The sequence below is a fragment of the Natrix helvetica genome (assembly GCF_964273705.1).
Source record: "Natrix helvetica genome assembly, chromosome: 3".
In the NCBI taxonomy this organism is placed as follows: Eukaryota; Metazoa; Chordata; class Lepidosauria; order Squamata; family Natricidae; genus Natrix; species Natrix helvetica.
In genome coordinates, this window is record NC_138549.1 from 46,715,351 (window position 1) to 46,958,314 (window position 242,964).

Sequence of the window (242,964 nt, forward strand, 5' to 3'; positions counted from 1 at the left end):
GCACATTCCTGCCACATGTATTGTTCACCAAAAGAAGAACATGATACATGGCAGTATCTTTCATCAGAGCCAGTTTGGTGGAGTGGCTAAAACATTAGGCTAAAAACTGGGATGCTGAGTTCTAGTTCTGCCTTAGGCACAGGTGATCATGTTCCAGTAATTCTCTCAGCTTCAGGAGAGAGGCAATGGTAAATCCCTAGAAAAATCTTGCCCCAAGGAGGAGCCAACATCATGATGGTACGGACATGCGGTCTCGATGCTCCGAAACCGCTGCCAATACTTTTGCCGCTGGGTGGTCCAATCGGACCTAAACTGTCCCGAAGAGATGGTGAACAGAAAGACTACATCTTGCTGATATCAGGAATGCCGCAAAGTCCCTGATTGATCCAAGAGAAGGTTTTCAAGCTGGCAACAAAAGGCAGCCTAGGCTGATGAAGTTGGGATGGCTCCGGAACGGAAGGAAACGGAAAGAGAAAGTGTGTCCATCTGATGAGGAATCCTATCTGTTTTGAAAAAGACTGCCCCCCAAAACTTCTTTTTTTATGCTAAATTAAATCCTCAAGCAGAAGAAGTAAGCAGCGAAATTAACCTGCATTGGATTGTTTTGGTTAGTATCCCCTTTTTTCCTTTTGTAATTACACTTTGTGAATTGAAGTGCTCGTAACTTTGTTTCTCTCCTCTTCTTAAAGTGAACGGAACGGTTTTTTTATTGACTTTTTCTTGCTTTACTTTTTAACTTAAGGATTAAAATCTCCTTCTCTACTCTAACAAAAGTTTCTATTATTTGCTATTAAACTCCATTTAAGAACTTTGTTTTCCTTAAGTCTGAGACAACATCAGAGAGTGAAAGGAAGCAATACTGCCACTCAGAGGCTAGAGGCTAGAGTTTCTGAAACTACACATTCGTTCCTGTTTCTCTTTTGATTTCACTATCTTTGTACTTCAAAGTTCCGTAATTAAAAGTGATAAGAGTCAAGGGCACGAAGTGTTTACACAGCTGTCCTTTGAGAGCCTTATCAGCACTGGGAGAGGGGAAAAAATAGAACCTCTTTCTTGTGAAAATTACAAATGATTTTGTGTTTAAGCTATATGTGTGTGTGTGTGTGTGTGTGTGTGTGTGTATGTATATATATATATGTGTGTGTGTGTGTGTGTGTGTGTATGTATATATGTATGTATGTGTGTATATATATGGCTAGCTGATGGCTAGCTGATGAGCTAGCTGATGAGAGCTAAATAGCTCGAAATGGATCTATACTAGTCTCCCTTTATTTTATCAGCACAAATACAACACACACACACACACACACACAAACATATATATATATATATATATATATGTGTGTGTGTGTGTGTGTGTGTGTGTGTGTGTGTGTGTGTGTGTGTGTGTGGAAAGCTAGAGTTGCAGTAATTTGGAAATATGGATCAATTTTCAGAAGAGGAAACTTTAACTTTCCAAAAGATTTGGGATGGAATTCAAAATTTATTGGAGGTAACTGGGAGAATTGAGAGGAAGATAGAGTTTATCTAAAAAATGATAGAGATGGAGTCCCAAAAATTGAAGACAAAAATGAATACAAAGATAAGAAAACTAATGATTTGTTTTGTGGAGTGAAAGTGATTGAAAGCGAAAAAATGGGAGTATGGAAAAGGGAATTTAATGGACTGGAGCTCTACCCATAATTTCAAGGCACAGAAGAAGAAAAAAGGGAAAAATGAAGGTTTTAAGGTGAGAAACCTTACCAGAAGCATGATCAACAATCAAAGATAAATTAATTAAAGTAGCAAATGGAGGATGCCGAGATTACCTGAGCGATGCAACAAGTAACAAGGTGTGGAGAGATGTCCATAAAAACTTTACCAAAGAAATAAACAGAAGATTAACTCCACAAATGGAAAAAGAAATAAGACTATATGCCTTCTGGAAGGATACAGGTTGATATATGAAAGTTGATAATAAAAAAGTAGCTAAGTTTGGTGTTTAGTAAGTAGGAATTTAGTAATTTTTAGATTGCTTTGTTAAATAAATAGCTGATAATGGTAACAAGGTACATATTTATGTTGGCTGGAGCTGAGGAAGTTGGATATAAGTAGTAAATAATTTGGTTAACAAATATTAATGATAACAATAATAATGAAATGATAAGAGATATAGTTAAAGACATATATATGTAGCGATTTAATATAAGGAATTTGGATATAAATTGCAAACAGTGACTTGGAAAAAAGGTTTAGAAATTTTGCTAATTAATCCTTATTTTGAATATGTTATAAAGATGTAATGTTATTGGATAAATGAAAGTTGATAACAAAAAAATAACTAAATCTTATAATTTAGATTGTTATGTTAAATAAATAATTGATAATGACAATAAGGTACACATATGTATTGGCTTGATGAGAAGAAAGTGGATATAAAGAGTAAAGGATTTTCGTAAATGATTTTGTTAACAAATATTAATGACAACAATAAGGAAATGATAAGAGATATAGTTAATGATATATATATATGTACTGGTTTAACATAAGGAATTTGGATATAAATTGCAAACAATGATTTGGGAAAAAGGTTTAGAAATTTTGTTAATTAATTTTTATTTTGAATATGTTATAAAGGTGTAATGTTATTGGATATATGAAAGTTGATAACAAAAAATTAACTAAGTTTTATAATTAGTAAGTAGTAATGTAGTAACTTTTAGTCGATAATGGCAATAAGGTACACATATGTGTTGGTTTGATGAGAAAAAAATGGATATAAACAGTAAAGGATCTTCTGTTAACCAATATTAATTATAACAACTAATAATGGAATGATAATGATAAGGAATACAGTTAATGATATATATATATGCTACCATAACAAAAGGAACCTGGACACAAATTGTAAACAGTGACTTGGGGAAAAAAAGGCTTAGAAACTTTGTCAACTAATCTTTATTTAGAATATGTTACAAAGGCTTAAGGTTATTGGATGATTTTTGTAATAACTAATGAAATGCCATCAAGTGGTTGTGTTTTTAACTATGGATTATTTTAGGCAAAAGGACACTAAAACAACTTCAGTCAAATGAGAACTATGCTATGTTGATAGTAAGACTCATTAAGAATCTTTGACATCTGATATGAATATAAGTAAGGACTGTGGAAGAGATGCACGAAAGCTAATTGTAACCAATTGACACCCTTTCTACAAGATGTAATGTAAGATGATGATTTTTTTTGGTGTTGTTTGTTTAATGAAAATAAAAATTTCTTGCAAAAAAAAAAAGAAGAAAAATCTTGCTAAGAAAACTGCAGCTGTCCAGGTAGTTGCTATGAGTCAGTGCTGACTTGAAAGCATAAAAAAGCTGAAATTGAATTGCTTGGCTTTTTGGTGCAGAATCAATGACATGACTAGAAATATATCTATCTGTGTTAAAATTGTATGATTCTTATTGTGACACTCTTTGACATGGCTACTTACCGTATGTTTTATTGATAAAATTAATAAAACTATTCAACAGAGCGAAAACATTTTGAAATGTAATTAGTATTCCATAATAGAATAGAATCTGTCTAAACATAAAAAGCTGCCAAAATTTTAAAGATTAATTTTGATTGCCTCCTCATTGATGAATTTGTAAGCACCTAACCAAAAATTCATATAACCAGCAGAGTAAGTTATAAAGATTAGCGAGGAATCTGTGAGGAATATTTATTGATCTCACTGTAGAGAATGCATTTTGAATTATTGCAGAGGCAATAAAGGGTGTCTAGGAAGAACTGAAGTTCAATGAAATTGACATTTTATGCTATATGAAAACATATAAATAGCTTTAAGAAGATTTTTTCATAATGCTATTGTGTAACAGGTGGCAGTATTGTTGGTTTATGGTATAGCTCTGAAGGTGGAGGAAGGTTGTTGCTTATTTTTGAGAAAGAGGAAGTTTCCATGATGCTGTTGATGGTGCTTTCAGTGGATCCTAAGTAGGCCTGTTCTTAGACTGTTGTGCTTAATACCAGGCTGCTTAATGCTACTAATAATAAGGGGACATGGGCAATGTAGGCTACTTTATTGAAACCTGGTGAGATATGGAAGAGGGGTTTCCCCTTTCAGAAACATGTCTCCCTGGGTTTCAAGTGTGGCCCCATCCACAATCCCAGGACAGGGTTAGGCAAGTGGCTATTAATATCGATATAATATTAATATTATGGTGTTCCAACTCACAATACAGTCACTGATTTTCACATACCTGGATATAAGAACTTATTTGTGAGGCTGGGCTTCTGGGAACAGATAAAAGTGCTGTTATTGCACTGGCCTCTCTGCTGCATAGCAGCATCAGAGCCTGAACTGCTCAACATAAGCTTACTAGATTGGTGGTGGAGTGTCCCAAACTTATGATCGAAGGAGCCTACCATCTACCATTCTTAGGCACTGAGTCTGCAGCATGTCTTGAGTTTATGGCAACCATGGACCTGACCAAAATCATTAAAGTGCTGGTACATAGTAGGATCACAAATTGGAAATAGTTAATCTAGTTTGGTCTTCAGGTAATAGTGATATGATCTGGAAATAGGAGAATGTTTCTCTTTTCTGTTTGAACAGATCACATTTTGATGACTTTGGAGTTTTCTCTACCTGCTCCCTAACTGAGGGAAGTAGTATCTTTTTATCTGATCTACAACAGGCAGGCGATTTGGCCCAGTGGTGTTTCAGAGGGTATTAGATAGATTTCTAAGATTCTGATGCAGTTAGGCTTAATCGCTATTTAGAATGTGGCAATGGCTTTAATTCTCTGCATGCAGGTCTCAGAAAACTCTGATTTAAAGGAACTCTGGGAAATGCAACAGCACAGCATATTTGGGTAAGATAGTTGGGGGAAATATGCTGACTTTGTAAACCACTTAGAGAGGGCTGCAAAGCAGTATGAAGTGGTATGTAAGTCTAAGTGCTATTTCTATTGCTTAACAAGTCATGGTTGGATCAACTGCAAGTTTATTAAAAACTTCACAAAAACCCAGAAATTGTTGAGAATCAAAGTATATAGCAGCCTGGTAGGTCATGTTGACCAGCTATTGGAAGGGAGTAGGGACCACTAGGCAGTGCAGCCAATCACTAATGAGAATGCAACTACAATGGAACAAAGCACTGGGGACTGTCTGCTCTGAAGAGCGTGAGAATGCTTGAGATGGAAAAGTGTTTTGGATCAAAGTTGGAAAACACAAACATGGGGTGCATTTACAAAAGATTGGGAATGGAGCAGGAGGATGCCTTTCTTTTCTGCACCACCTCCTCCCATTCACAAGAAAGAAAGCAATTCTCTAGCATTCACAACCCACACATTTTATTTATGAGTTTGTCCCACACATATTAATGTTATACTTGCCTGGTAATTTGCAAACGGTTATGAAGATGGTTGCAAAGGACGATTGTATGACCCAATACACTTCATAACTTCAACAGCTGTTCACCATGACATTGATCTGCATACAGTCCAAACTTTGTATAGGTAGCATGCTAGGACATTTGTTTTTAAGGACTTTTCCAGATAATGATGTTGTGGGTTGAAAGAAAGAAGAAAGTTAATTTCTACAGTATAGAATGTGCACCTGCATGCATGCATGCACGCACACACACACACACACACACACACACACAATCCTCTTTGGAGTGGGAATAACCTAGATTGTAGATGCTATGTAATGCCTAACTGAGGACAGAAAGGGAAAGGCAATTATTATTATTTTTTCCTATGGAAAAATAATCTTTTTGGCTGAAGAATATAAAAGAATTTTCCCAGCACTGGTATTTATGCTGTTATTAAAAACCTACTTTTTGTCTTTTGGCAAACTGAAAGGATATACAGTATGAAGGTAAATATTGTATATTGATTTAGAGTTGGGATTATGATTTTGTGGTACAAGTTATAAATTTAGCAAGGTGTTCTACTGATGGGATTTTTTCCCTGATAATGTCAACTGCTTGAATGTATAATATGCTCATGAATGATAAAAATGTATTCTGTCTCAAGACTTTAGCTTTTAATATGAATATGATTTTTTTGGGCAGAAAATCCTTTATGAAGGCTAGTTTTTACCAATTACCTTATTGTCACTAGTTGTAGGGAGTTAAGCTCAAGTTAAGCTCATTGTTTGCCTTGTAAAGAAGAGTTATTCTGTTTATACATTCATTTTATAAGTGATTTCTCTACGTTTTGTTTCCCAAAACATAGAGAAGGGAACAAGGGGATCAGCCATATTGGACTTAATTCTCACTAACAGAGAGGAAATGATAGAAGGTGTTGAAGCCACAGGAACCCTGGGGGCAAGTGACCATGCAATATTGGAATTCAACATTATGCAAACACAAGTAGTAGAACAAAGTGAAACTAGAGTCTTGGACTTTAAGAGAGCTCATTTCAATAAACTTAGAGAGAGCTTGGGAAAAATTCCATGGATGAGAATCCTCAAGGGGAAAACAACTCAAGAAGCTTGGGAAATTTTGAAAAAAGAGATTACAAAAGCCCAGTCTAGCACAATACCAATGGAGAAGAAAAATAACAGCTCCCAAAAGAAACCAGCATGGCGGCATAAAGAACTCTCTGACAAATTGAAAGACAAAAAAGATAAGTACAAAAAGTGGAAAGGGGGTGGAATAGGGAAGAAAATGGTGAGCACCTGTCTACCCTAGACGAGTTCAAATCACCAGGACTGGATGGATTACACCCCAGGGTTCTGAAGGAACTGGCAGACGAGATCTCAGAACCACTGAACTATATCTTTCAAAGATCCTGGAGCACCAGGGAACTACCAGAGGACTGGAAAAGAGCTGATGTGGTTCCCATCTTCAAAAAAGGGAAAAAAACAGATCCAGGAAACTACAGACCTATCAGCCTGACCTCAATACCAGGAAAGATTCTGGAAAAGATAATCAAGCAACGAATTAGCGAACACCTAGAAGCAAACAAAGTAATAGCCAAAAGCCAACATGGGTTTGTCAAAAACAGATCATGCCAGACTAATCTTATTGCATTCTTTGACAAAGTGGCAAAATTAGTGGACCAGAGGAATGCGGTCAATATAGTTTACTTGGACTTCAGTAAGGCATTTGATAAGATAGACCATAACCTACTACTAGATAAAGTAGAAGAATGTGGGTTGGACAGCATCATCACCAGATGGATTCGTAACTGGCTGACCAACCGCACTCAACGTGTAGTCCTCAATGGAACTGCATCTACATGGAGGGAGGTATGCAGTGGAGTACCCCAAGATTCTGTTTTGGGCCCAGTACTCTTCAACATCTTCATCAATGATTTGGATGAGGGAATAAATGGGGAACTCATCAAATTTGCAGATGACACCAAGCTGGCAGGAATAGCCAACACTCCAGAAGATAGGCTAAAGATACAGAAGGATCTTGACAAACTTGAACATTGGGCACTATCTAATAAAATGAAATTCAATGGTAAAAAGAGTAAGGTTCTACATTTAGGCAAGAAAAACGAAATGCACAGGTACAGTATAGGTGGTACCTTGCTTAATAGTAGTAACTGTTGAGAGGGATCTTGGAGTCCTAGTGAACAACCATTTAAATATGAGCCAGCAGTGTGCAGCAGCTGCCAAAAAAGCCAACACAGTTCTAGGCTGCATCAACAGAGGGATAGAATCAAGATCACGTGAAGTGTTAATACCACTTTATAATGCCTTGGTAAGGCCACACTTGGAATACTGCATTCAGTTTTGGTCGCCACAATGTAAAAAAGATGTGGAGACTCTAGAAAGAGTGCAGAGAAGAGCAATAAAGATGATTAGGGGACTGGAGACTAAAACATATGAAGAACGGTTGCAGGAACTGGGTATGTTTAGCTTAAGAGAAAGAAGGACTAGGGGAGACATGATAGCAGTGTTCCAATATCTCAGGGGTTGCCACAAAGAAGAGGGAGTCAAACTATTTTCCAAGGCACCCGAGGGTAGAACAAAAAGCAATGGGTGGAAACTAATCAAGGAGAGAAGCAACGTAGAACTGAGGAGAAACTTCCTGACAGTTAGAACAATTAATCAGTGGAACAGCTTGCTTCCAGAAGTTGTGAATGCCCCAACACTGGAAGTCTTTAAGAAGATGTTGGATAGCCATTTGTCTGAAACTGTATAGGGTTTCCTGCCTAGGCAGGGGGTTGGACTAGAAGACCTCCAAGGTCCCTTCCAACTCTGCTATTGTATTGTATTGATATTTCAGATACAGTGTGTCAGGAAGTTGCACAGCAGGTGTCCAAATGAAATCAGAAATGCTGACATGAACTTGTAGTTTATACAAATAAATATATTTGACATCTATATATACTGCAAACTACCATAGATAGTCAAGCAAACAGGAGCATCATGAGATAAATCAGAGCACACAGGAGAAAAAAGGGGGGAAAAAGGGAAACTACCCCTTCACACCCATAGCAACCAATCACAGCACAGATTGCCTCATGCAGGAGGCAGTGTTCCAATAAACCACAATTGTGCTTTCTAGTTCACTGCACAAACTCACTGCTCCAGCTACTAAATTTAAATATCTTTTTAAAAAATATTTCTTTTTATTTTCAAACACAAACACACAAAACATATAACATAAAAACCTCTTCAATTGCATACAGTGTGTCGATTGGTTATAAGGTCTTTTTGCGTCCTTTCCATAGTCATCACTTGAGCTTTATCAAAAATCACATATTGTCAATCAAATATATTTGTATACATTATTATTATACTTCATTTGTTTGATTATTACTATTGTTTCTCCATTTTGAACAAGGTATTCTAAATATGTATCTATTTATATTATAATGATTCATTATATCATCTTCAATATATCCAATAATAAAGAATTTTTATATCCTATTCTAAGTCATTCTATTATTTTAGCATTGATAACATTCTCTAATAATTTTCAATTCCATGTGTTTTCCATTATTAATATCATCAATCTAATATACATGTATACAAATTGTTATAATTATTAAAAATCCAATAAGCATAGCTATTATTACATCCTTTTTATATGAAACATATTAAATTTGAAGTAAATTTATATTATGGCATTTCATTACATTATCCTGAAATCATCCAATGATATTACATCTTTATATTCTATTCTATATAGAATTATTTATCTTTTATAAAAAGGTTTTTCAACATCATCTCCATCATCCTCACTTACAGTTTGTATAAAATTTCGTATTATCAACCTAATATATATAAATGCTTTATTATCATTATTGATCATTTATTTGACTATAGGTATTCTTACTTTGTCTTATACATAGTACTCAAAACTACATTTAACTAAATTTTATTGTGACATTTCATTTCATCATCCTGTATCCTTCCAGAAATAGTGCAGTCCAATATCTCTTGCCATTTGTAGAATTTGTACTGTATATTCTAAGTGTTTTCTTATGTGGACTTCTCTTGACAACTTGTTATTCATTGCATATCTTATAAAGATTCGAAACCCTCTATCTGTTCCTTTTATCAGCTTGACTTTTGTTATCGCTGGTGCTTGTGCCGAAATTACTCTCATTGTTTCTGCCAAATTTTCTCCCCTTTCTTCATCTATGTTTTGACATCTGAGATAGAGTTCCAGTTCATCGATCTCTCCTTTCTGTATTTCGTACTTATCATTTCCCTCCACTCTCGATTTGCTGTCAGTGTCAACAATTTTCTTATCACTTTCATATGTCTCTGTGGTTTTTTGAACTCTGTCCTCAAATTTCATCGTTGTTTTATAAGTATTCTCAACTCTTCCCTCTGTACTGTCTGTATTTTGATCTATAATTTCAAGTCTCTTTTCAATTCTTTCTGTAATTATTAAGACTTTTTGAATTTCTAGCATAATTCTTTGCAATGTTAGTCCCTTTTCTTCATATTGGGCCATTTTTCCAGGTTATAGACACTGCCACTAAAACATCCAAAGGTTTTGCTAGGTTTCAAACAAATTCAGTAAAGTTTTTCAGGTCAAAGCTTTCGCTTTCCTTCAAAGAAACACCTGTATAGCCACTGACCCTTTCAGTAAACAAAGCCAATAGCTTTGTATTATCAGATGTTGCCAAGCCTCTAGCCTCTAGATGGCAGTGTTACATTCTTTCCCTCTGTTTTTGCTTCTCTTTCTAAGCTCCGAACTCTAGAACAAAATAAAAAAATGTTTAAAGATTATGATCTGGCCAAGCCTTGCGAGCCTTGCGAGGAAAGAAGCTTTTAATCCACAAATACAAAAAACGGAAGAAGTATAGAGGAAGAAGGAAAAAAAACACCAGTCCAGTTTAAAAGAGGCATTTATAAAAAGTCCATCCATAGAAAACAAACAAAATTAAAGTGAAAAAGATAACACGATAGTTTTAAACCAGAGTTAATTCACCGCTTACTTCCTTCTGTCTTCAATTTTATTTTAACTAAGTCTTTTGGGTTTTCTCTTCTCTAATAATAAGGATTTTTCTCACCATTTCAACACACTGCCTCTCCTGTTCTGCTTCTGTTTCAGGGGATTGTCCCAACCTTCTGCAGCAATTTTGACTGCTTCTCTTGTAGCCGGCAAAAAGACCTTTCTCCTGGATCAATCAGGGACTTTGTGATGTCCCTGAGATCAGCAGGACCTGCTGTTCTCTATCACCGTCCCTTCAGAACAGTTGAGATCCAAAAAGGACTGTCCAGCAACAGAGCTATCAACAGCAATCCTGGAGCCCCAAGATTGCAAGTTGTGTCATCGTGACGTCAAGCCCCGCCCACCAAATTTAAATATCTTAACACAGTGTTTGACAGTACTAATTTGTGGAGGATGTTGGAAGGCAGGAACAAGCAACATCAGTAGGGAGGGGGATTGTTCTGTAAAACAATTGTTACAGGACTTAAAAGGGGCAACAAAGGCTAACAACATGTCAGATCTTAATCCCAAGTAATCACAACTGCAATCTAAGAATGAACAAGGTATTTCAGTATTTTTTTCTTAGAAGGGAATGAAATGCTCTGTTCATACTAAACATCCAATACTCACTTCAGCAAAATCTCAGGAAGATGATTTGGACCCCTTGATGGCTTTTTTAAAAAAACCTACACAACTTATGGGGTCTCTTCAGAGCACTGTCCAAATTCTTCCTTGATATAAGACAGATCTGACATTGTGAGGCTAATCAAAATCAAAATACAACAATAGATAGAAATTTAATGACAGCAAATGAATGCTAGCACTTTAGGTATGTCTAAATGTTCAACTTAAGAATGGTAGTTTTTAATTAAGACTATTGCAAGTTGTTATTAGCCTTTGTTGCCACTTGTGACTATCAAGAATCAAATAAGAACTTCCGAATTTCAAGTTTTATCAAGTTTGCTTTCTGTTCTTATATTCTGTTCTGTCTCTGTACTGTTATAAATGAATCCTTCCTTACTGTCGCCTCTTTAATATTTCTGTATTTAAGTCTAAATCTCTAACTGAGGACCATAGACATTGTTAACAAAAAGCATCATATATTATTTTGAGCACTGCTTTGGATTGTGTACCCAAGCAGAAAATCTAAATAGTTCATATTTACTGGATATTAATATTTGCATAACCTTAGTGTAATTCTGGTCCTTATTATAAAGGTCAAAGCAAACACTTATATGCAAGGAATTCCACAACTATTGAAACAACTGTAGTCATTTATTATGGAAAGGCTTTCTGGAACTTTCTTGAATATACAAAGGATCTCTAATAGCCTTAAATGACTAGCGATCAAATAAAGCAGACTTTGAAGGCAGATGGCAAGAAACTATAGAGTGATTTTAGCACAGTTGGTATTAGAAATACTGAAGAGTAGCATTATTCAGCTCATGTAATATAAAGAGTCCATTTTCCACAAAAAAATGAAATACAATAAAAAGTGAAGTCTTGAAATTGTTTCAGATACTTGGGAATTTGGAAATTTGACAAAGCTCTGAATCTTAAAAAGATATATAAGTATAATAAGGTTTTTTATTCAACCCTTTCCCGACGAAGGAGAAATTTGTAGCTCAGGTTTGAAATGTGGGGTCCTTGTTACTCTTTGAGCTTAGTTGTTTTCTTGCAGACATTTCAATATCCAAACTAGGTAACATCATCAGTACTAGTAAGGAATCTTGGTGTTTATGCTCCTCTGGGTATTGATTGCTGTTGGGGATGTGTTCAATTCATTCTAGCAGGACACAGGCTACCAACTCCTTGTACCAACACCTCAACATCCTAAAATTTATTGATTCATTTAGTAAACTTTCAACCAAGACACATTAATTTATACTCAACTTTTTCACTATTTATAGTACATGTAACTTACAATCAGTCTCCCATCAAATGTAACAACACATCTATTCTTCATGTGTTAACATACCAAAATAATGAATCTAAAAGCAGAGTGATTTGTTTACGATGAAAGGATGAGATAATTAACAAAAGTGGATATATATATCCACTTTTAATACAAACATAATACATATACATAACTCTAAATACAAACAAATAATAAAAGTAATAAAAATATGCAAATATTACTGTGCAATCCCACCGAGAACAACTAAAATATATACCATATATTCCAATTGTGCCCTTATCCCCTCCAAAACAAAATATATTCTTGGGTAGGTTTATTCCTTTTGCCTTCCACCAACACTGTTTTTATACATTTCTCCATATTTCATTATAATTGTTTACTTTAACCATCCTTTTTAAAATTTAATTTCTGTTGTTAATTTATCACTTGTCATAATCCAAATTTCATTATACCACTAATTTTTTTGAATCTCCCAATTTCGTCCACAAAATTTTACATTCAAAAATGCTCTAATTTTCCTAAACACCATGTCCCATATTTTTGTGCACTATCAGAATCCCACCACATATGTTGATATGTTCCAACCTCTTTCTCGTACCCCCAACAAATATTTATATATTTAACATCTATTTGATTTAATTTACGTGATGTTAGATACCACCTCCATATCACTTAATATCCATTTCCTTAACTCTAGCTGACATATTCTTATATACTCTTCTGTTTCAAATATTTTTCCAATCATTATCATTTATTTTTCCTAAATCTGATTCCCAAATTAGTTTTAAACCTTTTCTCTGATTTTCTAATTTAGTTAATATTTTATATATTTTCCCAATTTTTTCTTTACCTATATATACTTCCTTCACATCACATTTTTATAATCATTTTAAATTTTGTTAACTGTCTGTCTTTCTCGAATCGTTCTTCCATTTTTATTCATTTCACTAATTGTATTAAATTCAACCAATTTAATTTCATATCTGCTAAAATGTTCTTTGGGTGTGTTATATTCTTTATCTTGTACTTCCAGTATTCCCATTTATATATCTCATTTTCTTTTAATTTACTAATCCATTCTTTCACTTAAATCTTAGGGAATTTCTCCATTTCCACCACTGATGTTAACAGGTATCTCCATTTATTCCATAGTTCTATCATTTATTTATTTTTAAAAAGGGATTTTGAATTCTCTTAGCAATTTTTTAAATATCCTTTTCAAACCAAGATGTTTATATAGGATCATCTATTTCCATTAATTCTTTCAACTCTACATCTCTCCATATTAAAACTCTAGTTAATGCTATAATATCTGGGACCACTTTTAATTGATAGCTACCCAATAATCTCTAACATTTGGAAGAGCCAGCCCACCCTTTTTAAATGGTTCATACCATAATGCTTTACTTGTTTTTGCTCTCTTACCTCCATTACAATACACCTCCAGCTACCTCTGTATTTGCTTTAATTGTTGACCCAAAAATTTAATTGGGATCATCCAAAACAAAAAAATTATTTTTTGGTAAAACTTTCATTTTTATTGTTTCAATTCTTCCAAACCATGATAATTTTACTTTCCCATATTTATCTATTTTATCTTTTATATCTTTCTTTAACTTTTCATAATTTATTTTCTTTAACTCTTGAACATTTTTTGGGATATTAATATCTAAATATTTAATACTATCTACTATTTTAAATTTATATTTTCCTTTCACTACATCCACTTCTTCTTTACTATGGTTATATAACATCATTTCTGATTTTTTCCAGTTTATTTGTAGTCCATTATTTCTCAAATTCATTCAGGTGTAAATATATCCTCTCTATAATAACTACGGGATTTTGAAATGTTAATAAAATATCATTTGCAAATAAATTTATTTTAGTTTCCTTACGTACACCAATTCCTTCAATCAATGAATCTTCCCTAACTGCATTTCCCAAACCTCCATCAATAATGCAAATATTACCCGGCTTAAGGTTATTGTCTCTGGTACACCATCATTTATAACTATTCTCATTTTATTCTCTGAATATAGTTGATTTATCATTTTTCTAAAAAAAAATTTCAAAACCTAACTTCTCTATTAATATCTTCAATGTAGGCCATTCCACACAATTGAACGCCTTAAATACATCTAATTCTAATAAACCTGCTTTTAATTTTTGATTCTTTATATAGTAACCTATATTTAATACTCTTCTTACTATGTCTAACATTTGTTGGCCTCTTATAAATCCACATTGGTCATTTTTAATGTAATTCTCTATAAATATATTCAATCTCTTTGCCAATATTGCTGTAAAAATCTTAGAGTGTGATGATAAGTACCCAAAGTGAGACACAGCATTGTTTTCTAGCATTAGTGGTGACTCTTGAAGGAAAATAAACATAGAGGGAAAAGGAAAGAAACCAAAGAAATAAGAGTGGAAGTAGAACAATAGCAGGAAGATGAAGTATGAATCCTGTATATAAAAAGTAGCAGAAGATAGATCAGAACAAATGGAAATTGGATATAAGGAAAGAAGATACGGCAATTGCTCAAAACAGAATGAAAAGAATGTTACCAAGAGCCACAGAACTGTCTGGAATCACACTAATGGGGAATGTGAAAAAAACATGCTTGGAGAATGAAGTAAAATATGAGCCTGAGAAAAAATGTGCATAAGAGAAATCTTGCATAATGTAGAGAAATAGCTACAAAGAAAAGTGCAAAGTTAAAGTTAAAAAAAGACAGAGTAATTATGATGGAAATAAAATATTGGATCTAATGAAAGGGGATGAAGAAGGAGCCTCCGGCAAAGTGAAGGCAATTAAAGATGGTATCAAATTATTTGAGGTGAAATAATAATTGCACAGCTTTTAGAGCATGTAGCCTCCTAGACAGAATCACTGAATGAATCCCACTGTTAAGGTATACTTAAGAGTTAGACAGAACTTCCCAAGGTACCAAGACCAAGAAATTTTGCAACAGCTGACCTTCATTTATCTTGCTGGGAATGATAAAACCACTGCCCTTTAGTAATTCTACCTGGAGTTATCAGTAATCTAAAATAACTAGACCTCATCAGGTTGCCTATATCTGAATGTTTCTTCCCAATGCTTCATGGAGATGAATGGAAGAACCTGATATTTGGATGTTGTATAGTTCACAATTAATTAATCTAGGGAAATTAAATATTTCCCTCAAAATTCTTGGCATTAAGGATATCATACACTTATTTTTCAGCTAATGTACTACTACTATTATTCTCATTCTATTGCTCTGTCATTTCTTTGGCACTATCTTAAATAAAATAAATTAAAAATACAATTGAAACATGATTAAAATACATTAATAAAACAGGCAGCTATATAATCTAAGTGACGTGCAGTCAGGTGAGGCAAGTGAGGCACAGCCTCACCACTCTCATCATGAAAAAAAAAAGTAAAAGGAAAAAGCTGAGCTAGTTGCTGCCTCACCGTGGATGACTCTGCTTAAACTCACTGGTGCTCTCCCTCCCCAAGTGTAGTGACGTCCTCCCCAGGCCCCCATTCATTCCTCTCTCTCACACACACAGCTGGATAAAACTATATAAAAATCTAGCCCAGCTTCACTGATTACAAGTTTGAAAAGGCAACGTGGCTCCACCTGCAATCAAACTACACTTGGGGAGGGAGAGCACAAGCGAGCACTGAGGAGACCACAGGAGGAGGCAGGAAGCCAGGCAAAGAGCCATGCTGTAGTACACACACTTCCCCCCAGCCTCTTTCTTTTGGAAGGCTCGGCTCCCCTCCGGCTTCTCTGCTACTCCTCTCACCCCAGCCTGCCAGCAGGAGGTGGTGGGTGGGCTTTATTGTGTTCCAGGCATTTCCCACCCAGACAGCAGGCTGCATTTGCAAAGGTGGAGGTGTTTGGGAAAGGCAGCAGGGGAATTGGGGGGGGGGATGGCAGAGGAGCTGCTTTCAAGCCACTGGAAAAGATATCCAATCCAACTTTTGTGGGGGCGGGGGTTGTTTGAGAGTGAGTGAGAGAGGGAAGGGGTAGGAGAGATAGTCCAATCCAACTTCTGTGTGTGTGTGTGTGTGTGTGTGTGTGTGTGTGTGTGTGTTTGAGAGAGGGGGAGGAAGGGAGAGAGGGAGGAAGGAGGGGAAGGAGAAGAAAAAGAAAAAGAAAGAAGGAGCAAAGGAGAAAAACAAATGCTGTCGCTTTAAATTGGAACTGAGCATGCCTGGCTGTGGAATTATGGGAGTTGAAGTCCACAAGTCTAAAAGTATTTGAAATCCAGCACTGTGTCAGTGCCTCACTAGTCATAAACCTCACCGCACGTCACTGAATCCAACTATATAGTCAAACCAGCTGAATTGCCAAAGACCATCCTGAATTAAATTGTTTAGCTCAGTTTCTTTGAATCTGGCTGTTCAATATTAGCAGCATTCTAAGGAACTCATGAAATAATTAGCCTTGTTATTTCAGTCCATATTCTACAGGGAAAAGAAAAGAAATTCATTTCACTATGTGCAGATAAATAAATACTGCTGGAGAGTCTAATTAAAACTAGCCTAAATTATATAAAGACTAAAAGACTGCCTCCAACCTGTTGGCCTTCCAAAGCCCCTTACAATTTTTTTTTTAAATCAGGCCTGGGTATCCCACTGAAGTATGGAATCTGTTAAATGATTGCAGTGTATTAAGTTTATTCTCCCATGTTTTTATTATAATTTATAATTGTTTTAATAGTATTTTAAAAATATTTTAATTAAAGGATTTTGTATATAATTTTTTTAAAAAAACATACAAATTTAAAGAAAGAATACAGAATGAATGGGCAAGAGAAAAGAAAAAAAGAAAGAATAGTGATGCAAAGATTTCTAATGATCATATATATTTGAAACCAGCTTTTTTTTTTCCGAGTTTGATAGTGACCAGAAAAGATATCTAGAAGATTATTTTTGTACATGGTAATCACAAGAAGACTCTATGTGCGCAAATATGGGAAGACTCCAAAATATCCACAAAGGAGGACTGGTTGTTGAAAATGACAGTATTTGCATAAAGGGCAAAATTCATTTCTTTGATTAAGAAGAAGACAGGTACATTTATTAATGAGAGGAAACCCTTTTATGGAGTTTTTGCTGAAAATAGAAAAAATGAAATGGGAATTATGGATTTGGTAATTAGAAATGATAAAATATGGCAAAAATGGAATTAACTTTAAAGAGGGACGATGATGATAAATGTACCTGTAATTACTGTAAAGAAGATCAAAAGCTTCCTTCCTTCCTTCCTTCCTTCCTTCCTTCCTTCCTTCCTTCCTTCCTTCCTTCCTTCCTTCCTTCCTTCCTTCCTTCTCTTCATTATATTAATGATACGGGGTGGGGTTTTTTGGTTTTGTTTTGTTGCATGCCACCCAGAATACAATGAATGATTATATATATTTAATAAATAAACAGGTCTGGCATCTCTGTGTGGCAAGACTAATAGCTGTCAACTCGATAACAGACATGGAATTTAATTAGGGCATCTTTCGGAAACCCGACAATAGCATTGTAGCTTTTTACTAAAAGCTGTGTGGCTCAAAAAGTCTAAGGCATTGATTAATTTTATCCTGGTTTTATATGACAAGTTGTTCCATTTGAATTCAAAGACTATGAAATAACAGCAATAGATAGAAACTGAAGGAATAATGTGCTTCCCCTCTTTAAACTACAGTGAAAGCAGATGGTAAGGTAACAATTTCTTAGGATTATAAAGCAGCAGTTAATCCCTTCTCAAGAAATGGAATCAATACTCTTCCCAAAGCAATAGTTGTTTTTCTTTTTGATATTGGCAGGAGATCAAATTAGATCTGAAATGGATTTGCCAGCAGGTGGCACCATGTAGCAAATAGATGTTGCTATAGCCTTAACACAGGTTTGAAATGACTGTATTGTGTTCCCATGAATTGTTGTTTGAAATAAGGATCTAACTATGGATTGCTATGAAGTAAATGATTCTCCATATATAGTAGCTGGAAGGTAAGAGCTTGGGAAAAATCAGATCACATTTCTTTTCTCTTCTAGCAAAAAAACTGTAAAGTGGCAAAGGACTGCAAGGACCAGTCTAGGTCAACCCTTTACAACTAATTACAACATGCATGAGAGGAAAATATGCAGACACCCACAAAAGAGCATTCATCAATATTTTCTAAAAAAGACACAACCCACGATTCCTGTGACAGGAAGAAAGGAAAGACAGGAAGACTTCCCTAAGAACAAAAAGGTGAATACTGGTGATAGGAGATTCAATTTTTAGGGGAACAGAAACTATAGTCTGCAGACCAGGCAGTCAATCTGGGGAGGTCTATTATCTCCCTGGAGCAAATTTCAAAGACATAACTGAGTACCTTACAAAAATAATCAATCTCATGGATTACTGTACCTTTCTTCTCCTAAATGAAGGGACCAATGACACAACAATGAATTTGAAAACAATAGAAAAGATTACATGTTTTTTTTAATATCAGGGCAACCTGGTCTACCCAAATATGGGACAAAGCATACCGCTTCCATTTTTGCCTTTCAGTCCCAATCCAGGAGCCTTCGCAGGCAGTTGCTTTCGCAACAAACTATTTTTGTATTGAATTTATATTTATAAACTTTATTTCTTTGTCACTAAATATAAATTTAATAATATAAAAGATTATGAGCAGCTAGGGCAGTGTTGGCAAACCTTTTCGGCACCAAGTGCCAAAACAGGAGTGCATGTGCGGGAGCACTAAAAACCGGAAGAGCAGTTCCCCGCATGGATGTGCATGTTGGGAAGCTGAGCTTCCAGTTTCCAGCATGCGCATGCATGCTGCTGAGCTGCTCTTCCACTTTCTGGTGCTCCTGTGCATGTGAAGACCAGCTGGTAGGCAGGCATGCGCGCACTGGAACCTAGAAGAAGAGGATTGGAAAAGAGTTGATGTGGTTCCCATCCTCAAAAAAAGGGGGGGAAAAACCACTCCCAGGAAACTACAGAACAATCTGACTAACAACAATACATGGGAAGATACTGGGGGGCGGGGGACAGATTGTTAACATCTAGAAACAAAGTTATAACTAGTAGCCAGGGTTTGTTAAAAACAGATCATGCCAAACCAATCTTATTTCATTCTTTGACAAAGTGACTAAATTAGTAGAACAGCAAAATGCTGTGGCCATAGTATACTTCAACAGAGTATACTTCAGCAAGGCATTTGATAAAGTAATCTACTTCTTGGTAAGCTAGAAAAATGTGGGATAAACAGCATCACTACCAGATGAATTTGTAACTGACTAACAAACCATACTCATTGAGTAGTCCTTAATGGTAGGGCTATATGGAGGGAAGTAAGCAATGGGGTACCACAAGGTTCTGTCTTAGGCCCAGTACTCTTCAATATCTTCATAAATGACTTAGATGAGGGAATAGAATCAAATTTGCAGATGACATTAAACTGGCAGGAATAAACAAGACTCCAGAAAACAAGCTCAGGATCCAAAAAGATCTTGATAGACTTCAACAATGGGCCTGGTCAAACAACATGAAATTTAATGTGGAAAAAAGCAAGTTCTGGGCAGGAAAAACCAAAGGTATAAGTACAGATTAGGCGAAACCTGCCTCAAGAAAAGTTTCTGTGAGAGGGACATTGGATTCCTAGTGGACAATCACTTAACTATGAGCCAGCAGTGTACAGCAGCAGCAGCCAAAAAAGCTAATCCAATCTTTGCTTGTATAAACAGAGGCATAGAACATAATCACCTGAAGTATTAGTACTGCTTTTTAAAGTCTTAGTAAGGCCACACTTGGAATACTGCATCCAGTTTTGGTCACTAGAAAAAAGATTTTGAGACTTTGGAAAAAGTGCAAAGAAGAGCAACTAAGTTGATTAAAGGCCTGGAGACAAAAATGTATGAAGAATGGTTCCAGAAATTGAATATGACCAGTCTAGAGAAAAGAAGGACTAGGGATGACATGACAGCAGTATTCCAGTATTTGAGGGGCTGCCACAAAGAAGAGGGAGTCAACTTATTTTCTAAAGCACCAGAGAGCAAGACAAGAAACAATAGATGGAACCTAATTAAGGAGAAAAGCAACCTAGAATTAAGGAGAAACTTCCTAACAAGTGAGGACAATTAACCAAACTGTTCCAGCTTGCCTTCAGAATGTGTAGGTGCTTCATCACTGGAGATTTTAAAGAAAAGACTGGACAACCACCTGTCTGAAATGGTATAGGGTCTTCTGCTTGAGCAGGGGGTTGGACTAGAAGACCTCCAAGGTCCCTTCCAGCTCTATTCTGATTCTGAACTTTCTCTAACTTGGCATTAGCCTTTTGGAAATGGGGTGCCCAGAACTCATCAATCCCATCACTCATGCCATTAATAAACATATTGACTAATATTGGCTTCAAGACAGATTTCTGTACTGGTTATTGCTTTTCTGTTTGATATAGTATATTACATCTGACTCTATACATGTAATTAGCCAGCCAGTTATGGACCCACCAACCCTGGTGTCATCCACCCCATACTTTAACAATTTGACAATTAGCATATCAGATGGAGCCTTATGAAAGCTTTGCTGAAATGGGTAAATATCCCTGCATTTCTTTTGTCCACTGAAGCAGTTACCCAGTCAAGTAAGAAGACTAGATTAATCTCACTTGAACTCTTTTTGATAAAGCCCTGTTAACTCTTTGCAATAATTGCATTGTCTTCAAGACACTTAAAAATGGCCTGCTCTGTTGCCTGCTTTAACACATTTCCAGGTATTAGTGTTATGCTTATTAGTTGGTAGTTATTGGGATCTTCTTTTTTCTTTCTTTCTTGAAGAAGGGGACTTCATTTGTTATTATTTGGTTTATTTTAATTCATTCTTCCAAAAAGGAATGGACAGAAAACAAGTGAAAGAATAAAGGAGAAGTTGTGCAGAGCATTGAGTACTAAAGATACTAATATTAATGCACTGATATTCCTGCCATTATTTATTGGCACTTCTAGGGCAGTTGGGAAATTGAAAAATATCTTGAAAGAGGGAAGTGGCAACCTATTTCTGTACCATTGCTACCAGGAGATGAGCTGACATAAAAGAGTAAAATCCCTCTCTCACACTTCCTCTCTTTGTGTATAAATAGAGCTGAAAAACTATACCCACATCCACACTTGCATTTCATGGTGCTGTTCCAAAAACAGAAGACAATAGCTCCTTCCTTTTGAAAACTCTGATACTGAAACCAAAGCAAATGTGCTAGGATTAATCCATGCTAGGAATAATTACTTTCTGAGCTTCAATATGCATTCTCAGTTCTGATCTTATTAAGCAATAGAAAAACACTGCTTATCTAGGGCTGGGAATTATATCCTGCCGAGCCTTCAAAGCAGTGGCCTGAAGAAAACATATTGATAAAAGCATAGTAAGTTGAACAGGTATAAGTACTGGAAAATATTATTAAAATAATACTTCTTTGTCTACTAAAGGTTGTTTCAATATGTTCAAATTCTACCCTCCCACACTTCACCTACTATAATGAAGTTTTACATTGTCTTTGACAAGTTCACTAGCAGGAGTTGTTCTAACTTCTCCCTCTCTTATTACTGTTTGCAAATGGGTCGTTAGTGACAGCAAGGTGAAAAAATGGCCTTGCCAGGAAGTTCTCAGCATTAGCAGTTGTTTCCTACAAGGGTTCTGGGCTTAGTAGGTTTCTGCCAAAGATTCTGGCCCCAATTATTAATATAGTAGGTGCTGCTTTGACCTTACTTCATATCCTCTCTTGTTGAAAATATGGTTTTAATTACTGTCAATAATTCTGCACAGTGACAAAGCTGTGGTCTTCCAGATGTTGCTCACTCGCAATTCAAATAAACATGAGCAATAGTTGTGGATGCTGGGAACTGAAGTCTACCAAGAACTAAAGGGTCACCCTTTCCTTCATACACAGACAGCTTTAGTTAAATGGACATGGAAATGTTTTTAACTGGAATCTATTGCCAAATTGTTGTAATATAGTATTCAGTAATACATTTTTCCTCAAGAACATTAATTGTCTTTCAAGTTGGAGACATATTAACTACTATAAAATTAAACTTGGGAACTTTCCCCAGATGAAGGAAAATTGCTTAAGGTACTATAGATATGTTCAGCAAATATTCTACTCCCCAGACCTGATGATAAATAGTTTAGGTATATCCTCATAATTGCATATGTGCTCTTTCTCGTGAAATAGGTGAACATATCTAGTAGTAAAATAAATGATACTTAGCAGAAGACAATGATTTGCGGAGGGTGAGGGTGGGAAGTTTGGTAACTAATTGATGCAAATACTGACTCTCTGGTAATTTGTTATCTGTAGGAGAAGCAGGTTGCGGATAAACTTATTAAGCAGTGCAAATGATGCAGAAGAAAATGCATAGAGCTTGCCTCCAGTTGCTAAATTTCATAGTGACTGCCCTTCCTCAATTAGCTACATAACTATTTGAATCCATAGGAAGCAATGAAAAAATACAGGGTAGATGCTAACTCTCAGGACAATCATGAAATGCTGGTCTGGTAACAGCATTTTGAATCTTCAATTGCTTGCAAATCCCAAGGCACAGCATAGTTTAACAGGTCTTCATAGTTTATATCGTTTAGAGCAGGGGTGTCAAAGTCGTGATGTCATGGTGGCATCACATGACATATTGGGACATTTTCCCCCTTTGCTAAACCGGGGGTGGCTGTGACCAGTGCATGATGCATCTGGGCCATAGGTTGCGAGTTTGACACTCCTTTTTTAGAGCAATACCTGTCTTATCCTTCCTTTCCTTGCAAATGACAGGTAGGTGGATTGGTGTATGTTGTGTGATTTTTAATTGTACTTACTTTTGTATCATTTTAAATTGTTAGTTTCCCATGCATTTTAGAATGGGCAGCAACATAAATTGAAGTAAATAAACATTACATTGCTCAAATTGCCTTCAAGTTATCCTTAGCCCAGTGTGTGTTGCTGCTGACCTGCAATATTTTCTACCATTACTGATAATTCTGCTTCGATTAATTACCCTCAGGTAGTCAGGTTACATTTAAACCCTTTTGGAATCTGAAATAGGGCAAGCCCTGAAGTTGAATATATGGGATGACATTTCTTTTACATGTAATTAAATCAGTGATTATGTTACATTGCCCTCCAGTGCCCTTTTAACCTGAAATATATGAATGCATCTTTTGAATGGCTGAGTTATACCAGTGGGTAAAGATGAAATTATTTTCTTCCCTTATATCTCATCCCTATATTTATTTAATGAGTTGATTCCTCTCCTAAGGCTTCTCCTACTTTATCCAGTTTTAAAAGCCCTAATATTAATTTACTTTCTCAATCTTGCCCTTAGCTAAGAACTGGTTTGGGGTTCACAAAAAAGCCCAGAAGAAATCATCTGAAAATAAATAACAAGTAATACCACTAATGTGAATAGTCATCAACAGATGACTATATGGACGTGTCAGGAGGTCAGACATGTTCTTTAACATCTGTTCTTTTGCTTCAGTTGGTGGGAAATTACTGGGGAAAAGGTTGTTGTTACTATAGCTGACATGGAAGTCTGCAGTGAATACACATCGGTGCACTTTAGACAATACATTATAATTGAATTTTTGACTACTGAAGGCTAACCTCCAACTGAAATTCATCACAGAATGGAGATTGTTTATGGCAATGACTACGTTGATGTGAGTACAATGCATGCATCACTGGAGCAAAATGTATAAAGAGACTGAACAGAGAAAAGTGCTCCAAAACAAAGTGCATTACTTGTGACAACAACCAATGAGTTTGACACAAGAAAAGTTGATGTACTGATTAAGGACAATTGACAAATCACTCAGAGGGAAATTGCTGTCAAGTTTGGTCCTTCGCAGGAATGTGTGGGTCACATTGATGTTCTTCAGTACCAAAATGTTTGTGCAAGATGTGTTCCTTGCATACTGATGATAAGGCTGAAAGCTTCGAGCTGAAATTTGCTAGCACTTTTTGTCACATTCCGAGAAAGAAGGTAACAAATTGATTCACGGCATTGTGACAACTGATGAAACATGAGCTCATCATTATAACCCAGAAATAAAATGTCAGTCCATAGGATGGCATTTCAAAGCTGTACCTGCCAAAACCTAGACTTCAGGAGAAAAAATCATGGTTACTTTTTGGGAGGATACAGATAGTGTTACAGGATTCACATGGCTTTCCTTGAATTTGTCATCACTATCAACCCAGAACAGCACATTGCAACATTCAGAACTTTGAAACAATGATTGAAAAGAGTTAAGAAGCACAAGAAAGAAATTTTGTGCAACATGTCAACACTAGGTTTCATACCTCATGAGCTAACCAAGAGGCAATTATAAATTAGGTCTTGTCTTATTAATCCATCAGGCAGTTTAGGCTTGGCCTTATGTGACTTCCAACTTTTTGTAAAATTGAAGGACATTTCTTGGGCATTTTTTTGACTCAAGTGAAATTTAAGGAATGGAAAGAGTTGACAGAATCTGGTTTGAAGAGACAAGGTCTGTTGTTCTTTCATGATGGCTTTATGAAAATTAAATGAAAAGTAAATACAAATAAAACTAGTTGCTTATTTTTCTGTTTCCTGTTTTAAAATATTCCAATTTAAATTAAAGTTATAGAAGTGGAGGCGCGGTTTTTCATTCAATCCCCATATCTGTCATGCAGATACAGTGTTCCACTATCTGTAGGCTAGTGCTGTCCAAACATTGCCGTCAATTGTTATTTTTAATGTTACAAAAGGTAAAATTACTCAATTTTAGTTAAATTTAGATTCAGATTTATCTTACCTGACATTTCTGCAACTTTCATGTTAACATCTCAGCACATTCAAGACCTCCAATGTGGCATCATAATAGACAGGTTTTGGATCCTGGTTTAGCAAATATAAAACCATATGAGTTTATTGAGAACTGAAATGCAGCCAGCATAAAATTAAGTACAGATACTCTTCGGCCTCAAACAGTTCCTTTAGTGACTGTTCAAAGTTACAACAACACTGAAAAAGGTGACTTGTGACCTTTTTCTCATTCATGATCATTGCAGCATCTCCATGGTCCTGTGGTTTACATTTGAATGCTTGACAACTGGTTCATATTTATGATGGTTGCAGGGTCCTAGGGTCATGTGATCATCTTTTGCACCCTTCTGACAAGCAAAGTAAATGGGGAAGCCAGATTCACTTAACAAACTTGTTACTCATTTAACAACTGCAACGATTCACTTAACAAATGTGGCAAGGAAAGTAAAATAGGGCAAAACTTTTAGCAGACTTTAAAATAAACAAATAGAAACAATTGATTAAGAATATGTCATCTCAGGACAGTGATATATTGACTAAAAAGTCAGATTTAAGGTCAAGAAAAAGCTGAACTATTTGGGGACAAACACAAATATAAAAGTATTTCAAAAATAATTATGTGCCTCTTTAGAATTATATTAAAAAGGACTTACAAAAATGGGACAAATTGCATTTATCACTTTTGGATAGAATCTCCATAATTAAGATGAATGTCTTACCAAAGATCTTTGCTCTTTCTATTCCAGACATTACTAATACTTGCAACCAATATTCCATTTAAACAATGGCAGAGGGACATTTCCAAGTTTATATGACAAGGGGAAAAAACCAAGAATTAGATGCAAGCTATTGCAAGATGCTAAAGAAAGAGGGGTGGGGGTTGGGTTTGCCAGATTGAAATTGTATTTTGTTGCATACTATCTGGCCTGGTTAAAAGAGTAGGTGAACCTCCAGAATAAGAGGATACTTGATTTAGAGGACCATGAATTAAGCTTTTGATGGCAAAGTTATCTATGATATGACAAAATTAAAGTTAATGTTGATTTCAACAATAATTTTGCTAGGTGTGCCATACTAAGAGTTTGGAATAAATACAAAACAAGGTTTTCTATGGAGTTGTCTCTTTGGGTGTCTCCCCAGGAAGCTTTTTATAGAAAAGAAATGGTGTCGGAGCCAGACTGGTGTCAGGGTTCCAAATAATACCCCCAATGGACCAATGGTAAAATAATATCTTTCAACTACGGTGACCCTAAGGTTGAGGGAAGAGTTATAATTAGAAGGCTATATTTGTCATTGGTTTACATACCAACAACTGAAAGATTTAAATTAGATAAAAAGAGTTATGGGTTTGACCTCGTTAAAAATGAATTGGAAATCTTATTGTGTAGTAATGATGAACATACAAACCTAAGGTTTATAAAATTTTACTGAAACTTAATTTGAAAAGTGAATGTATAAAACATTGTATGATTCAGTGGGCAAGGAATTTTGGATACAATGTGATGCTTATGCGGACAAAATGTGATAATGTGGACAATGTGATAAATATGTGGACAAAAGGTTTAAAATTCACACTAAACTAAAATTTAAAAGAACATTTTTATAAGATGATGTATCGTTGGTATTTAACACCAGATAAGTTATCTAGAATGTGTAAAGGTATTTCAAATGAATGTTGGAAATGTACATCTAAAGAAGAGGCCCTTTATCATTTATGGTGGATATGTTATAAAGCAAAGAAATATTGGAGTAGCATTCATTTTTTAATACAGAAAGAAAGCATGTTACACCAATTTCTGGATTGCAAAATATCCAAGCGAACTTAATTGTTATATTTTGCATGAAAGTGGAAAATTATTTTAGTAATTAACAAAGTACAGTTCACAGAAGCAAATTCTTATTTCTGTTTCTTTTTCTCTTGATCATTGATGCAAGTAATGGAGAGGGAAAGAACTCTATATGGTACAGGAGATAATAATTCCTAAAATTTCAGGGATTGACTTTAATAATTCAACTCTATTATATTTTCAGAAGGCAGAAAAAAAGTAGTTGGCTGTTTCAATGAAGGAAGTTTGGAGTCGCAGTTCTGCCCCCTCCCTTCATTTCTTAGCTTATCAGTGTGAAATTTCAAGTTCCCTTTTCATCTATCAACAGACGAGAGCAAATCCCTGCAATGACATCTTGTCAGTGGGTTTTGCTTTGGTAATCAGCTGGACGCTGCTGGAGCTGCAAAGCCATAAAAAGCTGGGAAATCAGATGGTGCCTAGAACTTGTATTTGAAGGTAGTCATTAAGGACAAATGTTGAACACCAGGGTTAAATTTTAAAGAGGTTTGTGCCTTTATTTGGGATTGAATTCATGCAAGATATCCTCTATAAACTATCCTATCTTCTCTGATTATGGTGCACCTTGGATTTTAATCTTATATAATCTTAAATTATATAAATATTATTTATAAATGTAATATCCTTTTTGTTCCGCGTCCCCTCTATGATATGTTCTGGCCTATTGTTGATACGAGGACAGATTAACAACTCGCAGTCGGTTGGGAGACCGTGGGTGCTGGTTACACCCGGTCGCTTGTACCAACCCCCGCGTTCTAGGTGGTCAGGATCTGCAGGCCCAGGGCCTGAGGCTGTTGTTATGCAATGCGAGGTCCGTTGTCAATAAGGCCCCCCTCATTCATGATCTAATTTTGGAGGGGGAGCCGGACCTCGCGGGAATAACGGAAACCTGGTTGGGCCACGAGGGAGGGTTACCCCTCATGGAAATGTGCCCACCAGGTTACCAAGCATTTCACCAGCCCCGGGCCCGGGGAAGGGGCGGTGGGGTAGCAGTGATTATCCGGGAGGACTTAGAGCCGAGGGAGTCCACTGTGCCACAGACGTCCGGATGTGAATCCCTTGTTGTGAAATGGGGCCCTGGAAGGCAGTTGGGCCTGCTGATAGTATACCTGGCTCCCCGCCATACATCAGCGACCCTGCCTGAGCTCCTCGAGCTGATCTCATCGGTGGCGGTTGAGACCCCCAAACTTTTAGTGATGGGGGATTTTAACCTGCCGTCGGTGGGAGAAGCATCAGAGGGGGTTCGGGAGTTCATGGCTTCCATGATAGCCATGGACCTGACTCAAATGATTCAGGGCCCGACACACGAGGGAGGTCACACCTTGGACCTTGTTTTTGTCTCTCGCCAGTGGTTGAGTGATCTGGGAGGAGTGAATTTAACCATCACTCCTCTGTCATGGTCAGATCACTCACTCCTCCGACTTGACTTCCCTGGTGCTACCCCTCGCTGCGGGGAGGCGGAACCGGAAAACACTAGATGGTTCCGCCCCAGGCGCTTGATGGAACCAGACAGGTTCCAGACGGAGCTTGGGCCACCTCCTGCAGCCCTGACCCGCCCTCGGGTAGAGGACCTGGTGGCCGCGTGGAATAATGCGACTACCGGGGCCTTGAACCGGGTGGCGCCTTTGCGGCCTCTCCGGCGGCAACGATCCACCCTGGCTCCTTGGTTCACCGAGGAGCTAAGGGTGATGAAGCGCCGCAAGAGATGCCTAGAGAGTCGTTGGAGATCCTCCCGATCCGAATTTGACCGAGCACAGGTACGAGCCCATTTAAGGACGTACCTAGTGGCATTGAGAACAGCCAAACGTCAATATTGTGCCGCTCTCATTGCATCTGCAGAGAACCGCCCTGCCGCCCTGTTTCGGGTGTCCCGCTCCCTTCTGTTTCAGAGGCCGCGGGAGGCCCCTCTACAGGGTAGGGCAGAGGAGTTTGGGAAATATCTGCAGGATAAAGTCGCTCAAATCCGGAAGGATTGGGTCCCCTTCAGTGGCCCAGTCGAGACACCAGTGGCGAGTCTTGAGAAACCTTTTTGGGAGGAGTTTGACTTGGTTGTCATCGAGAATTTGGACAGATTGCGTGGACGACTGCGACCTACCACATGTTTGCTGGACCCGTGTCCCTCCTGGCTTGTACTGGCTTCCTGGGAGGTTACACGCGACTGGCTCCTGGGCCTAGTGAACGCTTCGTTGGGTGAGGGGTCTCTCCCGGCCGCCTTGAAAGAGGTGGTGGTGAGACCCTTGCTCAAGAGGCCTTCCCTGGACCCTACGGAGCTGGCCAATTATCGTCCTGTCTCCAACCTTCCCTTTTTGGCGAAGGTTGTAGAGAGTGTGGTGGCTTCTCAGTTTCCACGACATCTGGAGGAGAATGATTATCTAGACCCGCGCCAGTCCGGCTTTCGCCCTGGGCACTGCACAGAGACGGCCTTGGTCGCGTTGGTAGATGATCTCTGGAGGGCCAGAGATAGGGGTTGTTCCTCTATCCTGGTCCTATTAGACCTCTCAGCGGCTTTTGATACCATCGACCATGGTATCCTGTTGCACCGACTGGAGGGGTTGGGGGTCCGGGGCACCGTTTTGCGGTGGTTCGGCTCCTACCTCTCCGGCCGGACGCAACGTGTGTTGGCAGGGGAGCAGAGGTCGACCCTAAGCCCCCTTACTTGTGGGGTGCCACAGGGGTCGGTCCTCTCGCCACTCCTGTTCAACACATACATGAAGCCGCTGGGTGAGATCATCCGTGGTTTCGGGGTGGGATATCATCTGTACGCTGATGATACTCAGCTGTACATCTCCACCCCGAACCACCCCAACGAGGCCGTCGAAGTGATGTCCCGGTGTGTGGAAGCCGTACGGGTCTGGATGGATGACAACCGACTCAGGCTCAACCCTTCCAAGACGGAGTGGCTGTGGGTTCCGGCTCCCCGGTTCAACCAGATAATTCCATCTCTGGCCATTGGGGGCATTCAACTCGCCCCCATGGAGCGGGCGTGCAATTTGGGCGTCCTCCTGGATGCCAGGCTGTCCATGGATGAACATGTGACAGCCGTGGCCAGGGGGGTGTTCCACCAGGTTCACCTGGTGCGCCAATTGCGCCCCCTATTGGACCGGGACGCCTTACGCACAGTCACCCATGCGCTGGTGACGTCTCGCCTGGACTACTGTAACGCTCTCTACATGGGGCTTCCCTTGAAATGCACTCGGAGACTGCAGTTGGTCCAGAATGCGGCCGCGCGGGTGTTTATGGGGAGTACTAAGTACTCCCATGTGACACCTCTCCTGCGCGAGCTGCACTGGCTTCCTGTGGTCTATCGAGTGCGTTTCAAGGTCTTTATTATGATCTTTAAAGCGCTCCATGGCTCAGGACCTAGTTACCTGCGGGATCGTATTCTGCCCCATACATCCCTACGACCCATCCCCTCGCACAGAGCGGGACTTCTCCAGGTGCCGTCCACCAGACAGTGCCATGGGGCGGCGCCTAGGAGCAGAGCCTTCTCTGTGGCGGGCCCAGCCCTGTGGAATGACCTCCCCCCGGATATTAGGACCACTACAGACCTCCGCTCCTTCCGTGTCAAGCTCAAGACCCACCTTTTCCAAATAGCTGGCCTGGCTCAACCATAACTTCGTAATGCTCCTGATGGGTTTTTTAATTTAGTAATTTTATTTAAGGGGATTTTAAATTGTGTTTTTAATTGTCTTTCACTTATAAGTCAACTCTCCTCCATGCACATATGCATATGTCTCTGTTTTTTGTATATATGTTTGTCTTATGTGTATTTTTATCCGTTTTGATTGTACGCCGCCCCGAGTCCTTCGGGAGAGGGTTGCGGCTAATCAAATAAAATTATTCTATTCTATTCTAAATAAAAATAGGGTGATGATTCAGCCTGTGATTCATTCATTTATTTTATTTATTGTAAGTATTTATATGGTCATCCAAATCAAACAACATAATTCTGGGTGACATACAAAAATCAGCAAACAAATTAACCCCCCCCCCACCCACTAAAACCTTAAATGCAAATAAATTGTAACAATTAATTGGCAATCAGAGGCTCAAATTTGTTATATTGAGTGCTAGTTGGGGCAAGTTATTAAGTTGCTGGACAAGAAATGGGGAAACCTGAATTCTAGTCTTGGGCTTGAAAAGCAGCTGCATGACTGAGCTTCTCTCCACCTCTCTCTCTCTCTCAGCCCATCCCACCTCAAAGAATGCTTGCTGTGGGGCAAACATGAGGCAGCAGCATTATGTGCACTAATGTGAGTTGTCTGTGAGGCCTATTTCACTAGCAGTGGTTGAGCACTTTACTGAGGTACAGATGGCTAAACAGCTAGTTCCACCCCCTTCCCTTTGCCCCAACAATTCAATTACACCACAGAATTCCTCCATGGGAAATGAGATTTAATAGCTAAAGTGCCAATTCTGCCCTTTCAATGCATGCATGCAGGCGTAGTACATACCTACAGACAAAAACCCTGCCACAGTTGGCAGCAAATTCCCCAGGTGAGAAAGATCTTTCTCTAGCACAACAGAAATGCTCTGAATTCCTTCCTGTTGAAAGGCAGGTGGCTCTGAAAGTGAATGGAGTGATTGGGGTTGGGGAGATGGGCAGCCTCACCTGGGCAACAGGAACAGGGCAAAGCCCTACATCATTAACCATATTTTGGTCATTGTATTTAGAATCAAAGTGAAAGATTCTAGTTTTATGCCTAAATGAGTCGTGATTCCCAAGGCTTATTAGAAGGAAATATCTAACTGAAATTACCTCAGTGACTTTTTAGAATATAATGTGAACCACAGCCCATCGTAAGTCTCATTTGGAGTTCTTCTCATAGGAAGTGTGGGTGAGTGAGCAAGCAAGCATAGGATTCCTTTCGTTTTTACTGCTATTTGCATGGTAGCTGGCTATTTTCCCCCTTATCATCACTTAACTAACATCCTGCCCATACCTTGGGGAAGAGAGAGCATGATAACAAAGAGAGTTGATGAAACCACCATAAAAATTATTCAACCTTTGCTAGGATGAATGAGTGACAATTATTACTGTTTCTTCTTCACTTACATTTTCAGTTATGATGTGGCAAAAGCTAAACAATCAAGTGGGGAGCAGTTATAAAGGGAGCAGCATTATCTCTAAGTGATTGCAAAGCTGTCAGTTCTGACTGCCCAAAGGTTTCAATTTTGGTGGCATGCTAAATCCAAATGCTTAAGGCATTGATTTGCAAGAATTCACTGAACAAGTTATAAGGAAAGGCAAATGTACGTGAAAGACTATGTCAAGAAGAAGGTGAAGATCTATTATTCTAGAATATTCACTCCTAAATTAAAGGAAGGAAATGTGTTGATTTAAAAATGCAGAAACATCTTAATAGTATTTCAACAATCTAACCAAGTAAAGTGCTGAGCTCTATGCATTTATTGGGGATCCATAAATTTGGATTCTTGCTATAAACAAGATGTTATATATAATCTGTTATCTAAACAGTCCTTTCCAGCTTTCTGATTCTATGATTTACTGCCAAATATGTATACCTGAGAGTGCAAACAGGAAATGCTTGTTGCCTAGATTATGGGTTGTAAATTTTTGATAGCTTAGACCTACTTGTCAGCTGTAATAAACTGCAGATTTTTTCATACCATTTTTTTAATGATGGAGTTATTGCAAGTGACTTGATAATAGGCAAAACCTCAGAGGCTATATCTGTTGATATTGCCCAAAGATATTGCCCATTGTAGATGGTGAGAAAAAAACATCTGGGATTCTAACTGTATGCTGTTTCTATGGCTAGTTTCATCTTTTACAAATAACAGATGTTCTTAAACCTATTTCAACACAAAGGACAAGAATTATTCCATGTCAATACAGTTGAAGTGCCTTTTGTGTATGAATATTCTCCAGTAGATAAACAGCAAGAAGGAAGATACCTGCTTGGGAAAAAAATTTAAGGAAGGGTTTCTAAAAGTATATCTAATTCAACAAGTAGAAAATCCAGCTATTATTGCAACCATTGAATAGTCAAAATGACATCTTGGAGCAGCTGGAAATATCTCTCCCCTATATTCTGTACAATCACTTCTAGAGCATTTACAGCCCTGTTTTGAATTCAGCATTTTCTCTTTCCTAGTCATGGGATTCTCTTTGCTCATATGCACAGAAGAGTATAGGGTATTGAGACCCAGAGCCAGAAGTAACTGATCTGGGACTCTGACAAATAGTGTCATTCCAGTATCTAGCAGATGAAGGTGAGGATGCTTGGGTATACAAAGAGCACTTACCCTGAAAATCTCAAGAAGTTGGCAAAGCTTCTGGGATCTTTTCATTTTGTGGATCCTGACATTTATCAATAGCAGCAACTGTGGCTGGAGACCTCCCAGATAGAATAAGCTAGCTTCTGCTCATGAGTATTTGTATAACAGAATATGTGATAACAGAGTTGGAAGGGACCGTCAAGGTCTTCTAGTCCAACCCTCTGCTCAAGCAGGAAACCCTATACCATTTCAGACAAATCTGTTGCCCCATCTCTTGTTAAACCCCTCTAGTGCTGGAGCACCCACAACTTTTGGAGACAAGTCATTCCACTGATTAATTGTTTTCACTATCAGGAATTTTTTTCTTAGTTCTAGGTAGGTCTTCTCCTTGATTTGTTTCCATCCATTGCTTGTTGTCCTGTCTTCAGGTGCTATGGAAATAGGTTGACCCCCCTCTTCTTATTGGCAGCCCCTTAGCTTTGCTTTGAGAATGTCAGAAATGAGCAGGAGAGTTGCTCTGTTCCATTTGTACTTATTTTTAATTTAAACATGTAATGTGTTAAAGCTGAAGTAAAGTGGAATGGTAGAAATTATCTTCATGGATTAGTGAGGAAGGCATTTGCTTTCTGGAAATATCTGCCCACTTGGCAATAATATAAATGGTACACCCACAACATTCAAATTATATATAAAACCTTAAATAAATTTCCTGCTTCTTGGATTACAGATAATTCTCATTTAGCAACCACAATTGGAAACCAGAAACTTGGTTAAGTAAAGAGTTCATGAAGTGAAACATGATTTTATGATTTTGCTTCAGCTTTCCTCTGCTTTGCAGACCTGTGAAAATTATAAATGTGAGGATTGGTCTTAAAGTTACTTTTTCTTCACTGTCATAATTATGAACAGTTGCTAAATGAGAAAGTCACTAAACAAGGATTACCTGTACAAAGGGAGAATCTGGCACTTTGTACTTGTTGATATAATAAAGGTTGGTACAGTAGCCTGGGAGTCTGTGAGTTACCTAGTTGTGGCCTGTAAGAATAAAAATAATCAATGACTAAACAAACTGGAAATTAGGTTAATATCCTTCAGGAAAATATTGGTTGCAGTAGTAACATGGATATAAAACAGACCAAAACCAGATAAGAAATTTGATTATGGGTATGACTCAAAAGAACCTGGATTAAATGTTACAGCAACTAAGAGCTTTCCACCAGATGAGTCTCACACGATATTGCCAGTTGGTCACATGACCAGTCAGGGTTACCTCACCACCAGATGACCCTCACACGGTGTGACCAGTCATGTGACCAAATGACCACATAAAACCTATAAAAGCAGAAGAGAACTGAAATAAGACACTTCAACTGATGTTCCGCTGATGATGCCACTTAGCCTGGTGAGGAAACTTTCAGAAATTAAACAAGAAGCTTGGAAAACAAACCAACAACAACAAAACCTTTCCTTTCAGTTTTCCCTTGGATGTCTTCTTCGTGAGATGTAGATTCATATAACCCCATTGCAATTCTTGAGATTGCTTAATAGAAAAAGAAGTGGAAACGAGTAGTTATTTAAATGGTTAATTGTTGCCTTATTCTGGCAATACAGCTGAGGTTTCTTCTAATAGGTGAGCTTAATGTTCTTCAATCTGAATTAAAGTTAATACTTTGTATTTTGTGGTTTTCTTTTAAAGGATGAAAAGGTAGTAATTTTAGACTTCATTTTTGCTCAATTGCATTTTTTATCATACAGTTCAAGAAGCATGCTAAACTCAGTCCATTGTCACATTGAATTACTCTCAGCTCCACACAATTTTTAACCACATTTTGCCATTGCACCTTCATATTATTGCTATTTTTATTTCTTGTTATTATTTAAAATTATATTAGAATATTTAAAAAAGATTGTATGGTTAATGCAAATAGTATTTGATGCTTTTTTAAAAAAAATATTTATCTGACCTCTAAAACAAAACATGAATCTGAAATCCTACGGTTACTTACTAATATAGCCTCACCAACCTCTGAGAGCTGTTGTAAGGAGAAATTGTATTGTTTATTGTGCTGTGCATGCTTCAAAAAGAAATACAAAGAAATGTTCCAGGATCTCATCTGACTGCAGCACTGGTTTGCTGTTCATTAAGGCAGCCTGACTATTCTTCTATATGAACCTGAAGAAAAGCTTCCACTTTTTTTTGTACAGTTGCCTTAGTCTTTGTAAATGGATTTTTCACAGAAGCAACAGAAGCAGTAGCTGTGCTCATCGAAAGTGGGAAACAGTTCTTCTGAAACATTTTTGAGATGCGCAGTCCTATTTACAAGAAAGAGAAAGAGCATGCATAATTAAATTGAAAAAGCAATTTGATTCAATAATGTTATATTATTAAAGAGATCTCTTGGAGCAGCTGATATTCCACAATTTCTCTTACATTCTTCCCAATTAGTATATATATTTCTGCATTTATTCTCTACCTCCACGTGAACTGAATTTTTAATTCAAATCTAGACATACTTATTCAAATGTTTGGAAGTCACATGCAGTGTATGGACTGTGAGTTTTCTGACACAATGAAAAGGGTTCAGTGATATTTTTTTAAAGACATTTCTTCCTTTCCTAACTAAGGAATTTTAGAATGATTGGACCAACCCCATAATCCCCAACAGACAACTTTAATTCAATAGATATATTGCTTGGTGCTTATGGGACTTAAAAGTGCTCTTAGAAGACTGGAAGTACTCCAAGATAGGCTTTCAGAGTGAAAAAGTGCTTTGATGACACAAGATACTTCATGCAGCTCAAAATAAAGAATGACTTTTAAAACAGAAGCCACAGCTTTTTACACATCATCCTGAAAGTAAGTCCCATTGAACACACTGTGTCTTAAATCATATTAAATATTCATCCATTAAACATGGTTTTAAAGTAAGAAATACTTTTGTCTGTATTTTACTTTCTCAAACAAAATGCGATATGTTGGGAATAACACAGTATTTGACTATGCCTTTCAAAAACATTGCCCATGAAACTCTGCATTTGGATGAGCAAAACAATCTTCTTGTAATTCTTGTAATCCCCACTCATGGGCATTTACACCTGCCAACTAGACTTACAATTATGATTTCTTGCCTGCCACTAAAACATGGCAGTGCCCCAAAAATTTTCACCAAAATCCCCCCCCCCCAGTTAAGATCTATTCCAGTCTGGCATTGAATTGGAAAGATATAAAGAAAAGACCCAGCATCACTTTCACATCTTCTGTTCTGATAATAGAAGGAAGTATGATTCCTAAAACATTGCAGCTGCAATGGAAGTAGAGTGTATAAGTCATCCTGTTCTGATTTGTTGAAGATACATGAGCCACCTCTGTGCCAAATTAACGATATAAAGTATTTTCTGATTAGTGAAGTTAGTCTTCTTCAATACTACAGAAAGGCCAATCCATAAGTATATTCAACATTCCCCAGCTGTAAGGTCTGCAATTCAGTGCTGTAAGCATCTTTCTTTAAAATTCAATAGTGATTCTATTTTCCACTTTTTCTATAAAACGTTTTGAAGAAATGTAGATAGGAGACATGACAGTAGCTTAGCTCTGCAACACATTGAAACTGTTTTAAAAATGAAAGTGAAAGTATCTGTCAGTGTTACTGCTTGCTTAAAAGTGCTGGTGGGGAGAAGGCTTCCTAGTTTGGAAAGCCAATTGATTTTACAGCAAGATACAATAGGTATCCCTTAAGGGACAAAGAATATAGTATTGACAAATTGTTGTTATTGTGATTTGGAGGAGATGGGAAGTCTAGAAACATGAAATATGAATACAGTATATATAAATAAATAAAATGTTGCATTCCTTTGATCTTTCACTTTCTCTGGGTCCTAATTTATGTAATAATAACCTTGATAAATAATAAAAATAAAATAGCCTCTAAACAAAACTCACTATCTGGTAGCTTATATGAAAGTCCAGTCTTCTTGGCATGTTAAAAAAAGTAGTTTTCCAATGCCCTCTTTGACAATTTTTTTAAAAAAAGATTCCAGTCTGTATAATCCTGAAATCCCAGATATCCCAAATTGATTAATTCCCCCCCCCAAGGAGAGAGATGCTTAGAAAAATTGTGATTTCAGATACTCAGCCTATGAAACCTCATACATGAAAATGATAATACAATAGGATTACCTCTTTTAAAAAAAAACTTTAAAAAGCAGCATATTCACAAAAATATATTTGAACAAAAATTCTTTAAAACTTTTTTCCATCAGCAATGACTGCTAGATTATACAGACAGACAGACAGATAGATGACAGAGACATAATTTTCATTAAAGACGTTTTAAATGGAAGAACTAATATAAACCGATATAAAGTAAGAAAAATAAAATAAAATCAAAGAGGTAGCTAAAAATCTAAGAAAAGGGAAAAAAGGAAAAGTAAAAACTGTGAAGAAAAATATACAAAGAAGTACAGTAGTTTTCAATCTTCTTCACAGCAGTTATAAGTACAAATTTACCTCTTATTCTACTCAGTTACAAAGTAACTTTCCTCTTTCTATATCATGTCTACTCATAAAAGCCATGAATCATAAGTTCATTTTTTTCTGTTTTATGCAAAACATGGGTTTTTCCAGTCAGCAGTTAATGTAGATCTCTTTTCTCTGATCAAAGAGGTCAATTTAGCCATCTCAGCAAGTTCCATCATTTTCACCAACAATTTCTCCATTGTGGATAATGTTGAATTTTTCTATCTTCGGGCATACAATAATCTTACTGCTGTTATCATGTATGAAAACAAAGTTCCATGATTTTTTCCTGTTTGTCCATTAGTCCCAAATCTCTGATCTCAACTCTATAATAAACTTTAAAATCTTCTGAATCAGTGTATGTAATTAAATCCAGAATTTTCAAACTTTTTTTACATGTCTCCCAAACATGATAAAATGTTCCTTCTTATATACACTTTTAACATAAATTTGAATTGACGTTATACATTCTAGACAATTTCTCTGGTGACATAAGCAATGGCATCTCATTTTTACGATAGTATTCATTCAGATGATTAAAGTTTTGGAATCTCTTGTAAAGATCTCAAACAATTCAGGTATTGGCAACATGTTTATTGGAATTTAATGACAAATTTCAGCAGGAAATTGTGCAAAGTCTTTATTTTATTTTATTAAATGTATACACCACCCATCTCACTGTCAAGTGACTCAAGGCAGCTTACAACAATCTAGAAACTACAATATAAAATGTTAAAATAATAAATATTACAATTGAAATTAACAAAGATAGCCAAGGAAGAAGCAATATAGATTTGGAGGTAGAATATTTTCTTAAACCACTAGCCACCTTGAATAAGAAATGTCCCATTGGGATGATATCATTATTGAGACCCAGCATTTCTCGCCTACTTTGAATGGCAAATTCTGGAAAGTGAAGATCTAACAAATCAGTTTTTTTTTTAGGTGAGATAGGCTGGACTATGTCATTTGACTACATCTCTGTTGTACCTTGGTTTTGCTCATATTGTCTATTGGTCGGTGTGATTGATTAGGAAAAATTATGATTTAGTACAGACGGAACATTTCAAAAGGTTACAACTTCTTGCTATTTAAGTGCACATTCCTTCCTGATATTTCCTACCTTGAAATTTATTCCTATTTTTGTTCTTAAAGTATATCCTCTAGTAAAGAGACAGAAATCTAATTTCCTTTATTATTATTTTTATATTATTGTTATTATTATTAAAGAGAGAGAGATCTAATTTCTTTCCATTAATCTGAAAGTACACACTATCTGCCTTTCTCTCAAATTACTCCTATTTTCTAAGATAAACATATTATAAGATATCCCATAGATATAGAAGATGATGGTAGAATACAGGTACTCCTCTACTTACAACCATTCTTTTACTGACTGTTCAAAGTTATAACAGCACTTACAACTGGTCCTTGCACTTATAACTGATGCAGCATCCCCACAGTCACATAATCAGTATTCGGATGCTTGGCAACCCACATACATTTCTAACAGTTGCAGTGACCTATCATGCAATAATCATTGGCAACTTTCCTAGCTGGTTTCACCAAGCAAAGTCAATGGGGGAAACTAGATTCTCATAACAACTGCATTATTGACTTAAGAGCTGCAATGATTTGCTTAACAATCATGGCAAAAAAGATCATAACATTGGGTATGACTCACTTTCTTAACAACTGCCTTACTTAACAACACAAATTCTAGTCTCAGTTGTGATCTTAAGTTGAGGACTACCTGTAAGTGCTATTCCTAACATGTTTTTCAATAGAGACATGCTGTTTTAGAAGCTTACGTGGAATGTTTTCATCCATCACATGTAGTTGTTTTTTCCTGAGCAGATTACTATCACCACATATGTGTTTTATATTCTTTTTTTTCTTTTTCCCAAACTTGTAAGTCTCTTTTGCTGCTTGTTTGTTTACTCAGTATCTTCATTTCCAGTTTAGCTTACACTTTGTAAAGAAGTTGCAAGATATTGTTTCAAATTTTGGGTTCTGTTTTTACAATCCTCATCTCTCTCTCTGTCTCTCTCTCTCCCTCCCTCTCCCTCCCTCCCTCTCCCTCCTTCCCTCTCTCTCTCCCTCCCCCTCCCCCCCTCTCTCCCTCTTCTCCCTATCTCTGTCACTGTGATATTATTCCCCGTGCAATTTCTATTATTAATCCTCATTCTCTAATGGATAATCCACTTATCTCAGCATCAATGAATCCTATCCATATACATGTACCTGCTATTCTATGACAAGAATAGAGGATTTTTAAAACAGGGGATGGGACAGCAGGACTACGACCCTGTTTCTTGAAGAGAGAACGTCTCTTAACTCCAGTCACGTTTGATGGAACCAGAAGCATGCGCACAAGCTGAGCCTGGAGCTGTCCAAGTGCTGAAATTTATAGCCAGTGTGTAAGATCACAGCCCTCCTTCATTCCGGCACAGGGAGTGCAGCATTTTCCCCTTTCTTTCTTTTTTGAGCACAACATTAACCATGCACCTTTGATATTTACAACTTGCTAATAAAGAAATGGGTGAAAGGCAAATAGCCTCTCTCCCATTTTGACAATGCTTCAGACAAATACTGATTTGTAAACCCAAGGGAACTGTAGCTCCGGAAGACAGACCAACGTGGCAGCATTATTCTCATCTCCATAATGTTAAGGTAGAGAAAGATTTGGTTTTCCTTTTGGAGGGTGGGAAGACATACAGCATTTCCAAAAGAAGCTTTACAGAAGCTGGCAGTTCCAGATGGTCGTACCTTTTGTGTTGGCTGCTTGGGAATGCTCTTGGGTTTAACCTAACCATGATTTTAAGGACTGATACTTTGGATGTTTTTCTCTCTCCAATGTATGCAAACACAGATCTTTTCTTTCTGATTATAAAGAAATTTAAATTATTACTGGATTTGGACATTTAGAGAAGACAAGTATTTTCTGACAACCTCTTTTTATTGATGCTGGTATCATTTCTGGAATATTTTTTTCTCACATTCAATACAGAAAACAGGAGGAATGAACCGACAGGTAGTGAGCATTTTGACAGCCTTGTTTGCAGTTTTTTTAGAAACGTATCATTTCAGGTAGGTAAAATCATTCCTTATTTGCAAGCCTCTATTAAATATGCAGGGATTTAGAGCTGCTTCAGACTCACTATTCTTTTTGCTGAATCCGTAGTCTGAGTGTATAGGCTAGGTATAATTGTGCCATTGGAAATAGCTGTTGCTTGGTAACACACTTAAAAATTCCACACAACTTTAGTCTATGGAGAAGTTACTGAGGTATTCTTCCCTTTAGGGTACAATGTTTATGGGTAGCTAAAAAAAATTCCTCAAGTCAATGACATTTCATGTATGTAATAATTTGTAATTATCAAACAGAATAATTTATTCTTGTGTGCAACAGTGAAATTAATTTGCAGCTGTGGACATATATTCAATTGTTACTATTTAATACATGTTAATAGTTCTGCTGTATTAAAATCAAGGAGATAAACTAGGGGAGGAAAAGAATGTCCATGCTCCTCATACACATGAGTAAACACTTACCCTTGCTACAACAGTTCTAGTCTATGTTAATAAAATCATGGAGAACTTAAACTTTGCTGGATTAGCTAAAATAATATGTTACTATGACCTCATCTATGAGATAGCACAGAATCAGATTTTTACTAATAGATAAAAATCTAAGAGGAAGCCACTGTCTCAATACATGTTAATCAAGAACCATTTTTCTTTAACAATTCAGCATGCACATCTGATTCCATTACCTACAGAAGGAATAAGTGAATATTTAAATGGAAAAAAAATCAGTGTTTAGACTTATTCATTTTGTATTATTAAATGAATAATTCTGGGCTATAAGTAAATTGATAAAATGTATGTAAAGAACATTAGAATTTAAATGTATGAATATTAATATATTAATACAGTATGTCAAGTTATAACAGTGAGTTTTTAATGTTACTCCATATGATTATTATATATAGAATGTATTATTATATATCATATCTATTCATAGAGCTGGCTAAGTAAACAAGAGGAAAAAAAACCTTATTTGCTTAGGAAAGAAAAGGGTTGGACTTTATATGCAGAAAGCTATGAAAGCATAATAATTAACACCTAATAGATTTTATAGTAAGGATTATTATCCATATTTTTCTTTTTCTCAGAAGAAATGAACAACCAACTCATTTAATTAGTGCCTATTAAGTTGTTTGATTGTTTAATGTTTTTATGGGTTTGGCCACTAACATTGTAAAAGTGTTTGCTGATTGTGTGATATGTTTGGCCAGGCTTTCAGAGATAATGTAGATCCATAATTGAAAAGGAAATGCATGACTCTGCTCTGCAAATATAAACACTTTTTGAAAATAATTAAATGAAAAACTTATGAATTAAATATCTTAGTCTGATCTTTTTTCAGTTTGATTCCAAAAAGTGTTGCTGTTTTTCACTGTTCTGTAAAAGTTATATTAACATTACACTTTTCCAGTGAAAGTGATGTAACTACAATATTACTAATGATATCTAATAATTTATCTAGGACAACTTTCTGTAAAGAACATGATTCCAGATCTGCAAAATCCCCTTCACAGACACTCTCTCCTTCAGATTTCTTGGATAAATTAATGGGGCGGACATCAGGTTATGATGCACGAATAAGGCCATATTTTAAAGGTAAACCATTTTAGTACATACAAAATTAACTGTTTGTAAAGGACAAATTGCGATAAATGAATATGAAAATTTTCAGGTACTTTATTCTAGAATAGCCATCACTCACCTGGGGCCCTTCAATTAGTTGGACTTTCTGGTAGCTCCATCAATACTGACTGTTAGTCATAAAAGCTAGAGCTGAAGGGATTTGTAGTCTAAAACTTGGTTCTGATAGGAACTGAATTTAAAATATATGGAGAGATTCAGATGGGGAAATCTTATCAAGGATTAGGTATACAGGAGTATTCCTTTCACAAACAATTAGCAGTCTATATTTAATACAAGTAAAAACACTAAATGACAGAGATTATGTAATTTTGTATCTCTTCAAATGTTACATTTAAAAATAGTTGACATATACAGTTTTATGCCTTTAAACACCCGAGGCAGAGAGAAATTTGGTATCTGAAATATTTAGTTATGTAAAGTTTATTCTATACATTTGATCATGTATAACCTTGGTGTTAAAAAAACAAAACAATTGCTTTTATGAAGACCTCAGCCATCATGAAAATTCTTTCTGTGATTCATTACATGATACTTCAGTTTATGTTCATGACATCAGAACTGACTACTTTTGAGTTTAGCATCACAGAGTTTTGCTGGTGTCAACAGGTGGATCATAACATAAATCTAAATTTGCATAGTTAAGCAACTCCCTCCAATCATGACAATAAGGTACAGGATTAGTAGTTTGGTTGTATTTAAATTGAATATATATATATATATATATATATATATATATATATATATATATATATATATATATATATATATATATATATATATATATATATATATATATATATATATATATATATATACTAATGGAGACTTTGTAAAATTAAATTAACTTTACTTATTATCAGAAACAATTAATTTTGAAATGAAAATAGATACAAATAAAACCAATGTATATTTGGATTTCTTTTGCTTAGTCATAACACAAATTTAAAAATCATATTCTAGGTACCTATTCTAGGTTATGCTATAGATTTTGGTTTTTCTTTAATGTATTCCAAAGTAGGTAAATGGTGATTGAATGTTTAGGAGATTCAGTTTTGAAGGAGGGGAAGAAGACTTGGAACCTCTCAATTGAAAATACACAATTATTTTCTTGAATATTTGTAATGTTGATTTACACTATGCTTAAATGTATCATACAAAATTCCATCTTATTGGTAAAACGGGTGATTCTTGTAATTTTATACTTATAGCTACAGCTGCAGAACATAAACCGTATAATGTAATAGACAAGAGGTGATCAAATGTTAGATTATTGTTCTGAACAAACTACTTCAATCATAATCCCGTAACTCTCACATTTGGTCTTCTAGAAAAAATATATGTCACCCCCTTTGCAAACTTCTAATAAAGTAATAAAAACAGGTTAATTACTACTGATATATAGAAACCACTCAAGAGTTACAAGAAAGGCAGGAAACTAGAATGCCTCTTCTAAGAAACATTCAAACAAATTCAAATGTTACACCTCTAATAATTGTTGTGCCAAATCTCTTAGAGCAGTTTACAACCTGGAAAGCAAGATTCTCACAAATTCAGTATAGACATACTTGCTACAATAATCAATTGGCATTGTTTACAGAAGATCAGAAACTAGACTTTTATACCTTCAATTATCAGTGAGTATATCAACATGGGCCTTCTTAGTGCATTTGATCTTTCCAACTGAGTTTTGGTTTAATAGGTAGGATGCTAGATATTTATTTGATATTTTAAATGTTCTATCTATTTTCAATCTGCAAAGTTTTCACGATACCCACTTTAATTCCCAAGTCAGATAATTCCATCACACAGTTTGGGTTATGGATCATAGTAAGCCAAGAGTTGGTTTACTTCTTTATTGCTCACTTGCTATGTGAACTCAGCTATTGTACTTTGTAAACCATGATTTATGGCTTAGTGATTTGTGTGAACTAAGCCAATGACTTAATGTGATGTGTGGACCACAATAATATGAACACTCAGTACAAGTGCTTCTCTTCCTAATTTAAATCCTTTATTAATTTTTATGAGACTAAGCACACCTATTAAGTATTCTGAAAGATGGAATCATTTATCAAACTCTTGGCTAGTGCAGTTTAGCTAACCTAATGGGAATTTTTCCACTTCCCTAGAGCTATCTATATATCCTCAAAATCTGCTGTGGAAAAATGAGGAAAAGTTCAAGGATATGAAGATTACTTTAGGATGGAGATCACCCACTCCTATACTATTTTTATTGATGGAAGCATATGACTAAATTTTATACAATATTTTAATTATAATGAATTCTTTATAGACAAGACTGTTCACACTTTTGAATAGAGTTTGCACATAACTCTCTATTCTATTGCTTAAAAATTGCCTTGTAAACTCCAAAGCATCCTCCCACATTACTCACATTGATATAGAAAAAGAAACCTTCCTTTCTTGAAGCTTGCGAAAGCTGCCTAACATAACAGCTGGAAAGCAAGTAATTGTAAAAAAAATCTAATTTTGGAATTGTGGGACTATGACTGTGGTTCAAATATATCTCATTCGTTGAACTCATGTAGCTTTCCAAACTGCCATGTGCAAATATCTTTCAATAGAATATATACAAGGGTACATTAGGAGTGATAATGCTTTCTTAGTTGTTCATGTGGGAGTGACATATCACAATAAACTGCTTATTCAAATTTACTTAGACCCTGAACATTTTAAACAAGAACAGTGACTTTAAAGCAAAGGGACTAAAATTAATCTTTTAGTTGAAGGCAAATAATCATTAAGAACAAGAAACTCTTTTTCTTAATTTAATATACTAGTGTCTCTTTCCTATCACTAATACTTTAAATAAAGACCAGCTAGCTAAATAAGTGCTGTTGAATCAGATCTGATTCTTTTTAACTGTAAGCACAAACACCCTCCATTATGACCAAACCCTGGTAACTATCCACAAATCTACCAAAAATATTTCAGTGATAAAGCTCATATTATCTAGCAGTGCCATTCCTCCAATGTCTCTTTATCTTGCCAAGCAGAGTTGATTTTTCTAGACTTAAAACCATTTACAATAGATGCCCAAAATATGGAAATTTCTGCTTGTCAATTATTTTTTCAAGGAAATGGCCTTTATTTCACTAAGGACCAATTGATTAGTTCTTGCAAAACATAATAATCTTAAAGTACCACCTCCATATTCCTAACTTAAAGCAATCTATCTTCCAGAACCTGCTACAGGGGAGGGAGGGGCAAAAGATGTAACAAATGTTGTACCATTGCAATGTAAGCATTGCATCAATGTAAGCAGTTTGTATCATGGTGCTTCAGCCATGCACATTAGCAGTAAGGCTACAAGTGTATCACTTGTATCATCATTTTGACAAAAATCATCAGATCCTGTAGGCACCTTCTCAGTTTTTCACTTGTACAGACTATATTTTGCCACTGGTAAAAACCATTAGTTTCGATATTTTGATCTTTGCTGGAAATAAGTTTGTCATTGCCTGAATTTGGGAGATTAGTATACTTCTCATTTCTCAAATACCCAGACTGTCATGTTCTATTCCTGGGATCAAAGGAAGAAAGGGAATATTTACCATATTTTCTATTGTATCAAGTGAGAATTCATTAAGCATGCTGAGTGACAGCAGCTTTCTTTTAGTATGCAACTTTAATCAGATTTTATTTTTATTTCCCTAAAGTGCTCTTTATTTCTTCTTTACTTTCAATTAACAGAACAAGATCATTTATATATTTCAAATGGTCAATACATCAGTCCACAGCTGCTGGCAGATTCCAGCTGCTACTTTTATATTAGAATTGTTTTACAAACAGATGCTGACAATATGCATCTATATCTCACTCCTTTCTGGTATCAACTATTATTTCTTCAAATGCAGTTTTTACAGGAAATTCTTGTTCATTATAAAGTTTCCTTAAAATAATAATCAGTAGTTCAGATATGCTACACTATAAAATGTTCCACATTGTACTATAACCTATAAAATTAAAGTCATTTTATACTTCATAAAACAAAGGTAAAGTTCATTATTAAATTCTCTTGCTTTTTCTCTTGTTCGTTTCTATCTGACTTCTTGTCCTGTTTCTTCTCTGAAAACTTTAGTATTTCTCTTTCTGTGTATGGCTCTATTCCTCTTGGCAATATATAAGCAAAACATTCTGCATGTGTATTTAGTGCAATAATTCACTAATATGCAAATGTTCTAACATGTTCTTTGATTAATACAAGTACATAAACAAAATACATCCAGTTTTGTACATTCTTTTTCCGTATTTGTTCACAACAATTTTCACACAGCAGCTTTAAATAGTTCTATGCATATTTCATATGTGCCTGGTAGTCTTCTATTTATTCTGATTTATCGTCTCTCATACCTAACTTTCTGGGGAAGTTTGCTCCCAATTAGATTTCTCTTTTATTCATGTTTTGGTATAACTCCATTTGTAAAGTATTTCATTGTAACCTTTCAATTCCCTTGTAATCTCATTTGCCTCTATTAGTCTTCTTCCATGATTACTCAAGTAGTCTCTAATTTATTTTATTTATTAATTTTTACTGATACAGAGGGTACCTTGCAATATTCTTTAGCTAAAAAAAAATTCTTGAAGTTTTTCAGCTGTTCTAAAAACATCTCTCATTTTTTTTTATTTCTTGCTTTTCCTTGTCTTTTTTTGCTTGACATTGAGAAGTTACGTTTAGTAATTACACATGCTTTGTGACCCATTTCCCAACTTTTCCTTGCTATTATAATAGCCTATTCGGAAAGTCACTTGGATACCTTTTTACTTTAATATTATGGGAATATTCTGCTTTGAATTTATCTCTCCATAAATCCTCACATTCTGTTTATCATAAATTGAGTATAATGAATTAGCTATTTAGGTTTAATATATTAAATGTATTTTGACTGTATGTCCTCTGGGTGAAATCTTACTATACAAATACTGTCTCTAGTTGTTTATATTTAACATATAGTTTGACACCAGTAATTTATTGTCTGTTCTATAATCTTCATCCCGGAACTATCTTGGCTAACCTGAATGCTCTTCTCCATCTTCTAATTCCTAGTACATAGTTGATTCTGTGAGGGAGCCTATTTATGTTCTTTGAAGCAGATAGCAATAATGAATAAAAACTTCTCTTAATTTTATAAACCTAATTTCTGCATTATTGCATTCTTCTAGTCCAGCATCTTCAAATTTGGTATTCCTGTCACTTATTGCTACTCATATTACCAAAACAATAATGGAACATATTGAAGAATTCTATGGCAAATTAGAAGATGTGATAAATGCAACTTTTATTGCATTTAGAACAAGTAGCAACAAGTGACAGAAATATTAACGTTGGAGAAATACAGAAAGTAGAAGTTATTGGATTAGTAAAATACAATAATGCCCAAAATAGGGTCCATCAGCAGCTTATGCCAAGGATAGGATCATAGGGGCGGCTGAACTCTTCTACCTCTTGAAACAATGAAGACCAAATCTATCATAGACTAGCAAAAAAGAGTACCTTTGACAGCATTCTAAAATTCTATATTGTTCCATATATTTTGAGATTTTGAAATGACTAAAGATGAAGGTTGTTAGAAATAAAAAGAAGGAATATAAAGTCAGTTTATTGTTCAAAGTTAAAATAATTGTATTGTTGTCTCTAATAATCTTTAATAGAATTTTGCTGGTGTAAGACTCAAATGATGAGATATTATGGATCAGTTTATTGATAAGCGATGAGGTCGGCAAAGAAGAGATTATTTTCTATATTTTAAGATAAAGTAATAAGTTACCAAAATTATTGATATTTGTGATCTATGGAGAAGTCACATTTTTTTCTTTATTATATTCTTATTTTTTCTTTCTTTTCTATTTTTCTTTCTATTTTTCTCATGTTTAGCTTTCTTTTATGGATCTTTATACTTTTACTTTTTTAAAAAATTGAATAAGATTTTATTGAGATTGTAATATTTAATAAAATTACTATTGAATTGAATTTTTTGCTTCCAGATCTGCTAGGGTCCAGTCCAATTAATAATTTATATAAACATATATAGAACTAGGAACTAGTGGGAGCCATTATCAATGCGATAACTTGAATCTCATTGATAATGGCTCCCATTAGTTCCTACCACGATACTTGTTTTCTCAAAGATAATCTCTGTAAGTTTAATACACTAGGTAAGTATGCTTTTATGGCAACAATCTTAAAGGACTGTATGACTTTCAGCAACTTTTAGAAACTTCTTCCCATTTATAGCCTGGCCAAATATTTCTTATATTTCAATGTCTTCTATTCTCTAAAATAAATATAACCCAGTAACTGCTGTTTGGAAACTTTTATTGCTGGTGGAAAGAGCATTGGAATACTGCATTCAGTTCTGGTCGCCACGATGTAAAAAAGATGTGGAGACTCTAGAAAGAGTGCAGAGAAGAGCAACAAAGATGATTAGGGGACTGGAGACTAAAACATATGAAGAACGGTTGCAGGAACTGGGTATGTTTAGCTTAAGAGAAAGAAGGACTAGGGGAGACATGATAGCATTGTTCCAATATCTCAGGGGTTGCCACGAAGAAGAGGGAGTCAAACTATTCTCCAAGGCACCTGAGGGTAGAACAAGAAGCAATGGGTGGAAACTAATCAAGGAGAGAAGCAACTTAGAACTGAGGAGAAATTTCCTGACAGTTAGAACAATTAATCAGTGGAACAGCTTGCCTCCAGAAGTTGTGAATGCCCCAACACTGGAAGTCTTTAAGAAGATGTTGGATCGCTATTTGTCTGAAATAGCGGTATAGGATTTCCTGCCTAGGCAGGGGGTTGGACTAGAAGACCTCCAAGGTCCCTTCCAACTCTACTATTGTATTATTGTATTGCATTTTGAAGTATTTTATTTGTAAGCTAAATGAAATTCCATTTTTTTTGCAATAAATAGGAGCACCATGGCATCAACCTGGGATTTCTTGATTAATAAAGTTTTCTAAAGATGAAAGGTCTTAAATCGTGTGCAACATGCCATTATAAATTAATGTTATCAAATATTAAATATAATTATTTTACATGGAGTCCGTGGTGCTCCCTGAGCTTGGTTGTTTTCTTGCACACATTTTGTTACCTGACTTCAGTAGTCCTGAAGATGTTACCTTGTTGGGTAACAAAATATCTGCAAGCAAATAACTAAGAACCCCAAGAATTTCATAGTTTAACTCTGAGTTTATGCAGATTCTCTTCAATTGATAATTATTGTATTTATTTGTTCATTTATTATATTTCTATCATACTTTTTTCCATTGTTAAAATTCCAAAGGAATTTTGAATTTAAACTACTGAAATCCTGAATAGTGGAAAATGCAAATATTTGTTTTGCAGAAAAATGTTCCTAACATTAAAAGAATCCTTAAAACAAAGATGGTTATGTAATTCCTCTAAATGTTTTAGGGTTAGGGCTAAGCACATAACAATCTGAGCTAATGGACTTGTGGCCAATATCTGGAAGTCAGTACATTTTCAACCCCCAATTGGGAGATATTTCATTTCACAAGGAAAAAAAAAAGAACATTAATTGCCCTAGCAACAGTTACCCAAAAAAACCAGCAGATATACATTAAACTTAGAACACTCTTTCCAGTCTTCTCCTTTGTCAAAGAGAAAAGCAATCAGGGTTTGGTAGTCATGCTATATATGATCTTTATAGAAGTACAGCACTTAAAATTACTCTCTACTAGACTTGTATTTCATTCTAATAAATATTAGTAATCTTAATTGTGAGAGTATTGTTCCTTGGTTTAATCGCTCCCACAATTAAACCAAGAGACCACAGACTACTACAAGGGAAATATGACATCTCAGTGAAGTTTTCCATTTTCCTCTTCCAAACGGGAATCAGCATATTGTGTCTATTGATCATGCTCGGTTTGCTGCAGTTTGTGTATATGTCAATTTAGGATTTTATTTTCCTTTTGGAAGCATTTTTATGTATTTCTGTTGGCCACATTATTTCCCCTCAATGCAGTAACCTTCCTTTGTCTCTTTTATTTTGGCTACAATTCTTTGGACACTCATTGTTGAATTCACAAAGCATTGAAATGCTAAGGATATTTTCTTGGATTTATTCCTGTTGGTTTATATTAGTATGAAGCTCTTGCTTAACCTATGCTAAGATTGATACTGGCTTATTCAGTACATTGCAAACCAGAAGGCAAATACTGTTTAATATATATATATATCCATTCATTTTTACTGAATCAGGATGCTATATTTATATTTATATTATAACAGTGTGTCAATGTACTACTGATAAATGCTTTGCCACTATTTTAATGTTTGCTATGCATCTGTAATAGTGCAGCTGAAGTAATACAAGACAGCTTGTGCCTCTGTGCAAGGTTTTTGTGGTTCTTTTTACACTGGTTGATTAATGCATACAAATCTTCACCCTGATATTGGAGAAGATATTACAACATATCAGGAGGTGACTATATGATAAAGATAATGGACTATATGATAATGTGATACCTTAGATAGAAAGCCAGGTCGAAGACTCAGGAATACAAACCAGCATTAAAAGGGAATGACTAGATATAACACTGTATTCTCTGTGCTTTAAGAAGGTCATCTTTTTTCCTGAAGACTTGCCCAAAGGCTTGAGTTTGCATGGTAGGCAGAAACATAATAAAAGGAGCTCTCCTTATATCTGTATTGCAACTTTGAGGAAGGTCCATCGTTCAGTATAAATATACCTGTCTAAAATCTGGCAGAGCTGTCAATATCAGCATTTGTTGAGCTGAAGTGACAGACGATCCAATTCATTAGAAAGCAGCTCTGTATATATTCTGTCCCAGATGCTGAGTTTCTGCTTCCCATGCAGTTCTTCAATGGACAAAACATTAGTCAGTTAGCAGAAGAAATTTCATTTTTTTGTCTCCTAGATCAGCCATTAAACAATATTTTACCAGAGTGTACAGTAAGGCTTACCCTATTTAGACAAGTTTCAGACAGGAATAGACACCAGATTTAGTGATGATTCAGATAAATTCAGTAGACATCTACATTTTAGATCACAGCGAACGGTTTTACTTGCTTTTATTTATATCCTACATGTGTTTTTTTACAACTCAAGATACTGCACAAAATACTCCCTTATAATAACAATCCTATGAGGTGACTGGGTTGAAAAAAGTGACTGGTTCAAAGTCATCCAGTCCCTACTGGAACTGACAGTTTCATGGTAGATTCCAGCACTCCAGCATGGTTTCTGCTTAACCATTCCTCTAAACTGCATACACACATGTTCCTGGTAAATTCAGGAAACATGAGTATGATACATTTTCACAAACATTGTGATAGAATGTAGTGTTCATCTATTGTACAAAACTAGGCTAAGTAAACTTTTGTGGATATGCTAGCAAGAATGGATATAAAAATACTTCTCTATAGTTTAGTGTTTTGATCCTGAGACAACTGTACCATGTCAATATTCATACAGCAGTACTCTTATTGCTCTTGAGTACATTTGTAATTAAATAGCACTATTATTTTTTCTCTGTGCAGCTATTGACACCTCCCCCGGATATTTTGAATAAATGAGGTTGTCCCATTTATAGTCTTGTCCCTACAGATGCTATAATGACAGGGCTATTATTTAATGTTCCAGTGTGCCTCAAATTGGTCCTTCTGATGAAGATACGCTGCCTGAAACATCCTCATGGCTCATTATTAGTGAGCTACAATTTGGGCACCAAGGATCATAGTTATGAAAAAGAATCTCTGATTATAATTCATTCTGGACCAATGAATTGAAAACTGGATAACCCACATATTGGACTAGGTCTTTTATTTATAATTTACCAATAGTTATATTCAGTGCATTCAGAAAGTATTCAGAGCCCCTTCATTTTTGTCAGTTTTGTTGTGCTGCATCCTGAAGTGAAGGGGGTCTGAATACTTTCTGATTGCACTGTATGCATAAAATACAAATGTACTTTATCTTCTGGCAAATTTTTTTCTCCCTGCACTTAAGCCTAATTGCTTAGAAATTGAAAAGTTTTGCATGGAAAAAATGAATTATATAAACTATTCAGTAATAATAAGAAGAAAAGTTTGCGTTAAATATACTATTGTAAACAATAGCATGAAAGTAAAAAGAATTATTGAATGGAAAAAGCCATTTAATGGGCCACGAGAGGAGGTCTGCAAAACTGGTGATAACAGAGACACCATTTCACTTTTTCTATTATTTTAAGTACAGCTTTATGCTTTGAAAAAGGTTCAGTGTTGCTCTTGAATGGTTGCTCTTTCCTATTTTATTAAGGAAGAAAAATACACTGTCTGATGGTGGACAATATAATAGTGATTACTTAAAGGGGAATCTTAATTCTGATATAAGCCAGATCACAAACCTTTGTATGTTTAATTAGTTTTTAATGAAGTTTTTTGTACCTTAATTGTGCCATTGTTTTGTGAGTTGCTGAGAAAAACTCTAATGAAGCTATGTAAATTTAAAAAGTACATAAAAACAAAGTGCAACTGCCTGGGCACCAAAATCATGCTGAACTAATTTACTGTGATCTGTTCAGGCCAAAAAAGTTAAGATGGCAAGTGCAATCTCACAAAAAACCTCCCATCTTGAATTTTTGACCTCTCTCCCCATGTTTTGTAGTATTAGCAATTGATGTAACTCCTTTCTACTTTACACCCCTGCCATTTTGCTAACTCTAAAAAAAATTAAAATCTGATTAAGAGAGATCCCTAATGTATTATCTAAATCCTTAAATGCTCCCAACATCTTTTTCTTTTAAAAAAAAAGTCTGGGGATGCCTGAATAAGTGAATCAATGAGATTATTTCCATTGCACTTATAATACACTTTGTAAAGATTAATATGAGTCTTAAAATATATATGCACACACATCCAGTCCAATGAAATTTTCCTCTGCATTAGCTAAAAACAAATCCCCACATGAAGAAAAGCATATTGTTTATATACTAATGCAGCACACCAGAAAAAAAGAGATGACAGTTCTAAGTCACCACCATAAACAAGGCTGAAAACATTCAAAGACATACTTTTAAGAGCTTTTTGCTTGGATGAATGAATCTGTCACTTCTCTTTTCTCCCACTCAAATGGTTTATGTCCAAGGAAAACATACCAAACATGATGTTCACCTTTCTCTGGTGGTATCAATCATAGGGATCTCATCCCTCAACATAGCCCAGTCTCCCACTTTCAGAATTGAGTCGGTTAGTAGGTACCTACTCTCTTAACTCTGGAGCAATCTCTTACTTTTAAAAATATATTTTACAATGGAAACAAAATATATTTGAAGCAGAGCTCCAATGACAATAAGCTTTCTCATATTTTTATTCTGAATGGGATATAATATGAAGCTGTACCCATGAGAATACAATATGAAGTCACAGGGCACATGAAGTCCTCAAAGCTTTGATCCAAATATCTCCAAAGGTGCTTCCAAATTGTGTGGTTTAAATAATTATGGAATAAGCACATTACTTGTAATTTATATTTAATTTAAATATGAAACTAAGCCAGAATTTGGTTTTCCCCCTTGATCCTACTTATTTCTTTAGCTCAGGTCTGAGTTCTTGCAAAGATCAAATATAATTCAAAATATTTTCAGCCCACAAATGTGGTATAACTCTGGCATATTGGCCCTGATCTGGAGCTAACTTAGCATAAGATAAAATTGAATCTTGATATCAAAAAGAATGGATCTTTCTGAAAACATTCTGATTCCTGTTTTTATCTTATAGAAAATGCTGAAAGCTTCCTACTATTTAGAATGTAGGTATTATTCTTTGGGAGCTTGAAAAACTGAATTCACACTTTGATTCTTCCTGCAGAGAAGGCAGAAAATCTGAAGGATGATGCTTCCCAAAGATATAATTGAATTATAGTGTCATGCAGTGGTGTTAGTTTGAAGGGTAAGTTATGCTGACATCTATAGAAGCAGAATATAGATGTCAGGCTTATAGTCCATTTAAGAAAACAGAAATAATAGAAGAGCACAAGAAAAAAAACATTTTAGAGTGTATCTAAAGTATTAATTGTCATAACTCAAGCTTATTTGACTGCAGTATTTTTATTTCTTTTGTGGATCATACATATTTTTGTTCATTTTATTTTGAAAAGTTTATATTCATATTTTGCCCTACCTGAATAAGACTCAAGAGCAGTGGCACAGTAAGTCATAATTAAACCATCTTAAACTGAATGCTGACATAACACTGCATAGTAGACAGGAACAAATATTAGAAAATAGTTATTCTGTTGTGTGAAAAATTCTCAAATGCTACAATATTGTGTAACAATTGGAATATTGTGGGGGAAAAAATCTTTCCAACATTATGTCTAGTCTTGTTTCTTTTCCTCTCATTCCTTTTCCTCCATGGTTATGTTCCTTTTCCTCAGCTAGTGATCCTGGTTGCAACTATTTTTCATATGTGTCATAATATAATGTTAAAGAATATGCTTTGCATTTTGAATCCTCTTCAGTCTTCTCCCAGGGATTGTGCTTGCCTTGTTCATTGACCTCTCAGAAAAAGTTGACTTACTAAATTTAGAATGGCATATAGTAAGGCTGTGTTGCTTGGTTCTTTTTAACAATCTGAAAGCAGAATTGAAAAAAAAATCTAATTAGGATATCTAGGGACATACATATATACATATATACATGTGTGTATGTGTGTGTGTATGCATGTATATATTATATATAGTATATAATATTATATACTATTATTTCATGAAGAGAGGTGAGGCTCTGCCTCCCCTGCCTCCCCTGACTGCACATCCCTGGTATACATATATGCATTTATAAACGTGTGTATGTGTGTGTGTGTGACACCAAGGGAAGTAGTCAGGAATTATGGAGATTGTGACAGAAAGAGATAGATGGAGTGAGCTGAAAATAGTGAAGAAGGATAAGAATAACAAAAAGGGCATTTTATAAGAAGTTCAAACTAAAAACAAAATAAAATAAACATTATATCAATTGTTTAATAAATAGATCAGAATGCTAACAGGTAATAAAGAAAAGATAAAGCTACTCAACTCCTGTTTTGGTTCAGTATTTTCCAACTAAAAAGTAAATATTCCACCAGGAAACTGTAATGATCAGGAGAGTATTGAAATTTAATATCAATATACAAATATCTTCAGGAATATCCTGCTATTTGAATGAATTTAGATTTATAGGATGAGATGAATTGCATCCTGGTGTACTTAAGGAAGTAGATAATAGTCTAGTGGTAGTTTTATGCCTGAAAAACAAGTTAAGTGCTAGCTTACTGAGAGAATAGCAAAGGTTTTTAGAGTTAGGATTCCTATCTTCAAAAAGAGGAAAATTGCTGATGCAACCTAAGAGTACAGAGATGGATTTGCAACAAATGCTTCAGCAACTTATACAGGGCCAGGAAGAAATTAAGAAACAATTAAAGGAAATGAAGGAAGAAATTAAAGAGAACCAAGTCCAAATCTATAAGAACTCACAGAGACTGGACCTTGTGGAGGGTGGGGTGGCGGAGGTGAGGGGGGGGGGGGTAGAGGCAGTGCAGAAGGGAAACAAAGAACTTGATACCCAGCAAATGAAAACAGAATTTGAGAGAATGTCCTTTTATCTTAGATTTCAAAATGTCATAGAAGCAGATGGGGAAAATATAAGGGACATTATGACTAACATTTTGGCTGAATACATACACAAAGAAAAACAACAGATGGAATGGGAGATAGATCTGGTTTACAGAGTGAACTCAGCTTATGCCAGAACACATAATGTACCCAGGGAGGTCCATATTAAATTCCTTAGAAAAAGCACAAGAGACGAAATTCTGGGTGTGCAAAGGGGGCAGGCACTGACATACCACGACAGGGAAATAACCATCTTGAAGCAGATCCCCAAGAAAATTAGGGAGAAAAGGAAAAATTATTCGCAATTGGCGAATAAATTATACCAGAAGGGTGTGTGGTTTAGATGGTTGATGCCTGAAGGTATGCTGATATTCTGGGAGGAGACAAGAATTAGAATTAACACACCCATAGAGGCACAGGCCTTTATGGAAAAAAACAAAACACACCTAGAAAAAACAGAAGATCCTACAACGGATATGCAAGACGCGGGAGGGGCCGGAGCTCTGCCAGCGGGGGGAGAAGGGGCAATACCAAGAAAGCTCAGATCACAAAAATGAATAAGAAAATCTCATTGTTATAAACTGACCGAAAGTAGTAATGGAATTATATGTGGATTATATACTACAATGTATAAACTGATTGAAAATACCAATATAATTAATATGCTGATTATATATGACTATGTATTAATGTTTTACACTCAGATGTATACTATGAGTTTGGAGGGAGGGGGCGCCTGCCACACTTTGCAACTGCCAAAATTTGTATACCTTTCCATTTACCTTTTCCCTTATAAATGTTAAAAAAACCAATAAATTTTTTGAAAAAAAAAAAGAGGAAAATTGAAAAACCAACAGACCAAACAGTCTGACTTCAATACTGGGAAGATTTTAACGCAGGGATAGATTTTCAAGCACCCTGAATATAGTGCAGTTATTTCCAGAAAATTACATAAATTGATCAAAAACAAATATTGCCAGATTAGTCCTAATTTTTTTTGTATTTTTTATTCACCTAATTTCTTTAATGGACTGTGGAAATGCAGTATGTCTTGATTCCATTGATAGCATTTGAAAAATATCACATCACTTTATTAGCAAAGCAGTTAAGAGTGGCTTGAATGGCATAACAATTAAATAGAAAAATAGATGTGCCACAAATTACACTCAAAGAGTAGTCATTAACAATTTCTCTTCACATTTTAGAAAGACATTGAAGGATATGCCAGAAGTTCAATCTTGAGCCCTCTATTGATCTTGATATTTTAGTAATAGCAATAGAATATGAAATCCACTTCTCTTTCCTTCTACTTTTTCCAGTATTAGAATATTTTTCAGAGAACTAGGCCTTCCCATCTGAAGTTAGCTAATTTGAATCTCTTTTTTTGGTATTGGAAAGGAGTATGAACATAGGTTCTAATATTTTCAGGAACCCATCTCCAATTCAAATTTTAATTAGCAATTAAACACACAAATTAATTTATTATTTAATTACATCAACAGTGTTTTTCTCTTGTACTTGGCAGATGTAGGTTCATAAGCAAACATTATTAAATATGTAATACTATAGGAATTGGAAGGGCAAAATGATGAAAACAGAATAGTTTGCATTGCTCGGTTAGTAGTGCTTTGAGAATACAACTGTTTGAACTGAATCACACTGGAAACAATTTGCATTCAGACAAACTGTCAGGGCTGCCTCCAATCAATTCCTATGAAAAAAAAACCTTAAATCTATAGATTCAAAGAAAAGGTTTTACTAAGAATGAACTGAATGCAGCAAAACGCAGGCAAGGTTTGAAGTAAATGTGCATGAAAAAGACAAATTGAAACTTATAGCAGACTCTACCCCGCAGTGTCATGCAGACAGAGTCCAATCATTGACCAGGGTGATATTTTGAGAATGTCTCTGATCCTGTGCTCAGTGCTGCCCTTGTGCATCCCATTCCTTTGAAGATGTTAAAAAAGCTGGTATCATGAGGACGACTTCCGGTCCCCGAAGGCGACAGATGTGTGCGTCCGCTGCTCGTCTTCTCGGTGGGCTCCTTTTAGGAGCACAGGGGGCCTTGGAGGGGCTCCCTGCCATAGGGCAGCTTGTTGGGACCCCCTGGATCGGCGGCAGCCGCAGGGGAATCTCCAACTTCACCCCAGGAGCCGGGGAGCATGGGGGGTGCACGGCGGCGCTGTCATGTTGCTGCGTGCCTTCGCCGAGCGGAGCCTGGAAGGAAATAATCAATCGGATGTTACAGCTGAAATGTGGTGAGGTGGGAAGTCTCCCTCAATCTCTTTTTAAGCTACTCAATTTATGAACAGCAGCTTCTCTAAATTCTGGTTTCAATCTTTTGAAGTGTTAAGATTGGAGGGGGGGTTCCACCCCCCCCTCAGAAAAGTGGCATTCGGAATATCCCTCTCTCTCTCGGAGGTGAGAGAGAGAGTTAAAAGTTACTTTCACTTCCTCTAAGCAATGGGAGAATGACTTTTTGCTACAATTGCAAGAGATGACTACTGAGTTGATTCTTTTAAACTATTTTATGGAAACTTTGGACATGTTGCTTTCTGATCTCCTGTGAAGATGGCCAACATCCTCCTTCTTCCTTGCTTTTATGAATGAAGTTTCCCTTTTGAAAGAATTTCTGGCTTTGTACTATTTTACACCCTAGAGATCTCCAGGAGCCTCTCCTTTCACATATCTCCCTGGGATTTGGAACATTTGACTTATATCATCTGGCGTGGAGCTGTATAGGAAGACTAACTTTCTCTTCTGGGCTTGCTTGCCTCACGATCTCTCCCAGCTGTGTTTTTCCACAGACGCCATTTCTTTTGTATAGACTTATAGCTATCTCGGAACTTAATACGGGTCCTAAAAAGTTATCGCCTGGTAAGGCATCTTCGACGTCCAGGCCGATTACACAACAGACACAATTGGCTTCATTTCTACAACCTAAAACAACTGAAGAGAGTTCAAAGGATTTATCTGTTGCCCAAATGTTTCAAACTATTATGAAGGGACAAGACGAAATGAAAAAAAAATTGGCGGATTTAAACGATCAGCTCAGAGAAACGCAACAACAAACAACACAAAATAAACAGAGAATAGGTGTGCTGGAGGAGGACGCAACTGGGATGAGGGAAGAGGTTAAGGCAATTCAGAAGGGGAATACAGAATTTGAAAATCATATGATAAAGATGGAATTTGAAAGAATGTCCTTTTTTCTTAGATTTCAAAAACTGCCAGAAACAGAGAATGAAGACCTTAAGGAGATCATGACCACAATCTTAGCAGAATACATTAAAAGAGATAAACAACAGTTATGGTGGGATATTGATTTGATTTATAGGATCAATTCAGCATACGCTAGAACACACAATGTTCCAAGGGAAATACATGTTAAATTTCTTAGAAAGACTACAAGAGATGAGGTCTTAGGAGCTCAAAGGGTGGGACCATTAAAATATAAAGACAAAGAAATAACCATTCTTAAACAAATTCCGAAGAAAGTAAGAGATAAGAGGAAGAAATATTCCTCTTTATCAAAGAAATTATATAATAAAGGAATTTGGTTCGGATGGTTATTGCCAAAAGGAATGCTGATTTTCTGGGAGGGCAGCAGAACTAGAATTAATACAGTTGCGGAGGCCTTCATTAAAAAACACAGTGCCCTCCTAGATGAAATAGGGGACAGTACACAAGATATGAGGGAGGGAGGGGCTGTGGCTCTGCCAGCAGACAGGGGTGAGGATGCAACAGTGAAAAGACTCAGGTCACAAAAATGAGTTTGAAACACTATTGCAATTGTTGTTATAATGTAATTGTTGGAAGTGACATAAAAGTTGATTGAATATATTGATGATATAATGTAAAACAAAAAGCTGCCAATGTCTATTTCTAAACTTTTGATGTTTTTTTTCTGTAAAAGTTGTGAGATTTGGGGGGGATTTCCACCTTTCACATGATGTAGCTGTCAAAATTTTCTATACCTATTTACCCTTTTTTTATAAATATTTGTAAAAACCAATAAAATTCTTTTTTTTTTTAAAAAAAAAGCTGGAATCATAAATCTGAAGTCAAGCCACTCAAAATAGTTTTCCAATAGTTCTTTTATTCTTGTGTTATTCAGAAAAAAAGCAAAGTAAGTGTGCAACTGAGCTTAATTAGTTCCTTTATATTTGTACATATACTTGTCTAATTTCAAAATTATCTTATTACAATGAGCTATGCTTACCAAGACTATTCAAGTTACTATGCTCAACAAGGCTTTTCAAATAACTGTGCCCAACAAGCCTACTCAAGTTGCTGTAAGTATTGTTGGCCAACTAGGCTACACATTCACACAATTCTCACACAGACTCTGAACACAGGTGATCAGGCTGTGTTAAAGTGGGCTGGGAAGTGGACTCAGGATGTCCCCTGCTCCAACAAAAGTCAACTTGAACTTCAGAGGTCTGGATTCATTCCAGTCTTTTCTTTATATCCAGTTTACTTTGAATCCATATGTATGGTACATATTGCCCTGGTCTTGTCAGGAACTTCACATTCTTACTTCCTGTTCCATGACTCTATGAAAAGTGTAATCCACCACATCCCTAATGCTGACTAATGTTCTACCTGGTATCACCAACAATAAATAATTCATACACTCACTCAGAATCTTTCCTTGTCAGTAGTATACACATTCCAGCAATGTGAGTTTCCCAGTAAGTTCATGAAAAGGCTAACTATGGTTGTATTACAGGTCCTCTATATTCATAACTTATACTTGTGATATATTCATAACATATAACATAACATATGTAACACTGGCCTCTCAGAGTCCAAGCCTCCCCATTTATTCTCAGCAATTCCACTCTCACACCACCTGCATGCTTCCCCTCTCAAATACCCATTGTTCCCTCCCTCCTCATTTCCATGACAACTGGCAGTTGTCCTGTTAGTAATTAGTGTAGCACCTGGGGTACCAGGATTGAATTAATTCTCTCACACATTCTGTTAGTTTGAGGATGGTGAGAGGAGCTTAAGCCCTGGATGGTTTTTAACAGCTTCAAAAACTCCTACCAAAACTGTGATGTGAACTGCACCCCCCCCCCCCCATCAGAGATGATTTATTCAGGAGCACCATGCAATGGTGTTGCACAAAAAAATTGGCTAACATTTTTGCAGAGGGAATCTTGGGGCAAGGGACAAAATGTACCTGTTTCAAGAAAAGGTCTATAATAATCCAAATCACAGTGTTTTCCCAACTCTCAGGTAGTTCCAGTATAAAGTCTATTGATATCTCTTTCTATGGTGCTTGTGAACTTGCCATACTTTTCAAGAGTCCTGGCAGCTAGCCACAGAGCTTTTAATGTCCGTTTCAAAAAAGGGCCATGAAAATTTCTGCTTCATCAAGTGCAGGGTTTTTATGAAACCAAAGTGTCCTGCAGACTTAGTTATGAGCACCCTGTAAAATTGTGTTTCTCAAGCTCAAGGGCACATTTAATTCTAACTGAGGCCAGTTCATCACACATGGTGCAGTCCTTCTTATGAGCAATGAGCCACTTATCAATTTTTAGCACTTCTTTCAGCTTCTTGCACAGATCATTTGACATCTCAGACTCCTTTCTCCCCTGAAATCTAGTGGTCACTGGAGTGGCTAGCTGCTTAGAGGGAATGACTGGCCAAACCACTTTGGTTTAATACTATTGTATTGAGGCAATCTGGATACAGCACCCACCATAAAATTCTTTCCACCTGGAATATAGTGTAGGGTGAAATTGAACCTGTTAAAGTATTGAGCCCAGTGGACTTGCTTATGGGATAATTTAAATGGGTTTTTCAGAGCCTCTAGATTTTTATGATCAGTCCACATTTCAAACAGTGTTTTTGCTCAATCTAGAAAATGCCATCAAGTAAGCAAATCCCACCGTATTGCATATGCCTCCTTCTCCCACACTGCACACATCTGCTCAGGTTCAGTAACTTTTTTAGAGGTATACATGCAGGGTTGCAGCAGGCTCTTCTCTTGTAATAATACAGCCCCCACAGCTACATCACTAGCATCTGCCTGAATTATGAAAGGATCATTTGAGTCAGTGTGCTTTAGCACAGATTCCATCACAAACAGCTGTTGAAGTTGTCTATGGAGATTCTCAGTCATCCAGGTCATGGTTGTCCCAAAGGTGCTTTTTTTCATCTCATCTATCTCCAATTTACAACACAGTCCTTTCAACAGTTCCAAGAAGGCTCCACATCAATTTGCACCACTCAGATGATCCTGATGACACAGATAAACCTCTAGGTGACCTTAATGACCTGCTAAAAGAGAGCAAAGGACCTGGTGTCTGCAAGAAATATAAAGCCTTCCATTTCCCACCATTCAGTCAGAGCTGAAGAAGTTTTTTGGATGAGAAATGAAATGTCTTCAAAGAAAAACCAGAAAGTCCAGTTGCCTCTTGAAAAAAAAGCACCTTTGGGACAGCTGTTGAAGTTTTTCAAGTCAGTGGCTGACTTGGCTTCAGTTTGCCCTTGCCTTTAGTTTTTAAAAGGTTGGTGATTGGTAATGTGATTTTGGCAAATGGGAGGATAAATTGCTAGTAGAAATTGGCAAAGGCTAAAAAACTTTGCAGTTGCTCCCTAGTTCAAAGCCTAAGAAACTTTGTAATTGCTTCCTAATGTAGGGAGGGGCCATATCTACTGGGTGCATCACTACTCCTTCATGAGTAAGTAACCCAGGTAATCAATTATATTAGTGAAATTATCATTTAGAGAGCTTTCCATACAATTCGGCTGCTCGAAGTCTCTTTAGGACTGCTCCCACCAACTCCACATGATTCTCCATAGTCTCAGTATATATTAAAAGATCATCCAAATACACCAGCACCCCTTTATATAAGTAATGATGTAACACCTCATTGGAGTTTGCATACTTGTCTGTGCTTTTGGCTTTAAGTAATAAACACCACCAACCAGCATGGTTTCAGCAATATCTCCATCTTTAAATATGTAACGTGCTTTCTCGAGGTGGTGAACCTGGAACTTTAACTCTCTAGACCCGTGATGGTGAACCTATGGCACGCGTGCCACAAGTGGCACGCAGAGCCATTTGTCAGGGCACGCGAGTTGCTGCCCTGTCAGCTGGCCAGCGTGCATGCACACGCTGGCCAGCTGAGTTCACCTTTTTAAAAGCTATTTTTTGCCTTCCCCAGGCTCCAGAGGCTTTATAGGAGCCTGGGGAGGGCGAAAAGTAAGTAAGTAAGTAAGTAAACTTTTATTTATAAACTGCGCCCTTTCCTAAACAGGACTCGGGGCGGTGTACAGACATATTAAAAACCATATAGATACAAAATATAGATGTGCATAAATATATAAACATATAAACATATAAACATATAGACGGAGGAGGTAGAATGTGCTGTACCAAATTTAAATTAAAATACAAATATAATTAAAATTTCCCTTAAAAATTACACAGTAAGATGTTTGCCAGGAGGTTAAAGATGGGACTATACATCAGTCAAGCCAGCTAATTGGAACAGGTGGGTCTTAAGCTTCTGTCGGAAGGAGCCGAGGTCGTTAGTAGTTCTAATATCGGGAGGGAGGTCATTCCAGAGGGTTGGGCCCATAACAGAGAAGGCTCTACTCCTAGGCGCCGCCCGCTGGCACTGCTTGGCGGATGGCACCTGGAGGAGTCCCTCCCTGTGAGAGCAGATTGGTTGTGAGGATGTGTGAGGTAAGATGCGATCCCACAGGTAACTAGGTCCCATGCCATGGAGCGCTTTAAAGATAGTAACCAACACCTTGAAACACAGGCAGCCAGTGCAGCTCACGCAGGAGTGGTGTTATATGGGAGTATCTTGTCCCTCCCATGATGGCCCATGCGGCCGCAAAAGAGCCTCCCCCCCGGAGGCTTCAGGGACCGTCCCTGAAGCCTTCGGAGCGCTTAAAACCACCCTCCGAGCAAACCGGAAGTGACTTCCGGGTTGCTCGGAGGGTCATTTTAAGCGTTCCGAAGTCTTCAGGGACCGTCCGAGGCTTCCCTGATGCCTTCGGAGAGCTTAAAACGACCCTCCAAGCAACCCGGAAGTCACTTCCGGTTTGCTCGGAGGGTGGTTTTAAGTGCTCCGAAGGCTTCAGGGAAGCCTCCGGACAGTCCCTGAAGCCTCTGGAGGACCTCCGGGGGGTCGGGGGAGGCTCTTTTCGCCCTCCCCAGGCTCCTATAAAGCCCCTGGAGCCTGGGGAGGGCAAAAAAAATGTAAAAATGGGGGGGTCGCGCCTTGTGTGCGCATGCACACTGGGGGGTCGCGCTTTGCATTATGGGTGCGGCACGCCCGCACTCGACCCCCCTGCGCTCCCCCCACTTGTGGCACGCGAGCCAAAAAAGGTTCGCCATCACTGCTCTAGACAAATGACTTTGACTAAGCAAATTACTGGTTGCTGAAGGTATGTAATAAACATCAGGGATGAATGTATCGAGATCTCCAATGTAAACAGTTCCTTTTCCCATGACCTTACAAGTGAGGTTGGAGAAGGAGTACAGTTGCATGAAAACAGCAGAGGCTCCCTGCAAACCAAAGGGGAGCGCTTGGAACTGAAAGCATCCCAGAGGACAGTTAAACACAGTTTTCCATTCATCACCCTCCTTGATTGAAACCCAGTAATAAGCCTCCTGCAAGTCTATTTTGGTGATGATTTTGCCTTTGGCTCCATATGCAAGCATGTCTTTCATCAGAAGCAATGGGTAAACATTTTCTATGCACACAGCATTTAGTCCTCTATAGTCAATACACAAACGAAGGGTTCCATCTTCTTTCTCACAGAACAACACTGTGGCTGCCACTCGTGGTCTAGGTGGTTGAATAAATCCAAGTTTAAAGTTTTTGTCTATGAATGCGTGAAGCTCCTCTAGCTCTCATGGAGGCATTGAGTAGAGTTTAGGTTTTTGGAGTTTAGTCTCAGGAAAGATTTCAATTCCACAATCAGTGGGGTGATGAGGAGGAGTGCGTAACAGTCCTTCTCACTAAACAGATCCTGTAGATCCCAGTACTCTTTGGGGATTCTGGGGTCACTTTTTGGGTGTTCCTGCATGACTGCCCTTAACTCCCTCAGTTCTTTGGTTTCCTTTTCTCTGGGCATTGGGATCGCTTCCCCTTTTTTGGCTGCTTTTGGCTGCCAATTTTTAAGAACCATTTCCTCCAGTTCGTATAAGAGTTCCATTTCTGGAATCAAGAGGGATCTCTCCATCCCACATGCCACTATGAAACTCAGAGTCTCTTTCTGCTTTCCCATTCTCATTTCCACTTACTTTTACTAAGAACAAACTGAATGCAGCAAACATCAGGCAAGGTTTGAAGGAAAAATGCACAAACAAGACAAATTAAAAATTACCCCAGAGCCCACCCCCCAGTAGTCAGGCAAACAGAGTCCAACCACCATCCAGAATGATGTTTTGGGAACGTCTCTGGTCCAGGTGCTCCATGCAACCCTTGTGCATGCTGTTCCCAGGATGGTTGGCCTTTTTTTAATTTTATTTTTGTTTTTAGACAGACATAGACAAACAAGACATAAAAAATAAACCATCTTCCATTACATACAGTGTGTCGATTGGTTACAAGGTTTTTGTGCATCCTTTCCATAGTCATCACTTGCAATTTATATGAAATCACATATTATCAAATCGAATATGTTTATATACATTATTATCATTATACCTTATTTGTATGACTATCACTATTTATTCCTTCATTTTCAATGAGATATATTAAATATTGGGATCATTTATATTACAACAATTCATTACATCATCTTCAATCTATCCAATAATAATATATCTTTATATTATATTCAATATCATTCTATTATTCTTGTATTGATAACATTCTCTAGTATCTTCCATTTCCATGTTTTTTTATCTAACCATTGATAAAATAAATCCCATGTCTTATAAAATTGTTTATCTTCTTGTCTAATTTCAAATGTCAATTTACTCATTTCTGCACATTCCATTATTTTGTAAATAACTTCCTCCTGCGTTGGTATTTTCACATTTTTCCAATTTTTAGCAAATATAATTCTAGCTGCCGTTAACACATTTACAATCAAATATTTCAATTCTCTATTATATGTTTCTGGTATAATTCCCAATAAAAAGATTTCTGGTTTAAAGTCTATATGTTTTTGTATCATTTTTTTTCAACCAGGTGTGGATTTAATCCAATATCTTTTAGCTTCTATGTAAGTCCATCACATATGGTAATATAAACCCGGTATCTGATGACATTTCCAACACTTTTCCGATTTATTCTTGAACATTCTTGCTATTCTCGTCGGGGATAGGTGCCACTGTAAAACATCTTATACAAAATTTCTTTATATGCTGTTGACATTGTCATTTTATAATTTTGAGACCGCAATTTTTGCCAAGTTTTTCCCCCAAGCAATCATAGATTCTTTAACTTGGTCTTCTTCTAGCTTAACTTCTAATAAATATCCATATAGTTTTTAAATTACCTTTTCATCAGTATCTATCAAAATTTTATCTAACTCAGTCATTTTATCATGGAAACCTTCCATTTTAAGATCTTTATCATATCTGGAATGTATTTGCACAAGATGGTTGGCCTTGAAGATGTTAAACAAGCCATGCTCTCTGAGTCTAAGTCTCCCCATCAATTCTAAGCAATTCTCATACCACCCTCATGCTTCCTCTCCCAAATGCCCATTGCTCCCTCCCTCCCCATTGGGAGGGGGACACAAACTAGTATTCTTCCACCACAATGATTTTCTGCTTATTTGCTTATTGTTGATTATTATGTGTAGTGCTGTTGTAATATTATAGTTTAAATTTGCATTGCAAATCAGGAACTTTCATTCTAATGTCATTTCTGTTTTGGATATCTTAATTTCTCTTACTACATACTTAATTTTTCTACACCCGATTTCATCTCTTTTTCCCTTGTGCATTTATTTATTGAAAAGATAATACTAGTGTGGTTTTTTTAAATGACTTTTAGGGTTATATGTTTGTAGTGCTAACAGTATAATGCATATTTGTACATAGTATATATAGCATACATACCGACTATGAATAATATCTGGCAGTACCTTAATATGAAAAAAACATGTTGTCTAATATCTGCTTAGTTGCTGTCAGCTAAATTGCTTAGTTCTTGGCTACAGCTAGACCACTACCACCTTTCTATCTCCTTTATATTTGCTGTCTTTAAAAAGGACAGGAATGAAACAACTATTCCAACAGAGAATTCCCCCCCTAAAATACACTCTCACCAGTTTTACACTTTGCTTGTTATAGAAGACAGTCTTGTCTTAAAGTTGTTTGTTTAACGCAACTGGATGCCATAAATCATTGTTCTATGAAAACTTTTAGATTATTAAATCCCTACTTTTACCCAAGACAAATATCAGAAGCCAGTTTAGCTCACTCATGCTATGTGGCTTTCTTCTAAGAAGCCATTTCTCCTCTTTCTATTCTGATTTAAGACTGACAAAGGGAAATATGTAGGAAAGCAGCACATTCAAATTATTTAGTCTCAGTTGTTTTTGTACAATTTATCAGAGATGAGAACAGTGGTGGGTTTCAAATTTTTTTTAGAACCTCTTCTGTAGTTGTGGCCTGCTTTGTGGGAGTGGCTTGCTGGCCATGTGACTGGGTGGGAGTGGCTTGCCAGCCATGAGACTGGGTGGGCATGACCAACTTGTAAAATGTGGTGAGATTTACTTAACAATGCTCTTGCTTAGCAACCAAAATGTTAGCTCAGAAACTCTGGCATTTGAAGCACACAAGTCTTAAGTCAAGTTACAAGACCCTTACACCCCTAACTCTTTAGAAAAAAAAACCCAGGGGTGTTCAAACTTGACAGCTTTAAGACTTGTGGACTTCAACTCCCAGAATTCCTCCTCCAGTCATGTTAGCTCAGGAACTCTGGCATTGAAGTGTGCAAGTCTTAAAGCTGTCAAGTTACAAGACCCTTGCACCCCTAACCCTTTAGAAAAAACCCCCAGGGGTGTTCAAATGTGACAGCTTTAAGACTTGTGGACTTCAACTCCCAGAATTCCTCCTCTCGCTCTTCATCTTGATGATGTACGGACGGGCAGGGGGAGGGAGCTGGAACCGGTTCTAAACAGCACTGTAGATTTGTGGAACCTCTTCTATAGAAGAGGTTAGAACTGGCAGGAATCCACCCCTGGATGAGAATTCCAGATGACAGTACTTTCTCTGCAAGGAATCCTATGGTTGTCTCAGATTACAATGACTATTTGTGCTTCAAAATCATTTTTGCTGCATTTGTCATTAAACCATAAATTGAATTAATAATGTTCACTGCAATGGGAAGAGGAAGGTTAGAAAAATTGATCAGGGTTGGCATCATTTGCTGTGTCTCACGTTTTGCTTAATTTCAGCAGCTACTGCTTCAGATTGCATAGATGCTGGTGGAGAAGAACTTTTCTATGATATATATATATATATTGCAACATTTTTATTGCATTTCACAGGTCCTCCAGTAAACGTTACTTGCAATATTTTTATCAACAGTTTTGGATCAGTCACAGAAACCACAATGGTAAGTGCGGCAATGCCACTGGCACTGAAACAACTATCCTTGATATATTCATAAACACAAACTGTCATTTTTTTTCTATTTATTATTCAACTTGCAGGTCCTCCTGTAAATGTTACCTGCAACATATTTATCAACAGCTTTGGTTCAATAGCTGAAACTACAATGGTGAGTGGGGTTGCCCATTGAAGCCATCTTGTGAAGGAGAGGCATGTGCCATGGATCTGAGGTTTCCGAAATCTGGAAGCCTCAGATGTGAGGGTGACCAGAACGTTTAGTGTCTTTCAGAAAAATCTAAAAAGTCATTTTTAAGGAAAAAAAAAACCCTTGTGAAGTGGTTTTTGTCTTACCTAGCATTCAAATTAAATATATGAACAAATGGTGAGCATAGAAAAATACAGGCAGTCCTTGACTTACGACCATAATTGAGCCCCAGATGTATGTTGCTACATTTGTTAAGTGAGTTTTGCTCCATTTTATGACCTTTCTTGCCACAGTTGTTAAGTAAATAATTGCAGTTGTTAAGTTATTAACATTGTTAAATGAATCTGACTTCCCCATTGAATTTGCTTGTCAGAAAGTAACAAAAGTGATGCCTGGACACAGCAACTATAATAAATATGAACCAGTTGCCAAGCATCTGAATTTTGTTCTCGAAACCAAGGGGATACTACAACAGTCATAATTGTGAAAAATGATCATAAGTTACTTTTTTCAGTGCCGTTGTAACTTTGAACAATCACTAAATGAGCTGTTGTAAGTTGAGGACTACCTGTATCAGTTTTACAAGGCAGAATAATAATACAATAAACAATATTTCATGATGATCAAAATCAGCTAACTGAAGCAGTTATCTTTCTTATATTTCCTACTGGCAATATAACATAAAACATAAGGCAGGCCTTATGTTTTTAACTCTGCATGAAAAATTGAGCAAATCATAGCTTTTGCTTACATCAACAATGGCCAACTGTTTTGGTAACTGTATCACAAATCAATTCATAGTATAAAAGAACACTATTAGTAATCTATTACTATTACTATTACTATTCCATCTACTAATTTTCCTCTTAATTTAGTGGGATAGCAGAAGGAGAAACAACTAAGTGTGCTGGGTAAACTTGAAGCATTTGGTCTCTCTCGCTTTTATTCACATATAATTGGTTGTATATATATACTGTCCATTTGTAATTTTAATTGTTTTAATTTTGTTCTTTAATATGGACTGTACACCGCCCTGAGTCCCTTTCGGGAGAGGGGGCGGTCTATAAGTGCTAATAAATTGAAATTGAAATTGAAATTGGTGCCAAGTACAACAAAACCTATTCAGGTTATGCCATCTGCTTCTGGAATATTACAGACATCAACTTTATTTTCAAGAGGAAAATGCCATGAAAGCAATTCGAAATTTTAAACTCCAGAGCAAGGGAACAACAGCAATGGTGGTGATAAGGCTAAGAGGTTGCTTCTAGCCCACATTCAGTGGCTGACTAGCAAGATGATATGGAAACTGGCAGAATTTTCTTTCCTCTTCTTTCTCACGCATATTAGAGCCACATAGGAGATATTGCAGAAATAATAGGAGAATAGTTTCCACTATGGGAACAGAGCTTCTCTGTCTTCCCTAGAATGGAGACACATCTGAAATATTTTCAGTCATCCTTCAGTTCACATTTGTTAAAAAGAAATATAAGCATTGTTCCATTAGTATTGATAAGCTCATCCCCTTGTTAGCTTTCTTCATTTTAAAGGATCATACTATTTAAATTCTTGAATCAACTATGCCTTGGATTTCACAAATTGGCCACACATTTATATTTATCATTAAGCACGAGTCTGTGAGCCACTTCAGTTAAATATAATACAGATTATGTTTGTCAATTAGTATGTGAGATTAGCTCCTGCTTCTTAGAGGCTAGTTTGAAACAACAGTATGGGGTCCCTCCCCCTACTTTCAGGATTTCTTCCACTCTGGGACAACAGCAGAAAACTTCTTTACATTTTATATCTCCCCTGATGACATCAGCAGTCTGCACCTGCAATGCAGCAATACTTAGCAAGCATGTATTTGCAGTGTTGTGTTCTGGCCTGTTTTCATACATTATCATATAACCCTAAGCAGAAAACCAATTGGTCCTTTTTGCCTGAGTTCTCCAACCTTTCTCAAAAAAAAAAAAAAAGTTACATTGATACCCTTAGCTAGATTTCTAAGTAAGCAAGGATTCTGTGAGGAAAGTCCTAGTCCTGATTATAGATGAGCATGAGTGATAATGAAATTTTAAAAACTGAAGTAGGGTAAATTCTACTTGTCACTGGCTTTGCAAGATGGCATTCAATGATGATATTTGCACGAACTAATGCTGATTGCATTAATCAGACTCATCCATTGCATTTTATTGTTTCTATAATGTGCATCTATTGTGGTTTTATTACTGCTTTTCAGCTAACAAAAAAAGCACTAAATATTGGAGTAGCTTCGAACCAAGACTTTCTACTGCCTCATTTGCTAAATTATAACATACCTGCTGACAGTGTCAAAGGAGATCGTTTTAGTTTAGTACTGTTCAGATGTCTGTGGCTGAGTTTCTTAAAGCTGACACCTCACCAATAAATATATTTGAAACTGAATGAAGGAATGCTGTTGAAGGCAGACATCAGCTACTACTCATCCGCTTTGCTTTATAAAGTCAATCTAATGATAAGCAGCACTGTGATATAATAAAATTCTGAGTTTCCTGGGACTTCCAGAAGTAATTCTTCTGAGTATCCTATTTGCCTAGGTCAGGGGTGTCCAAACTTGGGAACTTTAAGACTTGTGGACTTCAACTCCCAGAATTCCCCAGCCAGCCATGCTGGCTGGGGAATTCTGGAAGTTGAAGTCCACAAGTCTTAAAGTTCCCAAGTTTGGACATCCCTGGCCTAGGTGCTTGAATATGACTGGATGAAGTAAAATTGGAAAATGAATGCAAATTGAAAATTACTCAAAGTGTGTTGATATAAACCCACTTCTTAATCAGGAACTATTGTTTCTGGCAAGAAAAAAAAAATCCTCCTCCTGAAATTTTTGTTTCGATTCTCATTTTTATTTGAGATGGCTTTAACAAATATAAATGTATGTGGGTTTAAAAGCTTAAATTGCATATTGTCTGCAATTTTAAACTTAAACAATCTTTCTGTTTCTAAGCTTGTATTGAATTTTTAAAAATTGGCCTTGATATGTATTCATATACATTCACATTTTAAATCAATGCACTAGGCTTTTGTGCATTCCCCCCCCCCCATTTTATTCCTTGCTTTTTTGTCCTCACTCCAAATGCTTGGCAAGATGACAAGTATTTCCAATTTTTTGTGTCACTATTTTTATGTTAAGTGTTTTTCTCAGGCAGAAAGCCAACATTTGTTAGACCATCAGCTATTAAAATAACATGCTGCTACATTTTAACACATTGCCAGGACTGAGCATTCCCAAAGATACCAAAATCATAAATCTATATTTCATACAGCTTTAAGAAGTTATATCAGTACCAGTTTTAATCATTTTATATACATATGTATGAATGTTATCAAGGAATTCAGGAGTTCAGCTTACATTTTTTCTTTTATTGGTATACTAATTTGCCAGGCAGATATTCCAAAAGAATTAAATAATGTTGCCATTTAAATTAATATTTTGTAAACTTCCTTGATTTGGACACATATACATTTAAAGAGTGTATACATAGAAATATGCACATTAAGATTTCCTGTAAGAAAATGTACTACTTTGATATATAATATCTTACTATCTAGATAAATAGAGCATATTCTTAGTCTTAGATCCTAAAGTATATTGTATAGCAAGAAAGTACGTTACATGATAAAATATAAGCCACTTTAATTGTACTCTTTTAATTCTTTCCCACACTCGTAATCCATTGTGTGAGAAAGAAGAGATGGGATCCACTTACCCATCTTCCCTTCCTACTATATGTCTGAAACCATGCCCTGTGTTGAAAAAAAAATCATAGTTCAGAGTTTGCTATATTGATGAAAATTCCTTGTTTACTCCAGAACAGTAATGGTATATGAAAAACTCTGTAAGAAGTGTTGATTCCCTTACAACCTAGATCCAGGTTTGATGTATGACAGAACTTGATGAGGGTTGAACATCCACAATGGGGAGATAGATATGGTTGTGAAAACTTCCTATTTGCATTTGAATGCTGTTTGCATAAAATTGTAATTGCACGGAGGGCAATATAAAACCCTTGATTCACACTGTATATATTTTTAGTTCCAGTGACTGAAGGCTGGTCAACCTGGTCATAAAGACCCTAATAACAGTAAAAACATGGAAAGATTATCCCCCCCCCCCCAAAAAAAATAATGGATTACACATAAGAAGGACTAGTTGTTATAAGGATAATGCCAAAAACCACTTTTGGTTAATTTGGGGCATTTGCTGTTCTATGAAAAAGGTACTCCCTAGCAAAAACTACAAAGGAAATCCCTTTTCAGCTCAACTTTGTCAGGTTGTGTCAATGCACTGAGTTCATCCCCCAGTCTGTTACTTAGGACAGGAGGAAAAAGCTTAATTTGCAAGAATGGCATTTGATAGCCACAAACATTTTTGTTGATGATTCTAAAAAGATTATAAAATTTTGAATGCTTTAACATTGCAATCACTTATCTGAGAGTAAGCTCCCAGTAAATTACATATGAGAATCATTTGTTGGACTATATACTTTTAATTCTGATGATTTTCCAATTTTTTTTTGGAAATGATTCTATTTTAAAGATACTTCTACAACCTCTTTTTCTGTTTGACTGGGCAAAAATTAAATTTGATCCTCCAGATTAAAATCTATGTTGTGTCTGTTGCTAAACATAAATATCAGACAGTAGAGAATAATTAATTCCAAATTTTATGGACTGATAATAAGTAACTTTAAAAAGAAACTCTATGCTATCCAGATGTGTATTTACACAAGAACATATGGTATGCATTTGCACGTGTGTATGAAACAGCTAGTTATTGTTCATCTTTCTTTGATGGAAAGCATCCTTATTGCCACATGAAAGAAATAAAACTTCAGAGCTTCCTGAATCTGTTTGACCCATAAATATAAATATTTAACTATCCTTGGATTATACCCACTTTATGATGACATATTACCTCCGATGTATTCAGGAAGATTCAGACAATCTTATCCTCAAAAAGTTATCACCCAAAGCTTTTCCAAATGCTATGGCAGATTCCACTTGTACATAAGATTATTCTTAGGAACTGCTAAAATAACAAAACAATTTTTACGTCACTCACATCTCATTTTAGGATTTGGCATTGCCCAAGATTAAAACATTTATGGGGGGAAATTGCAATTTGTCTGATTCAATGTCTGTTTCAATATGGGATGGGATAAAAAGAGAAATACCTCCCTATACCTGGGTTGATGGTCAAATTCTTGTTATGTTGTTGAAATAATTATAATTCAAATAATTATATTTCATTACAAGAACTTTGCCCCTCTGCTACAGCTACACTTAGCATATGACTGATTGTAATAGTGGCTAGTATATTCAGTGACGTGCAGTCAGGGGAGGCAGGGGAGGCACAGCCTCACCACTGTCATCATGAAAAGAAAAAAATATGTAAAAGGAAAAAGGTGAGAGCTGAGGTCAGGCTGAGCTAGTTGTTGCCTCACCGTGGATGATTCTGCTTAACTGTTTAAAAAAGCCTCTAAAAAGCGCCCTGTACTATGAGGCAGGAGAACTGCATGCCTCATCTAGTCTGACTTTAGGCGTTTTATGATCACTCGAGCAGAGTTAAGCTAGGGTTAAAAGCCTAAAAATTCCTGACGTAGGTGAGGCACGCAGTTCTCCTGCCTCATAGTAGAGGGCGCTCGTTTGGGTGGGGCTTCTTCAGAGGACCCAAGGCAAGAGCAGAGTTGAAATCCTCTCTGAAACAGCTGGAAAAGGTACCTGTGGGTCGGAGGGAGGGGGAGGAATTCAAACTTCATCCTCCTGGTGCAGGGCTTTGGGCAAAGGCTGGAGGGAAGGACCCTGGCTCGCTTATGCTCTCCCTCCCCAAGTGTAGTTTGATTGCAGGCAGAGCTATGTTGCCTTTTCAAACCTGTAATCAATGAAGCTGCGCTGGATCCTTCCGGGGCTGGGGGAAAGTGTGTGTAGTCCAATCCAACTTCTGTGTGTGTGTGTGTGTGTGTGTGTGTGTTTGAGAGAGGGGGAGGGAGGGAGAGAGGGAGGAAGAAGGCAAAGGGAGAAGAAAAAGAAAGAAGTAAACTTCTTTCGCAAAGGAGAAAAACAAATGCTGTCACTTTAAATTGGAACTGAGCATGCCTGGCTGTGGAATTCTGGGAGTTGAAGTCCACAAGTCTAAGAAAATTTGAAACCCAGCACTGTGTCAATGCCTCACCAGCCATAAACCTCACTGCATGTCACTGATAGATATGTATATTCATTCAAAATGCAGACATGTGAATCCATTCAAATGCAAGATTACTTTCAATGGAGCAGGTGTTTGAATGACACTCTTTCACATTTCTGGCTCAGCTGGAAAGCTAAAGAACAGGTGATTATTGCATGCACTTATGGCATTCATTTGTATCCCAAAAGCCATTAGAGCAGGGGATCCCAACCTTTTGGGCACCAGGGACTAATTTCATGGAAGACAATTTTTCCACAGATGTGGGAGGGGACAAGGACCGTGCAACCTAGATCCTTCACATGAACAATTTACAGTACCGTCCACGCTCCTATGAGAATCTAATGTCTAATGATCTGAGTGGAGGTGGGGAAATGATGCTAGAACTGGGGAATGCCTGCAAATACAGATGAAGCTTCGCTCACTCACCCACTGTTCATCTCCAGCTCAGTTCCTAACGGCCACAGACCAGTTCTGGTCCATGGCTCGTGGGATGGGGACCCCTGTATTAGGGTGAACATATGTGGAAAACAAAACAAATTAAGCAATATCTTAACTAGTTTGAATTTTAACGTAGTTTGAATTTTAAAAAATGAAATTATATAACTCTTAAAGAAGATAAAGACTGGTGGGTCTTCATGACATTGCTGCCCATCTTTGATTAGCAAAATACCGCCTAACTTCATAATAGCCTTGAAGTAGATATCACGTCAGGACTCATTCATACAATATTTCTCATTCTCAAAAAAAAACAACTGAAAGGTGAGGGAAAAAGTCAGCAACAACCTCCACCCACCTTCAAGGACATTCCACATCAAACAATTCTGCTTGTTACACAATGATGCCATAATCTTGTACCATTAGGGGGAAAAAACTCTTAAAGTTAGTCTATATTTTACATAATTTTTCAGCATAGCACAAAATGTCAATGTTATCAAATGTTAGTTCTTCCCAGGACAGACTGTGTTTATCTTCCAATAATTCAAAATGCATTCTCTGTACTGAGATCAATAAATATTCCGCACAGATTCCAAGCTAATGTTTATTTATAAATTACTCTGCAGGACATACTGTACGAATGCTTAGTTAGATACTTGCAAATTAATCAATGAGGAGGCAATCAAAATTAATCTTTAAAATTCTGGCAGGTTTTTATAATGTTTATACAGTTTTTATTCTCACTATTATGGAATACTAATTACATTTCAAAATGTTTCCACTTTGCTGAATAGATAAATTTTATTAATTTTATCAATAAAACATATGGTAAATGAAAATTTGCACTCCATGATACAGTCAGATTTTAATTTTGTTTTGGTTCTGAAAAGAATGAGGTAAAATTGCCAATAATAGTAATAATAGTAATAATAGTAATAATAGTAATAATAGTAATAATAGTAATAATAGTAATAATAGTAATAATAGCAATAATAGCAATAATAGCAATAATAGCAATAATAGCAATAATAGCAATAATAGCAATAGCAACAACAACAACAACAACAACAACAATAATAATAATAATAATAATAATAATAATACACCATTGGCATTGAAAAATTTGCCATCAGTCAATTTTAAAATGTGGCTTTACAGGGAACAGCTTGTATCCTGTGGTGGTACATATAACACCACCAAACATCCAGATCTACCTATCCCAGGTCCTTGGTAAGGACTTAATAGATAGACAAAAATGCCAAATCCGGGTCTGAACATCTGGCTGAGTGTGCAATGATTAATAATAATAATAATAATAATAACAACAACAACAAGAAGGAGAATGTAGGATTTTCAAATCCAAACAGACAGACATTTGGTCCACAGGAAATGCATGATTTGAAGAGAAACAGCTAGAAAAAAATTACAAAATACCGCAATCTGCAAATTGAAGTTGAGCGATTGTGGAGGAAGAAATCAATGGTTGTACCAATAGTAATAGAAGCCCTTGGAGCACTATCCAAAGGGTTGCCTAGATATATAGGAATGTTCAATTTATTAGTCCTAAATATTCTGACTTTGTAAAAACCACCTTACTCGGAATTACCTATATACTTAGATGTTAGCTTAACAGCTCTTAGATCCTTGGTTAGGATATGAACTGTTAAGTGTTTACCAGTTCCAGACTGTGAATCGAATTGAAGGTTAACAACAACAACAATAATAATAATAATGACAAGAACTCCCAGATTGTCCTTGACTAACATAAAGCATATTGTATCAGATAATTCAATAATTCATCTAGGTTTCAAAGTCTAAAAGCACAATCACCTGGACAAAAGATTAAATAATTGGTATATCTGACATTTCTATAGGACTACAGAGTGAACATTTTTTTGAGGCAGCAGTGGAACGACTCCCGTCTTGCTTATAGTGAATACCCTGATGACTCCTTGGATTTGGATCCATCAATGTTGGACTCTATTTGGAAACCCGATTTATTTTTTGCCAACGAGAAAGGTGCAAACTTCCACGATGTTACCACAGACAACAAGCTTCTAAGGATTTCCAAAAATGGGAAAGTATTATATAGTATCAGGTAAACCACTGTTTATACACGTTGGGCATATTCTTGGTTTTTGAAAAAATGTGTCTTAGATCATAGAATGGAATTAAATATTCAGCCAAAGTTTGAATCCAGTAGGGCAGAAAAAATGTCTCCACTTTGCTTGACTTTCCTTTTCTCAGATGGGAAAAAGCATCATCATCCAAAAATATCAAGGATTGATAAAAGAAGTTTGCTGCTCCAAAACAGCGTTCCCATCTTCATGAGTTTGGGAGTGCAGAAAAAGAAGAGCTTCCAGTTGTGTGAATTACATTCCAAAGCAAAAAGAAAATTTTGTCTACTATATGTCTGAAAGCATGCCCCAAGTGCTAGTATTGGGCTACTAATAATGTAATTTTTGCAATGGAGCCTTCCAGATAGAAAGTACACTTAAACTATGAAGCTAAATTAATAATGTCTATACAGGTAGTCCTTAACTTACAACAATTCATTTAATGACTATTCAAAGTTATAACAGCACTCAAACAACTGACATGACTGTTTTTCACAGTTACGGCCTTTACACCATCCCAATGATCATGTGATCAAAATTCAGATGCTTGGCAACTGGTTCATATTTATGATGGTTGCAGTGTTCCGGGGTCATGCCTTTGCAATCTTCTGACAAGCAAAGGCGGGGAAGTCAGATTCATTTAACACTAGTAACTAGTGTTGCTAATGTATCAGCTGCAATGGCAATGGCAAGAAAGAATAGAATAACAGAGTTGGAAGGGACCTTGGAGGTCTTCTAGTCCAACTCCTAAGCAAGAAACCCTACACCACTATAGACAAATGGCTATCCAACATCTTCTTAAAGACTTCTAGTGTTGGGGCATTCACAACTTCTGGAGCCAAGTTGTTCCACTGATTAATTGTTCTAACTGTCAGGAAATTTCTCTTTAGTTCTAAGTTGCTTCTCTCCTTGAATAGTTTCCACCCATTGCTTCTTGTCCTACCCTCAGGTGCTTTGGAGAATAGCTTGACTCCCTCTTCTTTGTGGCAGAAAGGTTGTAAAATGTGGCAAAACCCACTTAACAACAACAAAAACTTTGGGCTCAATTATGGTCGTAAGTCAAATACTACCTGTATTCTATTTTTTTCTTTCTTGCTGCAATTTCTTTTATCACCTGAAAGCTACTTAATTATTTAGTGAAACATTTTAAATTATAATCTGAAATCTCACAAATTCTTCTTAGATGCAATAAAGATTTAAGAATTTTCACCCATACAGAAAAAAAAATCAAATTTCAGTGTATTTTCTACTTTACCTGTTACAGTTTCTGATTTTATTTATCCAACTGTCAAGAAAGACAAGTTAGTTTTAACTCAAGTCCTAAGATCCTTTTTAGGTGCATGCCAGCCAGGGCCAAGCAAATGCTGGTTTCATGAACTATTGTTACATTGTTGTAGTTATTGCATTCCAATAGTCATTATAGGTTGGATACAGATGTAATACCATTACTGCTTTACTGAGGACAGAGACAATATTTTAAATGGGTTTCGTTTTTTCGGAGTTTGCAGAGGGTTAGTTTTTTTGCTCATAAACTTTTCTAGGTATAGAAAGCATATCAGGGACTTTTCCTCATTCAAAAAAAATATCAGCAGAAATCACATCACCAAAGTTTTATGGATTAGGCTGAGTTCTAGTGGCACAATCTCAGGGAATTTGGAAACCATACAAAGCAGTTTGAATTGTTTGCAGCCCACAGTACTAGATCCCCAATTTCTTATGTACACATCCCAAAAACAAAATAAAAAGGAAATCTGTGAACTCAGGCTGTTTTAATTGAGTGATAGAAAAGTTAATAGAGACTAAAGCTTTTCCATCAGTATAAAATAAAGCTGAAAAGCTCATGGAATACCATCCTGATACTCACACTCTTCTGCTTCAGAACAGACAGAAACAAATGATAAGGACAAATAAAAATTGAATTGGTCAGGGGGGCGGGGGCGGAGGATAAACACAAGTTAAGGCTACAATTGTGGCTATACACATTGGATAGAATTCAGTAGTATTTAATTGTTACCTCTGCTCAAATTATGGAAGGCAATCCTGCATGAATTGGAGGGTGAGGCTTAGAAAATCCAAAAGATTTAGTCTCTGGACTCCAAATTTTAGCTAAGTATTTTATTCTAAGGCTCATAAAAGATAAGAGGACTTCACCCCCTGAATCTATTATTTCAATCATTTTAGAACTGCTTCTAACAGACATAACTACTCAGCATTAACTTGACCTATTAATGCCAACTCAGCAGTCCAAAGACTATTCAGGATAATGGCTTCACTCTGTCAGAGACATCTTTTGAGTTATCAGTTTCTTTTCTTGGCTGGGGAATTCTGAGAGTTGAAATCACACATCTTACAGTTGCTAAAGTTGAGAAATGCTGGTCTAGACTATAATTCAAGTATTAAGCTGTCTCACTTTTATTCTAGGGACATGATGGCTCAGTGGCTGAGACGCTGAGCTTGTTGATCAGAAAGGTTGGCAGTTCGGTGGTTCAAATCGCTAGCGCCATGTAATGGAGTGAACTCCCATTACTTGCCCCAGCTTCTACCAACCTAGCAGTTTGAAAGCATGTAAAAATGCAAGTAGAAAAATAGGGATCACTTTTGGTGGGAAGGTAACAGCGTTCTGTGTGCCTTTGGTGTTTAGTCATGCTGGCCACATGACCACAGAGATGTTTTCGGACAGTGCTGGCTCTTTGGCTTTGAAATGGAGATGAGCACCGTCCCCTAGACTCAGGAACAACTAGCATATATGTGCGAGGGGACCCTTTACCATTACCTTTTACACTTCTGTTTAGCTTTTAAGACCAAAGTTAATTAATCATGGTTAGATTATTTCTCTGCTGGGATTTAGGCTATGCCTATGCCTATTAGAAACACAATCTCCTGTTGTTATTTTTTATTTATATATTTATATACAGATATCATTATTATATGGTTATATAACTATAATTTTCATTTTATTAAATTCAATATGCTTTATCTTACAATAAACCCAAGTTCAAAGATGCAATTAACTGATTTTCTGTATGAGAAAAGTTAATGAGGCACAAACATGTTTATTCAGTGTGTTATTCTTTCAAGATATATCAACAGCACCAGAGTGAATGGCCACCTGAATTCTCAGTAGTAAATGTGCTGTTACTTAACAGTGCTATTTTCATCTGTTTAATAATAAAATAAATCTGAAGGAAAACAGAATGCTCTTATTTGCTTGAGTGATGCCAGATATATCTTACTAGGAGCAATGGTGCAGTAGTGTGTTATTTGGAGTGCAGTTGGATAATTTTTCTGACATTTGTACATGTCGCAGAAATAATATTTCAAGCTGTCATTTCAGATTTGTAAAATATATATGCTCCAACGAAAGTTAATACAGGTGAAACTCGAAAAATTAGAATATCGTGCAAAAGTTCATCTATTTCAGTAATGCAACTTAAAAGGTGAAACTAATACATGAGATAAGACTCATTACATGCAAAGCAAGATAGTTCAAGCCGTGATTTGTCATAATTGTGATGATTATGGCGTACAGCTCATGAAAACCCCAAATCCACCACCTCAGAAAATTAGAATATTACATGCAATCAATAAAACAAGGATTGTACATGGAACAATATTGACCTCTGAAAAGTCTAAGCATGCATATGTACTTAGTACTTGGTTTGGGCCCCTTTTGCAGCAATTACTGCCTCAATGCGGCGTGGCATGGAAGCTATCAGCCTGTGGCACTGCTGAGGGGTTATGGAAGACCAGGATGCTTCAATAGTGGCCTTCAGCTTTTCTGCATTGTTCGGTCTCATATCTCTTATCTTTCTCGTGGCAATGTCCCATAGATTCTCTATGGGTTCAGGTCAGGCGAGTTTGCTGGCCAATCAAGCACAGTAATCCCACAGTCATTGAACCAGGTTTTGGTGCTTTTGGCAGTGTGGGCAGCTGGAAAATGAAGTCAGCATCCCCATAAAGCTCATCTGCAGAAGGAAGATCTCCTGGTAGACAGCTGCCTTGACCCTGGTCTTAATGAAGCACAGTGGTCCAAAGTCCTGTTGCTCAGTGGTCCAAAGTCCTCTTTTATGATGAGAGCAACTTTTGCCAAAAGCACTAAAACCTGGTTCAATGATCGTGGGATTACTGTGCTTGATTGGCCCCTCCATTCTTCCTCCATACTCTGGGTCCTTGGTTTCCAAATGAGATGCAAAAGTTGCTCTCATCAGAAAAGAGGTCTTTGGACCACTGAGCAACAGGACTTGAGAATTACTCAGTAAAAGCCAGTGGGATGGAATTTGTCTTCCTAGTTATTTTCAATGGATGAAAACCAGGGGTGAAATTCAGCAGGTTGTGAAATGTTCTGGAGAACCGGTAGCAGAAATTTTGAGTAGTTCGGAGAACTGGCAAATAACACCTCTGGCTGGCCCTAGAGTGGGGTGGGAATGAAGATTTTGCAATATCCTTTTCCCGGGGTGGGGATGGAATGGAGATTTTGCAGTACCCTTCCCTTGCCACACCCATCAAGCCACGCCCACAGAACCAGTGAAAACCATATAAAGTAGTCTTCTACAATTCTCAGAATTTCCAGATTTTGGTTGGTGGCTCTTGCAAATGGCTAATGCAGAGGAAGATTTCAACAAGTCTGAAATTTGCAATAAATTCAAGATGATCAACAGAAAGTATATCACTGTGTCAGGCATAGCAACCTTTTGGTCTCAGTCTTGAATATTATTTTGGCAGGGAAAGGGCGGCCATTTAAACAGGTAAAAAGTTTCCTCTATGCCAGAGCTTGGTATGAAAAGCTCTAATCTAAAGAAGAAAGTACACATTTAAAACTAAATTTGTGCTGTACATCTCTGCTCTTCCCAACTTCTCTGAGTTCTCTCTTCATTGCCAGATCTCACCCCACCAAGAAGCAATATTTGAAAGACATCTTTGTCAAAGTTTTGGTCACACTCTCAGATCTCTATATTTGTGAGGAGGAATTGTCACCTCCAGTTTAACTCATGGCGCTTCTTCCAGGCCTGAGGGATGAGCATTTTGTGTTTGCTACTGATGAAATTGGAAAGTAGAATTAGGAATAGGGTGGAGTTTTTTTGTTCTTGCTTTCCTGAAACTTCAAGAAGAGCTAACTCCAGTTTAGAATTCCAACATATATAGTCAGGTCATGATAACTAAGAAACAATACTAAATTAGAGGCAGGCTTAGTCAGTCAGCAACAATAAACTACTATAAGCACCCACAAAAGGTATAGGGATGGGACATTTAAGGAAAATATTGTTTGCGTACCAAGTGTCGAAGCTTCAGGAGTTTTGATCACTATAGCAATAGCATTTTATCTTATATATTGCCCCATAGCACTTTATAGCACTCTCTGGGCAATTTACAACGTAGAAGCATATTTGCATATTTTCCCCAACAATCTGGATTCTCATTTTACCAACTTTTGGAAAGATGGAAGGATGAGTCAATCTGGAGCTGCATCAGGATCCAACTTCAGGCTGTAAGTAGAGTTTTGCCTGCAATGCTGCATTTTAATTACTGTGCCACCAGGGCTCTATATTCATATCTTTTGGGGAAAATGGAACTACACATTTGTACTTAGGCTTTGAACTAAAAGATACAAATTCCCTATCATGTATTATTTACCTATTTATATCTACACAGTTGGAAAAGCATAACATAATGTAATACAAATAACCATATTGGTCAATAAGAATTAAAGAATAATTTACATAAAACTATGTAATAAAATTACATAATTTATCTTAAAACATGAAAAGAAGAAAGATATCAGACAAATATTACATGCTGGGGAAAAAGCCAATACAGTGTGGGTTTCTTTAGTAACCTATACATATGTATATTGATTTGGATCATACATCATGCTATTCCTTTTGTTTGTTTGCTTTGCTTTGCCTGAGCATGGTGCACTGATCCATCCATTGTGCTTTACCATTATAGATGAATCAGACTATCTTGATTAATTCAACAAAACAATCCTAACTAATATTATTGAATTAGGTTTATGGTTAGCAATCACTTTTCTCATTAAAAAGAGAAAAGTTCTTATCTTCTAACTGATTCCTTATTTGTTTCTCAATGAAGAAGCTGTTGTTTCTTCAGATTTAGAAGTTTAATGTTTTCCAGTTTCATAGAATGATGCTAATTATTTACCATTTGTCATGTAATCAAATAGACATGTCTTACTTTGTTTCAATGTTTTTTTTACAACTGAGAACAAAGGTTTGTCGTTGGAATCTTTCTTTCATCCAACAGGATTCTTCCATTTCCACTTAAGTAAATGATTTGAAATGATTATATACCCAACATGAGTCATGATGATTGGTCCAAGAATACTGGTAGCCTCAAGGGCTTCCTCAGCCAATACTGCTGAACATAGATAGCAAGTTTTCTATTTCATTCCAAGAAACATTTCAAAATGGCAATCTAAGTTCTCATAAAATTAACATTGTTTTAAAAAACCCAAAACCCCCTCCAAAAAACCAAGGAAGAATCAGAGCTACCCATTTTGTTTTATTGTCTTCCCCTTTTCCTGGGTTTCAGGTTTCCCCAACATGTTATTACACCCAAGCACTGAAAGGTTTCCACCCCTGAATTGCATAGAAGAAAGGTGAGGTTCTTAACACCTTCCGATGAAGAAACCAAATTTGAAGATCTCACATAAAAGTAGCAACAGATGATTTCCAAAGAAATGTGATACTGAAATGTTGAACTTCAGCTGACACTAAAATATTTATAATGGCCAATATTACACAGGACACTGTCCCTTTTAAACCCAATGGGAATAAATGCCCTTAAATAGTTTGTATTTATTCTAGTGGATTTGACTAGTAAAGTCTTTTGTCAGTTTGGTCAGGGCAAATAACCTGAACATGGAATCTTGAGAACTGCAAACATGAATATAGTTTGTAACAGTATGTGCATTTGTGCTTCATTTTGTGTATGTGTTTACAGTGCACACACACTTCAGCCTGATTTTAAATTTATTGTATAATACAACATAGCATTTTAGAGATTTTTGATTTTCCTGGTAACAGTGCCTTATCTTGGGAGAGATTAGAGTGAGAGCACAAAGATCAATGTCAAAACCAAAAATTATTGCTTGTTCTCCAAAGCCAGGAAGGTATCTCTCCTTCCCTTCCCACAGTTATATTGGTTGTGCCCAGATAACATTGATAGGTTGTGTTTTTGTTCATGTTTAAAAAAAGATAAAGCATGGATCTTGCATTCCCATAGGAACTATTGGGGGGGGGGGGGGGAAGCACAGTGGAAGAAAAATGATTCAATTATCCCCAGGCAAAATTGTATGAAATTCTTGGCTATTTGAAATGTCTTTTTAAAAATGTATGTTTTTCTGAGAAATAAGTTGCCTTCTTTTCAGAACTTTTACAGCACTGTAGTTTTCATTTTGTTAAATTAATCTTGATTGCAGTTTTCTCATGCTATAAAAGAGTAATACATTTTAGCAGCTGAAAGTAACAGCTTCCCTTCTAAATCCAAACAGGTTCTGCTTTAAATCCATCCTGATCCTGTGGCATTGCTTCATCTAATAAAAATTACAATGCCATATTTAATTAAAAATGGGAGAAACGTTGGCAGTCTGTATATAGTTTTGTCTATGGGGAGCAGTCTTGGCTGGAAAGTTTTTTTAAAAAAAACTTGGCAGTTTCTTATGGGAATCAGGACTAATAGGATTTTTGAGAATGTTTACTGGATGTAGGCCAAAGAATGCATCTGTGTACATAAGAACCTATCAGACAGTAGTTTCAGCTGCATAAACTGGTAGTGACTTATGGCAATCTGTGAACTGTGTGAAACATTTCTTTTGGCAAAGTAGCACTAGCATAATGGCACAGTTCGAAAAATAAACTTTCCTATGAGTCTGGTTTGTAAATGAGTGTCATTACACTTAGAAACAGAGGCATGAAGGAAAGCAATAAGAGTTTTGTTGCATTCTATTTGGAGAGACTTTATTTTCTTTTTCAAGAATACTATGTTGAGTCCTGGGTGCTATATTTCAGTAAAAACAATAATAAATTGAAATGGTTCACTATAGAGCTATACAACTGTTAATGGTCAGATATTATGAGAACAGATAGAAAAGACTGCTGTAGTCACCTGCAAGGGGGAAAAACATGCTTCAGATAGGTCAGGAACAGTGTACAAATATATGTTTCGATAAAAGTAGTCTTAACTCCCCTGTTAAGCAAAGCAAGTATCATTCTGAATTTTCAGATTATTTTAAAAATGCACCAATTTTCCTGTGATTTAATTTTTATGGTGCTGCAAAAACATTAACTGTAAAATGATGATTGCCTGTGTTTGGTTTAAGATTGCTGCTAAGCCTTTGGTGTTTAGAAGGGGTTTCTGTTGAATACTTTTACCTAAAAATGAAATTCTCAGTCATCTAATATTCATGAAAAGCTGTTGCTGGCAAAATATCAGATGAAAATGAAAGTAGAGGGGGAGCCAAAGGATAGAATTTGTACTTTTACTCTACTATTCTATAATACTATGTAAGACCCTTGATTAAAGGCCCAAATGATCACATTATTGAATTAATAGTTTGGATTAGATACTTCTGCCAGAAACAATGTGCATTTCACATGCCTTCCTTCTATTCCTCTACTTCAGGGGTGTCAAACTTGCGGCCAGCGGACTGGATATGTCATTGTACTGGCCCCACCACTGCTCGGTTTAGCAAAGAGGAAAAATCTCCCGATATGTCATGCGACGCTGCCGTGATTCTGCTAGTTTGACACTCCTGCTCTACTTCCTCTTGAGCCGTGGAATCACAATGGTTAGAATGCAGTACTACAGGCTACTTCTGCTGACTACGGGCTTCCTATAGTTTGGCAGTTTGAGTCTCATGGGCCCAAAGTTGACTCAGCCTTCCATCCTTCCCAGGTCAATAAAATGAGGATCCAGATTATGGGCAATGTGCTTAGAGAGGGGAGTATATAAGTCTAATTGCTATTGCTATTTATTCACATAAACATGTTAATTTATTTGTATTTGTTTGTGTAGATGTAGAAAGAAATTTTATTGCATTCTGACCACACTATTCCATTCTTGTTAGGCCCCTCTCTCTGTGTGAGAAGCTTTGAATTACTTATCTAAATAGAATTTGCAATGAACTCTCCTTTATTTGCATTCATTGACTATAAGTAATCTTGATTGCCATTATTTATTGATCAGCCTCACTATATTTCAGCACAGCTTCTTATAGCATATACATATATTTAAACATCTGTTAATACATATTAGATGAGGAATTGAAGATGCCACTGTTGTAATCTCTGAATATGGTCTTTTGCTAAGTAAAACTAATATCTCAATTCTAAGCCTACTAATAATATTTTTTTTAATAATTAGTTTTTTGTGATAGAATACATGTTGGTTGAACAGGCTTAAAGAAATCAGGTTTGTTGTTTTTTAAAAGATATGGCTCTAGATTTTCTTTTTGTGCACATGTGCATGCGTTTCTGTATGTCTAAAAGAAAAAGAATACAGTGATTACAGAGTAACATACATATTGAAGCCATTCAAAGGATTAAATTTCATGCAAGTTACACTATGTGCTACTTGCAAAATAAATAGTACAAAATGGAATATTCATTTAACAACAGGTGACAAAAAGCTCCAAACGGAATAGATTGTAATAAACTTTGATCATTTTCCTTCTAGGAGTGGGTTTTAAGGCTTCATTTTAGCAACAATTCCATATGTAATAAACATATTTACATTTCTTTGATTCCTTTAGGCTAACATTAACTTTATCCTGTCCTATGGACCTAAAGAATTTCCCCATGGATGTACAAACATGTACAATGCAACTAGAAAGCTGTAAGTCAGATATTATATATATATTTAAAAATACACCAGTCATACTCTTTGAAATGCTGCATTTAATATCACTTCATGTAGTATAATACTAAGCTTCTGGCATATGCAGACTATATCACTGAAGAAAACAACTGGAGAAAGCAAATTGAAAAGGGATACAGCATCTCTACTACAGATGCTACTACTTTTTTACTTTACTATTTTTGAAAATGAAAAGGTTAATTTCATTGGCCTTAATTTGTTCTTGTAATAGAACCTATTATGTCATCTTAAAACCTGAGGGTTTTTGAGAAGACAGAAATAAATGTTCTAATTCACAGGTGTCAAACTCGCCGCATCACATTGCCGTCACATGATGTTTCACAATGTTTTCCTCCTTTGCGGAGCTGAGGTGGGCTTGGCATGCATGTGACACATCTGGCGCATGGGCCACCAGTTTGACGCCCCTGCTCTAATTCAACTTCCTATAACCTGGCAGAACATTTTATTCTCGAAATCCCACAAAGAAGGTAACTGGGAATTCTGGGATTTGCATTTCCTATATGTTTGGAGAGAACCTTGGGTGGTGCTGGTGGTGGGAGGATCTTATTTCTCAACATTGAGGAATGGATATGCCCTTCTTGGACAAGGTGATTAAATTTTGAGCTATTTGTTAATGTTTATCAGTAAGCAAGGTGTTTGCTTTCTCTATTTCTTTCTCTTTAGTGATAGCATACATTGTTTTCATACTTAAGGGCCTGAATAAAATGTCTCTTTGAATAATTAATTTTTTTTACTTGGAGGGCTATTTGACACTTGAAATGCAAAGACAAAGAATAAATACATGGAGTAAATAGTGACATTTCTGAGGCAAGCCATTTGGGGTGCATTTTTTACATTTAACATACAATATCAATCCTCCACATCCCCAACAGCATAAATTGGATGGGGGTAATAATAATAAAATTAACAGGTATAGAAGCAACTGGATACTCATCCTAATAGGATAGGAGACTTGACAACATCTAATGCAGATTTTTCCAATATAGAGTTGTCCAAATATGTTAGACCTAAAAGTGCCTTAATTTGTGGCTGCCATGTTGTTGTGGTCTATAAATTGTAGCCTCATTTTGTATAAGATGTAGAAAGTTCTATGCATTTCACTTTAATATATTATTATCATTGCTATAAATATACTTATGGTCAAATGTTCCCCAAATTTAATCTAGATATATTCCTAATGTATTGATGTGATATCACTCCATGCATTAACCATAATCTGAATTATTACTGATGCCTCTTCTTTCAGAAATTAAATAATTTTCTACTGTTGTTAATTGCTTGTTGTAGCAACTCTATGTATTATTATCTAATAACAAATAATTTGTTTGTTATAGTTGGCTATACAATGAATGATCTCATATTTGAATGGATGAGTGATGGCCCAGTACAAGTAGCAGAAGGCTTAACTCTGCCACAGTTTATTTTGAAAGAAGAAAAGGAGCTTGGTTATTGCACAAAGCATTACAACACTGGTAAGTATTATGTTACTCAACAATGATTTCCAAAATTTATGAGCAATATTAGAAACCTATTAAAGAATTCTGGTTATTAATATTAAAATTAATATACTTTAATTACATAGCTAATTCAATAAAATGGATTGGATTACCGTGTTTTCCCGAAAATACGACCTGTCCTGAAACTAAGGTCTTGCCACATTTTTTGCGTGGGCAAAAATATAAGACCACCCCCTGAAAATAAGCCCCCTGGACAACCCCCCCCTCCAGCCAGGCAGAGCAACGCTCACCGACCTAGAAGTATCCCGAAGGCGCCAAGCCACGGGAGCCGGGGGGAAAGGCGCTCATGTTGCTTGGTGCCTTCAGGATACCGCTAGGTTGGGTAGTGTGTTCTGCCTGGCTGGAGGGGGGAGTTGCCAGGCAGCTGCTCCCTTGCGGCTCCCAAAGAGTTGGGCACAGCCTCAGGGGTGAAGCAGCCATGAGGTGACCACACTCACGAGCAGCCGCCTGGCAAACCCCCTCTCCAGCTGGGCAGAGCGCCGTTCACTGACCTAGGGGGTATCCTTAAGGTGCCAAGCCACATGGCACTCTGCCCGCACCCCAGTTCCCGCAAGGCCAGGCCACCGCTGCCGTTGCGCTCCGAGCATAACTTCTTCTTTGGCTTCCAAACTCTGGAACTCGGCTTCCGATTCTTCCAGCAGCAGCCACTCTAGGAGTGCGCTCTATGGTTGTGGGCCAGCTGCCTTAGGGCCCACAACCATAGAGAGCACTCCTAGAGCGGCCACTGCTGGAAGAAGCGGAAGCCGAGATTTGGAGTTTGGAAGCTTGAGAAGAAGTTATGCTCGGAGCGCGGCGGCAGTGGTGGCGGTGCCCTGGCCCTGCAGGGAGAGCTGGGCCAGGGCATGGTGAGGCTAGGAGGCATGCGAGCTGGGAGTGGAACAGGCGTTCGCGCAACCACCCTCTGCAGCCGGGCAGAGCTCCATGCACTGACCTAGGGGGTATCCCGAATGTGCTAAGCCGCGAAAGCTGGGGGGTGGGCAGAGTGCCATGTGGCTTGGCACCTTAGGGATACCCCCTAGGTCAGTGAATGACGCTCTGCCCGGCTGGAGAGGGGGTTTGCTGGGCGGTTGCTCATGAGCGTGGTCACCTCATGGCTGCTTCACCCCTGAGGCTGTGCCCGGCTCTTCGGGAGCTGGCTCCAAGGGAGCAGCTGCCCGGCAACCCCAAAACATTAAGCCCTCCCCTGATAATAAAGCCCAAGCCATATTTTGTGGGTCAAAAGAAAATAAGACCCTGTCTTGTTTTGGGGGAAACACCGTACATTTCTGTTAAAAAAACTAATTCAAATCGTGAGTCAATATATACTTATCAGCAGTCAAGCTGCAAATTAGGTATTGATTTATTTTGCAGTGTTGCATAAGACTTAGGCTATTGACATCTTGATGTCTTGATAAATTGCAAATACTGGCATGTAGCCAAGGAAAACATCCATTGATGACAAGCAACAATTCATCTTTAAAGTCATGCCAATCCTCTTAAAAATTTCTGACCAAAATGTGAAAATGCTAGATTAGAGCCAAGCCATATGAGTTAGCATTGCAATCCCAGAATTAAACTCCAATAACACATTGTATGCAATCAGTTTTTATTCAGTATATCCATCATATCCGCTGTACCCGAAATAACATCAGCATAGAGCATAGTTGTGAACTTGATGGGTTGGCATTTGGAAAATACAGTTACAGCTGTAGAAATTCACTGCCTTAAACTGTTCTAGTTACTTTCTCCCATCCCAGCCTACCTTACGCAATTGTTGTGGCAAAAACAAAGAGAAGAAAATAGTATATATGCTGCCTTGAAGTCCTGGCTGAATGGTGGTATATTAATCTAAGAAGTTTTATAATAAAAGAAAGTAGCTTCATAGCTTTGAAAATAATCCATCAAATCTCATCAATCTGTTTCATTTAATTTCTTATAAAAATACTAAAACCAAAACATCAATTCATTTTCAAGGCTTCAATAGATATGGAATTTCAAAGGACGTGATTCAGATGTGTCACTGGGATATATCCAGCCACAAAAAGCCCTGAGGACATGCATTCTCTAGGAAACCCCAGAATCAGAAGGCAGCTCACAACTAACTGACTGACTGACTATATTAAGAGAAATTAGGTTTTATAAATATATACCTTTATTATAGACCTTAGAATGGGGGCAGGGCACGAGAAAATACTATCTAGGACAGGGGTGTCCAAACTTGGCAACTTTAAGACTTGTGGACTTCAACTCCCAGAATTCCCCAGCCAGTTCTGCTGGCTGGGGAATTCTGGGAGTTGAAGTCCACAAGTCTTAAAGTTGCCAAGTTTGGACACCCCTGATCTAGGAGTACCCAGATATTTCTATTACGATTTGAAAACTAGAGAAAAAGTGATAAGAGCCAGTGAATAATTTTTAGGAGTACCAATTTATAAATGCAATTGAGAATTTTTTTTGAAAATTTTTTATTGTTTTAATTAAACAAAAAACACACAAAAAAATCATTCTTCATTACATCTTCCAGAAAGCATGTCGATTGGTTACAAATAAATTTCATGAGTTGCTACCACAATCGTTCTTTATACATTCATATTGGATTGTACATTTTAAATCAAAAGTCTTTATGTATTGTACCATCATTCTCATTTAACTATAATTGTTTAAACGTGCTTTTATCTAGAATCATTTATATTTAAAGACACAACCACATACTGGCATTCATTACCTGTTTCTGTAAACCTCAGGCTTATACCCAATTGCTTTCACCAATGCCAACACATATAGAATCATTAAACATTATCCATTAACATTTTGTTATTGTTATTGTAGTTTATTAATAGAATTTATAAGTACCCAGGAGATATTACATCTTTATAACAAAATCCAGAACAAAAAAGTATTAGTAAAATTGATAAATCTTTTTCCCAGGTCCCAAGTTATAGTTTATATCCAAATTGTTTTTACTAATTAAAGTTATTATTTCATTATTATTATCATAATGGGTTATTTGTTAATGAATAAACATTTTAAAAACAAAGACATTCTATAATCATTTACAAAATCCTATTATTAATCACCAAGGATTAACTGTTTTTAATTATCAACACTCCTTGTCAACCTGTTTTTCCAGTAACAAAACAATCTTATCTCTTTAACCAGTAACATTTTGTTATTGTTATTGTAGTTATCTAACATCTTTATAATAAATCTAAACAAAAATTTATTAGTAGAATTTATAAGTACCCAGAAGAGATTACATCTTTATAACAAAATCCAAACAAATTTTTTTGGTAAAATTAATAAATCTTTTTCCCAGGTCCCAATTTACCATTTATATCCAAATTGTTTTCACTAATTAAAATTATTATTTCACTGTTATTATCATAATGGATTATCTGTTAATGAATAAACATTTTAAAAACAAAAACATTCTATAAGCATCTACAAAGTCCTACTTATTAATCACCAAAGATTAACTAAGTTTTTAATTATCAGCATTCATTGTCAACCTGTGTCTGTCCAGTAATAAAATGCTCTTATCTCTTTAGCCAGTTGTTGCGTCAATTCTCTTATTAGCTTCTTTATAGAGTTTTTGAAAACTTCTCTCCGTACTTTTTTGCTCAGAAGATCTCTCATATAGTCTCGTTGCCCTTCAGCTGGTATTAAAATTAACATGTCTTTGATTATCAGACGTCTTTCTAAAGCTGTTTCTCTTCTTAATTCCATCATCAAATCCATATCTTGACAAGAGAAGTAGAGCTCCAGATAGTCAAATTCACTTTTCAATATCTTTTCACTTTCACTCATGGGTGCTTCATTAGTAGATTCATCTGTTGTCTTGCCTTTATCTTCTATATCTTCATTCTCTTCTTTAGTTTTTGGAGCTCCAACCCCTTCATCTTTTGCTACGCAAAACAATAATTTATCCAACTTCTTATCAAATGTCTCGGATCCTTCCAATAAATTTTGAAGTCAATCCAAAACATCTTGGAGACTTAAGGCTTCCTCATCTGTATATAGATACATATTTCCGAAAAAAGAAAAAAAAACTAAACTCCACTGCCACTCTCGCCTTCAATAAATCTTGATGTATAAAAATACTTTTATTTTGAAATCACTTATGCACAAGTTTCTTCTATTTTTTTCAGAGATGGAGGGTTCTATCTTTTCTTTTCCTTCCCTCATCCAAAATATTTCTCACAGACACCTGCAAAGGGACAGTCCGTGTCCTTGAAATGTTATCAGTCCACAAACAAGCTACAAACCCTCCAACTTCAGTAAAATCAAGGAAAGTAGAACAGAGGATACATTGTTTCAGAAGAAAAAGAAAAACCAAGTTCTGGCTTCCAAGTGGAAGATTCAACTTTCTCTTATTCGTTTCAGGCTTAAAAAAAAAAAGCAAAAGTCTCTAAGTATCTTTAATAAAATTTAATAAACAGTAGAAGGAAGAATTGTTAAAATAAAAAAGAGGTTTTAGTTCAGCCAAAAAATAAAGTAACAGGGAATAGAAGAAAAAATCAATTCATTCACTTAAGAGGAGAAACAGGAAGCGTTACAATCACTTCAATCCACAAAAAGTTGTTACATAGAAAAAAAAAGGAAAAAAAACTTTCTAAGGCAGTCCAATAGAGATAAATTTCACTGCTTTATTCTTAGCTTAAAGGACTAATTTATCCTAGGAAAAATAGGTTTCTTTGGGCGATCATTCTCAAAGAAAAAAAAAATCTCACCAAATAGACTCACTTTCACTTTAACTGCCTTTCCTCCGGAGCCGTCTTCGACTTTGTCAGCCTGGGGGCTGTCTATTTACTGCTGCTTTGGAGCGCTTCCCTTGGGTCAAACAGGGACTTTGCGATGTCCCTGTGACCAGCAAGGATTTGTCTCCCTTTCACCGTCTCTCCGGGACAGCTTAGGTCCATATGGACCGTTACAGCAGTAAAAGAATCAACGGCGGTCTCGGACTATCGAGACCGCACATTGTGTCATCACGACGTCTGGCTCGTTCTCCACAAATGCAGTTGAGAATTGTATTTCCATACCAAGTCAGATAATTATTTGCAGAATTTAGGGATTTCACTAAATAGATCCAGTTACCAAAGTCATTTAGTTATTCAGATCTTTTTAAAAAGAGCTGGTCCCTTATATCAAGTCCCACTGTCAACAAATGCTCTCATCAAACTATTTGGACTATGAATCTTCAAATGCACTGTTTAGTTTATTATTTTGTTTAAAAAGTATAAAGCTGTATTAATTTCTAAAGCCCTCATTTTCAAAACATTAAACAAATACTCAATGAGAGATCAATACATTGAATCAATTGTTATAATTGTGTAAAGTGTGTAAAGTGATATACAACTCTCAAGTGAGTAACTTGAGGTTGATTCCTTTAGGATAGAATGTCAGTCAAGATATACTTTGTATTAGTATTGAAGGAACAATGCAGTTGAATAAGATCCGACATTTTACTGTCCATGTGCCTAAGGCAGTTAATTTATGCTGATGATATAATAGGATTAAAATGTATAAAAATGATTTATAAAAGCAATTTCATGTTCTAGGAAAATTTACATGCATTGAAGTAAAGTTTCATTTGGAGCGTCAGATGGGATATTATTTAATCCAGATGTACATTCCTAGTCTGCTGATCGTCATTTTGTCCTGGGTATCTTTCTGGATCAACATGGATGCTGCTCCAGCCAGAGTTGCACTGGGCATAACTACAGTCCTGACAATGACCACTCAGAGTTCAGGCTCCAGAGCCTCTCTTCCAAAAGTAAGTACTTTCCACTTAATTCTGAACAAACTAAATAGAGATGAATCCTATAATCTTTTGTGTTATGTCCCTTATTTTTTTCATGCATTGAAATGATCAGAAATGTTCTTAATAAAATTATGAACCAGATGTCTTTTATTTCATGTGTATACAAGCAAGTGTGATTTATTATACAGTATTGTTGTGGCCCAGTAGCGGCCAGCTGAGTTGTTGGTGGACTCTGACAGCTCAGACCATTATGGGACTGCTCTGGAGGATGAGGAAGACTCTGGAGGGTGTTTGGAGTCAGAGCAGGAACTAGAGAAGCCTGTTGGCCACCAGGTAGCATCTGAGTCAGGGAGCAGTGAGGAGGAACAGAGGGAGGTTGTTCCTGATGTGCGTAGACCGAATTGATCGGAGATAGGAACAGCTGTGGAGAAGACGTCATAGAAAGACGTAGGGACAGCTGGTTAAGAATGTGGCCCCTCCCAAAGAGTTTATAAGTGGAGCGAAGGGAGGGGAATCTTTGCAGGAGACAACAGTCCATATTCAAGCCATTATGAAAGCCTTCTGTAAGTGTTACCTTGTGTTTGTGAAGAGAACTTTCTAGGCTCCCAGCCAAGGGGTGGCTTTATCTGTGTAATTTAGTCGTGGCAGACAGCCAAGCCTGGGTCTGCATATGTATTGGAATCACGGGACACAACACGTATATGGTTTAAAGGTAAAATTAAGATATAGGGCATTATGTGAAATACGTTTCTCTTTATTTGCATTATGGAGGGAAGTTTTTTTCTAAGTTGAAAGCTGTAGTCAACTTTTGAATATCTGACTAACTAAAAAGTAGGTGGAAAAAGGACAAAACGTATGTCTATAAAATTATACATGTTTAATTTAAATTGCATTAATTACATACAGATAATAGGATTGATCTTGTATGCATGTCTTAATTTTCTCCTTTAAGACATCAAAAGAGATACTTGAAAAGTTAGGGGGACTGTGCCTAAAGTTTTAGGGGCTACATAGCTGTATGTACAATATGCAACCATGTACAATAGAGAGAAGATACTGTCAGACCATTACAGTGTCTGACTGTTTTTTCCTTTCACTCAAAACAAGCAGTTTTAGCACATGTAGAAGCATATGTATAACACTTTACATAACAGTTCAATAAAAGTTGACCATATTTAATTGCAACCATCCATATATTAAGTTTATCTTTAGACAAAAACCTCATAGGGATGTTGTTGTGGGGATAATACTTCTTCCTCCAAGAAGTATTAGGTATATTCACCACCTTGAGTTATTTATAAAAATAGTGGAGGCAGGGTAAAAATAAAAAAGGAACAATTACATTCACCCACAAGTTACTTCATGTCTTAACATATTAGTAATCAGGGCCATAAATTTGTCTTTTCAATAATATATAATAATTTATTTAAATTATAAACTAATTTATTGCCAGTGTTAATTTCTATGTAATACGTAAAAGGTAAAGGTAAAGGTTCCCCTCACACATATGTGCTAGTCATTCCCAACTCTAGGGGGCGATGCTCATCTCTGTTTCAAAGCTGAAGAACCAGCGCTGTCCAAAGTTGTCTCCGTAGTCATGTGACTGGCATGACTCAATGCCAAAGGCGCACAGAACACTGTTACCTTCCCACCAAAGGTGGTTCCTATTTTTCTACTTGCATTTTTACGTGCTTTCAAACTGCTAGGTTGGCAGAAGCTTGAACTCACTCCATTACGCAGCGCTAGGGATTTGAACCGCTGAACTGCCGACCTGGTCGACAAGCTCAGCATCTTAGCCATTGAGCCACCACGTCCCTATGTAATACATATATTGTTCAAAATAAAAGCATCATCCAAAACTATTATTTCAATGTCAAATTACTATATGTAATTAGTTCTTCCTACAACATAGCAACTTTGCAAACTGCATGTATTTTGGTGAATTGCATCTCCAACTACACAATTTACTCATTCTTGTCTATGCATCTCAATGCAATCCAATGTTGGAAGAAAAGTCAGGTCTGTCCCAAGCCAGGAGAAAGATGCTGAAATAAAATGGAGGTAGGCTGCAGGAAAGAAGATCTCCATTTATTTGCTAGCCAGAAACTTCAGTGACAGACTCATGTTTCTAGGGTAGCTGACAAAATGGGATTGAGCAAAGATGGGCTTTTATACATTCTTTGGGGCTTTGTGATTGAGATGCCTGTTCTTCTGCAAGAATGTGTCATTCAATATTTTAATGGCTGTTGCCAGATTCCTATGGGGGTCAGGGCTGGTTCTATAGGAAAAAGGGGAAATGCAAATTCTAGGTGTTTTGTTTGTCTGAGTTAATCTTGTCAGCTTTGGCTCCTTGTCTACTGTGTTTATTTGGAGTCTCTCTGCTTATGAATAGGGTGGCCCAGTTTTCTGAATGGATAAAAAATATCCATTCCTAAAGACTAGCCTCTTCAGTTTTCTGCTTGAGGCTGTTTTCCTATAGCAGGAAGACTGGATCTGCTTTCTGCCTTTAAGAAGATGTATCTCCTCCTCTCCTTCAGGGAAAATATTCTATTCTGCCTCTTTTTTAACATTAAGAATAATTAATATTTTATTCTGGGGAGGCTGGGGCCTCCTACACCAATAAATTTAAAGTATGATTTGTTGTATAAGACATAATCTGAGTTCTAGTGAGGTTTCTGGTATTAAGGTAAAAAAAATTTCCTATTCTTTAGACAAACTGAGGATGTTCCATTCTATATTCCATTCCAGTGCTTTAAAATTTTCATATAGGATTGATATATAAAAATATCAGATACATTTATATATTTATAAACATTGATTATGGAGTTTTTAGTCTTAGAAAAATTAATTTGTTTTTTGGAGTCATTGAGTTAGGTGGTATACAAGTTAAATTAGTAGTAGTGGTAGTAGTGGTGGTAGTGGTGGTATAATGTCTCTCGGCCTGAAAATATCACTTTTCTTAATAGATATCTCACTAATTACTATAATTATAAATATTTTAGATTGTAACAAAAATGGCATTTATTCTTTAACACAGAAAATAGTATAAACTCATTGTTACAATCAACTAGTTGATTTAATGTATAGGAACTAGAATCCATTCAGATCTTCCGTAAAATCATTTTTTCCTATGTTTGAGATCTAATTGCTGTAATTTAGAAAAAGGACCAAAATGCATTTATTAGAATAATATAACATTGAATTGATATATGAAACATAGAAAAAAAAATCTATTATATTTTAAATTCCAATTTAGTTCTAATTACTTAAAAAATACAGATATTCCAAAGGAGCTCAGAAAGAAGAATCTGCACTAAGCAAAGATGTCTAGAATTTGTGACTGGTCAAAGATATGTGATATAAAATCTGAAAAAAACCAAAACCTCCCATTTTTACATATTTTTAAATATAATTTTAGAATTGGAGCGCTTCATAGAAATGTATGAAATTATGTACCAGGTTAAGATGGAATGGAATAATATGGGATAATAGGAATCTTAAATATATGTAACTGTCTTTATAATGGAGCATGTTAAGAGCATGTTCTGTAAGAGGAAACTTTAGTGAACAGAATAAGGGTTTGCAAGAGGAAGCTTAAATAACACCTAGCCAAACCGCAGGCTTGAAGACAGGAAACTTAGGCAGGAAACGTAGTCATAAGATGTCAAAAGTATGTACAAAAATACATGTTTTAGAATCCTTCGGAGTTCAGTCTTTGGCTCCTCTGTGTAGCCACTGAACATTGCGCAATAAACCTTTTTCTGTTTGATCCTGGAATTCCGTGTCAGTTCCTATATTCCATAATAAGGTGGCCTATATTGAGTACATGTTAAACTAACAGATCCTACTTAAAGTGACAGCTCTTTTCCTACTCATTAGTGGGAAGCAATATATATTTCATTAATTAGTTTCTGTGTGCCAATTACAGATCCATTCTAGAATCTATAACTTATCTGAACTTGGGGACTGCGGACATCTGGCAGCAAACTGCACAGAGTTTGATCATATTTTATTACTGTTATGACTTGTAGTTTAATGTAATACAATCTGCTTCAATTTAATATCTTGGAGAAACATTAAAAATAGCACAGACTTTGTTTATATTGCTCTTCTGGTTGTAATATGAAATGTTGTTAAAAAGGCTGGTGATTTGCCATTGTTGGTTCAACTTACTGAGTTGCTTTACAAAAATCATGGGTTTTCATGCACACTGTGCAGAGGAAAATCCTTCCTGATAAACTCAATGTGTGAGTTAGTGGCATGTTCTACTTTGTTTTTTTTTCTAAATAATCTTACAGTATATTGTTCACTAATATTGACAAGCAGGTCTTTTTTGAGCCAGAGTAATTCTTCGGAAGTCATTTCCTTTCTCATGCAAGCTTTTAAAATAATGATGCTAGCCCTGAAATGTAAATTGTGTTCATGCAAAAGCTCTACTTCCCATCTATTCAGTATAGGTTATTGACAGATTGAGATTAAAGTTCCAGTTAGCAATGTGTGTACGAGGTCAGAGGCGGGTTGCTATTTTTTTTACTACCTGTTCGGGCATGCTCCTGCACACAGAAGTGTCTGGGCGGGTGGGCGGAGCCGGCCACTGCCGCTACTACTGGTTTGCCCGATCCGGACTGAACCAGCAGCAACCCACCTCTGTACAAGGTGCAGTTCAGGTGATCCAGAGATGTAATCAGAATTTTAAATTGGTTTAAATATTTCACAAAGTTCATCTGCAAGATATCATGGTAAGCCATTGTTGTATATTGGTTAAGGTATTGGAGACTCAGAATCAAGTCTGTCCTTAGCCATGGCCCTTTTCCATTTTCAAGGTTTTTGTAGAATTGATACTGATTTGCTCTAAACTGCAAATTCTGCTGCAATTGAATTATTTGAATTAGTTATTTGATTGATCTTCTCTGCAATAACCTTAAACATGAGTACATCATCAATATTACTCCAATATTCTTACATGAAATTAAATGTTGTGGAGTATTATTGAGCCATATTTTGGAATCCTAAATATGATTGCTTCATAATATACTTATTTAATAAGCATTATACTTCTTTAGTTCAGACTCAGTCAATGTGACCATATAGTATTTTGATGAAGTATCTGAAGAAGGATAGTTGGTACACATTTGGATGTTTATAACATGGTTTTAGATAATTCCTTAGAATTATTTCCTCTGCATATCTTAAACTAAGTTTTGGTAGCCTAAAAAGTATACAAAAGGGTTAAAAAAAATGGAAAAAAATGGTTTCTAATGATCAAGTTTAAAATGTTATCTTGAAATTTGATTTGAATTTGATTAGATTCAATACACCTAGAACTATGGATAAGTCCGAGTATAAAATCATAGTGAGTATAGCTTTTCTTCATGCAAATGTTTTCTTAGTGCAATATTTGTATTTGCTTGTGGATGGGGAATTTTTGACCATGGAATGTTCCATAAAAATATGTATCTCAGCACTGTGCTTGTATAATTCTCTATATAAATATTTTATAAAACAGAAGGATCATGTTTGAGTATCTGTACATAGACAGATATACTAAACTTGTATAAGCTTGTGTGTGTGTGTGTGTGTGTGTGTACACACGTGTATATAATAATAGACATGAGGAGTCAATTTTTTATGTCTGGTTTCCATGGAAATGCTGGCTGTGATTAATGGCAACAGGTGTCTTGTATAATTATAGGCACTAGTTCTTACTCAGCCTAAGAAAATACTACATCACTAAATAGAACAAAACATTTTCTACAGCAAATATAATCATCTTTCTATTTCAGTGTCCAACTTATTTGCGAGGTGATCAGAAACATTCTGTACTGAAATTTCTTCTTGAAAGAAGAAAGAATGTGTTCTAAAAGAAAATAGTAACTATATGATTGCAGATTGTGCAGGGTAATAATAACTGTCAGGGTAGGGATTTAAGAGCTGACCAGCTGCAACAATGTTGCAATGATTGACTGATGTAATGATGGGAATGAGTAAGCAAGGTTTTTAGCTGTTATCCCTTTAAGAGCCTGTATAAAAAAAAGAGGCCCTGTTAGGGCATCTCTCTCTTGCCGTGTGTTTTCCCCTGATATAATTGCTGATTGTTTGACATGTTTGTATAGTATATATTCTTTTGTAGATAAAACCACTATTTTATGACAAACCTCTATTTGCTGTTATTGCTCCTGGGCTATCTTATATAGTACTCTGACAGATTGTGGGCCCAGACCAGAGAGAAGCCCAGAGTGACCAGAGAGAAGAGAAACCCAGTGAGAGTTTGCTCCAGAGTCAGAGGAGATGTGCAACATGGTTTGTTAGCTTGTTGATGATTGTAACAGAAACAGGCAACATGGATTCTGTCAACGTAATGGGAGGAGATTTTGTGGTGTCTTGGCTAAATGAGACAAACTACCTCTCCTGGTGTGTAAAGGTGGAAATGTACCTGCAAAGGGAGGAGTTGTGGATGATAGTTACTGATCCACTAGCAGTCTTGGATGATGGAGAAGGAATGAAAAGGCATTAGCCAGCATAATCCTGCATTTGGAGGACAGTCAGCTGATACATGTGAGGGGTCTCCAGTCTGTGAAAGAGTGCTGGGAGGCTTTGCACAGTGTCTATGTTAGAATGTGGGCAGCAAAGTATTGCTGACAAGGAGACTGTATAAGGCACAACTGTGGCTGGCATGACTTAACGCCGAAGGCGCACGGAACACTGTTACCTTCCCACCAAAGGTGGTTCCTATTCTTTCTATTTGTATTTTTATATGCTTTCAAACTGCTAGGTTGGCAGAAGCTGGGACAAGTAATGGGAGATCACTCCGTTACATGGTGCTAGGGATTCGAAACACCAAACTGCCAACCTTTCTGATCAACAAGCTCAGTGCCTTAGCTACTGAGTCACAGCGTCCCTATATGTATATGTATGTGCATGTATGCATGTATGTATGTTTTATTTGTAATTTTCCTTTAACAACCATACGTATCTTGTGGACAGTGTATTGACTGTGTCAATATACTTTTTACACAATGCTAACAATAATAATACAATTAAATAGACATAATCTTTGTCTTCCAACTTCTAACCTTAACATGCATATTATAATTATAATAGATTCCTTTAAATATCAGTGTGTATAATATTATTTTCCCAATTTATACTCATCTCCCCCTCCCAATTTGTTGGTATTCATCTACATTCACACCCTTGTCTTTAAACAGTACCATTCTCTCTTTATAATTATCACCTTTTCCATAAATACATTTAAACATCAATAATATTTCTTCATACAATGTATTTGTTGTCCCCTGCTGAATCACTAATATTTTAATATTTTAAAAATTACTCAATATTCCACCATAATTTCAATATCTCAATTTTCTAGAAACACCAATAAGCGCTCTCTCTCTCTCTCCCTCTCTCTCTCCCTCTCCCTCCCTCCCTCCCTCCCTCCCTCCCTCCCTCCCTCTCTCTCTCTCTCTCTCTCTCTGTGTGTGTGTGTGTATGTATTAGTGGTGGGTTTCAAAATTTTTTGGAACCTACTGTGTGGGTATGGCCTCCTTTGTGGGAGTGGATTGCCGGCCATGTCACCGGGTGGGAGTGGCTTGCCAGCCAAGTTCAGAGAGCACCAAAGGACCCCACAGTCCTCTCCCTCCTTATCTTTTTCCTTTTTGTCCTTCGACTTCTCCTCCTCCTCCTTTCCCCACAACCCCACTCCCTTCTAGCAGTGATGATGTTACCTAGTTTGGTAATGAAATGTCTGTAAGAATACCACCAAGTTCAGAAAGCAGCAAGGATCCCACTATCCCCACCTCCTCTTTCTCCCTTTCATTCTCCTTTTTGTCCTTTCTGCTCCTTCTCTGGTTGGGCTGCGCCCGTGTGATCTGAGCAACCACACGGATCACCTCACTCACTATCTCCCTGGCGACGGGACGGCACTTGCCGGCGCTCCACCAGCTTGGATGCGACTGGAGAAGTTTCTCTTCTCAGAAATGTCTTCAATGGAGCGGTGGCAGCCTGGCAGGCTGAGCCTGTGTCCCTTTCAGGAGCTCCACTGAGAAAACTTCTCTGGTCGCGCCCAAGCTGGTGGAGCACCGGCAAGCCCCGTCCCGTTGCCAGTGAGGTGATTCACGTGGTTGCTCAAATCACACGGGCGCAGCCCGACCGGAGAAGTTTCTCTTCTCAGAAATGTCTTCTCGGGCTGCGCCCGTGTGATCTGAGCAACCACGCGATTCACCTCACTCACTATCTCCCTGGCAACGGGACTGCGCTTGCCTGCGCTCCACCAACTTGGGCACGACCGGAGAAGTTTCCTCAGTGGAGCTCCTGAAAGGGACGCAGGCTGCCACCGCTCCACTGAAGACATTTCTGAGAAGAGAAACTTCTCCGGTCACCCCCCGAGCTGGTGGAGCGCAGGCAAGCGCCGTCCCGTGACAGGGGCGGGGCAGGAACTTATTTCCGGGTTCATTGACCAACCGGATCGCGCGATCCAGTGCGATCCGGCAGAAACCCACCACTGGTATGTATGTATGTATGTATGTATGTATATCTGTTCCAGATATACATACTTATAACTATAATTGGAATGTCTCAAGCAATTTCAACCAAACCTGGTACACAGTTGACTTACTCTCTAGGAAAAAAAGAAAAAAATACTGTGGGGGTAAGACATCCCTAACATCCCTTGGGATGTGTATTCTGTTAAGATACAGCCTGTTGTGCCTTAAAATGGCTTCTACTGTACAGTGCAGTGGGATTGTCATGGTAATGGCTTCATAGTATTCCACAAGGATGCATTCCACAACCTAGTAAGGAGAAAAATCCAACATTAGAAATTATATTTGGTCCAGATATTTTCCACCTATAAATAAATACCCGGGCAATGCCAGGTTATCAGCTAGTTATTAATAAGATTTAATCAGTCCCGGGATTATATCTCTAAAGCCCCTGGATTTATAGCCCTTGAAAGCTATAAGTTTCAATATATTTTTACATGCTATTAATAATACTACAATTAAATATACATAATCATAGTCTTCCACCTTCTAACCTTAATACGCTTATTGTTATAATATAATTCCATTATATGTCAGTATATGTACTACTATTTTTCCAATTTGTACTTTCTACTTTTTTCTATTAGTTTTTAATATAGTCACCGTATTGCAAGATATTTTATCTCTATCTATCATCTTTTAGCCTTTTTAAAATTTTATCATTTATTGACTTTTTGAGAACTCTTTTATATTTCTCCCTTGAAATCTTATATCTCTTTCTAACATTTTTATACAAACTGAATGTTCCCTTTCTCCTTGCCTCCTTCTGCTGCAGAGGTTGTCTCACATTGTAAAACTGTGCTCACTCTGACAATAACAATTTATAAATAGTTTATAAATTATTATATAATTATGTATAATTTATACAGATATAATTATAATATAGTTATAAGTATATTATAACTAAAATCAATTATCTTGCTAATTGGTAAAAACCAAAATCAAAGTTTTCATTATTTTCCACCTCAAGCACAAAGTTCAGAAGCAGTCTCCATGTGGAAACAATACAATACAATACAATACAACAGTAGAGTTGGAAGGGACCTTGGAGGTCTTCTAGTCCAACCCCCTGCCTAGGCAGGAAACCCTATACTGTTTCAGACAGATGGCTATCCAACATCTTCTTAAAGACTTCCAGTGTTGGGGCATTCACAACTTCTGGAGGCAAGCTGTTCCACTGATTAATTGTTCTAACTGTCAGGAAGTTTCTCCTCAGTTCTAAGTTGCTTCTCTCCTTGATTAGTTTCTACCCATTGCTTCTTGTTCTACCCTCAGGTGCCTTGGAGAATAGTTTGATTCCCTCTTCTTTGTGGCAACCCCTGAAATATTGGAACAATGCTATCATGTCTCCCCTAGTCCTTCTTTCTCTTAAGCTAGACATACCTAGTTCCTGCAACCGTTCTTCATATGTTTTAGTCTCCAGTCCCCTAATCATCTTTGTTGCTCTTCTCTCCACTCTTTCTAGAGTCTCCACATCTTTTTTACATTGTGGCGACCAAAACTGAATGCAGTATTCCAAGTGTGGCCTTACAAAGGCATTATAAAGTGGTATTAACACTTCACGTGATCTTGATTCTATCCCTCTGTTGATGCAGCCTAGAACTGTGTTGGCTTTTTTGGCAGCTGCTGCACACTGCTGGCTCATATTTAAATGGTTGTCCACTAGGACTCCAAGATCCCTTTCACAGTTACTACTACTGAGAAAGGTATCATCTATACTGTACCTGTGCATTCCGTTTTTGTTGCCTAAATGTAGAACCTTACTCTTTTCACCATTGAATTTCATTTTATTAGATAGTGCCCAATGTTCAAGTTTGTCAAGATCCTTCTGTATCTTAAGCCTATCTTCTGTTATTCCTGCCAGCTTGGTGCCAGCTTGGTGTCATCTGCAAATTTGATGAGTTCCCCATTTATTCCCTCATCCAAATCATTGATGAAGATGTTGAAGAGTACTGGGCCTAAAACAGAGCCTTGGGGTACTCCACTGCATACTTCCCTCCATGTAGATGCAGTTCCATTGAGGACTACACGTTGAGTGCGGTTGGTCAGCCAGTTACGAATCCATCTGGTGGTGATGCTGTCCAACCCACATTCTTCTACTTTATCTAATAGTAGGTTATGGTCTACCTTATCAAATGCCTTACTGAAGTCCAAGTAAACTATATCAACAGCATTCCTCTGGTCCACTAATTTTGTCACATGATCTGTTTTTGACAAATCCATGTTGACTTTTGCCTATTACTTTGTTTGCTTCTAGGTGTTCGCAAATTCGTTGCTTGATTATTTTTTCCAGAATCTTTCCTGGTATTGAGGTCAGGCTGATAGGTCTGTAGTTTCCTGGATCTAATTTTTTTCCCTTTTTTGAAGATGGGAACCACATCAGCTCTTTTCCAGTCCTCTGGTAGCTCCCCGGTGTTCCAGGATCTCTGAAAGATATAATTCAGTGGTTCTGAGATCTTGTCTGCTAGTTCCTTCAGAACCCTGGGGTGTAATCCATCCGGTCCTGGTGATTTGAACTCGTCTAGGGTAGACAGGTGCTCACTTACCATTTTCTTCCCTATTTCAATTTGTGTTCCTAATCTGATTTTTGTGGTGCTCCTTTTGATAGGTTGGACTGTTTTATCCCTTTGTGTAAAGACAGATGCAAAACATGAGTTAAATAGTTCTGCTTTCTCCCTATTGCTTGTCACCTTCTTGCCACTTTCTCCTAGCAATGGACCAATTGTTTCCTTAACCTTTTTCTTGTTTTTAACATGTTGGAAGAAGCTTTTTTTTTGGTTAATTTTTACTTTTGTGGCAAGCCTTTCTTCATTGTGAGCCTTAGCTTTTCAAAGGAACTTATAGGTACTTATAGGTACTTATAGGTACTTAAAGGTACTTTCTAACAAAGGTACTTATATTATTATCTTTACTCAAAGTAGTCAATTTTGCCATGAATCATGCTCCAAAATTTCTTTGTTTTGTCACATGTCCACCATAAATCATCAAAAAGTCCTTTCTGTACCTTTACACTTCCAACATTCATTTAGCATACCTTTATACATCTTAGATAACTTATCTGGTGTTAGATACCAGTGATACACCAACATAACATTTTCTTTTAAATTATAATTTAATGTAAATTTTAAACTCTTCATCCACATATTTTCCGATTGTTCAAGCATCACATTATATTCAAAATTCCTTGCCCACAATGTTTACATGTTCACTTTTCAAATTAAATTTCAATAATATTTTATAAATCTTAGCAATAATGTTAATCATTTCCACATAGTAAGATTTCCAATTCATTTTTAACAAAATCAAACCCATAACTCTTTTTATCCACATTAAATCTTTCTTTCAGTTGTTGGTAGGTAAACAATGGCAAACATAACCTTCTGATTCAAGTTCTTCCCTCGGCTTTAGTATAGGGTCACCAAAGTTGAAAGATAAAATTTTGCTATATGTCCACCATTACTTTTCTAAATAAAGCTTCCTGGGCTGACACTCAAAGAGGCAGTTTTGTAAAGAGTCTTGTTTTATATTTATTCCAAACTCTTAGTATGGCATGTCTAACAAAATGATTATTAAAATCAACATTAACTTTAATTTTATCATACTATAGATAGCTGTGCCATCCAAACCTTAATTCATGGCCCTCTAATTCACGTAACCTCTTGTTCTGGAGATTCACCAATTAAACTGGTATTTATTCATACCATGTCATATTTTCATATATATATATACATACATACATACATACATACATACATACATACATACATACATACATACAGCTTGGATAACAATAATCAGAATATATATAATTTTTTGCTGATAAATAAATGAAGGGAGACTAGTATAGATCTATTTCAAGCTATTTAGTTCTCATCAGCTAGCCATACCCTTATTGGGATTTGAACTTGAGCTATTTTACATGTTAGGCAGTTATACTAACCTCTCCACCCTTATCATACATATCATCCCACTCCCTCCCCCCCTCTCTCTCCCTCTCCCCCCTCCCTCCCCCCCTCTCTCTCTCACACACGTACATTATTCAAGCTATTTTGAATCAAGGGCTTTGAAGGGAAAAAATGGAATCCAAGCTCAAAATGTTTCATTTTGCAGCAGCATTTCAAAATCAAAGTGTTGCTGGTAACTTTAGATTATATTCTGCACACATCAACAAAGAGAACTTCTCAATTATATTATATTTACAATCAAATGAAATGTTAAAACATATTGAACTGTACTACACACAGCTTTTTTAATCTTTTTGATTTCTTGCTCGGAACTCATTTGTTGCAAATAAACCATGTAGTAGCTATCATCTTGTGATTTCTACATCTCTTCTGTCAACCCAAAAGTACTTTTCTGGTTGCATAAGCACTCTGAATAGGTGAGGAAGATGTTAACCTGTAGTAAAGCCTATATGTAGGAAGCAAGAATGCTGCCTCTTTAACTGATACAATCTAGATATATCCTAGGGAAGTAACCTGAAGCATAACATGAAGTATTGCTACACAACTTCTTTGAAAATGGTTTCATCACCCAGTGGAAACAGATCCCAAGCACATCTTTTTTTCCATTGTGAAAACTGTCATGTCATTTGCAAAACCTATATGACACTATAGAACCTGGTCTTAGAGACTTTTCATAGCTTCAGTAGATGATGAGATTCAGAGGTGAATCATAGTCAATTGACTACACCGAGGTATTTTTTCATTATTGAAACACAACCCAGACAGAATGCAGTGGACTTGTAAATGTGGAATGAACATAATAAATTTAGCATGTTGTGTATACTAAATAATTTAACTGGGTTTAGCAAAAATATGCATCAATTTTTACTTGTGAGAATTCTATCTAGAGATTTATTCTTCTGTTTTTTACATGGTGCACAAAGAAGAGCAAAGAATTAATGGCTCTTCTTTTTCTTTCTTTCCGTTTTTAAGGTTTTAGAGAAAGAATGGAAACACTGTAGTTGACAATCTGGCATTTCTTGTTATTCTGGATTGACCTTCTTGGGTACCAATCTACAATCTATCATGTTGGTTCAGTACTGTGGATATTGTAGTCCAAAGACATTGGAACAATGCCAGTTTGATGAAGCCTGTCTTTGATATTAGCTTCAATATTTATTGCATTGTTAAAAAAATATGTGTTATACAACAGGTGAGTGCACGCTGAGAATTTGTAAGAACCAACCATACTGCTAGGCTATAAACAGTTCTCATGTGCTTTTTCAAAGTGCTTTCTAGTAATGATTATTCAAAAACTGGAATGTCAGTTGTTGAATAACTCATTTCATTTGGAATAGGTGGGAAGAAATAATATTTGTTTGCAATTTCACTTTTTCGTTTTTTACCAGAATAACAGAATTGGAAAGGTTCTTGGAGGTCTTCCAGTCCAACCTCCCTAAGCTCAAGCAAGAGACCCTATAGCATTTCAGACAAGTGGCTGTCCAGTCGCTCCTTAAAAGCCTCCAGGGATGGAGCACCCACAACTTCTGAAGGCAAGCTGTTCCACTGGTTAATTGTTCTCATCGTTAAGAAATTTCCCCTTAGTTTTAGGTTGCTTCTCTCCTTGAATTGTTTCCATCCATTGGTTCCTTTCCTGCCTTCGGGTGCTTTGGAGAATAAGTTGATCCACTCTTCTTTGCAGCATCTCTCAGATATTGGAACATTGCTGTCATGTCACCCCTAGTCTTCTTTTCACTAGACTAGGCAAACCCAACTCCTGCAATCATTCTTCATATATTTTAGCCTCCAGACCCTTAATCATCTTTGTTGCTCTTTTCTATACTCTTTCCAGAGTCTCTACATCTTTTTTATAACATGTGTACAAAACTGGATGAAGTATTCCAGCTGTGGTCTTACTCAGATTTTATAAAGTGATATCAATACTTCACATGATCTTGATTCTATCCCACTGTTAATGCAGCCCAGGATTGTGTTGGCTTTTTTGGCTGCTGCTACACACTGTGTTCTCTCATACTTGTGTACCTCCTTTATGATCTTGCAAGTGATTGTTTACAGCTTTTTACAGTTCCCAAAGGAATGTGTATCAATGTTGCTTTGCTTAAATTGCAATGAAACTGCTCTAAGAACACCTACATAGAACATTACCTGTTCCTGAATATTTTTTTCCAGAATTTTTTTAAATCTTTTGTTCTCTTATATACCATTTTAAGTATACATTCACATAATTGTTATTCTTCTTTACATTTATCATTCTTATACATTTATTATTTCATTTAATAGATTATAATATACAGTTTGGGTTGCTTTATTTACCATCCCTTCCTCCTGTCATAACACCACCTTATTTTCCCTTTCTTTTCTCCCTCCTTCCCTTCTCTACTTCCTTCCTTCCTCCTCTCCTTCCCTTCCCTTTCTCCTACTCCTAAGCTTCCTCTTCCCCTTCCTACCCTCTCTCCTTCCTCTCCCTTCCACCCTCCTCTCCTTACCTCTTTCTTCTTTCCCCACCTTCCTTTCATTCTCTCATCCTCACTCTCTTTCTTTTCTATTGTGTTTTTTTCAGATCCTTGGTATTTCCGTAGACCCAAATATAATTTGATATCATTTCTTATTCCCTTACCTTCGCTAATCTATCCTAACTATCTTTCCCCCCCTTTATATCTCTCTCTTGGATATATACTTATATATTTAATATTTTCTTTTCTGTTTTCCCCTTCTCCCCCCCCTTTCCATTTAACAGTGCATCGTCTGGGTTCTATATCTTCTCCCCACATTCTTTTCTAGTTTCCTTTCTCTAGCCAATCATAAAATGTTCCCCATATCTTGAAGTACTCTGATTCCTCTTTATCCTTTATTTTCATTGTCAACCTATTCATCCCTGCACAATCTAATATCTTTTTTTATTATCTCTTCATCTGTTGGTAGCTTATTTAATTTCCAACTTGGGGCAAATACAATTCTTGTTGCTGTAGTTACATGTATAATCAAATAAATATCCTCTTTCTTGAATTTCTCTGGGATAATACCTAGTAAAAATATATCTGGTCTAAATTCTATTTCTTGTTGTAACATTTTCTTTAACCATACTCTTATCTTAGTCCAATATTTCCTTGCTTGTTGACACTTCCAACATTTCACTGATTTGTCTTTAAACATCTTTGCTAATTTTCCTGGTGACATGTGCCATCTATAAAACATTTTGTACATGTTTTCTTTGTAAGTTGTTGACATGGTTGATTTGTAGTTCCTTTCCCACAGTTGTTGCCACTTTTCTAGCGCAATTGTGTGGCCAAAATTCTTTGCCCAAGTTAACATTGTATCTTTAACCACTTCTTCGTCTAACCTAGTTCTTAATAGGTAGCTATATAGTTTCTTAATTATTCTTTCTTCCGTTCCCATAAGTATCTTATCCAACTCCGAACTTCCTAAGTTAAAACCGTTTTCCTCTTTATCTTTTTCATATCTTGATTGTATTTGCAATTGTGAACACCATCCTATATCAATCCGTTTTTCTAATTCTTGTTTTTGTTTTAGTTCCCCCCTTTCTGCTAAGATATCTTTGTATCTAATGATATTTTTCATACTACTAATATTTGGATGTGTCAATGCTTCCATTGTTGAAAGCCACATTGGTATTTCTAAATAATGTTTCCTTTCACTCTTTCCCATATTGTTAACAATCCATTCCTTATGTAATGTTTTTGAAAATAGCCATGTGCCTTACTTTTACCATACCACAAAAAAGCATGCCAACCTAGTTGCAAATCATGACCCTCCAACGTCAATAATCTTGTATTACTCAGTAATATCCATTCTTTCATCCAAACTAATCCTGCTGCTTGATATTCCAGTTTGGTAATCCAAATCCACATCAAACTCTTGCATCTTGCAACATTTTTATATTAATTCTTCCTTTTCCCCCCTGCTATATATATTTCCCCACTATTTTATTCATACTTTCAAAGTATTTTTTCTCTAATTTTATCGGTATTGTTTGGAATAGGTATAGTAATCTTGGTAGTGTATTCATCTTTACTACTGCTATTCTTCCCGTCAATGATAATTGTAGGTTTTTCCTGAGTACACTTCCGGTTCCTGCAGGCGACGGATGTGCTGTCCGCCACTCGTCTCCTCGGTGGGCTCCGTAAGGAGCACAGGGGGCGTTGGAGGGGTCTCCTGCTGCAGGGCGGCTTGCTGGAACCCCCCCGGACTCGGCGGCAGCCGGCGGGGGTGTTTTTCAGCCTCGCCCCAGGAGCCGGGGAGCGGAGGGGAGGGCATGGTACAGCTTTGAGATGTCCGCCCTTTCGCCAAATGGGCTCCGGGAGGAAGGAATTAATCCAAGGAAGAGTGGCTTAATGCTGGTGGTGGGGGAGACATCCTGATCTCCTTAACAGTCATTAAAGGATAAGCAGCAGACTATTGTAAATTCGTGTTCAATTTATTTGAAACTGAAGATTAGAGGGGGGTGTTTCTTCTCTTTACCCCCCCCCCCTGGATTAAGCGGCATTTGAATTAGCTCTTTCTATAGTGGAATGGAGAAAGAATAAAGGCTGACTCGTCACTTGAACTAACTATGTGAGAAAGATTGCTATCACAATTGCAAGAGATGATTCCTGAGCTGTTCTTTAAAAAAAAAACTTTATGGAGATCTCCATTTTTCTCCCTGTGAAAGGAGGAGCCAAGATGGCTCCCTTCCGTCTTTGTTTTTGCACTTACAAATGAAGTCTGCCTTTTGAAACTACCTTCAGGGGGAGGGGGAAATCCCTCTGGTATTGTTTTATTACCCTCTCTGAGGGAAACCTGGACCTCTCCTGTTACGTGGTCTTCCTGGACTTTGATTATTTGACTTCCCCCTTTCTGGTGTGCCTCAGTGCCTTGGAACTGTGAAGGAGAATTAACTTTTCCCTTTTGGATTTGCCTGCCTCCTTGGACCAGCACAGCTGCGCACTCCGCTGACGCCATTTTCTTTGTAAAAGACTTATACCATCTCTGAATTCAGACAAATGGGGCCTAAGAAACCACCAACGGGCAAGTCATTTTCGGCTCCTGCGTCTGCCACCTCCAGTCCAAGCATGCAGCAAATGAAAATTACTTCATTGTTACAACAAAAAGGGTCTGGAGAGAGCTCTGTTACCCAAATGTTTCAAGAAATAATGAGGGGTCAAAATGAGTTGAAAAAAGAGGTGACAGATCTTAAAGATGAACTCAGAGGTGTTCAACATCATATTTCAGAAAACAAACAGAGAATTGTGGTGTTGGAGGAGGGGGCGGCTGGGCTGGGGGAGGAGGTTAAGGCAGTCCGGAAGGGAAATGTAGACTTGGAAAACTTTATGACAAAAATAGAATTTGAAAAAATGTCCTTTTTTCTCAGATTCCAGAACCTACCAGAGACAGAAAATGAAGACCTTAAGAATATTATGAGTACAATTTTAGCAGAATACATTAAGAGAAATAAAGAGCAGTTGTGGTGGGATATGGATCTGGTTTACAGGATTAATTCAGCATATGCTAGAAGTCATAATGTTCCAAGGGAGATACATGTTAAATTTCTCAGGAGGACCACAAGGGATGAGGTGCTAGGGGACCAAAGGGAGGGACCACTAAAATATAAAGATGAAGAAATCACCATTCTTAAGCAAATTCCGAAAAAGATAAGAGAAAGAAGGAGGAAGTATTCCTCCTTATCAAAGAAACTATACAATAAAGGAGTTTGGTTTAGATGGTTATTGCCAGAGGGGATGTTGATTTTTTGGGAGGGAAATAGAATTAAAATTAATACAGTGCAGGAGGCTGAAGCCTTCATTAAAAAAACACTTTTGTCTCCTAGAGGACGAACATAGAGAAAGTAGTGAAAAGGGTAGCAAGGTACAAGATACGAAGGTGGGGGGGGCTGTGGCTCCACCTGGGGACAGGGAGGAAGGAGCAATATCGAAAATAAAAGTATTTGAAATATTTGTAATTGTTGATATACTAGAAAGTGACAAAGGAAAAGATGATTGAACACATGATTGATACAATGTAGAATAAGATTCTGTTTTTTGCCTATCTTTTACTGTATACGTTGTTTTTAATATTGTAAAAATTGTGAGATTTGGAGGGATTTCTACCACTAGCGTGGGAGCTGCCAAAATTTTCTATGTACCCTCTCACCTTTCCCCAAAAATGTTTAAAAACCAATAAAATTCTTTTTTTAAAAAAAGATAATTGTAGGTTTTTCCATCTTTCCAGAACTATTTCTATTTGTTTTCTCACCTTATAATAGTTATCCTCCTTTAGTATTACACACCTTGATATCAATTGAATACCCAAATATTTCACTTTTTTCACCACCTGTACGTCCAGTTTCCCCATCAACTCACTTTTGTTTTTCTGCCATATTTTTCACCAGAATTTTTGTTTTATCTTTATTAATCTTAAAGCCTGCTACTTTTCCATATTCTTCTATTATTTCAACTAGTTTTGGCCCTGTTTCTATTGGATCTTCCATAATAAACACCAAATCATCTGCGAATGCTTGTAATTTATATTCTTCTTTCTTGACCCTCATCCCTTTTACCTCTTTATTTTGTCATATTTCTCTATTCAAAATCTCTAATGTCAGTATAAATAATAATGGCAATAGTGGGCATCCTTGACTAGTTCCCTTGTGATTTCTATCTTTCCTGTCATATCACCATTTACCATTACCTTTGCCGAAGGTGATTGTATATCATTTTGATCATATTTATGAATTCCTCACCAAATCCCATCATTTGAAATTGCATTATCATAATGTTCCTGAATATTAATTCCCAATGTTCGTTACTGATTCTGGTATAACTCAAGAAATTTTCTTTTAAAAAGAAATCCAAGTAATGTTGCACCTTTAAAAATGTTTGTTTGAAAATCTATTTTTATTTGAGATTTCAAGATCATTGCTGGCCACATTCCAGATACATCTTGAATAACATGATACAACAAAGTTTAGAAAATACTACCAAATTCTTTTCACATTGTAAAAAGAGGCCAATTTGCCATCTTGACCTGTGTTATATAGACTGCTACTCACATAGTTCATACTTATACCCTGTTTTGCTATAGAGTGAAGGTAGTTAATATAAAATTATACTTGATTCTGGGCAGAATCAAGAAGTAATTCAGTCTATTTCTTATGTTACAGTTTTTGTTCCAAGCCCACCCATTTTCCTGGTGGATAAGTTCTGATTAATGACTACTTCTTTCAAACCAAAATGTTATGAAAGAATATACTTTTATTGAATTCTTGGTTTAGTGGGAATAGGTCTCAGTGGTGCTTTAAAGAGGTATTATTTCATACATATTATTTATAATACATATATTACATTATTCTACACCTATAATTTCCAAATAACTCTCCTGCTATAAGTGAAGTATAGACAATTTGGAAAATTTTCGAGCCAATACATATATAAAAAGGGAAATATATCTTTTCCTTATCAAATTGGGCTGAAAGATTGATCCAGAATATTTGCTTCCATGCTCTGCTCCTTTTTCCTTTCTCTCGCTTAAATTTTTTTAAGAAGGCAGGAGTAGTATGTTATTCATGCTGGCTGGTTATTGTGAGATAGGGGCCATAACTTTGGAAGGTGGAAGGAAAATGTTGAGGTTTGCCCAGGATAAGCAGGGCAAAGAAAGTTGTTTTGTCTAAACTACCATGTATTCTCTGTAAAACATATTTTTGGCTCTAGAGTGAAGGTAGTTAATATAACATTTCCTAAATGCAAATGCTTTATGAGTTGATTAGCTTCACAGTTTCCATACATCAATGAAGCTTTTGTAAAAGTTGTTCGCAGTTTACAAAATTGCTCTAAGTTTCATCCAAATTAAATGCACGGAAGACAAAATTGAGTTTGTAATGAACTGTGCTGCAGGTTCATGCAGTCAATCTCATGAAATAGTCTGCCTTCCTTCACATGTCCTAACCTCTTAATTACAGATTGACCAGGCTAATAGCAACTGCTGATTCCAGTAATTTTTTAAAAGCATATTTTTTCTCCTGACAGCTCTCAGAAATAGACATCTTAAATATGCACATCTTACGCTTTATCATTTGGGAGAATAATTTCTACCTTTAATTAATATTTCAAAATATATCACATTGGTAAATAAATTACCTTTAAGAGAGTAGAGAAACAGCTTAAATACAAGCAAAAGTCTTATTTTTAAATTTATAGAAAAAATGATAAGATGTAATATTTCAGAATGTGACGTGGTAGCTCTTAGGCAGCCGGGAGAAAACGCCCAAAATATCACCATATCACCTGGGTATGGGAGCCCCCAGACTCTATACTTTAAATTAGTAATATGTCCTTAATAAGCACTTTGATTAAACTCTGATCTCTTTCTTCCTCAAAATTGTTACAAATTTTACTGGAACATGTGTTGCAAGCTGCTTCAAGAGATGGGCACAGGAAACAGATATTGTTTGTGTAGAATAGAAATGGCCGTTAAGTGTATTAATAGAGTATAGCTTTTACAATTGCTGATGTTAACTTTTTCACTTCTCTTTCTGTAAGTTTCCAAAATGTGTTTTTGAATCTTGACAAATATGAAATGTATACTCCTCCTTTTCTGACAAAGTAATACTTGCATAAACGCCCCCACCTTAGGTGGGTATAAAACTCCTGTCCTGGACAAAGCCAGGACAGTTCAGATGTTAGTGTGTGAACATGCTGAACTCGATGCATCAATAAATCTGTTTTCTCTTGTACCTTCGGGGTCTCACGTCCAGTCTTTGGTGTGCATTGAGGCGCAGTCCCCAATCCGCCACAACATTTCTGGTGACTCTGCCAGGACTGTGAGGGGTCTTGGGACCCTCTGGAGTGTCCACCCCGGTGTCAGGGCCCGGCTGGTCCAAAGGAACCTCCCTGGCGCCAACGGACCCTTGTTCCGAGGGACTTCCTGGGGACGAGGGCTCCGGTAGCAGCGGCTGACAACTCCAAGAACCACTGAAAAAGGACCAGAGACCAAGAATTCAGAAAGCAGGCCAGCCGAGATGAAGGGACCCAGACAGGCAAGTACTGTGGGACCCCAAAGTAGATCCGGACTCATTTGTGAGCCGGACCAATAGAGCTGGACTCCTTGTCAAGCCGGAGGCGCAGCCTGATCCCCCGATGCTCACTGAACAGGTACCTCTGGGAGGGTTATTTAAGCACGAGTACTCTGTGAGACTATTGTGGTTCCCTACGGTGGCTGTGGTTATCCGGCACCCTGGGCCAGTAGCAAGTGCGTGGAATAAATAAAGGTGTGTGTGTGGCGTTCGCAGTTCCCATCGGAAAGCATGTAAAAATGCAAGTAGAAAAAATAGGAACCACCTTTGGTGGGAGCAGCATTCTTTGCACTTTCGGCATTTAGTCATGCTGGCCACATGACCACAGAGATGTTTTCAGACAGTGCTGGCTCTTCAGCTTTGAAATGGAGATTAGCACTGCCTCATAGAGTTGAGAATAACTAGCACGTATGTGCAAGGGGAACTTTTACCTTTACCTTTAATATTTCAGAAAATGAGAAGTTATTTACTTATTTGATATATTCTTATAATATGTCAAAAAGCCATTATATGTCATAATATTATATGTATGGTCATGGTTTGCCACCTTGCCTTTTCTATTTTCCCTTGGAATTTAATCTACTCTTTGAACTATTTCATATAGAGGGAATAAATCAAGAAAATATAAGCATGTTTTACTACATTGCTGTCAATCTCTTCTATTTTCCATGTTGTTTGCCTCCTTTTCTAAAATAAATAAAATGCTAAAATAGATAAAATGAAGAGATGCTACATTTCTAGAACTTCAGATTATTATTTTTTAAATTTGTATCAAAAAATAACGCATTTTAAAATAAATTCATAATTTATTTAATGAAATATTAAACTCCATAATATCTCATCTTTAAAAATGTCTTTTCAGACAGATACTGCCGAATTCTGATATCAATCCATGAGCGTGTGATTTTAATTGAGCATATGCATCACTTAGATGGCAGTTATAGATTTTTCTCTTGATATTTGCCATTCAGCATGTCATTACATTGCAGATTAATCACTTCCAGTTAAAGGTTAGGGAGACGCTCCGCAATTGCATAGTTAAATGCATTTTGAAATATGGAAACTTCTTTTGCACTAGGATAAAAGTCTAAAAAATGTTGCTGAAAATGTAGTTTGAAGTTGAAAAACATTTCTGCTTCAGATTTGTGAAGAGATTTTATGGCGATTTTGTTTCTTGTTCTAATTTTTGATAGCAATGATAAATATATTCAGCAGCTTAATATTATTAGTGATTCTGTATTGTTGAAATGATTTTGGAAGGCAAAAGAGTGCTTATAGTATATGTGAAAGTTAAACAGGTAATTTTAGTTTAACATGTTAAGAAATATTATCAAGTCTGCAGCAAAAGTTAATTTCTAAAGCCATTCATTATTCAATAATAATGGCTAAGAGTTTCTTCTTATTCAGAAAAAAATCAATCTCAATCCTGAGCCCAAAAATCACAATAAAACTTTACCTTTGTTAAGTCATCAAATTGCTGTGTCATAATTCAAGTCAGAATATTCTTTCTTTTTCTGACAAAATTCATGGATCTGACAATGATTTAAGTCCATGAGAGTAAATGAATTCACTGTTGACATTACAAATTCAACAACACATGACAGATTCAAAAAAAATTCTGCAGAATACATATATAATACAACGAATGACCACTGGATATAAACCTCTTATTATTTTCAAAGGTTTGCAAATTTGTCCAACCAAGACTTTTATTGCTCCACACATATATTTACTGGCAGCGTACCACATTGGTTGTAACACATCCTAGAAAATTCCACTTCAGTTGTACTGAATTAATGTTTTCTCAACTTCTTTGAAAATATTCTCACCCATAGTTGTCCCGTGCAAACTATTCACAGAGGTGTTAATTTTCAGTCACTTCAAATTCAGCATCAACTCTACAAATAAACAGCAACTGAGCAATATTAGTAACATCTGTTGCCATGTTAAGAGCCAAGGAAAATCACTCACAACCACTTGCCTTGTGATGTTGCTCCCAATGTACTCAGCCCTCCAGCAGCTGTTCTCCCCAAAAGGCTAATAGTTTTAAACACGTTTATTTTGTCTGGACACATTTTTTAGGCTGGTGCAAACAAATACAATTTAATTAACTTGCCCCCTCCTCCCCCCAAAACAGCTTTCCTTGCTCAGTTAACAAAGAAGTTTTACCTTGGTTGCAGTATCGTTTTTTTATTATTGTGAAGAAATTCTGCTGTGATCAAATATTCCATTTTAAATTTTCTAATTATTCTGATCGTTGGTTTCTTTTAAATTGGAATGTTGTGAGAAATGTTTAGTCTGGTAATGTTGACATAGATTGCACTGTTGTTGCATAAGAAATAGAATGCTTTGCCATCTAAAATAATCCACCCTTCTCTTTGCCTTAAAAGTAAGACATTCAAAATCCATGTTTCTCTCTTTATTATTATTATTATTTTTATATGCTGTATGTACTGGTAATGAAAATAAATAAATAAAATGTTCCAGTATTCCAATACTCAAGGCACTCGAAGTGTTGTTGAGTTATTGCAACTTTTTGTGTGTGGAAGAGCAGGGAAAAGTGGTAAGAGTGCCGCATAAAGTCTCACAAATTTTCAACTCTGCCATGGTAATAAAAAGGCAATTGTAATTAATACATAAACAAATGCATGTGGCTGTGTTCCAATGAAACCTTATTCATGGACACTGACACTTGAATTCATATAATGAAACTTGAATTCATATAATGAAACAACCATGACATATTTTTATTTTCCATTTTTTTCTACAATTTAAAAAAGTTGTAAAAAACCTTTAGCTTGTGGACTGTACAAAAACAGGCAGTGGATTAGGTTTGATCCCCGGTTTGCTGACCCCTGGTTTATAAAATTGGCCTTGTAAACTGAAATTTGAATCCCTTTGTAATGAATTTGTTTTTCTTTTCCTGAGCTAACAATTTGCCCCTCAACTTTTAATAATCCCAGTAGTATCTATTAAATGACTGTGAAAAAATGATGAAATGAGACACTGGCTGTCTTATTTTTTAAAAAGATCAATGGAAAAGAAATTAACTAAAAGAAAATAAAAGTAATTAAAGGAACATACATCTCTCTAATAAAAAAAGAACATTTGTAGCTCAGGGTTGAAATGAGTCCTCTGTTTCCTTGTAGACATTTCATACTAGCACTGATGATGTTACTTAGTTAGGGTAATGAAATGTCTGCAGGAAAACAAGCAAGCTCAGAGAGAACCAAGGACCCCTCATACATCTCTCTGTTGGGTTTCAAATCAGCAACCTTCTGTTTATAAAGCAGGAGTAATAAAAGCACTGTTACAGCACTCTTAGTAAAGGTAGTCCTAAAAGACAGAGCAATAAGAAAACTGGTTTATGCCTGTATGCATATGTGGCCTTGATGCTCTAACTTGGTATATATAATTCAATTTAAACTTGTGCTGTGCATATTTGTATACATAGACAAAGACAGAGCCAAAGAGAGAGACAAAAATAGATGCATCCAGTAAAACCCACCAACAGGAAGGAAAGTGATTGGCATTTGTTTTTTTCTAAAACAAAGATGGGTAGGAGTATGGCAGCAGAGGAATTATCTAGTGGGAAGACATATTGACCTATAGCCCAGATGGAATGCCTTGCTAGCAGTAGCCAAAGCAGGTGAGTCTGGATAGTATTTTCTTAAGGCACTTTAGAGTTAATCCACCATCAGCACAGGATAAAAGCAGGTTAAATGGTTAAGCATAATATGGTTTTGATCCCCCCAAATGATTAGCAAATAGGGGTATATAGCATAGATCAGGGGTGTCAAACTCTCATCATCATGGTGGCATCACAACTTTTTTCCACTCCCCACACCCATCATGAGCAACCTGACCAAGGAGAGTGAGCACAGCAGCAGCAGTCTCGAGTAGGTAAGCACAACTGGGTGCCCCCCTCGGGGAAGTGGGGCTGCGGTAGGCTGCAGGGTCCTGGTGTCCTGGGCGTTCAAGGTCCAGGCTGTCCACTTACCCTCCACTGCCCAGGGCTCCAAGCAGCCTGCGCCACCATCTGGGGGTCCGCTGCATGGCCTGAGAGGGATGGTGAGATTCCTCTTGTGGACTTTGGTGCTCACCTTCCTCTGCTGGAGATCTCCGGATCCCCCCTTCCAATCTTGCCTGGCCCCCCACAAGAGACGGAGGATGACGCTGCTGCATGTGGAAGCATGGAGGAGAAAGTTTTCAGGAAGCAGTTTCCTTAGAGTCCAACTTCTGCCTTGACAGATTTCTGGAGATGAGAAGGGGATGGTAGGGGACCTGCTTGAGGGAAGGCTGTCCAACAAGCCAGCATCCTTACCACATATGATTAGAAATGAGGATTCCCTTTCAAGAAGGGCCAACTTCCCTTGTGCAGAACTAGGGAGCACTGTTCCCCTGCCTCCTCTGCTTGCTCTTTAGAGACCTGCAAAGGCGGGAGTTGGTCTCAGAGGAAAGTGCTTCCTGCAATATTTCGCCTCCACACTTCCACACACAGCAGCGTTGTCTTCTGCATCCTGCTTTGTCAGGAAATGCCAATGATGTCTGGGATTGGGAGAAGAATGTGTCCTTTGGCATGCTGTACACACGCACACGCACCATTCCAGGTTTGCAGACTTTTATCCACATCTGAGCTTACAAGCTACCAATCATGCCTGGCTGGGGAGAAGGTCCCCTCCTTCCTCCGTGGATAAAAGTCCTCAAATGTGGAATGTGAGTGTGGTGTGTGCATGCACATACATGCACTTGGCTGCCAGCAGTTTGGGAAGCAAGTAACTTGTGGGGCACCAAATTGTCCCCACGTTGAATTAGTTGGTGCGACTTGTTCCTAGCCATCCCAAGTCAGCCATGCCCAGTGAACAGCATCAAGCCAGCCACGCCCACCTAGTCATGGCGACCTGGCTACTGGACCTTTGAGGGAAACCATAATGCTGGTGCTGCCCTCGATGAAATTGAGTTTGACACCCCTGCTCTAGCTGGACAGTTAACATTAAACCAGCTCAAAATCTAATGCAACCGACCTGGACTCTTTCAGGAGAGCTGAAATACTGAGATGTCAACAGCTGACAAGAAGATGGATGGCGGGGCAAAGTTAGGAGAACATCCCCTCCAGGAGGTATTGGCAGCAGCATAAGTGTGGCTTGAGGCTCATCCAATCAGTGCGTGCCCTGAACAGGGGTCCAAGAAGTTGGAGCAACCTCTGTAAATGGAGCAGAGGTGGCTTCGGGAGCCCCATGGTCTAGGGAAAAGGAGCAGTGGGTAGGTGGTGTGGGGAAGCCAGTGGAGGCAGAGTACCCACTGGCTCCTCCTGGAGTTATGGTGACTCCTTGAATTGTTTCCATCCATTGCTTCTTGTCCTGCTTTCAGGTGCTTTAGAGAATAATTTGACTTCATCTTCTTTGTGACAGCCCCTCAAGTACTGGAATACTGCTATCATGTCACCCCTAATTCTTCTTTTCTTTAGACTAGTCAAACCCAAATCCTGCAGTCGTTTTTCATATGATTTAGTCTCCTTAGTTGCTCTTCTCTGAATTTTTCCAAAGTCTCAACATCTTTTTTGTAGCATGATGACCAAAATTGGTTGCAGTATTCCAGGTGTGGTTACTAGTCTTTCTAGGGTTTTATAAAGTGGCACTAATACTTCATGTGATCTGAAAGGTTTCTGAAAGATGCCCTAATTGATTCATGAGCCTCAAGCCAAGTTTCAAAAGAAAACCAGTCATTTATTAAGAGCACCATTTTGGCAATACCCTATTGCAGTCAGATCTAAGCCTCATTTGAATTATAACTGAACTTTACCCGTGTTCCTTCCCTCCCCTCAGTCTGTGTCATAAATCACATTCTCTAATGAGGTGCACCCCTCACAAGCTTGCTGTAGTAATCTGAGATCCGACTCTAGCCAAAGGTATGTATGGAATGAGCTCCCCCCCCACACCTTCCTCACCATGGCAACTTTATGAGTTGACATACTGTTTTTGAACCAGGTCTTGCCTAATCTGTACTTATACTTTTGATTTTTCCTGCCTAAATGTAAAAGTTTGCTTTTCTCCACAGTGAAATTCATTTTGTGGATAGGACCATTGTTGACCAACTGTTTCCTCGACTTTTTTCTTGTTATTAATATGTTGAAAGAAACTTTTTAAAAATTATCTTTGACTTTCATTGCAAGTCTTTGCTCATTCTGAGCCTTTGCTTTCCTGACTTCATCTTTGCATGATCTGGCTATCTGGTGGTAATCAGCCTTAGTTAAGTGTCCCTCTTTCCATTTTTTGTTCTTGTCCTTTTTGTCTTTCAGTTTGTCAGAGAGATCTTTATGTAGCCATGTTGGTTTCTTCTTGAATTTCTTTTTATTTTCCCCTGGTATTCTGCTGGATGACTTTTATGATCGCATTTTTCATACTTTACATACTTTCACATACTTCATGTGATTTTGATTCTATGCCTGTTTATACAACCAAGGATTATATTAGTTTTTTTGGCTGCTGCCGCACACTGCTAGCTCATGTTTAAGTGATTATCCACAAGAACTCCAAGATTGTCAGATTGCAACTCTGTAGAAAATCTACATTTATGTTTGGAGTAATTTGGACCTATAAAATTACATAAGACTCAGGCACAGTACCCAAGATGCACATATAAGGTTCCCTCTGTGTGCACATCGCTGATTTCACACATTTCCTTTTCTGGGATCCTGGAGTATCCTCAGGCTTTCCAGCTTGACTGGAGAGAAAAGAGCCTCAAATATCCTTTTGTTTGTTACTTTTCTCAAGAGATGTTGAGTCTGTGTGACACTAAGAGACTTGAATAGTTTCAATAAGTTCCAGAAAACAAGAAAGCTGCTCTCCTTTGTCCCAGTGCAAAACACTAACACATCAGAAGAACAGTGAATGACACTCTTTAGAATTGCTTTTGGAGTCTTTCATGCGTGCAAGCATTCCCCACCATACCACATCAGGGCATCAGTAACCCAGTTTTGCCTGACAGTAATTGCTTGCTTTATATTTCTATAGACAAGGAAGATAGATAAACACGCACATCTGTTTTGCTTCCTAGAAGGGAAACATTTTTCCTGTACAAACCCAGTTGTTCATATTTTCACATCAGCTCGCAGGCTTAAAATATCAGCACAAACATTCATACACATTTCTGACATGCAATATTTTATTTGGTGTGTTTATTTGATTAGATTTATTTCTTTAGAGAAATGCCTAGCATTCAGAGAATTGGAAAGTGCCAAATCAGGCTAGATTCTTTTAAAATGAAAATACAACTAAAATTTGTATTCCTAGTCTGTCTTTTATGGTTATATTTTTGGTCGGTTGGGCTATATTATCTTTTTGTGTGAAGAGCAATACAAAGAATGAATTAAGCAGCTCAGCTTTCTCTTTACTATCCATTACTTTTTGCCATCTTGTAATGGCTCCTCTCCTAACTTAAGAAAGTGAAGACTCTTGAAACGGATTATTTCAAAAGGAACCTTTAATTAAGAAGCATGTAAGCCATTAAAGGCAAAGCAACATCTGAATCCCCTTAGGCCAGTGGTCGGCAAGCAGCGGCTCGCGAGCCACATGCGGCTCTTTACACATTTTAATGCGGCTCTTCTGTGTGCACGGCACCCGCTCCCCTCCCTCCTCTCGGGCACTTCAAAACAAGCGCCCCTTTCCCTTTTTTCTTTTCGATCCACAATGATTAGGGAGGATCCTGAAGTCGGGCGGGGATGAGAAGCGAGGAGGCAGAAAAAGAAACGGAGGCTAAGGAGCTTCCCCCCCGCCCCCTCCCAGCAAAAATCTAACTGGGGAGCCGGGCGGGCAGTAGCAAATTAGCCGATCATGCCGCGTGATCAGTTAATTTGCTACTGCCCACGCGGCATGATCGGCTAATTTGCTACTGCCCGCCCGGCTCCCCGGTTAGATTTTTGCTGGGAGGGGGCGGGGGGGAAGCTCCTTGGCCTCCGTCTCTTTTTCTACCTCCTCGCTTCTTGGGGCTCCACCAATGGGGGAGCAAGGCCCGCCCAGCGCCAGGCTTTGGGCTAACACAGAGGTCTGCAAAGTTGGCTGTTTTAAGACTGGTGGACTTCAATTCTCAGAATTCTGGGAGTTGAAGTCCACCAGTCTTAAGAGCCAATTTTGCAGATCCCTGGGCTAATATGATTGATGCCCTTGGTGGACTTCAATTCTCAGAATTCTGGGAGTTGAAGTCCACCAGTCTTCAAGCTGTCAGGTTTGAAGACCCTGGGTTTTTTTTCTAAAGGGTTGGGGGTGCGAGGGTCTTGCAACTTGACAGCTTTAAGACTTGCATGCTTCAATGCCAGAGTTCCTGAGCCAACATGACTGGAGGAGGAATTCTGGGAGTTGAAGTCCACAAGTCTTAAAGCTGTCAGGTTTGAAGACCCCTGGGGTTTTTTTTCCTAAAGGGTTAGGGATGCAAGGATCTTGTAACTTGACAGCTTTAAGACTTGCGTGCTTCAAATGCCAGAGTTTATTGAAACTAAAAACAGTGTACCATCCTATGTATTTTCGGTTTTAAAAATGTGGCTCTCAAAATAAATTTCAATCGTGGTTTTGGCGAGATTTGGCTCAGTTGAAAAAAAAGGTTGCCCACCACTGCCTTAGGCAATGCAGGCAGAATTAAAGCAGTAGTGACCCCTCCCATGCAAATTCTAACCAATACACAAGTGTGAAGATGTTTCCTTTATCAACTGCCCTGAGAGCCAAATAAACATACATTCCCATGGCTACCTTTAGGCCTTAAAGTAAAACACCTCACACAGTCATCATAAACATTCCCCAAAAGGTGGTGGGATCTCCGGCCTTTCGGCACCAGGAAACCAGTTGTAAAATATCAGTTGTCACAGGCGTTGCCAATAAATTGACTCCAAGGCCCCCCTCCTCCCAATTGAATGGCAGTATCACTTTTTAGGGATCTGACACAGCTTCTCTCATTAGTGAGAGTTACTCTTGCTCTTTTAAAGGTAAAGGTTCCCCTTACACATACAGTATATACTAGTCATTCCTGACTCTAGGGGGGCGTGCTCATCTCTGTTTCAAAGCCAAAGAGCCAGCGCTGTCCAAAGACGTCTCTGTGGTAACGTGCCTGGTATGACTAAATGCCTAAGGTGCACGGAACACTGTTACCTTCCCACCAAAGGTGGTTCCTCTTTTTTCTACTTGCATTTTTTACATGCTTTTGAACTGCTAAGTGGCAGAAGCTGGGACAAGTAACAGGAGCTCACTCTGTTATTCGGCACTAAGATTTCGAACCACCGAACTGCCGACATTTCTGATCAACGAGTTCAGTGTCTTAGCCACTGAGCCACTGTGTCCCTTGCTCTTTTACAACATAATGATACTATTAACCTAGATCCTTGGGAAGAACTCAATAAATAAAATGTCAAACACAGTCTAAACATCTGGCTGACTGTAAGATGACCAATAATAATAAAACTTGAGAATTTATGTAAGATAAGTGAAATTTGCATTTCTTATATTCAGCAACTGGATAAAAAAGGGCAATTAAGCCCAATCCTTTCAAGTGGAATCAACAAATATTAGGGAAACAGAGGCTGATGTAATCATTCATCAGTTTGCTCACATTCATTAGAATACCTGTCTGTGCTTTGTTACAATAACATTGGAGGGATGTAACTATAATGACTACCACAAAAGGATATTAAAATAGCACAATAGGTCTTCCTCTATTCCCAGAACCCCACAGATGAGATTTCACTGATTTGAGGAATGATTACATGATTTTCACTGCCCCACAAATTGTAACTCTGGAAAATGATTAATTAATTCTTGTCTTCCTCCATACCCTGATTCAAATTCAGTTTTCTGGACTTTTTAATTCTTTTGGATGATTTCTCTTTCCACTGTGTTTTTTTTCTTTGCCAGTCTAAGCATCCTGACTGTTTCCCTTGGCATCCCTTTCTCAAGTCTTCAGTCTCTGCTTGGTTCTAGCTTCAGATGAGTCTCCTTAACTCTTCACCTCTCTCTGTGTCTGCGTTGGATCTTTCATAGTCAGTGAAAAATCTCTTTGCTTGCTGCTCCCTGCTGTGCAGTTGTAGCTCTCAGCTAATCCTAGCCAGAGGATCCTCTTCATATCCAGCATAATTCCAACACATGTTTCAAATGACTAAAGAGCTGTAGCTGAGTAATCATCCACTATGCACATGTTTTACTTGCAGAAGTCCCTTTCCTGACTTTGTCAAAAACTTCCATAAGGTTTGGTGTTTTGTTTCAGATCCTAGGAATACATTTGTTTCAAAATTTGAGAAATTGCTTCTTATCAGATTTAATAATATTGAGCTAGAGGGATTAGATGATTGGATTCAGCCTAAAACCTTTTGATAATGCTTTGTAATGCAAAAGCTTGGGATCAGGGTGTCAAGATTTATCATGCATTTATTGGTGTTGTGTTCATGCTTGAAGAACAAGAGATTTCAAATGAAAACAATAAGGTGTTAGATTTTACATAGTGTTCTAGCATATCTTTATAAGCAGCACAAGCAACATATATAAAAGTATACATTTGTTTTTTCCCAAGTAGAATTAAGAATACTCAAGGATTTCATTTGGCTTTTATTTTAAACCATTTTATAGAGTTAGGTATTCAGACTGCACTCTTATATTAGTTTTCATAACATTCTCCAAACATTGGCACCAAAAAAAAAAAACCCTATGAAATTTTAGATGCAAGATATGCTTTGATGCAAGATATGCTTTGATTAAGTAAAAATGTACTTTAGAAAACTATATACCCAAATAAAAGCATACCTTCAAGTATTAAACTTGAAAATTGGTTGGTTTTTTCTTTTAAAATACAAATTGCAGATTGAATCTACATTTTCACACAGTGAACTAGCAGAAATATGGTCTGGAAACTGTCTCTTCAGGCAATTTCTCATGGCATCTTTGACTGCTGCTTAAACCAGCTGGCAATGACACTGGTTTAAGAAATCCCTTTCAGATTTCAACTTCTGCCTCCATTTTGGTCATAATGAAGGTGCTTTGTTCAAACCACAGTTAGGATAACTACCTGATGTTCCTCAAAGGTCCTCCCAAAATGTCCAGCTCCGGCACTACAACAATGTGGAAATTTAGTGGTAATCTTTTTTTTTTTTTGCATCAGTATAAGCTCTTAGTTTTATTATTTATATACTGTATTTTTTGCACTATAAGATGTACTCCCCCCCCCCCCCAAAAAAAAAGTGGTTGGAAATGTCTGTACATCTTATGGAGCAAATATTGCCTATCACCGCTGCTCGCTGTTGCCGTTTGCTGCTGCTGTCTATCGGCGGTTGAATCGACCTCCTGAAACACTGCTGATCAGCTGTTCCAGGCGGTGAGGATCGCCTTCACCCATCACTGCTGCCGCCTGTTGCCGGGAGGCCAATCCAATCGCCGATAGGCGGCATTGATAGGCAGCAGCGAGCAGCAGTGAGAGGCAGCAGCAAGCAGTAGTGATAGGCAGTGGCAGCGAGCATTGGTGATAGCTGGGGAATGCTGGAGAAAGCTCTAGCATTTCCCGGCAGAGGCAGCAGGCACAGAGGAGGCAGCAATAGCGCCACATCTGCTCAGCCAGTCTGCTGATTGGTGGGGCTATGGGAGGCCGGGATCCAGCTGTCACTCAGTTGATTGGTGGTGGGTGCAATGGAGCAGAGCCCTGACGAGCCACATGCTGGGGCTGGGAGGCAGAGGCAGATTTTTTGTTTTCTTGTTTTCCTTCCTAAAAGGTAGGTGCATCTTATGGTCCGGAGCATCTTATAGTGCAAAAAATACAGTAATCATCATCATCATCTTCTTTTAATGACCCCATAATCCCCTGCGGGGTGAAGTCTGGGCAATTTATTACTTATATAATCCTTTCAAGAAATTTAATGCCACTTCCAAAGTAAAGCATCCAATTGTGTAACAGAAATCACATTTGCCTCAAAAACAAAAAGTCATGAGTTAAAAACAACAATAACAATAAGGAAGAACTTCTTTTTCTGGAAACATTACTTTTCTTCCCCTAAACTATGTAAATCTTCCAAGACAGATGCGTCTTGTGTAGACCAGATGGCAGCATGGAATGTAGACTGTTGAAACAGTGTAGGTTTCTGCCAATTTCCTTCTCTGCCTCTAGTGAAAATATATAACGGGAAGTTTTATTTTTAAAGCAAGTTGAACATGCATGTGTATATTTTGATATTTCCACATAGCAAACAGAATATTTTTTTTAAATATCCAGAATCAAAGATTATTCTGATATGTAACCAGTAGCATGAATAAAAAAAATTAATGAGTCAATGTATTAAAACCTAGGAAGATTCATTCCAAAAAAGGACAGAATGACTTTGGTAAGTAATGACTAGAGACAAGATAGGAGGAGACATTCCTGCTGCACTGCACCTTAACCATTGGAGCAGTGGCATTTCTTCTGAAGGCAATCCATCTTACTGGTTAATAGTTCTCTCTGTCAGAAAAATTAGCCTAAGTTCTAGGCTGGATCTCTCTTTGATAAGTTTCCAACTTCTTGTCTTATCCTCATGTGCTTTGGAGAATAGGTTATCCTACTCTTTGTGACAGACACTCAAATATTGGAAGATTGCTATCATGGCACCCCAATCCTTCTTTTCACTAGACAAGCCCAATTTTTGCAACTGTCCTTCATATGTTTTAGCCTCCAATCCCCTGATCATATTAGATGCTCTTCTCTGCACTCTTTACAGAGTCTCAATATCTTTTTTATATTGTGGCAACCAAAACTGAATGCATTTTTGCAAGTATGGTCTTACCTAAACTATGTAAATCTTCCAAGACAGATGTGTCTTGTGTAGACCAGATGGCAGCATGGAATGTAGACTGTTGAAACAGTGTAGGTTTCTGCCAATTTCCTTACCAAGGCATGATAAAGTGATACTAACACTACACACGATAGTTTCTAATCCCTCTTTTATTACAGTCTTTGGCCATTGCAGCACACTGTTGGCTCATATTTAAGTGATTGTCCCACCTATTCTATACATGCACATTTGGTTTTTCTTGCCTAAGTGTAAAACCTTACTTTTCGCACTACTAAATTTCATTTTGCTAGATAGGACCCAGTGTTCAAGTTTGTTGAGATCTTTCTAAGCCTATCTTCTGGGGTGCTGGCTGTTCTTGCCAGCTTAGTGTCAACTGCAGATTTGATGAGTACTTTATCAAATGCCTTATTGAAATCTAAGTATACTATGTCCACTGCTTTTCACCGGTCTACTAATTTAGTCACTTTGTCAAAGAACGAAATAAGATTTGTTTGGGAAGAGGAAGGGAAGGGGACATCATGTGTTCTTGACTTCCAGAAATGATGGTGGCATGTGTTTGAACTGGAGCAAGCAGGAAGTAGAGATTGCCCTAAGCAGAACTGTTACTTTATGTAGCTGAGAATTCTCTACTCTTATTAGCAACACTCTATGTTATTAGACTGAGGAATATAGTTCTCATTGTTTAGTTCTGTGAGTCCTTTAAAAGGAAAGATGCCTGCAAGTAAATTTGCATTCTAATACTGAAATGTTGAACTTAAACTTTTTATATAAAATAGCAACACATTTTGGTGGAAAAGGAATATATAATATTTACATTTCTTTGATAGAATATATCTCTGCAAAAATATTAACGTACAACTTTTGTTTTTAGACTGCGGTCCAATTTGAATTCAGTCTTGGATTTTCTATATACTATAAATTTTGTTTGCACAGTATATGCTGTTCAGCTTCTCAACAATTGTCATGGATTGAATGTGATAAAGAGAAATTTTAATTCATTTCATTAAAATTCCTTTTAATTCAGACTTTTCTTTGCATTTTATAATTTTCCAGTTGGGCCACTGAATAATGATGATGTTTATATGCTGGTTTTACACATGTACAAGATTCTTTGTAGTTTGTTTTTCTCCAGCAATGATCTGTGAAATGTTGAACTAACATTGGACTTCTACATATGATATATATATCTAGTTATAGAATTTTGAAGTAAGTTTGTGCAGACAGTATTACAACCTAAGGATGCCTTAATTTACAATCCTATGCTCAAGTAGCTTAGAGTAAGCACAATTTATTATAGTGAATGTTAGAGGAAAGTTAGAGGAAGAATAATTTGCCCAAGGTAGCCTATTGTGTTTCATAGCTAATAGAAATTAAAATTAAAATTAGGCTATTTGCATCCATCTTCTCGTTTATAATACTGTTTCTCTTTACTTGCAGCTCTACTCTAGCTGTAGCTTTTAATCAGATAATGATGCAAAAAATAGCACAATTACTGGTTTAAAAAACCTGCTTTAAGTGGAAATGAATGCTTAAAACAGCCCCACAACACAGTAAGAATTACCTCCCCTGTATGTTTATCGCACACAAATTGCTAGAGAGCACTGGATACTTGTTTACACTGAAAAATTACTCCAACCACAGAAAGTGTGTTTTACTATGAAAGTAACAAAATTATCATTATGGCAGAAAACACATTTTTCATTACCTATTTTCATTTCTCATTAAATGTTCATTAAAAAAATGTTTTCAGAGGCTCCTAAAACCCAGTTTTAATTTTGTTAACAGTTTTAGCTCTAAAAATGATTGAACAGTTTCCTTCCTTAAAAGCAGTGACGTGCAGTGAGGTTTATGGCTGGGGAGGCACTGACACAGTGGTGGGTTTCAAATATTTTTAAACTTGTGGACTTCAACTCCCAGAATTCCACAGCCAGGCATGCTCAGTTCCGATTTAAAGCGACAGCATTTGTTTCTCTCTCCCTTCCTCCCTTTCTCTCAAACAAACACACACACACACACACACACACACACACACACAGAAGTTGGATTGGATTATCTCTCCTACCCCCTTCCCTCTCTCACTCACTCACTCTCAAACAAACAAACAAACAAACAAACACACACACACACAAGTTGGATTGGATATCTTTTCCAGTGGCTTGAAAGCAGCTCCTCTGCCATCCCCCCCATTCCCCTGCTGCCTTCCCCAAACAACTCCACCATTGCAAATGCAGCCTGCTGTCTGGGTGGGAAATGCCTGGAACGCAATAAAGCCCACCCACTCACCTCCTGCTGGCAGGCTGGGGTGAGAGGAGAGGCAGAGAAGCCGGAGGGGAGCCGATCCAAGTCTTCCAAAAGAAAGAGGCTGGGGGAAAGTGTGTGTGCTACAGCATGGCTCTTTGCCTGGCTTCCGTGGATGACTCTGCTTAACTGTTTTAAAAAAACCTCTAAAAAAGCACCCTCTAATATGAGGCAGGAGAACTGCATACCTCAACTACGTCAGGAATTTTTAGGCTTTTAACCCTTGCTTAACTCTGCTCGAGTGATCATAAAATGCCTACAGTCAGACTAGAGGAGGCATGCAGTTCTCCTGCCTCATAGTAGAGGGCGCTTTTTTAGAGGCTTTTTTTAACAGTTAAGCAGAGTCATCCACGGTGAGGCAGCAACTAGCTCAGCTTTTTCCTTTTACATTTTTTTTCTTTTCATGATGAGTGGTGAGGCTGTGCCAATATAATGATGTTCCATATATAATTCTGGATGTCTATTTCATTAACCACACATCACAATATAGTAAATTTTCTTTATCAAAAGCAGAAGTCTGGCTCAGAAGCAGAATAGCATTATTTACTCTTCTATCTACTGTTCTCCCTTTAAATACAAGCTATGGATGTGAAGGATGATTTGGCTGCAACATCTGTCATCCAACTGATCACCAGGGTTGATTTGGCTGATCTTGCTGGATAGACAGGAATGCCCCTCTTCCCTTGCCACTCCATGTGCATCCTTCCCAAAGCTAGCACACTCAGTGGAATGGGACAGCCAACCCAAATAATAGTGTGCCAATCTTTTGTCAAGGGTATAGTATTGCTAGGCAATCCTGCTAGAGCCTCCAAACAATAAAAGTTATATATTTACCCAGGAATTTGCAACATAATTATTCCATCACAAGGATAAGCTTGATATGTGAATTTTACTTGATTTACAATCACAACTGACCACAAAATTTCTGTTGCTAAGCGAGACATTTGTTAAATGAATTTTGTCCATTTTATGATATTTCTTGCTACAGTTGTTAAGTGAATCACCATGGTTGTTAAATTAGTTGTTAAGTGAATCTGACTTCCCCATTGACTTTGTTCATCAGAAGGTTTCAAAAGGTGATATGATACTGAGGTACTACAACCATCATAAATATGAGTCAGTTCCCAAGCATCCAAATTTTAATATGTGACCATGGAAATGTTACAATGGTTGTAAGTGTGAAAAAAGGTCATATGGCTGCCTTCATGCCTAAGGAGGGAGTAGAAGCCAGTTTCTAGCCTGATACCTTAACCACTGTATCAAACTGGCTGTCCTCAGCCAACTATATCCATATTTTAACATTTCTCTAGTTATACTACCTTATCATTTTCTACACTCTCACATTATTTATGCTTCATTTTTCCTCTATTTAACAATAATATTTAAAGTGTACACTTCTATTCCACCCCTTAACATACCATTCTCATACAAATCTCTAAAATATTATTGCTAGTATTTTTTCATTTTGGTTAAATTCTAAAGCATTTTATATTTTCTGTCTTAATTCTGCTCACCTTGCTGGAAGCTTCTTGTGAAGTCCTTTTCACCCATTTCCAAAACAACAATTCCTAAACAATACCATCCACATTGCCTCTCTTTCTTTTAGAATCTTAACTATTCGTAGCTTCTTTTGACCTCATTCTTATAATAAGAGATCCAGGATTTTTAAAGTAAAGATTAAAGTTCTTATAATAATCAAGATGAAGGAAAGCCATGCTAGAAGAAAGGAGGAAGTGAATATTGATAGACAGTTTGCTATCTCCAGCTGCAACTGAGATTTGCATTTAATGGTATTACACTGAATTGTACTGAATGATTGAAACTTTGAAGAAGAATAAAGTATTTTTGTTTGGAAAACTTGAAAAGGGAAAGTACAAGGATGGAAGATATTGTGAAAAGGGACAAAAGCTCTCTTTCTGGGCTGAAAAGAAGATGAACAGCTGGAGAAAAAAAGAAATGTAATTAATTAAATGTTTTACAGTTGATTTGCTCATGACTAATTAAGCTGAATTTCAAGAAATGCTTTTCTGGTTAAGTAGTTCAAGACAATGGCACATCTCCCTTATTTTGTTAGCACCAAATCACTGATTACAACTTTCACATCTATTATTGTTCACAAACAGTAAACATAACAATCATTACAAAGAGGGGAAGCAAACTATGACTTTTGAAAATTCAACAAAATATCATTAGAATTCCCCATGTCTCACTGATCACTAACCATTGTTTAAGAACATGCTCCCCAGGACACAGCCTTAGCATCAATCCATGTGATTCTTTCCATACCTTTATATCAAACATTTCTCCCATGGATTTGGTAGTTTAATATGTTTGTTTGTAAGCTTGTAATTTATTTGCTTGCTTGTTAGTAAGATTTAGAAGCTGCCCAATTCCCTAAGATCTTAGGTGCTTTACAATATTTAAAAACAATGAACAGTAAACAATAGAGCGGTAAAAAAAATACTTCAGATTCTTAAACCTCAGAATTCCACAGCTTAATTCTAACCTTAGGCTTGGGGCAAGCAACCATGTTTTCTATTCCCCCCCCCCCCCCCCAAATGATTTCCTGAGCATCATTGGATTTGGAGCCATATGAAACTCTGCAGGGATTCCAGAGTGCAGGCACATTTCCTAGGTAACATTGTTTAATAGAAAAGAACTGCAGTGACCCACTCTGGCTAATTATATAGCACAGGCACTATCTATTGGAGATACTGTCGGTGGTCCCTCAAATTCAATACCTTGAATTGCATTTAGAATCTGACTGGCACGCAGCAGAGAAGCGCTTGTAAAATACTGGTATTAACTGGCATACTGAGATATATCCATTATTGCTCATATCTACTGATGTTTGGAATAGTTATAGTTCAAGGACAGCCCCATGTTGGATGTATTGCATTTGTGAGGTGACCAAGGCATGAGTAATTGATGAATCTGTGTAAACAACTTATTGGACATAGCTGCTACTTTTCTTTGAGCAGGAACTGTGAAAAAAAAACCTCCCCAGAGTGTGTACCATTCTTGTGTGGAGAATTGTTACTTCATCCAAGACTAAAGATCGTTGATAGATGAGTTGAAGACTTTCTTCGCCCGCTACAAGGTCAAGAGATCTGACCCTTTAGCCCCAGCCCACCGGCCCTCCAACTCCCACCCACTCACCTTGCATGAACACCAAGTGAGAGCTGTATTGAAGGCTGTGAATTCCAATAAAGCTGTGGGTCCAGATGGGGTGCTGGGGATAGTGGTAAAAACCTGTGCTGACCAACTATCAGAGGTCCTAACAAGGATTTTTAATCTCTCCCTGCAAACGACCAGTGTTCCATTATGTCTGAAAGCAGCCACTATCATCCCAATCCCAAAGAAAACAGCAATAAACAGCCTGAATGACTACAGACCTATTGCACTAATGTCTGTAGTGATAAAGTGCTTCTTCACTGGTTTTTCAACATCTCAGGTAATGCCTTCCATCAAACGTTGACCGATATCAGTTCACCCACAGAGGAAATAGGTCACCAGGTGATGCCATTGCTACTGCCCTTCATTCTGTAGTGAGTCATCTAGAGAAACCTGGGAACTATGTCAGAATGATTTTCATAGATTACAGTTTGGCTTTTAACACCATTTTTCCGGACATCCTCATCAAAAAGTTGACTGATTTGAATTTTGCTTCTCTCACCTGTGATTGGATTAAAGACTTTCTGACAGACCAGCCACAAACAGTGAGAGGTGGGCCTTTCACATCCTCCTCCCTGAAGGTCAGCACTGGCTCTCCTCAGGGCTGTGTGCTCAGTCCCTACCTGAACTCATTGTACACATGCGACTGCATATCTTCCGATTCATCTAACTTGATAATAAAATTTGCAGATGATACCACCATACTGGGTCTTATTACAGGAGGAGATGAATTAGCATACAGAGAAGAAGTCCAGAAGTTATCTTCATGGTGCTCATAAAACAACTTGCATCTAAACACCAGCAAGACAAAGGAGATGGTGGTAGACTTCCAGAAGCAGACAGAAGAACCTGCCCCACTCTACCTCAAGAGCGGCTGGGTGGAGAGGGTCTCCTCTTTCAAATTTCTGGGAGTCCAACTTTCCCATCTGGAAAAATAACATGAACCAGATGGTCAGGAAGGCTCATCAGAGACTCCATTTCCTGAGGGTCATGCGGAAAAGTCAGGTGGAACAACAATGATGACTTCCTTTTACTGGTCTACTGTTCTGACCGAGGCTTCCCAAGAGCATGAAACAAACTCTTTGTCCCAGCAAAAAACCCTTTTATTAATTTACAGTCAATTCTGCTCATTCATAGCTGGCAAAGTCTTTCAAAGGAGATTTAAGGTCACAAATTTTATCTGGCTTGGAGAGCTGACAGGCTGATATCTGCAGAACTTGGCAAGGAGTCTCGGAGAGTCACTAACCAATTAGCGAAATAATTGTCTCCTGCAAATTCCACTCCCCTTTCTCTGATCTTTTATTTCCTCTGGGAGGAGCCATTCATCATCTGGCCTTACTCCCAAGTCGATCCTGCACTTTACTTGTTCCCTTTTTCTGGCAACTCTGCGCATGCGCACGCAGGGAACAGGCTCCAGTGGTTCATCTGCCTCACTGCTGTCTGACTCTGGCAACAGCTGATAACTGGCATACAGCTCTGCCCCCCCTCCTCACTCTGCCTCTGACACAGAACCTTCATCAGAGGCTTCCCCAAACTACAGGACTGGCCCATGTTCCTTCCCAACCTCTTCACTGTCCGAATCTGCTGCCAGCTCTGCTGGCCACTGGTGGGCCACAACATCTATGATACAAACTGTCCTTATATATTGTGTTACAGTATGGTATGCTGGCTTGACAGCCACGGACAGAAAGGCATTACAGAGGGTGATGAGCACAACACAAAAAAGCATGAGCTGTCCCCTGACACCACTGGATGAAATCGCCAGGACCCGCTGCCTCAACAGAGTGAGAAAATCATCAGGGATGATTCACACCCTGGTCAGCACTTCTTTACTCTCCTTCCATTGGGCAGGAGATATCAAAGCAAAGCCAGCCAAACAAATATGCTGAAAAATAGCTTTTATCCGTGGGCTGTCAGACATCTGAATGCAACATAACACCACAATTAGGTTTAATATGATAAACTTGCAGGGCCAGTACAACATGCAACATGATCATATCGACGTAATGTTACAATATTATGTTACATACATATAGATATATGGGAATGTGTGTTAGTTATTACTTACTTGAATTGATTACTTATTTGGGTTTAGGGATTTTATTTCTTTCATTTATTGAATTATTGAGATGTATTTTGTGTTTCGGGGGGGGGGGGTGTTCACCAAGGGAGGCTTATTCAATTTTATTATACACATGTTGTATATTGACAATAAAGATTTGATTTGATTTGATAGCATCCCCCCATCCCAGCTCTGACAAAGGTCATCAGTGATCAGTGCTGCTTTTAAACTATGCCTCCATCTGAAATCCAACTGAAATTAGTCCGGATAATCTGTTTCCTCCAGGATCCTCTGTAATGGCAGCCTAATCACATTCTCAGCAAAAAAGACTACACAAACCATTCCAGAATTTTTAGGCCCAATGCTGGTATATGGAGAAGGGGATCCAATGTCACTTTCAAGTCAGAGTAAAATTCACTCCCTCACAGAAGCCAATGACATCACATGAACCCAAATAAATATTGTAGTAGGTAAACTGGAACTCATTTCAACTTATGAAATCTGAGTAAATTAATAAGATATTTGAAGGCTGATGAGGAAGAGTAATATCATGGTCTAGGCCAGTGGTGGGCAACCTTTTTTTTCAACTGAGCCAAATCTCGCCAAAACCACGATTGAAATTTATTTTGAGAGCCACATTTTTAAAACCGAAAATACATAGGATGGTACACTGTTTTTAGTTTCAATAAACTCTGGCATTTGAAGCACGCAAGTCTTAAAGCTGTCAAGTTACAAGATCCTTGCATCTCTAACCCTTTAGGAAAAAAACTCCAAGGGGTCTTCAAACCTGACAGCTTTAAGACTTGTGGACTTCAACTCCCAGAATTCCTCCTCCAGTCATGTTGGCTCAGGAACTCTGGCATTGAAGCATGCAAGTCTTAAAGCTGTCAAGTTGCAAGACCCTTGCACCCCTAACCCTTTAGAAAAAAAACCCAGGGTCTTCAAATCTGACAGCTTGAAGACTTGTGGACTTCAACTCCCAGAATTCTGAGAGTTGAAGTCCACCAAGGGCATCAATCATATTAGCCCAGGGATCTGCAAAATTGGCTCTTAAGACTGGTGGACTTCAACTCCCAGAATTCTGAGAATTGAAGTCCACCAGTCTTAAAACAGCCAACTTTGCAGACCTCTGTGTTAGCCCAAAGCCTGGCGCTGGGTGGGCCTTGCTCCCCCATTGGTGGAGCCCCAAGAAGCGAGGAGGTAGAAAAAGAGACGGAGGCCAAGGAGCTTCCCCCCCGCCCCATCCCAGCAAAAATCTAACCGGGGAGCCGGGTGGGCAGTAGCAAATTAGCCGATCACGCCGCGTGGGCAGTAGCAAATTAACCGATCACGCGGCGTGATCGGCTAATTTGCTACTGCCCGCCCGGCTCCCCGGTTAGATTTTTGCTGGGAGGGGGCGGGGGGGAAGCTCCTTAGCCTCCGTTTCTTTTTCTGCCTCCTCGCTTCTCCTCGCATCCTGAGCCCGACTTCAGGATCCTCCCTAATCATTGTGGGTCGAAAAGAAAAAAGGGAAAGGGGCGTTTGTTTTGAAGTGCCCGAGAGGAGGGAGGGGAGCGGGCGCCCGGCACACAGAAGAGCCGCATTAAAATGTGTAAAGAGACGCATGTAGCTTGCGAGCCGCGGCTTGCCGACCACTGGTCTAGGCCAAGGGTTGTCAAACTCACAGCCAGAGGACTGGATGCGTCACGCGCTGGCTATGCCCGGTTCAGCGAAGGGGGAAAAAGTCCCAATACGTCATGTGATGCTGCCTTGATAATGCTGCCTTGATAATGCGAGTTTGACACCCCTGGTCTAGGCTCAGGATTCAGATTCTACATTTGAATCTGATCCTAAAGAAACTGCTCCAGCTGAGCCTGTAGAATGTCAGCTCAGGAAGGACAAAGCCAGAAATCACATGGGCCCAATCAAACATAGACACTACCAACTGGAAAAACCAGGTGACTAGGGTGTAAGAAGTCCCAATTTGTAATGCAAACTAAATTTAAAGAAAGAAAGAAGAATGGAGAGAAGATGAAAAAGTGCAAGAAAAAAGAAATAAAAAGAAAGACAAAAAATAAAAAATAATATTAAAGAGAAAAGAAATACAAAAAGAAAACCTTCAAACCATCACAAAGCATATAAACAAATTTAGTAACCCTTCACCCACTCTAAAGTTGCACACACTTATCTTTTTGTTCCATATCTAATCTTTTATCAATAAGAAAATCGGTAAAACATCATCTTTTCAGACCTAGGGTCAGCTGAACACTTATAAAGGGGAACCGGAAGTAACAACAGTTATTATTTCAATCTTAATCAAATAAACCTATTATCTTTTCCTTCATTTTGCTTTTAATAGTCTTAATCTTAAGTTTGAATAAATATTGGAGTAAGATTTGATTTTTCTTCATTTGTTCTTTGTCTCATTGCACAAAGTTGTTCAAGACTTTAAGAAGCCCCTCTTATAAATCTAATAGGAAAAAAAAATATCCAGGTCAATCTTTTAGTTTGTCATTTATATTTTCCTTTTTAATTTTATAACCTCAACCACTTTCTTATAGATTCAGCAAAACATCCTTTTCTAAATCATTATCTTGCTCTGTCAGTTGCAATTCCCCTTTCAATACCATCTCTATTTTGTCAGATAAAATTTATTCTATAGCTGACATTTCTTCAATAACAATCATTGGACATAATCGATCCATAGAAGCAGACATCATTACTGACATAGTTGATATTGTGGCTATTTTCTAATTCAGCTCTTCAAAAGTGTCCTTCAATATTTTTGTTAGAACGTCTTGCACCACCTATCTTTCCTCTACCTAAAATATTTAATACCCTCTAGTGCCATGTGTGAAATCATAAAGTTGCTTATCTATGTTTTGTCCTGTAAAAATGTATTTCCCCCAAGAAGCTGTTTGTATTTTATCATTCGTTCCAAATCTTATTGTAAAAGTTTCAATATTCCCAATTTTATCTGAATCCTTAGCCTGTGTATCTTTCTAAGGTCAACATTTTATTTAGCGTTTAGCTTTTGAGATGGCAAATCTTAATCTAATTGCAATTTAAGCCTCCCTAACATCTAAGTTACACTATTATAAGTTGCTGCTCTTGGACTGCCTTTTAAAACAAGCCAGAAATTAGCAAGTGGAACAGAATGCAGTTGCCTGCCAGCTAGTGGATGAATAGCAATATAGCAATAGCATTTAGACTTATATACTGCTTCACAGTGTTTTACAGCCCTCTCTAAGCAATTTACAGAATCAGCATATTGCCCCCTCATTTTACTGGCCTTGGGTCCTCATTTTACTGGCCTTGGAAGGATGGAAGGCTGAGTCAACCTTGAGCCTGGTGAGATTCGAACTGCCAAATGACAGGTAGCTGGCAGTCAGCAGAAGTAGTCTGCCGTACTGCATTTTAACCACTGTGCCACCACAACTCATGAAAGCTGCAATAGCAGAATAACACCAAGTTTGTTGGCTCTGCATTGGTGTTCATCTATAAATTCTTACATAGCTTGGGGTACCAGTTGACTTCAGGACCATGTCTTCTGAGCAGAATCAATTTATCCTGTTGCTTCTTCTAGGGAGGGTTGTTATTGGTTCTTACACCATATTAGGGGAAGGGGACAAGAGCCCCTGGGTAGTCTTTCTTTGGTGCAGCCCCATGATTATAGAGCAGTTTCCTCCTAAGATCAGATCAGCCTATTCCCTTTTGGCTTTGTAAGAGGTATATATTCTGATGGGTGTTTGAGAAATAGGAGAATTGGGCTGCCTGGGTTCTGCCTTGGAGTGCTTATTGTCAGCTGCCATCTTATATTTGCTTGTGCTTTGCTGCTATGCCATGTCAGACTGCCATGAACTTTGGGGAGGATGAATGAAAGGGGAATGCATGGGGAAATGAACATAAGTTCTGTACCTATTCCAGATGCTGCCTCAAAGTCATCTGGCTGGAAGAAGAAGGGTGCTGTATACGAAACTGAACTTGGACTGACCATTACATAAAACATCTTGCCTGAATCTGATTGGTTACACAGGGATGGGAAATGGGAGGCAGTTAAGGGAGGGAAAAGTTGAAAGTAGGAATTTTGGCATGTGATTCTCAGTTTTGGCTTTGCAATACTGCAATATACTTGACCTCTAATAAAACTATATCTTTCTCAACAAATGGAGCCAAGGATTATTTCTATCTAGAGGTTTAGAAATAGCAATATCACTTAGATGTATATACCACTTCACAGTGCTTTTACAGAACTCTCTAAGTGGTTTTATAGAGTCAGCATATTGCCCCCAAACAATCTGAGTCCTCATTTTATCCATCTCGGAAGGATGGAAGGCTGAGTTAACCTTGAGTCTGGTGAGCTTCGAACTGCCAAATTGCAGTCAGTCAGCAGAAGTAGCCTGCAGAACTGCATTCTAACCACTGCACCACCATGGCTCTTTGTTTAAGTTGTGACAGGTCCGGCAGCTTATATTGTGTTCACAAGTATATTTGTTTTGTTTTGTTTTTGATTACCTTAATGAGCACTTTTATTTTCACTGACTATTGGCTTTTAATTTTATTGACAATACAATTTTACTCTTACTGCTGTAAACCACTCATAGCTTAAGATATGATGGTAGAAAATATGGTGTAATAAATAAGCAAAATAAATGAATAGCCAGTGAATCATTAAAAAAACAAAAATCTCCTGGCAATAGGCAAGGACCTTTTAAATTTTCCAGCCCATTTAATGCATTAGTGTAACTATTCAAGATGTGGGGATTTTTGTTTAAAAAAGAAGGCAAGCCAAATAGACCTGAAGCCAGCTTGTCTAACTCAGATTTCATGAGCTGGTTATAACTTAATGATCCAGGACATTCCCCCTTTCACCTTTTCTTCCTTTAATCTGACAATCTTTCCCTGGGTTTGTTTGCCTGATGTTTGTTGGTTCTAAATTCAAGATGATAGGTGAATAAATGTCAACTTATATGGAAAGAATAAGGTCACTAGGTTATATGCCAAAAATAATTCATTGGTGAGACAAGAATTTCATCATTATAATTCTAATTAGCAATGACAGTTGAGATTCTACTGACGTTCCAAGAATGTAAAGAATTGTCCATTATCTTTACCTCACTGTGGCAGGACTATCAGTTCACTGAACACTGAACTTGGATGATTTCATGGCTATTGGACAGTAAGAACAACTAAAAGTAAAACAAAGCATTCAGCAACCCTAGGGAAATTCCTTGGAATGAAAGCAGATTCATTCTTCAGGTTTTTTAAAATGTAATAAATGCTTCAATATTAGCATATGTCAAGCTTTCTAGTTCTACAGTCAAGGGATGCTAAACTTGTTAGAGGGAAAAAACAGGAGAAGAAGCTAGCAGCAAAAGAAGAATCAATGTAGCCTCTTATATTTTCTAGGCTACTTTAAAGAGAAATTATTTCAACAGGAAGTAATAATATGCCCAAGCACAGAGACAGAATTTGCTGAGTTACAGAAGCAGAGAGCTTTGGCTGTGTTTTTTTGTTTTTTTTAGCAACAGCAAGTTTCTTCGACCAATTGAAGCTTTGCCATGAAGTTGAGGAACTTACTGTTCTTTGCCCATTATACACTTAAAATAATGCACATCACTGGATCCTATTTGCTAAATCGTATTATGATTCCACTGTGTTCCATGTCCTGCCTTGGATTTGCTAGGTGTCCTGAAGCAATATTCTCAAAAAAAAAATAACTGTGCACAGAGGAGAGAAAAGGGATAAAGGGGAAGACTCTGAGCTCTGAAAAGACTACAGCAACAGTAGGTCATGAAAATCCTGATCTTTTTGGATAATAACATATAGGTCAGCAAGCAATCTATACCCTACATTACCCAAGAATGCCATCTGTTACTTTGGGAGGATAAAGTTAAGTGATATTTTTGGCAATCTTAATGTCAGAATCAATCTTTAAGAATTGCAACAACTCTTTGATGATTTATTAAAGTGTCAGAAGTTAGAAGTAATAGTTGTTAACTTGTCACATTAAAAAAATTCAAATATTGATATTTAAATTACTAGAAAGCAATGTAAATATTTTCGTTCGCCATGGACCAAAAATGGATGGCTGTTAGCATACCTTATCTCCTTTTTGTTAAAATACATACATTGTTCAATTTTCAAATCTCAGCCTTCTCTGCAAGTTCCATCATCTTCACCAACCATTCTTCTATTGTGGGTAGTGCTGAATCTTTCCATCTGTGCACATAAAATAATCCTGCTCCAGTTATTATGTACAAAAAAAAAAGGTGCATGATTTTGTTTCAACTATTTGTCCATCAATCCCAAAAGAAAAATCTTTGGTCTAAATTATATATCAAGTGTAGGTATTTGAATCCAGAATTTTCTAGCTTTTTTACACATTAACCAAACATGATAAAATCCTTTCCTGTCTTTTTTCCCATATGAAGTTGACTTTTTACATTTTAGAAAATTTCTCTGCTGGCATATGCTAATGAGATATCTTTTTATAAAATTATATTTAAAATTTTAAGATAGTAGAATCAGTCCTATTTTTCCCATTGTTCCATCTGTATATTATAATCAAATTGTAGCCCACTTTATCATACATTTTTTATTTGTTTTTCTTCTGTTTAAAATTTCAATAAAATTTTATACATTTTACCAATGACATAATCATCATTTGTACACAATTCTGTTTCAAACTCAAACTTACAATGTTCAAAACAATGAATTATTTTGTGTACTTTAAATCTTCCCAGTAATTTTTAATCGAAAACCATTGACAACTTTATCCCTCTGCCACTAGTTACTCTTTTGGTTTTATTTTACATTTTCCTTGACAAAATTCATGATAAATGATGCCCATTTGTGTTTCCCTGTTATTATTTGTCTATAAAATGCTTCTTGTGCTGAGTTGAAAAAGTTTCCGACACAACCTGGATTTATCTCTGTTCTATATTCGCCATATGGCATCTCTAACATAATGACTTTTAAAATCCACATTAATCTTTACTTTATCATACATAAATATTCATGCCACCCAAATCCCAAGTTTTGTCCTTCTAACTTCTGACTCCAAAAGTTTTCTATTTCTCAGCAACACCCACCCCTTCATCCAAACCAGAGTAATTTTATCAGGAAGATGGGCAGCATATTCAATCAATCAATCAATCAATCAATCAATCAATAATAAATAAATAAATAAATAAATAAATAAATAAATAAATAAATAAATAAATGCATGCATACATACATACATACATACATACATACATACATACATACATACATACATACATACAATCCAGGACTGGGAGCAATGTTCCCTCTAATTTTTTTTCAGAGTGAGCGAAAAAGTATAGTGTTTGAGTGGAACATTTTCATGCCTGAGCACCTAAGAGAGCAACAGTTTGAACTGCTGTCACGTCTGCTGGATATTTGCGCAACGTTCCAAGCGTCAAGTGCCAATTGCGAGTGAGGTTTCAGCCTGATGAATGCCAGGCATGAAAATATGCCGCTCAAACACTATACTTTTCCGCTCACACTGAAAAAAAAAAGGCTCTCTGCTCAGCTTTTACATTGTTAGACTGGCTAGAGAGAGACACGGCACCAACAGCCTGGGCCCTGGCATTTTGCAGGCAACCTGTCCTCTCATATTCCTTTGGAATGCAACCCATCATATCTGAATTAGATTTTGCCAATTATCCTATTAAAAGATAATTCTAAAATATGACTAAGTCAATATTAAAAACTGTAAATATTTAATGCTGATAAATAATAGCAGTCATTGTTATTTAGTATGACTAAAATCAGTATTGATATATCAATATGATATCAATCAAAATTGACAATAAACACTAAAATAACAATACAAATATATAATGATAAAATAATTTATCATGAAACTCTCCCCCTTACCAAAACTATTTTGAATAAAGATATGAAATTAATCAAGTATTGCATTTATTTTTCAAAATGAATGTACTAATTTTTTATTATTTCAGTTTTGTACCCCATCTTTTCATCTCCAAGGCATTCAAAGCAGCTAACAGATTTTTAAAAAAATTGAAGTCTACTTAAAAACTGGTGTTAACATCACCATAAACTAATTCAAAAAGCCTGGCTAAAAAGGGAATTATCCTTTTCTAAAACCAAAAAAGAAAGAAGAACTGCTGTAGGATTGTATTCCATAGTATTTAATCAATGCAGAGCTTTCAAATGTAATCCAAACAACATTATAAATCATTTAAATATCAGAAGATTAGAGCATTGTTTTTTCTGATCTCTTGGCAGAAAGGATGTGTACTGGCATTTAATGGAATTTAAAATGATTAAGTCCATGACATAAATTGCACAATAGGAAATCCAGGCCAGAATTTAGCAGGCCCAGGGGGGGGAAAAGGTAGGTAAGGCCACTTTATAGCTAAATTTGATACCATTAAAAATTAAATAGGATTAAAATCTATGGTTTATAATTTACCCAGTTGTGCCATGCGGTCCACCCCACTCCTTTGGCCGGCGTTAGCCTGCTGCACCAAGGGGGCACGTAAGAGGGAGGAAAATCCAGGACATACAGACGCAACTAAGCACGCAGCATCCTCAGTGTCTAAGCGGGCGAGTCAACAGTATGCGCATGCCCGCCCGCACGTCCGAGACAGGGCATAAAAAGGGAAGGAAAGGCAGGGAGGAGACGACCGGACCCAGCCCCGTTTGGGGCGCCAGCTTGCACGCAAGCAAGTACCCGGCGCAGGATGGGGAAAGGCTTTGTTGACAGGTCCGAAGCACAGAGAATCAAGAGATGCCACCCACATGCAGCCACATAATAAATTGCAACAATTCCACTCAAACTTTTTAAAAAAATGTTGTCAAGACTCCTGTTTAGCTGGAGGGGTTTTTGTTCGCGATTCCGTGGCTGTTCTGCAGAGTGCAGAGGCTGCAGTCCGTGTCCGGCAAATGACACTGTGCGGCAGTGGGAAACTGCTGCACAGTATTTACTTACCATGTGCGCGGCCGCGCAGCCGTGCACCTTAGAGGGAACATAGACCGGGAGGTGAGAAGGGGAGGGGCAAATACAGCAAGGACAAAGGCAAAATGGACTGCTAAATTGGCCATGCCCACCCAGTCACATGCCCACCCAGCCATGACCACCTACCCATGACCCCCCAGCTGGTCTGGCCCCCCAACAATCTGAGGGACTGTGAATCGGCTTCCTGTTTAAAAAGTTTGAGGACTCCTGCTCTAGCCAATAAATTATAATTGCACAAACTTTAGCACACTCTGATGTAATAAACCCCATCTCACATAGTACCTTAGTGCAGGGGGTTAAGAAAATGCTGTGCTAGAAAAAGGAACCATTTTCCCCCATTGGCAACAAACCAATGCTAATCCTTTGTTTCATAAAGGAGCTGCAAACCTGAGGTGATCGTTTTACAAACCTAAATAATAAAGGAGGCTTGATATATTCAAAATAATTAAAAAGTTTTCTTGATGGTGGGCAATGGTGTGACATCCATCTTGATTAATCCTATATATGTTCTTCCTTTGGAAGTTTCAACCCAATAGCAATTCTAATTCTACTGAGAAGATTTAAAACAAATCCTTATATATTTCTATTTACTAATCCTGACTAAAAAGCTAAAGAAATGATGGGGTGAAAAAGAAAAACTGATATGCTTTCTATGGTGGGTTTTCATTAAGAGAATAAAGGGATTATATTGCTCTTTGTATTTGTCTAGGTACTTGTGCACAAGATAGAACATTCTCTGATTTTTTTTTCATTATGATGCCAAAAACAGAAACAGTCACAAGGAATCTGTAGAAAGTAAAGATACCATACCATCAGTCAGCTGATAAGTTCTGCTAACTTTTGGGAAGTGATCATTTTCTACAAAGAAGGGTAATGAGTATGATTAGAACTATTGTTTATTAAATTTATATGCCCCCTAACATCCATCAATTCTGGGTAATTACAAATAAAAACTTTAAAAACAAGAAAAATAGAGCAATAAACAAAATGAAGAATAAATGTGGGAAGTGAGAAAAACTGAACAGGAATTGAAAGAAACAAAACCATATACGGGTAGTTACAACAGTTCATTTAGTGACTGTTTGAAGTTACAACGGTACTGAAAAAAGTGACTTATGACCCTTTATCACACATATGATGGTTGCAGCATCCCCATAGCTATGTGATATGCATTTGGATACTTGACAGCTGGTTCATATTTATGGCAGTTACAGTGTCCTGGGGTCATGCAATCACTGTTTGTGACTTTCTGGCAAGAAAGACAGTGGGGAAGACAGATTCACTTAACAACCATAAAACTAATGTGGCAGGAAAAGTCCTAAAATGGGGCGAAACTCACTTAAAAAATTACTTAACAGCATTTTGGACTCAATTGTGGTTGTAAATTGAGGACTACCTGTAGTCCAAAGGGATTAAATCCTACAATGATCCAATAATGGAAGTGCTAGGTTGTTTGGCCCTGAGAAAAAAACTAAATTATTGTTTTGCCCATATTCACAGCTAATTGAACCACTAAAAGTGATCTAGTTCACTAAACCAAGTAAGCAGAACTTAAAATTAGAAAATGAAGTGAAGCAATATATGTATGTATGTATGTATGTATGTATGTATGTATGTATGTATGTATGTATGTATGTATGCATTTGTGTTACAACCCCTGGTACTACTCCCTCTTTCTGTCCTTCGGCTCATTACAGAAGACCATCCAGGCAGAAAACCATATTTTTATTTTTAATGTTGCCTTTTTTTATATTTGTGTTGTATTTGTGCTGATAAATAAATAAAGGGAGACTAGTATAGATCTATTTCAAGCTATTTAGCTCTCATCAGCTAGCCATATCCTTACTGGGATTCGAACCAGGGCTGTATTACATATTAGGCAGTTGTATTAGCCACTAAGCCACAGGCTCTCCTCCTTATCAGCTGAGCCAGGGAAATAGGTATGTATTTGTGTTACAACCCCTGGTATGCCCAAATATGGGAGGAAGCTCACTACTCCCTCTTTCTGTCCTTTGGCTCATTACAGAAGACCATCCAGGCAGAAAACCATATTTTTATTTTCAATGTTGCCTTTTTTATTTGTGTTGTATTTGTGCTGATAAATAAATAAAGGGAGATTAGTATAGATCTATTTCAAGCTATTTAGCTCTCATCAGCTAGCCATACCCTTACTGGGATTCGAACCAGGGCTTTATTGCATATTAGGCAGTTGTATTAGCCACTAAGCCACAGGCTCTCCTCCTTATCAGTTGAGCCAGGGAAATAGGTATGTATTTGTGTTACAACCCGTGGTATGCCTAAATATGGGAGGAAAGTCACTACTCCCTCTTTCTGTCCTTTGGCTCATCACAGAAGATCATGCAGGCAGAAAACCATATTTTTAGTTTTAATGTTGCCTTTTTATATTTGTGTTGTATTTGTACTGATAAATAAATAAAGGGGGACTAGTATAGATCTATTTCAAGCTATTTAGCTCTCATCAGCTAGCCATACCCTTACTGGGATTTGAACCTGGGCTGTATTATATCTTAGGCAGGAGTCTTAGCCACTAAGCCACAGGCTCGCCTCCTTATCAGTTGAGCCAGGGAAATAGGTATGTATTTATGTTACAACCCTCCCATATTTAGGCATACCAAAGAATTTTTTCTCTAATTTTATGGGGATATAAATATATATTTTTGCTGCTCATGATTAGACCACAAAATAAGGTGGGGACATCATCTGACTTCCTTTCTTTTGGAATGAAACTAATGGATGGAAACTAATCATGGAGAGAAGCAATCAATCAGAATAGAGCTGGAAGGGATCTTGGGTGTCTTCTAGTCCAACCCCCTGCTCAAGCAGGAGACACTATCTTTTCAGACAGGTGGTTTTCCAGCCGTTTCTTAAAAACTTCCAGTAATGAAGCATCTACAAGTTCTGGAGGCAAGCTGTTCCACTGGTTAATTGTCCTCGCTGTTAGGAGGTTTCTCCTTAATTCCAAGTTGCTTCTCTCCTTGAATAGTTTCCATCCACTGTTTTTTTGTTTTGCCTTCTGGTGCTCTGGAAAATAAGTTGACCCCCTTCTTCTCTCTGGCAGCCTCTCAAATACTGAAATACTGCTATCATGTCACGCCTAGTCATTCTTTTCACTGGACTGGCCATATCCAATTCCTGCAACCGTTCTTCATAAATTGTAGGCATGCCTCCTTCAGTATCCAAGAAAGAAAAAATCTCAACTCCATTTGAATAGAGATAAAATACTTTTACTAGATATGAATTGATAGCAGCAAAAAGGAAAGCAAGATCTGAGCCAAAAAGGCATGAACATGTACATATCAAGCATTTACCCAGCACCCTCCCCCCATTCCCCCCTCCCAATGTCCAATCTGCAACTCTCTAAGGTGTCATGTGGGGTGCATCTTCAAAAAGCCTCATCAAGTTGGTATGCGAGACGGTTAGCCTTGACCAAGTGCAAACATCAGCCATCAGCATGTGCAGATGATGATGATAACAAAACTCCCTTCCACATACTTCTCCAGTACTTTCCCAAATACCATGCCCCCACCCTCCCCGTTTCTATGGCAGCCGACAGCAAGCAAGCGAAGCAGAGGCTGACATCCGGCCCGCCTTCAGAAAGGACATCACCCCTGGGGAAACACAAAACAAAACAACAATAACAACCAATAGCATATATCAAATTCAAGGCTTATCAGGATATTTGGTATAGAATTTTTGTAAAAGTTTGGGAGCCCTAACATCGGATTTGTTTACCCATTCAGCGGGGAAGGGGGAAAATGTTTCCAGGACACCAGATATTGGATGCATCCTCTATGTGTTCTGGAATGTAAGATTTCTTTAACTTCAAAATGTTGCTCTCCTTCAATAAGGCGGATGCATGGAAGAAGTGTGTTCCGGTTTCAGTAAGTTTACATGAAACACAGGATAAATCCTCCTAAGGGTTTTTGGCAATTCCAGTTTCACTGATACAGGATTTATAATTTTGACAATGGGAAATGGACCCACACATTTCGGCCCTAATTTCTTCGATTTTTGGGTGGTTTGCAGAAACCTAGTGGACAAAAATACCCTATCCCCAACCTGGTACTCTTTTGGCTTGGCCCTTTTTTTGTCAGGTTTTTTTTTTGTGAGGTTGGTGAGCCGCATCTAAGGCCTTGCGGATCATCGGCCAAAACCGTTGAAGTTGATCACTCAACTCGGATAAGGACAAAATTTGCAGCTTCTCTTGAGGCAATTCAAGAATGGGCACAAAATCTTGGCCAAACACAACTTTAAAAGAGGTCATTCCAGTACTGCTATGTACTGAATTATTGTACGCCACCTCTGCATGTGGCAAAAGATCAGCCCAATTTTTCTTGTTGATAATTGATAAAACACCTAAGGTACTGCTCCAGAACCGAGTTAGCTCTTTCACAAGCTCCATTAATCTGCAGGTGGTGGGCGGAGCTTAGTCCCTGGGCGGAGCCTATTAATTTCAGGAACTCTTTCCAAAAGAGGGAGGTGAATTGGACACCCCTGTCTGAAATAATGTGTTCGGGAACTCCATGTAACCTATACACATGTAAAATAAACAATTTAGCCAACAATTGCTGATGGGATATTGGAACAAGGTACAAAGTAGACCTGTTTGGAGAACAGATCGGTGATCACCCAAATAACAGTATTTCCAAGACTTTCTGGTAACTCAACAATAAAATTATTTATATTTCCTTCCATGGGGCCCCAGGTTGGGCAACACTTTGAAGGAGTCCTTGGGTTTTCCTGGTGGTCTCTTTGCAGCTGCACAAACAGGACAACTGGTTATATAGGACTCAATGTCTTTTTTCAGGGAAGGCCACCAAAACTGCCTCTTAATCAAAGGCAAAGTTTTCACAAATCCAAAATGACCCACCATTCTCGAGTCATGGGCCCTTTGAAGGACAACAGTTTTTAGGCTGGCAGGAACATACAGCTTAGCTACTACCCAAGCCAATCCATCTTTCATTCTGATCTTTCATCAGAATGTTCTTTGAACCAGTCATCGGACGTGAGACCTTCCTTAAGTTTGTTCATCAAGTCCATAGTCACATCTAAATCCACTGGCCTCTGGATCCTAGTGACCATTGGGGCAGCTAGGTTCTTAGCTGGAATGACTGGATGAACCACGGTTGGTCTGGTGCTGGTGTACTGGGGATGCCTGGACAGGGCATCTATTTTAGGATAAAGTTGAAATGGTTGAGATGCTGTGTCCAGCGGACCTGTTTAGGTATGTACCTGACAGCTTATGCAGTGTCTTCAATGCTTCCAGGTTTTTATGATCAGTCCATACTTCAAAAGGGTGTTTCGTCCCCTCCAGGAAATGTTGCCAGGTAATCAAGGTCCACCGGACAGCAAAAGCTTCCTTTTCCCATATGGCCCATCTCCTTTCTGTTTCTGTAAGTTTATGGGAGGTATATGCACAAGGTTGCAATTTTCCCTCTGCGTTTGTTTGGAGCAACACTGCCCCCACTGCCATGTCACTTGCATCCACTTGAATCACAAACGGTGCATCCATGTCTAGGTGTTTCAGAACAGGTTCAGCTGCAAACAGTCACTTCAGCTTCTTGAGAGCTGCTTGACATTCCATAGTCCAGTTCAGAGGCTTACCAGGCTTTGGTTTAGCCTCTCCTTTTGATTTCAGGATATTCGTGATTGGCAGTGCAATGCTAGCGAATGAGGGGATAAATTGGCAGTAGAAGTTAGCAAATCCCAAAAATCTTTGTAGCTGTTTGCGGGTGCGAGGAGCTGTCCATTTGGTCACCGCTTGGTTTTCTGTGGATCCATCTCGATACCTTCAAGAGAGATGTGGTACCACAAATAGTCAATTTTCTCTTGGTGAAATTCATACTTAGACAACTTGGCATAAAGTTCAGCGGCTCGGAGATTTTTCAGGACTGAGCATACAGGTTTTACGTGTTCCTTGAGTGTTTCTGTGTACACGAGGATGTCACCCATGTAAACTAATACCCCCTTATACAGATATTCATGTAGCACCTCATTAATCAGCTGCATAAAAACGGTGGCCGCCCCCTGTAGTCCAAAGAGGAGCACTCTAAACTGGAAACACTCCAGAGGGCAGTTGAAGGCAGTCTTCCACTTGTCTCCTTCTTTTATTCAGACCCAGTAATAGGCCTCCCTTAAATCTAATTTTGTGAAAATTTTCCCCTTCATGTCCTTCATTTTTGTAGTTCACACATAAGCGCAGAGAGCCATGTTTTTCCTCTCGAAATAAGACTGGTGCAGTCACCCGTGGCCTAGCTGGTTGAATGAACCCCCTCTTTAAGTTTTTATCAATGAAGTTGTGTAATTCCTCCAATTCACGTGGGGTCATCGAGTAAATCTGTGGTTTAGAGAGTTTCTCCCCTCTATGCTGCAATCTGTGGCACGGTGGGAGGGAAGCTTGTCGGAAGCCCTTTTACTGAATGTCTCTTTGAGGTCCCAATATTCTTTCGGAATTCTTTCCTCTCCCACAATTTTCTCATGCGTGACAACTGCTAAATCCATTGCAGCTGTTGGCTTAGCTGAACGGATGCATAGCCACCCTTTCCACCAGTTCATGTGAGGGTTCCATTTCCACAGCCAAGATAATCCCAGTGTGAGGGGCCGTTCCATTCCTGGTGCTACGATGAAACTCAGGGTTTCTTGGTGGTCCCCCATCCACATCTCCACCAGTTCAGTTACAAAATGCTCCCCCCAGCAATTGTCCCATCCAGCTGGCAAAAGGCAATGGGTACTTTCATAGTTTCAGTCTTAAACCCATTTTCTCCACCACCCCTGGGCTGATTACACATTTGGTGCATCCAGAGTCTAAAAGGGCCAGCATCTTCTCCTGGCTCCAGTTGATGGCACTTTTAATTCTACTGGGATGGTCATGGAGCCTGGTCGGGGACTTACCAAGTGGTCGTCATCTGAATCAGTTTCACTTTGTCCTGCAGAAAAGGAGGGTTCCTTCGCATCCTGGTCTGGAGGAAGGACATCAGTACCTTCCACACCTTCCAGGGTGGTTTCACAGTGTCTTCCTAACTGCCAGCTAGGTTCCTTCCCACCAGCCGGGTTCAGTTTTGGGCCATGTCTAGCGTAGCAGTTGGGCTCCTGATGCCCCTCCTTTCCTGCACTTGGTGGCTCCTCGGACCACCATATGCACAGACAGCTCACGAAACTCCTGTATGTGCTCAGCTTCAGGCATCCCCTCCTGGGTTAAAGGTTTCATCCTGCTTCTTGCCTTTTGATTTGGGAGGGAGTCATCAAAGTGTTTCTTCAGGGCTGTCATGAACACATTGTAATCCCTCAGCAGGGGGGAATCATCATTATGCAGAGCTATCATCCAGGCAGCCACTTTTCCTTCCAAAGCCATAGTAACACTTCTCACTTTGGAAACTTCCGATGGGAAATCCTCACCATGCTCTTGCATGAATCCCAAACTTGCACTAAAAAACCCCCAGTCCTTTGGGATCTCCTCTGTACTTCACTCCAAGAGGAGGAACCTTTGTATTTCAGTGCCTTGGGGGGTTTACCCCTCTTTTTGGGGAAGCTTGAACTGCTGCTGCTGCTCTGCTGGGGCCCCTCCCCCTAGCCCAGCTCTGGTAGCCGTTCCCAGGGATGTTTCTAGCCAGGTCTTCTGCTCCCTCCTCCGCCTGCTCGGCTAATCCACTCTACCTTTCACAGAAGCAGCGTCATTCCCAAGCCTCCCAAGCCTCCTGAAGAAGGTGTAATACATGGGTCATCATGAGATCCTCTCTTTCAGCTGCCTGCCAGTCATCCTCTGGTTTTTGGCTGGTTGTGACCCTTGCCATTGTCTTATCCTGCTCGCTGCAGGGCCTAGACATTTGGCTAGGCCTAACCCTAACCCATGGAAGCTTTTAACTCTGGGATGGGTGTGAGGTGAAATCTTGCTTAATGTCAGGCATGCCTCCTTCAGTATCCAAGAAAGAAAAACCTCAACTTCATTTGAATAGAGATAAAATACTTTTACTAGATATGAATTGATAGTAGCGAAAAGGAAAGCAAGATCTGAGTCAAAAGGGCGCAAACATGTACATATCAAGCATTTACCCAGCACCGTCCCCCCCCAATTTCCTCCTCCCAATGTCCAATCTGTAACTCCCTAAGGTGTCATGTGGTCTTCAAAAAGCCTCATCAAGTTGGTATGCGAGACGGTTAGCCTTGACCAAGTGCAAACATCAGCCATCAGCATGCGCAAATGATGATGAGAACAAAGCTCCCTTCCACATACTTCTCCAGTACCACACAATTCCCTTCCCAAATACCATGCCCCCACCCTCCCCGTTTCTATGACAGTCAACAGCAAGCAAGCGAAGCAGAGGCTGACAATAAGTTTTTGTGTCCAGTTCCCTTGATCAACTTAGTTGCTCTTTTCTGTAATGTGGTGACCAAAACTGGATGCAGTATTCCAAGTGTGGCCTAACTAGGGCTTTATAAAGTGGTACTAATATTTCATGTGATTTTGATTTATACAAACAAAGATTGTATTAGCTTTTCTGGCTGCTGCCACACACTGCTGGCTCATGTTTAAGTGATCATTTACTGCAGGGGTTTTAAACCTGTGCTTATTCACATGTGCTTAGATCTGGCCCATGGGGCTGGCCTGGAAATAGCAGAGGACAAGCCTGCGGTGCCTCTGATTCAGACCACTTTAAACATCACTGAAAGTGAGGTACGGTATAGTCAAAATTACAAGGCCAAGGCTGTCATGAAGCTGAGTGAATTGAGAATATGATATATGAATGGATTTGCTCTGGTGTCTAAGCTAGGATTACATACGCTGGGCTGGCCAGAGCCTTAATTTAGTCTTGAATTGCTATGTCAATGGTTCCAGAAGTAAGAAATAAGTTTGGAGTTTTAAAATGTCTTTAGAGTTACTTTGGGCATACTATTCAACATGTTCACTTTTTGAGATATAAGACAAAACTAAATTAAAGGGGCTATATGCAACCAAATTGTCAACATGTCACATGGCTCTAGTTTACATACATTTCCATTTTAGAGAGATTCACAATGTGCTAACAGATAATTCTGGGAGACATGGATGAAATATTTGAGGTGCTAGGAAATCTCAAAGTGGAAAATTTCTGGTTTTTAACTGCTCACAAACATTACGTAATCTTCAAACAGCATCTGAAGACATTTGCAGTCACTACAAACAGATTTAAGCAAAGCTGTAGTGCTTTTTCTGCCAATACAACATCATGTGTGAAAGTGCTATGGCAATGCTTCAGCCTTGGATTGTATCTCAGGAATTTTAAACCATTGAATGCAGTACTGAATATGTTTCACAATAACCTTTTCAATATCAAAGATCCATATCTGTAGGCAACCAGTTCAGAATAAATGTGGTCTTGCTAACATGACATAATAATTTCAGTTAAAATATAGATTTCCAGGTGTGAATAAATAGTTTCAACAACTAATGTCAGTAACTGATAAGAGAGCATATGTACCGGTAGCTGTCAAACTTTGGGCAAGATATAAGATAGTGATGATTTATGTTGCTATTATTGCTCTCTGTCTAATTGCATAAAATACAATCTTTACTGCACTCAGTGATCAGTACATAATAAAACTTGATAATATGAACTGATTACATATATTCATTCATCAATCAGCTAGGTATATCAGTTAATTATCTAGCTTTTTAAGTAGAACATAGCAAAATTTAAATACAAAAATAAGTAATAGAATCACATGTGTCTGAGAGTAAAACTGATACATAAATGAGGACTTTATGTAGATGTGGAATTATCAACCATAAATGTGTGATAGCATACAACAGACAATGTAAGAAGTCATGTTTTATAATTTCAATAGCCCCTCCATGACATGGGCAAAACTTAATCATGGTAGAATGTCCTTGTACCTCCCTTTTAAAATGGCTATAGGGACATTAAATTGTTTCAGAGAAAATGTTCTCCTTTATTTAGAAATTGCAATTTGGCTTAATATCTGTCAAGTCTAAAGAGAGAAAAGCAATTTGTTGTGAATATATCCTTGGGGGAAAATGCTAGATCTAGCTGAATATCAATACTTTAACTATTGCCTCAATTCTGCTATTGCATGCTCATGCCCCAGGGTGTAGATATGAATTAATGGGAATCCAAGAAGCTCCATTTTAAATCTATTGCTTTAGACCACAATGACATAAAATTATCAAGAAGAATCTGAGGAGTCAAACCTAGACGATTTGCCTATTGTGTATTTTTAATACTCATTTTTAATAATATTGGCCTTGTAGAAAACTATTACAACTGAGACATAAGGTATTTTTAATGTGTTCCCAAGAAATTTAGTATGGACTTTTTCTAGAACAGCAAAAAGGAATTACATGGGCCAACGAGGTCCAGAATAACAATTGTACTCTAACTTTGGTTAAATATGCAGAGATAAGTGATGTCCCTTTAGTTTAGGAAACAAATAGCAATGTTGTAGTTCATCTGAAACACAGTAATTTGTCGATACTTGTAATGGCTTCCTTATGCTGTATCATTTGCATATAGAAGAATTGGATTATATTTACCATATTTTTCCGAGTATAAGATGCTCTGAAGTATAAGATACACCTAGCTTTTGGGAAGAAAATAAGAAAAAAAAAATCTACCTCTGCCTCCCAGCAATTAGCCTCCTTGCAGAAAACAGAAAACACCTTGTTTCAGTTTCAGTTCAGTCTGGTTAGCACAGGAAATTTTTTTTGCCTCTGCCTCCCAACAATTTGCCTCCTTGCAGCAAACAGCGTGTTTCAGTTTCAATTTCAGCACAGCCTGATTAGTACAAGCAGCTGATTGTTGGTTGGATCGGCCTCCCGGCGATCAGCTGTTTCAGGCTACAGGGATTGCCATAGCCTATTGCTGCCTCTGCGTGCTCCATTTTCAGCCTCTGTATACCCCATTTTCGGCTTCTGCCATTCTGGGTGGCAGAGATTGGAATGGGCAGAAAATGCAGCACATGGAGGCCGAAAATGAGGCATGCAGAGGTGGCAATAGACAATAGCAATCCCTGCACTCTGAAACAGCTGATGGGCAGGAGGTCGATCCAACTGACAATCAGCTGCTTGTGCTAATCAAGCTGTGCTGAAGCTAAAACTGAAACAGGCTGTTTGCTGTTTGCTGCAAGGAGACAAATTGCTGGGAGAAAGAGGTCAAAGGGTGGGGGGCAGTGGGTCGGGGGGACTACATTTGGTGTATAAGACGCACCCAAATTTCACCCTCTTTTAGGGGGGGAAATTGTGTGTTATACTCTGAAAAATAAGGTAATTGCTAATTTCAGGAGTTGTTGGGAAAGGTCATTCAACTTGATTCATTAATTGAAGAGGAACAGATGAGAATATAAATTGATTTAAATAAATAAATAGAGCCATAATATACTCTTCTCTTAACAGGGACCTCATTAGTTCAATGTCGTTGGCAGTTACATCTAACATTTAGGGCAGATGCTATAGACTGTGTTGTTCTTACCTAGGCTTCCGGATAAAGCATAAATCACAATCGTAGTCCCAAAAACCCTCTTTCATTTATATGGCTGTAAATTATGATCATTAACAATCTGCAAGGCTTCATAAACAGTCCGTGACTCCCTTGGAATGCTGCCAGAGACAGTGCCTAATGCAAAACAAGGCCAAACTTAGCACAGAGTCAAACAGAACTTTTCAAAGTGTGAACCAACCAGAAGAACTAATTGCTTCCTACAAAAGCTCACGTCCTGTTTGTTCCTCTTTTATGTCTTATGGGAGGGGCCAATCATCTCCAAGCTTTACTCCCAAATCAACCCTGTTTTCTTAATTGTTCTTGCCTACTGGCAGCTCTGCGCATGCGCACACTGGGAGCAAGCTCACGTTGTTCTTCTGCCTCACTAATGTCAGACTCCGGAGGCTCCAGAGGCAGCAAATAACTACTAGATGGCCTTGGTCCCCTCTCTGCCTCTGATGCAGAGCCCTTGTCCGAGCCTTCCCCAGACTCCAAGATTGGCCCATGTTCCTCCCCAACTTCCTCACTGTCCGAATCTGCTGCCAGCTCTGCTGGCCACTGGCAGGCCACATGTGGTTGGTTGGAGGCTAAATCAAAAGCAGCTTTAAAATCTACAAAAGATGTATAAAGTGAACCAAGCTGGATAATAGAAAAAAGGAGTCAGTACCGGTAGTCCTCAACTTACAACTACAATTCAGCTCAAAATTTCTGTTGCTAAGTGCAACGTGTGTTAAATGAGTCTTACCCCATTTCACAACCTTTCTTGCAGAGCTGCACTACAGTTGCACTGCAGTTGTTAAGTTAGTAACACAACTATTGAGTGAATCTGGCTTCACCATTGACTTTGCTTGTCAGAAGGTTTCAAAAGGAATAATGTGACCCCAGGACACTGCAACCATCATCAATATGAGTAGAACATCTGAATTTTGATCATGTGACCTTGGGCATGATGCAACAGTTGTAAATGTCATAAGTCCCTTTTTCAGTGAATTTTGAACAGTCACTAAACGAACTGTAGTAAATCAAGGACTGCCTATATCTACTTCTTTGATTATAGAAACACTTTTGATTGGGTCAGTCATGTCGAACTTTGAATATCCTTAGGAAAGTGAGACTCCCAGAGCATCTCATCATTCTCATCTGAAATCCATACAGAGTTCAGAAAGTTGCAGTCAAGTCAGAATATGACAAAATAGACTGGCTCAAAATTGGCAAAGGAGTGATACAAGACTGTATACTCTCTTCTTGCCTATTCACCCTATATGTCAGATAGATATTGATGGAAGCTGGGCTGGAAAAAGATGTGTCTCATTAAATGTGGAGGAAGAAACATCAATAATAATCTCTGCTGATGACACTACTATGATAGTCCAAAATTAAGATGATCTGTAAATTTTAGCACTGAAAATCAAAGAGCATGATAAAAAAAGAGATTAATAAGATTAAGTGTAAAGATGATTAAATTAATGACAAGTCCTGTAAACAGTCTTATAAATGACAATATAAGTGTTGAAATGGTGGATAGTTTCTGCCTTTTAGGATCAACAATTAGCTGGAAAGGAACCAGCAGTCAAGAAATATGCCACAGACTAGTATTTAGCAGACTAGCCATGAAGGTCTTGATAAGATAATCAGATGCTGGAATGTGTCTATATTGACAAAGATCAGAATAATGCAATGGTTTCTTGTGACACACAATAGAAGCAAATGTTGGAGTTTGATAGAGTATTCACACTTTTGAACTTTTGCATTAGAGAAAACTCATTTAAAAAAACCATGAATAAACAAGAAAACAAGTAAATGAATCTTCAGATAAACCAACCCAGAGTTCTCCCTTGAGGCCCAAGTGACCAGGCTCAAATTATCTCTAATAGCTCTTTGGAGAAATTTATAATTCTGAGAAGGGCGGAAGGAAAGGAAAGAAGGGGAGGACCAGCAGCAGGGTGGATGGACTCAATTACAACAGTAATGGGTGCACCATTAGAAAAAATAAACAACTACAGTAGGTTAGAGGCAAGATCATTATACTAATGGAGTAGTGTGACCTATTAAAACTCTACATTTTACAGAAGTGAAAATGTTATTTACAAAAACAATATGCCTTTCAATATGTACAGAATAGTAGAAAGGTAAGAAATAAGGTCCTACTTAATTTTCTCCCTCTTATGTCTCTTTTCTTCTCTTTCAACTTGTAATTTGGCTTTCTTCCTCTCTTTATCTCAATTACTGATCCTGGAATATCTCTGAATTTTCTCCTGATCATCTTGCTGATAAAAAGTTTTTAACTTACACAAAAGTGCTTTTTCAAGGGGCAACTGGAATTTCTGGTTTTTCTTTGAAAACATTTCACTTCTCATCCAAAAATCCATTTGACTGGATGGTGGGGAATGGAAGGATTTATACTCCTTACAGACAGCTGGTCATTTGCATTCTTTTAGCAGATTGTTAAGGTCACCTGGAGGTTTATCTGCATCATCAGGTCACCTGAGTGATGCAAATGGGTGTGGAGCCTTCTTGGAACTGTTGAAAGGACTGTGTTGTAGATTGGAGATAGATGATGTTGTATCCCTCCCCTCTGTTGAGAGAGGGCTGTGCAATTTGACATAGATGGCCTCTTTAACCCCTCTTTCAAACCAGCAAGACTCTCTGTTCAAAAGATTTATGAACGCATATCACAACATAGAAGAACAAACACATCAGGACTAGGTTCAGCAGTCCACCTGCATTTAAAAGGCACAGGCCACTCTTTTCAAGACAGCAAAGTCCACATTTTGGACAGAGAGTCTTGCTGGTTTGAAAGAGGGGTCAAAGAGGCCATCTATGTCAAAACTGAACAGCCCTCTCTCAATGGGGGTTGGAGATACAACTTCATCTATCTCCAATCTGCAACACAGTCCTTTCAACAGTTCCAAAAAGGCTCCACACCCATTTGCACCACTCAGGTGACCCTGATGACACAGATAAACTACAAGGTGACCTTACTGACCCTCTAAAAGAATACAAATGACCAACTGTCTGCAAGGAGTATAAGGCATTATAAGGTAGGCATTAACAGCATAGGAATTTATCAATGATCCCAGTTCCAGCACTGAAATTGCCCACAATCACTTCAAGAAGGTTAGAGAACAAGCTTCAAAAGGTTGTTTAAATAAGCTTCATGATCAGCCCATTGGCCTGTATTTCTGAATAAACAAATCATTTTGTTTGGGTTTTGGTGTGAATACACAGAGATCTGAATGATCCCAACTCTGTTAGTCTTTCCTAAGGCTCTGAAGCCTTGACTGTTTCCCCAGGCCTTTGGGCCCAGAAAGTTAGGTAAGCCCTGTGATGATGTGGCTTTTTGTTTGGGAGGTTATTGCTTTAACCAGGGCATTGTGGTTGGTGGTGGTTTTAATCTTTATGTGCTGCCCAGAGTCATTGCTATGAGTTGGGTGTCTCTATAAGTCATTTAAATAAATAAAACTAAGTAGATGCAAGGAAATCTTAGTAAATCTAAGTGAGATAGCTGGGAATGATGGTCCACTGAATCTACTAAGTAGCTTTGATTCTTAAAGTGAATGAGCAACACACATCAAGCCATCCCAATGATCTACTCTGAGCAGCTCCTCAGAATATAACCTTAACATAATATACTATAATTTGTGAATCTGGGGACCTTAGATCTTACATGACACCCCTACAATATTCCATAAGAAAAATGTCACAGAATTATTTGTGCTTAATATAAGAATAATAGTTCTTCTGTAAATGGAAGAGAATCCTATGAGACTGAATTGGCAGTAGGTAAATGAAAACTATCATTTGACACTGGTGAGTGAATGGATGTATGAATAGGCAATTGAGTTTGTAGGGATCTGGGAGTCGATCTCGGTTAATGTCAAGAGTGACTCACTGAACTGTATGCATGGTGGAATGGCATGTAAGTTTAACTATAATAATCATAATAATCATAATACTGAGGAGCTGATGGAAATATGATATTGCTCTCTGGTAGATAGAAATCAGTAGCATAAAGTCACATCGAAGTCACTAAACGCTTTGGAGTAGCAAAATTGGGGAGCAAATCAGCTCTCATCTGCAATAATTGCATCTGGATAGAGTAGTTTGGCTTCTGTCTGCTCAATTATCCTACAGTGGGGTATTTGTATCCTGGTATTTGTCTATCTTGAGTTTGATTAGTTGGGGGGCATCATTAAGTGGGCATGAAGGCTAGGTGCAGAGTACCACCTTACCTTTTTGGAAACTGGCAAATAGCCTTCTCAGAGACTCTCAAAGCTTTATGGGAGCAAAGTCCAAAGTGATCTAAATATATCAGGGGCTCCAATGAGTAGGTCTTTAAATTGCATCCAAGGATGTCTTTTCTGAAGCAGGAAGAAGGAATTACTTGTGATATAATAGGATCATCAGAGCCTTGCCTGCAGAGACTTAGCCTTGGGTAAGAATGGTCACCATAGGAACCTGATAGATGCTTACTAACCTTGCTAAGCAGGTTACTTTGCCCCCCCACCACCACCACTCTGTCTTCTACCTTGCAGCAGGGGAGAAAAACACCAAACAATATGAAACTTTCTCCAATAATCCCTCATTCCTGAAAACACTGTATATTGTAAATTTAGCATCTACCTGATCTCCTTGAATTCACTAGGGGAGACTTGGCAGGACAACAGTTATGAGAGTGAACAGATTATAGCCTCCCAGTGTGCCCTCTGCCACAGGGTTGTTCTTTTCAGCTAGAACTATCATTCTCTCTGGCTGGAGAATGAGCCTGTCACTGCTTCTGGTACAACAAGGACATCTTGGGTATCTGTCTGACAGGGTTGTGATTGCACCTGCTCACTAATGGATTTATTGTCAGGTGGTATAGAAGAGCACAAAGATGACCTTGGAGGAAATATACCATGATCATTAATAAAACAAGAGTTTATTTGGGAAAATAAGAAAACGTAAGAAAGAAACTAATTATTCTCTTTGGTATAGGAGGGAGGAAAGGTAAGAACGCAGTCAAGTCTTCAAGATTCTGTTATTGTACAGCCTATGTCAAGAAAGAATTTAATTTTTTCCTTCTTCTAAGAAAGTAGACTTTTAATGCTTCTTGTGATACCTGTTTCCTGATCTGGCCTACTTTTAAGTGGACAAATGGACCATCTATCACTGCTCCATTAGAGATGTTATCACCTTAGTATTACCCATTAGCAGCTGAGCATAAACAGCATAGTCAGGAAGTGATTCTTGGCCACCAGGTCGATAACTAGGTTTGGAATCTGGCTTTATTTCCCAGATTAAGATGAAGCTTGATCTCTGGAGCTTATCTTTCCAAATTGTCAACTTCTCACTCTCATAATTGAGCAAGGCATGATTATGGAGCAGGTAACTGATCTATTGTATAAGCTGTCATTGTTTAATGAAGCAAAACAAGCTCCCACTTGTCATCTGACTGTGGTTTGAGATTCAGGGCTTATCCTTCAGTGTTTCTTTGCATTTATTTTGCCAAATTTCGGACAGTTCTTCCTTCTCCTGTTGTGGTGTTTGCATTTCCCATCTGTAAGTCCTTATCAGCTTATCCTCAATGGAAAATGTTGGCAAAAGACAATCTTTCTGGTGGGCCCTTGGAGCAGCAGGAAATGTGAGTGAAGAAGAAAGTAGGGCAAGTAGATGAGAAGTAATTAAAAATGAATAAAAGTAAACGATATACAACTGTATAAAATTATATGACAATACCACATATAAAAATGTAGGATAGAGTTAAATAAAAAAGTCAAAGTAGCAAAAAAGTTGATGCATGTTGTGGGCCCCCACTTTGCATTTCTTTCCAGGCGCACTTTCCACCCTTGCTATGACACTGATAAAGTCTAAGACAAGAGCTATTATCTCAATGCATATATGGTCAATTTGATTTTGGTATTGCCAATCCAATGATATCTACATATGACTCACTTTCTAGGTTTCCTGCTGGAAGGTGGTATGTCCTATAAGTATTGACTTTTCCTGGCAGAAATGTTATTTCATACTCAAAGGCCATTTTTTCCCATTATCTTAGATACTATTTCCCTATTATCTTTAGCATTACACTCTATCATAATTAGCATGTCTTCTTTTGTTTTGTTTTATGAGAAGTTGTTACAAACTGCCACAGAACTATTCCACTTTCTCTGCATCTCTTTCTAGAGCATAATAGTATTGATTGGCTTCTGTTGGATGAGATATTGACCTATTATCATTTTGCACCTGAACATTTATTTTTATATTTTTTTCCTAACAATGATGGCTACTGGTTTCTTATGCGGTTCTTCTGGTTTGAAATCTCCCATTTCTTATCAGGGAGATGATGACTTATAGATTTAATAAATGGATAAAAATAAAATTCCAATTAATTTCTGTTTGCTGATTCCCAGAATGTCAGTATTCAGTACTGATATTTTTATTTGGCTTGTGGTTCTGGCACTTGATTTACCTATAATATACATACATCTGCAACATTTAACATTCCTTTGTCTCTAACCATATCAGCAGCTGGATCTGTTTTGGCTTTAATCTAGCCATATCATAGAAACAATTAATATTTGCACTTCAACTTTTGCTCTTCCCCAGTAGTTGATTGGATACTCTGACTAAGAACAGCTCCTCTTCCACAATCATCTTAACATTGTCTTGATTGTGAATGCCCGTCCACTTTTCTTAGTAAAATATTGGACTGGATGACCAGCTCCTTCCCCAATGGATCATATTTATCCTAAGTCTTCTCCCATGACCTCCTCATTATGGGGGCCTTTTTGGGGAGCTTACAGTCCTGCTAGCTGATAGTCTAATTGAAACATATTGTACACCACTACCGCTATAAGGTACTAATCCATGATAGAAATGAATAGGATTGCTTTCTGAAGAAATGTTTGGAATGAGAAAGTACATATTTACATATGTAGTTGAGGCATTGAGATGGTCTTTGAACCTATGAGCATTAAAGATGATGGTAAATATTGTATGCTTATTAAGTCGAAAAGAGTCCTCCAATAATCTCAATTGAATGTTAAGCTAACTAGGTGTGGCAACGGAAAAGATATTTCTTCAGCTATAAAATGATCAGCTGCATTGTATTTGTGGTGTTCACAAGATGGAAGGAAGACTGTGTGTGGGGTGGATGCGTTTGTGTACTCCCTGTAGAATACTATTATAGGAAATACTTGGGGTCATCAAAAAGATGGAGTAAGACAAAACACAGTGATATTTAATATAGAAACCTTAAAAATGATATAGATTCCTGTAATTAAATTTGTGCAACATATTAACAACAAAGGCAGCTTTTTTAAAAAAAATGGGCTTAGGAAATATATATTACTAATTGTACACTTTGGGGAGGATGAATGGAATATTTCTGTATTTTCCAAATTGTTTGGATATAAAATATATTTTTCCAGATGGAGATCTATTTAGAACTCCAGAACAGAGTTAAATGTTCTGTGGTTCTTAACACCACCTGCCAGCATCCCAAACTGGATTATGTTGCCTGCATCTACTATTTTATCCTTTTTGCTCTCTCTTCTATATGTAATACAACTTCTATTTATATAATAGCAGCATACATAAATGGTGTCATGCAGTGAACCACCTACAAATACTGGTCAAGAGATCTAACTTTGATTCCTGAGAAACTGAAGGTCACATGATAGCTGCTTCCACCAGATCTGAGAGATAAAATATTTATCTTGTTGATCCCAGTGGGAGTCTTACTGATGGTTGCTATGGATGCAGGGCTTCATACCCTGGATATCATGTTTTATTTATTACATAGCAATGAAAATATAGTTTTGTTTTGCATAATTCTGTATGTAGTTCTGCTTTGGGAAGAATTTATATACCACGCTGATTATTTAGAAGAATGCAAATCTATGAAAGTGATTCTCTGGTGTAGATACCTTTGAAGCCTTTTATATCCATGCATGCTGTGCATTGATTTTATTCTCCATCTGCACTGGAGATGGAAAAAATTGGAAACAGGATAAAATAAGCACGTCCACTTTGAACATGTGCTACAATTCTGAAAGTTACAGATTTTGTTCTGCCTCAAGTGTTGTAGGCTTGCTTGGGGCATGCAGTTAACTCCACGCTTAGGAATCTCTTTTAGATCAAGTTTATTATCAGGCATTCTTAATAGCAAACTTACAGTTCAGTGTTAAGATACTTCTGACTTTCCATGATCTGTCCCATCATGTAGTGTAAAAAGATGATGATTTTATCCCCACACTGAGTGGAGATGTAGAATGCTACCATTCCAGTTCACAAAAGCATTTAAACTGCCCGGCTATAAACTTTGCATGTGGGCAAGATGCCCCAGTGGCCAATCATAAACAGAGATGTGATCACATGTCATGGAACTATATTTTCCATAAGGCAGTCTCTGCCTACATTTCCCATGAGGTAGTATCTTAAAGGAGACAATTCTTAATTCCTACACTAGCTATATACTGCTAGCACAGATTTTAATATATGTAAAACTTGCTTCTTGTCAAACCATTCCACATGTGAAGCCAAATTGCAATAGTACAAATAATAAAGAATTACTAGACAGAACTGTTATCTTACTACATTTGCATTTCACCATTCAAAGCAATTGCAACTGGGCCAGAATTTTGCACATAGGTCATCATGGTCCTAAGTGAAAGCACCACATTATTATACTTGATTTACAACCATTTTTATGATGTTGTTAAACAAGTCATTGCCAGAAAACATTTTTAAAAGTTAAAAAGTGGTCCTGTGACTGCAGGATACTGCAACTGGGTATAAATGTAAGATGGTTGCCATGACTTTGCGGGGATTAGTACAGCAGCCATAACTGAAGATAGGTCATAAGTTACTTCTTTTGAGCCCATTGTAATTCTGAATGGCTGTTAAGTGTGTGGTCATATGTCAAAGACTACCAAAGAGTTAAAATTATTCAGCTAAAATAGGAACTGGACCTTTGAGATGAAGAAAGGCCAAGTCACAGTTTGTTTCAGATTTGTGATTTTCCAGTTTGGTGTTGCAGCGAGACAATTGAAGATAGTGGGGCTTTGTAAATCCTAGCTGATCCCTCTTCATTTGGGAGGCCCCAAGGGGCTAAAGTCACCCTGGAGGGGATACGAAGAAAGGAGGGACCCTTTGCTGATTGTGGGAGAGCAGCGGCTCTCCTGCTCGATCCAAGGCACCCTCCCAACCAAGGAAGAAAAGAGGCAGCCATTATGGCCAGACCAAACCCGGGGCAACTGAAGAAAGAAGCACTAATGAGCTGTTTGTGAACTGAGTATTGGAACTGCATGAGATGACTTTCAACTTCTATTTTAGAGACCTATCCCTAAATAAAAGAATTACTGAAAGAAACATTCTCCAAAGAGTAGAGAAATTGGCGAGTTACTATGCAGAGATAGATTACAGACCCAAAAAAGAAATGAAACTACAAGGGGAGACTATTAAGTTTAAACTATAAGAAAGACCTGAGTAGAATTTACAGTATTGTGAAAAGTGATTTAAACTTGCAGATAATATTTTTTGACTACTGGAAGAAATGTTATAAAGAAAAATGACCTTTTTGACTATTTGACAATCAGCTGGTATATCTTCCGCTCGGTTTCAGTATTGGAAGCTAGAGCTAGGATGACTCCTACTGGTAAAAAAAGACATTACACTACTACATAGTTGGAAGAGACCTTGAAAAGAAGCCAGGTTTGATAAAAAGAAGGGAAACAAAGTGAAGAAAGGCAAACAACACCTGGAACAATGGATTATTTTAAATAGAACTTAGTACAAGTGGAAAGAGAAAGAGCAGGCGGACTGGGGGACAAGAGAAAGATGGTAGCTATAAGATTTGCTTTTTGGCAGTTTGGGAGTAAATGGTGAGCCTTTTGAAGACTTTCAAAGTAGTACGGATGGTCTTTTTTTGGAATTGTTTTGAACTGCTCTTGAGTCCATGCGGGTGGACTAATGAAACATGGGGGAATTTGATGGGCCGCTCTGGATTATAAATACTATTTGATAGAACATCCTAAGAAGAAAAATTAAACAAGATCTACAAATTTGGACAATTTAGAGGAAGACTGACTCTGAGGAATATAAATATAGTTGATTCTGAAAAACAGTTCTGCCTTTTGTTTTTCCTCCTATCTTACTATCTCTTTGATATTTTGTTGATTTGAATAATTTAAATCAAGCCAGTGAGGGTGAACAAGACTCACAGATCAACATGGGGCATGTGTTTAGCATGCAGAAGCTTCCAGGTTCAATACCTCACATTTCCAAATAGGGGGATTAAAATCTTGAAATTGTTTCCTGTACAGACAATCCTTGATTTACAATAGTTTGTTTAGTGACTGTTCAAAGTTAAAATGGCACTGAAAAAAAAGACTTATGACTGTTTTCCATATTTACAACCATTGCAGCATCCCCATGGTCACATGATCAAAATTTGGCAGCTTGGCATCTGACTCATATTTATGACAGTTGCAGTCTCCCAGAGTCACTTTTGCAAGCTTTTGCAACCATCTGTCAAATAAAGACAGTGGGGAAGCCAGATTCATTTAACAAACATGTTACTAACTTAACAACTGCAGTGATTCATTTAACAACAGTGGCAAGAAAGGTCATAAAATGGGGCAAAATTCACTTAACAAATGTCTCACTTAGCAACAGAAATTTTGGGTTCAGTTGCAATCAAGGATTAAATGTATTCCTAAAACTGATACCCAGAGGAATGGAACAAATGAATGGCAAAACATAACAAACAATATAGATTAAATGTGAATGTTTTGTGCTTATCAGATGAATGCCATCAAATTCTTTGTTTTCAAAATCAATAATAAAATATAAAAATATTCAGAGGGGCCCTTGCAGATACCAAGAACAATTATTCCATGTACAATTATTCTGTATAACTCTGTATGCATTGGCACCCTTGTTCCTAAGCATATCTGTCATTCCTCAGTGCAAGACTCTATGATTTTATTTCTTGCTTCCTTCTCTTACAGGTGTCTTATGTAAAAGCTATTGACATCTGGATGGCTGTATGTCTGCTTTTTGTCTTTGCTGCATTGCTTGAATACGCGGCAGTAAACTTTGTGTCAAGGCAGCACAAAGAATTTTTGAGGCTTCGAAGAAGGCAAAGGAGGCAACACAAGGTACAATATCCTATGTTCAGCATAATTATAACTACTCATATATTCAGTGAAAGGAATTGAGAATTTAAAAGAAATCCATTTACTGCCAGTGGTCTTTGTAATTGGCATCATACAAATGAGGACAAGCACACCCACATTTAGTCAATATTCAGACTGAATGGTCTTTGTACTCAAACTTATGACATTTAAACAACTTTAAACTAGTTTTGAATAATTACTTTCCTATTCAATGTAAATGACTTTTCAGCACTTGTCCTCTCCTGATACTTTTGACCATTATTCTAATAATTATCAAAAGGTTTAAATTCTGTTTTATTTGCCATGGAATCAGTCACAGTATACACCGTTTCAGCTAAGTTTTTTTTTAATGTAAGGGAATGGAAGGGCTACTAAAAATAATCTGTTTATTCTGAGCTGGTTTTGTCTTGGATTTCCTTTGATATTTACCAGGCCATTTAACTGTACTATTTTGGCCATTCGTTTATTATTTAATTTGACTTTTCATAGTTAGCTCCAACTGATTTCCTTCTGAATTGCTTCCTGCAGTTCATTCTGATGCCATTCACTAACTATGCCATTCTTTTTGTTATTTTACCTTGTTCCATATGCCATTGCATCATTTCCATTTTTATTTTATTGTTTTGCTATTTGCTGATCAACAAATTTGAGAACAGACACAGGGTGGGACCATTGAAAATGGCTTGAGGGTAAAAGCATCATCAACATATGGAACAATGGAAATTAGAGCATCAATCCAAATTTCTGGGTAAATTGAGAGCTGGACAAGGAGACAAGATGCTACTATATGCATGATATTATAAACTGGCAATCACCATTATTCATGAGATCATATATACTCCAGTTCTTCTATTAGACAAAATGCTCTTCTAAGCTTCACGAACTTTCTGTGTACTCCTTTTGTCCTGGATTTCTTCTAGATTTCCATCAACCTAGTTCAATGGCAACTTCAGTATCTCATTCTACTTGGACCAATATGGATTTTGGTAGTTCAGTTTTACAATGCACAGTTATTGAAAACATTGTGCAGTAATTAGATGGTAACAGATGACATTAAATCAGGTTCAATTCCTGGTGACTACATTGTCTACATTCAGATTGAATGAATCATTCTTTTTGCAGTCTATAGTGTAGCTGTCTCCAAATCCTTATTTCCTAAGTATTCAATATGTATATATATGCATGTGAGAATTCACCTATCTTTATTATAATAGTTTGTTACACAGTCAACCAGATTTTAGATTAGTTTTGGCATTTTTATCAACTTATCAAGTTCTTACCAGGACCTGGAATAGGCAAATGTTGTTAAAGGTATCATCACAGGATATAAGCAGTTCCAAGTAAAGCTACCTTTTGTAATTGACGTGTTGATTTTATCAATGCTGATGGTGTTCAAGTGGTGATTCAGTTGTTTTGGGATTGTACCAAAGGTGCCTATTACTATTGTTATCAGTTTTATATACGCACTGGAATAGGGTGTGATTTTCATTACAAGAATAATATTGTACATTGGAAAATATTTACTCCACAGACAACATGAATCTAATTCTCATTTTCAGTGTATAGATAATTCTCTATTTTCAACCATTTGTCTATCAATTGTTCAGAGTTTCAACAGTGCTGAAAAAAATGACCTATCTTACACTGTGTCACAGTGTCCCCATAATCATGGGATCATAGTTTGGGTGGTTGGCAATTGGCATGTATTTACAATAGTTGCAGCATGCTGGAATCACATAATCACTATTTGCGACTTTCCAACCAGCTTACAACAATCAGTCAATGGGGAAGCAGGATTCACTTAACAACAGTGGCAACAATGTTCATAAAATTGGGCACAGTTGCATAATGGCTCACTTAACTTTACTGCTTAGCAACAAAAGTTCCAGTCCCAATTTTGGTCATAAATCAAGGATTATCAAGTTTGGCCTTCACAAAGTGTGGAAGTTCCTTTGAATTGCTAGAATTCATTTTTGTCATCTTATTTGGTCCAAGAAGTTGCTGAGTCAGATTAAAAAATGCACATTCCTTAATAGTCCACTAAATACTTCTACGAGTATCTCTAAGAGAACTTAAAGATAATATCCATTTTTAGTCAAATGTTTTTTAGTGGCCACTCCCTCTGAACATGAAGATTTCATGAAATGACAAATAGTCTTTAATGTTTTATCTTCTGTGACTGAGTTCATCATCTTTTAGAGTTATCTATATTCATAATCATTGTTACATCATAATGTCATATTTCCTTGTTGGATATACTCTTACCTGGATGGAATCTACATATTATGCACTCAACTTATTGTGATTTATAATTTGTCATTTTAAAAGGATTCTTTAAAAATTATTGGCATTTTGTATTGTGAGGAAAGCGTTAGGCTTGTGATCAAGACAAAAAAAAAAAACAGTGCGTAATGCAAACATCCTTTTGTTGTTTCCCCTGAATAATTTAACAAGCACTTGTCACATGTGACAAGTCAAGCAAGATACCATCTATCTCCCAAAAGACAAAAAGTCATCACAACACTGAAGCAACATTTCATACAGTATTAGACCTGACAGTGTTTATTCTGATGTTAGCACTTGTGTTACCTAAACCTCGAGACTGGTGACATCAGAACAACAGGAGTAGAAAGGGAAAAAATTAATTGATATTATATTAATAAAACAGTGTTCTGAATACATCCATATGAATGAGGAATGGGTGTTCCAGCCAATGTTCTGGAAGGACAAGTGCCAGTTCTTCTCTGACTTACATTGATAACTTGTGACTTGCTGATCTATTGGTAGACCAACATAAAACAAAACATTACTTTCCTGGACATCAAATCATACAAATGGGTTCCTGAGCACGTCATGATCTGCCCTAAAGAGAAAATCAGGGGAACATAACCTTTACAATAATGCAAAAGAATGAGCATGTGACATCTAAGAACAAGAGAAAATACAAATGGGATTGTATGAAAGTAAAATCTATATCTAAATGGTGTTCTGATTTCCACTCTCTTTAACATGTTTACATAACAGAAGAAAGAGAAATTAGTTCTACTGTATATAAATACTCCAGAAATATATTGCCTATTTTTTCTCTCCAAGGCAAGCCTAAGGACCCTAGTCCTGCACATTTTTAATCCTACCAATTAAAACACTCTAATTTACTATATACTAATACATATTCATGTATACATATTCATGTATAAATTTCCAGAGTATCAGGTGTAATGGTTACAGTGCTAGACTAGGAGTAGACCTAGGTTTTAATCCTTCCTTAGACATGGAATCCACTTTAGTGACCTTGGCCCAGTTATATTCTTTGATACATTAGGCTTTGCAACAAACTGGGTGAAAAGCAAAATTCTCATTGCATAATGCACCATAAGATTTGTGCACTGGGTGAACGCAGTACAAAATCAAATTAGGAGACCAGGAGTAGGAGACCAGGCAAAACAAGCACTAAGGAGACAAAATATTCACATGGAACTTATGGAAGAAGCAGTTTCCCATTTGCAATATTAAGTATCTGGGGGTGCAGAGAAGGGTGCATGTCATCCTTAGTGAAGCATGCAAATCAGTGTCTGCATTTCCTGTGTCAAATGAGGAGAGCACATCCTTCTTCTATCCTGGCCACTTTTTACAGAGGCGTGATTGAGAGTGTTTTAACAAACTGCATCACGGTTTGGTTTGGTGGCAGCAGTGCCTCAGATAGAAAGTCCATATAGAGAGTGGTAAAGACAGCCGAGAAGATTATAAGAAGCTCACTTCCTGCCATTCAGGATACTGTTTAAAAGTGCTATGTGCTTAGAGCTCAAAGCATTGTTAGAGACCCCACACACCCACTTTACAGTCTGTTTCGATTGCTCCCCTCTGGGAGGAGGTTTTGAAGTATTTCTAGCAGGACTTCCAGGTTCTGTAACAGCTTTGCCAGTTTACCATCCATCTGGTAAACTCGCAAGATTTGTTTCTCTCACCATGTACATATATACATCTGAATTAGACTCTGTTGTTTCTCTGTGCCATATAATATATGTGGGTACATGCATAATTTTGTATTTATTTATTTGTCATGTTTATGTAGTGTATATTAGAGGTGGGGACCCTTTAAAAATTCATTTTAATGTGAAGAAAGTTAGCACCCACCCCCCTCCTAGAAGAATGAAATATTTTAGGAAATATTAAAAAGGCAGAATATTATATTTCCCTGGATAAGAAATGGAGAAACATGTTTTAAAGACAAAGCAGCTCCCTGCAGCTCCCCGCCACCCCCATACTCCAGCTGCAGGGCGATGGGATTAAGACATGGCCCTCGGGGCATGATAGGATTAGCCCTCACTCAAAATCTAAACCAGGACAAAGTCATTAAGCCATAATGCCCCTTAATTACATCATCATCCAGCAAGATTCAACCAGGTCTGGGACTCAAGACAACCTACAAAGTTACCCCTGCATGGCCTCATGGGAGTACAATACAATAGCAGAGTTGGAAGGGACCTTGGAGGTCTTCTAGTCCAACCCCCTGCCTAGGCAGGAAACCCTATACCATTTCAGACAAATGGCTATCCAACATCTTCTTAAAGACTTCCAATGTTGGGGCATTCATAGCTTCTGGAGGCAAGCTGTTCCAATCAGAACAACCAATCAGATTACATTTCTTACACAGGAACAGGAAGCAAGTTCAAAGCCCAACAGATGGTATAAATCTCTCTCCTCTTTCACCCGTGGTCTTTTTGCCCAGGACCTCAAACCATGTGGTCCTGTCCATCATTAAACCATCTTTCCAAGCAGTCTCCATGTTTTCAGTGCCTATCTTCCCAAAATGGTGTCCTGTCGCATTTGAGGAGAGCTTCGGGGAGATGATTGTCCTTCTTGGGGCTTGCAGGGGGTACCCTATCCCATCGTTGGTTCCACGTCCAGCTATGAGAACTTCCTGGGACCTCGGGGATACCCTTGAGCTGCGATGTCCTGCCTTGTAGCCAGAACATCATGAGTGAAATGGGGCAGTTGGCGGTGAAAGGAGAATGGGGAGCGTCGGCGGCTGCCAGCGTGGGTGTGGTCAGCGGCTGCGACGGGATGCCCAGCCTGGGGTCTCTGCAGCCGGCGTGGGTGTGATCAGTAGTCGGTGGCAGCGGCGGTGGGACGCCCGAACTGGGGTCTCTGCAGCTGCCGCTCCCCATGCCATGGTGTTATCCCGGTTGCTCCCCCGCCTCCACCTCGCTTATGGACATGATAGATTGGATCAGCAGGGAGTGGCTGAGGCAGCTGGCATGGATATTGATGCCAGCGGAAGATGACTTCGGTAATTGGCATGGGCGCAGTTGGAGTGAGGGGAGGTCCTTCATCCGTTGCCTGGGCCACCGTACTGTGCCATTTGGCCCCTCCTCCTATGACACTATGGACTGGGTCAACGGAGTGCGGCCCTGGCGACGGATTTGAGCGCGGCTGGCATGGACGGAACTTGGCTGTTGGAGTCGTTGAAGTTGGAGCAGCCACCGCTGCCACCACTGTCCTCACCACCACCATCACTGGCCGCTTCACCACCTCACAATCTATCATCTGCTGTGATTTTGACAGCTGGCTGTTACTCTTACATACTGTCCTTAACACTGACCATTTCTATGATGGACACAAGCTTCCCGCTACCCCCGTGAACACTGTTGGCTGCCCCCCCCCCTGGACATGTTATCTCTTCGTTCCATCTCCCCATGATGTCATCCCGTTTGGTTGATGCCACACTCTCCTCTATGTTATACTGCGACAGAACTTTACTCCCTCCGGGAACTCCCCCTTTCCCAGGGATGGCCTTCTTGCCTATCAAGACGCTTCCTTAATGACGGATCTTGGGATCCCGAGAGGTGGCATGCGAAGAAGAGATTTCTTAGGGGTTTTTTACAGGGGTTTTAAATCAAATGTTAAGGGGGGGCAGGGGGTTGATTCGGATGGCTCAGACAGGCTTGGGGGGGAGTCTGCCAGGGCACAGGCCAGAGCTAACTAATGGGCGCAGATCGGGAGTGCTGGGAAGGGTTGGGATTCTGGGGGAGACATTAAGCCATTCCATTGGGGGGTTTACCATCTCTACTGTTTGTGGGAGAGGCAGATATGGCGGGGGCCGAGGGCCAAATTATGTTCGGGGGACACGGGTTCGCTGTTTAAGAGTGATCACACGCTCCGACCCTCATCGCCCTTCTCACACCCCGGGGTGCTTGGGATTACAGGACCCTGGTCTCCAGCTGGTGTCGCTTAACGCCAGGTCTGTGGTGCATAAGGCTCCCCTCATTTACCACTTGGAGCTCCAAGAGGTAGGCGTGGCGATGGGGGTGAGGTCTCGGCACTCGGACCTGGCATGCATTACAGAGACCTGGTTGGGCCATGAGAGGGGTGTTCCCCTTAGTGAACTATGCCCATCAGGCTTCCGTGCATTTCACCAGCCGAGAGCACAGGGCAGGGGCGGGGTGGCAGCGGTGGTTATTAGGGAAAGTCTCAGACCTCAGGAGGTCACTGTGCCTCAGATAGGCGGGTGTGAGTCCCTTTTTGTGAAATGGGGCCTTGGAATTCAGGTGGGCGTTTTTGTTATGTGCCTGTCTCCCTGCTACGTTTCATCGGCCCTACCGGAGCTGCTGGATGTCTTAGCTGGATTGGCAGTTGATTTCCCCAGGCTTATGGTCCTGGGGGATTTCAATCTGCTTTCCATTGGTGAGACATCCAAGTCAGCTTGGGAGTTCATGGCTTCCATGACAGCTATGGGCCTAACTCAGTTAATTCAAGACCCCAACCATAATGGGGGACATACACTCGACCTGATTTTTGTCTCTGGGCAGTGGATGAATGATCTAGATTTAGGGGATATTTCTATTCAACCCTTGTCATGGTCTGATCATTTCCTCATCAGGCTTGACTTCCATACCGCTACCCCTCGCCACAGGAAGGCGGAACCAACTAGATGGTTCCGCCCCAGGCGTCTGATGGAAAGGTTCCTGATGGAACTTGGGACTTTTCCTGAATCCCTTGCTCACAACTCGACTGAAGCCCTGGGATAGAGCAGCCACTGGGGCCTTGGATTGTGTTGTGCCTTTGCGGCCTCTGACCCAGTGTCGATCCCGGGTGGCTCCCTGGTTTACCGAGGAGCTCCGGGAGATGAAACGCCAGAAAGAAGCCTAGAGAGTGGTTAGAGGGCCAGCCGGTCCGAATCTGATCGAACACTAGTAAGAATTCATATTAAATCCTATTTAGTGGCGATAAAAGCGGTAAAACGGCAACATTTTTCCGCTCTTATCGCGTCCGTAGATAACTGCCCAGCCACCCTGTTAGGGTGACCCGTTCCTTACTTAACCAAGGAACTGGGAAAGACCCCTTGCAGGGTAGGGCTGAATAATTTGTTCAGTATCTGCAGGATAAAATCGCTCAGATCTGGACAGGCTTGGACTCTGACTGGGTAGATTCGGGCAAGTCGACGGGGATGAATCTTGTGGAGACAATCTGGGATGAGTTTGACCCTGTGACCCCCAAGGGCATGAACAGGATTATGGGGAGACTCAGTGCTGCCACTTGTGTGCTGGACCCGTGTCCCTCTTGGTTAGTTTCGGCTTCCCGGGAGGTGACATGAGGCTGGATCCAGGTGATTACCAATGCTTCATTGAGAGAGGGGTTCTTTCCCACTGCCTTGAAGGTTGTTGAGAGTGTGGTAGCACATCAGCTGGATCCGTTTCAGTCGGGTTTCAGGCCCGGGTACAGCATGGAGATGGCATTGGTCGCGTTGGTCAATGATCTCTGGTGGGCCCGGGACAGGGGCTGCTCCTCTGTCATGGTCCTATTAGACCTCTCGGCGGCTTTCAATACCATCAACCATGGTATCCTACTGCAATGACTCGGGGGGTTGGGAGTGGGGGGCACCGTTTTACAGTGGTTCTCCTCCTACTTGTCGTATCGGTCACAGTTCGTGTTGACTGGAGGGCAGGGATCGACCCCGAGGTGCGTCACTTGTGGGGTGCCCCAGGGGTCGGTTCTCTCACCCCTCCTGTTCAACATATATATGAAACCGCTGGGCGAGATCATCCGTGGTTTTGGGGTATGGTATCATCAATATGCTGACACCTAACTTTTCATCTCTATCCCAAACCACACAAACGATGCCCTCGACGTGATGTCCCGATGCCTGGAGGCTGTGTGGATCTGGATGGGGAGGAACAGGCTCAAGCTCAATCCCTCCAAGACTGAGTGGCTGTGGTTTCCGTCATCCTGATTTGTGCATCTTGTTCCATCTTTGATGAGAGTGGGAGAAATTTTAGCCCCCTCAGAGAGGGCCCGCAATCTGGGAGTCCTCCTGGACATGTGGCTTAGTTTCAAAGATCACCTGATGGCAGTGACCAGGGGGGCCTTTTACCAGGTTCACCTGGTATGTCAGTTGCGCCCCTTCCTGGATCGGGATGCTCTATGCACAGTCACTCATGCCCTCGTCCTTTCTTGCCTGGACTACTGCAATGCTCTCTACTTGGGGCTGTCCTTGAAGAGCACCCGGAGGCTTCAGCTGGTCCAGAATGCGGCCGCGCGGGTTATTATGGGGGTACCTAGGTGCTCCCATGTTACACCCCTTTTAGGCGGCCTGCATTGGTTGCCGGTTGTTTTCCGGGTACGATTCAAGGTACTAATTATGACCTTTAAAGCGCTCCATGGCTTAGGCCCAGGATACCTGTGAGACCACCTACTACCACCAGTAGGCTCCCACCATCCAGTGCGATCCCACAGAGTTGGCCTCCTCAGGGTGCCGTCGGCCACACAGTGTCGGCTAGCGACCCCCAGGGGGAGAGTCTTCTCTGTGGGAGCACCTTCCCTCTGGAATGAGCTGCCCCCGGAGCTTCGCATAATCCCCGACCTCTGGTCCTTCTGACGCGCCCAAAAAAGTTGGCTTTTCCAGCAAGCTGGCCTGGCCTGTTAATTTTATCTAATTTTTAAAATGTTAGTGTTATATTAATTTGGTTTGTTTCTTGGATTGTTTCTAATTTTCTTTTAAGTTTTGTAATATGTGTTTTTTAATGCTGTACGCCGCCCTGAGTCCTTTGGGAGAAGGGCGGCATATAAATCCAATAAAACAAACAACAAACAAACTTGGAACTGAACCCAGATGAACATTTCTTCCAACAAATGTATGATGTTTAGTATACATTGTAAGTGACAATAAAGTTATTCTAAGTTCCTTCCCCCCATATGTATATATTCTATTGAAAAAAAACCTTTTTCTTGCAGGTAAGAATATTAAGCAGAAATGGAAATTAAAAATTAAATCCTGCAACATAATTTAGGGAGATTCTATAATTTGTTTAAAATCACTTTCTACAGATTGAACTCATCATTTCTGACTGATATGCACTGGCATATTCACAATACTGTAAACTTAGACTCCTTTTGTAATTATGCAAGTAAAAACTAAAAAGCTCTTTAGTACTCAGTAATTTCCTATACATATGCCTGATGGATTTCTTCCTGTTCCTTTGTGAATAATGAAAACACTGAAACTGAATGTCATATCCAGCTGTAGATGATTTATAATACTACAGTATATGACACTTAGCATCCTCTTGATGGGCTATGTTGCACAGATATTGTGCATTTAATTTTTAATTGTTACAAAAGCATGTTTGGAAATTCAAATGCATTTAATACCATCGTCTGAAGCTAAAGAAGTTTTTTTAAAAAATTAAAGAGATTTGAATACTTTCCTAAAGAGCAATATTTTAACAATATCAATGGAAAGATGAGATATCATAAAGATGTGTAATGTGAGATATTTCTGTTATCCAAATTCAGAAACAAAATACAGAGTAGTTGAAACCAGGGATGAGTTTCAAACATTTTTACTACTGGTTCTGTGGGTGTGGCTAGGTGGGGAGGCATGACTGAGTGGGCATGGCCAACCTGATGTCACTCACGCACACTCAGTCACATGACCTCCACCCCACCAACCCATGTCCATCAAAACGGTGAAATTTTTTGAGACTCCGATGGAGGGAAGGTGGGGGGGGGGGAGAAGAGAGGAGGAAAACTCAAAAATAGACCGCCGGAGGATTTAGAGTGTGGAAAAGCCATAAATTTCCTAGAAAGATTGAAGCATTCAACTTTGCAGCCCTGAGGCCACACTTGTATTTAAATCTGCAGGCGAGGGGGGGAGGGGCGGGAGAGAACAACGGGAAGGAAAGGGTGGGAGATAGGAAAAAATGCAGGCAGAGGCGCTGGACTGTGCAAGCAGGGTGAGAGAGAGGGAGGAAAGTTCACCTGATCCTGGCTCAGGACAAGGGGGGAGGAGGAACCGGCTGCAACCCCCCCAAAACACCCCCAGGGGCAGTCAAAATCACAGAGCCCGGATGTCAAAACTCCCCACCCCACCGGTGGTGTGGAGAGCAGACCTGCATTGTGTTGAAGGAGGCAAGGGGTTGAGAAGAACTGCCTCCCCCAGACTTGGCCTGCATTGAAGTTGAGATTTTCCCAATATAGATATCATGGAAGGGAAATGTTGGCACGGTGCAGGCACATGCGAGGTCTCTCGTTTACTTACGCATGAGTTTTCTCCTCGAGACTGCCATCTGTAATCCCCTGGTTTGAAGAACCAACTCCCCCTGTAGGTGGATTTTGGGGGCTTCCTTCCAGGCAGTTTATACATTGTGTGAAGCTTTCATGGGGTCTGGCACTGAATGCTATGTGTGAGATTTATAGATAATCTTTTATGTCTTGGTGTTCTAAAGGTAAAAGTAAAGGTTCCCCTAGCACATAAGTTCCTGACTCTAGTTTTCAAACCCCCCCACCTCCCCGGCTGTCTGCTTGAAGCTCAGGGCTGGCTGGGTGGCTCCTGAGCTCTTCAGTGGTGAGGCCAGGCCAGCCGGCCAGAGGAAGGGGCCTCTTGGGGCACCCCCATTCCACCAGAGGCGGCACCCTGTGGTGTTCCTCTGCTCCAGGCTCTTGCTTGCTTTTATAGGCATCCTCACTCTAAATGGCCCATAAAAGCACCATGTATGGGAGTGATTAAGACCCACAGTGCAGGATTCTTGGGCAGGTTTTGGATTTCACTATCCAGGCAGGCTGTAAAAACCTCAGACAAAACCTCAGACAAATAGCTCCATGATCCCGCAAGCTTGCAAACCTCTTCCCTTGGCCGGTACCCTCTCCAGCCAGCTGCGGAGAGGCCATGTATTCCAGGAGCAGGGAAGGCAGGGCTCTGGCAGGCTGGAGAACTGCCAGGAGGGAGCAGGGCAGCGGATAGCAGGTGGGAAATTATATGTGGGTTTGTAGGCCCCCAACCAGGCTCTCTCCAGGCCAGACGCACCCTCTCCCTCTGGCCCTTCAGGCAAATATCTCGGGGCGGGAGAGGCAACCCTTCCTCCTTCGACTTCCAAGAGAAAAGCAGGCAAGTAAGAGACACAGGCACCCTTTCTCCAAATTTCCCATGGCATGGAAGCTACATTGCCCTGTTCCCATATAGCCCACCCTGAGCTGTTAGCACTACACCAGAACATGGCAAGACTGGCTTAGGGTACCCCACACACATTTTTCTGACCCCCCTCAATCCCATAGCAGGAGAGTGACATCTGGGAGGGGGAAGCAACACGTGGTGGGCTCCCCGCAGCCTCGGTTCATCTTCGAAAAGGAGGCACATAATAGTAGAGGTTCACCCCTTCACCCTTTGCAGTGGGGGCTGCTTTATTGTGCACCTCCTTTCTTTCTCCAGCCCCTCTCCTTCTTTCACTTCCTCTGGCAGCACCATGGAGATAGCAGGTGAGCGAGGAAGGAGGCATGTGATAAAGCAGCCCCTGCTGCCAAGGGCAAAGGAAGCACTTCAAAGAGTGAAGGAGGTGCTGGCCACAAACCACCTGCCTACCGGTGTTCAAACTAGCCCGCCTCCTCTCTCCCCACATGGGCTCTCTGGAGGGAAAGGGAAGGTCTCTCCCAAGACCCGCTTCCCTTACCACTCGCTGCCACTGCCCATGCCAGACAGTCGCAGCCACTTACCCACCTCTTTCCCGGCCAGCCACCCAGCTAATTAGGCAAAAGGTGAGCGAGGATCCCATTCAGCATTTTTTCCCACCAGTGGAAAAAGTGCCGAGAGCTCATCCCCACCGGAGCTCCCCACCGGAGCTCCAAGTGGAGGGGGGTTGCAACACCAGCAGCTTTGGGAGACGCTGGCCAATGGGGGGGGGGCTAGGTTAGTATGAATGCTTACCTGTGTGTAGGCAGGAGGAGGCAGTTCTGTGGATGCACGGGCTGAAGGCGAGGCAGGGAGAACATCGGAGCGGATAGTTGTGAGGTGTGGTCAGCCAGTGCAATAAAAATTGCTCTGCGTAGGTGCAAAAGCAAAACCCAAGATGGCGGCACCATTGGAGAATCGGTTCAGGGCATGGCCAGGCTGCCATTACTACCAGTTCGGAGAGGCACACCAGATTTTTACTACCTATTCGGCCGAACCGGTCCGAATAGGTAGGAACCCACCTCTGGTTGAAACTGATCCTTCCCAAGACAGCATCATTGGTTTCAACTTTTATGACCAACCCTCCCGTCTCTCTCCTAAGTAGCCTCCCAGGCCCACAGTTTCAAACAGTGTGCAGAATTCTCACCAATATATCCTGTATTAAATTTATTTGCTTGATAAATTATAGCAAAGAACCCTGCTCACTACTGTCTTTCACCAACACCTTTCATTTTTCACACTAAAATGATCATAAATATATTCAGGTAGTCCTCAACTTATGACCACAAGTGAGCCCAAAATTTATGTTGAGAGTGAGAAATTTGTTCAATGAGTTTTGTGTTTGTGAATCATTGAAGTTGTTAAATAAGTAACATGGTGGTTAAGTGAACCTGGCTTCCCCATTGTCTTTGCTTTTCAGAAGGTTGCAAAAAATGATCACAAGACCTGGGACACTGTAGCTGACATAAACATGAACCAGCTACCAAGCATTCAAATGTAAATCATGTGACCATGGGGATGCTGCAACAGTCATACGTGTGAAAAATGGTCATGTCACTATTTTTAGTGCCGTTGGAACTTTGAATGGTCACTAAATGAACTATTGTACGTTGAGGACTACCTGTATATAAGTATTTCACATACATAATGATATTACTTAGCAATAATTAATAAAATTAAAATAAACATACATATGGAGAATTTAAAAATCATGTAAAATTTAAAGTTGCTTTAAAAAGTGGGGAAACCTGGAAACCCATCCTTCAACCAGACATAATAAAGCACTAAGTGTAGCATCTCACTGATTATTTCAACAGCAGTTTGAACAAGAGTTTTAGAAAATGGTAGCTTGCAATTGCAATATCAAACTAAACTTGAGTTAGAATTAGAAAGAACATGATCAAAAGTGTTTTAAATCTGTCATATTTTTAAAACTTGGAATGAAACTTACAGATTTTTCAGGGATCTGTGGTAGGTTGCCTCAGTACGTCAAAAACAGAACGTTGTGGCTAGTTTGCTGCTTAATCTTACATATCTGTTTTGCACAATTTCATACATCTCACGTCACAGTAGATAGTTGCACAGCAGGGGATGACTGTTTTAACAACAACTACAATGATTTCTAACTAGTGCCTGATTGATTGTTTATAGGAAACAGGATGTCTTTCAGCTGGCATACAATTTGCTTATATTCAGCAGGGACTTCATCACAACTGTAATTTGCCAAGTTCAAATACTCCAGTTTTGTTCATAGATGCACATTGTTCTTCTTTTTTGAAAATAGGCAAGAACAATTGATAAAGATGCAGAAAACAAAAATAAGCATACATTTATTTTTCAGGTTAATAGAAATTTGTTTCGAAAAATATCCTTTATTTATGCTCACATGCACATAGAGATTACCAACTACAGTTCTCTTTTCTATATTAATTTGTTTTTCTATTTTTATCTTGTAGGGAATTAGTGTTTCTTTATTTCACCTCTTCAGTTAACTTCCTTTCTTTAACCCAGAATTCTGCAATTAACTAGGAATCCTAAGAGTTGGTAAGATGAGCATAATAAATGTTGCACCAAATTCTCTTGCACTTTAATGTTCCTTCATTTTCTTCTAATATCATCTGAAATTTGGGGTGTGGGGTACTTGAAATAAATTGTCACAGTTCAAATGATCTTGAAGTGGCTATCCAACCTTAGTAAAAACGTTCAATAAAATTTCATTACCAGGTGTGTGTTTTTGTAATATTAAAGAGATTTTTAAAAAGAATAGTGCCTGTAGTAGATCATTGTGCAAATGTATTTAATGCTGCCTCTGACGTTTTTAGTATCAGTGCAAAGAACAGAGGCCCACACTCTGGAGGAACAGTACATTCCTTTAGGGGTATCTATAACAAGCTATATAACAGTGATGGCGAACCTATGGCATGCGTGCCACAGGTGGCACGCGGAGCCATTTGTCAGGGCACGCAAGGCGCTGCCCTGTCAGCTGGCCAGCGCATATGCGCACGCTGGCCAGCTGAGTTCACCCTTTTTTAAAGCCATTTTTCGCCCTCCCTAGACTCCAGAGGCTTTATAGGAGTCTGGGGAGGGCGAAAACAACCTCCCCCGGCCCCCGGAAGCCCTCCGAAGGTGTCAGGGAAGCCTCCGGATGGTCCCCGAAGCCTTCAGAATGCTTAAAACGACCCTCTGAGCAAACCGGAAGTGACTTCCAGTTTGCTCGGAGGGTCGTTTTGAGCGCTCCGAAGGCATCAGCGAAGCCTCCGGACGGTCCCTGAAGCCTTCGGAGCGCTCAAAACAACCCTCCGAGCAAACCGGAAGTCACTTCTGGTTTGCTCGGAGGATCGTTTTGAGCACTCCAAAGGCTTCAGGGACTGTCCGGAGGCTTCACTGACGCCTCCGGATGGCATCCGGGGGGGCGGGGAAGGCTGTTTTCGCCTTCCCCAGGCTCCTATAAAGCCTCTGGAGCCTGGGGAGGGCGAAAAAAGCATGTAAAAATGGGAGGGGGAGCGCCTGTAGTGCGCGCATGCACACTGGGGGTTGCGCATTTCATTATGGGTGTGGCACACCCACACACGACCCCCCTGCGCTCCGCCCACTTATGGCACACAAGCCAAAAAAGGTTCACCATCGCTGCTATATAATCTCATAAGTATAATCTTTATTGTCATTGTACTTAAATACAACGAAATTGTACATCATCATACAAATGTCACGATTATATAGTATCATGACATCCAATGCAGTTTTATGTCTCAGTATTTGTCTGGTGATATCATTATGCATGGGCTGTCATTGGCAGATACCCACATTTACATCAATTCTTAGGATACGTAATTTAAGGTGACCAGATTTTAACATTGGTAAAGCAGGACACCATTGACCGGGGGGGGTGTTCTTGATTAAAATTTCGTCTATATCCTTGCACCCCTAACTCTTTAGGGAAAAAAATCCCAGGGGTCTTCAAACCTGACAGCTTTAAGACTTGTGGACTTCAACTCCCAGAATTCCTCCTCCAGTCATGTTGCGGCGATATCATCTGCATGGATCTGCTCCATCTTTGGTTTTTTTCACCGGAGGCATGGCCGCCGCTGAAGATGCTGACGAGCTCCCGCCACCACCAGAATAACTGCTGCCTCCTCCTCCTCCTCCTCCTCCAACAGCACATTTGCTGCCCAGCGCTGCGGCTAAGCTGCCAAAGCTCCCGCTGGTGCCTCCGCCCGTGGCAGCGGCGGCGGCGCCACCCCCTCTGCTCAGAGCACCTAAGCTGGGCCCCGCATTACCCCTGCCACCTCCTCCTCCTCCGCCGCCGTGCTTTTGAGAAGCCATGAGGCGTTTTTTTCCTGCTCCCGCCCCCTCCGCCACCTTCCTACTGGCTCCCGCAGCCTCATGGCTCCTCAAAAGCATGGCAGAGAAGGAGGGGGCAGGGGTAACGCAGGGCCCAGCTCAGGTGCTCTAAACGGAGGGGGAGGCGCCGCTGCCATGGGCAGGGGTGCCAGTGGGAGCTTTGGCGGCTTCACCTCAGTCGCAGCATTGGGCAGCAAATGTGGTGGTGCTGTTGGAGGAGGAGGAGGAGGAGGCGGCAGCAGCAGTTATTCTAGTGGCGGTAGGGGCTTTGGGGGTTCACTTCAGCCACAGCACCAGGAACAAGCGGCTAGGACTGACTGCCCACAAAGGACCTCCCCAGGCTTGCTTTGCTGAACCCGGGGCGACTGACAATAGTTTGAGCGGGCGCCTTGTACTCATCAAAACAAGTCTGGGGAGGCCCTTTGCGGGCGGCCAGTTCTAGTAACCTGCAAAGGACCTCCCCTGCTTCCGGAGCCTGTAATAGTAGAAATCACTGCATGGCAGTTGCAAACTGCTGCACGGTGTTTTCTTGCCATGTCCGGGGTTGCGCACCTTACCAAAAATTGGGACTTTTTAAAAACGCCGTGGGAAGTGGGACAAATTATTAAAAATCGGGACCGTCCTGCCAAAAGCGGGAGTATACTATACAGTTATCATACTGTAGAGCCCTTATGGCAGCAATGAGTTCCACACACACACACCTCACTTGCTTTTCCCTACATCTTCATGAATGTCCTTGATGGACTACATTGTAGAGATGGTATATGATCTAAGCATAATAAGTGCATAAAGATGTCTATGGAAATCCTCAGTCATCCACGTCATGGTTGTCCCAAAAGTTCTTTTTCAAAAGGCAGCTGGACTTTATTTTTCCTTGGAGACTCAGTCAGAATTGAAGACGTTTCTTGGATGACATGTGAAACATTTTCGAGGAAAAGTCCAGTTATCTTTTGAAAAAGTACCTTTGGGACAAAATGCATGGAAAGAAGAGTGGAATGATGCTTTTACTACCTTTGCCTCTAAGCACTGTGCATTCTTAATTTTGCACAATACAGTAATATGTTCATATAAGATACATCGAATTTGTATGAACGTATATGTGAATAGACTCTGTAATAAATGTCCAACAGGTAAAGGGGTAGAAATACAGGTAGTCCTTGACGTATGACCACAATTGAGCCCAAAAGTTTTGTTGCTAAGTGAGACAATTGTTAAATGATCTTTGTTCCATTTTTATGACACTTCTTGCCACAGTTGTTAAATGAAACAATGCTGTTATTAGTTAGGAACATAGTTGTTAAGTGATATCTGTTTTCCCATTGACTTTGCTTGTCAGAAGGTGGCACAAAGCAATCAATGACTCCGGGACATGTCAACCATCTTAAATATGAGTCAGTTGCCAAGCATCTGAATTTTTTCACATGACCGTGGGGACCCCACAATGTTTGTATGTGAAAAATGGTCATAATCACTTTTTTCAGTACCATTGTAACTTTGAATGATCACTAAATGAACAGTTGTAAATCAAGGATTACCTGTATTGAGCATTCTCTATTTCCAAATATTTATTATACTCAGAGGGCAGATGTTAACACAAGAAAATCCAGAAACAGGTCTATGATTTTCAACAATTATTTATGGATTTGTAATGTCTGATTTATCTTTTTTTCCTAAGAATTAATTAATATAAATCTATATCTTTATTTTTAGCTACTGTATATATTACAATGGATTTGGGGTTGGTCTGACTATCATCTCACCATCGCTTTTAAACACAGGGCATCTGATTGTAAAAGGATTCGAGATTTTATTGCATATAATTTCCCTCTGTGTCTCTATGAATAGGATTTGGTGAAATTTTTCCCTGATGTAGCCTGAGTATCATCTGAATGGATGATGTTTCAACTTTCATAATGCTCAAGAAAGAGGAAGGATTTAGTTGCTGTTTTGCAGTTATACTACGTTAAATAATTTCTCCCCTTTAAATTTACCATATTCATTGGGGGGAAGACTGACTTTAAAGCCAAGCAATATACAAAGGAGAGGAACACAAAAAGAGGAAAAGAAGAACCACCAAGTCGGAGACAGGGAAAATTCAAGCACCACATCTTATTGATAATCTTTGATACATTTTTTCCCTTTTACTTTTAAGAAAAAGCATGACCACACGCTGAAAACCGAAGGGTTCTTGATTCATCTTCTTTGGTCTTTCGTTTTCTTACAGTTTTAATGTTGCATGATCACATGATCATTTGCAGAAGAATTGTGATGAATAAATGAAGATTTTGTTCATTTTTTGTTTATAATCACAAAGGTAAGGGTGTATCAAGGGAGGATGTTCTCTGGGAATTCAAAGCTTTTTGTGAAAAAGGCAGGGTGAGGAAAGGATATTCGTTTCAACTCTCTCTTCTCGTCAGCCCTTATTGCTCTCCTTTTTATTATACTTTCTCTAAATTGGAAACATCTCAGTTTTGGAATACAGCATCATTGCTGGACACAACATTGTATCATTTATTTTATAGCACCAACAAGGAATTACTAGATTCCTATGAATTTAAGGTGAACTGATGAACATATTATACACTACTATCTATTTCTGTACCATGTGGAGATGGAGGGAGATGAGAGCAATTGCAGTATTGTACACATATTCCCAAGAATCTTACTACTACGCAGTTATCTGCAGCTACTATGCAGCTAACAGAGAATTCATGGCAGAATATACACACAAGTAACTTTTTTAACCCATGTGAGCAAAGTTGTCCCTCTAATTAATCAAAGACAGAGGTAGCAGATGCCATGAAATGATTTTCATGAGAAAAGATGATTTTGAATAAAATGAGAAGTATGTACTTTGCTAGTTGTCGTCTATTTCTGTGCTGTAACTGCTAGACATGACAAATGTTTGTTGGACTTTCTACCTCATATGTCAACTTGGCTTACTTTTTGAGTTTTATACTCCTTGTCTTGGCTTAGATGGAGATGACTTTTGCCTGTACTGCCAAAGGCAGAAAATATCTTAAGTCTAGTGGAAATTCCATGAAACTGGAATTTTTGCCTCAATAAATTGTTTGTGAGATCAACTCCTTTGCATAGTTTGTATTGTTTTTTATTCACATTAATACAGAAGCAAAAATAAAGTTAATAGTTGTATGATTGTATAATTGCTTATTCATCACTGCTCAAAAGCAGCACTGTTAATAATGTTACAAGGGACCTTTATCCCAGCTTGAAGGAAACAGGCTGTATTATTATTAATATATTGTTATTTTTCAGTGTTAGACTGCAGATAGGTTTATCATTGCTGAGTGTATACTAGGTGTGTTGTCTTTTAGCTATGTCCTGCTTTTGCAAATGTGTCAGATAATTCAACTTTCATGCTGGTTTTACAATTACCCAGCAGCTGCTCTGTCTCTTCAGTATGGCAAGACTAATCCAGATTGCTGTTGTTTACGTGTAGGCAAAACTACTCAACTTTAAGGTTAATGAATTATTTGGTGACTCTTAAAACACCTACATCCTTAATTTTACTAATTAAAGTATAATGTCCCAAAAGGGAAGGCAACACCGTATGGAACAAGAGGAAGGAAGGGAAAAAAGTTTTTTCACAAGATTGTATAGAATATTAATATAATTTAATTGTAGACACAATACAAGGCTAACTGAATGTCAGATATTTCAAAATCTGTGGGTATTTGGACTTTCCAGAGGCCAGGTTTTTCCATCTCTAGTTATGGATGGGGTGGCACAATGCAGACAGACCCAGCGCACAGTCTGGGGGTCCTATGCTGCTGGAAGAGGAGATGGCAGTGTGGCTAGGAGAATCTTTACAAATCTCCAGTTAGTGCGCTAGTTGCATCCATTCCTGGACCAGGAGGCCCTGCTCACCATCACCCATGCCCTTGTAACCTCTTACTTAGATTACTGTAACATGCTCTACATGGAGCTTCCTTTGAAGAGCATTTGGAAACTTCAACTGGTGCAAAATGCAGCTGCATGGGTAATAAATGGTGCCAGCACACTGCACATGTAACACCACTACTCTAAGAGCTGCACTGGCTGCCAGTGTGTTTCTGGACAGAATTCAAGATGTTGATTGTCACCTTTAACCCCCTATATGGCTTGAGATAGGCCTACCTGAAGGACCTGAGTTTTTACTCATCCAGTCTGATTCAACAGATTGGGCATGCTGCAGATCCCATCTGTCAAAGAGGGTCAAATGGCACAAATTAGAAGATAGGCTTTCTCTGCTGTAGTCCCCACCTTATGGAATATTCTTCCCTCAGAGATTAGAATAGCCCCAATCCTGTTGGCTTTTTTTTTTTTAACAAAGCCTTAAAAACGTGGTTACATACCTGGACTCTGAATAGGTCCAAATAGTCCTGCAGACTGCACAGCCATCACTGTTTCAAGCCCTAAGAAGGGATTTGACAATTCATCTATGTTTTATCTTTAGATTGCAGCATTAGGGGTACCAAAATGCCTTTTAGACCTCTCCCCTCAAATCTGTGGCATCCTTTACTGCCCCAAATAATTTTTAAAATCACTGGCATCTGATATTTTAATGACCTCAAAAACTAATGAGACGTTGTGTGATACTGATAGTATTGCAGGAGAACAATTTATTTATTAAAGCAATATTATGAAGTAGTTCCTGTCTGTAAAAAAAAGATTGCCAACCCTTGTTTTAAACTTGTTAAGAATATCACTTTCTATACAACTTCCATTATGATGTTTTAAAGACTGTGATTTCTTTATATTTTGATATCAAGCAACTAATAACTCTTATTTCTTCATATGCCCACCCACAAACACACATGTTGTATTTATGTTACATCTTTACTATAGTTATGCAATGGAAATCAATAGCATAATTCTTTAAAATGCAGGTAAAACAATATCACACTTTTATGTGCTTGAGGCAAGTCATTATTCTTGACCCAGAAAATGTTGTCTAGATTACTTACTGTGAAGATCGAATGCATACGCTGGTACGAGAAAGTGGGTATTTTATGTATAGCCTCTGTCAGACCTGCCCCAGTTTGATCCCTTAGGGAAGTAAAACTCTTGACTCCATTAAAAGTGAAAAGGCATTTTTACTAAGGAATACTGATTGCAGTAAATTCAAGCGGAATCTAAAATTCCCGCATGCCAACATGAAGCTAAAACCCCTGGTTCCCTTAGCCCTCCCCTCAAGGTCAGTCTGTGCGAAGTCAATCCAGTGCTTCCAAAATGTTATGAGAAACCCTGAGGTGTTTGGGCTGGTGAAATTCCATACTCAGGGCAAACAGCCTTGAAGATGCCAGTGCCAGCATGAACCAAATTCCTCTGTTCTTCCTCAACTATCAATTCTCCCCTTCCAATTTCCCATCATAAAAGTATACAGCAGAAGTGTCAGGGGAAAAAAAATGCCCTGGGGAAATCTGAGATCAATGGACCGTGGCTGATTCCCTTCTGCATATCTTTTGAGATATTGAGAAAAATAAAAGTCTTCAAAAGTATTCTAATTAATAAACAAACTTTAATAATAAAATAATAAAAGTAAATGAAACAGAAATAACTAATTGGTTACATTTTGATAATGAAAGCTACGTCTGCCAAGTTAGCAGGCGAACAAAGAAGAGAGGAATTTTGGAATGTGTAACGCGTGCGCAATAAATCACTTTCAGATAAGAACTTTTTGTTTTATGACCTGCGCAATAAAGCTTTCTTAGTTTAACTCTTGAATGTCAGTTTAGGCAGTTCAGGCCTAGCAAACTTTTTAACATCGTGACACCCCTTCTTTTGCTAGTCTGGGCTGACGTCATCAAATCATCAATTAAGGCACATCTTCTTTCGCAGATACTCATGTTGATTTGCGGCAAGTGGTTTGTTAAGCATGTCTGCGATCTGATCATGTGTAGAAACATATTGCAATTTAACAAAACCTTGCTTAACTAATTGCTTTGTGTTTTGATAACGAATGTCAATGTGTCTGGACCTAGAACCTGTAAAATGTGACTCAGAAATATAAACCACAGATACATTATCTTCCATCACGGTGATTGGTCGAATCGGACGTGTCCAGATATCTGTGATCAAAGCATCAAACCACGTTAGAGAATTACAAGCATCTGAAACACAAGCATATTCAGCTTCAGTAGATGAACATGAAACAAAACTCTGTTTTCTCACTTGCCAGTAAACAGGACAACCATTTAGGAACATCATGTAACCAGAAGTGCTTTTGCGTGACTTCTTGTCGCTCGCCCAGTCGGAATCAACAAAACAAATCAACTTTGGTTGATCAGTGTGTGTTGGTTCTAGCAATAACTTCATGTGCTTAGTGTGTTTCAGGTATTTCAACAACTTCTTAATGCATGACCAATGAAATTGTGTTGCCTTACCTACGTGTCGTGATAAAAGATTAACACTAAGTGCGATGTCAGGTCTGGTCCAACTACTAATGTATAATAGTGAACCAATGACTGAATGATAAAGTGTTTGATCCTAGAACTCAGGACTTGGTTCATGTGTTAAGTTGTGAAAATCTGTTTGCATGGGTGTCTTTGTTGTGCTAGCATCTTTCATGTTGCAATGATGTAGAATGTGGTCAATTTTCTCTTCTTGTGAAAGACTAAACCCCTTCTGTGTCTTTTCAATTTGAACACCTAAATAAGTGCTAATGTGTCCTAAAGATTTTAGTGTGAAGTATCTCTGCAAACTTTTAGCAAAAATCTCACTCATTTTCTTATTTGGACCAATATAAACAATATCATCAACATAAACAAGAATGATCTCATATGCATTGTTAGATCTTTTTGTGAACACGCATTCATCAGTTTCGGACTTAATAAAGCCCATTGAATTTAGTTTGTCAGTAAGACATAAATACCACATTAAACCTGACTGTTTCAGACCATAAAGACTTTTGTTCAGGAACCAGGTATCCCCTTCTTGCTTTCGGAATCCTGGAGGGCTTCTCACGTAGATCTCTTCATCTAGGTCTGCATGTAGATAAGCTGTGTCTACATCAAATTGGAAAACTTCTAAACCAAGAATAGTTGCAGTGGTTAAGGCAATTTTTACACTTTCAGTTCTGACTGTTGGTGAGTAAGTGTTTGTGTAGTCCTCAGGATAACGTTGAGCGAAACCCTGAGCTACCAGTCTGGCTTTGTATAAAGACTCACCATTTGGTTTCTTCTTGATTCTGTAGACCCATCGGGTGCCAATGACTTTCTTATTTGCTGGAGGTTTTGCAGGTGTGAATACATTAAGTTTCTTTAAACTGTCCATTTCATCCTGCATTGCATCATACCATTTGTCTTGTTCTGAATCAGGAAGCTGTTTGATTTGTGTGAATGTCTCAGGAGGAAGAGTAACGTTGCAAATCAAAGGTACTGGTGTTTTTGTCAGTTGCCATGAATAACGTTGTGGAGGGATTCCTTTTGTGGCCCTCTTGGAGCGTCTAGGAACATCAGTCCAGTCTTCTTCTTCTTCATCATCATCCTCGTCCTCACGTTCGTCGCTAGCATCAGCATCCGCGGCTTGCGAAGACGGAACATCAGGTTGTGAAGAGCTGGTAGAAGGAACATCTGCCTGCAAATTGTCATCAGGCTGCGTGGCATCTGGAACACCATCTCTAGGAAAATAATCTTCAGGATCATTGGAATGAATCCTGGACCAGTCAATGTCTTCCTCAAAATTAGCAGATTGTGAAATGACAATCACATGTTTAGTATCAATGAATTTGTACCATTTTGAATTATCATCAATACCCATAAATCTCAGTCTCTTTGCTACTGTACCTCCCTTTCTTCTTTGACTTAAGGGAGTGTTCACCATAGCATATGAACCAAAAATGTGGAGGTTCTTGAGATCAGGCTTGTAGCCATACAGCATGTAGAAAGGAGTTTGATTGATTACACTGCTCCAAGTACGGTTGACAATGTAATTTGCATATTTGATTGCTTCACCCCAGTATGCGTTACTGAGATTGGCATCTTCTAGAAGACAACGCATCATGGTTTGTAGAACCCCTTGTCTTCTTTCTACGACTCCGTTATGAGCCGGTGTATATGGAGCAGATGTCTGATGAAGAATTCCATTCTTACGCATCCAGTCCTGGAAACGCTGAGACATGAATTCTGCACCACGGTCACTCTGGATTCTGGCGATGCGAACTTGGTATTGTGTAGAAACAAATGCTGCAAAGTCTTTAAAGATCTGAAAGGTCTCGGATTTCTCTCTCATAGGATATACAAATCCATATCTAGAATGATTATCTACAATTGTTAAAAAATACTTTCTGCCACCAAGTGTTGGTGGGAAAGGACCCACTATGTCAGTGTGTACCAAATCAAAAATGCGTGTTGACCGGCGTGTAGCGTGTTTGGGAATTGCAGCCGCCTTGGATTTAGCCTTTTTGCAAACTGCACAATCCAAAAACACCTTACACCCCTTTAGATCCAAACCTTTTGCGAACTCCGGCATCTTTCTAAGAACATGGAAACTGGCATGCCCCAATCTTCTGTGCCACTTATGAATACACCTGGAATGCAAAGGTTTACCAGTTAGTGAATTCTCAACATTAACAGTTTCATGAGGACCCTCAGGCTTGCTCTGAGCAATCTGTTTTTGTTTTCTCTGTTTGTTGGCTTTAGGAGCCTTTGGCACAGTAACGCTTTCTCTCTCTGGGACAACTCTCTCTGGGTCTGCATTGTGCCTTTTTGGAGTTTGCATACTTGCCTGTGCTTGCCCTTTAGGCTTTGGCTTTAAGTAATAAACACCACCAATCAGCATAGTTTCAGCAATAATATCACCATCTTTAACTAAGTAACTTGCTTTTTCGAGGTGGTGAACCTGGAACTTTAAATCTCTAGACAAGTGACTTTGACTAAGCAAATTACTGGTTGCTGAAGGTATGTAATAAACATCAGGGATGTGTGTATCGAGTTCTTCAATGTAAACAGTTCCTTTTCCCATGACCTTGCAATTGTGGTTGGTGAAGGAATACAGTTCTCGATACTCGGGCTCTGGTTCGCCCATCTCTGTGAAAAGTTCCCTTCTGTGGGTAACGTGCACAGCTGCTCCACTATCTAAAGTCCACAAAAGACGTCTGTCGAACTTTGGATCAGGTTGTGGAACGTTGGTTATGGCCAGTGTCATAAGTGGAGCTTGTGAATCACGCCTTGGACCACGACGGCCTTGTCTTCCGCCTCTACCTCTGCCTCTGGAATCTGTTCCTCTGGGCTGGTACGTGACGGGAGCTGGAACTCGTTGGGGACAATCCCGGGTGTCATGTCCCACACGGTTGCAGGTGTAGCATTTTAGCATCCTTGGAGCGTAGCCTCTTCCTCGGAAGGGACGTCTGGCTGGAGCCTTTGATGCTGGAGGCCGTTGCAGATGTGGGGTAGCTAACCTGATAGCTTCGTCTTCCACTAAAAGTCTGCAAACGTGGTTAACTGTGCGTTGAGCAATAGGCACGTAGTTAATCTTTGCAACAGCATCTTTCCATTCATAATTCAATGAGTTAATGATGATGCTAATCATTTGGATATCATCGATTACATGGCCATTTTGTCTCAATTCACTTCTCATTCTTTTCAGTTTGGTCAAATGTCCACCAATTCGTTCACCAGGTTTCAACTTCGAACCATGGAACTCAGACATGAGCAAACATGAGGATTCAATTGAAACGGGCCTGTAGCAATCTTCCAAAATAGCCTATATTTCTTGGGCAGTTGCATCAGGTGGAAAGATACCTTGGATCTCATTTTCCATTGACATGAGTAAAGTCGTGATTGCTCTGTTTTCGAGGTCTCTTATTGCAGGCGTCCACGGTGGAGGAGGAGGATTAAAAATCATGGAATGTGTGCCTTCTCTTCGAAGTAAGAGCGCAATTTCACTGACCCAGGCTTTATAATTCTCTCCTGACTCCTTTAATTTGGACTCACCAGTCAAGGGGGTGACTGTGAATACCTGCTGAGGAACAATTTGTTGCTCTGGTTGCAAATCTGGTTGTTGAACCAGGGGATGCTGGGGTTGCATCATTGGCCTTTGCGTGGCAACATCAAATTGGCTTCCTCGAATTCGCCTTTGGCTTTGCCTTTTTCCATCTAGGGAGGATTCAACGCCGCCAGGGGGTGTTGAAGACTTAACCTTTGGGGGCAAAGTTTGGGCTTCTGTAAAACTCATAGACAGATCTCTAAAAATCTGGTCCAATTGCTTCATCTTTTGCTGTAATAATTTTTCCTCGCCAGCAGATGGCAGTGCAGCTTCACTTTTTGGCTGCCTCACCTTTCTATACGTATGCGGAAGTTCAGTTGACTCAAAGGGACCACGTGACCTCGGTGACGTGTACATGTCTCTTTGTTCTGATTGACCAATGAACTCTGTGGGGTGTGTCTTAGGCTGTTGTTTTGAAGACAAGATGACGTCCTCAGACATTTTGGGAATGGGGGAGCTTCTCCTACTTCGCCTTATCTCTTCAAAACACACTCTCGCCTCCCTAGCATATCTTTCGAAACGTTCTATTTGATCAAGATAGCTTTGCATTTCTTGCTCATCATCTGGGGGGATTTCATAAAATCTGCTTTCTGCGTGGGAGGATTTTTTTTGTGCCGGCAGTTGCCATTCATCAATCGTTTGATAATCTGCGAGGGTCTGGGAATGGAGTGGCTCCGGCAGAGTGGGAAGTTTTGGCTTGGCCCCCAAAAATTCATAATCTTCTGGAGATATTTTAGAAGGAGGAACCACTGACCTCGTTTCGTGGATGTCGCGTCCTGTAGCTCCTTCCCCCATATTTGGCTCGGCACTTTGTTGCTCCTGGAATACGTTTTGATCTTGCTTCTCTGTGTCCGAGGGGGCCTCCTTGTCAGAGGAAGCTGATTCATCTGTGCTCGCCCCATCTTTCCTTTTCTTTTTTTTCTTTTTCTCCGACATTGCTAATTAGGCTTAGTCGGTTATCTTTAGATAGCATGAAGGGAAAATACAGCCATAAATTGTAGCCATCTCAGCTACAACCATCCTCTGCTACCAAGTTGTCAGGGGAAAAAAAATGCCCTGGGGAAATCTGAGATCAATGGACCGTGGCTGATTCCCTTCTGCATATCTTTTGAGATATTGAGAAAAATAAAAGTCTTCAAAAGTATTCTAATTAATAAACAAACTTTAATAATAAAATAATAAAAGTAAATGAAACAGAAATAACTAATTGGTTACATTTTGATAATGAAAGCTACGTCTGCCAAGTTAGCAGGCGAACAAAGAAGAGAGGAATTTTGGAATGTGTAACGCGTGCGCAATAAATCACTTTCAGATAAGAACTTTTTGTTTTATGACCTGCGCAATAAAGCTTTCTTAGTTTAACTCTTGAATGTCAGTTTAGGCAGTTCAGGTCTAGCAAACTTTTTAACATCGTGACAAGAAGAAAGGAGCTGACATTGCGATGATACGACGTGCGATCTCAGAGCGCCGAGATTGCAGTCAACACTTTTGCCACTGGATGGTCCATTTGGACCTAAACCATCCCGAAGAGATGGTGACAGGGAAGAGTACATCTTGCTGATCTCAGGGACACTGCAAAGTCCCTGATTGATCCAAGAGAACCTCTTCTTGCCGGCGACAATAAGCACAGCCTCAAGCTGCTGAAGTCGGGACAGCTCCGCAACAGGAGGAAAACAGAAAGAGAATTTGTGTCCATCTGGTGAGGAAATCTTATTTTTATAAAAGACTGCCCAAAAAAGATTGAAGTTAAATTAAACTGGTAAAGAAAAGGAAATAAGCGGCGAAATTAAGCATTATTGGACAGTGTGTTATCTTTTTTATTTTATTTTTTCCTATGGATGGAAGTTTTGTAAACATTTTTTACTTTTTAAAGTGAAAGTATCGGATTTTCTTCTTCTATTTCTTTTTTTTTTACCTATGGATTAAATCTTTTCCTTTATTTCTACAATACTGGTTGGGATGGATTTCTTCTTTTTATTTTGTTTCATTTAAGAATTTTGTTTCTTCTAACCCTGAAACATAAAGAAGATATAAAAGGAATATAAAGAGCGTAGTAATCTTAGAGGGAAAAGAAGTTACATTGTCACTTGGAGGTTGGAGGTTAAGACCTGGAAACATTGCTTTTTCTTTTTTCCCTTTGATCATTTTGACCTTGCACTTCAAAGGCTTCAGCTTGTTTATAGAAGAAATAAGGAGAAGAGCATGGGTTGTTTACACAGGTGCTCTTTGGATGCTTGTTGGTAGCTGGAAAGAAGTGAAAACAAAGATTTGTTTTTAAATGAGAGTGGCAGTGTTTACTAATTGGAAGGATGGCATGACATCAAAAAGAAACCATAACATTACAACAGATTATGTTTGGAATTCAAAAATTATTAGAAACAACAGAGAATTGAGAAGAGGTGGGAAAATATTGAAAATATAAATTGTAATGTAAAACCTGATGGAAAAATGGAAGATATCCAGCAAATGGAAAAAGTGGAGGCTAGAGTCCTAAAAACCCAAGGGAAAAATGAACAAAGAGGCAAGGTAACCATGAATATTGACAGTGAACTGAGTGTGGTTGGAGATGGAAAGAGTGCAACAAGGAAAGGGAAGATGGATGGAAAGGTGCTTTATTCCAGATTTCAAGGTATAGAAGAAGAAAAAAGAGAAGAATTGATGGATGTAAGGAGAGAAACTTTGACAAAAACACTACTGATAACCAAAGATAAGGTGATTAAAGAATCTGATGGAGGGTTGCGAGATTTTACAAGATATGTAACAAGCAACAAGTTGCAAAGAGAAGTCCAAACAAATTTGATTAAGGAAATAATCAGAAGACTAATTCCACAAATGGCAAAAGAAATAGTACTACCTATTACTGGAAAGACACAGGTTGAGATATGAAAATGAATAATGAAACACTAGTTAAATTTAATTAAAATTAGAGCATTACATTAAAAATGTAGTGATAATGGATAAAGTTAGATAAATAATTGATAATGATAACAATGTATACATATTTATTGGTTTGGTAAGAGGAAATTTGGTATAAATTTTAAATGGTGAAAAAAGGGGAAAAAGTAAGTTAAACTTAGTCAAACTAATGTTAAATAAATAACTGATAATGATAAAAATGTAATAATTTGTATTGACATGATAAAAGAGAAATTGGATATAAATTGTAAATGATGATTAAGAAAAGAGGTCTAAAAATTTTGTTATTAAACATAATTAATTTTTATTTTGAATGTGTTATAAAGGAATAACGTGGCTGGATGATATTGAAAATAGATAAGGGAATGTCATTATGTGGTTTTGTTTTAAATTTTGAAATGTTTGTTATAAAGGGACGTTAAAACAGCTATAGTCATATGAAGGATGAGGTATGATGATAGCAATATATATATAAATATATTCGATGTAAAATATATAACCTGATATGAATCATAGGTGATGACTGTGGAAGGGATGCACGAAAGTTCTTTGTAACCAATTGACACACTTTCTACAATTTGTAATGGAAGATGATTTTAAGGTGTTTGTTTGTGTTTATTCAAAAAATAAAAAAATATTAAAAAGTATACAGCAGCCTGACCATTTGCTTCCCCCTCTTGTCCCACTCCCTTCCCCCACTAATGGCAGAATGTTAGTGAGGAGTGAAACCAAAGCTGGTGGTTCTGACAGGCTCCTTGAATTACTCTCCTGATAGAGGCTTTTATTTTATTGTCCCTAGAAGTCAGCCTTTCCAGATACACTAGACAGGAAACACAAGCAAATGATCTAATTCTATTTTATTGTAAGACTACATTAACAGAATCTTGCAAGTCTGAAAATATAAATCTGCAATTGCCTTTCCAATCAGAAAGCTTGGAATGAGGGATCCCTTCTTAGCCTCTTTCTCCTCCCATTATGTAGCTGCAGGCTATGCCCTCTCTAATCTGATCATTTCCTAAGCATATCCCCCTCCCCATTGCCCAAGGTCATTCCCACAAAGCGTTGCAATAAATGCATGCAATTCATCTTTGTATTGTCTATCTTATTTATTTATTTATTTATTTATTTATTTATTTATTTATTTATTTATTATTAATTTATTTACAGGTAGTCCTTGATTAACAACAGTTCATTTAGTGACTATTCAAAGTTATAATGGCATTGATAAAAGTAACTTATGACCATTTTCACAGTTACAATCTTCACAGCATCCCCATGATCATATCGTCAAAATTCAAATGATTGGCAACTGGTTCATACTTACAACCATTGCTGAATATCACAAAAAACTTTTTCCCTCTTTCTCTCAGTCTCTTCCAAGCAGTGTTTTCTGCAGTTTGCAGATGGCAGGAAGAAGAAGTGGCCATCATAAAAGAGAACAAAGAAATTACAAAACAACAAAACTCATTGCCTCTGATTAACCTATCCACATTGCAGGCATAAATTATAGATTTATCCCTGTAACAATTTCCCATTTGTATTTGCTCTTTCTCTGAATGACCTATCTTTCTCAATATTGTTGACTTTCATATAGCAGTGGAGTTCCTTTTCAAACCTGTCATTACAATTATACATCATCTAAGTTAAGCATCTAAGTACTAAGAGAAATTTAGAAGAGTCTTAAGTTAAGAAGGTAATCAAAATCATAGAAGAAACTTGCTGGTAAAAATCTAAATTTCATTGATGTTAAATAATCATGACTAATACAGCATAGACGTTCAATTCATGACTTTTGAAACAGATTCAAAGTCTATCATTGAGAATAAATGGAAAATGTATACAGGTACAGGTACAGGTACATGACCAATTGTGGTCATCGACTTATGACCACAACTGAGCCCAAAATTTCTGTTGGTAAATGAAACATTTGTTAAATTAGTTTCCCCTCATTTTATGAACTTTCTTGCAACAATGGTTAAGTGAATCACTGCAGCTGTTAAGTTAGTAACACTGTTGTTAAGTGAATCTGGCTTCCCCATTGACTTCGCTTGTCAGAAGGTCATAAAAGATGATCACATAACCCGGGACACTGTGAATGTCATAAATATGAACTAGTTACTAAGCTGCTGAATTTTGATCATGTAATCATGAGGATGCTGCAATGGTTGTAAGTGTGAAAAACAGTCATAAGTCACTTTTTTCAGTGCTGTTGTAACTTCACTAATGAACTGTTGTAAATCAAGGACTAACAGTAATTCTTTCATAGATTATGAAGAAGCTAAAAACAATTTGCTTTCCAAATTCAGAAGGGCCATGTGAAAATAAAGAATTCAAACTATGAAGGAAAGATTCAGCTAGTAAACATAGATACAGAGATAGGTTTTGCATGGAAACTTGCTGAAATTAATTTTTAACCTCAATTTCAGTACACTGTTTTGCTCATTTGAAACAACAGGATGCCAGTTTTGACAGGGACATAAATTTAACTATATAAAGAATGCACAGCCTTATCCTTCAGGGTGACCCACATACAGCCATTTGAACTGAGATGACTGAAAGATTACTGCAGCAGCAATCATTATTGATGAGCTGTTTTCTGCAAGAAAGGATGGTAATTGAAAAAAAAATGTACATTTGGGGAGATAAGTTGCTTATCTGTTGAACATGTGCACCTTACAAGCAGCATACTGCTTTAAGATTGGGCGGGCAGAACGAAAAGGAGAGAGTGGCGGAGAGATTCAGTCAATTAATTTAAGGCAATTACCCAGTGTGAATTCAAACATTTATAATACAGTAAATTCAATAAGCTGCAATACACATATGTAGTAATAGTCCACTTTGTCTGAAATTTGTCATGTAAGTAACTAAAAATATAAGTACAGAAATGCATGCAGTATGGTAAAATACACATAGAAATATACTCTATGCCCGGGATGGCAAACCTATGGCATGTGTGCCACAGGTGGCACGTGGAGCCATTTGTCAGGGCACATGAGGCACCATTTTTGTCCTCTTGAGCCTACAGGAGGCTTCCCTGAAGGCTCCGGAGGGCAAAAAACAGCCTTACAGCCAAACCGGAAGTCACTTCCGGTTTGTTCGTAGGGCTGTTTTTTGCCTTCTGGAGCTTCAGGGAAGCCTCCTGAAGCTTCCAAAGGGCCTCCAGCGGGGCAGGAAGGCTATTTTCGCTCGCCCCAAGCTCCTAGAAAGCCTCTGGACCCTGGGAAGGGCAAAAAAAGACCGCCAAAAGTGGGGGGAGCGCTGGTCGTGTGTGCATGCACGCAGAGGGGGAAAACATGCGCATGTATGGCGCGCCTGTGCATGACACACACACCCCGCGCTCCCCCTGCTTTTGGCACGCAAGCCAAAAAAGGTTCACCATCATTGCACTAAGTGAACTGCTGTAAGTTGAGGACTGCCTGTAGGAATGTTTGTGCAGTCTTCTGTGCAGACTTCTGAGATGGAAAAATTAGAAATGTGACTCTCGGTCTCCCAACATTTGTCTGACTCTGCTTCACATTATATAGATACAATATACCAGCCATAATTATTATAAAAATGCTTTTAGATAACAAATTTAAATGTATTTTTAAGTAGTTTTTAAAATGTGTTTTATTATATTGTTATAAGTCGTACGTACAGTAATACATAATATTATTTTGATATAGTTATATTTATATAATATTGACAAGAGATTATTAACACTCAAATGTTTAAATTACAGACCTTTAAACCCCCCCCCAAAAAAAAGTTTATATCAACATGTTTTTTAATGAATTCTATCATTACAAATTAAAAGCACCATCCACCCAGAAGCCACCACCATTTTAATGTATGGAAACCACACAGGAACACAATGTGGCATATATTTCATTCATTTAAGTGAGCCCCTATTTTGTGGACTATATGGCAGAATGTGGTCCTATTTCAGTACTAATAGAATAAAACACATTTTCTATTCTGTGCTGACATATATTTAATTTAATTTAATTTTATTTTATTAAATTTATAGACCGCCCCCTCTCCCCAAAGGGACTCGGGGCGGTGTACAGACTACAAATAAAACAATATACAATACTTAAATATTTTTAAATACCAATAAAACAGATTAAGTGATAGGCTGTACAGTATAGTTAAAAATTAAAACAACCTAAAAAATCTACCCCAAAAAATTTAAAATACAGGCTAGAGGGACACAAGACTACAGTTAGGCCAGGCCAGCTAAGTTGAACAGGTGGGTCTTAAGTTTCTTACGGAAGGAGCGGAGATCGGTCGTTATTCTAATATCGGGGGGGGGGAGGTCATTCCAGAGGGTCGAATATTGAAACCTAATAGATGCCCTACTGAGTCCTTTGGCAAAAAACTAGTATTTGCATTTTTGTCCTGCAAATTCAATTAAGCCCTGTATTTGATAAAGTTGTTTGCTCTCCGTAGCAGTTCAAATGTAAGGAAATTAAATATAAAATAGATAGTGCCTTGAATGCACTCAGTTCAAAGTCCTCATTTCTTTTGAAACCGAGTGAGTATTGAGACTACGTCGTTTTATTCTGGACTGCGATAGCAAGAGGATTATAGTAACAGAATAACAGAGTTGGGAGGGGTCTTGGAGGTCTTTTTATCCAACTTTTTGTTCAAGCTGGAGTACCTATATCAGGGGTGTCCAAACTTGGGAACTTTAAGACTTGTGGACTTCAACTTCCAGAATTCCCCAGCCAGCATGGCTGGCTGGGGAATTCTGGGAGTTGAAGTCTACAAGTCTTAAAGTTCCCAAGTTTGGACACCCCTGACCTATATTATTCCAGACAAATAGCTGTCCAATCTCTTCTTAAAAACCTCCAGTGCTGGAGCACCCATAACTTCTGGAAGCAAGTAATGATATACAGTCTCTAAGAATTAGCTTGACAACTGAAGCATTCTTTCCAAACCTACTTTACAGATGGATTTCAATTTCAGACATTCTGAACAATTGATTGTGATGGATGAAAATTGCAGAATTTGCAGATGCCAAGTCACATTTTCTATGCCTCAAAATAAAGGCTACATTGAGGAAATAATTATGATTTACATAGTAAATCCACATAGGATTCCATAATACCAAATTTGGGAAGGGAAGAAGAAAACGAAGATGTACATTAATAGTTGCAACATATCTAGCAATACCTAAAAGTATGTGAGTTTTCATTCACTGCAGAATGAGCTATTATTCCAAGCTAAGGATGGATGAATCAATAAAATAATTGTTAGGACATATTTTATAAGAGACAGATTCTACTCATATTCAAATGACTGGAAAATATGTAATGCTGAAAGTGGTGAGTACAGTGACTTGCTTAGAATCACTAATTACCATGGCTTCTGTATTTGAACTTAAATTACAGGGATTTGCTTAGCTCTTATTATTTATTTGCCACTGTTTACAACTATCTGCATTTCTGTGACATACAAATTAGTTTGGTCACCGCAATGTAAAAAAAAAATGTTGACACTCAAAAAGAGTTCCAAGAATAGCAACAAAGATGATTAGGGAACTGGAGACTAAAACATAAAGAACGGTTGCTGGAATTGAGTATGTCTAGTTTAATTAAAAGAAAGTCTAGGGTTGATGTGATAGTAATATTCCAATATCTTAGGGGCTGCCACAAAGAAGAGAGGGCCAAATTACTCTCCAAAGCACCCGAAAGCAAAACAAGAAGAAAGGGATGGAAATTTATCAAAGAAAGTTGCAACCTAGAACTAAGGAGGAATTTTCTGACATTTAGAACAATTTATCAGTAGAACTACTTGCCTCCAGAAGTTGTGAGTGCTCCAACAATGGAGGTTTTTAAGAAGGTATTGGATAACCACCAGTGATGTGCAGTCAGGGGAGGCAGGGGAGGCATAGCCTCACGACTGTCATCATGAAAAGAAAAAAAATGTAAAAGGAAATAGGCGAGAGCTGAGGTCAGGCTGAGCTAGTTGCTGCCTCACCGTGGATGACTCTGCTTAACTGTTAAAAAAGCCTCTAAAAAAGCGCCCTCTATTATGAGGCAGGAGAACTGCATGCCTCATCCAATCTGACTTTAGGCATTTTATGATCACTCGAGCAGAGTTAAGCAAGGGTTAAAAACCGAAAAATTCCTGACGTAGATGAGGCACGCAGTTCTGCTGCCTCATAGTAGAGGGCGCTCGTTTGGGCGGGACTTCTTCAGAGGACCCGAGGCAAAAGCAGAGTTGAAATCCTCTCTGAAACAGCTGAAAAAGGTACGTGTGGCTTGGAGGTAGGGGGGGGGAATTCAAACTTCATCCTCCTGGTGCGGGGCTTTGGGCAAAGGCTGGAGGGAAGGGTTAGGGTTTGATTGCAGGCAGAGCCACATTGCCTTTTCAAACCTGTAATCAATGAAGCTGGGCTGGATCCTTCCGGGGCTGGGGGAAAGTGTGTGTAGTCCCATCCAACTTGTGTGTGTGTGTGTGTGTGTGTGTGTGTGTGTGTGTGTTTGAGAGAGGGGAGAGGGAGGGAGAAAGGGAGGAAGGAGGGGAAGGGAGAAGAAAAAGAAAAAGAAAGAAGGAAACTTCTTTCACAAAGGAGAAAAACAAATGCTGTTGCTTTAAATCGGAACTGAGCATGCCTGACTGTAGAATTCTGGGAGTTGAAGTCCACAAGTCTAAAAAAATTTGAAACCCACCACTGGATCAGTGCCTCACCAGCCATAAACCTCACCGCACATCACTGATAACCACTTGTCTGAAATGGTATAGGGCCGTGATGGCACATGTGCCAGAAGTGGCATGCAGAGGCATCTCTCCAGACATGCAAGCCATCGCCCATTGCTCTTCCAGGTTCTGGTGCACCGGCCAGCTAGTCTTCACATGTGTGTGAGCACCAGAAACCAGAAGACTAGCCACTCAGTGTGCATGCACATGCTGGGAAAATGATCTTCCGATTTCTGGGGCACACATGTGTGTGAAGAACAGCTGGCCATGTGCATGCATGTGCCGGAAACTGAAAGATCATCTTCCTGGCACGTGCATGCACTCCAGCCAGCTGCTCTTCCAGTTTCTGGTGCTCCCGTGCACATGAAAACCAGAAGAGCAACAGGCAATGGCTCACATGCCCAAAGACGCAAAGAGGGGCTCCTGGCGGTCGCTTCCTAGGGGAGCAGAGCTGTTGGCCAGGACTTCCCTCACTCCCTGCCTGAGTGGGCTTCTTGCATGGCCCCAGCCCTCCAGCTCATGATACTGATGTACGCCATGGTCCAGAGTGCCTGGCCAGCTCGGGTGCCCCAGTAGAACAGCAGCAGCTGCTGCAGTCACAGGGCAAGGGGCAGGAGCAACCAGCCAGCCTCCTCTGCCAGCAAGCTGGGCCCTTGGCAGCATCTCCATCTTTGAGGAGCTCTGCTCTCCTCTGGCCCTCTTGGGGCAGCTCGCCTCCCTGACAGTGGCTCCTCCTCCAGCATCCCAGGTGGAAGCGGCGGCACGAGAACTGCTGCCATACCCTTGCCCTTCACCCCCAGTCATGGCAGGAGCAGTAGGAAGGGCAACCGGGCGAGGAGCAAGGGGGTGGCAGAGGTTCTTGCACTGCCACTTCTGGCTTGGATGCTGGGGAAGGAGGAAGAGCTGCCCACAGGGTGACGAGCTGCCCTAGGAGAACCAGAGGAAAGCACAGCTTCTCACACATAGAGACGTTGCCGAGGACCCAGCTCCCTGGTGGGGGAGCGGCTGTGGGGAACAGCTGCTGCTGTTGCTCTTCTGGGGCAGTGGAGCAGTGCAGGAGCTGAGTCCGCATGGGTGGAATGTCTGTCCAGTGCCAGGGTAAGAGGAGTGGCAGCTGGGAATCAGTTGTGTTCCCTTGGCAGAAGTGGCAGGAGGGGGGGCTGTGCTGGCTTGTTCTCAATGGCAGGCTGGGAGGGGCACTTCATTGACACTATTCTGGTTTCCACCACATGCATGCATGCTGGCCAGCTGGTCTTCATGCATGCATGCATGCCAAAAATTGGAAAACCAGGTGGCCAGTCCACATATGCACGCTGGAAACCAGAAGATATGCACGCCTGGCAGCTGTTCTTCCGGTTTCCTGCATGTGAGCGTGCACACGCATGGGTGCACTCCCGTCTTGGCACTCAATGCTGAAAATCCTATAGCCCTTTGTAGGAGGTGGCTGCCCCTTTGCCAAGTTGTTTTTTGGCAGAATACTTTAAGGATTTATGAGCCAGGAAAACTCCCTAGTTTGGTTCCTTTATCTATGCAGCCTATTATTCTCGTGCAACAATTTCTTCTTCTAGCTTGGTTCCTTTATCTATGGGGCCTCATATTCCAATCTAATAATTTCTTCTACTAGTTTTCAAAAATGTGCCAAGCTTTGAAGCCAAGAATAGAAGCGAGAAGCAGCAGTGAGATAACATTTGCAGTAATGCCATCCAGTATTAAGATTACAATTTGCTATGCTAGAAAACAACTAATTTCAGACAGTATACAATAATATAATCAAAAGCTAATAACAAAGGTTAATTCTTAATAAATGATTTCTAGCAGTATATCATATCAAAGCAAACAGCAAATATTGGTTTAATCAGTGACAATTATGTAGTAACATAAGCAATTCATAACAAAAGCAAATAGCCAATATTAATTCATATTGATTCATATACCCCTTCACTATCCTAGCCTATTCCATTCCATCCCATTTCATTCCATTCAACAGAACTTCTGTTATGCCCAGAATCAAGTATGGGAACCTCTATTCCAATCGTGACACTATCATATATCTCTTTAATACCATCTAGTGCATATCTGGATGCTTGCAACCAAAACTCTACTCTTGCCTGCTAGGTTGCTCCATATAGCCGTGGAGACTTTAATAAGCCTTCATCCATTACCTTGAAGTTTTAGTCCTTTTATCCACACATGAGGACATCTTGAATGTCAAGTTTCTTCAGACTTTCCTTCATCACTTTTCTTCTGGAAAAGGCAAATATCAAGTCGAATTTATGCTCCCTCGTATCCAATCTTTTGAAAACCATGGAACTGGAATTACTTCTTTTCTCCTATCCAAAACTCTATCATATACTGTATGTCTTAAAAATAAAGGTATAGCTCAACCAAAGCTAGACAGCCAAGTCCTAATGTTTAAATGTTCTCTCTGTTGGACTGTTTCATTTCCCTCTATCAGTAGCACCTTGTCATTCAAAATGAAAATGTGAAAAATAGATCATTCCTGTCACATTCCTGCACTATACTTATCAATTTGCAGGTTTGTAAATTATATCATATTGTTATTAATACCTGATGTAAAACATATTGCTTGCACATCAGTAATTGTTGGACACAAAATCTAGGTGTTTTTTTTTTATGCACAGAAACATTCAAAATATAACTAGTAATAAGGTAATGTATTCAAAAATATAATTATTTCAATCTATCCTTTTTCTTAATGGATAGAATAACTATTAAAATTCACCTTTATTTTTTCAATAGAAAAAAGTTTTATAAGGAGTGTATGTATCTGTAACTGAATATTTCCAAAATCCTTAACAATTCTGTGAATAAAGGAGGAAGCAAAACTGTTCCACTGGTATAATAATTATTATATATAGTACATACAATACTGTATATGTAGTACAGAACTTTCAGAATTCATGTTTTTATAAAGCAAAGGAAGGAGATGATGGAAAGTTGTGTTAGCTTTTATTATCTATTTTTTTCTAGACCATCTTTAATCATTCAATTCATCAGGAACTTCAATCGACCCTGTGGAAAGCAGAAACTCATCATTCTTGAGAAAAGCTAAAAAGTCAGAAGTGTAATTCATATAATAAATTATTACCATAGCTGACAGCATGCAAATAAATTTAAAATACAAAACATGGACTCCTTAGTTCTTTAATTAATCTTTTGACCTGGATCTGTTTGCCTTTTGCATGTGAAAAAGAAAGCAGCTTGGGAACATTGCTTCACCACAGTCTTTCAAAACTATAATTAAAAGTTTAGAAGAAAACTACATATTCCAGATTTATCATAGTATTTTTTATATAAACATGTTACCTTTTAGAATGGAAAAAAGATCTTCCAGAAAGAGTTATATTACACTCAAATTTTCAGCTTTCTGTGGAATTTATCATCATTAGATCTACTTCTAGCTAAACTCTACATTAATCAAGCTATTTGTGAAAAATACCTGTACATTTGCCACACATGTGTAAGGCTATTAGATCTGTATTAGCATCCCTTATATCCCTGGCACTCATCAAGAAGACAATATCGTTTTAAATGATCTGTCTGTTCTTTTATCAAAATATATTGGTCTTATCAAAGCAAAGATATTTCATAAAGCCATCCTGTAGGACAACCAGAAACCCAATCTCTTCGACCCTTGAAGGGAGGGTCTAGGACAGCTTGCCATGGGCAATTATTCGTCATAGCCAATTCATTGCCGGACAATTTGCCATAGCCAACTTGCTATGGGACAATTTGCCACGAACAAGAGTTACACTAACTTTAAAGAAATGGTGGAATAGAATAATTAAAGGAGGGACATAATGAAATGTAAATGACAAAAAGTAAAATATTCTTAAAATTATTTTAAATAAATTGAATTGTTGAATTATCCTGCACCAAGTTGCCCTGCAGTGAATTGGCTGTGGTGAGTTGTCCCATTCTATTGAAGGACATCTTAAAAGCAAAAAGCATACTGTGTAATGCAACTTAGTCAAATTGATTGTTTTTGTTACTTCTCTTAATTTTTTGTTGTTGGTTGTTATTTCTTCAGGAAGAAGATGGAGCTCGTGACAGCCGATTTAACTTTGGTGGCTATGGGATGGGTCACTGCCTACAGGTAAAAGATGGTACCACAGTCAAAGCTACACCTCCCAATCCTCTACCACCTCCCATGCCAAAAGATTCAGATTCCATCAAAAAGAAATTTGTGGACCGTGCCAAAAGGATTGATACAATATCCCGAGCTGCCTTCCCACTTGCCTTTCTCATCTTCAACATATTTTACTGGATCACATACAAAATTATACGTCATGAGGATATTCACAAAAAATAAGTAACTCTTTGTAAGCTGGATTTTCTAGCCAAAGTGTAAATAGTGAAGTATCTTTTTTTGCCCTTGGCACTGAAGGTTTGTTGTCTTGTGATGCTAAACAAGTAATGGGGAACCATTACACAAAATACGTTACATTGATAAAATTGCAAAATGAAGAGGTACTCTCTGTGTGGTTTTTCTAGTATTCTTGCCAAGAACACACACACACACACACACACACACACACACACACACACACAGGGTACATTTGTTCTGAGTTGTCAGTGTGTTTCAGCTCTACTTAAGAAATTCTTAAAAGCATTTGTCAAGGGATTGTCTGTAATGGCTGAACTGCAGTGAGTTTTAAGAGGACCAAATTTTTTTCAGGGTAATGTTGCTTTCCTTTAGGAAACAAGTATCTACACTACAAGATACATTCCATTATTCTCTGTAGTTAATGGTTAGCCCAGAAGTCCCTGTGTCAATGGTAAATTATTTCTACTAATAGGGCATGGGAAGAAGAGCCTTATACTTTAATATCTTTATGGGTGTACATTTTAATATTCTTGCTTTCTTAGAACTGAGGTCCAACTTGCATAGACTGTGATTAATTTCACTGCTTTCATCTACAGAAATGGCTTGTGTTATGGATAATGTTCTTATTTTAAGATGGTGCACTTATTTCAATTTAGTTTTTTTTAAATTAACTACATGAAGCATAAGGTGCCAAACCATACTTTACCTATCATAATTCTACACCATATTGTTGGTTAAGAATTTGTGTCCAAGTGTAGCTCAGTTTAGCATTGAATTTCTATTACTGATCTCCTTGTAGTTGCAACTTGATAACTCTGTAGGTAAACATGACTTGTTTACAGACCTTGACTTTATATCTTTACTAAAAAAAACCAGGTGGGGGTCATTTTAAATATCATTAACTTACTAAAGAGTTTTAAACTGTACTGTGATTTTCATAACCTGTTAACCTTTTGGTGCCAGCGCTGTGTGGTTTAAATCCTTGCTTTGTGTTTTAAAGTACATATGAAAACAATTTTAAAAAGCAAATAGAAAATGGAGGTATTTTTGCTTACCCAGAAAAAAACCTGTAATATTTAAAACAAAGCAAACATTAAGATTTTACATTTGCTGTACAAATTTATTACAGAAAAGTTAATTGTTCAATTTCAATAAAGTTAAGTGTACAATTCATTTTTGTTCATTATTCTTTCCTACTATGGAGTCCCCAAATGGTGGTGCATTAGGTCAACTGTAAATTTGTTATTAGGGATTTTAGTATTTAAATTTTAACTTTTATGTGTTGATACTCAGTTGTGGGATTCAATTTTTTTTACTACACGTTCTCTGGGCGTGGTTTGGTGGGCATGGCTGAGTGGTCATGTGACTGGATGGGCATGGCCAACTCAATGTCACTCATGTCGAGGGGTGCTTCGCCTAGCCTGGCCTCTCGTGACCATGGGGATGCTGCAACAGTTGTAAGTGTGAAAAACAGTCATAAGTCACTTTTTTCAGTGCCATTGTAACTTTGAATGGTCTCTAAATGAACTGTTGTAAGTCAAGGATTACCTGTACAACAATGCAAAAAGCTTCTTTGCTTGCAAAAAGCTGCCTTAAATACCAATCATTAGATTAGAAATACCTGCAAGCTGGAGCTACAAATCAGGCAGGGTGCCAGAGCACCTTGAGGAATTAAAATAGTTAAAATGCAATGATAACCATCAACAGTCAACTCTTGCTCATAAAGTGAAACCCTTTAGCAGAGAGGTCATTTAAGCTCTCCAGAAAGGCCACACCCAGGAGAAGCAATCCTTAGATCCATTTGCACCACTTAAAGGTACCAGCTGGGCTCACTCACCTCATAGGATATCCTAACTAAATCATCCAGATTTAGGGAAAGATCACATAATAATAATAATAATAATAATAATAATAATAATAATAATAATAATAATAATAATAATAATAATAATAATAATAATAATAATAATAATAATAATAATAAATATTTATTTCTTAGCCGCACCCTCTCCCGAAGGACTCGGGGCGGCGTACAACAAAACATAGGAAATAAATATATCGACATACATATAACAAAACATATACCAAGACATATATACGACATATACAAGGAGGAGGTGAACTGATAGATAAAAACAAGTAAAAACACAATGTTTAAAAACCCCTAAATAAATTGAATGCAATTAAAATACCCCAAATAAAAAACCCGTCAGGAGCGATATAGTTGGATCAAAGTTGAGCCAGGCCAGCAACTTGAAAAAGGTGGGTCTTGAGCTTTACACGAAAGGAGCGGAGGTCAGAGGTATTCCTAATATCCGGGGGGAGGTCATTCCACAGGGCTGGGCCCGCCACAGAGAAGGCTCTAGTCCTAGGTGCCGCCCCTCGACACTGTCTGGTGGACGGCACCTGGAGGAGGCCCTCTCTGTGCGAGCGGATTGGTCGCAGGGATGTATGACACCCCCCCCCCAGACCAGCAGTAAAAAAAACAGTGCTAAGTTTGCATCCTGCCTCTTTGAAGTACATCCCAAAAGGACAGTGCCAAGAACCACTAAAGCAGTGAAGAAAGATTCCCCACCCCACCCCAGATAGAAAAAGAAACCATGAGGCAAGAAAAAATGCAAACACCATACAAATAATTAAATCACAAGTTTAAATACTTTTAAAGCTAAAACACAAGCTCATTGCCAGAGCTCACACCCCAGGCCTAAAAACCAAGAAAGCAATTAACGCTAGAATGAAGCAAAGGAGCAAACACAGTAACTGTTGCTTGTTAAACCAATTACCAGAACAAATAGACATGGGAACTAGTCAGATTTCTGAAGCTGTTTCTTTTCAAGAACAGAGATTAACATTTTTCCTTCCAAACAAAGATGAATAGGGAAAATTATTCCATCAATAAACACAGGATTAAACATCACCAAGTACAGAATTAAACTTCACCAAAAACTAGTTTTAAACCAAAAGTTGGAAAGGGTATGTAAACTCACATTTGAATGTCAATCTTTCTAGCTAGCCAAGAAGCCTTGCTGAATGTCATTCATCTTGGTTCCTTGTCATTAAAAGCTGCTTTCCGGCAGCTCTGCTTCGTTATTCAATTATTTCTTCAAAGTGCTGATCATTGCATGAACTCCAATAGGGACTTATTTCTTCTCAACAGCAGTGTAAACAGTTTAAAACAACCCTTCCCCTTTAAGAAAGTTAAGCCCCAGCAAAGGGGGGAGAAATATCAGGAGTCAGTAAGTCTCTAGGCATACTGCCAAGAATATAATAAAGGTTAAGGGAGAGGCAGTTGCTGTAAGCAGGGCAATAAAGATTAGGCTAGAAACAACACCAGAATGTTTCTTTCTTACCTTCCTTACAGGATTAACCCTGTAAAGTGGAAAAAGCCAAAAGGATATTTCTTCTAACAACCGGCTCTCGGAACTGCTTAGAAAATTAACTACCGAATAGGCTAGAATCGACTGAATCCCACCTTATAAGTCACTTGGAATCTTTGGAAATGGAGTGGCATATAAATTAATGAAATAAATTACTACTTTTCTCATTAAAAAAATACAATGTGTAAACCATCATACACGTACAAATATACAGAAAACCTCTTCCCAATATCTTACAAGTGTCTTTTTAAGTACAGAAAAGTACAAAGTCATGATTTATTTCATATTAATTGGTATCAAAATGTCAAAGAATTCTGGGAATTATAACTGTTGACGCCTTTACTTGTTGAAATGTATACTTTAAAACTTAGGGTTAATGTTTCTGAGACATTTCTTTACTTAAATAGTGAAACAGAATGAGCACAGGTAGGCAAAAAAATAAGTGAGAATTGGAGTGTCTGTGGAGATTCTGTTATCCAGATCATGGTTGTCTCAAAAGTGCTTTTTCAAAAGGCAACCGGACTTTTTTTGTTTCTCCTTGAAGACATTTTACTTCTCATCTAAGAAGCTTCGTCAGTGAGAATGGGAGTTGACTTCCAGCTTCCTGCCAAGTTTCTCATTGAGTTTATTTGTGGTAAATTGGCAGAGTGTTGAGCAGGGAAAAGGTGTGTCTTGGTGTCAACAAAGAGACGGAGTCAGATCTCTCTTAATAAATAAAACACGTTTATTCAGCTGAGCAAAGGTAGGTCTTCCCATAAGATTGGAAGAAACTTGAATGCAGTTTGAAACAAGTATAGATAGATATCTTGCCAAAGACCTCAGCATCTGCAGAGGGGACATGTGCTCACTCTGGTGTTCATATTTACTTGTTCCCTCCAATTGTGCAACAATAGAAACTACCAGTATGTCCTCTTAAGAAGCCTTCCCAATTACAATGAGGAACATGGGAGCCCGGTTAGGGCTATCATTCTATTGGAATATTTTTCTTATATGTTGACAATAAGTTCAAAATTAAGAAATGCCATTGTATAAAGGCTGGCTCCAGTGGAAGTAAATAAATAAGCCATGATGTAGCAAAACCCATGTAAAGGAAGACATAAATCCTATGCATAGAAAAACATACCTGTTTTACCTCTAGATAAAGATATATCTGTTTAACTATGAAGTGGCATGTGTTTTAATTCCAAGGAAACATTTATTTGTAATTAACTAATACATTCCATTCCATTGATAATGTTTGGCTTAATCTCTAAACTACAAAATTGTATAAAAAGACAAGGAGCCGTTCTTTACATCTGCCCATCCAAGACTACTTGATAATTTTGGATTGAATATTTTCTTTGAACTCCACTGATCATCCAGTGAATTTTATGTAATATGCTATTATATCATGTTTTGGTTTGTTATTTTATTATTTTAATGTTTTAATTTTTAATTCTGGTCTGTGACAATAATAAAAGTTTGATTGATATGGAATATTTGGCTTGGAAACAAAGTAGAGAAAAGGAGTCAGATACATTTAATACCACCGAAAGAATTTTAAGACAAAATGCATTTGTGGTAGTAGGAATACCTGATCTAGAGTGCAAAACTATGGATGTTAAGAATTTTTAGTATTTCTTTTATGATACTTTTTCAGCTCAGGTATGTCAGGTATTGCCATTAATGGGCAATTATAAATTGAGGATCTTTCATTTGAAAATAGAAAAAGGATTCCCAAAACATTAAAAAAAGGAAATATTCTTTTTATAAACCCAAGTACATAGCCACCATTAGGCCTTTTAGGTACCGTATTTTTCAGAATATAAGATGAACCGGAGTACAAGATGCACCAAGGTTTTGAAGAGGCAAATATAAAAAAAAAAGTTTTTGCACTCTGCAAACCTCCCAAAAACTGCCTCCCAAAGTTTTTTAAAATGAGGAAAAAAAATGAGAAAGAAAAAGGCCATTTTTTGCAAAAACTGGTCCATTTTTTGTCAAAAAAAAAGGGCATGGATAGCCTTTAGGAGGCTTATAGAGTGCTCCTGGAAGCTGGGGGGGAGGGCAAAATTGAGCGAAAAACATTCCATTTTTTTGCTCATTTCTGCCCTTCCCAGCCCCCAGGAGCTCCCTGAAAGCCTCCTAAAAGCTACACATAGCCATTTTGGTGAAGGGGGTGGGGTTTCAGGAGGCCAAAAAAGCTGTATTCAGTGTATAAGATGCACCCAGATTTTCAGCCTCTTTTTTGAGGGAAAAAGGTGTGTTTGATACTCCGAAAAACACGGTAATCCTCAATTTACAGCCATTCATTTAACAAATGGATAACAGACATGCAAATGCTTTATGAGTTGACAAACAGTTCAAACATATGGCAGCCTTGTAAAAAAAAATGACCTGTACTTAAACTTACAACTGTCACACCATTCCTACATCATGTGGTCACAATTGTGGTGCTTGGCAACTGGCTTACATTAAAAACCAGTTGTGGAATTCTGGAGTGACATGATCACCATTTCCAGCCAAAAAAAATTGCCATTGTGAAAACTGGATTCACTTAACAACCATGTGATTTTCTTAATAATCACAGTAAAATTGGTTGTAAAATTATATCCTAGTCACCTTATAGCCACAATGATTTACAACAGAAATACAACCCCAATTGTGGCTATAAATTGAGGACTACTTGTATTAAAAATGAAAGACCGATGATGCAGCTAGGACCAGAATTCACTTGTGGGAAGCATCAGAGCTCATAGTGATTCACAATCAAGATCAGACACTCTTTGCCCAGAGAAAAGATTGAAATTCTTGGAATTCCTTAGCTAGCATGGCCTCCAGCTAGAAATTCTAGATTTTTTAATTAAACCATACCTGGATGACATCAGGTTGGCAAGAGTGTTTATACCTACCAACCTCGCTCAGTGATATAAATACTTAACTAAATGGTCAGAAAATCAAAACTACAAAAATGCAGCTTCTGTGAATGTTGAGCTGTCCTCTCTTGAGGTATAATTTTTTTCAAAAAGGATGTCAGGGAAAATTTCACCCTGAGCTAATGAGGTGTAAACCGTCGGCTTTCCTAAAAAGCATATCTTCAGAAAAAGCGAAAATAAGACCCGATAACATGTTCTAATGAAAACAAAATTTAATATGAAAATAAAAATAAACAAAACCTTACTATCTAAATTAATTACATCTCTGCAGAGCTATGTGCCTGCCTTGGCAGGCGAACAGAAGTTCAAAAGAAGTACAGAAGTCTCTGGAATGTGTGATGTATTAAGAAACGTGTTAAGAGGCATGCGCAGTAAATCATTGCTGATAAGGCCTATGACCTGCGCAGTAAATTTTCAGCTCGGCTAGCAAACAATTAACGCAGTGACAAAGGAAATATGCATACCTTGCCTGAAAGTGATGCATGCTGATACCTTCACTTGAGTACTCCTGTTAACAGTCCAGGTGCCATTCAGTGATGCCTCTCTTCTCCTTTCCAAATCTGACTACATAAAATTGGACTGTGTGAATAGTATTGTAGGTGGTTTCCTTGGCTGATTTACTTGATGAATAGTGATTGTTGAAAATGGTTATGGGCTGCTGTCCAAGGAATAATGCAAGCTACACTTGTTTACCACTATTGTAAATGGAATCTTTAATTACAGATATTGGCAGTGTTTGTTTTTGTTAAAGGATAATGGAAGTGGGGTTTATATATGCAGTATTTTAAGCAGATATAAAAATTAAACACAGCTCAACTGGGATGTATTAATGCATAAAATATGTAGAAAGTAATAAAGGAGTAGTGGGTTTTTTAAAAAGACAATAGCACCAGTTTTTCACCACTCCAAAGAAATGTGAAATATTAGTCATAGTTATTAGACTTCACAGTTTGATTTGATTCCCTTTAGATTTTTCTTACCCTTCATCTTAAATGCAGATCAAGTTTGTGAAAGAAAGCCTTCAGGCACATCACACCCACAACAAATTTCCCAAAATGCATCAGGCCCAACTATCAATGATATTAGAAGTCTTTCTTTAAGTTGACAATATTTTTGACAAGGCTGATTAGTAAAATTTCAGTTTAGCTCAGTTGGATTTTTTTTCTATACAGACGGTGATGATGCTCTTCATCCATTTTGAGTCTGGTATCTCCTAAGTATGTTAGATTGACCACTATATTAATGCCAAACAAAAGACCATCAGATTGGAGAAGACTGACGTAAAACTTCTTACTCATATCTGTAGATTTAGATGGTTTCAGGATAAAGTTTTTTTTAAATAGAATGAATTGTTCAAAACTAATTTAATAGAATGAATTGTTCAAAACTAAAACTAGAAAGAGAGCTAGTTTGGTGTAGCAATTAAGGCATTGGGCTAGAGAACGGGAGACTGTGAATTCTAGTCCTGTTTTGCACACAAAGCCAGATAGGTATCCTTTGGCCAGTCATTCTTTTTCAGCCTTATGAATGAGGCAATGAAAAACCACTTCCAGATGTTGCCGAGAAAACTGCAGGGACTGGTCCAGGTAGTCATCAGGTGTCAACAATGACTTGAGTTGAGTTGCACTTGAGTTTTTCTATCATCTGCTGATCTCAACTCCAAGACAGTTTTGAACAGAGTAAAGTGTTCTTTACTCACATCTCCATCAATCCATTTTAGTCTTTGAAATATGAGGAAAATAAGGTTATGTAAGGAAAGGAAACAAGTTGTTAGCAAGCTTGTAATGAGTTGTTGTATGAGGTAAAAGACAAGATGGTGCCCTGGCCCGTTCCACAAGACAATAAACTTCATTTCTGGCAATAGAGCCACTCCTTCTTCATTGCTGCCAATGGAGCAATTCCTTCCATTGTACTGTAATACAACATACCTTCTTAGGGAGCCCAAAAATGCCATCTAGCACATACATCTCTAAACTTAAACCCTGCAACCACCAGAAGCTGGATTGCTTAAGGAGAACAATTGCAATACTGTTATTATTGCTTCCAAAAACTGATGCTCAAGATAACTACCTCACTTTACCTAATGCTAGAGTTGAGTTAGAGCTACAAGCACCAGAGAAAAGAAAACAAACCTATTATCTAACTTCTCTCTGCCCTGAACTGAAACATTTTAGAATAGTCTCTTCTTAACTACCATTCCAGTAAAATAACTATTGAATATTAAAGAGCCGTGGTGGCACAGTGATTAGAGTGCAGTACTGTAGGCTGCTTCTGCTGATCACCGGCTGCCTGTAGTTTGGCAGATCGAATCTCACCAGGCTCAAGGTTGATTCAGCTTTCCATCCTTCTGAAGTTGGTAAAATGAAGACCCAGATTGTTGGGGGCAATATGCTGATTCTGTAAACCACTTAGAGAGCACTATAAAACATTGTGAAGCGGTATATAAGTCTAAGTGCTAAGTGCTAAGTGCTAAATACCATAGTACTTTAAAATAAATCTTCAATGGCAATGGTAAGCATAAATTACTAACAATTTCTAGCATGTGATCAAGTGGAAAAATGAAAAGGAAAGCATAGAACGTCTAATCCCTGATCAAACAGTAGGAAATGGGAACTTCAAGCAATCATGTAAAAATATTTACACTAATGTAAAAAATGTATCAATTTTCTTCTGAAAGGTGCTAAAACAGAAATTAGGAAGGTGCAATGGGAGGTTTGCTACCATGTAGCTGGAACTGCAGGGAGAAAAATAACAATGCTTAAGAACAAGAATTTTCAGAGTATTATTTTCATGGGAGAAAAATAAGAATAGCTTGTGTATTATCCATGATTATTCTAATCATCTACTTTTATGTAAGTTGAACTGAATCACTCAGATGGTAGAGAGAAACTCCTTCAGCTGACCAACTAGAAACAATGAAACCAACGCCCTCCATTAATACTGAGCACAGGTTGTGATCTCTTGCAGGTGTGATGTATACTGTAATTAATGGAATTTGCTTTAATAGAACATAATGTGGTATTTCTATTTGTTCAGGTTAGCTGGAATAGTGTTTACTACTCATGCAATTAACTCAAGAGATTCCAATGTATTCAGTGCCATCTGCCTTCCTGAAAGTACCTTTTGTACTTAATAATAAATTCTACTTCAATTTGGAAAGTTTTTAAACAACACACACACACACATACACATTTTGCCAAAATTCATTTTTGTCTGACTGCAGTATTCTCTTTCTAAAATAAAGGTAACTTAAAAGTTTAGTCCATTTAATTCCCATTCTTAAACTGAGCTTTTAATTTAGATTATCTGTATCATTTGAATACTGGTGATCAGTGGATTTTGTTTACCAAGAGCGAGCAAAGTAATATTTGGATTTTTTTTCTCTATTTCTTTTTATAAGCTATTATTTTCTTCCAGATGAAAGGGCAACATTTTTTCTTATGCAAAACTGTGTGAGATAGGTTAAAGTTAAGGATAATAACTTGTCTGTGTTTTATAACTGAATAGGAATGAGAAATCACTGTATGGATGTGTTCACATGATGTATTTATGTCCCTCTTGATTAAGACCTTTCAGAAGGTATGTGATTGGATCCATGAGGAAGTCAACTATTACTTTGACAGAGGGGAGGAGTCTATCTGCTTTGAAAAGTAGTATCCACCTTTCCTTTAAGAAGCAATTATTCAACAAAATCCAACAAGACAATTTTAATTGAAGTCCATCCTTCATTTCTTAGAGAAGTTTATTGAGTAACCAATAGGCTTGTGGTTCCAAAGGACTTAAATAAAGCAGATTATCTAGACTCCTTGCATTTTGATTTCAGACAAAATTTGTGTGTGTGTGTGTGTGTATTAAGTGTTATATTTATTTATCAGCACAAATGCAACACAAATATATATGTGTGTGTGCCTATATATATGTATGTATGTATATATATATGTATATGTGTACTATAGGTATATGTGTGTATGTATGTATGTATGTATGTATGTATGTATGTATGTATATGTTTGTGTGTGTGTGTATAATATGTTTTCGTAGATTTTCACGGGTACAGGTATGCAGGTCTTGGTGTATTCAGGTCTTTTTCCGTGTAAGATTGCCAAGATACTCTCAATCCTACATGGGAAAAGACCCGAATACGCCAAGACCTGCATATATATATCCAGCGGTGTATGTGTGTATGTATGTATGTATGTATGTATGTATGTATGTATGTATGTGTATATATATATGTGTGTGTGTGTGTGTGTGTGTGTTGTATTTGTACAACACATATTTGGGCATATTTGGGCATACCAGGGGTTATAACACAAATACATATATATGGTTTTGTTGTATTCGGGTCTTTTCCCGTGTAAGATTGAGATTGTCTTTGCAACGTTTCGGCAAGATCTCACCTGCCATCTTCGGGCTTGGGCTTAAAATGGGAACGGAGCTACTGTCTTTCTGTAAATCTTGGTGGGAGGGGATGGGGTGCTGGCTTTGTTTCAGTAAGTGGGATGATTGGTTGTGTGGTTGTATCATGATTGGTAGATTGGTGCTGATTGGTGCTGGCTGTGTGTGCATTGTTGTTTTGTATTGTAACGGCTTGGGTGGTGGGTGGTGTTCGTTTGTTGGCTAGGGCTGGTTTCCAGATGTTTGGTAGGCGGGAGATATCATTACGTTTATTCATGTTGTGAGGGTGTTTCTCTATTTCGATGGCTTCCATAATTATTCTCTTGTTGAGGTGTTCTGTTTTGGAGATTAACCTGGCTCCTTCAAAGTTGATTTCATGTCCTGTAGCTTTAAGGTGCTGGAAAAGGGAGGAAGTTTTTTCTTTTTTTCTTACTGTGTTCTTGTGTTCTATGATGCGTGCATTTATCCTCCTGTTTGTCCTATATATATTGCCCGGCAGATTTTGCATGGTATTTCCTAGACTCCTTGGTTTTCTAGCTGGATTTTGTCTTTGGGGTTTCTTAAGATGTTGGCTATTTTTTGGTCAGTGGTGAAGGCTGCCCTGATATTGTGCTTGTGGAGAATTTTGCTGATTTTATCTGTGGTGCCTTTGTTGTAAGGGAGGAGGGCGATGCCATTATCCTGTTCTGTGTCTTGGTTTTTTTGGGGGGTCTCCATTTGGATTAGGTTGGTGATTGTTTTTCTTTGGAATCCATTGGAGATTAATACATTTGTGAGGATTTTACCATTGGACAGACCACTGTCTTTAATATTTGGTTCTTTACTATATTTTATCTTTCATTATCTTGCCTAAATTCATCTTTATCATTCTTTGTAGGATTAATTTTTTCTATTTCTTGGTCTCCCCATTATTTGCCTTAAACTAGCTACTTGAATTAGTATCTCTTCTCTTTTCTGAAACTTGTACCTTTGGCATTTCTCTTTCCACATCTGGCTTTATTCTTCTTTGTAAGATCTTGAGTAAATTTTGCTCACATGAGGAACATGATCATTCACAGCAAAGTCAACACCACCATAATAAATGACTCAACCCTTAACATGTTTTGCCTGCATTGCACACTTGTAAGAAGTGAGAGCGCTTTTGTTGTTCCAGTCTTGACCAACATTTTGATACTGTAGACCAGGGGTGTCAAACTCAAGGCCCGTGGGCTGGATCCAGCTCATGGGATGCTTAGATCTGGCCTGTGGAGCCAGCCTGGAAATATCAAAGAACCATCCTGCAGTGCCTCTGCTAGCCAAAATGAGGTGTGGGGGCTGCCCGCACCCCCCTCCGTGGCCAGTTTTCAGCCTCCATTGCCTCCTGCACCACTTTGCTGGCTGAAAATGAGCCACGGGGGGCACAGGTGTCCCGCCTCATGCACTATTTTGGCCTGTAGAGGCCCTGTGGGATGGTCCTTTGATATTTCCAGGCCAGCCCCATGGGCAAGAGGCAGAGTGCTGCAGGGGGCAGCACCTTCTTCACCTTCCCTTTAGCAGCATCTCCCAACTAGAACTAGGTACACCCCAAGATCTGGATGGCTGTTGTTCAGAAGAGCCAGATGTTTTATCCAGGTCTTTGATGAGAGAGTGAGCCCCCTTGTATCACTGAGTTTGTCATCTTTTATCTTAATCTTTTACCTGTGATTGATTTAAATGTACATTTTTTGATTTTTGTGAGTCACCTAGGGTCATTGAGAACTGGGTGGTATATATCAATTTTGTAAATTATTACTAATATTAAGCCCTCTTCTAGGGCTTAATCTCTGTGTCAGAGGTAGTAACAATGATTGATAGACTGTTGGACAGACAGTTTTTAGAGACATCTGGAGAAATTGTCAGTTCATTTATGCTCTGCTCCTATACAAAAGAGTCAAGTCCCATAGCAGCTGGGGACTTTACATGTCTTTAATCTCTACATTATGGAATTGAGACTATTTGTGCCAGAAAGTAAATCTCCCTTTGTCTGGAATAGCTGTTTTGAATGCAAAGGGGAAAAATGCATCTTTAGCCTGTGTCAAACGCCCACCGTGGCCATGCCCACACCGGCCCTCTGAGGTCAAACACAACCCTGATATGGCCCTCAATGAAATTGAGTTTGACACCCCTGCTGTAGACTCTCTGAGGGCAGAGGTGGTATTTAGTAGTTTCTGACCAGTTCTAGAGAACTGGTAGCGGAAATTTTGAGTAGTTTGGAGAACTGGTAAATACCACCTCTGGCTGGCCTCACCCCCATCTATTCTCTGCCTCCCAAGTCCAGCTGATCGGGAAGAAATAGGGATTTTGCAGTAACTGTTGTGTACTCGAGTTATGACTACCAGGTGTCTCAAGCCGAGAGGCCATCACCATTGGTTCAGGCGCCTGTGCGTTCCAGCGGGAGAATGGCAAAGTTCTAATTGGTTGCCGGTTTGACAGCTACCATATAAATAGCTGTCAAACCAGGCATGTTTGGTTCTGTATTGTGTTCTGCGGTTACTATTGATTAATCAACCTATTGACTGCTACGATTGCCTCAGTAATTATTTGCAACCACGGAGTATTTAATAGTAACCTTCCCCTGGAGTGGAGTGGGAATGGAGATTTTACAGTATCCTCTCCCTGCCATGCCCACCAAGCCATGCCCATAGAACTGGTAGTAAAAAAATTTGAATCCCACCACTGTCTGAGGGACATCTTCTTCACATGAGGAATTGGTTTAGCTTCCCAGGTTTAGAACTACATGGCAGTTCTTCCAAAAAGTTTATTTTTAAACTAAAAATAGAAATTTTAAATATTTTTAAACATTTTTATGGTTTCTGGGATATAAAAAAAATAAATTTAAAATGCCTCTATCTATCTATCTATTATCTATCATCTATCTATCTATCTATCTATCTATCTATCTATCTATCTATCTATCTATCTATCTATCTATTTAATTATTTTCTACAACTAAGCTAGAGAAGTTATAATTTTCTAGGTTGGAAAAACAATATTTTCCATTAAGAATTGCTTATGATAACATAGGACCAATAATACTTTTAATGAAAAACTTTTGTTACACATCTATTTGAAACATTCATATATTGTCTCACATTAAATATCTCATATCTATAACTTAGGGTAGTTATCTATCCATCTCAGATCCAAAACAGAAATATTTATATTTGCAGAGATGTTCCCTAGAAAGGCAAAAAAGCAAAATATTTCTTGAATTTATTTAAGTTCAGCATGAGCTAAATTGCTGTGTATAGAATCGAAAACAATGTAATTTAAATATGTTGCCTTAAAGGAAAAAATAACATTAAACTTTTATTATGTAAAAGAAATAAAAAGCATAATGTTCTGATCATCCTTCCAGCACAGCAACTCTGATATAATGAAACAGCAGTTTCATTCCTTTTACAGTTGTTTTTGGAATAATTTAATTAGTCAATTGGTAATAAATTATACCTTCAATTGGTTGCTGTATAACTAAGTTACTATTGTACTGCGAAATTTAGTATTCTCTTTTAGTGCACCTCTGAGAAATCTCCACAAACATGATTCCTTATTGAGGTTAGCAAATCTGTTACTAGCATGCACAATTCTTGTCAAGACAACATTTATGTCTGTTGTAGCACTGGCCATATAAGACAAATGCAAACTTGATGCTTGTGGTATATGGGTTTACAGCAACTTACTGTAGTTAATTTAGTGACCGTTCAAATTTACAATGGCACTAAAAAAAAGTGACTTATGACTGTTTTCATACTTATGACGATTGCAGCATCCCCAAGATCACTTGATCAAAATTCAGATGCTTGGCAATTGACTCACATTTATGATGGTTGCTGTGCCCTAGGATTATGTGATCACCTTTGAGAACTTCTAATAAGCAAAGTCAATGGGGAAGCCAGATTCACTTAACAACTGTGTTACTAACTTAACAACTGCAGTCATTCGCTTAACAATGGTGGCAAGAAAAGTCGTAAAATGGGACAAAAGTCACTTAACTGTCTCACTTAGCAACAGGGAACAAACTTCCGGTTGGCACGTTGGAGCCATTTTTTGCCCTCCCCAGCCTCTGGAGGCTTTCCTGAAATGAGAAAAATCAGCTGGTGGAGATGACTTCTGGTCCCCGAAGGCGACGGACGTGCACGTCCACTGTTCGCCTTTTCGGTGGGCTCCCTTTGGGAGCACAGGGTGCCTTGGAGGGGCGCCCTGCCGTAGGGCAGCTTGCTGGGACTCCCTGGATCGGCAGTGGCCGCGGGGAGGTCTCCAGCTTCACCCAGGAGCCAGGAAGCATGAGGGGTGCACGGCGGCGCTGCATGTCGCTGTGCGTCTTCGCCAAGCGGAGCCTGGAAGGAAATAATCAATTTGAAGGCTACAGCTGAAGTGCGGTGAGGTGGGGAGTCTCCCCAAGTCTTTTACTGATTTACTCAATTGATGAACTGCAGTCTTGTTAAACTCTTGCTTCAATCTCCCGAAGAGTTAAGATTGGAGGGGGGGATTTCACCCCCTCAGAAAAGCGGCATTTGTAACATCTCTCCCTCTCAGAGGAGAGAGAGAGAGAGAGCTAAAAATGGACTTTCACTTCCCTTAACAAATGGGAGGATGATTTTTTATTACAATTGCAAGAGAGTGGATGGCTGAGTTAATCTTTCTTCAAACCATTTATGAGAACTATGGATTTGTTGTTTCCTGACCTCCTGTAAAGGCTGAGCCAAGATGGCCATCTTCCTCCTTCTTCTTTGACTTCTTTGACTTCACAAATGAGATTCCTCTTTTGGAAGATTTTCTGGCTTTGAACTATTCTCCACCCCAGAGATCTCTAGGACCCTCTTCTATTATATACTTCCCCTGGATTTGGAACATTGGACTCAATTATTTGGCTAAGAGCTGCTTTGGAAGACTAATATTCTCTTCTGGGTTTGCCTGCCTCGTGATCTCTCCCGGTTGTGCTTTTCCACAGACACCATTTCTTTGCACAGACTTATAACTATCTCTGAGCTTTATGATGGGTCCTAAAAAATTACCGCCTGGCAAGGCTTCTTCAGCCCCGACATCTTCTACATCTAGTCCAATTACTCAACAGTCACAATTGGGGTCATTTCTACAATCTAAAGCCGCCGAAGAGAGTTCAAAGGACTTATCTGTTCACCAGATGCTTCAATCTCTCTTAAAGGGACAGGATGAATTGAAAAAACAACTGACAAACTTAAATGATCAGCTCAGAGAAATGCAACAACAAGCCACACAAAATAAACAGAGAATAGGTGTACTGGAGGAGGGTGCGGTTGGGATGAGGGAGGAGGTTAAGACAATCCAAGGGGGAATGTAGAATTTGAAAACCATATGATAAAAATGGAATTCGAAAGGATGTCTTTTTTCCTTAGGTTTCAAAATTTGCCTGAAACTGAGAATGAAGACCTTAAGGAGATTATGACCACAATATTAGTAGAATACATCAACAGAGACAAACAACAGCTCTGGTGGGATATTGACCTGATTTATAGGATTAACTCGGCATATGCTAGAACACACAACGTTCCAAGGGAAGTTCATGTTAAATTTCTTAGAAAGACTACAAGAGATGAGGTCCTAGGTGCTCAGAGGGTGGGACCACTAAAATATAAAGACAGAGAAATAACCATTCTTAAACACATCCCAAAGAAAGTAAGAGATAAGAGGAAGAAATATTCCTCTTTAGCAAAAAAAATATATAATAAAGGGGTCTGGTTCAGGTGGTTATTGCCAGAGGGTATGTTGATTTTCTGGGAGGGCAGCAGAATTAGAATCAACACAGGAGTGGAAGTGGAGGCTTTCATTAAAAAACATAGTGCCCTTCTAGACGAAACAGGGGATGGTACACAAGACATGAAGGAGGGAGGGGCCGAGGCTCTGCCAGAAGACAAGGGGGAGGATCCAACACTGAGAAGACTCAGGTCACAAAAATGAATTGAAACATAATTGCAATTGTTGTTATAATGTAATTAATGGAAGTGACATAAAAAATGATTGAATATATTGATGATTTAAAGTAAAACCAAAACTGCCAATATCTACTCAAATGTTGATGCATTTTCCTACCTTTTTTTGTAAAAGTTATGAGACTTGGGGGGACTACCTTCCCCCGCATGATGCAGCTGTCAAAAAATTTTATACCCTTTCTTTACCCTTTTCCCTTTAAAAAAATTTGTAAAAACCAATAAAATTTTTCAAAAAAAAAATCAGCTGGCCAGCACACACATGCGCTAACGGAGCTAACGGCTGGTGTGCCACCCAATATGGCTCCATGTGCTACCTGTGGCACGTGTGTCATAGGTTCTCCATCACGGGCCTAGGGAGAAGGCTTTAAACAGCACAACAAAAACCTTTAAGGGCACTCTAAAATATGTCTGTGAAAGAAGTAGGGGAAGCTAAAAGTCTAAAACTTTGGAAACACTGTTGTAAATAGTTGTTTTTTCACTAATTTATGTAAACGTGTCAATATACTTTTACATAGAATACATTACACATATGGTACACACATTACACCATTTCTGGGTCTATGAAGCAATTGTCCTCCTTAGTGTACTCTCTTATTATATGCTGTAAAGACTCAAAGACTTGCCTTATAATTCCTTACCTGGTAAAACACCTGGGAAAATCTGGTCTTTTTATGTATAGTTGTTGTTATCAGATCAGTATGATTTAGTTTCCTTCAAAGGAGCTACATTTTATTTTTCTGCTTGTAAAATTAGACAGATTTTTATTATCCACTGACAAATACACCGCCATTTATAATATGTGTTCTTCTTTTGTTTTTATGTTTTTATTTTTAATGTGTTTTGTTTATAATTCTGGTCAGTGACCATAATAAAAATATTCATTCATTCATTCAAGAATTTCTAATGCTAGAATAGAGTGAGCCAGATTTGTTCAGATTTAATAGATTAAGTCATCCATCCATAAAATTTGTTCAAATTTAATAGATTAAGTCATTCATCCATAAACTTTGTCCAAATTTAATAGATTAAGTCATCCATCCATAAACTAAAACTATACATCTCAAACTTTCTTTAATTGAATGTATCTAATAACTTTTTAAAAAATTAAAATAGTTTTGCTTTGAAAATTGAGACAATTATAAATATTTATTGCAACTGTTGTATGTGTTTTTTAAATAAATCTACAACTACTATTTGTGTGTATTTCTTCCCTGGAAGAAGCACTATTGATATTCACCTTCAATTAACCTAACATATCTGTCTCGCTTCTCTGTCTCTCTCTGTCTCTCTGCCTCTGTCTCTCTCTGTCTCTCTCTGTCTCTCTCTATCCCTCTCTCTTATCTATCTATCTATCTATCTATCTATCTATCTATCTATCTATCTATCTATCTATCTATCTATCTAGATGGCAGCAAGCAAAGGTTCAGCTTTCTCCACTCTCAGCATCCATCTGGTCTACAACTTGAAACATTTTCTTCCTTCTATTTAATAATATAATCCAGTCTAAACTGAAGTCCCTCATATCTCAATTTCAGCAAAAGCAATACTGCATCAGCATTCTCACTGAATATCATAATAACAAGGTTAAAAAAAAGCAACTGCTGGCAACAGAACAGAAGAAACCTACAGAGGATCACAGAGGTTATTTATGCTGCACTTCTCTGTGCCAAGAAACATGTCAGGAATAAGAACTCTGGGAAAGCACATAACACTTAAGGCTAAAGGAAGGAGGTGTGTAATAAAGTCATGGGCACAACACACCTATGAAGATAAACACAAAGAGGAAATTTGTGTAGCAACTTAAGCTTCCCAGCAGAGGAAGAGAAACATAATCTCTTGCTCATTGCTCTGCAATGGTTAATGGGAATATTCTGCCTAGCATAAATATTAGAAATGATATTTGCTTCATTTCATTTAGATTCATTTAGAAAGTGCTACACACAAATAGTTAACTACCGTGTTTCCCCGAAATGACGACATGTCCTGATAATAAGACAATGGCATATTTTTCCTGTGGGCAAAAATATACGCCCTCCCCCAATAATAAGCCCCCTGGACAAACCCCCCCTCCAGCCAGGCAGAGAGCCACTCACCAACCTAGTGATATCCTGAAGGCGCAAAGCTGCAGAAGCCAGGGAGAGGGGGAGCAAAGGTGTTCACATTACTTGATGCCTTTGGGATATCGCTAGCTTGGTCGGTGGCTCTGTGCCCAGCTGGAGTGGGGGGTTGCCGGGCAGCTGCTCTCATGAGCGGCCGCCCAGCAATGCCCCTTTCCATCCAGGCAGAGCACCACTCAGCAATCCAGTAATATCCCAAAGGCGCTAAGCCATGTGGCGCTCTGCCCAGCTGGAAAGAGAGGTTGCACGAGCACTTGTTCTGCCTTCAGCTCGTGTGCCTCCCTTCCTCACCATGCCCAACTCTCCCTGCAGGGCTGGGCCAGGGTGCTGCTGCTGCCCTGCTGCCGCCGGCACCCCGCTGCCGCCACCGCCCCACCACTGCCCACAACCACTGAAAAAAGTGACATGACCATTTTTCATGCTTATGACTGTTGCAGCATCCCCATGGTCATAATCAAAATTTGGTTGCTTGGCAACTGGTATATTGGCATATTTATGACAGTTGCAGTGTCCTGGGATCATGTGATCAGCTTTTGTGACATTCTGAAAAATATAGTCAATGGGGAAGCCAGATTCACTTAACAACTATGTTACTAACTTAACAATTGCAGTGATTCATTTAATGAATGTGACAAGAAAGGTCATAAAGTGGGGCAAAATTCACTTAATAAATGTTTCACTTAGCAACATACATTTTAGGCTCAATTGTGGTTGTAAGTTGAGGACTATCTGTAATGTAAACTTTGTTCTGAACTTAGTACACAAATAGCAATATCCACAGAATACGGCAGTTTCATCAGAATAACAAGAAAAGGATCACAATGCGAACTTCACTCCTTATATATGTGAAATACATGTACGAAAAGGGATGGGGATTGTGTTTCCACATGTCAGTGCTCATTTCATCATTTGCTTCCCTCCCTTCCTCTTGGAGAAGGTTCTAATGTAAACAAGAAGATCTAAATGAAATCTCATTCTGATCAGATAAGGGCTTTCACAGTGCCAGCCTACAATGGGTGTGGATGTGAGTAAGGGGCGGTCTTTTAGAAATTTTCTCCTTTTCCAGCTCTCTGTAAAATCTAAATGATCCAAACTGTGATTTTTCTTTCTACCTATTTGTTTATGCCGGACAAGAATCCCATACTTCCTTAACTTTGGAGTCCATGAACAAATTTTGTTGTTTCTAAGGCAAAACTGTCTCAGAACTTACTATTTCACACACCTTCACCCACACTGATCTTTGCTTTCAACACCTGTAGATTAATTAGGATTACTGTTCTGTGGTACAAAAATTGTGATGATAACAAGCTGACTCCAAAGAAATCAAGTAAATTAAGTAATCTATTAGATCCCCTGCATGGATTACCCCTGTGACTAGGTAGGGCAAATGGAGAGGAAGCTAACTACCAGATTGCAAGAACACAAGTGAGTGGTCAGACAAGGAGACCTGAACTCATTGTAACTTCACATTGCAATGAACAAGAACACACAGCAACTAAGATCATTGGCCATGCAAGTACAAAGATAGTCAGGGAAATTTGATTGAAGCCTGGGAAATGGACCCCTTGTCATTAACAGGAGTGCTGATTTACCACCAGCTTATCAAATACTTAGGAACTGAGGTCTTGGCAGCACAAGGAAGCGACAGCTAATCGCCAGCCGTCAACACATCAATCATCCAATAGAAAGGCACCACATAAACACGACTCACAGAATAGCCCAAAGCATGTATTTCAGCAGAGAGAAATTCCCTGAAGATGGGCTCCAGCATGAGTCCGAAAACCTTGGAAGAGTAAATCTCTGGTCTTGGTGACCAATCCAAATTTAATCTCTCATCATTACCCCAAGATATTTATATCTGCCTTCATTGGAGAAATTAAGTAAACTCCAAACCTGGTAACATGGAATGACTTGGTAAACATAATCATATCAGTATATGAAACCAAGAAAATGATATTTTCACAGTCTCTTAACTACATAGCTGTGCACATTTTGGCATAGGGGGTCCAAAAGAGATGACTCAGAAATTGCTTCTTAGAGATTATTCATACCTGTAATTGCTTCTCTTTTCTTGGGGACAGTTATTTTGTTCTGTTAAGTCTCTCACCTTGATCCCCTAGTAGAAGCAAGGAAATAAATTCTGCTTACAAAAACTATGCATGTAACAGCTCTTCTGTTGAACGTCATCCTCACTCAATTCCAGAGTTGAGTTCATAACGAGCATTGCTTGCAAAGACATTTCTAGTAATGCTGTCAACCTTTACAGTAATGGGTCACTGGATCCTCATAAATGTTAATTCAATGTTTATGACTCAGACTTTGGTGCCAATAGATGGCAAGCTGCTTAATGCTGCACTTGAGCGTGACATCAAATGGAATTGTATGGGAAATATACCAAGGGAGTCTCTTGGTTATTACACATTTTACTCATGTTTATTGCCATGTTTCTGTTGTTTTCCATGTTTGATTCCAGGCATTCTGCATGAAACTCTATAGAACATAATCATTAGTTAATTCAACATTCATTTTTTTTGAACTGGTTGATTCATAACCATTTCATTTTATACATTACTGAACAGAATGACAGACTTAGGTCCTTTCCACAGATCAGACCATGTTCAGGTCCTTAAGGTGCAATGGGGCAGAGAAACCCCATCCAATTAATTATCATCTTGGCTCCTTCAGAGGAAGTAGTGCAAAGATAGGTGGTCTATCCTTACTACACGTTAGTCTGTGTGCAGCTCGACATGCAGCTAAACCTACCTATCCTCCAATAAACAGACCATGTGCATAGACCTGGATACTTTATTGAAAGAACAGGATATGGTGAAACTGGGGAAAATAAGAATGCATACAATGAGAACCAAATGCAAGATAGGCAGTATTGAGTTACTGATTAGCATAACAATTAATAAATACAAGCAATCTAAATCTCACCAGCAATGCTCTGTGTGTGTGTGATGTGGGTTTATCCTTGGATGACCAGGTGCCACAGATTAAGATGGATTCTTCTTGGTACTTCTGTCTCCTCCAAATGCTAAGGGAAAATGGAGTCTGGCTTCCCAGTGTGCACTTGTTTTGAGAGTGCAGCTGATAGGTAAAGAGGTTGGGTCAACTTCAAAACAATATAATTGGTATTTGTCCCTCCGGCCACTAGGTGGGATAGAGACCAACAACAGTATATAAAGATTGTATGTTGGAGGCATGACAATAGGCTTGCAATGTTTCTTGTGGAACTGTAAGAGAAGCAGTTCCCCATTGAAGGGAATTTCCACCTCATCCAGCCTCTTGGGCTCATCTATTGCCCAGTAGAAAGGAATACAAGCCAGCTGAACACTGATGATAAAATGCAGCAGTGAGGACACTCACACAGCAGCAAAATTGCTATAGAAGGTTTGATTGTGTGAGGTTGGTAATGGCTTCTACTGTAGGTAGAAATAATTCTTTATTGTTCACATCTTTATCCATACTCTTCCCTAAATATTTAATACATCCCATTTACTTTAACTAATGTTATTTCTAACTCGGAAGGGGAGACACTGTGCTCCCTGCTAAAACAATTCCTGATTTCGTACGCAAACACTTCCCCATATTTTAATATTTCTGGCTATTGATGTTATTCCTATGCACAGATTTTGCATAGAATGGAATAGAATAATGCTTTTATTGGCCAAGTGTGGTTGGACACACAAGGAATTTGTCTCCGGTGCTTAAGCTCTCAGTGTACATATAAGCAACAAGTGATAAATCATGATCATAAAATCATAAAAATACATTAATCAAAAATACAAGATTGTCATAGGATACTAATAAGTTATCAATATAAATCATACTAGAATACTAAATAAAACAATATAAATCATAAGATACAAACAACAAAATTATAGTCATAAGAAGATAAGGAGATACGTAATAGGAAAGATGATGAGAAGAATAATACTAATACAGCCTCACTAGATAGTTTGACAGTGTTGTGGGAATCAGTTGTTTAGCAGAGTGATGGCAGTGGGGGGAACTGTCCTTGTGTCTAGTTGTTCTGGCGTGCAATTCCCTATAGCATCATCTTGAAGGTAGAAGTTGAAACAGTTTATGTCTAGGATGTGAGGGGTCTATAGATATTTTCAGAGCCCTCTTTCTGGCTTGTGCAGTGTACAGGTCCTCAGTGGAAGGCAGATTGGTAGCAATTTTTTTTCTGCTGTTCTGACTATCCATTGAAGTCTGTATTGGTCTTGTTTGGTTGCAGTGCCAAAAGAGACAGCTACAGAGGTGCAGATGACAGACTCAATCATTTCTTTGTAGAATTGTATCAGCAACTCCTTGGTGTTAGTTGTCCATTTTAAGTGTTGAGATATTATAGATCCTAGAAATCTGAAGGTCTCTACTCTTGATATTATGCCATCTGGTATTGTAAGAGGTGGCAGCATGGTAGGGTTTATTATTTCTACAGTTTTCACTGTTATATCATCTGCAAACTTCAGCACTTTAACAGAGGGATCCTTTCGGATGTAGACATTGGTATAGAGAGAGAAGGAGAGGGGGGGGCTGTGCTAATTGTACATGTATCTGATATGATTTTGCCTAATTTCATCTGCTGCTTCCTATCTGTTAGAAAGGATCCACCTACAAGTGTGGAAAAGGACGGCTAGCTGATTAGGTTTAGTTAAAAGAATATCTGGAATGAAGTATACAAAAAGGACCATTATATAGATCCTTCAAGATCCAAGATATTGTAGGATATACTGTAGAGCCATATTAACAACATCATCTCCTGATCTATTTGTTCATTAGGCAAATTACATGGGTCTAACAGTGGAACTGTGACGGTTTTCAGATGGGCCAGCACTAACCCTTCAAAGGTTTTCATAACTATGGATGTCAAAACAACCAATTTGTAATCATTCAGTTCTTTGATAGAAGGTTTCTTCAGCACTGGGATGATAGTATAGTGTATGAAGTAAGAGGGAAAATAATACATCTCTAGTGATTTATTAAAGATGCGGATGAAAAAGGGACCAGTAGATCAGCACAAGTTTTCAAGCAAGAAGCAGTTATCTTGTCTGGGCCTAGTGCTTTTCCAGGCTTTTGTCTGTGAAATGGACTTTGCACATCATTTTCTGTAATCACCAGAGATGGGGGCCCAATGGGATGGGGTCACTCGTAGGAGGTTTGGCTGTTGTTGGTGTATCTGAGATGGAGATGGTGGTGATAGGTGACAGTGGTTTCCTCTGAAATCTACAGTAAAACACGTTCAGGTCAGCTGCCAACTGTCGATTCCCTTCAGCATGAAAAGGAGGTTTGCTGTAACCAGTGATATTTTAAAGAGTTTTACACATATTTGCTGGTTCATTTGTTGAGAGCTGATTCCTTAGCTTTTCAAAATAGCTTCCTTTTGCTGCTCTGATTTCTAGCCTGATTGTGCAGCATTCTATCTCCTTTCTTGTAGGCTTCCTCTTTGGCATGACATAGCTGCTTGAGTTAAGCTGTGAATCTTGTTGTTACTATATATTTGTAGGTTTCTGGTCAGCACACATAGGTCTTCACAAAAATTAACGTATGATATTATAGTATCTATGAGTTCATCCTAGTCTGCAGAGATATCTTTGAAAATGTTCCAATCTATGCAGTCAAGGCAAGCTTTGCCTCCTCAGTCCCAGACTTCACTGATTTAATTGTTGGTTTTATGGCTTTAAGCCTTTGTCTATAAACAAATACAAGGTGATTCATACAATGATCAGAGTGTCCCACAGCTGCTTTTGGTAAAGTTTATTTTTATTTGATTTCTAGACCGCCCCCTCTCCCCGAAGGGACTCGGGGCGGTGTACAGGTACCACATTTAAAAACCATATACATAATAAATACCCTTAAAACCAAATTAAACCCTGAGCCCTGTACAAATTGATAAAAATTAAAACTCGGCCTAAAACCAACTCATAGAATTTAAAAATACAGGCTTGAGGTGGGTAAGCTGGGATTAGGCCAGGCCGGCTAAATTGAACAGGTGGGTTTTAAGCTTCTTACGGAAGGAGCGGAGGTCTGCAGTTGTCTGTAGTTAAAAGAGGCTGATAAGCATCTTTTAATGTTATGTAGCAATGGTCTAAAGCAGAGATGTCAAACTTGATTTCATTGAGGGCCACATCAGGGTTGTTTGACCTCGGGAGGCCAGGTGGGCATGGTCAGGGTGGGCATGTCCAACTCAACATCACTCGTGTCGGGGGCACCTTTGGTGGCCTGGGCAGGGATGGGGGGGATCCAGGGAAAGTGAAGATGAGACCAGGGAGAGTGCCAAACCCTTGTCCTCCAGAGGAGCCTCACTGTCCCTCTCAGACCACGTGGAGGACCCCCGAATGGCAGTTCAGGCTGTCCAGAGCCCTAGACAGTGGAGGGCAAGTGCCCAGTCCAGCCCAGCCCTCGAGCTCCCAGGGCACCAGGACCCCAGAGCCCAACCTAGCTCAGCCCCGCTTCCCGAGTGGGTGCCAGGCTGCACTTACCTCCTCCTTGAGACTGCTGCTGCTGTTCTTGCTTGGACAGGTTGATCATGGTGTGTGCGAGAGGGCAAAGTGTGTGGGTCAGAGAGAGGCCCACTCCCTCTCCATGCTAGGAGGAGACAAGGAAAGGGCAACAGGGCTGCTGATGGCCAAGTGCTGAGACAGGACTTCCATCAGACCCCCCCCCCCTCTCATTATAATCTCCATCCTTCCTTTTCCCCTTTTCTTCTTTTTCCTGCCCTCTTCATTCTTTCTTTTTCCTTCCCCTTTCCTTCTTTTTCCTTCCGTGCTCTCTTCACATCTTTTCTTCTTTTTCTTTGTCTTTCCTCATTCCCTTTCTCCTTTCCTGTCCCTTCTTAAATGCTCAAATGCAAAAGGGGAAACATTTCTTGATGCCTTCTTGCCTTGTGATCAAGTGGCACTTTTGGTAATAGTTTGTTTTGCTGGCACTCTGCCAGTGAAAACGGAGCTCGGGACGGCTGCATGTAGAGGCACCATGGGCCAGACCTTTGCTGTTTACAAGGTGGCCTCACAAGCCAGATCTAAGCACTCCTCAGGCTGGATCGGGCTCACAAACCTTGAGTTTGACACCCCTAGTCTAAAGTATTCTTGCCTCTAGTGAGATAGTTGACATGCTGAAAGTATTTTGGTAGCTCTTGGCTTAAGTTAGCACTGTTGAAATCTCCTAATACAATGTGGAGTGAATCTGGGTATTTTTCTTCAGCCCACATAATCTAGTCAGCTAGAGTTTGTAATGCATTGTTTATGCAAGCTTGTGGAGGAACGTACAGTTCAAATAGAAGGAATGGGGAAAACTCTCATGGAGAATAAAATGGTTTGCAATTGATAATTAATGTCTCTAAGTCCACATTACAGAATTTCTTTAGTGTATTTACATTTTTGCACCATCGATTGTTAAGCATTATGAAAGATAATATCACTCCAGCACTCTAATTTCAGATCCTTTTGTTTATGAGAAGATTTTTCTTTGCAAAGGATCTACTTAGTTTGGGCTAGAGTCTGGAACCAGAGGCATTGGCAGTGGGGTAAAAAAAAAGTCACGCAGACATAGAAACGGCAGGGCTTCAATGATCTGGTTGTAGTCATCATATTCACCTTTGGAAATCTTCTTTGTGGAATCCTTAATTTTCCATGACCTGTATTTAAATTGGTTAAAAAGATAAGCAGGGATTTGTAAAAACTTGGCATTTGAATTTCAGAATCAATGAACAATTGCCAGCAAATAAAATCGAGTAACTTTTGCCTATATCATGAGATTTAATAATATGTTTAAATTTCTGGAGTTATGCTAGAGCAATAATCAGTTGAACAATATATGCTGTTTGTGACAAGTTGTATCATTAATCCAATACTCTTACTTAATTAAAGTAACCTGCGAAATTTTACTGCTAGAATATTTAGCTTAGATATGGAAGACCAATATTCAAAATAATTCACAGAGGCAGTTCAGATTAACAGAGTTGGAAGGGACCTTATAGGTCATCTAGTCCCGCTCAATCAGGAGACCCTACACCAGTGATGTCAAACCTTTGGCAAACCGAGTGCCGAAAAGGGAGTGCATGCATGCAACCTGGAAGAGGAGCTGCCCAGGGGGCATGCACGCTGGAAAATGAATTTCTGATTTCTGGTGCACACATGCGGGCCAGCAAGCTAGTCTTCAGATTATTGGTGAGCTGGCCAGCACACATCATGGCAGAAAATGGAAGACCAAGTCTTCCAGTTTCTGGCACTGTTACACACACAAAGTCCAGCTGATCGTCATGTGCGCATGCACACCAGAAACTCAGAAGAGGAATGGGTGACGCCGCACATGCCAGGCGACATGGCTCCATGTGCCACTGGGCACACGTGCCATACAATGTTCCCTCTAATTTTTTTTCAGTGTGAGCAGAAAAGTATAGTGTTTGAGCAGCACATTTTCATGCCTGAGCACCTGAATTTTTTTCATAGATGTCACCCAAGACAATGAAATCAGTATTATTTGAAACTCAATTTTACCATGTAAATATCCATTAAGTAAAGAAATCTCCCTATACAGCTAGTCCTCAATCTACGACCATAATTGAGCCCAAAGTTTCCATTGCTAAGTGAGACATTTGTTAAGTGAGTTTTGCTCCATTTTACAACCTTTCTTGCTACATACAGTTAAGTGAATCACTGCGGTTAAATCAGTAACCTGGTTGTTAAATCAATCTGACTTTCCTACTGACTTTGCTTGGCAGAAGGTTGCAAAAGGTGACCCCAGGACACTGCAACCATCAAAAATATGAGGCAGTTGCCAAAGATCCAAATTTTGATCATGTGGCCATGGGGATGCTGCAATGATCATAAGTGTGAAGAACAGCCCTAAGTCACTTTTTTCAGTGCTGGTGTAACTTCAGTCATTAAGTGAACTGTTGTAAGTTGAGGACTACTTGTATTCAAGTTCAATGGATGACTCTCTATGGGAAAAGGATCAAAACTTCCCTCAATCCACATTTTCCATACTATGAATTACTTTATATGCTTTATACTTTCCCCCTTACTATCCAATAGTCTGCAGTGATATTAGCAAGTGATGAATAAATTACCAATTGATGTAGATTAGCAATTGGGGCACATAAAGAAACAAACAAAGAGGGGAGAGGAGGGAGGGGGAGGAAGGAAGGGTGACACACACACACACACCGAGAGAGAGAGAGAGAGAGAGAGAGAGAGAGAGAGAGAGAGGGACAAAAAAGGGAAGAGGAGAAAGAGAAAAAGAAAGGGGAGAGGAGGAAGGGAGGATAAGAAAAAGAGGCAGAAAAAAGAAAGAGAGAGAAAGAGGAAAGGAAGAAAGAAGGAAGGAAAAAAAGGAAGAAAAAAGGAAGAAAGAAAAGAGGAGAGAAGAGAAGGAATAGAGGCCAAAAAAGCAAACAAGGAAAAGTAGGAAAAACTTTCACTGGAAAACACTATTTTTCCATCAGCACAAAACTTTCCTAAACAAGGTTAATTTTCCGGATTTTGAGTTTCTGGTCTAGGCGGACTAAGAAGCCTCTGTTTTCTTTTTCTTTTCGAGCAATAAAAACAAATAAAATCCGCGGAGCACCAGCTCGACTCCCCCTTCCTTCCTCGAGCCCCAATGCTCCGAACGCAGAGGCTGGATTCAGACATGTGCCCACCTGGCGTGGGCTTCCATTTGCTTGCGTGGCGAGCGCCTCCCACACACCCGCATCTCGGAAGTGGAGCCAACAGCGGGGAGCCCAGCCATGGGGACTTAGCCGACAAACTGCGACGGAAGCATGCTCCGCACGTCCAGCGGAGAGTTTGCTGTTGCCGCTGCTCCCCCCCCCTCAATAACTTTGATCCAGGAGGGAACGGCCTCCCTGTCAATCAGCCATGCGCCGGCGGAGGGAGCCCAATCATAACCCTAGGCAGCCACATTTCTGTTGGCCAAAGGCCCGCCTTCCTCTGGGTGTGTCCAGGCACTATAATATCCCTGCCCAGCTGATAGAAGCCTCCTAGCCGCCTGCAGCTTAAAGTCCATCATGCTAAAGATCCCTGCGCGGCAGTTGGAAACTGCTGCGCTGTGTTTTGTTGCCACCTGCACATCCGCGCACCCGCGCAGCTTAGAGGGAACATAGGTGCCATAGGTTTGCCATCACAGCCCTACACTATTTCTGACAAATGAGTCCAATCTCTTTTTGAAAGTCTCAAGGGATGAAGCCCCCACAACTTCTGAAGGCAACTTCTGTTCCGTTGGTTGATTATTCTCACTGTCAGAAAGGCATATTAGTATTTTTATTTTTTTATTTCTGCTACTTCTAAACAGTTTCCATTTGTTAAACGTTTTTATCTTTTGTTTAAAAATATTACCCCATGGTTTGTAAATTTAACAGTTTTGCAGATTTAATGTAGATGAGATTTTTTTTGGATGCGAATCAGCTTTATTTTGCACAATCAATAGATAATAATAATAATACTTTATTTACAGTCACAGACCAAAACACGACCACTACAAAAGAGACACAGCAGCCAGTCACCAAAAGCCCAACTAAGGGAGGTTACAGCTCTCTCCTTTAATGGTCACAGCTCTCAAGAAAAACCTGGAAACCTGAGAGGTGATATACGAGGAGACATCCCCAAGGCAATGCACAAACAAATCACAGCCATCAGGTCCAGAAGGGACGATTTCAGGAAGAGACAGTAACCTAGATCTGTCCGGGCTATACATAGGGCAAAATAGAAGGACATGCTCCGCTGTCTCAACCTCGGCTCTGTCACAAGGGCACAGCTGCTCATTAATCGGGAGCCTCTTGAAACGACCATCCAGAAGTGCTGAGGGCAAGACATTGAAGCGAACTAGGGAAAAAGCTCTTCTGTACTTGGGAATGGTTAGGGTATAAAAATAGGAAGCCATCCTCAATCCATAGTTATTAACTTGGTTGAGAGTCAGGGGGGAGCAAGTTTTATTGGCTCTGGCTCATAGATATTGTAAATCAATGTCCACAAGCCGTTGGACTATCCTAAATTGGGCATCCTTGAGGTCATAGTTTCCCAAGGCATCCTCCGTGAAACCTAGCAGATGAAGTTTCTTCAGCAGCTCTTTCTCCCAGCGAGAAATATGGGAGTCCGTAAACACCAGGGAGAGGTAGCTGCCAGGAACTGCCAGAAAGAGCACCCAAAACCACCATTTAAAGGTGTTTATCCAGGCCATACATTCCACCGATCGAATGCCCAGTTCCAGGTATATCAGGGCAAAATCAACACAAGGGGGAAGACCCAGAAGGTTTCTAAGGAAAGCAGCCTGGGTTCTTTCAATGCAATCCTTGAAGCCCCGTATCCATATGGGAATGCCGTAAAGAGTTTGGGCCAGCGTTTTGGCTTTGTAAATACATAGGGCAGAAGGAATGAATTGGCCACCCTGGGTATAAAAGAATCTTAAAATCTGCTGGTGACTACAGGAGGCCGAGTTCAGCACCTGGGTTCGATGTCTAGTCCAGGCACCAGTGTTCTGAAATTGAATACCAAGATACTTAAAATGGAAAACCTGCTTAACAGCATTGCCACTGATATCCCAGTTATCAGTTACCCCTGGGCCTGGTAAACGCCTCGCTGGGTGAGGGGTCTCTACCGGCCGCCTTGAAAGAGGCGGTGGTGAGGCCCCTGCTCAAGAAGCCTTCCCTGGACCCAACGGACCTAGTCAATTATCGTCCAGTCTCCAACCTTCCTTTTTTAGCGAAGGTTGTAGAGAGTGTGGTAGCACAGCAGTTCCCACGTCACCTGGAGGAAAATGATTATCTAGACCCGCGCCAGTCCGGCTTCCGACCCGGGCACAGCACGGAGACGGCCTTGGTCGCATTGGTTGATGATCTCTGGAGGGCCAGAGATAGGGGTTGTTCCTCTATCCTGGTCCTATTAGATCTCTCGGCGGCGTTCGATACCATCGACCATGGTATCCTGTTGCACCGGCTAGAGGGGCTGGGAGTCAGGGGCACCGTTTTACGGTGGTTTGGCTCCTACCTCTCTGGTCGGACGCAACGTGTGTTGACAGGGGAGCAGAGTTCGACCCGGAGGCCACTCACATGTGGAGTGCCACAGGGATCGGTGCTCTCGCCTCTCCTGTTCAACACATATATGAAACCGCTGGGCGAGATCATCCGTGGTTTTGGAGTGGGATATCATCTGTATGCTGATGATACTCAGCTATACATTTCCACTCCGAACCACCCCAATGAGGCCGTCGAAATGATGTCCCGGTGTCTGGAAGCCGTACGGGTCTGGATGGATGGCAACCGACTAAAACTCAACCCTTCCAAGACGGAGTGGCTGTGGCTTCCGGCCTCCCGGTTCAACCAGGTGTTTCCATCTCTGGCCATCGGGGGCGTCCAACTAGCCCCCATGGAACAGGTGCGCAATTTGGGCGTCCTCCTGGATACCCGGCTGTCCATGGATAACCATGTAACAGCCGTGGCAAGGGGGGCGTTCCATCAGGTTCGCCTGATGCGCCAATTGCGCCCCTTATTGGACCGGGATGCCCTACGCACAGTCACCCATGCCCTAGTGACGTCTCGCCTGGATTACTGCAATGCTCTCTACATGGGGCTTCCCTTGAGATGCACTCGGAGACTACAATTGGTCCAGAACGCGGCCGCGCGGGTGATTATGGGGAGGACTAGATACTCCCCTGTAACACCTCTCCTGCGCGAGCTGCACTGGCTGCCTGTGGTCTACCGAGTGCGTTTCAAGGTTTTGATTATGATCTTTAAAGCGCTCCATGGCACAGGGCCTAGTTATATGCAGGATCGCATCCTGCCCCACACATCCCTACGACCAATTCGCTCACACAGAGAGGGACTTCTCCGGGTGCCGTCCGCCAAACAGTGCCGGGGGGCGACACCCAGGAGCAGAGCCTTCTCTGTGATGGGCCCAGCCCTGTGGAATGACCTCCCCTGTGACATCAGGATGATTTCCGATCTCCGCTCCTTCCGTGTACAGCTGAAGACCCACCTCTTTCAATTATCCGGCCTGGCTCAATCGCAATCGTAATTTTCCCATTCCTCCAAACTGTTTTTTAAATTGTTCTTAAATATTAATTTTATTGGGTTTTTACAATTGGGGTATTTTAAAGCAGATTTTTAACTGTCTATTGATGTACTTTGCTTCCTCCTCCGTGTATGTATGTGTGTTGTGTATGTATGTACGTTTGGTGTTGTTATATATGTTTCATGTTATATGCTCCATTGTACGCCGCCCCGAGTCCTACTTGGAAAGGGAGCGGCTAATAAATCTAAATTTATTTATTTATTATTATTATACAATTTCCGGGCTCTAGTAAACACTAGTACTTTCGATTTATCATAGTTAATAGCCAAATGGTTTTCAGCACAGTAAGACCCAAATGCAGAAAGTAATCTTTTCACTCCTGGCCTTGACAATGAAAGGAGAACCGCATCATCAGCGTAAAGAAGAAGCGGGATCTTTGTAGTTGTCAGCTTCGGGGCGTGGGACTCAATATGTCCGATGTAACCAGCCAGGTCAGATTAAAATATATTAAACAGAAGAGGAGCCAGAACACATCCCTGCCTTACTCCATTCTTAATCGGGATAGGATTAGAAAGTTCTCCCTGTAGACCACACCTGACCTGGCCATACCTGACCACACCTAATCCTATCCCGATTGTACAAGGACCTAATTAAGAACAGCAAATGTCTGTCAATAGAACTTTTAAGCAGTTTTGACCACAACAAACCCCTAGGGACTGAGTCAAATGCTGACTTTAGGTCGATGAAAGCAGTGAAGAGTTTGCCACCTGGTATAGTGGTATATTTGTCGACCAGGTGCGCTAGGGCAAAGCAGTGATCTAGTGTGGCACAGCCCGCTTTAAACCCAATTTGTTCAGCACCAATGATATTGGATTCCTCAACCCAAGTGAGGAGTCTGCGATGGAGGTATTTGGCATACAATTTCCCAATAATGGAGAGCAGGCTTATGGGGCGATAGTCAGCTGGGTTGTTTCTATTTCCTCGTTTAAAAACTGGCACAATAATTGCTAAGCTCCAGGAGGAAGGTACTCTGCCAGAGGAATTAATATATGTAAAGAGTCTTGCCAAAAGAGGAATCCACCATTCAGGGTTGGATTTTAGCAGATCAGGGGGAATAGCATCAGGGCCAGGAGCTTTGTCTGACTTGAGTTCGGAGATAAACTCAGTGATCTCAGCATGGGTCACAGGTTGCCAGTCAGGGGCTACAGGAGACAGCTGTGGGTCAGGCACGGTTGAACTTGCTGATGCCTGGTAAATTGCCAAGAAATGGTTTTCTGTCAACTAAAATGTAGCAAGTAAAATAAATAAATAATGCAGTTATTTATTATCATATTTTCAGACGATACCTTCACTCAGAAGATTCTGAACTTATATAAGCTTATCCAAACCTCTTGCCCTCTCATTATATTGACAGTGCCAGGAAGTTGTGTGCATTGTGTCTAAAATAGAATCTATGTGCTATAAGAAAATTCCCTAATTATGCCTCTCCCTTCTCCCTTCCCTCCTTACTTTCATAGCATGAAATTAAAAGTTTGGCAAGAAGCAGCAAGCCCTTGAAATCAATTCATATGCATGAGTTCCATTAACTGTAGAAAAAACATTCCTGACTTTAAGACTCCAGTGTTATCATTCAATTCCATCCACAAAGTTCTTATTAAAAATTGACTTTATCTCAAATGTGTAAAATGACTAGCTTGCAATAATAACTAGTTTATCTGGTTCAACTAGTGGTCCCCAGCTGAGGAAATTACAGAGGATTAGTATGGCTAACCTAATTCCCTTTTTGTGAATGAATAAATCCATTTGGAGGCAGAAAATATTTCTTCAGGTCAGGAGCTGAATTTATTGTTGGTCACGTGCTCCCCCACCCTCTTCTAGGTTTTCTAGCCTGTTGGACATAACAGAATGACCACTCCCACAGTACTTACCCAGCAAATGCTATTCATTTTCCAATAGGATGGGGATTTATTCAGAATGCAGTAGTGTGGTCAGATATTGGTATGCATCAATATAGCCCAATGGTACCTCTACTGCATGAGTTGCATTGCTGGTTGTCTCCCATGAAGTATTTTATAGCATAAGGCCAGGCTATCTGAGGGACTGTCTCTCTCTAAGATTCAATAAGGAGGCATACTCCAGACTCCATCTTTCAAGCAAGGCATTTGATATAAATAAATATGTTTAACTCCCCTAATTATTGCCTACTAATATTAAATGTTATGCAGTTATGAACTATATGAGATGAAGTCCAGTACATCTACCGTGTTTCCCCGAAAATAAGACAGGGTCTTATTTTCTTTTGACCCCCGGAATAAGCACTTGGCCTTATTTTCAGGGAGATCTTATTATTTTTGAGGTGCAGGAGGCGGCGAGCGTGGTCACCTCATGGCTGCTGCTGTGTTGCAATATTTTTGAGAAGGGGTTATTTTCAGGGGAGGACTTATTTTAGTGCATGCGCTCAAAAGCCTGATTGGGCTTATTATCTGGGGAGGGCTTATTTTCGGGAAAACAGGGTAGTAAGTACAATCCTATATAAAATTATGTTACCTTGAAACATCAAAACACATTCAGGGATGACCAACTTTTTTGTAGGATTCAAAGGCATAGCTTTATAGGTAGTCCATGACTTATGATCTTTCATTTAGTGACTGTTCAAAATTTTCAATAGCCCTGAAAAATGTGACATAACAACTAGTCCTTGCGTTTATGAGTATTGCAGCATCCCTATAGATCATGATTCAGATACTTTGCAATTGGTTCCCACTTACGACAATTGCAACATCTTGTGGTCACATGATCATCATTTGTGACATTCCCAGCCCGCTTTCAACTAGCAAAAGTAAATGAGAAAAGCTGGAATTGCAGCATGACTCATAAAACAAGCAGTCATGTGTATAATAATAATAATAATAATAATAATAATAATAATAATAATAATAATAATAATAATAATAATAATAATAATAATAATATCTTTATTACGGTCAAAGACCAGCAATACACATTACTATTTACAATATGTTAAAAAGTACTGACATTAAAATATAATTAAAAAGTATTCACATTAAAATATATAATAACATACATGTTCTCAAATTCGGGTCACTCCCTAGTTTACCTGGGTGCAA

At 38.6% G+C, this 242,964-nt stretch overlaps 1 protein-coding gene and 1 long non-coding RNA gene across 6 annotated transcripts; one reads left to right on the top strand and one right to left on the bottom strand.

The window, feature by feature from the left end:
- Positions 1-40,166: 40,166 nt before the first annotated feature.
- On the top strand, positions 40,167-208,946 carry GLRA2 (glycine receptor alpha 2). Of its 5 annotated transcripts, XM_081948957.1 has the most exons (10): positions 40,167-40,401; positions 40,739-40,818; positions 42,281-42,414; positions 68,751-68,818; positions 77,384-77,607; positions 87,396-87,478; positions 88,855-88,992; positions 94,572-94,786; positions 168,149-168,298; positions 207,739-208,946. In XM_081948957.1, exons 2-10 carry the CDS (start codon positions 40,751-40,753, stop codon positions 208,018-208,020), a joined length of 1,362 nt encoding a protein of 453 aa, XP_081805083.1. In that variant the 5' UTR covers positions 40,167-40,401; positions 40,739-40,750; the 3' UTR covers positions 208,021-208,946. The 5 variants fall into 5 exon arrangements, with proteins under 5 accessions (XP_081805083.1, XP_081805084.1, XP_081805082.1 ...); XM_081948958.1 differs by lacking the exon at positions 68,751-68,818 and adding an exon at positions 68,586-68,653 and having other exon boundaries at positions 40,167-40,818; XM_081948956.1 differs by having other exon boundaries at positions 40,167-40,818.
- LOC309389982 lies at positions 127,060-159,514 on the bottom strand. The gene is made up of 3 exons (XR_014175045.1): positions 159,445-159,514; positions 142,753-142,871; positions 127,060-128,471 (listed from the first exon to the last, which is right to left on the bottom strand). It is a non-coding gene; the product is annotated as an uncharacterized lncRNA (long non-coding RNA).
- Positions 208,947-242,964: the final 34,018 nt, after the last annotated feature.

Bases quoted from the DNA above. Each gene is read 5' to 3' on its own strand.
- GLRA2 (XM_081948958.1), top strand. From the start codon at position 40,751: ATGAACCGACAGGTAGTGAGCATTTTGACAGCCTTGTTTGCAGTTTTT. The intron at 68,654-77,383 runs GTAAGTGCGGCA...ACATTTCTATAG, and splicing joins CAGTCACAGAAACCACAATG to GACTACAGAGTGAACATTTT. The intron at 168,299-207,738 runs GTACAATATCCT...TTATTTCTTCAG, and splicing joins GGCAAAGGAGGCAACACAAG to GAAGAAGATGGAGCTCGTGA.